At 43.0% G+C, this 288358-nt stretch overlaps 7 protein-coding genes, 3 long non-coding RNA genes and 1 pseudogene across 14 annotated transcripts in view; 5 read left to right on the forward strand and 6 right to left on the reverse strand.

Annotated features, from left to right (window-relative positions):
* Positions 1-59714, reverse strand: part of LOC135548125 (guanine nucleotide exchange factor subunit RIC1-like) — a 103793-nt gene extending 44079 nt beyond the window's left edge. Inside the window, exons 1-10 of the mRNA XM_064977415.1 lie at positions 58526-59714; positions 44111-44218; positions 8454-8533; positions 6931-7038; positions 5499-5641; positions 4109-4129; positions 3961-4076; positions 2340-2431; positions 1188-1276; positions 366-510 (exon numbers count right to left, since the gene is read on the reverse strand). Of these exons, the coding sequence (XP_064833487.1) occupies positions 366-510; positions 1188-1276; positions 2340-2431; positions 3961-4076; positions 4109-4129; positions 5499-5641; positions 6931-7038; positions 8454-8533; positions 44111-44218; positions 58526-58666 (1043 nt within the window). The 5' untranslated portion in view covers positions 58667-59714. The remainder of the gene's footprint in view (positions 1-365; positions 511-1187; positions 1277-2339; positions 2432-3960; positions 4077-4108; positions 4130-5498; positions 5642-6930; positions 7039-8453; positions 8534-44110; positions 44219-58525) is intronic.
* Positions 59715-76284: 16570 nt separating this feature from the next.
* Positions 76285-82072, reverse strand: LOC135548126 (programmed cell death 1 ligand 1-like). The gene is made up of 6 exons (XM_064977417.1): positions 81928-82072; positions 80817-80876; positions 80279-80629; positions 79776-80054; positions 78071-78184; positions 76285-76954 (listed from the first exon to the last, which is right to left on the reverse strand). Exons 2-6 carry the CDS (start codon positions 80869-80871, stop codon positions 76929-76931), a joined length of 825 nt encoding a protein of 274 aa, XP_064833489.1. The 5' UTR covers positions 80872-80876; positions 81928-82072; the 3' UTR covers positions 76285-76928.
* Positions 82073-94536: 12464 nt separating this feature from the next.
* LOC135548949 (plasminogen receptor (KT)-like) lies at positions 94537-99330 on the forward strand (annotated as a pseudogene).
* A 3418-nt stretch (positions 99331-102748) lies between these two features.
* rln1 (relaxin 1) lies at positions 102749-104062 on the forward strand. The gene is made up of 2 exons (XM_064977113.1): positions 102749-102926; positions 103704-104062. Exons 1-2 carry the CDS (start codon positions 102749-102751, stop codon positions 104060-104062), a joined length of 537 nt encoding a protein of 178 aa, XP_064833185.1.
* Positions 104063-108285: 4223 nt separating this feature from the next.
* On the reverse strand, positions 108286-181209 carry LOC135548127 (tyrosine-protein kinase JAK2-like). Its single transcript, XM_064977418.1, has 24 exons — positions 180933-181209; positions 153257-153484; positions 137831-137954; positions 136927-137038; positions 131311-131456; positions 130006-130297; positions 129599-129718; positions 129182-129339; positions 127935-128046; positions 127530-127716; positions 126284-126408; positions 124208-124342; positions 123890-123977; positions 122424-122551; positions 122102-122240; positions 121649-121800; positions 120980-121130; positions 120560-120693; positions 119607-119796; positions 117900-118024; positions 111489-111661; positions 111182-111293; positions 109124-109237; positions 108286-109051 (listed from the first exon to the last, which is right to left on the reverse strand). The coding sequence occupies exons 2-24, from the start codon at positions 153480-153482 to the stop codon at positions 108944-108946; spliced, it is 3351 nt and encodes a 1116-aa protein (XP_064833490.1). The 5' UTR covers positions 153483-153484; positions 180933-181209; the 3' UTR covers positions 108286-108943.
* Positions 179054-182377, forward strand: LOC135548128 (uncharacterized). The gene is made up of 2 exons (XR_010456773.1): positions 179054-180157; positions 181738-182377. It is a non-coding gene; the product is annotated as an uncharacterized LOC135548128 (long non-coding RNA).
* Positions 182378-195556: 13179 nt separating this feature from the next.
* LOC135548129 (uncharacterized) lies at positions 195557-204298 on the reverse strand. Its single transcript, XR_010456774.1, has 3 exons — positions 204080-204298; positions 201797-201862; positions 195557-199604 (listed from the first exon to the last, which is right to left on the reverse strand). It is a non-coding gene; the product is annotated as an uncharacterized LOC135548129 (long non-coding RNA).
* A 13243-nt stretch (positions 204299-217541) lies between these two features.
* LOC135548130 (uncharacterized) lies at positions 217542-235637 on the reverse strand. Of its 4 annotated transcripts, XR_010456777.1 has the most exons (6): positions 235489-235637; positions 234809-235025; positions 234345-234427; positions 233527-233700; positions 223986-224200; positions 217542-219477 (listed from the first exon to the last, which is right to left on the reverse strand). It is a non-coding gene; the product is annotated as an uncharacterized LOC135548130 (long non-coding RNA). The 4 variants fall into 4 exon arrangements; XR_010456775.1 differs by lacking the exon at positions 217542-219477 and having other exon boundaries at positions 223631-224200; XR_010456776.1 differs by lacking the exon at positions 217542-219477 and having other exon boundaries at positions 223631-224200; positions 234288-234427.
* An 8628-nt stretch (positions 235638-244265) lies between these two features.
* LOC135548131 (GTP:AMP phosphotransferase AK3, mitochondrial-like) lies at positions 244266-257286 on the forward strand. Its single transcript, XM_064977419.1, has 5 exons — positions 244266-244718; positions 247699-247818; positions 253739-253911; positions 255823-255941; positions 256620-257286. Exons 1-5 carry the CDS (start codon positions 244571-244573, stop codon positions 256738-256740), a joined length of 681 nt encoding a protein of 226 aa, XP_064833491.1. The 5' UTR covers positions 244266-244570; the 3' UTR covers positions 256741-257286.
* A 2057-nt stretch (positions 257287-259343) lies between these two features.
* LOC135548132 (hsp90 co-chaperone Cdc37-like 1) lies at positions 259344-275207 on the reverse strand. Its single transcript, XM_064977420.1, has 8 exons — positions 274929-275207; positions 273425-273703; positions 267250-267340; positions 267014-267129; positions 266495-266617; positions 263859-264035; positions 263677-263748; positions 259344-260851 (listed from the first exon to the last, which is right to left on the reverse strand). The coding sequence occupies exons 1-8, from the start codon at positions 275034-275036 to the stop codon at positions 260732-260734; spliced, it is 1086 nt and encodes a 361-aa protein (XP_064833492.1). The 5' UTR covers positions 275037-275207; the 3' UTR covers positions 259344-260731.
* A 1128-nt stretch (positions 275208-276335) lies between these two features.
* exd3 (exonuclease 3'-5' domain containing 3) overlaps positions 276336-288358 on the forward strand; it is a 67878-nt gene continuing 55855 nt past the window's right edge. The window contains exons 1-13 of one of the 2 annotated variants that reach the window (XM_064977421.1): positions 276336-276409; positions 279377-279451; positions 283320-283384; positions 283879-284040; positions 284407-284592; positions 284800-284853; positions 284937-285076; positions 285184-285290; positions 285390-285463; positions 285623-285661; positions 285817-285983; positions 286106-286253; positions 286524-286725. In XM_064977421.1, the coding sequence (XP_064833493.1) occupies positions 279427-279451; positions 283320-283384; positions 283879-284040; positions 284407-284592; positions 284800-284853; positions 284937-285076; positions 285184-285290; positions 285390-285463; positions 285623-285661; positions 285817-285983; positions 286106-286253; positions 286524-286725 (1369 nt within the window). In that variant the 5' untranslated portion in view covers positions 276336-276409; positions 279377-279426. Of the gene's footprint in view, positions 276410-276447; positions 276515-279376; positions 279452-283319; positions 283385-283878; positions 284041-284406; positions 284593-284799; positions 284854-284936; positions 285077-285183; positions 285291-285389; positions 285464-285622; positions 285662-285816; positions 285984-286105; positions 286254-286523; positions 286726-288358 lie in introns of those variants that run through there. The other variant, XM_064977422.1, reaches the window with a different exon arrangement.

Below are 288358 nucleotides of genomic sequence, written 5' to 3' on the forward strand. Positions count from 1 at the left end.
GGATGCACCTGAGCTCAATTTCAAGTCTCTTCGCAAAGAGTCTGAATACTTACGTAAATGTAATCGGTTTTTATTTTTAATACATTTGCGAAAAAAACTTTTTGCTTTGTCATTATGGGGTATTATGTGGAGATTGATTATGTTTAATCCATTTTAGAATAAGGTTGTAATTTAACAAAATGTGAAAAAGGTGAAGGGGTCTGAATACTTTCTGAATGCACTGTGTACATCTGCTTTCTACATTACTAAAGCTTTTATATATGTGGGAGAAAAATTCCCTTTCGAAGGCCAATAAAGATGCGTCTATATCCATCTAGAACTGTGCAGCTGACTGAACTGCAGAGGTAATTGTGATCATCACTTACGCAAAGTCCTCCCCCAGGGTACAGATGAGGTGGGCTCCGAACACACTCCACAGAGACAGTCCCCCGCACTCCCAGGTCACCATGGCAACACTGTAGTCGGGGGACCAGCGGATCAGCTTCACCGCGCCGGTCTTGTTACACACGTCTGAGGAGGAGGAGGAGGAGGAACGGACGACAGGTCAGACAAGAATATTTTCTGTAATATGGAGGGTTTGTTAAATATCCTTTTAAAACCAAAACATAACTGTTCCTGGAACTATTGTCATGTTTTTTTCCAGCCGAACTTTCCAGCAACAGTTCTAGACCACATGAAAGAGGGATGAGACGACACGGCTTGTTTCACCACTTGTTGACAGAGATAGGTTGCAGGATCTCCCATGATGAAAACAGAGCTGAGGTTTATGATAGGTCAATAGGATTTCACACTGTACTCTCATTTTATACCATTCACTTCCACGAGGGGGCAGACACATACCATAACATGTAATCAACTGACTGTCTCATACATAGCCTGTGTTGAGGGGAACTAAACACCACTTGCACTTGCCAGTCGAAACCAAAACATAACCACTATTTACAATAAAAACATAACCACTATTTACAATAAAAACAATGTGAGACTAGAAAATAGTAGTTTGTATAAAAGGTACATGTGTCAGGTGGTACCAGGGTCGATGTGTTTCGGGGGTTGTACGTACCGGGGTAGTGTGTTTAGGGGGTTGTACGTACCAGGGTAGTGTGTTTAGGGGGTTGTACGTACCGGGGCAGTGTGTTTAGGGGGTTGTACGTACCGGGGTAGTGTGTTTAGGGGGTTGTACGTACCGGGGTAGTGTTTAGGAGTGAGCTCCAGCTTGTGGGAGAGCTGCATGGACCCTGTAGTGGTATCGATACTGTACACCAACACTGAGCCACTGGAACACAGACAGAAACACGGTCAGTGGATTCAATACATCATTCAATACAATTAGCCTACATTTCCTGACTGACAAACAACTCCTGAAATAAGGCAATGTGAGGATTCAATAAATATTTAGATGAAAGGTTGGAGATTCAAAATCACTGCCATCTACTGTCTGTCACTCAGGCCATCTACTGTCTGTCACTCAGGCCATCTACTGTCTGTCACTCAGGCCATCTACTGTCTGTCACTCAGGCCATCTACTGTCTGTCACTCAGGCCATCTACTGTCTGTCACTCAGGCCATCTACTGTCTGTCACTCAGGCCATCTACTGTCTGTCACTCAGGCCATCTACTGTCTGTCACTCAGGCCATCTACTGTCTGTCACTCAGGCCATCTACTGTCCGTCAGGCCATCTACTGTCTGTCACTCAGGCCATCTACTGTCCGTCACTCAGGCCATCTACTGGCCATCTACTGTCCGTCACTCAGGCCATCTACTGTCCGTCACTCAGGCCATCTACTGTCCGTCACTCAGGCCATCTACTGTCCGTCACTCAGGCCATCTACTGTCCGTCACTCAGGCCATCTACTGTCCGTCACTCAGGCCATCTACTGTCTGTCACTCAGGCCATCTACTGTCTGTCACTCAGGTTCAACCTCAGCAATACTCTGTAGCAGCACACGCATCCTGTTGACCGTATCACCACAGGCCTCTATAAACCCTTCCTATCTGTACTAGTGGAATGTTAATTACACAATCAAGAGATCCAGAGTCACACTGTTCAGCCAGCCAGCCAGTCAACCAGCAAGCTAACCAGCCAGCCAGTCAACCAGCCAGCCAGCCTGACAGCCAGCCAGCCAGCCATCCAACCAGCCGGACAGCCAACCAGCCAGTCACCCAGCCAGCCAGTCAACCAGCCAGCCAGCCAGTCATCCAACCAGCCAGACAGCCAACCAGCCAGGTGTCAATGTGTGAGAGATTAAAAAAAGCCCTGCCAAGCTGGCAGATTGTACAATCCTTGAGGACCTCTTGTCAAGCACACACCAATCACACAACAGATACACACGCGTACCTGGCACAGCCAAAGGTCACCAGTCTGTACTTATTGTTGACAGCCACACACGTGCCGTCTGTTACATCTGCTGCCCAGACGCCCTGCAGCTGCTGTAAGAGAGAAGGACAGTCAAATCACCGCTTTTCCACACTGACACACCTCTGCCTTTCTCTTTCTTTCCCACACACATCACATCACACAGCACATCACATCACACAGCACATCACATCACACAGCACATATCACACAGCACATCACACAGCACATATCATCACACAGCACCTCACACATAACATCACATCACACAGCACCTCACACATAACATCACACAGCACATCACATCGCACGGCACCTCACACGGCACCTCACACGGCACCTCACACGGCACCTCACACGGCACCTCACACGGCACCTCACACGGCACCTCACACAGCACAGCACCTCACACAGCACATCACCTCACAGCACATCACCTCACAGCACATCACATCACACAGCACCTCACACAGCACCTCACAGCACAGCACCTCACAGCACCTCACACAGCACACAGCACAGCACCTCACACACCTCACATCACATCACATCACACAGCACATCACATCACACAGCACCTCACAGCACATCACCTCACAGCACATTACACATCACACAGCATCTCACACATCACACAGCATCTCACACATCACAGCATCATCACACAGCATCTCACACATCACATCACCTCACAGCACATCACCTCACATCACACAGCATCACACATCACACAGCACATCACATCACACAGCACTTCATTGTTTAACATGATTCACAAAACTCTGTACAGCACACACACACACACAGCTTACATCTGCAGTGATCACATTGGCACACACAGCCTCACACAGCACCTCAGCAGCACCTGTCACACAGCACCTCACATAGCACCTCAGAGACACAGCACACACAAACCACAACGAGGGGGTCTGACAGTGTCAAACCACAACGCACCTCACACAGCACCACTCTGACAGTGTCAAACCACAACGGGGGGGTCTGACACAAACAGCACCAGTGTCTAAACCACATCACATCAAACATCACAGTGTCAAACCACAACGCACCTCCACACACAGTGTCTAAACCATCACATCAAACACAGCACATCACCACAACACACAGTGTCTAGACCACACACAGCACCTCACACAGCACACAGGCACAGTGTCTCACACATCACACAGCATCTCCACACATCACACAGCATCTGTCACACATCACACAGCATCCACACACAGTGTCAGACACAGGGGGGTCATGTCTCACAACATCACAAACAGCATCTCCACAACACAGTCAAACATCACATCAAACCACAACGGGGGGGGTCACATCACATCACATCACCACAGCATCACACATCACACAGTATCTCACACAGTCAAACACAGCATCTCACATCACACAGCATCTCACATCACATCACACAGCAGTTAAACCACAACGGGGGGGTGCAGTGTCATTGTTTAACATGATTCAAACAAAACTCTGACAGTGTCTAAACCACAACGGGGGTTGTGTCTAGACACTACAGCAACACACACACACACACACACACACAGTGTCTACACAACGGGGGGGTCTGACACACAGTTCTTACATCTGCAGTGATCACATTGGCTAGAGGAGTGATGAACCCCAGCCTGCCATCATCAAGCACCACAGCAAAGCCATCCAGTGTCACACAGTAGGTCATGTCTCTGATGTCTAAACCACAACCTGACAGTGTCTAAACCACAACGGAGGGGTCAGGTCCAGACACAGACCACCTGCAGTGTCTAGACATACATAAACAAACCCAGACTTAGAACACACAAAAACCACAACGGGGGGGTCTGAGGGGGTCTGACAGTGTCTAAACCACAACGGGGGGACAGTGTCTGACAGTGTCTAAACCACAACGGGGGGGTCTGACAGTGTCTAAACCACAACGGGGGGACAGTGTCTAAACCACAATGGGGGGGTCAGTGTCTAAACCACCACAAAACCAAGGGGGTCTGACAGTGTCTAAACCACAAAACCAAGGGGGTCTGACAGTGTCTAAACCACAACGGGGGGACAGTCTGGCAGTGTCTAAACCACAACGGGGGGTGTCTGACAGTGTCTAAACCACAACGGGGGGGTCTGACAGTGTCTAAACCACAACGGGGGTCTGACAGTGTCTAAACCACAACGGGGGGGTCTGACAGTGTCTAAACCACAACGGGGGGTCTGACAGTGTCTAAACCACAACGGGGGGGGGTCTGACAGTGTCTAAACCACAACGGGGGGTGTCTGACAGTGTCTAAACCACAACGGGGGGGTCTGACAGTGTCTAAACCACAACGGGGGGACAGTGTCTGACAGTGTCTAAACCACAACGGGGGGTCTGACAGTGTCTAAACCACAACAAACCACAACGGGGGTCTGACAGTGTCTAAACCACAACGGGGGGGTGTCTGACAGTGTCTAAACCACAACGGGGGGTCTGAGTGGGGGGGGGTCTGCATGTCTAAACCACAACGCACAGTGTCTAAACCACAACGATGTCTAAACCACAACGGGGGGTCTGGATGTGTCTAAACCACAACGGTCCAGATCATTATGTAAACATGGCTGGATATGGTGGAAACCACAACTCTGACAGTGGACTGGTGTCTAAACCACAACGGGGGGGTCTGACAGTGTCTAAACCACAGACTGTCTAAACCACAACGGTGGGGTGGGGGGGTCTGACAGTGTCTAAACCACAACAGGGGGGTCTGATGGACCACATAGTGACTGGGACTGACCACAACTGGCAGACTGTAGGTGAGGGGGTCTGGGTGTCTAGAGGATGGTATAGTGACTGGGACTGTCTAAACCACAACGGGGGTCTGACAGTGCAGACTGTAGGTCTGACAGTGTAAACCACAACGGGGTGGGGAGGGGGGTCTGACAGTGTCTAGGATGGTATAGTGACTGGGACTGACCTAAACCACAACGGGGGGGGGGGACTGTCTAAACCACAACGGTGATCTAAAGCACATGGATAGATGGATGTAGGTCCAGATCATTATGTAAACATGGCTGGATATGGTGGAGCTTACAGGGACTGGTCGGGCTAAGGGCAGACTAAAGGTGGGGTGGGGAGAGGATGGTATAGTGACTGGGACTGACCTCTGGCAGACTGTAGGTCCAGGGAGAAAGGGACACTACAGAGACTGATGGCCTTCCTGCCGTTGCTGACTCCATCCCAGTGGAGGACGTGGAGGTAGCCATCAGCAGTAGACACCAATAGATCCTCCTGAAGAGACTGCATGCTGAAGGGACAGAAAAGAGGACAAGGAGAAAGAGAGAGAAACAAAGCGGCCAATAAATTAGGACGGAGAGGGTGACAATAAACGAGTAGAAAATAAAGAGAGTTTTGTGACAAAGTTTAAGAAGTTGAATGAAAGAAGAACGCACAAAAGGAGGAGGAGGAAAATATATATATTTTAAAAGAGTGAGAATGGAGAGAGAGGGGATTGTTCCTCCTGCGGAGCTGCAGAGGGACCAGGATGGAATGTGCAGTGTACTCAGATGGTGTGTGAGTACTGAGCAGTACCCTGTAGCCCAGTCTCAGTCATTTGATTGTGGTCTGGCCAGAACACTTCATCTCTCCAGAGGAGAATAGGCCAGAAATACTGGAGAATAAGGCTTTTGAATCCAACACGACAATACTGGGGCTTAGCTTCTCTCCTCAATTCACCCCAGGCAAGCAGCCCGGAAGTCAGGCTACTGGAAGGACACACACACAGGAAAAACGAGGAGGAATAGAACCTTAAAATGTCCTACTGTAATCCACAGGGACTAGACGAGGAATGTGCAAAGCCGAACCCACGTTGTTATATAATTTGTAGAAGACACAAATTGGTTTGGGAAGAAGAGTAGGACATCTATTCAGCACAGAAATGTACACAGTGGCTGAAGTAAGTACCAAGCACCAGTCCAGAATGGGAAAACTAACTAGACTTATAATGGCCAACAACTACACCAGTGTTAACTTTCAAACTAAACACACTTCAGTGTCCAGTTGGTGTTTGAGTGTGAGTTGTGTGTAGATGTGTATGTGCACGCATTTATGTGTGTGTGTGCGTGCGTGCGTGTGTGTGTGTATGTATGTATGTATGTATGTATGTATGTATGTATGTATGTATGTATGTATGTATGTATGTATGTATGTATGTATGTATGTATGTATGTATGTGTGTGTGCGCGTGTGTGTGTATGTATGTGTGTATGTATGTGTGTATGTATGTGTGTGAGTATGTATGTATGTATGTATGTATGTATGTATGTATGTATGTATGTATGTATGTATGTGTGTGTGTGAGTATGTATGTATGTATGTATGTATGTATGTATGTATGTATGTATGTATGTATGTATGTATGTATGTATGTATGTATGTATGTATGCATGCATGCATGCATGCATGCATGTATGTATGCATGCATGCGTGTATGTATGTGTGTATGTGTGTATGTGTGTATGTGTGTGTGTGTGTGTGTGCGTGTATGTATGTATGTGTGAGTATGTATGTGAGACAGCGAGAGCGAGACACAGGTACCTGGTAATGGGAGCCTCCAGGTCTATGGGTCTCTTCATCTCCAGGCTGAGAGCGGGAGCACACTGCTCCTCTTTATAAACTGGGGTGACCTTAACACCACGACTCCCTCTGTAAACACACACAATGAGGATGTGTCTGTGGCAGAGGTAAAATGAGGGCACATAGGGTTCATGGATCTGATTCATACAATTCACTCTACCTTATCAAGTCTAAAATCAACAGGGGGAAAAGGCTGGGTTAGTCAAACAATAGCACTACAGGATTGAGGCACGAACGAGGCCAAACCGCAGCAGGCACAGTGATGCCTGTGTTTAGTACATCTGCCTCCTTCCTCATCAAGTCCAGACTTGGTCCAGATTCCCTGACAATGCTTTGATGTGGTGACTGGTAGCACAGAGTGGAACAGAGGTTTTGTGAGGGGGAGTTGGTGGGTCTGTGTGTGTGTACAGGCATGTCCTCATTGGAACTCTCTCTCTCTCACACACACACACACACACACACAATCTTTCATAAAGGCTGAGTGGTGCTGTTCTGCTGGTCTCACCCTGAGGGAGTTAAACCTCCCTCCACAGTTAAACCTCCCTCCACAGGTAAACCTCCCTCCACAGTTAAACCTCCCTCCACAGTTAAACCTCCCTCCACAGTTAAACCTCCCTCCACAGTTAAACCTCCTCTGTATGGCTTGTTTGGCCGAAATCTCAGCTACTTCATAAATACTCTACTGTACTTCATGGCTGTATTGGTTTATGTGCATGTGAGATAGTGGTCTGGGTCTGATATGAACCACATATACAGGCTAACTGAAGGCCTATGGCCAAAAGAAGACCAGAGTCTCAGAGGCCAAGAGCAGCCCTTTGGTTCTGTGACTGCAGAACTGAAAATGACTGCAGTTAAGGTAACACACCTCGCATCCAGCTGTTGATGCGAAATGGGCTTCATAAATAAATGTGATTCATTGACTGGGCTCGCTGTGGAGATCTGAGTTCTGTCAGAGAGCAGAGAGAGCTTGCCAGCTGAAAAACCTCTCTTCCACTGTGTAGACACACGCACCCAAACATCCATTCACCCACGCAGCCCTGCTATAACAGTGGGAGGGCCCAGCCCAAGACTGGCGAGGAACACACTGTGCTGTACAGTCAGTCATCCACAGCATTCACTGTTCATGGAATTAGTCCAGACATTTGCCAAGGCCTTCAACATGCAATGATGTCCTAAACTACAGTACAACCTATCCCTCAGACCTCCTGACTAGTACACTAATTATCATAGCATGTAGACAGGAGCTACAGTGGGGTTTGTTTATGCTGTGAGTGAATGAATACAACCACATTTGCAGTTCAACAACTGACATCTATGAGTGAGCATTGTAGAACTTCATTCTTTTAACATGTAGTCCTTGCCTCCCACAGCAGGTTCCTTACCTGCTGCAGTTGACCTTGGTTATTCTATTTTGAACTTCAACCTTTGACCCTGAAGAAAGTGAGTGGGTGGAGAGGACAATAAATACATATTTATGTACTCACTTGGAATAGACGGGTTCATAAAGGTACTTGTCCTCTCCTCCTCCCACCACGTCAAACAGGAGAATGTAGCCATTGGCAGCCTGCAGAGAGAGAGAGAGAGGGGGGGGGGTAAACAGAGAGTGGAAGAGTGAGAAACAGCATGAGAGCCACAGAGAGAGAGGGGGAGAGAAGAGAGAGAGAGAAGAGAGGAGAGATAGAGAGGAGAGATAGAGAGGAGAGAGGGGGAGATAAACAGAGAGTGAAAGAGTGAGAAACAGAGCGAGAGAGAGAGAGAGGGGAAAACATTCATGAGTATGTTGTAGCCTTGGTCATGCTTCAGGTACTCTGATCTATCAAAGAGAGACTGGTTGGTGTTCCTACATCCAGCATGCTCTATACAGAGGACCCCTCTCTCCTTCCTCAGCTACTACCGTTCAGACATGTCACTGTCAACAGTTAGGAGGGGCTCCTGTTGCACTATGGAACAATCCTTGGATAGCTTTTCAGAATTCACAGATATTGAACATTTGAACATCTTGGCCATGTTCTGTTATAATCTCCACCCAGCACAGCCAGAAGAGGACTGGCCACCCCTCATAGCCTGGTTCCTCTAGGTTTCTTCCTAGGTTCTGGCCTTTCTAGGGAGTTTTTCCTAGCCACCGTGCTTCTACACCTGCATTGCTTGCTGTTTGGAGTTTTAGGCTGCATTTCTGTACAGTACTTTGAGATATCAGCTGATGTAAGAAGGGATTTCTAAATAATTTTGACTGATTGACTGACTGTGTGTGCAATAATAGTGTTTAGAATGATATTTGAATGACTACGTCATTGGTGTACCTCACAGATAATTGTATGTGTAAGGTACCCCAGTCGAGCAGTGAATTTCAAACACTGATTCAAACAAAAGACCAGGGAAGTTTTCCAATGCCTCACAAAGGACCCCTATTGGTAGATAGGTAAATAGAAGAAAATAATACATTGAATAATCAATTTTACAGAATTAAGATGTTTTTTTAAGAATAAATTGCCAAATATTGCATAATTCAGAAGTGGAAAGCTCTTAAGACCCCCAGAAAGACTCGCTGCCAAAAGGTGATTCTAACATGTATTAACTCAGGGGAAAATGCTTGGAACAAAAAAATCTAGATAAATTCAAATGAAACACTTTCCCCCACTTTGACATGAGTATTTTGTGTAGATCACTGACACACACAAAAAATGAAAAGTGGAAAAAGTCAAGGGTTGTGAATTATTTCTGAAGGCACTGGGCTTTGGTCAAAAGTAGTGTACTGAGTAGGGAATAGGATGCTATTTGAGATTCAGACACAGAGTGCAGCCAGTCCACAAACTGACCACGGTAACCTCAAGTAACCCCTGACATTTCTACAGCGTGGTAACCAAGGCAGCACCATGGGACTGATAAAATACAATGGAGAGAGAAATTGGACTAATTCAACAGGCTGGAATTCAGGATCAGGAGAGCCACAAGTAATGAAGACCATAAAATCCCACTGCCAGGGAAAAGGTCTGCAAAGCCAAACTCCGTGCGTCTCACCTAAATGGCACCCTACTCCCTATAAAGTACACTGCTCTTGTCAATAGTAGTGCACTACGTAGGGGGAATAAGGTGCCATTTGGGACAGCCTGGGTTCTGCTAAAGTCATTTAGGCTGGAGTAGCAGACAGGCTCTAGGACTACTCTTAAAAATATAAACAACATTTCTATTCAGCTCTCATATCAGAGACAGTAAGGTGGTCATTCAATGTGTCAACTTCTGGAACTGCTGTTAATGACTGAATAGTTCCAGCTATTCATGATCTGAATCAATGAGCCGATGTCCTGCATGCAGGGTATACACAGTGCAATTAGGCAAGTATTCAGACCCCTTCCCTTTTTCCACATTTTGTTACGTTACAGCCTTATTCTAAAAATGATTAAATAACCCCCCCCTCAATCTACACACAATACCCCATAATGACAGAGCGAAAACAGGTTTAGGGGATTTTAATTTTTTTATTAAAAATAGACTTGAAATTCAAATCAAATTTATTTATATAGCCCTTCGTACATCAGCTGATATCTCAAAGTGCTGTACAGAAACCCAGCCTAAAACCCCAAACAGCAAGCAATGCAGGTGTAGAAGCACGATGGCTAGGAAAAACTCCCTAGAAAGGTCAAAACCTAGGAAGAAACCTAGAGAGGAACCAGGCTATGTGGGGTGGCCAGTCCTCTTCTGGCTGTGCCGGGTGGAGATTATAACAGAACATGGCCAAGACAGTATCAAAAAGGAATTGAGCTCAGGTGCATCCTGTTTCCATTGCTCATCCTTGAGATGTTCCTACAACTGGATTGGAGTCCACCTGTGGTAAATTCAATTAAATGGACATGATTTAGAAAGGGACACACCTGTCTATATAAGGTCCCACAGTTGATAGTGCATGTCAGAGGAAAAACCAAGCCCTGAGGCCGAAGGAATTGTCCTTAGAGCGCCGAGACAGGATTGTGTCAAGGAACAGATCTGGGGAAGGGTATCGAAACATTTCTGCGGCTTTGAAGGTCCCCAAGAACACAGTGGCCTCCATCAATCTTAAATGGGAGTTTGGAACCACGAAGACGCTTCCAAGAGCTGGCCGCTCGGCCAAACCGAGCAATCAGGGTTGAAGGGCCTTGTTCAGGGAGGTGACCAAGAGCTCAACGGTCACTCTCTCTGACAGAGCTCCAGAGTTCCTCTGTGGAGATAGGAGAACCTTCCAGAAGGACAACCATCTCTGCAGCACTCCACCAATCAGCCCTTTATGGTAGAGTGGCCAGACCAAAAAAACACTCCTCAGTAAAAATGCACATGACGGCCCGCTTGGAGTTTGCCAAAAGGCACCTAAAGGATTCTCTGGTCTGATGAATCCAAGATTTTTAACTCTGTGTGTTCTTTGTCTGTCACATCTGAAAGAAACCTGGCACCATCCCTACGGTGAAGCATGGTGATGGCAGCATCATGCTGTGGTGATGTTTTTCAGCGGCAGGGACAGGGAGACTAGTCAGGATCAAGGATCAAACATCAACCAAGCAAAGTACAGAGAAATACTTTGCTTTGACATTATGAGGTACTGTTGATAAGGGGTGAAAAATTGGCCCGGCGTCGTCCGGATTAGGGTTTGGCCGGGGTAGGCCGTCATTGTAAATGAGAATTTGTTCTTAACTAACTTGCCTAGTTAAATAAAAATCTAGCTTGGTCCCAGATGCATTTGTGCTGTTTTGCCAACTCCTATGCCAAATAGTCCTTGGAGAGACAGTTGGCAAGACAGCACAGACCTGAGACCAGGCTAGGGGATATCCAAGAAAGTATAACCCAAAGAGTGACAGAAGTCTAACTCAAAACCTTCACAATTACATAGCTATCTCCATGGAGACGTCGGGAGAGTAAAACTCAGGAAGTTTGCTAAACATGACATTTCAGTCAAAACCTGGTTGGATCTGGTTTGGTCTGATTTGGTGACGAAAACAAAACAGAGACAACGCCCGGATTAAAGAAAACCAAGAAAAATATTTGAAGAATAAGTGTCAAAGGAAAAAGAACATTCAACAGAAAACCCGGAGGCCATGCAGCTTTGAACAACAGTCGGTATGTGGCGGAAACCAAGCCAAGCCAAGCAATAAGAGAGAGATTGAAAATAGAGTCTGGTGTGACCATTGCTGGCAGGGCAGAGGGTGGAAAAGGGCAAGTGAGAACTAGAGAAAGGAGACCTTTTTGGGCCGCCTGCACCACCCTCTGTAGGGCCTTCCGGTCAGGGGCGGTGCAGTTGATATACCAGACTGTTATACAACCTCTTGGCTGCAGCTGTAAAAGTTCCTGAGGATCTGAGTGGCCAAATCGTTTCAGTGATGTAGAGGCAGAGGAACTTGAAGCTTTTGACTCTCCAGTGTGCCTCCCCCTTTCCTGTCGTGCACGATCAGCTCCTAGGTCTTGCTGAAGTTGAGAGAGAGGTTGTTGTCCTGGCACCACACTGCCAGTTCTCTGACCTCCTCTCTGTAGACTGTTTCATTGCAGTTGGTGGTCTGGCCTACCAACGTTGTCGTCAGCAAACTTGATGTTGGAGTCATGGGTCAACGCTGAGCTGTAGGGAGAAAGTTGGGATGGAGCGAGGAGTGGAACAGGGATTCTTTTAACCATGTAAATCTTTTTCTCTCTTGTTTTTCTTTGGGGTTTTTTTCAAGGAGTTTTCTTTTTCTCTTTTAGACTCATTATTTTGCTCATAAAATAGGATTTTGAAGAAACCTGAGATGCATAAAAAGTAGGAATTTTTTATTTTGTAAACAGCTGCAGCATCAATGTTATGTAATTGGAGAATAGACTAGACTACAGCGTTGAGTGGCGCAGCGGTCTAAGGCACTGCATCTTCATGCTAGAGGCATCACTATAGACCCTGGTTCGATTCCGGTCATTATCACAGCCGGCCGTGATTTGGAGTGCCATAGGGTGGCGCACAATTTGGCCCAGCGTCGCCAGGTAATAACATGGCTATATACAGGATGTTTGTTTTAATAAGGTCATACCAAGGACCATTTAGCTGTTGGATTCTGAATTTTAAGACCCCCCTCGAAGTATCAAAAAATAGAAAACTTTTTGTTATCAACAATCATTTTTGGCGGTAGTGCTATTAGCCCATACAAACGCCTTACGAACAGATTCACTACATGGAACAACAGATAGGCGCCCCCCCCCCATAAAATCAAAGGAAGTTTGTTATGAAGTGTCTGTCCTATCTGAGGGATATCTATTTTTTAATATGTTTTTTACAATTAAACCCCTTATTTTTGGCAATAAATAGTCAAAAAAGTTATATCGACGCTTTGAGAGAGGCGGACCAACCAGACGTTTTGGGGTGGATGGCAGGGCAATTATATAACCCCGGAACGTTCCTGTCCCGATAAAAATCACTCCTGTCCTGTCCCTTGCTAATTTTTATGCCCCGAAATGACTTCATACGTCAGCTGCCCATCTGTCCATCCCCCCTCGCATTAGTGGAAACCAAGACTGTTCTCAGGGCAGGCCTGGTTGAAGCAAAATATTTTCGAGTCATATCAGGGACAATTATTTTATTTTTTAACCCTTTTCCTTACCTTAACCTAATTCTCCTAACCTGCCACATTAATTATCCTAACGTGCTACGAAAAGTCACTTCTGCTAGTCAAAACTGGCAGATCTGCCCTGAGAGCAGTGAGTATCCCTAATGCTAAGAATCTGCTCCGTTTGGCTAATACTCAGCACTCAGGAGACAGTTGCCTGCACAATGCACACATATGATAAGTCACATTACGAGATTTTGGCAATGACGTGAGGCCTTCTAATTACCCAGTTGGATTAACTCGTGATGTGGACGAGGCGCTTGAGTGACCCGCCGAAATGGGGGAAATGACTATTTTTGGGGGGGTTTTATTAAGTAAAACAGTAGGCTTTTGAATGAAATGCTCTACACATTGTATATTTCGAACTCTGTTTATAAATATTCCTATTCTGTCCGTATCTATAGACTGTCAATCGTGTCCAGAACTTGACTCCCATTCCTGCTGGAAACCCACGGGATCCGCAAGACCCGCTGGGTTCCTGTTCCCGTGTCAACCTGTAATTTTGGAATGTGGTTTACTTTCTGGATTTAAACGGAGTTGAGCCCCACTCTGGTGTGTGGACAGAAGCAGTAGCACACTGATCTCTTCACATCTCGCCAACAGCAAAGTAGTTCTGTTTGTTCCAGTGCTTGGGTGCAATTAAGATGTAGGCCGAGGCTGCTGTTGTCCTATATGCCCATACCATTGTCAAAGTGCGTGCATTTTTCTAGATCACGCCTGTGTTGACTCTGTCCTCCAGACTTGCCTCAGCATGAGAGTGCGGTAGCCTAACCATTTATTTGGTTTTCATTTCTTGTTTCCAATAGCAACGCATAGTATTCCATTTGATGTTCCTTCCCTCGTTTTTTTTTTGTCCAAACGCGTATGTCATATTCCTGAACGTGTCTGTATTTAATATTCAAAGAAAAGGCTGGTTTCTGTAGGTATCTGGCTGCTGTGAGAGAAGTCCTCGAGACGAGAAGGTGGCCATCCCTCTCTTTAAACACGGGCGCACACACCCCCTCATTTCCCCAGGCGGAGGAGAGAACAATAACCTCCTTTTGTTCTATGCTTTAATGATGCTCCTCTACCCACTTCAGATGAAAGAGAAAGTACAGCTGTTTGAAGCTACAGTTACATTTCAAACTGTTTCCTTTTTGTTTACTTCCCCTCCGAGATCATTTTCATTATGAAGCGGAAATGAATCATTACAGTTAGGTCTGAATGAGTTGAGGTGCATTGGCGAGCAGAAATAGTCATAAAAGTTCAAACTTTTAACGAAGCTACAGAATGTCTACAATATGCGCATGGCTTCATCGCTCGGTTATGACAGTGATGTCACATGTAAATACATTGGAAATCTTACTCAACCTGAGCACTCATGGTAAAAATAAACACGTGAAAATGGCACAGAAGAAATGTACAGTTGAAGCTGGAAGTTTACATACACAGGTTGGAGTCATTAAAACTCGTTTTTTAACCACTCCACAAATGTCTTGTTAACAAACTATAGTTTTGGCAAGTCGGTTAGGACAGCTACTTTGTGTGTGACAAGTAATATTTCCAACAATTGTTTACAGACAGATTTCACTTATAATTCACTGTATCACAATTCCAGTGGGTCAGAAGTTTACATACATTAAGTTGACTGTGCCTTTAAACAGTTTGGAAAATTTCAGAAAATGACATCATTGCTTCAGATAGATAGATGGGCTAATTGACATCATTTGAGTCAAATTGGAGTTGTACCTGTGGATGTATTTCAAGGACTACCTTCAAACTCAGTGCCTCTTTGCTTGACATCATGGGAAAATCAAAAGAAATCAGCCAAGATCTCAGGGGGAAAAAAATTGTAGACCTCCAGAAGGCTGGTTCATCCTTGGGACAAATTTCCAAATGCCTGAAGGTACCACGTTCATCTGTACAAACAATAGTACGCAAGTATAAACACCATGTGACCACGCAGCCGTCATACCGCTCAGGAAGGAGATGTGTTCTGTCTCCTAGAGATTAATGTACGTTGGTGCGAAAATTGCATATTAATCCCAGAACAACAGCAAAGGACCTTGAGAAGATGCTGGAGGAAACGATTACAAAATGATCTATATCCACAGTAAAAATGAGTCCTACATCACCATAACCTGAAAGGCCGATCAGCAACGAAAGAAGCCACTGCTCCAAAACCACCATAAAAAAGCCAGACTACGGTTTGCAACTGCACATGGGGACAAAAATCATACTTTTTGGAGAAATGTCTTCTGGTCTCATGAAACAAAAATAGAACTGTTTGGCCATAATGACCATCGTTATGTTTGGAGGAAAAAGGGGGAGGATTGCAAGCTGAAGAACACCATCTCAACCGTGAAGCACGGGGATGGCAGCATCATGTTGTGGGGGTGCATTGCTTCAGGAGGGACTGGTGCACTTCACAAAATAGAAGGCATAATGAGGAGGGTAATTATGTGGATATATTGAAGCCATATCTCAAGACATCAGTCAGGAAGTTAAAGCTTGGTCGCAAATGGGTCTTCCAAATGGACAATGACACCAAGCATGATTCCAAAATTGTGGCAAAATGGCCTAAGGACAACAAATTCCAGGTATTGGAGAGGCCATCACAAAGCCCTGACCTCAATCCTATAGAGAATTTGTGGGCAGAACTGAAAAAGCGTGTGCGAGCAAGGAGGCCTACAAACATGACTCCGTTCCACCAGCTCTGTCAGGAGGAATGGGACAAAATTCACCCAACTTATTGTGGGAAGCTTGTGGAAGGCTACCTGAAACATTTGACCCAAGTTAAACAACTTAAAGACAATGCTACCAAATACTAATTGAGTGAATGTAAACTTCTGACCCACTGGGAATGTGATGAAAGCAATAAAAGCTGAAATAAATCATTCTCCCTGCTATTATTCTGACATTTCAGTCTTTTAAATAAAGTGGTGATCCTAACTGACCTAAGAGAGGGAATTTTTACTATGAATAATTGTCAGGAATTGTGAAAAACTGAGTTTAAATGTATTTGGCTAAAGTGTATGTAAACTTCCGACTTCAACTGTACACACATACGTACAAATAACAATCAGCAATTACATAATAAACCAGACATGCATAAGGTCATACGAGAGCAGTTTAAAACTAGTCTGCAATTTGAACGCTTATATAACATTTAATTTAAAAAGTCAAAAGATGAATGTATGCTAGGAATTTTAGACGGCACCTTTTTTTTTAACCCACAGCATCTCGGCCTCAGCTAAGTCACAACAACAGGAAGGGAAGATGTTACATGGCCTCATGGTCTGAACAATGTCGGCCTGTTCTATGCATGTTGTCATCTTGATAAAAGAACAAAACAGCAAGGCCTTATGCCATAACCAGATCTAATCTTTGAGGTAGGCTCGTTAATAACAATTTGAAACACTTGCTGCCAAAATACCGTTGTTGTCCTCGTTTAGTTATTATCTATGTCTCGCATGCATGTCCTTGGTTGCTGTTTAGGGGCTAGCTACTATTATTAGAGATGTGACGCGTTTGAAGGGGAGACCTTAGAGTTCAAACATCAGGGTCACCGTGGGTTTGGCTGTCCATTTTTTGTATTTGAAACGTCACTAGCTAGTATCCCTGTTTTACCTTTTCTCTAGCTCTTTGGTGTGAGTTTATTACGAGAGCTCCTTTTTGGCTCCCAAACCATGTAAGACTGAATTCTGAATGAAATAACCAGAACAAAAGTTTAAAACCAGGAATCATTACTGTATTCTGAATGAAGTGAGTAGATGCAACAGTCAAAAAAAATAAAATAATATATATTTATTTATTTATTTATTTATTTATTTATTTATTTATTTATTTATTTATTTATTTATTTATATATATATATATATATATATATATATATATATATATATATATATATATATATATATATATATATATATATATATATATATATATATATATATTCCACGCTAAGTTTCTTTGTGTCTAGTTAGTTTCAATTTGGGCAGTCAGTTCAGTTTCTCTTCCATATCTCAGCTCTGCTGCAGTAGAGCTGTTTGACTCGGATATGCCCGGAATTCACAGTATTTTCACTCTGAGGAAATGGTTATATTATAATAACGAGGCTATCTGAGACCGAGGAGCCTGCTGTGAGAATCCACACTATGTATAGGTCCCCTCTGAATGTGATGAAATGCTTTTCTCAGTAATAGCTAGTTGAGCCTACTCTGTTTGTGAAGACCTTAGCTGACAAGAGGAGGCACAGTTAGTTTGTGTGTAGGCCGATAGTGCAAGTTGAAGAGTACTGCTGCTGCTACTAATCTCTTTTCAATAGTTTTAATAGAATTTCCCCCTTCCACCCCACATCTCTTAGATGCATAATAGGCCACGTTTCCTCTTCCTGTTTGATACATTTTGAGTTCTAAAAATGAACCGTTCGGAACTAATGCATCCCCCAAATTCTTATTTACAATGACTGCCTACCCCGGCCAAACCCGAACGATGCTGGGCCAACTGTGCGCCGCCCTATGGGACTCCCAAGCCAGAATGTACCTAACTGTAAGTCGCTGTGGATAAGAGTGTCTGCTGAAGGACTGAAATGGACTGAAATGGAAATGTGTCCACGTAATCAAGAAGGGGCCTATAGAATAGCCTAGATAAGGAATTTGCCTATAGAATAGCCTAGATAAGGAAGGGGCCTATAGAATAGCCTAGATAAGGAAGGGGCCTAGAAAATAGCCTACATGTAACCGTAGAGAGACTCAGATTGTCGGCACTTTGTCTGCTGTCCTGTCACCCAGGCAACCGCATCCATCCAAGCTCTTATCATAAATGTGTCATGGGGGTGGCCCAGTAATCTTTCTGGAATCCGAGCAGTCTAGATTTAATTTAACCACGGCTCTATATCCAACACTGTCCAACTGTCCTCCCTGCTCTGGTCTCATCTGATTTGTTCATGTATCTACAAGTGCCAACGGAGATCTGTCTGTGGGGTGAACAACAAGCGTAGTCAGACACATCAACATAGCAAGGAGATGTTTGGTTTTGCACTTCTTGACTCGTCACACCCTCAATCCCATAATAATAATAATTTTTATCTGCAAAGCCATTCCTCCATAATCGTAATGTCCCAGCCATGTTTTAGTGTCTGTATTTGGCTGATTGTCATCATGCAGCGGGTACCTATAGAGTGACACCAGAGCACAAGCGGCTGCCACTAGTATAACACCATTTAACGCTACAGAGCAGAGACAATATCAGAGCCATGTGTTCTTCACTCATCGGGACAGAGTCAGAGGGTGAACTCTGAGGAACTTCAGACACTATGCACTTCCAAAAATATGTCCCTTCTCTCTAGTTCTCACTTGCCTTTTTCCACCCTCTGTCCTTGCCAGCAATGGTCACAGCAGACTATTTTCAATCTCTCTCTCATTGCTCTGCTTGGCTTGCGCCACATACTGACTATTGTTCAAAGCTGCATGGCCTCTGGGTTTTCTGTTGAATGTTCTTTTTCCTTTGACACTTATTCTTCAAATATTTTTCTTGGTTTTCTTTAATCCGGGCATTGTCTCTGTTTTCGTCACCAAATCCAACCAGGTTTTGACTGAAATGTCATGTTTAACAAACTTCCTGAGTTTTACTCTCCCGATGTCTCCATGGAGATAGCTATGTAATTGTAAAGGTTTTGAGTTAGACTTCTGTCACTCTTTGGGTTATACTTTCTTGGATATCCCCTAGCCTGGTCCCAGGTCTGTGCTGTCTTGCCAACTGTCTCTCCAAGGACTATTTGGCATAGGAGTTGGCAAAACAGCACAAATGCATCTGGGACCAAGCTAGATTTTATTTATCTAGGCAAGTCAGTTAAGAACAAATTCTTATTTACAATGAAGGCCAAACCCTCCCAAAACACGGACGACGCTGGGCCAATTGTGCACCGCCCTATGGGACTCCCGATCATGGCCGGTTGTGATACAGCCCGGGATCGAACCAGGGTCTGTAGTAACACCTCTAGCACTGAGATGCAGTGCCTTAGAGCGCTGCGCCACTTTAGAGCATCAGCAGGGGTGAGCTCCAGCCTATCCAGGACGTTCATGCCAGGCGGTGTCTGAGAAAGACTCCAGCCACCCGAGACATGGACAGTTCTCCATACTCCCGTCTAGCAGGCGGTACCGGTGCATCAAGGCTCAGACAGACTCCTAAACAGGCTTCTATCCCCTGGCCATAAGACTGTTAAATGGCTAACACCAACTCCCTCTCCCACAGACTATCCACACTGACTCTATGCCCACCCACATGTCTTTACCCTCTCAGACACAACCTACCCTGCTTCTGAAATTATTGATTCGATTTTACTCCATTACGCTGTTGTCCATTGATTATTGACTGCCATTACCATTAGTGTTAATCTATTCATCCTGCTAATGTTCACTAATTCTCCTGGTTACATGTACTGTATATATTACCATAAGTACTCACATATTCCTATTACTCCTGGTTACATGTACTGTATATATTACCATAAGTACTCACATATTCCTATTACTCCTGGTTACATGTACTGTATATATTACCATAAGTACTCACATATTCCTAATTCTCCTGGTTACATGTACTGTATATATTACCATAAGTACTCACATATTCCTATTACTCCTGGTTACATGTACTGTATATATTACCATAAGTACTCACATATTCATATTACTCCTGGTTACATGTACTGTATATATTACCATAAGTACTCATATTCCTATTACTCCTGGTTACATGTACTGTATATATTATCATACGTATTTATATATTCCTGTCTTTAACTTTTCATAGTTCTTGTGTGGTTTTTATTTTGACATTCATTATATTTTCTTTTATCTATATCATCATCATCTATATTATCATCAATATCTATATTATCATTAATTGTATATTATCTATATTCTCATCAGTTACATTATCTATGTATTATTACTATTATCATAATTATCATTATCATTATCCATATGATCATTTATATAATTCTTATTATCTATATTAATATCATCATATTATTGATATTATATCATATTATTATTCTTATATCTATCATTACTATCATTATTACTATCATTATCCATATTATCATTTATATCATTCTTATTATCTATATTAATATCATCATAATATTGATATTATATCATATTATTATATTTATCATTACTATTATCATCATTATCATCATCATTATTACTATCAGTATTACTATCATTATCCATATTATCATTTATTTCATTCTTATTATCTATATTAATATCATCATATTATTGATATTATATCATATTATTATTATATTTCTCATTACTTTTATCATTATTATCATCATTATTATCATCATTATTACTATCATTATTACTATCATTATTACTATCATTATCCATATTATAATTTATATCATTCTTATTATCTATATTAATATCATCATATTATTGATATTATAGCATATTATTATTATATTTATCATCATTATTACTGTCATTATTATCATCATCATTATTACTGACATTATTATCATCATCATTATTATCATTATCTATATCCGTTACATCATCATTATTGTTAATATCATGGTCACATTATTGATATTATATAATCATTATTATTATTGCCTTGTTGGAACGAGCTGTCAAGGTAAGAATTTCACTGTACTGTTTTACACCTGTTGTATCCTCTACACGTGGCGAATAAACTTTGAAACTGGAAACTCACCCCCCTCCGTCTCTCCCTGCACACACAGCTTTCCTGTTCCTTCCTCCCTCTCTGCTAAAGATATAGTTTGCCTAGGTCTGGGGTGATTATGTTTACCCCGGCAGGCATCACCAGCCAAACATCTGGAAAACAGCTGTGCCTCCTGGGAGCTGTGGTCTGCTTCCCTCCAATTTGGCAATACCAGCAGGGCTGTGTGTCCCTGTGTCTCAACGGTTTTAAATACTCCTCAGGATAGAAAGACACTATGGTACACCCTGTATGGTTGTGTGGTATCCAGATGTTCATACCGTTCCTGTACCATAACGGGGTAGATGGTATTACCGGCAGAGCACACAAGGGGCAATATTTTTATTTTGGGAGGGGACGCTCTAGAGCGAGATGGGACAAGGACATCCAGCCCGGCCAAACCTTCCCCTAACCTGGACGACGCTGGGCCAATGGCGCCTCATGGGGCTCCCGGTCGAACCTCGCATCTGTAGTAATGCCACTGCCTTAGACCGCTGCGCCACTTGGGAGGCCCATCACCAAGAAATCTGATCTGGCAAGCTAGTCACTTAGCAAGTTAGAAAACCAAATGCATAGCTGAAGTCCTGAGTTGGCGATAATTTATTTGGCACATAGATAGTTAACTTATAGTTGTAAGCAGTGAAGTAGCACACATCCAACGGGACTTCAAAAATACCCAGGTATACATATATACTGCACACGTTGGGTCTACCTTAAAAGAACAGAACACGCATTTAATGTCCATCCAAACATACACAAATAAAATGTATGTTTTTAAACAGGGTGAACCATTGCAGAAGAAGAGCCAGACAAGTATCGGCCTACCTCAGACTGACTAGGGAGGGTGGGTCTAGGTGAGGGTGGGAGGAAAGGGGTTTACGGCTAGCTGTAAGGCCCCAGCCCGTCCATCTCATGCTCTGTGTGCGTCAGGAATGTAAACAGCACAGGGTTTTCAGACAAAACATCTCAAGTCTGTCGCTTTTATCCTTCACATTACAGTTGGAGGAGAAACACAAATAGACCTTGACAGCACAGCCAGATAGCTAGCTCAGCAATAGTCTCGACTCAGCTTGAACAATAGCAGACGTGTGCAGAAAGTTAGGATATAGTCACTGCATAGGAGGTGTGAGTTTGAGTCAACTGCAAGCTCTGCTCTCTCAACTCAGCTTGCATAAGATAGATGTCAGGAGCTTGCAGACCGTGAGGTTAGGCTATAGACTGCATACTAGGTCTCGGTTTTAGTAAGCTTCCTTTGTCTGCCGTACTAATACAAGAGACAGCTGAAAAACAAACGACTACATCTTCGTTATCTTAGTGTTTTTTTGTTTAGTGGATTTCCTGTCTTTGATTGGCTTATTTACCTAAATAAGACAAGAGAACAGATTTGAAAACAATTTGGATGTATTATTTCTGAAAGATTAATTTTCTCAGTTTTAAACACAAACCTCTGGATGTTTTCACTATGAAAAAGACAAAAGGAAACCATTTACTTCTCCTCATGGTTGAATAAATAAGCTGTCAAAAGGCACAAACCCACCGAGGCAAATCAAGGGTCATCAAATCTCTTCGATGTATCAGAGTGAGTAGGCTAATCGACAGGGACTAAAGAGATTGAGAACATGAAGAGTGAAGATTTACTTCAACTGAAAGTTCGTTCAGGGATTATAGTAATATAGGATGGCAGAGGTGTAGATCCTCTAACCAACAAGTCCTCCTGGCCAGGGGTTGCCTAACCACCCCCCAACCCACCCCAAAACATCATCCCGGTCCATTTCAACTTCCACAAAAACCAAAGCACACATCAATGAACGCTAATGATGTGCGTCAGGCCCAATGAGCCAAACGCAACAGAGAGGGAGCCACGGTTAAAAATATCAACAGCCCATAGGACTGGGACTGAATCAGTTACCTCATAGCTTCACACACTTCTGGCTCCCACCCTGCAGCCCTGGACCCGAGGGTCAGGTGGGGAGTTACACTGCCTGTAGGGTAAGCTATGCAGTTCAGGGTGGGGTAAAGGTCATATGCTACTGTCTCCAACCCCGCAGCCATATACAGGGTTAAGCACCAGAGTCCGGGTAGCGACTTGAGTCTACGCTGAGCGTGGCAGTGTAAAGGTCTGCATTCCGGACATTTTTCAAAAATGTTCCATGGGAAGTTAAGCCTGAGAATATTGGGAATTTTGCTTAAATTCATCAAAAAAAGTTAGCTTATAACAGTGAACCTTTATTGTGAGATACAAGGTATTTTGAATCTTGGTTAAACTATCTCCAATTCAATGGAATTGCAACCCTCCGCATGCACAGTGCATTCTTCCATCAAGTGTGCAGCTGATTCTCAAGATCTTGCACACTAATGAGAAGCTATTGAGCTCACACTTTTACACTGTCTGAGCCAAGGACTACATTCTTTCTGGTAAGTTTTGATTACAATACTGGGTAGGACGAATATATTTTATACATGACATTACATGATTTTCTGTAAATAAACTAAGCAAAAAAATAAACCTTTTTCAGGACACAGTCTTTCAAAGATAATTCTTAAAAATCCAAATAATTTACCAGATCTTCACTGTAAAGGGTTTAAACACTGTTTCCCAAGCTTGTTCAATGAACCAAACAATTCATGAACATGCAAATTGCAATGTCCGTACAGTGAGACGCCTAGGACAGCGCTACAGGGAGACAGGACGACAGCTGATCATCTTCGCAGTGGCAGACCACGTGGAACACCTGCACAGGATCGGTACATCTGAACATCACATCTGCGGGACAGGTACAGGATGGCAACAACAACTGCCCGAGTTACACCAGGAACGCACAATCCCACCATCAGTGCTCAGACTGTCCGCAACAGGCTGAGAGAGGCTGGACTGCGGGCTTGTAGGCCTGTTGTAAGGCAGGTCCTCACCAGACATCACTGTCAACAACTTCGCCTCTGGACCAGACAGGACTGGCCGCGGTTGTGTCTCAGGGGCAATGGTCGGATTTACGTTTATCTTCGAAGGAATGAGTGTTACACCGAGGCCTGTACTCTGGAGCGGGATTGATTTGGAGGTGGAGGGTCCGTCATGGTCTGGGGCGGTGTTTCACAGCATCATCGGACTAAGCTTGTTGTCATTGCAGACAATCTCAACTCTGTGCGTTACAGGGAAGACTTCCTCCTCCCTCATGTCGTACCCTTCCTGCAGGCTCATCCTGACATGACCCTCCAGCATAACAAAGCCACCAGCCATACTGTTCCTCCTTGTGTGTGATTTCCTGCAAGACAGCAATGTCAGTGTTCTGCATGGCCAACGAAGAGCCCAGACTTCAATCCCATTGAGCATGTCTGGGACCTGTTGGATCGGAGGGTGAGGGCTAGGGCCATTCCCCCCAGAAATGTCCGGGAACTTGCAAGTGCCTTGGTGAAAGAGTGGGGTAATCTCACAGCAAGAACTGGCAAATCTGGTGCAGTCCATGAGGAGAAGATGCAGTGCAGTACTTAATGCAGCTGGTGGCCACACCAGAAACTGACTGTTTCTTTTGATTTTTACCCCCCCTTTGTTCAGGGACACATTATTCAATTTCTGTTAGTCACATGCCTGTTACTTGTTCAGTTTATGTCTCAGTTGTTGAATCTGTCATGTTCATACAAATATTTACACATGTTAAGTTTACTGAAAATAAACACAGTTGACAGTGAGAGTGCGTTTCTTTTTTTACTGAGTTTCGTAGCCTACAGCAAAGTGTGTTTAAATCATGTTAACAATTTCTGCTAGTTAGTTTTTACTGCCATGTGGGTTTTAGCTTGCTTGAGCCTGCTAACTGAGGAGTGTTAATTCACTTGTTTCCATAAGTTTCATTTTAAAGCATTCATCTCAAAAATGAGTTGTTTAATCTAACTGCTTAACTATTTATCTGTACATGGAATCGTATTTGTTTTTTTTTAACAACAACAAAAAATCTAATCTTTAGAGGAAAATGCCACGGGCACTATCTGCTTCTGTGGAGACATTTCACTGCAGCTAAAATAGAAGGAAAAGCTGTGTACATTTGCAAATTCTGTGCCAAATCATGTGAAGAATGCAACGAAGATGCAGAATCATCTGGCCAAGTACATAACATTCCCTTAGCAATCACAACAAGCAACCTCTGACAAAAGCCCCTGTACTTATATTTGAGGTGAAAATGATGCATCAGACACCTTATCGATAGCAACAGCTCATGGTTCTCCTGGAATGAGAAGTTTTTTTTTTACTCATTGGAGCAATGAAGTCAGAGAAATGCTGATGAATGTCTTGCTCGAGATGTGTATGCAACTGGTTAACCTCATACTCACAGGCAATGTGTATTGGAATGGATTTCTGAATGTTCTTCGCCCAGCATTCACGCCTTTATCTACTCATTTGCTGGATGCAGAGTTCAACAGAGTTCAAGTGAAGGTCAAGCAAATCAGAGAATGCAGACTATTGCAATCATCGCTGATGTGTGGTTGAATGCTCATGGGCAAGGAATAATTAAGGACATCATCTCCACCCCTCAACCAGTATTCTACAAGAGCACAGACAAGGGACAACAGTCACACTGGACTCTACATTGTAGATGAGCTGAATGCAGTCATCAATGACCTTGGACAACAGAAGGTATTTTGTGCTGGTGACAAACAATTCTGCAAACATGAAGGCTGCTTGGTCTAAAGTGGAGTAGTCCTACCCTCACATCAAACCCATTGGCTATGCTGCTCATGCATTGAATCTGCTCCTCAAGGATGTCATGGCACTGAAAACAATGGATACACTCTACAAGAGAGCCAAGGCAATGGTTAGGTAGGTGAAGGGTCAGCAAGTTATAGCAGCAATCTACCTCACCAAGCAAAGTGAGAAGAATAAGAGCACCATATTGAAGCTGCCCAGCAACACCCGTTGGGTTGGTGTTGTCATCATGTTTTGACGGTCTCCTGGAGGGGAAGGAGTCTCTCCAAGAAATGGCCATATCAGTCTGCGGATATAGACAACCCCATCAAGAGGATCCTCCTAAATGATGTATTTTGGGAGAGAGTGGTAAGCAGCCTGAAACTCCTGGAACCTATAGCAGCAGCCATTGCACAGGTTGAGGGAGATAATGCCATCCTGTCTGATGTTCAGAATCTGCTTGCAGATGTAAGAAAAGAAATCCGTACAGCCCTACCCACGTCACTGTTGCTCCAAGCAGAGGAAATGGCAGTTGAAATACATCAAAAAGCGTGAAGACTTCTGCCTGAAGCCCATACACACCGCAGCGTACATGACTCCAAGTATGCTGCAAGAGCATCCTGTCTGGTGCAGAGATCAACAAGGCCTACGGTGTCATCACTACCGTGTCTCGCCACCTAGGCCTGGATGAGGGCAAGGTTCTTGGCAGTCTGGCATAGTACACTTACAAGCAAGGGCTTTGGGATGGAGATCCAATATGGCAGTATCTCATCATATCTCATCAGCCACCTGGTGGAAGAACTTTGTGGATCTGAGGCTCTTTCCCCTGTTGCCTCCATCATCCTGCAAATCCCTCCAACATCAGCAGCCTCAGAGTGCAACTGGTCCTTGTTTGGGAACACACACACCAAAGTACGCAACAGGCTGACCGATACAAGGGTTGAAAAATTGGTGGCCATCCAAGCAAATTTTAGGCTTTTTGAGCCTGACAACAAGCCATCCTCAACAAGGTTGGAAAGTGTCAGTGAAGATGAGGTCTCAGAGTATGATGTTCAAGAGGTGGACATTGAGGAGGTCTAGGGAGAAGACATGGAAGCCTGACAGGAAAACAGCCAAAGCTTCAGTTTCCAAACTATAATTTTACAGATGTTGAAAACGTTTTTGTGAGATGGGATGGATCATTGGGGGTCATTCAATATTCCCTTTCTTTTGTTGTTCAGTGAAATCATCCCATGTTTAGAGTCAAATCATTTAATTAAAGTTCAATTTGTAACTAAATCATTTTTTATTTCTATTGGAAGGATTTAATCATTTGCAATTATGTATACGTATGATAAGGTAAAAGGTTTATGTTTGTGTCTTCATATGATATGGTAAATATATCCAATGCAAAAATTATTTACGTATATTTACGTTAATTCCCATATAATCCCGTTAATTCCCACGGAAAGTTTTCACCTCTGAATATTCCACCAAAATGTGTAACCCTAGTGCCTATGCAAGTTCACTTTCACAATGTAAGGCCTAAAATCAAATCAAGTGTCAAATGAACTCAACTACATCAGCTACTTCCATCTTTGATTCCTGTCTGAAGTGAAGCCATCTGTCTGAAGCGATTGTGTCAAAGTGTAAGTTGGCGTAACTTGGCTCCCAGTCAGTAACACACCATGACTCCAGCAGTCAAACCATGGACTTAATGGGATAAGCTGCAATTGGGATGCTGAATAACTAATATAACTAATATTCCATTACGCCGGCTGTCTGCACAGTCACTTTAATAACTACCTTCATGTACATATTACCTCAATTACCGCAACTAACCGGTGCCCCCGCACATTGACTCTGTACCAGTACCCCCTTGTATATAGTCTCGCTATTGTTATTTTACTGCTGCTCTTTAATTACTTGTTACTTTTATTTCTTATTCTTATCCGTATGTTTTTAAACTGCATTGTTGGTTAGGGGCTCGTAAGAAAGCATTTCACTGTTGTATTCGGTCATGTGACTAATACAAATGGATTTGATGCTGCAAATAAAACCGTCTCAATAATTGACCATGTGGTAGTCATCATACCACATACCTCAGAGCAGGAGTTAGTAACAAGATGGGGGGGGGGGGGGGTTGGCAGACGGACAGGCTAGTAGTGGTCATATAACATCACCCTAGGGGAGTCATTTAGACCAAGTATCAAGAGTGCTCTTTTGATGCAATTTTTATTTATTTTTCATACATCTTAATATGGTTTGAAAACCATGTTTGGCTGATAATTTAACATACTCGCATTAATCCACACTGCAATCAAACTAATATGTCAAGATGCCTCAGGGACAAAACAAAGTAGCTTTTGATTTACCCCCAATAAGTTTCGTCTCTCATCCTTGGTAGCATTACGGGAGACAAGATTAGACGTCTGACACATCAAAATACATTTCTGAGTAATGATCAAAAAGGCCTTTTGACCAATGACTGCAGTGCCTTCCTCTGAATCTGCCCCAGTCTGATCCGGGCACATAATGAAACAGGCCCCAGTAGGAAGGCCAGAGCCAATAGGAAGACCAGAATGACCTGATCTGGGCTCCCATTGGCCATGGGCCAGACACTATGTTCCACATTCTGATCTGTCAAATCCAGAGCTTCACACCGAGTCATCATAATGATGGCACAAAAGAAACATTGGAACGGAAATAGCGCCACACCAAACTGGAAGTCTTCCGACTAGCTTGGAAAGACAGTACCGAAGAGCCCTTACTGCTGCTCGATCATCCTATTTTTCTAACTTAATTGAGGAAAATAAGAACAATCCGAAATTCCTTTTTGATACTGTCGCAAAGCTGACTAAAAAGCAGCATTCCCCAAAGAGAGGATGACTTTCACTTTAGCAGTGATAAATTCATGAACTTCTTTGAGGAAAAGATTATGATTATTAGAAACCAAATTACGGACTCTTCTTTAACTTCTTGAAACTCCCCATCCCGGATCCGGGTTTGTGACTAAAGCCTCAGGCTCATTAGCATAACGCAACGTTAATGATTTCTGAAAATCAAAATGAAAATAATGCGTCTGCTCTCAAGCTTAGCCTTTTCTTAACAACACTGTCATCTCAGATTTTCAAAATATGCTTTTGAACCATAGAAATTGACTAATTTGTGTAAGAGTATGCAAAGCTAGCTTAGCATTTTGAGTAGCATTTAGCACGCAACATTTTCACAAAAAACAGATAACCAAATAAATAAAATAATTTACCTTTGAAGAGCTTCTGATGTTTTCAATGAGGAGACTCTCAGTTACATACCAAATGCGCAGTTTTTCCTGAAAGCGTCTGTGTGTAGGAGAAATCGTTCCGTTTTCTACATTGCGTCTGGCTACCGAAACGAACCGAAAATTCAGTCACCTACAACGTAAAACTTTTTCCGGATTAACTACATAATATCGACCGAAACATGGCAAACGTTGTTTGGAATCAATCCTCAAGGTGTTTTTTCACATATCTCTTCATTGATATGCAGTTCGTGGAAGCTTGCTTTCCTCTCTGTATCGCATGGAAAAATACTGGCAGGTGACTTTGCGCACCAATTTCGGCACAGGACACCGGGCGGACACCTGGTAAATGTGGTCTCTTATGGTCAATCTTCCAATGATCTGCCCACAAATACGTCACAATGCTGCAGACACCTTGGGGAAACGACAGAAAGGGTTGACTCACTCCTCTCGCATTCACAGCCATATAAGGAGACAATGGAAAACAGAGCCTCAAAAATCCTTGTCATTTCCTGGATGCCATCTCATCTTGGTTTTGCCTGAAGCTCACGTTCTAGGGCACGCACAGAGAATATCTTGGTATTTCTGGACACGTCAGAGTGTTTTCTTTCGAATGGTATCAATTATATGCATAGTCGAGCATCTTTTTATGACAAAATATCTTGTTTAAAACGGGAACGTTTTTCATCCAAAAATGAAATAGCGCCCCCATAGATGTAAGAGGTTAAATCTGTGTATTCCTTCATTGCTCAGTTGTCCCGAGTCTGCACAACTCTGCCAGGACCTAGGATCAAGAGAGACGCTCAAGTGTTTTAGTACTATATCTCTTGACACAATGATGAAAATAATCATGGCCTCTAAACCTTCAAGCTGCATACTGGACCCTATTCCAACTAAACTACTGAAAGAGCTGCTTCCTGTGCTTGGCCCTCCTATGTTGAACATAATAAATGGCACACTATCCACCGGATGTGTACCAAACTCACTAAAAGTGGCAGTAATAAAGCCAAGCTTGAAAAAACCAAACCTTGACCCAGAAAATATAAATAAAATTTAAAAAATATATATATTTTTTTTAAAAGCGGCCTATATCGAATCTTCCATTCCTCTCAAAAATGTTAGAAAAGGCTGTTGCGCAGCAACTCACGGCCTTCCTGAAGACAAACAATGTATATGAAATGCTTCAGTCTGGTTTTAGACCCCATCGTAGCACTGAGACTGCACTTGTGAAGGTGGTAAATGACATTTTAATGGCATCGGACCGAGGCTCTGCATCTGTCCTCGTGCTCCTAGACATTAGTGCTGCTTTTGATACCATCGATCACCACATTCTTTTGGAGAGATTGGAAACCCAAATTGGTCTACACGGACAAGTTCTGGCCTGGTTTAGATCTTATCTGTCGGAAAGATATCAGTTTGTCTCTGTGAATGGTTTGTCCTGACAAATCAACTGTAAATTTCGGTGTTCCTCAAGGTTCCGTTTTAGGACCACTATTGTTTTCACTGTATATTTTACCTCTTGGGGATGTTTTCGAAAACATAATGTTAACTTTCACTGCTATGCGGATGACACACAGCTGTACATTTCAATGAAACATGGTGAAGCCCCAAAATTGCCCTTGCTAGAAGCATGTGTTTCACATAAGGAAGTGGATGGCTGCAAACTTTCTACTTTTAAATTCGGACAAAACAGAGATGCTTGTTCTAGGTCCCAAGAAACAAAGATATCTTCTGTTGAATCTGACAATTAATCTTAATGGTTGTACAGTCGTCTCAAATAAAACTGTGAAGGACCTCTGCGTTACTCTGGACCCTGATCTCTTTTTGAAGAACATATCAAGACCATTTCAATGACAGCTTTTTTCCATCTACGTAACATTGCAAAAATCAGAAACTTTCTGTCCAAAAATGATGCAGAAAAATTAATCCATGCTTTTGTCACTTCTAGGTTAGACTACTGAAATGCTCTACTTTCCGGCTAAACGGATAAATAAACTTCAGTTAGTGCTAAATACGGCTGGTAGAATCCTGACTTGAACCAAAAAATTTGATCATATTACTCCAGTGCTAGCCTCCCTACACTGGCTTCCTGTCAAAGCAAGGGCTGATTTCAAGGTGTTACTGCTAATCTACAAAGCATTACATGGGCTTGCTCCTACCTATCTCTCTGATTTGGTCCTGCCGTACATACCTACACGTACGCTACGGTCACAAGACGCAGGCCTCCTAATTGTCCCTAGAATTTCTAAGCAAACAGCTGGAGGCAGGGCTTTCTCCGATAGAGCAAAATTTTTATGGAACGGTGTGCCTACCGATGTCAGAGACGCAAACTCGGTCTCAACCTTTAAGTCTTTACTGAAAACTCATCTCTTCAGTGGGTCATATGATTGAGTGTAGTCTGGCCCAGGAGTGGGAAGGTGAACGGAAAGGCTCTGGAGCAACGAACCGTCCTTGCTGTCTCTGCCTGGCCGGTTCCCCTCTTTCCACTGGGATTCTCTGCCTCTAACCCTATTACAGGGGCTGATTCACTGGCTTATTGGGGCTCTCTCATGCCGTCCCTGGAAGGGGTGCGTCACCTGAGTGGGTTGATTCACTGATGTGGTCATCCTGTCTGGGTTGGCGCCCCCCCTTGGGTTGTGCCATGGCGGAGATCTTTGTGGGCTATACTCAGCCTTGTCTCAGGATGGTAAGTTGGTGGTTGAAGATATCCCTCTAGTGGTGTGGGGGCTGTGCTTTGGCAAAGTGGGTGGGGTTATATCCTTCCTGTTTGGCCCTGTCCGGGGGTGTCCTTGGATGGGTCCACAGTGTCTCCTGACCCCTCCTGTCTCAGCCTCCAGTATTTATGCTGCAGTAGTTTATGTGTCGGGGGTTAGGGTCAGTTTGTTATATCTGGAGTACTTCTCCTGTCCTATTCGGTGTCCTGTGTGAATCTAAGTGTGCGTTCTCTAATTCTCTCCTTCTCTCTTTCTTTCTCTCTCTCGGAGGACCTGAGCCCTAGGACCATGCCCCAGGACTACCTGACATGATGACTCCTTGCTGTCCCCAGTCCACCTGGCCGTGCTGCTGCTCCCGTTTCAACTGTTCTGCCTTATTATTATTGACCATGCTGGTCATTTATGAACATTTGAACATTTTGGCCATGTTCTGTTATAATCTCCACCCGGCACAGCCAGAAGAGGACTGGCCACCCCACATAGCCTGGTTCCTCTCTAGGTTTCTTCCTAGGTTTTGGCCTTTCTAGGGAGTTTTCCTAGCCACCGTGCTTCTACACCTGCATTGCTTGCTGTTTGGGGTTTTAGGCTGGGTTTCTGTACAGCACTTTGAGATCAGCTGATGTACGAAGGGCTATATAAATACATTTGATTTGATTAGACTCATAATCCCCACATGCTATATTCATAGTTACTATACCACAGACTGTTAGTCCTGCTATAGGCATAGTTAATATACCAGAGTGTTAGTCCTGCTACAGGCATAGTTACTATACCACAGACTGTTAGTCCTGCTACAGGCATAGTTAATATACCAGACTGTTAGTCCTGCTACAGGCATAGTTAATATACCAGACTGTTAGTCCTGCTACAGGCATAGTTAATATACCAGGCTGTTAGTCCTGCTATAGGCATAGTTAATATACCAGAGTGTTAGTCCTGCTACAGGCATAGTTACTATACCACAGACTGTTAGTCCTGCTACAGGCATAGTTAATATACCAGACTGTTAGTCCTGCTACAGGCATAGTTAATATGCCAGACTGTTAGTCCTGCCTGCAGACATAGTTAATATACCAGACTGTTAGTCCTGCTACAGGCATAGTTAATGTACCAGACTGTTAGTCCTGCTACAGGCATAGTTAATATACCAGAGTGTTAGTCCTGCTACAGGCATAGTTAATATACCAGAGTGTTAGTCCTGCTACAGGCATAGTTAATATACCAGACTGTTAGTCCTGCTACAGGCATAGTTAATATGCCAGACTGTTAGTCCTGCTACAGGCATAGTTAATATGCCAGACTGTTAGTCCTGCTACAGGCATAGTTAATATACCAGAGTGTTAGTCCTGCTACAGGCATAGTTAATATACCAGACTGTTAGTCCTGCTACAGGCATAGTTAATATGCCAGACTGTTAGTCCTGCTACAGGCATAGTTAATATACCAGAGTGTTAGTCCTGCTACAGGCATAGTTAACTTACCAGAGTGTTAGTCCTGCCTGCAGACATAGTTAATATACCAGACTGTTAGTCCTGCTACAGGCATAGTTAATATACCAGAGTGTTAGTCCTGCCTGCAGACATAGTTAATATACCAGACTGTTAGTCCTGCCTGCAGACATAGTTAATATGCCAGAGTGTTAGTCCTGCTACAGGCATAGTTAATATACCAGAGTGTTAGTCCTGCCTGCAGACATAGTTAATATACCAGACTGTTAGTCCTGCCTGCAGACATAGTTAATATACCAGACTGTTAGTCCTGCTACAGGCATAGTTAATATACCAGAGTGTTAGTCCTGCTACAGGCATAGTTAATATACCAGACTGTTAGTCCTGCTACAGTCCTGCCTGCAGGCATAGTTAATATACCAGACTGTTAGTCCTGCTACAGGCATAGTTAATATACCAGACTGTTAGTCCTGCTACAGGCATAGTTAATATACCCGACTGTTAGTCCTGCTACAGGCATAGTTAATATACCAGAGTGTTAGTCCTGCTACAGGCATAGTTAATATACCAGACTGTTAGTCCTGCTACAGGCATAGTTAATATACCAGACTGTTAGTCACAGGCATAGTTAATATGCCAGACTGTTAGTACAGGCATAGTTAATATACCAGACTGTTAGTCCTGCTACAGGCATAGTTAATATACCAGACTGTTAGTCCTGCTACAGGCATAGTTAATATACCAGACTGTTAGTCCTGCTACAGGCATAGTTAATATACCAGACTGTTAGTCCTGCTACAGGCATAGTTAATATACCAGACTGTTAGTCCTGCTACAGGCATAGTTAATATACCAGACTGTTAGTCCTGGCATAGTTAATATACCAGACTGTTAGTCCTGCTACAGGCATAGTTAATATGCCAGACTGTTAGTCCTGCTACAGGCATAGTTAATATGCCAGACTGTTAGTCCTGCTACAGGCATAGTTAATATACCAGACTGTTAGTCCTGCTACAGGCATAGTTAATATACCAGACTGTTAGTCCTGCTACAGGCATAGTTAATATGCCAGACTGTTAGTCCTGCTACATTAATATACCAGACTGTTAGTCCTGCTACAGGCATAGTTAATATGCCAGACTGTTAGTCCTGCTAATATTAATATACAGAGTGTTAGTCCTGCTACAGGCATAGTTAACTTACCAGAGTGTTAGTCCTGCCTGCAGACATAGTTAATATACCAGACTGTTAGTCCTGCTACAGGCATAGTTAATATACCAGAGTGTTAGTCCTGCCTGCAGACATAGTTAATATACCAGAGTGTTAGTCCTGCCTGCAGACATAGTTAATATACCAGAGTGTTAGTCCTGCTACAGGCATAGTTAATATACCAGACTGTTAGTCCTGCTACAGGCATAGTTAATATACCAGACTGTTAGTCCTGCCTGCAGACATAGTTAATATACCAGAGTGTTAGTCCTGCTACAGGCATAGTTAATATACCAGAGTGTTAGTCCTGCTACAGGCATAGTTAATATACCAGACTGTTAGTCCTGCTACAGGCATAGTTAATATACCAGACTGTTAGTCCTGCTACAGGCATAGTTAATATACCAGAGTGTTAGTCCTGCTACAGGCATAGTTAATATACCAGACTGTTAGTCCTGCTACAGGCATAGTTAATATGCCAGACTGTTAGTCCTGCTACAGGCATAGTTAATATGCCAGACTGTTAGTCCTGCTACAGGCATAGTTAATATACCAGACTGTTAGTCCTGCTACAGGCATAGTTAATATACCAGACTGTTAGTCCTGCTACAGGCATAGTTAATATACCAGACTGTTAGTCCTGCTACAGGCATAGTTAATATACCAGACTGTTAGTCCTGCTACAGGCATAGTTAATATACCAGACTGTTAGTCCTGCTACAGGCATAGTTAATATACCAGAGTGTTAGTCCTGCCTGCAGACAGAGGGTCAGAGCCTCGCTAAGTCCACTTTCTTACAAGCAGTTGTTATCCCCACTGGACTTGAGGCTATAGTTAATAGGCCTGTAGACAGCTGAAAGAAGGCTACTTATTGTAAAACACTTGTTTTTCACACCTCAGACACAGACAGCCTTCACATGGCATGTTGTTGTTGCCTGGCAACCACATTAACAAGAGGCCAGAGCAACACTATTGCATTTGACTTCCAACAGTAGTGCTGATTATCCTTGGATTGGAAGAGATGGAACACTTTATCAGTCCCCTCGTGAATGATGTAAAAAAAAACAGAGCACATATCAGTGGGAGGAACAGTGACCTGTCAATCATTACTGGAGCTCACACAGAAGAGCAGCCATCGTCATTGGGGCTGTGGTTTAGGTGCAGACAGTGCAAGAGCCAGGGAGATGTTAGCCTGGAACCATAACCGACATGCTCTGTGGTTTCAACCATTGTTCTTCACATGAAGCAATGGTGGAACGGAGTACCAATATCTCTCCATGGACTCACTGAAATGTTGAACATCACTTTCTGTTTGACTGGAGCCACACCATCATGCCCAAATCAAACTCAACTGTACTGGCTTGGATATTCTCTTTTGACATTGTTTTCTGCACGGTTCTGTGGTGAACACGTAACCAGACCGAACCAGTACAGTGATCTCACCACACACTAATGACCTAACAACCCATCGCTGGGGGCCCTGCCATACCACACACACATATGCGCGATGGGCCCCCACAGAGAAGTACTACAGAAGACCAGATTTGAAAAAAAAAAAACTGCAGGACCAGTGATGAGAGTGAGACTTCCTCAACTACGATAAGAGGGAAAGAGACTGATTTGTCTTCCTTTAATGAGACATCCTCATTACACTAAAACCACTGCCAACACCACCTCCATAAAAACACACCACCACAATCGCCACACAATCACCCCCCCAGCAGCAGCAACAGTAAAGGCATTAACCTGTCACACACTGAAAAAAACATGATCAACAATCTCTCATTCCACAAAATGAACACCGCTCCCCAGCATACAACATTTTAACACAGGTCACAAAATTCTCCCCACAACCAAAACACATTGAACAGATTGTCATGGTCCACCCATCAAAGGAAGCCAGTGCTAAGTTCACATTTGAAAGCGTCGACAGATCCAGCATGTCCCTGATTACGAACAGCTTGTCTGTGATACACAGTGCGTTTTCTCCTTGCGTACAACAGAGTCTGTTAGCAGAGCAATGCTACAGGCCTACAGTCTCCTTTTTTGTGCAGGAGAGTCAAACCTGCCTGTCTACAGCTTAGCAGTAGATCCCCCACCCCGACACACTCACGCAAAACAAGTCCAGTTCAATGATTTATAAACAGGTAGACCATCGACCCCTGGGGTGCAGCCGGGGGCAATCTGAGAGACGGCAGCAGAGTTTGTGAAAGCCCAGGGAAATGTCCATTCCTCTGCGAAAGAGAGACTTTGAGAAGGTCTGTGAGCAGAACCTGAGAACACCCAGGATGGCAGAGTTCTGCCATATAGAAATCAGAGTAGAACTCCACAGCCCGCTCTCTCATCTCCACAACAGAAGTTACAGGCCCATCAGACAAAAGTCTTTGGGTTTTTCCTCACCCAAAGAAGAAAGAGCTGGGAGCATCCATCTCGCTCAACATGGAAAATCTAGCTCTTACAAGTGCTCCTTTTGATCTGAAAAAAATCCCACAGGTCCCTGCATAGTTCAGACAGATCAGATTGCAGCCCCTCCCCACCTTGCCCCACCAGCTCAGCCTCCACCTCACTTTTGCCAACCTCAAGCTCCCCCAGTCCTCTCCTGGACTCTGAAAAGGAAGCTGTATACTGCTGACAGAAAACCCAGAATGTGGGCTTTTACCTACATCCCACCACTGACTGAGAGACTGAAACTCCCCCTTCTGCTGTTTCCACCTCTCCCAGTAGCCATAGAAGCTTGAGCAAAAAGTGGCAGCTTGTAAGAGCTTTACATGTCATTTCCATTAGGATGCCTGCCGGGGACCTGATGAAACAAAGAACTGAACCATGGCAATATGATTGTCCAAAATCCCTACTGGGAGAATGGAGACCCCCAAAGCCATATTGCTCTGATCCTTGTATAGATACGATCCAAACAAGCTGTACTCACCCATCCCAACCACGTATACTGCTTGGGATACTTAGTCCCTCACTAGATCTGACTCAGGGTATTAAGTTAGTGCTCGGTTGATATTCTGTTGGTGGTGTGGGGGCTGTGCTTTGGCAAAGTAGATGGGGTTATATCCTGCCTGGTTGGTCCTGTCCAGGGGCATTGCTGGACGGGGCCACAATGTCCCCTGATACCCCCGTCTCAGTCTCTAGTATCTATGCTGCAATAGACTATGTCATGAGGGGCTAGGGTCAGTCTTATATCTGGTCTATTTCTTGTCCTGTGTTAACTTAACTCTTGAAACTCTAGGGGCGCTATATCATTTTTGGATAAAAAGACGTGCCCGTTTTAAGCGCAATATTTTGTCACAAAAAGATGCTCGACTATGCATATAATTGGTAGCTTTGGAAAGAAAACACTCTGACGTTTCCAGAACTGCGCGTGCCCTAGAACGTGAGCTACAGGCAAAACCAAGATGAAACGGCATCCAGGAAATGAGCAGGATTTTTGAGGCTCCGTTTTCCATTGTCTCCTTATATGGCTGTGAATGCGAGAGGAATGAGTCTGCCCTTTCTGTCGACCCAAGGTGTCTGCAGCATTGTGACGTATTTGTAGGCATATCATTGGAAGATTGACCATAAGAGACCACATTTACCAGGTGTCCGCCCGGTGTCCTGCGCCGAAATTGGTGCGCAAACCTCAGCTGCAAGTATTTTTCCATGGAATTCAGAGAAGAAAGCAGGCTTCCACGAATATATCAATGAAGAGATATGTGAAAAAACACCTTGAGGATTGATTCCAAACAACGTTTGCCATGTTTCGTTATGGAGTTAATGGAAAAAGTTTGACGTTGTTGGTGACTGAATTTTCGGTTAGTTACGGTAGCCAAATGTGATGTACAAAACGGACGTTTCTCCTACACAAAGATGCTTTCAGGAAAAACTGAACATTTGCTATGTAACTGAGAGAGTCTCCTCATTGAAAACATCCGTCTTCAAAGGTAAATGATTTTATTTATTTGGTTATCTGGTTTTTGTGAAAATGTTGCGTGCTAAATGCTACTCAAAATGCTAAGCTAGCTTAGCATACTCTTACACAAATTAGTGAATAGCGATGGTTCAAAAGCATATTTTGAAAATCTGAGATGACAGTGTTAAGAAAAGGCTAAGATTTAGAGCAGATTATTTTCATTTTATTTGCGATTTTCAGAAATCTGTTAAAATTATGCTAATGAGCTTGAGGCTATAACTGTATACAGGTTTTTTTCATAGCCAAACGTGAACAAAACAGAACGATTTGTCCTACACAAATAATATTTTTTTGAAAAACTGAACATTTGCTATCTAACTGAGAGTCTCCTCATTGAAAACATCCGATTGCTCTTCAAAGGTAAATTATTTTATTTATTTGGTTATCTGGTTTTTGGGAAAATGTTGCGTGCTAAATGCTACTCAAAATGCTAAGCTAGCTTAGCATACTCTTACACAAATTAGTGAATAGCGATGGTTCAAAAGCATATTTTGAAAATCTGAGATGACAGTGTTGTTAACAAAAGTCTAAGCTTGAGAGCAAATATATTTATTTCATTTAATTTGCAATTTTCATGAATAGTTAACGTTGCGTTATTGCTAATGAGCTTGAGGCTATAAATAGAATCCCGGATCCGGGATTGCGCGACGCAACAGGTTAAGTATGATCCATCTAATTCTCTCATCTCTCGCTCCCCTACCGGAGGACCTGAGCCCTAGGACCATGCCTCAGGACTACCTGGCCTTATGACTCCGGGCAGTCCCAGTCTCCCTAGACATGCTGCTGATCCAGTTTGCCTTGTTCTGCCTGCTGCTATGGAACCCTGACCTGTTCACCGTTGTCCTTGTCTGAAATATGCTGTATCAACCTCTCAATGCTATGAAAAGCAAACTGGCATTTACTCCTGAGGTGCTGACCTGTTGCACCTCTATAAGCACCGTGATTATTCTTTGACCCTGCTGGTCTTCTATGAACATTTGAACATGTTGAACAACAATCTGGCCTGAACTTCTCTAGGGTAGGGGGCTGCATACGGAATTTTGGATGAAAAGAGAGCCCAAATTAAACTGCCTGCTACTCAGGCCCAGAAGCTAGGATATGCATATAATGAGTAGATTTGGATAGAAAACACTCCCAAAACTGTTAAAATAATGCATGTGAGTTTAACAGAACTGATATGGCAGGCAAAAACCTGAGGAAAATCCATCCAGGAAGTGGGAAATCTGAGGTTTGTAGTTTTTCAAGTGATTGCCTATCCAATATACTGCGTCTATGGGGTCAAATTGCACTTCCTAAGGCTTCCACTAGATGTCAACAGTCTTTAGAACGTTGTTTCAGGCTTCTACTGTAAAGGGGGAGAGAATAAGAGCTGTTTGAACCAGTGGTCTGGCTGAAAGCCTTGAGTTTAGTCACGCGCGGTCGTGAGCACGAGCTACATTCCTTTTCATTTCTAAAGACAAAGGAATTGTCCGGTTGGAATATCATTGAAGATTTATGATAAAAACATCCTAAAAATTCCTCTGTAATGAATATGCTGTTGTCCGGTTGAAATATTATTGAAGCTTTATTATAAAAAGACCCTAAGGATTGATTGTAAACATCGTTTGACATGTTTCTACAAACTGTAATGGAACTCGACTTTGTCTGGATTTTGCGCTCATGCATTGTGCCTTTGGAATAGTGAACTAAACGTGCAAACAAAACAGAGATATTCGGACATAAATATGGAAGTAAACGAACAAAACAAACATTTCTTGTGGAAGAGTCCTGGGAGTGCATTCTGACGAAGATCAGCAAAGGTAGGTGAAGATTTATAATGCTATTTATGACTTTTGTTGACTCCACAATTTGGCGGGTAACTGGATGGCATGCTTTTGTGGCTGAATGCTGTTCTCAGATTATTGAATACTTTGCTTTTGCCGTAACGTTTTTTTGAAATCTGACACAGCGGTTGCATTAAGAACAAGTTTATCTTTAATTCTACGTAAAACATGTGTCTTTCATCAAAGTTTCTGGGAGTGTCATCTGATGAAGATCGTCAAAGGTTAGTGATAAATTTGATCTATATTTCTGCTTTTTGTGTCACCTCTTTGGTTGGAAAATGGCTGAATCGGTGACTTGTTGTTGACCTAACATAATGATATGTTCTGCTGTCGCCAAAAAGCCTTTTTAAAATTGGACACTGTGGATTAACGAGAAGTGTATCTTTAAAATGGTGTAAAATACTTGTATGGTTGAGGAATTTTAAATTATGAGATTTGTTGTTTTGAATTTGGTGCCCTGCAATTTCACTGGCTGTTGTCGAGGTGGAACGCTACCGTCCCACTTGTACCAGAGAGGTTAATGGCCATGTACTCCTATAATCGCCACCCGGCACAGCCAGTAGAGGACTGGCCACCCCTCAGAGCCTGGTTTCTCTCTAGGTTTCTGTGTTTCTAGGGAGTTTTCCCTAGCCACGTGGCTCAACATCCACATTCCTGCTCTACGGGGTTTAAGGCTCGGTTTCTGCTCATAAATAACATTTGATTGATTTATTCAGATCATCATACAACACCTTTGCTTAGCTAAAATGTGGTTCCTCACTATTCCGGTATTTATTTCCAATCGAACAAGAACACCTCGCCCAGTGCTAAATGTGCGAACTACTGCCTTAGACTGCAAAACAAGTCTCCCCTCTCCCGCCTTGTACGAAGTGCATACACATTTAATAAAACAAATAAAATATTATTGATTTTGGCTCTAACCATTGACAACCTACTCTTACACACCTCCTTTTGACGAGAGAATGTTGACACCAATGCCAGGTGGGGGGGTGGGGGGGGCACTGCTACCCCTGCACTAAGATTTGTGCCATGGCTCAGCACCTGGGCCCCCCCCAAATCCACATCACTGTCTCTTTTAAATGTTCTTTGACATGCTCCCACAGCAACGCGCTCTTCCCACCGTACATGCGAAGATTTCCATAAGAGGTAGAAGGGAAAACACCACAATCAGAAACCAGAGAAACACAACGCCACCGTGAAAAGAAAAGGCCTATCAATTTAAGCAGTCTGAAGCCAAGCCTACACAGTTTCCTGGGCGAGACGGCACCCTACCCCTCATCCTTCCTCCCTAACAAACCTTCCAGAATCAGGAAAGTAAGACTCCAGCGTAAAGTCTCCCGTTAAGTCTCCCTCAGGAACCTAGAAAGTTCTCTCATCGTATATACTGGGCCCTCTGCCTGACAGCCTTGGATCCAGGCCTCCTCATCCCCCCCCCCCCCTCTTCCTCCTACTCCACTGGCACAGTAACATCCTCCTCCCCGGTCTGCACATCGATCAGGGCCTCCTCCCCAATGCCAGGCAGTATTTCCTGGGATGAGCCCACCATGCCTTTTCCCAGCCACACTCTTATTTCACACTTTTCTTCTCCTTTTTCTGTGGCGCCCTTCTCGGGCCTCCTCAGCCGTTTTAGCGTTCTCCAGAGGCGCTCTCCTCTTCCACCAACAGAGGAGTATCCGTTACTACAGCAACCTGCCTCTGCTGTAACCCCACTCACCTCTACAAGCCCAGTAGCCCACCTCCCCCAACCACGAGAGATGTGCAGTTTCGCAGGCCTCATTTGAAATGAGCTAAACGAAAAGACAAGAAACAAGTGACTGTAGATAGCTGACCCAACATGACTATCAGTAACAGTGAATCAACGGAGCTTGCTTTGCCCAGTCAGCTCGAGATAGCTATGAAGCATCTTTTAGTTGTCAACAAGCACAAATGTCATGTAGCCAAGTATATCAATAGTCCTTTCGTAAACACTTAGACAACCACACTAAAACGCGAGACGACAAACACTACTAGACAGATTCAGCCCAATTGGAGTTGTAAACTAGCGATTGCACAGCTTACCTACCTCCAAAAACAATGCAACTATCCATGATGTCAATGCTATCCAACTTGTCAGCCAGGCTGGCTGCAATCACTCACTAGAAAGCTAAATAGTTTAACGTAACTTCACATGCAAAATCAGGAAAATGCAAGGTATTGAAGGCGTTCTTCCGTCTCAGTGCAGCTTTGAATGTTGCTAGGTTTCATGTGGGCATGGTTTTGCACCAAGTTTGGCCTGGATAAAATGCACCTGTCCCAGCCCCCGCTGCCGGCTGGTCGTGCTTGTCTGCACTAGCTCCTGGTCTCTGGGCCTTACCTGGGCATGCAAACTTAATGTTTCCGAAGTCCCCACACTCAAAACACTGCAAACTATCTATGCTAGCAAACCCTACGTACCACCCCTCCCATGATTAACCTTGAAGTGGACATTTACCTGCTGTTCTGCCTTGTTAAGAAACACACACTGGCCTACGAAAGGAAACATGGTTAACGGATTGCGCTTGGCACCCAGTCGAGACCACACGAAAAAGACTTGCAAACTCTCTAAAAATAAAAAATAAAATGTAAAAAATCAGCACCAACACACCCCTCACAAAAATCCCATTAGCAACAAGCCAGGCAACAAGAATCACCAACAACCACCACCTTATTCATTCTGGCTGCAGAATGTATATATTCCACTCCCACCTGTTAGCCGGCAAAACTTCCTCCTGACACCATTCTCCGGATCGCACTTGAAGCCATTCAAAAGCAACAGCATTTTGCCACCACCACCAAACCATCGTGGCCACAACCAAACCGCAAACAAACTCCCCGGCCACCCTCCCTCAACACAGAAAAAAAAGAACAGTGGAAATTAATAAAACAAACGATGCGTTAACCCTCCACCATGGAAAATGAATGTAGAAAAAACAAAGTAAATACGAAAAAGTAAAGGAGACAGACAACAACTGCAATATGAGAGAGAGCGAGAGAGACAACAACTACGATGAGAAAGAGAGACAACTACAATGAGAGAGAGAGAGAGAGAGAGACAACTACGATGAGAGAGAGAGAGAGACAACTACGATGAGAGAGAGAGACAACTACGATGAGAGAGAGAGAGAGAGCGAGAGAGCAAGAGAGAGCGAGAGAGCAAGAGAGAGCGAGAGAGCAAGAGAGAGCGAGAGAGCAAGAGAGAGCGAGAGAGCAAGAGAGCGAGAGAGCAAGAGAGAGCGAGAGAGCGAGAGAGCAAGAGAGAGCGAGAGAGCAAGAGAGAGCGAGAGAGCAAGAGAGAGCAAGAGAGAGCGAGAGAGCAAGAGAGAGCGAGAGAGAGCGAGAGAGCAAGAGAGAGCGAGAGAGCAAGAGAGAGCGAGAGAGCGAGAGAGCGAGAGAGCGAGAGAGCAAAAGAGAGCAAAAGAGAGCAAAAGAGAGCAAAAGAGAGAGCGAGAGCGCGAGCGCAAAGAGAGAGCGCGAGCGCAAAAGAGAGAGCGAGAGCGCAAAAGAGAGAGCGAGAGCGCAAAAGAGAGAGCGAGAGCGCAAAAGAGAGAGCGCAAAAGAGAGAGCGAGAGCGCAAAAGAGAGAGCGAGAGCGCAAAAGAGAGAGCGAGAGCGCAAAAGAGAGAGCGAGAGCGCAAAAGAGAGAGCGAGAGCGCAAAAGAGAGAGCGAGAGCGCAAAAGAGAGAGCGAGAGCAAAAGAGAGAGCGAGAGCACAAGAAGTGACTGCACTGCATTACTCACCGCTACTGCTATCATGGAATCGTCCTGCTTCCATTCGGCCTGCTGATAGAAGCCAAACTGGGATGATGCCTTCGCCGACTCTATGTAGCTCACTATCAGAACACTGGGCTGGAAGACAGACAGAAAGAGAACGAGTGAGAGAGTGTCAGAACAGTGTCAGCAGTCAATCTCATCAGCCACACAGCCTTGTTAATATACTCCAAACCATAAGGTGGCAGTAGCGTTGTTTGGCAATGCATGTTTGTGTGTGTTTCTTTATGGTCTCGTCAAGAGGTATTCAACTCTAACCCTACGAGGTCCGGAGCCTGCTTGTTCTGCTCTACATGATAACTAATTGCACATAACAAGTAAGTGTCCCAGGTCTAAATCATTAAAAGGGGAACAATGAAAAAAATGCAGTGGAACTGGCTGTGAGGCCAAAAGTTGTGTTTGACGGGTCTGGTCAATGTTCGCTAGATAGCTTGCTGCTCTAATGTTGCTATTGTTGTTGGAAGCCCTTGTTTATACCAGCCAGATGGCCACAGCTATACAGCTCGCAAGACAACAAAGAAACAATTTAATTAAATCTCCATAAATCGCATACAGCCCATAGATCATTTTTAGCTAGCTGGCTAACGTTAGCTAAATGTTTAGCATGATTCGCTGGCTAGTTATCTGTTGTGATAGCTAGGTAAATACACTGCATTTGTATCTAAGCTTTACAAGGTATGCATGGGTGCCTGAGATGTGTGCTAGTAGTTTAAACTGACAGCTCAACAATTCAGTTTGTCAACACTTGTTACAAAAACAAGTAGTGATGTCAATCTCCTCTCCACTTTGAGCCATGAGAGATTGACATGCATATCACTAATGTTAGCTCCCTGTGTATATTTAACGCCGATGTCAGAGCTGCTGTGCATACCTATATAACGTAGGTACATGACGTAATGACGCCACGTAAAATGTTACGGCTACACTTGCAACAAAGCATTCCTAACCTAGCCCACAATGTCTGCTGTGTTGTTCGAGCAGTCAACCTACCGGAGTTACACAGCGTCACTGCTGTCAGCTTCACAACTGACATTTGGACCAGTGACATCAGCTCCATGAACATGCTGAGTCCGACAGCCCAGTGGGTCGTTGAGGATTTCGTACCAAGGGAGGTCGTATTGCATGCTCATGAACATGCTGGCTGTCATACCGCTGCTGCCATTTCAATGGCATTTGAGAACATGTTTGAAACATGAACACACACGCTAGCTCCATTCAAAAACAATTGACTGGAGAAATAAGCTCATCAACTTCGTCTGCAGCAGACGTGATGCCCTCAGGGAATCAAAACAATACTGCACGTAAGGCGTCAATGTAAACTGAGATTTTTGGATATAAATATGCACATTATCGAACAAAACATACATGTATTGTGTAACATGATGTCCTGAGTGTCATCTGATGAAGATCAAAGGTTAGTGATTAATTGTATCTATATTTCTGCTTTTTGTGACTGCTATCTTTGGCTAGACAAATGACTGTGTTTTTTCGACTTGGCGGTGATCTAACATAATCATATGTTGTGCTTTCACTGTAAAGCATTTTTTAAATTGGACACGATGGGTAGATTAACAAGATGTTTCTTTCATTTGCTGTACTGGACTTGTTAATGTGTGAAAGTTCCATATTTCTAAAAAAATATTTTAGAATTTCGCGAGCTGCCTTTACAGCAGGAATGTTGTCGAGGTGTTCTGCTAGCAGAACCCCTGCGCTAGAAAGGTTAAATAGAACCCCTGCGCTAGAAAGGTTAAATAGAACCCCTGCGCTAGAAAGGTTAAATAGAACCCCTGCGCTAGAAAGGTTAAATATTTTGTCCTGCCCTGAAACGGTTGAGTGTGGAAAAACCCAGCAGCATTGCAGTTCTTGACACAGACCGGTTCTCCTGGCACCTACTACCATACCCCGTTCAAAGGCACTTCAATCTTTTGTCTTGCCCATTCACCCTCTGAATGGCACACATACGCAATCTGTCTCAATTGCCTCAAGGCTTAAAATTCCTTCTTTAACCGGTCTCCTCCCCTTAATCCACACTGATTGAAGTGGATTTAACAAGTGACATCAATAAGTGGTCATAGCTTTCACCTGGTAAGTTTTGTACACTAAGTGTAGTTATAAGTAGTGGCGTAGCACGCATCCCCCGGATATGATTTTCAAACGGTATTGAACATCATACCCTCGGTATATCTCCCAAGCCTATTATATAATAGCAGAGACAGTGGAAACTAGGCCTTCATAAATGTGGGTGTGTCTTATTGTAATATGAGGCCACGCCCACTTCCACCCACTCTCCTAACTGTGCCAAGGAAAACCGCTATAAGACTTTAGTGGAGGAGCTTGAGGACAGGTCTCTACTTGTCCTAGCTGTGTGTGTAGCGGAGCCCCCGGTCCTGGAGCACCAGCAGCACTGGGCCAGGCGGAGACTCGCGGACGGGATTGCTAACGGGAATGTCGACAAGGTCAGACAGCCAGTCACACACTTTTACTACAACAATGGTTGATACATACTCCATACACTGAGCTCCAAACTTATTCAGATAGTGGCCATTTTTTTGTTTTGTTTTTGGGGAGGGGGGGGGGCTCTGTAATCCAGCACTTTGGATTTTAGATGATTCGCTGACTAGAAGCTTTTTTTTTTTCACACAATAGATTATTTACCACTCATTTCTACTGGGCACAAAATAATCTGAAACAACCAAAACAAACAGCAAATGCAGCCAACATATTATCGAGTGACAAGATTGATGTAGTCATCGCATTCTAGGAATATGGGACCAAATACTAAACTTTTGACTACTTTAATACACAAGTGAATTAATTCCAATATCTTTAGTACCCTAAAATGGGGGGGGACTATGTATAAGGGCTGTAATTTCTAAATGTGTCACCTGATATGGATGAAAGACTCAAATTAATGCGGATAGTCTGCACTTTAACCTCAATCATTGTATCATTTCAAATCCAAAGTGCTGGAGTACAAAGCCAAAACAACAAAGAAATTGGGTCATTGTACGAAATAGAAACAGGGGCACTGTATTCTAAGTATGCATGTTTCACAGAAAATCTACCAAGATTCAATACCAGAAATAATGTTTATCTATCGAGAGTTTAAAACCAAGATATGATCACTATGCCAGGGTTCTCCTCAAATAAGACGGACGGTGCGTCACCATGTAAAGATTTCCAAATTAAACTGATATTTAGTAACCATCTTTGATCGCCAATGACATTGTTGTGCATTGCAAAACAGGCCGTTCATAAATTCAGAGCGTTTCCATGTTCTTCAATTAATCCAGTGCATTTCAGCAATAGGGGAAGCCTAAGTGTAGCATCGTCTAATCATACAAACTTTGTAATGGCAGTCAAACAAAAGTCAAATTACCAAAGTTGCTAAGCTTGCAAGATAACCTCCAACGAATGCCAGAATATCTCCTATATTGGGCAAAAATCGAGTTGATTATACAGATAGCAGATCAGCTCATGAATAATGGGGAGATAAAGAGAGGAACTAGATTAGAGGTCGACCGATTAATCAGAGCCGATTTCATAACAAATCAGTATTTTGGGGCGGCGATTTTTTTTAGACCTTTATTTAACTCGGCAAGTCAGTTAAGCTGATGGTGGCCACACCAGATACTGACTGTTACTTTTGATTTTGACGCCCCCTTTGTTCAGGGACACATTATTCAATTTCTGTTAGTTACATGTCTGTGGAACCTGTTCAGTTTGTCTCAGTTGTTGAATCTTATCATGTTCATACAAATATTTTTATTTATTTTCCCTTTATTTAACTAGGCAAGTCAGTTAAGAACACATTCTTATTTTCAATGACGTCCTAGGAACGGTGAGTTCACTGTCTTGTTCAGGGGCAGAATGACAGATTTTTACCTTGTCAGCTCAGGGATTCAATCTTGCAACCTTACAGTTAACTAGTCCAACGCTCTAACCACCTGCCTTACGAGGAGCCTGCCAGTTACGCGAATGCAGTAAGAAGCCAGCTTGCATTAAACTTGTAAAAAACAATCAATCATAATCACTAGTTATAACTACACATGGTTGATGATATTACTAGTTTATCTAGCGTGTCCTGCGTTACATATAATCCATGCGGTGCGCATTCGTTGTTGCTCCAACGTGTACCTAACCATAAACATCAATGCCTTTCTTCTTCAACCCTAATGGCTGGTGTAACCGATGTGAAATGGCTAGCTAGTTAGCAGGGTGCACGCTAATAGCGTTTCAAACGTCACTCGCTCTGAGACTTGGAGTAGTTATTCCCTTTGCTCTGCAAGGGCCGCGGCTTTTGTGGAGCGATGGGTAACGCTGCTTCAAGTGTGGCTGTTGTCTCTGTGTTCCTGGTTCGAGCCCAGGTAGGGGCGAGGAGAGGAACGGAAGCTATACTGTTACACTGGCAATACTAAAGTGCCAATAAGAACATCCAATAGTCAAAGGTTTATGAAATACAAATGGTAAAGAGAGAAATAGTCCGAAAATACTATATTAACTACAACCTAAAACCTCTTACCTTGGAATATTGAAGTCTCATGTTAAAAGGAACCACCAGCTTTCATATGTTCTCATGTTCTAAGCAAGGAACTTTTTTACATGGTACATATTGCATTTTTACTTCAACACTTTGTTTTTGCATTATTTAAACCAAATTGAACATGTTTCATTATTTATTTAAGGTTAAATGGATTTTTATTGATGTATTATATTAAGTTAAAATAAGTGTTCATTCAGTGTTGTTGTAATTGTCATTATTACAAATAAATAAATAACAATCTTCCAATTAATCATTAACGGATTTTTTCGGTCCTCCAATAATCGGTATCGGCATTGAAATATCATAATCGGTCGACCTCTAGTTAAGTTACCTTGATATTTCAACGGGGATCAACTGTTTTGAAAATATCCATATCTACTCTCATGCTATTTGTTGATTACACATTCTCTACCAAAACGCTCATATGGGCAGTAAGTACGATACAGCACTCAATCAAACACAAACCTAGCTACCCTAGTGCTAATTATCAAGAATAACCCAAAGGGACCAACTTCAAACAGCCACTTTTCATACAGTATATGATAAGGGTCTCAGAGGACCTTACAGTAAGGATTCCTCCTGATGAACAGCATTGTCATGGAGATCACAGTGATGTCATGACTTGAGCATAATACGATGGAGGTGGATATGCCTTCTTGCATGAGAGAGAAGCACTCAATCAATGCCATCAAGCCTCTCTGGACTGCACAAAAAAGTAACCCTCACTCAACCACGGCCCTGAAGAACCTTATCTTAAGATGTCTTTTCATTTTAGGTAAAGTGATACTGAGAGCGGTTCTCAAAATCACAACTGTGATGAGGTTGGACACCAAACACCAAGGCCACTCAGACAATACCCCACATAATACCACACTTCATAACAACCCATTCTACTGAGTCAGTGTAATTGAAGAGGTCCCAGAGGGTAATTCAGCATTCCAGGGAAGCATTCAGAATAGGGTCGAGGTGTCCATGTGAAGCATTCAGAATAGGGTCGGGGTCGAGGTGTCCATGTGAAGCATTCAGAATAGGGTCGAGGTGTCCATGTGAAGCATTCAGAATAGGGTCGAGGTGTCCATGTGAAGCATTCAGAATAGGGTCGAGGTGTCCATGTGAAGCATTCAGAATAGGGTCGGGGTGTCCATGTGAAGCATTCAGAATAGGGTCGAGGTGTCCATGTGAAGCATTCAGAATAGGGTCGAGGTGTCCATGTGAAGCATTCAGAATAGGGTCGGGGTGTCCATGTGAAGCATTCAGAATAGGGTCGGGGTGTCCATGTGAAGCATTCAGAATAGGGTCGGGGTGTCCATGTGAAGCATTCAGAATAGGGTCGAGGTGTCCATGTGAAGCATTCAGAATAGGGTCGAGGTGTTCATGTGAAGCATTCAGAATAGGGTCGAGGTGTCCATGTGAAGCATTCAGAATAGGGTCGGGGTCGATGTGTCCATGCGAAGCATTCAGAATAGGGTCGGGCCGAGGTGTCCATGCGAAGCATTCAGAATAGGGTCGGGGTCGAGGTGTCCATGCGAAGCATTCAGAATAGGGTCGAGGTGTCCATGCGAAGCATTCAGAATAGGGTCGGGGTGTCCATGCGAAGCATTCAGAATAGGGTCGAGGTGTCCATGTGAAGCATTCAGAATAGGGTCGGGGTGTCCATGTGAAGCATTCAGAATAGGGTCGGGGTGTCCATGTGAAGCATTCAGAATAGGGTCGAGGTGTCCATGTGAAGCATTCAGAATAGGGTCGAGGTGTCCATGTGAAGCATTCAGAATAGGGTCGAGGTGTTCATGTGAAGCATTCAGAATAGGGTCGGGCCGAGGTGTCCATGTGAAGCATTCAGAATAGGGTCGGGGTGTCCATGTGAAGCATTCAGAATAGGGTCGAGGTGTCCATGTGAAGCATTCAGAATAGGGTCGGGGCCGAGGTGTCCATGCGAAGCATTCAGAATAGGGTCGGGGTCGATGTGTCCATGTGAAGCATTCAGAATAGGGTCGGGCCGAGGTGTCCATGTGAAGCATTCAGAATAGGGTCGGGCCGAGGTGTCCATGTGAAGCATTCAGAATAGGGTCGGGCCGAGGTGTCCATGTGAAGCATTCAGAATAGGGTCGAGGTGTCCATGTGAAGCATTCAGAATAGGGTCGAGGTGTCCATGTGAAGCATTCAGAATAGGGTCGAGGTGTCCATGTGAAGCATTCAGAATAGGGTCGAGGTGTCCATGTGAAGCATTCAGAATAGGGTCGAGGTGTTCATGTGAAGCATTCAGAATAGGGTCGGGGTGTCCATGTGAAGCATTCAGAATAGGGTCGAGGTGTCCATGTGAAGCATTCAGAATAGGGTCGAGGTGTCCATGTGAAGCATTCAGAATAGAGTCGGGGTCGAGGTGTCCATGTGAAGCATTCAGAATAGAGTCGGGGTCGAGGTGTCCATGTGAAGCATTCAGAATAGGGTCGGGGTCGAGGTGTCCATGTGAAGCATTCAGAATAGGGTCGGGGCATTCAGAGGTGTCCATGCGAAGCATTCAGAATAGGGTCGGGCCGAGGTGTCCATGCGAAGCATTCAGAATAGGGTCGGGGTCGAGGTGTCCATGCGAAGCATTCAGAATAGGGTCGAGGTGTCCATGCATTCAGAATAGGGTCGGGTGTCCATGTGAAGCATTCAGAATAGTCGGGGTCATGTCCATGAAGCATTCAGAATAGGGTCGAGGTGTCCATGTGAAGCATTCAGAATAGGGTCGTGAAGCATTCAGAATAGGGTCGGGGTCGAGTGTCCATGTGAAGCATTCAGAATAGGGTCGGGGTGTCCATGTGAAGCATTCAGAATAGGGTCGGGGTCGAGGTGTCCATGTGAAGCATTCAGAATAGGGTCGAGGTGTCCATGTGAAGCATTCAGAATAGGGTCGAGGTGTCCATGTGAAGCATTCAGAATAGGGTCGGGCCGAGGTGTCCATGTGAAGCATTCAGAATAGGGTCGGGTGTCCATGTGAAGCATTCAGAATAGGGTCGAGGTGTCCATGTGAAGCATTCAGAATAGAGTCGGGGTCGAGGTGTCCATGTGAAGCATTCAGAATAGGGTCGGGGTCGAGGTGTCCATGTGAAGCATTCAGAATAGGGTCGGGGTCGAGGTGTCCATGCGAAGCATTCAGAATAGGGTCGGGCCGAGGTGTCCATGTGAAGCATTCAGAATAGGGTCGGGCCCATGAGGTGTCCATGTGAAGCATTCAGAATAGGGTGTCCATGTGAAGCATTCAGAATAGGGTCGGGCCGAGGTGTCCATGTGAAGCATTCAGAATAGGGTCGAGGTGTCCATGTGAAGCATTCAGAATAGGGTCGAGGTGTCCATGTGAAGCATTCAGAATAGGGTCGAGGTGTCCATGTGAAGCATTCAGAATAGGGTCGAGGTGTCCATGTGAAGCATTCAGAATAGGGTCGGGGTGTCCATGTGAAGCATTCAGAATAGGGTCGGGGTGTCCATGTGAAGCATTCAGAATAGGGTCGAGGTGTCCATGTGAAGCATTCAGAATAGGGTCGAGGTGTCCATGTGAAGCATTCAGAATAGAGTCGGGGTCGAGGTGTCCATGTGAAGCATTCAGAATAGGGTCGGGGTCGAGGTGTCCATGTGAAGCATTCAGAATAGGGTCGGGGTCGAGGTGTCCATGTGAAGCATTCAGAATAGGGTCGGGGTCGAGGTGTCCATGTGAAGCATTCAGAATAGGGTCGGGCCGAGGTGTCCATGTGAAGCATTCAGAATAGGGTCGGGGAGGTGTCCATGTGAAGGTGTCCATGTGAAGCATTCAGAATAGGGTCGAGGTGTCCATGTGAATCATTCAGAATAGGGTCGGGCCGAGGTGTCCATGTGAAGCATTCAGAATAGGGTCGGGCCGAGGTGTCCATGTGAAGCATTCAGAATAGGGTCGGGGTCGAGGTGTCCATGTGAAGCATTCAGAATAGGGTCGGGGTCGAGGTGTCCATGTGAAGCATTCAGAATAGGATCGAGGTGTCCATGTGAAGCATTCAGAATAGGGTCAGGGCCGAGGTGTCCATGTGAAGCATTCAGAATAGGGTCGGGGTCGAGGTGTCCATGTGAAGCATTCAGAATAGGGTCGGGGTGTCCATGTGAAGCATTCAAAATAGGGTCGGGGTCGAGGTGTCCATGTGAAGCATTCAGAATAGGGTCGGGGTCGAGGTGTCCATGTGAAGCATTCAGAATAGGGTCGGTCCGAGGTGTCCATGTGAAGCATTCAGAATAGGGTCGGGCCGAGGTGTCCTGGGAAGCATTCAGAATAGGGTCGGGCCGAGGTGTCCAGGGAAAAAAACGGCGCCAGCGGGGACGACAATGGGGGGGGGGTCAATTTGTCAATAACAACTGGTGTGCGATGTCTGATATTAAAGAAGTCTCAAGGTTTTGCTCATCTGAGGTAGAGTACCTTATGATAAGCTAAAGACCACACTATCTACCAAGAGAGTTCTCATCTCTATTTTTCGTAGCTATCCATTACCACAACAAACCGACGCTGGCACGAAGACCGCACTCAACCAGCTGTATAAGGCCATAAGCATACAAGAAAATGCTCATCCAGAAGCGGCGCTCCTAGTGGCCAGGGACTTTAATGTAGGCCAACTTAAATCTGTTATACCAGCATGTGCAACCGGAAGGGGGGGACTAACTCTAGACCACCTTTACTCCACACACAGAGACAAAGCTCTCACTCACCCTCCATTTGGCAAATCTGACCATAATTATATTCTCCTGATTCCTGCTTACAAGCAAAAACTAAAGCAGGAAGTACCAGTGATTCGTTCAATATGGAAGTGGTCAGATGACACGGGTGCTACGCTACAGGACTGTTTTTGCTAGCACAGACTGGAATGTGTTCCGGGATTTAGCCAACGGCTTTGATGCGTGTACCACCTCAGTCCCCCGGCTTCATCAATAAGTGCATCGATGATGTCGTACCCACATTACATCTGCGCCAATCTAAAGGCTAGAGCTGCTGCTTTCAAGGAGTGGGACACTAATCCGGACTCTTATAAGAAATCCTGTTATGCCTTCAGACGAACCATCAAACAGGCAGAGCGTCAATACAGGGCTAAGATTGAATCCTACTACACCGGCTCGGACGCTCGTCGGATGTGGCAGGGCTTGAAAACCATTACTGACTACAAAGGGAAACCCTGCTTCGACCAGCTGGTATGCGCTTAGTGGGACTATCATTTGTTTTTCAACAGGATGACCTGGCCTCCCCAATCACCAGACCTAAACTCAATTGAGATGGTTTGGGATGAGTTGGACCGCAGAGTGAAGGAAAAGCAGCCAACAAGTGCTCAGCATTTGTGAGAACTCCTTCAAGACTGTTGGAAAAGCATTCCAGGTGAAGCTGGTTGAGATAATGCCAAGAGTGTGCAAAGCTGTCAGAGGCAAATGGTGGCTACTTTGAATAATCTAAAATATATTTTGATTTAACACTTTGTTACTACATGATTCCATATGTGTTATTTTATAGTTGTTGTTTTTTGGGAGGGGGGGGGTTACCTTTATTTAACCCGGCAAGTCAGTTAAGAACTGCCTTGTTCAGGGGCAGAACGACATATTTTTAACTTGTCAGCTCGGCGATTCAATCTTTCACCCTTTCGGTTACCAGTCCAACGCTCTACCAGTCCAACGCTCTAACCACTAGGCTACCTGCCGCCCCTTTTGAGGTCTTCACTATTATTCTACAATGTAGAAAATAGTAAAAATAAAGAAAAACCCTTGAATGAGTAGGTGTCCCCAAACTTTTGACTGGTACTGTATGTGAGAAATAATTGATCATTGACTACAGCTCAGCGTTCAACACCATAGTGCCCACAAAGCTCATCACTAAGCTAAGGACCCGGAGACTAAACACCTCCCTCTGCAACTGGATCCTGGGCCGCCCCCAGGTGGTAAGGTTAGGCAACAACAACACATCTGCCACGCTGATCCTCAACCCTCAGGGGTGCGTGCTTAGTACCCTCCTGTACTCCTTGTTCACCCACGACTGTGTGGCCAAGCACGAATCCAACACCATCACTAAGTTTGCTGATGACAACAGTGGTAGGCCTGATCACCGACAACATTGAAACAGCCTATAGGGAGAAGGTCACTGCCAGGAAAACAACCTCTCCCTCAACGTAATCAAGACAAAGGAGATGACCGTGGACTATAGGAAAAGGAGGGCCGAACACACCCCCATTCACATCGACGGGGCTGTAGTGGAGTGGGTAGAGAGTCAAGTTTATTGGTGTCCACATCACCAACAAACTAACTTTGTCCAAATACACCAAATACAACTGCACCATCGAGAGCATCCTGACCGTTTGCATCACCGCCTGCTACAGAGGGTAGTGCTTACGGCCCAGTATATCACAGGGGCCAAGCTTCCTGCCATCCAGGACCTCTATACTCGGTGGTGTCAGAGGAAGGCCCAAAAAAAATTGTCAAAAACTCCAGTCACCCAAGTCATAGAATGTTCTCTCTGCTACCACACAGCAAGCAGCACCAGAGTCTAGGTCCAAAAGGCTCCTTAACAGCTTCTATCCCCAAGCAATAGGACTACTGAACAATGAATCAAATGGCCACCCGGTCTATATGCATTGACCCCCCCACCCCCTTGTTTTTACACTGCTGCTACTCACTTTACCCCAACCTACATGTACAAATTACCTCGACTAGCTTGTATATAGCCTCATTAATTTTATTGTTTTACTTATTTTATTTTTTACTTTCATTTATTTAGCAAATATTTTCTTAACTGCATTGTTGGTTAAGGGCTTGTAAGTAAGCATGTCACTAAGGTCTACACCTGTTGTATTCGGCTCATGTCACAAATAAAAGTGTACTTAATATGATTAAATCGAAAATCGTGATATTTGACATTGACCACACATCATGATGTGCAAGACTATACACTATTTGAGCTTTACAAATGAAAACGGTGCAGTTTTATCAGTTAGGTTGTATCAAATGTTGAATATCAAGTCTAAATGAACTACCTAAACCTTATTTTCTCACCATACTAGGATTATTTCAAAGAGAGTGCGACTAGAATATGGTAAATAGACACAAATTGCACAGTCTAGAATGATCTAGTCACTAACGAGCATATTGGATTGGGGGTGGAGGGTGATAGGAGTAGGAGACAGCTGATAAACAGGGAGATTGGAGAGGGAAGGAACAGGCGGTATTGACTGCCCCCCCTTCTCAGTCCGGTATTGACAGCCCCCCCCCCCCCTTCTCAGTCCGGTATTGACAGCCCCCCCCCATTCTCAGTCCGGTATTGACAGCCCCCCCCCGTCTCAGTCCGGTATTGACTGCCCCCGCCCCCCCCCCGTATTGACTGACCCCCCCCCCGCCCCGGTATTGACTGGCCCCCCCCCGCCCCGTCTCAGTCCGGTATTGACTGGCCCCCCCCCCCCCGTCTCAGTCCGGTATTGACTGGCCCCCCTGCCCCCCGTCTCAGTCCGGTATTGACTGGCCCCCCCGCCCCGTCTCAGTCCGGTATTGACTGGCCCCCCCCCCCGCCCCGTCTCAGTCCGGTATTGACTGGCCCCCCCCCCGCCCCGTCTCAGTCCGGTATTGACTGGCCCCCCCCCCCGTCTCAGTCCGGTATCCGGTATTGACTGGCCCCGCCCCGTCTCAGTCCGGTATTGACTGGCCCCCCCGCCCCGTCTCAATCCGGTATTGACTGGCCCCCCCCGTCTCAGTCCGCCCCGTCTCAATCCGGTATTGACTGGCCCCCCCCGCCCCGTCTCAGTCCGGTATTGACTGGCCCCCCCGCCCCGTCTCAGTCCGGTATTGACTGCCCCCCCCCTCAGCCCCGTCTCAGTCCGGTATTGACTGGCCCCCCCGCCCCGTCTCAGTCCGGTATTGACTGCCCCCCCCGGTATTGACCCCGTCTCAGTCCGGTATTGACTGGCCCCCCCCGCCCCGTCTCAATCCGGTCCGGTATTGACTGGCCCCCCCGCCCCGTCTCAGTCCGGTATTGACAGGCCTCCCCCCGTCTCAGTCCGGTATTGACAGGAATGGTAAAAATAAAATTAAAATCGCAACATGCACTTAAAATGAACCTTACAAGTAGCAATGTCGGGCGATTTGGAAAGCCATAGTCAGTCAATAAAGAATATAATAATACTCGTAGGAAAGGTTCTCATCTTTAGCTCACAATCTGTGGATAACATACAATTAGAAAGATTTTAAAATGTTGTAAAACATCACAGCACAATTGAAAAATATATAGCACAATGGAAACCAATGATAGGTGGGATGGGTTGAGAGTGGCTGAGGTTTGGTCTATGGTGATAGGTGGGATGGGCTGGGAGTGGCTGAGGGGTGGGATTAAAGAGCTGAGGTCTATGGTGATAGGTGGGAAGGACTGGGAATGGCTGAGGGGTGGGATTAAAGAGCTGAGGTCTATGGTGATAGGTGGGATTGGAGTGGCTGAGGGGTGGGATTAAAGAGCTGATGTCTGGTGATAGGTGGGATTGGAGTGGCTGAGGGGTGGGATTAAAGAGCTGAGGTCTATGGTATGATTGGGAGTCCCACAGGGCGGTGCACAATTGGTCCAGCATCGTCCAGGTTAGAGATTGGCCGGGGTAGGCAGTCATTGTAAATAAGAATTTGTTCTTAACGGACTTGCCAAGTTAAATAACCATTTTTAAATCCTGGAAGCACAACAGGATACTTACCTCCTGTGAGACAGGGAAATAAATACTGGCCTTGATTTACACTGTCTAATTCTACTCTACATACAGCTATTATATTTGCAGCAGCACTCGTGTTTATTCTCTTATGCAGTCATTGACTACTACTATGCAGAGATAATTCCACAGCTGACAACTGTAATTGGAGATGTTATGTGGACACCAGATTAAAAGTTAAAGCTGCATTTATGTTAGAGAGATTAAACAACCAATCCATCACAGAAAAAAAACAAACAATATATAGCCTAGTTTAAATCAAAGTTCACCCATGTAGTGAATATGTGTAGATTTCTTTGCTATCTTTTGTCTTGATGAAAATCTGCCCCTGGGGTCACAAAGCCCCAGAGATCGTATATCAACAGAAGCCCTGGGGCATGGAAAATATGGCCCTATGAAGTGTCAGTACGGTGTGAACTGTCCTAACACCAAGTGACTCCTGGCACTCAAAGCAGAGGATTCAACGCGCGTGAGAGAGGCTATCTTTGTTAGAAATATATGGGAGAGGATATGTGCAGAAGAATGACGAACATGGAGGTTGAAATCCATGGGAACGCAACTTGCGTAACGTACACGTTGTCCAAATAAATAACAACGCTCCCCTTCAACTTAAACGTCATGTGCCACCCAGTGATAGTGAAGGAATTTGTGCCAAAGCTCTACATTATGGCTCTGATTTGCACCTCTTACAAGCCTACCTAAATACTTGACGGTATATGATCGAAGATTACAGTACTTACATTTTTACATATTCCTCATATAGCTAAAGTTAGCTACATTATAGTAAAGTGTTCGTCCCAAATGCTGTGCTTTCGCCATGTCTTTATCTGGCTAGCTAATGTAGTTTGGCACATGCACTTAACGTATACTGAACAGAATACATTGATGTGTGTAACGAGCTAACATTCGTGCTGTTAAAATACAAAACAGTACAAAACAACCACCCGTTTGTTATTTTTCCAAATTCATGTACGCATGACAGCTAACGTTAGTTAAATGCCATGCCATTAACTAAAAAGTGACGCGGCAACCAAAGTGTACAGACCAAAAACTGAACTATCCAACTTGATCACCGGCTAACCGCTAAGTAACGTTAGCCAGCTCGTCAGTAACTCCCTCGGTGCTTACCCGACTGAACCAGACGCTTAGTTGAGTCTCGGACAATACAGCGAAGTAAAACCTCTGGGAGCTGGGTTGAACATGAAACGGTTCTTCTTCACTTTTCAGTGGACAAAGTAGCCTCCGAGGCCAGCCAGTTAGAAAATACATGACGGTCAGTCACTTCGACTCAACACTGGCCGTGTCGCGGGTCCAGTTGAAAGGCTGGCAAGCTGTATTCCACAGTAAGAGACGATGTTGTCCAATAGCTTCATGGACAGTTTGTGCCACATTTAATCGCTCATCAAATCTATGTGCAATCCAATCAGGCTAGCTAGCCAACACTGCTAACTTGACATGGAACTTGGGCGCTCCAGTGGGGGAAAAAACAAGTCATGTGCGCAACACGGGACTTCAACTTAAAAGCTTTCGGTATTTTGCGTGTCCACCTATCTAAAAAAAACATTGCTTAGCGATGATAATACATGCAGTATTCTCTTCGGTGTCTCTCTCCGCCGCCATCTTTAGCGATTATGTTTGCTATCCTCACTCCGATTCGCTATCCCCGAAGAGGCCTCTCTCTGCCCGGTGTGAATGGTGCTTTCAACACAACTTGGAACTCAGAAATAACAGAGTTCAACTCATGACATCGGTGATCTTCATTTCGGTTCGGAAAGTCGGAGCTCTTGAAAAATGTCCGAGTTTCCAGACTTGGAGTTCCCAGTTGGATGACAGCTCAAACCGATTTTTCCCAGTCGAGGCTAGTATTTTTCCGGGTTCTCAGATGTATTGAACGCTCGGAAGTCAGAGATTTCCGAGTTCCCAGTTGTTTTGAACGTAGCAGAAATTTGCGCAGAACGAGACATCTGATGTAATTTTCTCGTGAACTTCAAATGTGGGGTGCGTTCCTATTCACATTGGTAATCGGCTCCAATTTCAGAGCACTCTGGTTTTCTAGCGATAGTAATTGAGGAATTTACGAACGCCCTAAAATTGATGACAGGTGCAAGTAAACATCGACTAAAAACGCAATTAAATTGTTGCCATAACACAGTTAGTCACTAACCCTCTAGATAACAAGAAAACACTCTAACCAGCTCTGCTAGGCCGAGTAAAATGTCCAGAGTGAGGTGTTCTCTCATTTGTTTCTGGCAGTAGATAGCAAACTAGCCCACTTTAGCCAGTTAGCTTGGGTGCTTGACTGCCATCGTGAGGTTATGACGCTTGGATCATCCTTACTCCTCCGCCAGAGCGTTCAGTGTGCGCTCTGAACTCCCCGAATATACGAACGGACAACCTAAAAAAAAATGCCCTGAATCTGCACTTTGGCACTCCAGAATGAATTTATGAATTCACCCGAATGGCTCGTTGCTGCACCCTGGTGGTGATAAGGGAGGCTTGCACAAGAGAGACTAAATCAAATTGTATTGCTCACATACACGTGATTAGCAGATGCTATTGCGAGTGTAGCGAAATGCTTGCGCTTCCAGCTCCGACTGTGCAGTGGAGAAACTAATGTACTGTAATTCAATGTAATCTTTTGTTGCACTTAGAATGAGTGTTTCTGGTTATATTTTATCTAACATTTATATACTTTGTATCAAATGAAGTACCTCAGAGGAAGGCCCTAAATATAGTCTGTTCACACTGCTGCTACTCTGTTATTATCTATGCATCTTCACTTTAATAACTCTACCTACATGTACATATTACCTCAATTACCTCGACTAACCGATGCCCCCGCACAGTGACTCTGTCCCAGTAGCCAGCTGTATATAGCCTCGCTTTTGTTATTTTAATGCTGCTCTTTAATTATTTCTTACTTTTTTAAAGCTATTTCTTAAAACTGCATCGTTGGTTAAGGTTAACATTTCACTGTAAGGTCTACACCGGTTGTATTCAGCGCATGTGACAAATACAATTTGATTTGATTTGACCAGACAAGCTCTCTACACCATCTAACATGTATTTTTCTTCAAATCGAACAACTGCGAAATAAGTGCGTCACTATACTTCACTTTTCAACAGAAAAAACAACTATAATTTGAGATAGATCTAATAAGGGTTGTGTATTAATATTTGTCTCAATGTACGTTTCTGATATTTGGCTGCTCAGCAGTAACTTCCTTCACCACTCAACCGAGACACACAACAATTAAACAGAAATGTAGGACTTCACCCCCTGGGACAAAGTATCAAAAATATCAAACAGATGTTGTTTCTATATGATATGTTGGATAAAGGAATAAAGACAGACACCAATGTCAAGTTCAATAGCCTTGTTTGTGCATTGTACAAATCCCTACACGTGGAGTCCGGGGAACAGTCCGGCTAGTCGAATACCTATCAACAAGACACCGTAACAGATGTCTTAGAACTGATGATTCACGTAACCATGGGTTACATAAATTACAGTACATGGGCATATGTAGGGAGATCGATTACTGCCGTATGTTGTAGTTCAATGCTCCCTTTTGAGTTTAGCATTGTACAAATGACAACTAGTGTGTGCTCTCTACTTCCCCCCCAAAAAATGTTTTAAGGTTAGTGGTTTGACGCACTGGAAACCCCCAGACTTTTCCATGGGATAACCAAAATAGGGATTCTTTGGTTGTCAATTATTGGTGCTTTCATGACAACTGGGAACTCGAAAAAATACGAGCCAAAATATGACGTCAGTGATCTTCAGGTCGGAACTCCACAAAGTAATGACGGGCATTCCGTCTCTTTATAATGAGTCGGCTCGTTCGGCTCAGCTCTTTTGGCTCGCAAACGGCTCTTTAAAAAAATATGTTTGGTATTTTTTCAAGTCAGACAGTTTGCGATAGTTTGACTATGATTGGTGTGTTAAAACAATTCTAATTAAGTTATTCAAATAAATCATACTCTACCTTAACCACAATGTATTTAAAACTGCATTGGTTTGTTCTGAAAAAGAATGCTTTTAAACATTTGTATAAAGTATAACTTTTTACTGTGTATTAACAAAGTGCATATAAATGTAACAATTCAAAACGAATACAATCTGAACAACATAATAATAGAATATTGAACCATATCAAAGAAAAATAAATAACAATGTGCGAAACTGCAGCATCCCACTTAAAACATTAAACTGGTCCCTCTTTTCTCTCTCTTCTTTATTACCATGTTATAACCAGCGGCACACAGCAATGCTGACCATATTTTGCTTTTATGAGAGATTTGCATTCAGAAATGCAAGCTGCCTCACTTTCAAGGGGCTGATGTGGTTTCTTCTCTCAGTAATTATTTGTCCCGTTTTCGAGAAGACCCTCTCAGAGGGAAGGGATGTGGCCACTATGCAGAGTCTCTATGTCATGACTTTAGTAAGCCGTGGGTAGACAGAGGCCTTGTTCTTCTACCAGCTCAGAGGATCTGTAGATCTTTGGAGGAGGGGCTCCTCCAAATAGGATTGGGACCTCCATTATTCCTTCGTACTGCATCCCCAGATACTCTCTCGTCAAACAGCATCCAAACAGCAGACGTTTGAGACACTACTGCTGGTGCTTCTGCTCTATTTGATCCCTCTTTTTCCTGGTGCCCTGGTGGCTGAGCCAGCTGACTGTTGGGGCTGTCCCTCCCTGCTGCTGAGGTTATTCTTTGAAGAGCCTCATCAATCGCTCTAGCATTTTTGTTTTATTTAATTTTATTTCACCTTTATTTAACCAGGTAGGCCAGTTGAGAACAAGTTCTCATTTACAACTGCGACCTGGCCAAGATAAAGCAATGCAGTGCGACACAAACAACACAGAGTTACACATGGGATAAACAAACGTACAGTCAATAACACAATAGGAAAATCTTTATACAGTGTGTGCAAATGTAGTAAGATTAGGGAGGTAAGGCAATAAATCGGCCACAGTGGTGAAATAATTACAATTTAGGAATTAAACACTGGAGTGATAGATGTGCAGAAGATGAATGTGCAAGTAGAGATACTGGGGTGCAAAGGAGAAGAAAAAAAATAACAATATGGGAATGAGGAAGTTGGGTGGGCTATTTACAGATGGGCTATGTACAGGTGCAATGATCGGTAAGCTGCTCTGACAGCTGATGCTTCAAGATATTGAGGGAGATATAAGACTCCAGCTTCAGAGATTTTTGCAATTCGTTCCAGTCATTGGCTGCAGAGAACTGGAAGGAAAGGCAACCAAAGGAGGAGTTGGCTTTGGGGATGACCAGTGAAATATACCTGCTGGTGCACGTGCTACGGGCAATTTTGTAAATGACGTCGCTGAAGTAAAGGATCGGTAGGATAGTTAGTTTTGCGAGGGTATGTTTGGCAGCATGAGTGAAGGATGCTTTGTTTGCGAAATAGGAAACCAGTTATAGATTTAATTTTGGATTGGAGATGCTTAATGTGAGTCCGGAAGGAGAGTTTACAGTCTAACCAGACACCTAGGTATTTGTAGTGGTCCACATATTCTAAGTCAGAACCGTCCAGAGTAGTGATGCTAGTTGGGTGGGCGGGTGCGGGCAGTTGAAGAGCATGCATTTTGTTTTACTTGCATTTAAGAGCAGTTGGAGGCCACGGAAGGAGTGTTGTATGGCATTGAAGCTCGTCTAGAGGTTTGTTAACACAGTGTCCAATGAAGGGCCAGAAGTATATAGAATGGTGTCGTCTGCGTAAAGGTGGATCACAGAATCACCAGCAGCAAGAGCGACATCATTGATGTATACAGTGAAAAGAGTCGACCCGAGAATTGAACCCTGTGGCACCCCCAAAGAGACTGCCAGAGGTTCGGACAACAGGCCCTCCGATTTGAAACACTGAACTCTGTCTGAAAAGTAGTTGGTGAACCAGGTGAGGCAGTCATTTGAGAAACCAAGGCTGTTGAGTCTGCCGATAAGAATGCAGTGATTGACAGAGTTGAAAGCCTTGGCCAGGTCAATGAAGATGGCTGCACAGTATTGTCTTTTATTGATGGCGGTTATGATATTGTTTAGGACCTTGAGCGTGTGTAACACTTGTCGTATGAAGTAGACCAAGGTGCAGCGTGGTACGTGTTCATGATTCTTTATTTTCTCAGAACACTAAACAAAACAACAAAAGAATAACAAACATCACATTCAGTAGGCTTACAGAGCTAACAAAAAACAACATCCCACAACCTAAGGTGGAAAACCAGGCTGCCTAAGTACGATTCCCAATCAGAGTCAACGATAGACAGCTGTCCCTGATTGAGATCCATACCCGGGCTGAAACAAAGAAACACAAAACATAGAATGCCCACCCCACATCACACCCCGACCTAACCAAATAGAGAAATTAAACGTCTCTCTAAGGTCAGGGCGTGACAGCGTGGCTGAGGTGCACACGTGACCCACTCTGAAAAATAAATTGCATTGCGGAGAAGGTACGGTGGGAATCGAAATGGTAGGTGATCTGTTTGTTAACTTGCCGTTCAAAGACTTTAGAAAGGCAGGGCAGGATGGATATAGGTCTGGAACAGTTTGGGTCTAGAGTGTCTCCCCCTTTGAAGAGGGGATGACCGCGGCAGCTTTCCAAACTTTTGGGATTTCGGACGATACGAAAGATAGGTTGAACAGGCTAGTAATAGGGGTTGCAACAATTACGGCAAATAATTTTATGAGGAGAGGGTCCAGATTGTCTAGCCCAGTTGATTTGTAGGGGTCCAGATTTTGCAGCTCTTTCAGAACATCAGCTATCTGGATTTGGGTGAAGGAGAAATGGGGGAGGATTGGGCAAGTTGCTGTGGGGGGTCCAGAGCTGTTGACCAGGGTAGGGGTAGACAGGTGGAAAGCATAGCCAGCCATAGAAAAATACTTATTGAAATTCTCGATTATAGTAGATTTATCGGTGGTGACTGTGTTTCCTTGCCTCAGTGCAGTGGGCAGCTGGGAGGAGGTTTTCTTATTCTCCATGTGTCCCAGAACTTTTTGGAGTTTGTGCTACAGGATGCAAATTTCTGTTTGAAAAGTTTGCCTTTGCTTTCCTAACTGCCTGTGAATATTGGTTCCTAACTTCCCTGAAAAGTTGCATATTGCGGGGGCTATTCAATGCTAATGCAGTATGGCACATGATGTTTTTGTGCTGGTTGAGGGCAGTCAAGTCTGGAGTGAACCAAGGGCTATATCTGTTCTTAGTTCAATTGTTTTTGAATGGGGCATGCTTATTTAAGATGGTGAGGAAAGCACTTTTAAAGAATAACCAGGCATCCTCTACTGACGGAATGAGGTCAATATCCTTCCAGGATACCCGGGCCAGGTCGATTAGAAAGGCCTGCTTGCTGAAGTGTTTTAGGGAGCGTTTGACAATGATGAGGGGTGGTCATTTGACCGTGGACCCATTACGGATGCAGGCAATGAGGCAGTGATTGCTGAGATCCTGGTTGAAGACAGCAGGGGTATATTTAGAGGGCAGGTTGGTCAGGATGATATCCATGAGGGTGCCCGTGTTTACGGATTTAGGGTTGTACTTGGTAGGTTCCTTGATAATTTGTGTGAGATTGATGGCATCTAGCTTAGATTGTAGGACGGCCGGGGTGTTAAGCATATCCCAGTTTAGATCACCTAACAGTACAAACTCTGAAGATAAATGGGGGACAATAAATCCACATATGGTGTCCAGGGCACAGTTGGGGGGTGAGGGGGGTCTATAACAAGCGGCAACAGTGAGAAGCTCTAACTGTTTGGGCACATACCTGGATAGCATGACAGAACTCTGCAGGCTATCTCTGCAGTAGATTGCAACTCCACCCACTTTGGTAGTCCTATCTTGGCAGAAATTGTTGTAGTTGAGGATGGAAATTTCAGAATTTTTGGTGGCCTTCCTAAGCCAGGATTCAGACATGGCTAAGACATCAGGGTTGGTGGAGTGTGCTAAAGCAGTGAATAAAACCAACTTAGGGAGGAGGCTTTTGATGTTAACATGCATGAAACCAAGGCTTTTACGATTACAGAAGTCAACAAATGATAGCACATGGGGAATAGGAGTGGAACTGGGGGCTACATGGCCTGGGTTAACCTCCACATCACCAGAGGAACAGAAGAGGAGTAGGATAAGGGTACGGCTAAAGGCTATAAGAACTGGTCGTCTAGTGCGTTGGGGACAGAGGATATAAGGAGCATATTTATGGGCCTGGTAGAATAGATTCAGGGCATAATGTACAGACAATGGTATGGTTGGATGTGAGTACAGTGGAGGTAAACCTAGGCATTGAGTGATGATGAGAGAGGCTTCGTCTCTAGAGGCACCAGTTAAGCCAGGTGAGGTCTCTGCATGTGTGTGGGGTGGGACATAAGAGCTATCTAAGGCATTTTTAGCAGGACTGAAGGCTTTACAGTGAAATAAAACAATAAGAACTAGCCAAGACAGCAGTAGACAAGGCATATTGACATTAGAGAGAGGCATAAAGCAAGCACAGGTGTTGATCAGGAGAGCTCAGACATCAACGGGTAAAGGGCAATGAATGGGCAGAGCGGGTCAGTTAGGTACATACATGACCTGAGTTTGAGACTGGGGCCGACAGGTAAACAAAATTAGTTACCATGTTATTGAAACAGTCCAGGGGGCATCAGCTGTGTAGCTAAGTGATCATAGGGTCAAAAGAGCAGCGATAGGTGAGGCAGGGTGCTGTTCGGTAGTCATTACTACGCTAGGCGAGCAGGGGACACAGCGTTCTGAAAAGCTAGTGGGCCGGGGCTAGTAGATAGTTCTTCGACAACATCGTAACAAAATAGCCTGTTGAGACCATATCAGGCGATCACGTCGGCAGTCCAGTCGTGATGTATCGGCGGGGCTCCGTGTCGACAATAAATGGACTTGGCCAATTGGCAAAGGAGGTGTTATAGTCCTAGAATTAGATGGTATATGGGCCTAGCTCGATGCTAGCTCAAGGCTAACAGTAGCCACTCGTTTGCAACTAGCTATCTGTGATGATCCGGTGTAATGATCCAGAGCGGCAGGAATCTGGTGATTGGTAGAGAGAAACAGTCCGATATGCTCTGGGATGATATTGCGCTGAGCAGACAGGCAGGTGTTGTCCAAGCTAAGGCTGGCTGGCGACCGAGAAAAAGGTGAAGACCGCTAGTCGTGGCTAACAAAGACTAGTTGCTAGTTAGCTGGCTAGCTCCTGATGGAAGTTCCAGTTCTAAGGAATAAAAATAGCAGATCCATGACACATTGGGTGAGGCGGGTTGCAGGAAAGTATATTTACTTTGTAGATAGAAAGTGAGATTAAAATATATACGAAGACCGGCCATTTACACGAGATAAGACAAGGACAAACACACACATCCTACTGCTACGCCATCTTGGATTAGATGATCCATCTTGGATTAGATCACTGAAGGCTATCTTCTTAAACCTGGGGTCAAGTGCAGCGGTTTCTGATAGCACGTGTCTATATTCCATTCTGTGGAACTTTCTGTCCATTGATGAACATAGGGTGTCCATCAACTCTGTCACATGTCCTGAGGTTACATTTGCTTCTCTCTGGCGGCTGGCTGTGATTCGCTGCAGACCCTCACACAGGAGTCTAATTTTTGAGGCTGTCACATCGCTGAAAAGAGAGAACAGTAACTTATGTGTTCAGGTTTATGTTTTGTCTATTAATACTACAATCTCAACTACTGCGCATATACATATATAGTTGAAGTCAGAAGTTTACGTCACCTAGGTTGGAGTCATTAAAACTTGTTTTTCAACCACTCCACAAATTTCTTGTTAACGAACTATAGTTTTGGCAAGTCGGTTAGGATTTCTACTTTGTGCATGACACAAGTAATTTTTCCAACAATTGTTGACAGACAGATTATTTCACTTATAATTCACTGTATCACAATTCCAGTTGGTCAGAAGTTTACATACACTAAGTAGACTGTGCCTTTAAACAGTTTGGAAGATTCCAGAAATTGATTTTATGGCTTTAGAAGCTTCTGATAGGCTAATTGACATAATTTGAGTCAATTGGAGGTGTACCTGTGGATGTCTTTCAAGGCCGACCTTCAAACTCAGTGCCTCTTTGCTTGACATCATCGGAATATCAAAAGAAATCAGCCAAGACTTCAGAAAACAAATGGAGACCTCCACAAGTCTGGTTTCTCCTTGGTAGCAATTTCCAAATGCCTGAAGGTACCACTTTCATCTGTACAAACAATAATACGCAAGTATAAACACCATGGGACCACACAGCCATCATACCGCTCAGGAAGGAGATGCGTTACGTCTCTTAGAGATGAACGTACTTTGTGGCAAATCAATCCCAGAACAACAGCAAAGGACCTTGTGAAGATGCTGGAGGAAACAGGTACGAAAGTATCTATATCCACAGTAAAACGAGTCCTATATCGACATAACCTGAAAGGCCACTCAGCAAGGAAGAAGCCACTGCTCCAAAACCACCATAAAAAAGCCAGACTACGGTTTGCAACTGCACATGAGGACAAAGATTGTACTTTGTGGAGAAATGTACTCTGGTCTGATGAAACACAAATACAACTGTTTGGCCATAATGACCATTGTTATGTTTGGAGGAAAAATGGGGTGGCTTGCAAGCCGAAGAACACGATCCCAACCGTGAAGCATGGGGGTCGCAGCAGCATGTTGTGGGGGTGCTTTGCTGCACTAGAGACTGGTGCACTTCACAAAATAGATGGCATAATGAGGTAGGAAAATTTTGTGGATATATTGAAGCAACATCTCCAGACATCAGCCAGGAAGTTGAATCTTGGTCGCAAATGGGTCTTCCAAATGGACAATGATCCCAAGCATACTTCCAAAGTTGTGGCAAAATGGCTTAAGGACAACAAAGTCAAGGTATTGGAGTGGCCATCACAAAGCCCTGACCTCAATCCAATAGAACATTTGTGGGTAGAACTGAAAAGGCGTGTGCGAGCAAGGAGGCCTACAAACCTGACTCAGTTACACCAGCTCAGTCAGTAGGAATGAGCCAAAATGTATCCAATTTATTGTGGGAAACTTGTGGAAGGCTATCTGAAGCGTTTGACCCAAGTTAAACAATTTAAAAGCAATGCTACCCAATACTAATTGAGAGTATGTAAACTTTAATGAAGTGACATGTAACTGACATGTAAGAAGTGGTTACCCTTGATGTCCAGCAGTCAGTGGTAAGGCAAACTCCAGTAGCTTTTTGGACTCTTTCTCGCACTGAAGCCTGTGTGCTCTCGTACAGTCGTGGAATTTTTAAAGGGTTTTCCTGCTTGGAATTGTTTGCTGTGGGTTGCGGAGTAGGCCTACTTGACTGAGTGGATACATCATGTGTGGAGGTTCTGGCTCCACCGCCATCACTAGCAGGCCCGCTAGTTTCTCGAAGCTCTGCTACAGCTAGCTTCACAGTTGGGTGCACAGTTAGCATATGCCGGTGTAGGTTGTGCGTAGAACTGGCTTCATATAAGATTTTGTTTTGGCATCCAAATGCTACTGTGCTTCCGACTCATTTTCCAGCTGTTGTTTTCACAGATGTCCTTCCTCTCTCTCCTCGGCTGCTAAGTGTGACTGTGAGTGAGTTGGCTCGGCCCTCCCTCATTTTCATTGGTTGACACTCCATATCTGATTGACAGGAACAACAGGTGAGGCTGTTCGTCTGAGCAGACAGTCAGAACGAATGTGTGCACTTGAGCATTTAGGCCTATATTATTATTTTTTTTGTTTTGTTCTTTGAATTAGTCATTCTATTCATTTAAATCTTTTGATTATTCATATCTTAATTTTATATATTTTTATAAATAGATTAAGCTCTTCTGATATGCAAGTCGGCTTCCAATGTTCACCTACAAGAGCCGACTAGTTCGCGAATGACCCATCGCTACTACAAAGAAGCCAGAGTTCCCAAGTTTGAATTCGGGTGTATCGAATGTCACTTATTTGTGCGATGTAGTAAATAAATCAAATCAAATTTATTTATATAGCCCTTCGTACATCAGCTGATATCTCAAAGTGCTGTACAGAAACCCAGCCTAAAACCCCAAACAGCAAGCAATGCAGGTGTAGAAGCATGGTGGTTAGGAAAAACTCCCAAGAAAGGCCAAAACCTAGGAAGAAACCTAGAGAGGAACCAGGCTATGTGGGGTGGCCAGTCCTCTTCTGGCTGTGCCGGGTGGAGATTATAACAGAACATGGTCAAGATGTTCAAATGTTCATAAATGACCAGCATGGTCAAATAATAATAAGGCAGAACAGTTGAAACTGGAGCAGCAGCACGGCCAGGTGGACTGGGGACAGCAAGGAGTCATCATGTCAGGTAGTCCTGAGGCATGGTCCTTAGGGCTCAGGTCCTCCGAGAGAAAGAAAGAGAGAGAGAGAATTAGAAAGAGCATACTTAAATTCACACAGGACACCGGATAAGACAGGAGAAGTACTCCAGATATAACAAACTGACCCTAGCCCCCGACACATAAACTACTGCAGCATGAATACTGGAGGCTGTGAGACACTGTGGCCCCATCTGATGACACCCCCGGACAGGGCCAAACAGGAAGGATATAACCCCACCCACTTTGCCAAAGCACAGCCCCCACACCACTAGAGGGATATCTTCAACCACCAACTTACCATCCTGAGACAAGGCCGAGTATAGCCCACAAAGATCTCCGCCATGGCACAACCCAAGGGGGGGGCGCCAACCCAGACAGGAAGATCACATCAGTGACTCAACCCACTCAAGTGAAGCACCCCTCCAAGGGACGGTATGAAAGAGCCCTAGTAAGCCAGTGACTCAGCCCCTGTAATAGAGTTAGAGGCAGAGAATCCCAGTGGAAAGAAGGGAACCAGCCAGGCAGAGACAGCAAGTAGGCAGTTGTAGTTTCCATCAGGCCAATGTTCTACATAGTCTAGCGCAAAAAAAATGTGATAAGTAACTCAATGACCATAATCCATTGCGTGGCTACTTGTCTGGTCTATTGTTTGTTTTATGCCTTCTACACAAAATACAGAAGAATGCTTAATCCAGAGAGGATACACAGAGAGCAGTTTCTGCACAAGGTATCTCTACCTGAGTGATTAATAATTGGTATTCAGCAGGCATAAAAATATACCTTATTTACTTTGAAGAACTATGAAAATTGTGATTTTGTTAGACAGCATAGGCAGCAGCTCTATAAGGATGAGATGATAACTTGGAATTGGTCAAGTGTCAGTTGTGCAGAGGCGAGGACGGAGTCAGGCGCAGGACACAGAACTGAGTCAAATAACGTACTTTACTCTGAAACATAAACAGCCAATAAATCCACTTAGGGAATGCAAACCCTAACACAAAACCAGGAACAATCATGCACAAAACATAATGAGAACCAGAGGGTTAAATAGGGAAATAATAATAACGTATGGGAACCAGGTGTGTGCAATCAAGACATAACAAATATAAAAAGAAAGCTCGAAAGCTGGTGACGACGACCGCCGAACGCCACCCGAACAAGGAGAGGCGCCAACTTCGGCGGAAGTCGTGACAGAATTAAATAATAAAGTAATCAAATAAAGCCAATGTAATATACTCAACAATATAAATATTTTATTAAATTGTCCATCAGCAGTTGAAACAATAACAAAGTGATTTCCACACCCCTGTTAAGAAGCTCGGGGCTGGAGAAATGTAACCTCTCTCAAATGTATAGACAGAGCTATGGATGCAAGGACTAACCATCCAGGATATACAAATGATAGTTTTAACCATGTTTTGAAGCTATATAGTGTTTGTTTATATTTACTTTGTTTACAAATGTTGGAGTAAAACAGTTTATATTTATGGTTCTCATGGAGTGTGACAGATGAACTAAGTTCATGAGGCATTTATAAGTTATATTCTTCAAAAATCAATGTGTATATATCATTAATTTATAATTCCAAAAATGGACACAACTCATGATTGCCCCTTTAAACTTCTTAAATGTAACTACATCATGTAATCTAAAATGTAATCTACGTAATCCCCGAAAGTATTAAATAATGATAATAATATTTATCATGAGAGGACCATAAACTAGTAATGCTGCACACTCCAAGAAAGGTTAAAAGGCAATACATTTCCATGTATAGTATAATCAAATTATAAAACCACTAGCTATAAGATTTCACCTTCCTTATCAATGTAAAATACATATTTGTATGTTTAGTGTTAGAGATGTTAAATTAGGTTCAAGTCCAGGCTCTGGCTGGGCAACTTAAGGACATTCAGAGACTTGTCCTGAAGCCACTCCTGTGTTGTCTTGACTATGTGCTTAAGGCTGTTGTCCTGTTGGAAGGTGAACCTTTGCCCCAGTCTGTGGTCCTGAGCGCTCTGGAGCAGGTTTTCATCAAGGATCTCTCTGTACTTTGCTCTGTTCATCTTTCCCTCAATCCTGACTAGTCTCCCAGTCCCTGCCGCTGAAAAACATAATTCAGGTCGAAGGGTTCAATCTCGGTTTCATCAGACCAGAAAATCTTGTTTCTCATGGTCTGAGAGTCTTTAGGTGCCTTTTGGAAAACTCCAAGCAGGCTGTCATGTGCCTTTTACTGAGGAGTGGCTTCCATCTGGCCACTCTACCATAAAGGCCACTACCACCTTATTGGTGGAGTGCTACAGAGATGGTTGTCCTTCTAGGAGATTCTCTCATCTCCACAGAGTAACTTTGGAGCTCCTTCAGAGTGAACATCGGGTTCCTGGTCACCTCCCTGACCATGGCCCTTCTCCTCCGATTACTCAGTTTGGCCGGGCAGCCAGCTCTAAAAAGAGTCTTGGTGTTTCGTAACTTCTTCCATTTAAGAATGATGGAGGCCACTGTGTTCTTGGGGACCTTCAATGATGAATAATTGTTTTGGTGTCCTTCCCCAGATCTGTGCCTCGACACAATCCTGTCTCGGAGCTCTATGGGCAATTCCTTCGACCTTATGGCTTGGTTTTGCTCTTACATGCACTATCAACTGTGGGACTTCATATAGACAGGTGTGTGTCTTTCCAAATCATGTCCAATCAATTGAATGCTCCACAGGTGGACTCCAATCAAGTTGTAGAAACAACTCAAGGATGATCAATGGAAACCGGATGTGCCTGAGCTCCAAAGGGTCTGAATACTTTCCAAAGGCACTGTCATTGAAAATAAGAATTTGTTCTTAACTGACTTGCCTAGTTAAATAAAGGTTAAATATATAATATATATATATATATATATATATATATTTTTTTTTTTTTTTTTAAGCACTAATCACTCAGCACTACCCATCACAGACCCACTTGAGGCGAGAGAACATTTTAACATTTGATCAACGGAGCCTCCTTCCAAACTAATGCCAGATGTTATTTAATACCATGGTAGAACAGATACGTTTGGGACAACAGAAGGAAGAAACTGGTATCTGAGGTAAGACACACCAAGATCCTCAGGGTGGAGCCACTGAGAGAGGAATAGGAATAGGGAGCCCCAACTCGGCAGAGTTTCATTGCTTTGCCCACCAAGCAAGGAGTTTATGGAGGTCAATGAGAGAGTGTTGAATTTGGTACCCCTAAAATGTATTATTGTTACTAGTGTACTGATATAGTAGGGCACGTGACATCCCGGCAACTCGGCGGTCGTCGTCGCCGGCCTACTTGCTGCCACCGATCCCCTTTTCTGTTTCATTTAGTTGTGTCTGATTAGTTGCACCTGTTTGTTGTTTAGGTTCTGGTTTGGGGCTATTTAAACCCGGTAGGCCCGCCGGCTTTTGTGCTGGCTTGTTTTCTGTTATTTGATGTGTGTGATTTCTGTGGAAGTATTTTTGTTCTCGAACCGTTTCGTCCTGTTGTTTTGGACTGGGTCTTATTGCGCCCGTGTGTGTGGCGTTGACCGACACTTAGGTTTTGGGAATAAACATTCCACATATCAACTACCCTGCTCTCTGCGCCTGACTCCTCCACCCACTACTTCAGGTCATTCGGGGATTGCGAGGACAGTGTGGGGTCTTAGGGGGAAATACTGGTGGCCTACCTTAGCCAAGGACGTGAGGCTCTATGTCTCCTCCTGTTCGGTGTGCGCCCAGAGTAAGGCTCCTACGCACCTGCCTAGAGGGAAGTTACAGCCCCTCCCAGTTCCACAACGGCCCTGGTCTCATCTGTCAGTGGATTTTCTTACTGATCTTCTCCCGTCTCAAGGGAACACTACCATTCTGGTCGTTGTGGATCGGTTCTCTATGTCCTGCCGTCTCCTCCCATTGCCTGGTCTCCCTACGGCCCTACAGACTGCGGCGGCTCTATTTACCCACGTCTTCCGGCACTACGGGGTGCCGGAGGACATAGTATCTGATCGAGGTCCCCAGTTCACGTCGGTTTGGAGGGCGTTTATGGAGCGTCTGGGGGTCTCGGTCAGCCTGACCTCTGGTTATCACCCCGTAGTTGGCCCAGATCTCACTCCGCCACTCCTCCACGAACATGTCGCCATTTCAATGCGTGCTGGGCTACCAATCGGTCCTGGCTCCGTGGCATCAGAGTCAGACCGAAGCTCCTGCGGTGGAGGAGTGGGTACAGCGCTCTAGAGAGACCTGGCGGGCAGTCCAGGACGTTCTCAAGCAGGCCGGTGGACGGCAGAAGAATAGCGCTGACCGCCACCGCAGTGAGGCCCCTGTGTTCGCACCAGGGGACAGGGTCTGGCTCTCGACCAGAAACCTGCCTCTCCCCCTGCCCTGCCGGAAGCTGGGGCCGCAGTGTGTGGGGTCATTCAAAGTCCTGAGGAGGATAAACGAGGTGTGTTATAGATTACAACTTCCCTCTTACTATCGCATTAACCCCTCGTTTCATGTGTCTCTCCTCAGGTCGGTGGTAGCTGTCCCCTACAAGAAGGTGAGGTGCTGGAGGTCTCTCCGCTCCCTCTGGACATCGAGGGGTCCACGGCGTACTGGATTCGAGCTATTCTGGACTCGAGACACCGGGTGAGGGGCCTGCAGTACCTCGTGGACTGGGAGGGGTAAGGTCCGGAGGAGAGGTGCTGGGTACCGGTGGGGGACATTTTGGATCCTTCCCTCTTGAAGGACTTCCACTTCTAACCCTAACCTCCACCCGGATCGCCCTGCACCTCGCCCTCCTGGTCACCCTCGTCGCCGCCCTACTAGCTGCCACCGATCCCCTTTTCCGTTTCATTTAGTTGTGTCTGATTAGTTGAACCTGTTTGTTGTTTAGGTTCTGGTTTGGGGCTATTTAAACCCGGTAGGCCCGCCGGCTTTTGTGCTGGCTTGTTTTCTGTTATTTGATGTGTGTGATTTCTGTGGAAGTATTTTTGTTCTCGAACCGTTTCGTCCTGTTGTTTTGGACTGGGTCTTATTGCGCCCGTGTGTGTGGCGTTGACTACCCTGCTCTCTGCACCTGACTCCTCCACCCACTACTTCTAGAAGTACATGACAGGCTATGCATATTCATGGCATAAGGCTAGTAGCATAGCATCACTCTACATTGATTACAGGCGGTTGACGTCAACAACCTTCATCGAATATTTCAAAAATATTTCACAATAATGAGATGTATCCACCAATCCAAAGAAAGGATAGGCGAAAGCTACACAGCGCGCCTTGCCGCTTTGTGGACAACAACTCCCATTGTTAGGACGGAGAAACATGTATATCCATCAGTATATCCATCATCTTTGACTAAATCAATCCCTGATTAGAGGGGAAGAAGGGGGAAAAAAGCTGTGCAATTGGTTTTCAGGGTCCAGAATTGATTTTGCGAGGTATAGACTGTCACAAATAGCATACAATCATTATCATGGCACATGTTTTACAATGTATTAGTGAGCATATCTTATTATGTGAATTAGAAAAAAAGACCAGAGTTGATGACTCTGTTTCAATTTGATGACTGAGATATTTCTTTAAGCAGGAATCATCGTCAGCATTTCCCATCAGCACCACCCGTCTTTCCTGTCTTTAGACAATGTTTATTTTCTAGTAAATTGTGCAATGGATTGACTCAATCCATTCTTACTGTAGAGTTGCCATATGACTGAGACAGAAAGTGAAACTGTGTTGTCACAAGGTCTAAGTCATCAAATGGTTCGACTCACAAAGAGTATCAAACAGTATCAAATACCTGGAGTACAGTAAACAACTGTGTTAATATAAAATGTGTCTGGAATCACTAATTTGCCTTCTGGGGTTTCATGGGAAGCATGGAAGGGAACTGTTGTTTCAATAAAATTCCCCAACGTTGGACATCTCTGTATAAACATGTTATTATCTCTGTATTACAGTTAGTAACTGTACAAGATATACAGTAAATAAATGCAATGACGAACCATGACCATAAGACCTAGGCCTTCAGAGGGACCAAAAATCTTCCAATAAGTTGTATGAAACCGTAAAAATCTAGTAAATAACACAAAACAGAGCATCACTTAAAGCTACAATATGTAACTTTTTGGGCGACCAGACCAAATTCACATAGAAATGTGCATTATAGATCTATCTTTCTAATTGAAAGCAAGTCTAAGAAGCTGTAGATCTGTTCTATATGAGCTATTTCTATGCTTCCCCATTCTGAAGTTCTGTTTTTGTGTCTTTTCCTTTCGGTTTTGTACACCAGCTTCTCACAGCTGAAAATACAATATTTTTGGTTATGGAAAATATATTTCACAGCTGTTTAGATTGTACAATGATTATCTCCACAATGAACGCATGTTTTGTCACAAACTGAAATTAGACGAACAATTAGTATTTTTGCAACCAGGAAATGGCAGAGCGATTTCTGCATAGTGCATCTTTACTGCACCTGACATAATAACTTCTGTAGATGGACCATTCTAGTTCTAAGTGAAGGATAAGCAATGCTTTTTGATGACATTATGAGAAGGCCTAGACAAAGATGTTTATTACTAACCCAAGATCGACCACAGCCTGTCTTTCCAATGGGAGCAAATGAATCATAGTGGGCAGAACAAGCAAGGAGGTGGGCAGTGCCAAGAGCGAGCTAGTCAGATCCTATTTACATATTTCCATTAGGGAACACCTACTCTGTGAAGTGCTCAATTCACCCTTTTACTCCTAAATGCCATTTAAAAAAATAATAATTGGCAAAATGAAATCCAGATTACAGATTATAGTTTTGGTAACAGAAAACTGTATGGAGATCAAATGTTTAATCATTGAGAAAATTGGCAATGTTTGCCAAAATCCATCTTGCTCCATCTTCTCCGGCAACTGGGCTTCCTCTCATTAACATATTTGGTTGTGAGTGGAAACGCCAACCGGCGTAACATTTAGATAACAGAAAATGTAGCATGATTAAACTTTTCGTTGACAATGTGTGTGCATGAGTCTTTTGTGTTCTCAGTCTTCTCCTGGCAGTTTACAGTCTCAGTGAGGAATCTCTTTCTCTGTTGCCTCCTGGTACAGGTCACTGACAGTCACAAACAGTCTATCACCAGGATCAGTTGGAGCTGCCAAAAGGGGTCCAGGCAGGTTAGAGGTCACGTCTCTGTTGATCCCAGGAGGGTGTTAGAGTTTGAGGGTCCTGAGCCTCCCTGTGAACAGAACATAAAAGTGGGTTATAGTTTACAGTCCGAATGTTGCATGAGATGTTCTGCTGAACCTATTCATGTTATTGCTTAGCAAGTAGTAATGCCATTTTGTAACACTTTTAGTGTTTAAGGTTGGGACTTTCCTCTTTCTCGCTCTTTGGTTTTTAACACGCTGACTTCTCAAAATGCTATTGCAGTAATACTGTAAGTACAAACCATAGGAGGCTGCTGAGGGAAAGAATGGCTCATAATGGTACCCATGTATTTGATACCATACTATTCCATTCCAGCCATTACCACAAGTGTTAGTGTTACCCTGCCATAACCCTTACCTTAACCGTTTTTTAAATTCCAACTTAAATGTGGTGTGGTCAGAGTTGGGACGTCCCAAGGATCCCCTTTTGACTGTTCCTTACCACAATCCCATCCTCCCCAATTAAGGTGCCACCAACCTCCTGTGTTGTAAACTTGATCGAGACTGATAGGGGACTTTTCTAAAAAAATATAAGGAATGACTAGCTCTATATCAGCCTGCCGGGACTTTTAAAGTAGGCCTTAATTACTCATCTCTATCGGCTACCCTTCCTATTAGAATTTGATGGTTGCTTTCATGATATGGTTAGATATATTTGTTTCATTTAAAAAATATATTTTTTCAATTTTATTTTATGCACTTTGAGATTTTTCTTGTTTAAATAAAAAGTACTTTACCAATGTAATAAATTATTATTGTTATTATTATTATTAGTAGTAAACCACCCACATGATTTACCACATGTGAATCACCCACAACACAAACTGTGGGGGTGTTTCCACATGTGGCAGTTCAGATAGGTTTAGAAAGCACACACTCATGTCCTCACATGCTAAGTCATTACATGCTAAGTCATTGTCACAAGATTCTGATGTTTTTTTTCTTCCAGTCTCACACTAACTGTACGCGATCATTCTGGCTTCAACATCAGTTACACCTTTAGAGGTTAAAGTACAAAGTACATACTTCCTCTCTAGGCTGTCTATCTCAGGCAACATGAAACAGTGGAAACTCCTTGTAGCAAACTTGAGATAAAAATGTGTGCAAATCAATTAAGAACTGAATAAAAGTTAAGTGTATGTTACCTTTTTGTCTGCGATACCCGAAGATGGTAGCTGCAATGATCATAGCCACCGTCAATGTCGTGCCCAATACAATAGAAAGGGTGTTAGGTTTACTCTCAATCACAGGTATTTCATCTATGAGTAAAAAAGATAGGGAGAGTGCAACCATTTTATTTTTCATCATAAACTGTATATAATACTGCCTATGTTCTTAGTTAACATTTCTAAACATAAAAAAAAACATTTAGGAAAGAGAACAATATTACACCAGATAAAGGGTTTTCAGAGAATTTCCAGAAATTAAGGGCGCTGTACTGTAGCGCCAGCTGTGCCACCAGAGACTCTGGGTTCGCGCCCAGGCTCTGTCGTAACCGGCCGCGACCGGGAGGTCCGTGGGGCAACGCACAATTGGCCTAGCGCCGTCCGGGTTAGGGAGGGGTTGGCCAGTAGGGATGTCCTTGTCTCATTGCACACCAGCGACTCCTGTGGCGGGCCGGGCGCAGTGCGTGCAAACCAAGGTTGCCAGGTGCACGGTGTTTCCTCCGACACATTGGTGCGGCTGGCTTCCGGGTTGGATGCGCGCTGTGTTAAGAAGCAGTGCGGCTTGGTTGGGTTGTGTATAGGAGGACGCATGACTTTCAACCTTCGTCTCTCCCGAGCCCGTACGGGAGCTGTAGCGATGAGACAAGATAGTAGCTACTAAACAATTGGATACCACGAAATTGGGGAGAAAACGAGGTAAAAAAAATTAATTTAAACCACACAAAAAACAAACAAAAAACAGCGCCACTACCAAGCAACGATGATTGGTAGAAGTTCGGACAAAAATGAGGTCTTCATGAAAAGATATATACACTATCTGCTAGTCATCTTCAAAGCCCATGTTTTTTCCCCCACATTGACTTATGACGCCTACAATGTGATTCATTGAATGGAAGGGTAAACATCACCCCGACACCTACGCTTTACAGCACTATGCTCATTGAGGAAAGCACCCGCGTTAAAGCACCTTATCAACAACACATCTACTCACTCTAACCCCCACTTTCCATTCAGTGGTTAAATTGACCTTGTTGTGCCTTCACTATAATGTCACACTATAATGTCACAAGGTATTGCTTATAAATGTGTTATGTATGAGTTATGAATATGTTATGTATGAGTTATGAATGTGTTATGTATGAGTTATGAATGTGTTATGTATGAGTTATGAATGTGTTATGTATGAGTTATGAATGTGTTATGTATGAGTTATGAATGTGTTATGTATGAGTTATGTATGAGTTATAAATGTAGTGTGTATGAGTTATGAATGTGTTATGTATGAGTTATGGATGAGTTATAAATGTGGTATGTATGAGTTATGAATGTGTTATGTATGAGTTATGAATGTGTTATGTATGAGTTATGAATGTGTTATGTATGAGTTATGAATGTGTTATGTATGAGTTATGAATGTGTTATGTATGAGTTATGTATGAGTTATAAATGTGGTGTGTATGAGTTATGAATGTGTTATGTATGAGTTATGGATGAGTTATAAATGTGGTATGTATGAGTTATGAATGTGTTATGTATGAGTTATGAATGTGTTATGTATGAGTTATGAATGTGTTATGTATGAGTTATGAATGTGTTATGTATGAGTTATGAATGTGTTATGAAGTCCTTATGTAGATGCCCTTCAAATAGTGTAACCAAACAGGTAAATTCACCCACTTCATACCTGGGATGTCAAACCTGGCTGATGGACCCTTGGTAGCATCACCTTTCTCCACCAAGGCACATGTATAGTTGTTTTTCTCAGAGTATTTGACCTTTATCTTGCTGGTGACATGGAAAAGCTGGTCTGGAGTTTTCACAACGGTGTCGTTGGATTTGATGTTCCTGAGACTCTTGTCTCTCCAGTTGATTGTGGCAAGAGGATAGCCCTCAGACTCACAGGCCAGCTCCACCTCATCTCCCCCACGTCTCTGCATGCTTTTAATGATAGTCTTATAGGTAGCTAAAGGACACATGAAAGTAGAATGATAAAACATTCAACTCTATTACAATGCAGTGCTTATAATGTGTAACAACATGTGAATACAGTGTAATTAAAGTGTTGTATAAGAAAAACTAAGTAAAATGTTACCACATCTTTTTCAGACAAGTTCATTACCTAATATTGATTGACTGCTTATTAAAACTATGGTACTGTGCTATTGCAATGAAAGAGCTTTAACTCACCTTTGACAGTCAAAGTGGTCTGTTTATAATCAGCTCCCCCCATTTCCACAAGACATCGGTACACCCCAGAGTCGTTGATCCTCAGACTGGACACATGTAGCTTGGCCCAGCCATTGGTCAGCTCCTCCGACAACAACCGTGCCCTGCCGCGGTACTGGAGATTCTGAGAAGTGAGGTCCTCCTGTCTGTTATCCATCCTGTACACCTCTACATCTGGAAGAGGCTGGACCCGTTGCCATACCACTGACAGGTTGGGGTCCCAGCCCCCAGGTTTGAACCTGCAGCCCATGGTGACATCACCGTGGAACTCTGCCACGTGTGAGAGACTGTCCACCTCCACTGTGAACAAGGCTGGGAGGGCCAGAGTTAGATTAGCCTCATTGACATTATCATCCATATTGAAATCAGATATCCAACAGTCAGTCAGAAGTCACAATAACCAGTCTAAAGTGTGCTCTAAACAATGGACAAAACATATGAATGTGGCTTTGAGTCTATTGTGTTATCGTCAATATACTTTCAAAAGTCAATGACGTACCTGCAAGAGTTGGCCATAAGACTACATGTAAAACCAAAAGAAAAGCCTGCTCCATTTGACCTAGAGAAGGAATGACAGGTTTGAATTTTGGCAAACAATAGCTTTTGCAAGTGGAGTCCTGAGTTAAATAAAAAATGAGTCAGTCCTTTGAAATATAACAGAAATTGGCACAATAGAACTACTGTATAAGTCTGGTCTGAACTGGTTATCTATCGGGTGCTCCAGCAACTGATGCAATGGAGAAAGGGCATGAAAGAATATGTATTCAATTGTTGCTGTGTAGTCTAACTTAACCTCCTGATTAGACCAGACTGGTATGAGTCAGCAGCATTGGCAGAAATAGAGCATTTTACTTTCCTATAGGGCAGCTGGTAGCCTAGCGGTTAAGAGCATTGGGCCAGTAACTGAAAGGTTGCTAGTTCGAATTCCCGAGGCCGACTAGAGGAAAAATCTGTTAATGTGCCCTTGAACAAGGCTCTTAACTCTAATTGCTCTGGATAAGAGCGTCTGGTTAATGACAAAAATATATATTTAAATAATACCACTACTGATCATGGGTACCGTTATGCATCATGTAAAGGGTCTCTCTGGTTAAGAACAGAGGGTGTAAATAAATCGAGTTGATAACACCAGGTTCAGTGCAGCTCTGATTTCATAGATTCCACTTTCAATCAATAAGAATAATACATCTAAATCATAGAAATCAATCACCCTTCTGAGGGTTTTATCGCCGCACCATAGTAAATCATGGTAAATGCATTTGTGTATAACAGAGGGTCTACTGAAACATAACAAGAGCTTTTCTGCTCCAGTGAATAGGTTATTATGGGTCATTCATTTAGTTATTTAACCCAAATAGTGGATTGGGGAAAGCCTTTCTCAGCAAAAGTCAACTCAAAATGTCCTGGCAGAGACAAATATATTATAGGATTTTAAAAAAATACTTAAAAGTAAACATAACTTTATTAGTCTCCACAATATATCATCAAGTTTAAGTTTCTGATAAGCAAATAAAAGCTTTGAAATACTAGAAATTGATTAAAACCAAGCAATAAAACATTGGCACATAAACTAAAGGAAGTTAAAAGCACTAAATGTAGTGTTCTATTACCTTTGCTGAAGTGTTGCTTGTGGTTTCAGAGTTCCTCTCACATCACATCAGTCATATATTCTGTTTTTTAAGAGTGCAACTTCCTCTCGATCTTATCCCTCTACTGTTATTCTCGACGTCCTCCCGTCAAAAGCCGAGCAGTTTCCTGATAGTGACTGTGCATACGAGATGCGATCATTTACTTATCTGAGAACAAAGAGGTGAATAACCTAGTATAACAACATTAGCCATTTATCACTATAAATTATCACTATTAACATAAACACAATTATCATTTAGGGCCAGGAGAATTCATGATTAAAAAAAAGGAGATTGGGATTGAGTATGATCGTAGAATCTGGATAAATTATATCTGTCTCTATAGATCTCTTAATTTGTATTGTTGATTTTTCTCGTAAATAGTCCTGGCCATACTGATAACGTTCATCAGTCATTTATTGTTACAATCCTCCTTTCATCTTGCACAATAATTGTAGGGTTTTTGTAATATCGAATGTAGGCTAAAGGAGGAAATCATCGAATCCCTACCAAAATTACACACTTCTTACTGTCAGGGTATAAAAAGTTATTTAACCCCTTATTTTCTCAACGAGGAAGGACTTGGAAGTTACGGTAGAGGGGTAAGCCTGGCAGTCTATTATGATAGTCTCAGGCAATGAGCCAAAATACCCACTACAGCAAAGGAACACCCCAGCCCATACTACTTCCTTGTTTATTTCCATACGTTATTTATTAAAGGCCCAGTGCAGTCAAAAACGTGATGTGCAATGTTTTATATATTGGTTGGAATAATACAGTGAAATTGTGAAAATTATGATAATGCCCTTTTAATGTAAGAGCCGTTTGAAACGACTCTTGAAATGTCAGTCTGTTTTGGCTTGCCTGGCCAAATTAGTGAACAAATTAGTAAGAAAGAAAGTTCTAAACCTCTCTGTCAAAAACAGCTAGTTTTGAGTTTTCCCCTCCCAACTCAGACCACTCCCAGACATTCCAAGCACAATTCTTGCTTGAGAAATTGTTCTTCGCTAACAAGCTATTTTTGTTTATTTTTGACCCTTTTAATTGAAATCAATCAAAGAAAGTGCTTAACTGTTACCCAAAAATGATTTTACATTGAGATAAAAATGGCTGCATTGGACCTGACCAAATTCACATAGAAATACATGTTATAGATCTGTCATTCTCGTTGAAAGCAAGTCTTAGAAGCGGTAGATCTGTTCTCTGTGTGCTATTTCTATGTGTACTGTTCCTAAATTTCGGTTTTGCATAGGAGTTTGTGTTCACACATGCACAAGTGATTTATTTGGATAAAAATGCTTTATCTGCCTACTCAATAAAAACTTGTTTGAAAATTTTATGGAGAAAAAATATATATGTTTCTGAACTATGCATCATGCTGCCTTGTTAACAACATGACCGAATGGCGCAAATTACTGTTCGATTGGAGAAAAGCGTTCCTCCCTAACCGTTTTGCCTGTTCATATCACGGGCCATAGCCTGTGCACCGCGGTTCAGTTTAACCGAATTTCCTCCGTGGCCAAAATCCGACCAATGAGAGAGTCTCCCGCGAGCTGTGGGCGTGGCACGCTTGTTTCGGGGACATTCAGGGTTGACGTCTTCTCGGTTTTCCAGTCAAAATTCCAGTCAAATTTGTACTTTTGATAAATTCGCTCAGAGGTGATTTAAAGTAAACTGCGTTATGTCAACTTTTCTTATGGATAACCGTATAAAGCGAAGGGTTTTACTCATGATCAGTTTTAGGGTCTGGAGCGCAGCGCTAATGGAAATTTGAAATGTGCTTTATGGAACTCCGACTCAAGTAAAAGTGAAAGTCACCCAGTAAAATACTACTTGAGTAAAAGTCTAACAGTATTTGGTTTTAAATCTGCTTACGTACAAAAGTAAATGTAATTGCTCAAATATACTTAAGTATCAAAAGTAAAAGCCAGGGGCACGCTCCAACACTCAGACATAATTTACAAACCAAGCATATGTTTAGTGAGTCCGCCAGATCGGAGGCAGTAGGGATGACCAGGGATGTCAATTATACAATATCCCTGTCCTGCTAAGCATTCAAAATGTAACGAGTACTTTTGGGTATCAGGGAAAATGTAGGGAGTAAAAAGTACATACTTTTTTAAAGGAATGTCGTGAAGAAAAAGTAAACGTTGTCAAAATTCTAAGTAGTAGAGTAAACGACTTAAGTAGTATTTTCAAGTATTCTACATAAGTACTTTACACAATTGGAAATGTCTATATTCCATTGGAACTTGTGTGAATGTAATGTTTACTGTAAATGTGTATTGTTTATTTCAATTTAGTTTATTATGTATTTCGCTTGCTTCGGCAAAGTTGACATGTTTCCCATGCCAATAAAGCCCTTTGAATTGATTTGAATGGAGAAACATGTTCTTACTCAGCACTGTCAACACTTTGTATTTAACACTTTTATAGGCCATAAAATGTGTTCTTCCTATTTCCATGAGCAACAACAAGCAGTAATGAATGAGTAGGAAAGTGTATCAAAGCCAATATGCAATGATAATGCACTGCACAAAGCTCATTACTACAGAACTGTTTTTAATTGGTTAATGTTGCATAGGCTTACGTTTTTTAAGTAATGTTTCAAAAAAAATCTGAACTGTAGATCTCGGCTTGCATTTTGACTCAGAAAGTGATCATGACTCAGAAAAGGTTGGCGACAACCGTTCTAGAGTTTTCCCTGTTAACACCATCAACGTTTCCCTTTACTGTGGCAATTGTGATCGAATCAATGCAATATTAACTACTTTCAATGCAAAATACTGAAACAAAACAAACTATGCAAGAGATTTTGTTGTAGGCAGAATGCATCGGAGTAGGATTCTATTGCATTGACACGCACTACTCAGTCCGTACTCCACACAGACTGGAGCGGCATAAACCATCAGAGCTGCAGTCAACCTAGATGCAAATAGGCCATTTCCATATATGGATCTATGTCATTTACTTTGAACTAGACTGTGTTTACAGCATGAGACGTTCTGAGTAGATGCGCTTGTTTTGAGATCAAAGCGAGAGCTGCATGTAGCCACCTGTGCACTTTTTGTTCATATTCTTTGCTAGTTAGTGAGTTATTAGCCAAATTATAGATCATTTGTAGTCAAAAACAGGGGAGTGATTGCTTCCTACTAGAGCACAAAACATGTACATTTCTAGTCATCTTTGAAAAGCAAGTCAAGTAAAGAGCTTTTTTTTTGTCTAAAAGGGGCAGTGTTGTATTTTGAGACAGGTTTCAATAAGCTAAGTAGCCAATAGGCAGAGGGTAGCATAACATGTCTGACTCTCTGTAATAATGGTGTGGGAATAATAATGCATTTTATTTTGTAATGTGGTTTATTGCTTCATACAACACAGCAACATTTTCAGTCACCTCATTGTGTGAAGGACAAGTGGATAAACAGGTTAATGTCAAGCCCTGCATGTTTTTTTTCAAAAGTCTCATGGAATGTAGGCCTACATTGAACACCACACATTGACTGATACTATAGGCTGAGTGACAGAACACTCTACCATAAAGGTCTGATTGGTGTAGTGCTGCAGAGATGTTTGTCCTTCTGGAAGGTTCTCCCATCTCCACAGAGGAACTCTGGAGCGACCATTGGGTTCTTGGTTACCTTCCTAACCAAGGCCCTTCTCCCCTGATTGTTCAGTTTGGCTGGGTGGCTAGCTTTAGGAAGAGCCTTGGTGGTTACAAACTTCTTCCATCTAAGGATGATGGAGACCACTGTGTTCTTGGGGACCTTCAAAGCTGCAGCAATGTTTTGGTAGCCTTCCCCAGATCTGTGCCTCGACACAATCCTGTCTTGGAGCGCTACGGACATTTCCCTCGACTTCATGGCTTGGTTTTTGCTCTGACATGCACTATTAACTGTGGGACCTTATATGGACAGGTGTGTGCCTTCCCAAATCATCTCCAATCAATTGACTTTACCACAGGTGGACTCCAATCAATGTTGTAGAAACATCTCAAGGATGATCAATGGAAACAAGATGCACCGGAGCTCAATTTTGAGTCTCATAGCAACGGGTCTGAATACTTATGTAAATAGGGTATTTCTGTTTTTTTTATACATTTCAAAAATGTATAAAAACCTATTTTCGCTTTGTCATTGTGGGGTCTTGATGAGAAAAAAACGTTTTTTAATCATTTTTAGAATAAGGCTGTAATCAAATCAAATCAAAATCAATTTGATTTATAAATCCCTTCTTACATCAACTGATATCTCAAAGTGCTGTACAGAAACTCAGCCTAAAACCCCAAACAGCAAGCAATGCAGGTGTAGAAGCACGGTGGCTAGGAAAAACTCCCTAGAAAGGCCAGAACCTAGGAAGAAACCTAGAGAGGAACCAGGCTATGAGGGGTGGCCAGTCCACTTCTGGCTGTGCCGGGTTGAACAAGCTGATGTCGTTCACCCCCAGGAAATCATTCCAGAAGCGGAGGCTCCGTCCAGTTAGGGCACCAACACGATGGGGCTGCACCCTGCACTGTGGGACTCTTCTATGACCCCCATCCTCAGCATAGCCTCCACTTCCTGTTTCTCAGAGAACACCGCCGTGTTCCGATCGACCAGCTCCCTGAGCTCTTGCTTCTGGCAGGGTCGAGGTCCTCATTGCTCGGGACCACTCCTGGTCCCATTGGCGTCCTGGGTCCCGACCATAACACAGCCAAGGCTGTTCTCTCGTGCCACTTCTTCAACAGGTTCACGTGGTAAATCTGTTGAGGTTTCCGTCTCCCCGGTTTCTAACCACCTCGAATGGTCCGTGCCATGTTGCCAGGAACTTACTTTCGGCCATGGGGATTAAGACCAGCACCCTGTCTCCCACCTGGAATTCTCGGGGCTGGGCCCCTGATTGTAAACCTGGGCTTGGGCGCTTTAGGCCTTCTCCATATGTTCCCTTACGATGGGCCATATGGCTGTCATCCGCTCCCTCATCGTCTCCACGTGCTCTACCGCGCTGCGTAATGGGGTTGGTTGGGCTTCCCACACCTCCTTTGTGAGGTACAGGAGCCGCCTGGCTTCCTCCCGTAGAGGAGTTGGAATGGGGAAAACCCAGTGGAGGATTGGGGTACTTCTCGGATTGAGAACATTAGGTGGGGTATTAGCTGGTTCCAGTTCTTCCCGTCCTGCTCGATGACCTTCCGCAGCATCTGTTTGAGCGTTTTATTAAAGCATTAATTCGTCTTCTAGGTCAACATATAATGACAGAAGAGACGCTGCATCTACAGCATCTAATTAAACACAAGTTGACTATCAAATAGTCTACCAAGATGTCGGAAATTATAAGCAGAAACATATGTAAATCAGGCAAAAGAATCCTGCACCCCCCCATCAAAAAATCGTTCTGTCGTCTGACTGTAGTCCACTCTCTTCTGTCTGTTTTCCGTAAACAAGCACTCTAACATGGAAATATGGCCGTGTGGGAACCCTAACCCTATAAAAGGTGTATCAATTTAACCTTTCGTTATTATTATTTCTCTCCAATATGAAAGATAAGGTCCTTTTTCTTGCAAAATCGTACCGCAAGCAATGCATGTCAATATTCAAAAATATAACAAAACTGCCCCCTACAAATGATGCCTTTGTCCAATGACTCTTATGTGTGATGTGATGGAACTGAGAGTTATGATGAAGGTCTAGCTATAGCCTAACTATCGTCAGAACAAGGCATTTCTAATAAAACAACGGATTAAATTCCAATGGGCTCAACATGAGTCTTCCCTAAAATAGGATTTTTTTGGGTGTTATTTAGTTCGAGGATTTGACATACTCAACCAGTATTTACTAACGATTTCCCCATTTTTTACATTAGAAAAGTGTATAAGGCCCAAAGTGATGACAGCCCTGGTCTGTTATGCCTGTCTGCAGGAATCCAAAAGCCATAACAAAGATTCCTGCATAAACCTATACAATGTGTGGCCATTATCTGTTTCTTGGAGGAGGAAAAGGATAGAAGTTTCAGCTGTAAAACTGGGGCAAAACTTGTTGAAATCACAGCATTATGACATTAATAATGACCAATGACGTCTTCAAAAACCAGTTTTGCCTGGTTTCTGGTTGTGAAGACGTCATTTAAACGATTTTTTTGCCCACTGGGTAACACACATTTTATTGATGCTCAGTATTTTCCCCTAGATTCTAAAACATCTCAGTAACACAGTAACACCGTCTTGAAGATGGAGTGAGGTGCTTCCGTTTGCTCGGGGCTGAAGCAGGGTGTAAAACAGATTTTAATGGAATCGTTAAAAAGGGGTGGTTTTTGTGCAACAAGCCTTGACCAAAAGCTTTTTCTCTCTCCGTATTGTGGCCCAATACGTTTTTGATTTATTTTTTTGCCTGCGAGGCAATCAGCACCTGTGATCTGTGGTTGTGGCAGACCAATGTCATTATCAGACAATAGCCCATTGGGGTGACAGACTTATTACTGTAAAATATTGTTCTGTTTTCCCCCACTTTCTCGCCACTTTTACCTCCGCAAATGTAATAAATAATGACTAATGATGATTGGTTGATTGATCCCAAGCTTTCCAGATCGCGATTGGGGCTTCAGCATCATGCTCTGGTTCAGGTCATTTGGATTACTCAGATTGAAACAAATATATGTAGATATACATTTTTCCTGCAGGTTTTTTAAGGGAATTCAGTTATTCTATGATGTTTTTCCACAAGTATGGCATCTTTAACCATATAATTACATATAGCCGTCCCAGATCCCAAAATGAATCACATATAGTCATTCTGTATGTCATCGTGACTTCATGACAGCTGAGACTACATGTTCTGTATAAGTGTGTAATGTACAATTTGCTCAGACTCAGAAGTAAATGCATGTACTTTATCATTATTTTTGTATCTCAGATTTTTTTATTTTTTTTAAACAACAGGTTTTCGTGAGGATTAAGATATTCAATGGCATTTGTTGACCACAAGTTTGGCACCTCCTAACTGTCCTTGTGAGATGTGGCAGTAGGTTACATCAGCAGAGCACATGTTCTTTAGAAGCTTTTCATGTGTACTGCACAATTTACCATATGCCACATTACCATCATCATTGTAAAATGTGGTGAGTACATCTCTAACCGACACCGTTGTGTTATCAAGTGTCTAATACTGTGGTGACATTAATACGACTGTAGATGAAGAGAAAAAAAAGGTGTTTTCTGGACAAAATCGATCGCATAGAATCAGAACATTACTGTTACCATCTTCTTCTCTTTGTAAATTACTATCTGACACTTGGAATGGTAATAGATGGAATCGACCTGGCAATTCAAAAGGATATCTGGCTCATGAAGCCTCTCCCTCTCTCCTACTTTAGGATTTCAAACCCATTGCATGTCAGGCAGAGGAGGAGTGTCTTTTCAAGTCATATCAAAGTAAATGACTGTTTGCTCACTGCTCGCCTGAATTGGACCGCATGCTCAACAACGTCATTGGTCATTGTAGTGGAGTCTTACAACGTTTTAAGTTATTGTCTATGACTTGATGATTAAATGGAGATGGTCAGTTTGTATGGGTATATCGTGCGTGATTGAAACTTATGACATTTTCAATTCATCCACTTTCAAAATATGAATTAAATATAGCCTACAAATTATAGGGATGTGGATCCTGATGTTCTGAGGAATGTGAAATAGAATAGATGAGTATTACACTTATCATGGTTAGTCCGTCATTAAAGATAGGCCTAGTCATTGACCCCCCCCCCACCCCACCCTCACTGTCTTTTTCACAAAGCTCATGTTGTTTACCTGTGTATGACGTAATGTGAGATGAGGAAACCATATAGCAATCAAAAGTTAGAGCTCATAACTAGACTCAACACACTAAAATAAGAGTTGTCTCATTGGTTTGAGTCCGGTTTTGATTATTTGAGAGGGTCCTGTGTTGAGTTTTCCATTTGATTTACTGCTCAGTAAAGGACATCATTCCACACGGCCTTTAGGAAATGTCAGTGAACTTCCTCCACACATTTCAGCGCCCATTCCACTTCATCACCTTTGTCACCTCCATGTTACTCCTCTGTTGTCCCTCGACTCTCCTCAGCCCACCTCTCTCCCGGCAAGTCACCCCTTCCTGGGGAGTCAGAGCAGACTTTAAGAACGGTGTCTCTTGGTGACGTCCAACTCCATTTGAGCATGATTTTGCAGTTAAGCCCTGAGTTGGCGAAGGTGAAGGGTCTTGATATGTCTTAGCTGCAGAGATTCAGACGCTGGCCTGGTGTTATCCAATGTGGTACACTTTGGAAGGAATCTCTTCTGTCTGCCAGAAGGCTCTTGTGAGCTCCTATGCACTCTCTGAGGTAGATAAACAGTTAAGTGGGGCCACTACCTTACGAGGACCTAATAAAATACATTACACACTCCGCTGAAGGTCTAAGCCTTTAAAATACACTATACTTTATATCCTAACTGCACATATTTTTTTCCAACAGATCTGTGATGTTTGCTTTTTTTTCTATGAACAAAATGATGCTTCCTTAAAAGCCATCTCCAGTTTGATGACGCGGCTCCGTTGGTGGCAAAGGCTGAAATCGATGTCTGGTGGCCATATGGTCTAACGTGTCAGACCCATTGAAATGACTGCAGATGAGAATTCCCTAGCTGTCTAATGGGTATCAGAGAAATAGCAGCGTAGGCGGGAGTCCTGCCGTCCTCTATGTCACTACCTGACCAAAGACACCATGTGTTCCAAATGGCACACTATAGGCTAACGAGTGCACTTCTTTTGATCAGAGCCCTATGGGCCCTGGTTAAAAGTACTACACTATATACGAAATATGATACCATTTTTTGGACACTACCACTGGATTACTCTTCACTTCCTCCTCTGTGACGCGGCCAAGGGAAAGGCCTCCTGACTGGACTTGGGAAGTGATATATTCGGGACAGATCCACCAATGAGCACTCTCCCACTCACAGTCACAACACCATCACCTCCATATGCTCCATTCATGTTGCCATCTATAAAAAAAATATGTGGAGTGTAACAGATGTGAAACGGCTAGCTTAGTTAGCGGTACACGCTAAATAGCATTTCAATCGGTGATGTCACTTGCTCTGAGACCTTGAAGTAGTAGTTCCCCTTGCTCTGCAAGGGCCGCGGCTTTTATGGAGCGATGGGTAACGATGCTTCGTGGATGTCAGTTGTTGATGTGTGCAGAGCCCAGGGTTCACGCCCAGGTATGGACGAGGGGACGGTCTAAAATTATACTGTTACAGGAGCAGCAACAACTCCCTGAGTTAACAACACTCAGTTAATGGCGTTAACAGCACTCAGTTAAGGGGAGTTAACAGCACTCAGTTAATGGCGTTAACAGCACTCAGTTAAGGGGAGTTAACAGCGCTCAGTTAAGGGGAGTTAACAGCACTCAGTTAATGTCGTTAACAGCACTCAGTTAAGGGGAGTTAACAGCGCTCAGTTAAGGGAAGTTAACAGCGCTCAGTTAAGGGGAGTTAACAGCGCTCAGTTAAGGGGAGTTAACAGCGCTCAGTTAAGGGGAGTTAACAGCGCTCAGTTAAGGGGAGTTAACAGCGCTCAGTTAAGGGGAGTTAACAGCGCTCAGTTAAGGGGAGTTAACAGCGCTCAGTTAAGGGGAGTTAACAGCGCTCAGTTAAGGGGAGTTAACAGCGCTCAGGGAAGACATGATGCTTATCCTAGCTCCCTGAGGACACAATGGCTTTCATAGTTGATTGGTCATGTGCCCTCATCACCCTTGAAAATGTGGATAACATAGAACCCCCATGGATAACCCCCGTGGATAATATAGAACCCCCATGGCCCCACCAACCCCCTCAGTATCTTGAAGACCAGTATATTAGACCTGGTCTCAAATACTAATTGAAATCATTTCAAATACTTTATCTGTGCTTATTTGTATCATGGACCCAGTAGCATAATCGCAAAAGTGCAAAACCCCGCCCATCTGGCACTACAGGCAGGCTGTAGCAAACGCTCACAAGTATTTGAACGATTACAATTAGTAGTCCTATTTCAACCCATTCTGCAGGATATAGACTACTTGGTTCTCCCCAAAGGAAGGTAAGAGGGCGCTACGCCACCTTGTGGACTGGCTGCGCAACTATAAAAAATAAGTTTAAATTAAATATATATATATATATATATATATATATATATATATATATATATATATATATATTATTATTTGTTATCATGTAAGGCCAGTTCTGCTCTAGATTGCAGGAAGTGACAGTTACATATGTTTAAAAATTCTAAATTCTCTGAGTCAAACCTCCAGCCGTACTCAGCACCGCTGAGTATTTGAGGAGAACTCTGCAGTCACTAAAACAGAACAATAGCTCTTGATTTTGATGTTTTCCCAATGATTTCTTTAAACTAATGTTAAGGTGTTACTAAATGGCCACATGCCTGATGCTTTCATACCAAAGAAGTTGTAGTACTCCCAAGAAAAGCCAAGTGGTCTTCTCTAATCACCACAACTAAGTGCTTCTCCTTAAGGTGAAAGGTTTTTATTGATTTAGAGTTATGTAACATGCTGGCTTGTGTAATCAATGGACTGATGATGACTAACAAGTCACAAAACGAGCCAATCAGTCTGGCTACATCCCTTGTCTTTCAGAAACACCAGACACTTCCTTCAGAGTGTTTATTTGTGTTGTTTGAAGAGTTGCACAAATGATAGTTGTAGGTACATTGACATATGCGTTTTTTTTTTATTGAGTGCCATTTCCATTCAATTGTCTGGAGTCAATACATTACATTGTGCTTTGTACTCAGATGATGAGCTGGTAGAGCATGTCGCTTGCAACAGCAAGATAGTGTGTTCGATTCCTGTGACCACTGTACCTATAATGTATGTACGTATGACTCTTTGATAGTGTGTTCGATTCCTGTGACCACTGCTCCTATAATGTATGCACGTATGACTCTTTGATAGTGTGTTCGATTCCTGTGACCACTGTTCCTATAATGTATGCACGTATGACTCTTTGATAGTGTGTTCGATTCCTGTGACCACTGTTCCTATAATGTATGCACGTATGACTCTTTGATAATGTACCACTGTACCTATAATGTATGCACGTATGACTCTTTGATAGTGTGTTCGATTCCTGTGACCACTGCTCCTATAATGTATGCACGTATGACTCTTTGATAGTGTGTTCGATTCCTGTGACCACTGCTCCTATAATGTATGCACGTATGACTCTTTGATAGTGTGTTCGATTCCTGTGACCACTGTTCCTATAATGTATGCACGTATGACTCTTTGGATCAAAGGGTCTGCTAAATGTCATATATTATTTATATATATTCATTTGATATTTTTGATGTTGTCTCCCACTCCTTCTGTTTTTGGCCACTTCCTGTTAGAACATTTAATGTATTGCCACAAATGACCAATGATAATTGTCACGAAAATCATCCTCACATGACACACTATAATTTACGTCCCTTTTATACTGCCATATTTGAATGTCATTTGAATCGTATTTTTTCCAACCAAATCAACCGCCAGCCTTATGATCTATCTACATATTTCATAAAGCAAATGGCATCTTTTGACATGACTTTTAGGGAATAAAGAGCTGTCATACAAAATGCCATGCATTCTCTCGTCTCTCCTCTCCGAATGATAATGGCGGCCATAAACGGGAAACAACGTAGAAAAAAAAGCATACTTGACCCGACAAAAGAGTTCACCTAGGAATAAGAGTGCGATGGCGCCAGGGGTCGAGTGATCCCCAGACCCTGGTCAGTCATCAGTGCGTGTGTCTCAGCACTGAATCAAAGGGAGTCTGACTGCCGTCAAAGGATGTGAGGGTAATGCATTCAAAGGCCGGCTATGTAAAATTTACAGCCGTTTTTAGAGAATGAGTTTAATCTGTTTTAATATTCACTGAGGTGACAGAAGGTGAAATAGCAACCTTTCTTATCCACCCTGAAGGTCTGAGGCTTTGTCATATCTTGAAGGCACTTAGTCTTAGTGTCCCGTCCCACAGTTTCATAATATAATTGTCATGATAATGATGGCGATGATAACTAGATTGAGTGACTCACAGTTCAATCCAAGCCAGGATGTGATGGCCGCAGGTTCCACTCCACTCTTCTAGTCCTGCGTCACTAGAGTATCAATATGTCTCCTCCCTCTCTCTGACCCCTACACATCACCCTCTTCTTACATCTATTGTCAGGGAGGCACGATGCCCCACAGAGGAAGTCGCACCAGTAGAGCTTGGTGTTCATACGTGTTTCTCCACCTCTCTTTGTTCCTTTCATTCATTTCACACTCACATCTCTTGAAACAACAAATGCATCCTGCTATTTGTGTCGAAGAAATGCACTATTCATTTATAGGGTGTGTGCCTTGAGATCAGAGTTTTGCTGCAGATAACGTGATTACAACCAAAAATGTGGATTTTTCTGGTTGCTAAAAAGACGTCACCTAAACGTCCTTTTACATCCTTTTACTTGGTGTAACGTCATAAAAGACGTCATAATAACATAATTTGAACCAGTTTTGCACGTTGGGATGTGTTCCCTGAGCTCTGACTGAGTATGTTTCTGTCCTTCCTGCCCTGCCCGGATGGAGACACAGACCCTGATGCAGAACCAGATGAGAAAGAGGCAAATGTCCATGCAGATTGCCTGGTCCAGGGAGTTCCTCAAATACTTCTTCAGCCTGGCCACACTAGGCCTCACCATCGGGTGGGTTCTCCACAGAGTTAACTAGGCCTCACCATTGGGTGGGTCCTCCACAGAGTTAACTAGGCCTCACCATTGAGTGGGTCCTCCACAGAGTTATCTAGGCCTCACCCTTGGGTGGGTTCTCCACAGAGTTAACTAGGCCTCACCCTTGGGTGGGTTCTCCACAGAGTTAACTAGGCCTCACCATCGGGTGGGTTCTCCACAGAGTTAACTAGGCCTCACCATCGGGTGGGTTCTCCACAGAGTTAACTAGGCCTCACCCTTGGGTGGGTTCTCCACAGAGTTAACTAGGCCTCACCATCGGGTGGGTTCTCCACAGAGTTAACTAGGCCTCACCATCGGGTGGGTTCTCCACAGAGTTAACTAGGTCTCACCATCGGGTGTGTTCTCCACAGAGTTAACTAGGCCTCACCATTGGGTGGGTCCTCCACAGAGTTAACTAGGTCTCACCCTCAGGTGTGTTCTCCACAGAGTTAACTAGGCCTCACCATTGGGTGGGTTCTCCACAGAGTTAACTAGGCCTCACCATCGGGTGTGTTCTCCACAGAGTTAACTAGGTCTCACCATCGGGTGGGTTCTCCACAGAGTTAACTAGGCCTCACCCTTGGGTGGGTTCTCCACAGAGTTAACTAGGCCTCACCATCGGGTGGGTTCTCCACAGAGTTAACTAGGCCTCACCATCAGGTGGGTCCTCCACAGAGTTAACTAGGCCTCACCATCGGGTGTGTTCTCCATAGAGTTAACTAGGTCTCACCATCGGGTGTGTTCTCCATAGAGTTAACTAGGTCTCACCATCGGGTGTGTTCTCCATAGAGTTAACTAGGTCTCACCATCGGGTGTGTTCTCCATAGAGTTAACTAGGTCTCACCATCGGGTGTGTTCTCCACAGAGTTAACTAGGTCTCACCATCGGGTGTGTTCTCCACAGAGTTAACTAGGTCTCACCATCGGGTGTGTTCTCCATAGAGTTAACTAGGCCTCACCATCGGGTGTGTTCTCCACAGAGTTAACTAGGTCTCACCATCGGGTGGGTTCTAGGCCTACATCATTTTAGTTCACATTAAGCCAGGGTTCTTCAATAGTTAGACATAGATGATTGATAATGTTTTAATACAATTATAACATTGCAAAATGTATGTTTAGTTAATAAAAGAGACTCATGAAGATGAGATGGACAAAAAAGACGAGGTAACACTGTTTGAACTGTATGTCATAAGTGTCACAATACTGTCATAAATATGACATAACATGACATGACATATATCATGACAGTGATATTGTTGATGACAATATGATGACACTGTTGTGCTGCTGTTATGACTTACACTTCAAATCAAATCAAATTGTATTAGTCACATGCGCTGAAGACAACAGGTACAGTGATTACTTAAAAATAAAATATGAATAAGATATAAAAAAGTAACAAGTAATTAAAGAGCAGCAGTAAAATAACAATAGCGAGACTATATACAAGGGGTACCGGTACAGAGGCAATGTGCGGGGCCACCAGTTAGTCGAGGTAATTGAGGTAAAATGTACATGTTGTCACATCCTGATCTGCCTTTGTGATTGTCTCCTCCCCCCTCCAGGTGTCACCTATCTTCCCCATTATCCCCTGTGTATTTATACCTGTGTTCTCTGTTTGTCCATTGCCAGTTCGTCTTGTTTGTCAAGTCAACCAGGGTTTTTGTGTCTCAGCTCATGTTTTTCCCAGTCTCTCTTTTTCTCGCCCTCCTGGTTTTGACCCTTGCCTGTCCTGACTCTGAGCCCACCTGCCTGACCAATGGCTACCCTGACCCTGAGCCTGCCGTCCGGTACCTTTGCCCCACCTCTTGTTTACTGACCCCTGCCTGCCTTGTCCTGTCTATTGCCAGCCACTGTTGGATTATTAAACCATTGTTAATTCGACGTTGTCTGCATCTGGGTCTTACCTTCATACCTGATACATGTAGGTAGTTATTAAAGTGACTATGCATAGATGATAGCAACAAAGAGTACTAGTGGTGTAAAAGGGGGGGACAATGTGAATAGTCTGGGTAGCCATTTAATTAGCTGTTCAGGAGTCTTATGGCTTGGGGGTAAAAGCTGTTTAGCAGCCTCTTGGACCTAGACTTGGCGCTCTGCTACTGCTTGCCGTGCTGTAGCAGAGAGAACTGTCTATGACTAGGGTGGCTGGAGTCTTTGACAATTATTAGGGCCTTCCTCTGACACCGCTTGCTGTAGAGGTCCTGGATGGCAGGAAGCTTCAGTGTTAACAGATGGTTGGATCTTCTGAAATGTACCTAGGACCACTGCTGTTGCCATTTCTTGCCGAGCTGAGTGACTATATTTCCTACCTGTTAGGTGTGAGATGCTCACTGATCTAAAGGGTTAGAGGGGTATCTGATTCATGTGAAGTTCAGTGGACTTTTAAATCCAAACTACCGTTTTATTTACAGCAGTGTGATGTGTGTACACAGTTCATTACCTGCTATTCACATACAGGTTATGGTTCAGTAGTTTCAGATTCAAAGTGTTTAATAGTCACATGTACAGGGTCACAGATGTAGTTTCTGCCCATCGACAACATCTTCGTTATAACAAACTTATAAATATGTTGCCCTAGCACCATAATGTTATGAGTGAAGCTAGCTAGTGTGATTTAAAAATAAATCATATCAATTGTTTTTAAGCAAATCATGATTGTTATAAGTTTTTTATTTTCTACTGTATAATTGACTGTATGTTTGTTTTATTCCATGTGTAACTGTAACTGTGTGTTGTTGTGTGTTGAACAGCTTTGCTTTATCTTGACCGGGTCACAGTTGTAAATTAGAACTTGTTCTCAACTAACCTACCTGGTTAAATAAAGGTGAAATAAAATACAGAATCTCTGTCTTTGGATGCCAACACAAGCCTTGTCCATGTTGATAATATAGGCTAAATATGCACAAATGTATATATTGGTTTGGTTTCACGCGTTTGAATGATAGTTTTAGGTGTTAGTTGATCTCTGTGACTGTCTAATGTACCTCTATCCCCACGTGAGCAGTGCTATTAAGAAGAGGAAGCTGGCTTTCTGTCCCCGTCATACCTCTCAGCTTCGTTCTGGCCTATCAGATGGACATGGCGTATGGAACGCTTATCTTCCACATGGGGAGTACGTACTTCTCTCTTTACCACGTGTACTGACAGCTGACCTGAAACGTACTGTGTACACTCCGATATATTTTCCACATTGTCCTTTCCAGCAAGGTTCCAGAAATTATGCTGGATGCGTAACCAGACCAACGCAGTACAGCTAGGCTCAGCTCAGTGTTGGGGAAATGGTATTAAAATCTCCCAATTTCAAGACTAAAACCGCCTCAAGCAGAAAGAGTTTGATTTTCATTCTGAAAACCAGAAACCTTGCTAGGCATACCAGTCCTCAAACGTCATTGAATGGATACATTTAACAGAGTGGCTGCGTTTCTCAATTCTCCGGAAGTCGGTTCCCGATAACTAAAAATTCGAAACTTCTGCGCATTTTCGCGATTCTATAGTTTACGCACAGTATCTGCTCTATTCGCTCGGCTGCCCAGAGAACAGGGTATTCTGGCGATTGGCGCTTGTTTAAGTTAGATCAAAGCTGAATCAATGTCTGCAAGATCACAATACTAACGATAGTATTCTACATAACTGAACCGAACATAATAGCACAACGTAACTATAAGACGAAAAACACCACCTAATTTGTTATGACATTTTTTGCATGATTGTGCGAACGGTCGCATGTTTCTCTCATTCGGCCAGAACACAACAGCACACAACTCTAGGTGTAACAGTATAGGTTCCTTCCCCCTCCTCGCCCCTACCTGGGCTTGAACCAGGGAACCTGTGCACACACCACAAACAACCACCCTCGACGGATCGTTACCCATCGCTCCACAAAATACGCCGCAAGGGGAACAACTTCTCCCTCTCAGCGCGAGTGACGTCACTAATTGAAACGCTATTTGCGCGCACCCCGCTAACTAGCTAGCCATTTCACATCGGTTACATAGGCAAAATATGTGCTTTGAATGAAACAAAACACAAGTATGACACAGTTTGTCAACACCATCTGCTCTAAAATTCGCTCAATGTACATAATGCAAAACAACACTGTACTTAACTCAAGATCTAAATGCATATTCCCATGTAACTGATTGAGATCAAATGGTTGGCAACTTGAAGAATTGTCATTCACGATTGACAGTGAGAAATGTGAAGGGAGGGTGAGCACAAAAATGTGTGCTTAAAAGTAGAGGTAAAGAAACATCATGCAGAATGTGATACAGATGTTTTGCTCTGGGGAAATGGCTTCCAGGGGGCGGTTACCGTGGGAAATGCAGCCTCAGCCTAAATTGAACGTGAGAAAACAATATTATTGTAGTCAGTTACTACAGTATGGCAGCAGTAATTTCAACATTACTCGGGCCAGACCACCACATATTCATTTTAATATCAGTATCCTCATTGAAAGCAAAATGCACATTTTCCTGATATTTTTCTAGCTTGCTTGTTTTCTTTGCTCTCTGATTGATGTCACTTTCTGTCTGTGTGTGTCCCCAGATGAGGCAGAGAGCATCATGGTCTCAGAGCATGGCCGATTGGACATTCCAAGTGGTGTGCCCAACTTCGTGAGCATTGAGAAGGTAAGAAGAGCTCCCTGAGCTCCCTCTTTGAGAAATGACACAGACACTGTCCTGCCACGGGTGGGTGTTGTTCAGGGTTGTTCACACCTCTGATCTCCACCCCTGGAAGTCAGTGAGTGAAGCTCCTCTGTCCACAAGATCAATTTTCATCAAGTCTTCGCCTCAGTTATGTTGCGTTTAGAATCAGTGTCAGTCATGCCGTTTATGATGAGGGAGGACAATATTTTTTTCTTCATGAGCATGGCCTTATTTCGATTACAGCATATTGTATGACTGTCATTTATATTCCATTCACCTAGTTCTATGTACAGTAACATTGATAGGTTTAGGCTACAACATGATACTCTAATTTTCTCTATACCCATCATAAGGTTGCTACAACCTAGCCTATGAATGAAAGTTTACAACTTATGTGCACACAGGTCGAGAGAAAAATGTGACGTGACAGACAGTAACACATGGACAGACAGTGACACATTCAATACCGCCCTGCTCACTCTTGCCTGCATCTACTTGATCTAGGCTCATTATTCCAACAGTTGCAAACGAGAGTTTCTATTGGACAAATTCAGGATGTTTATCCCTGTTTCGCTACGTTTGCTTCTGTTCAAGAAAGGTTTTTCATATACAGCCCTAATTACGCGTAAACTCAGTTCACTTTCATAGCAGCCACGTTGTTTTCCTCACATCTATGCGCTCTCATCCTCTCACCTTTTCCCTTCGTTTGTGGACTTCAATGCACAACACATCAGCTGTATGTAGCCAGGCGTATGTGACCTTTCCAAGCCAAACCATATCATAACTGCTACACAGCCTACATCGTTGTCACCATATTAGTTAAAGTAACGTCATAGTTAACATAGATACTAGAACTAATGCGTTAGTAAGCCCACTACAATCATGCAGTAACGTTAAAGTGTATAGTCAGTGAGCAGTTACATCGGCAGTTCCCAATGGCAATACATTTGTAAAACCGAAAGCTTACCTTGACTTGGAAGAGTTCCGGTGTTGTGTTGGATAGCCATAGCCAGATAGCTAACATAGCATCCCTCTGTTTGAGCAGGGTGTTTGAGTATGCTTAACTAGCTAGCTGCATTTGTTAGCTAACTAAGTGAAACTGAAAAAAAAACAATGAATTATCTCGCTCTCTTACTTCTTCATTTTTGAAGAAATCAATTTGTTAAAAACTGTTCAACTATTGTCTTTCTCACTCTTTCAGTCAAATACTCAACACATGTTATGCACAGCCGTGCTAGCTAGCTGTAGATTGTGCTTTCAGTACTAGATTCATTCTCTGATCCTTTGATTGGGTGGACAACATGTCAGTTCATGCTGCAAGAGCTCTGATAGGTTGGAGGACGTCCTCCGGAAGTTGTCATAATTACTGTGTAAGTCTATGGAAGGGGGTGAGCCTACTAGGTTTTGTACTGAAGTCAATGTTCCCAGAGGAGGACGGAAGCTAGCTGTCCTCCGGCTACACCATGGTGCTACCCTACAGAGTGCTGTTGAGGCTACTGTAGACTTTCACAGCAAAACAGTTTTAATCAATTATTTGGTGACGTGAATATATATTTAAACAATTTAAATTGAACCTTTATTTAACTAGGCAAGTCAGTTAATTAAGAACAAATTCTTATTTAAAATGACGGCCTACCAAGAGGCAAAAGGCCTGTGGGGACGGTGGCTGGGATAAAAATAAAACAATAGGACAAAACACAGATCACAACAAGAGAGAGACACCACAACACTACATAAACAGAGATCTAAGACAACAACATAGCACGGCAGCTACACATGACAACACAACATGTTAGCAACACAACATAACAACAACATGGCAGCAGCACAACATGGTGAATATAGTTAGTGTAGTTTTATCTAAAAATGATAACTTTTTAAATTTTTACCATTTTTGTGAAATTCACTGAAGAGGATGGTCCTCCCCTTCCTCATCTGAGGAGCCTCCACTGATTGGTATGATCTGAAACTCTGTCCTGTAAAACTCCCATAACATTCAGCTGTCCAAAACTGTTCAAAATGACCTTGCAAGTGTTAAATACGTGTTGGAAACTTGGTTAGCAACATACCCAGATACATATTGAGTTTCCGATCGTTCCGAAGGTAAAATATTACAGCCACCCATCCATAGAGGACACTTATTGAGGTGAACGAGAAATGATTGTTGTGATCAGAATCTGTACTGTTTTAGAATAATCCACACCAACGGTGCCCAGATATAGAAACACTTAGAATGTGCCCACATTACAAGTGACCTGAATTGCTCACCAGTTGAAGTCAATACTCATCCATGCATAACTGTCCACAGTGTTTGTAAAAAGAACAGTCTAATTGATCTTTTAATACATGTGCAACTATAAATATCATATCATGTACCTTCTTTTGGTTAACAAGTATTGCCAAAATACCGGCGCTTTACCTTCATAGTCTCTTTATTGTATTTGGACATTTAAAGAAGTTATTGATCCCGAGTGGTGCAGCGGTATAAGGCACTGTATCTCAGTACATTGAACATAGTATGTAACCTATTCATGGACATTTGTTTTTCAGTACTGATGTCACATTGTGTGACGATATGTACATCATATTACTGCTGATGATACTTTTCCTAACTCGATTAAAAGACAATGGTCTGATATTTCTCTTGACAAAGTTTACTTTCTCAAATAGAAAAAAAATCATCGTATCCATCCATTTCCACAGAAATTATTAATTTTCTGCTGTCATAGTACCATCTCCACACACACACACACACACACACACACACACACACACACACACACACACACACACACACACACACACAGGGTCAGTTATTAGCCTGTCATCATTTACAACACAAGTTGTTTATTGTAGATTAAGATTTGATTGGAGCCAGTCTCAGGTGTTTAGCTCTGAGCTGTTTCTCTAGAACCACACCAAACCCAAACACAGATATTTCACTGTAATTCTGCCACATGAAAGAAATTATACTCGGAATACTGAAAAACTAAAAATATGAGGTAATTAATTATTACGCATTCAAGTGTGTGCGTGCGTGTGTGAGAGAGAATGCACACGTGCGTAGGTGTGTGTGCAATGTACGCGTATGCGTGGTATGTGTGCGCATGCGTGCGTGCGCGTGTGTGAGCGAGCATGTTGGGGAGGAAGGGGAGTTGGCATCAGGTTGATGTGTATGGAGAGTAGGGTATCATGTCTCGCACACAAGATGGTGAGGGGTAGAGACTATAAGAAGCTGCAAATGGTAGCGAGAGAGTCACTTCATGATATCCTACTGACGTCTACATTGACAGAAAACGTTGACTGATAGAGTAGCAACAGCATCTAAAGAAACTCTTCACACTTGCACCAGGACTGCACGCTTGGGCGACTTCAGTTGATCTCTACAACGAAACCAGCTCTACTTCTTTAACTGAAAATGCCTCTAAAGCTTACTACTGTGATCCTTGTGTGTGTTGGTAGTTTGTTTTTGTGTGCGAGCGCTCAAAGCCTATCACGAGACTACGGGGTGAAACTGTGCGGCAGAGAGTTCATAAGAGCCGTTATCTTCACGTGCGGCGGGTCCCGTTGGAAACGATCCTTAGATGAACACTTGGGTACGTCAGCTAAAACATAATTTACGGTCTTCTAAACGCAAACACTCGTCGGTCATGTTGAACTGGTAAAACTGACTTTTATTCGCAGCTGCTGTATAATCTTGTTACTTTCATGCGAACATTTTTGAAAGCTGATAAAAAAAAAACTTTAACATGAGCTACATTATTAATTTCCATTGTGTTAAAGTTAAAACAGTAGCTATATTCTAAAATCAACGTTGTTTCCTAACGTTTCGAAAGTCATATTTTTGGAAGTAGTATGTTGTCCGAGAACGCCGAAGAAACCTAATCTGAATGATAATGCCACTTCAGCACCACAGACAGCTCCTTGATTGGAAAATGAGCGTTTCCTACTTTTGCCTCAAAGAAAAGGGTACCCTGATTACTGAGAAGTCGCCTAATTGAAATGCAATCATAGGTTAATTGTTGTGTCAGTTAGGCTAATTTGTAATTTCCTATTCAACGGTTGTTCAGAGCTCTTTCAATTAATTTAGCCAGGTGTGTCCGCATGGCACTCAGCATGGTTTCTGAGATTGCTATCCATGCAGAAACAGTCTAGGACCTCTGATTTTCCCCTATATTAATTGTTAAGGTGTCTTGACACATGGTGGGAAAAGTAAAAAGAAAAGAAGAACCCAACTCATTTTGTATTTTGTAGGGATTTTCAGGCCTTTTATGTATTAACTTTGTACCAATATTCACATTAGTCTCTGCAGTGGAGATCTTAACGGGTGTCAACACCAACTGTACCACTCCCTCTCCTCTGACTCCTTCCAGATCCCTTCCAGCCCGGTTCCTACAGTGATGTCACAGAGGATGAGGACAGCAGAATCAACTGGCCTCACGGACATGGTCTAGACCAGGCAGCAGACCACCCTCTCCAGCTCTCCTCCTCATCCTCCCTGGCAGACCTGCTCTCACTCTTGGGCGGAGTAGGACACCATAGGGGGTTAACGGTTGATGTCAACCCCAGCGAGGGGCTTCAGAACCAGGCTTCAGCGCTGGGAGGAGTGGCCAAGAACCCGAGCATCAACTGGCCACGCCGCGACAGACAAAAGAGGAACTTTTCCCTGGGCTTAGCTGGCATGTGCTGTAACCAGGGTTGCACTAAGAATGACATTGGGCGTCTGTGCTGAGTGAGACTGGGGTAGAACAGAGGTAGTGGAGGTGGACACTGGCTGAGGGAGCTCCCCCTGTACAGAACGGAGAACGTTGCTCAAATTCTCCTTTCTGTACAGGGTGAGGAGAGCTCCGCCTTCTCTCTGTGTTGATGGACTGGGTGTGAGACAGCAGTTTTAAGTTTTCATTTCAGTGTTTCCAGACAATCACAAGGTTTGGGTTGTTGATGGGGGAACTTTAAAATGGCTTTGTATACTTTTCTGTATATTGTGAAAGGAAAATAGTTTACATTTAATTTTAATTGCTCAAATTTTGTCTCATCATTAAATTCATGACTTTGCTACTGAAGCAAGAGCATCATTGTACTTCCCTGAGAAATAAAATAGTTTGAATGACATGAAACATGTATCTCCCCTAACAACCCACCACAAATACCCCATTACAATACTGAGAAAATATGTTGTGTATGTAAAATGTTAAACTAATCAAATATCAATATAAAGTATCTTTTGGAAATCACATCTTGTCCATGTCAAAATGTCTCATCCACTCAATGGAAAAGCTAAAAAAAATGTATATAATGCTATTGCAAAAGATATTTATTATTCTAATAAAAATGAATGATTTCATACGTGCATTCGACCAGAGGTAAAACCACTGATCCAGTCACAATCATGGTTATTGCAATGACTACCACGCTTCTACAGAACAACGGTTACACTTAGCACCACTACCCAGGTGTACCTGTGACAGACCTCAAAGCTAGTTTACTCACGACGATTCAACCCCATTTAGTCTCAAAGCGATCATGAAAGACAATTGCCTGTATTTTACCTGTAATTGACAAGCTCAGTCAAGGCATTTAGGAGACATGTCTCTCTCGGGAGGAGCTGCGAGCATCTTCAGTGTTTCTCTCAGGATGAACTGCGAGCATCTTCACTGTGTTTCTCTCAGGAGGAACTGCGAGCATCTTCACTGTGTTTCTCTCAGGATGAACTGCGAGCATCTTCACTGTGTTTCTCTCAGGATGAACTGCGAGCATCTTCACCATGTGTTTCTCTTAGGAGGAACTGCGAGCATCTTCACCATGTGTTTCTCTCAGGAGGAACTGCGAGCATCTTCACTGTGTCTCTCTCAGGAGGAACTGCAAGCATCTTCACTGTGTTTCTCTCAGGATGAACTGCGAGCATCTTCACTGTGTTTCTCTCAGGATGAACTGCGAGCATCTTCACTGTGTTTCTCTCAGGAGGAACTGCGAGCATCTTCACTGTGTTTCTCTCAGGAGGAACTGCGAGCATCTTCACCATGTGTTTCTCTCAGGAGGAACTGCGAGCATCTTCACCATGTGTTTCTCTCAGGAGGAACTGCGAGCATCTTCACTGTCTCTCTCAGGAGGAACTGCGAGCATCTTCACTGTGTCTCTCTCAGGAGAAACTGCGAGCATCTTCACTGTCTCTCTCAGGAGGAACTGCGAGCATCTTCACTGTCTCTCTCAGGAGGAACTGCGAGCATCTTCACCATGTGTAAATGATATTTGAGAGCTGACTGTACAGTGTGGACGGAGACGTTAACAGAGACGAGCCACTGATCAATCTAATATGTTTAATGTGAGGCAAGACAGGATGACTACACCCAAATAACATTGCAGTTCAACTTTAATAGTGGCTCTCTTATAAATAAAAAACATGAAGGTTACCCAAAGCAACACAATACATTTCTGACCAGTTCTGCAATAACATTGACTGCTTTGATATAAAATAGCTGATCGTTTACAATCAATTTAGCCATTGGATTATCATTCATATTCAACAACAGCAGATTTACATTCAACACGCAAACACAGGGAAATACTGGCTTTATATAAAAAATAAAAAATATGTTTTTTTTCTAAATACTTCCCACTTCTGCATGATCATGTTTTGATTTTTTTATGAAAAAACAAAATAACATGTTCACACAAAACACTGACCGTGACATGACGGCATCATGTATGACTGCCAGCACAGCTACCATAACATTCAATAAAAAGGTAGACAGCAACAAACAAGCAGACAGATTAAACCAGGGTTCCCCAACTGGCGGCCCGTGGGCCAAATTTGAACCATGGGTGGTTTTATTCTGAGCAAAAATATTGTAAAAAATGTGTAAGAAATCTGTATTCCCATGCATAATAGACACAATGTGATCATATACACATTTAAGGAAGGTTTGAAATTATTATGTTTTAGACAAACATCTGTTTGTGCTTCTTGTGGTCAATTTGCTGTTCACAAATTATTTGTAATCATGTTCCAACCCTCTGACCATCCGCTCAAAAAAACAAAACATGTCGGCCTGCTTCTGGATCTAGTTGATGATTGCTGGATTAAACTCCATTATAACAATAGAGTAGTGGGACAAACAAAGCCTGTCAGCCCACATTGCTGCTTTACAGTTACAGATCATAGAGTCACTCTGACAGAATTAAAGACAGCATGACATTGCATCTCTATGGGCATGTTCTTCACGATGACTCTGTGTGGACAGGTCACAGGACAGGTCACTATGTGTTTTGTCACAGGGGGGGCACTATGTGTTTTGTCACAGGGGGGCACTATGTGTTTTGTCACAGGGGGGCACTATGTGTTTTGTCACAGGGGGCACTATGTGTTTTGTCACAGGGGGCACTATGTATTTTGTCACAGGGGGCACTATGTGTTTTGTCACAGGGGGGCACTATGTATTTTGTCACAGGGGGGCACTATGTGTTTTGTCACAGGGGGGCACTATGTGTTTTGTCACAGGGGGGCACTATGTGTTTTGTCACAGGGGGCACTATGTGTTTTGTCACAGGGGGGCACTATGTGTTTTGTCACAGGGGGGCACTATGTGTTTTGTCACAGGGGGGCACTATGTGTTTTGTCACAGGGGGCACTATGTGTTTTGTTACAGGGGGCACTATGTGTTTTGTCACAGGGGGCACTATGTGTTTTGTCACAGGGGGCACTATGTGTTTTGTCACAGGGGGCACTATGTGTTTTGTCACAGGGGGCACTATGTGTTTTGTCACAGGGGGGCACTATGTGTTTTGTCACAGGGGGGCACTATGTGTTTTGTTACAGGGGGGCACTATGTGTTTTGTTACACACCAGATAGGTGTAGTGAAATGTGCGGTTTTACAGGGTCAACCACAGTAGTACAACGCCCCTGTAGTAAATGAAGTACTTCGCTCAAGGGCACATGGACAGTTTTTCACCTTGTCGGCTTGGATATTCGAACCAGAGACCGTTTGCTCTAACCGCTAGAATACCTGCATACTTACTTAAATGTCCATGAACTGAAATTCCACCTCATCTCTGCACTTCTCGTCTGTTGATGCTTTCACCAACACCATTTAGTCAGTCTCATAACAAATATTGCTATGTAGCGACACTATAATGAAGACATTTTCCAACTGGCAGTGCACAGCATCCTAGACTCGTGAAGTTATAGAATATTACAAAAGGGGAAGCACATAAGTCAACAATTCCTTCTGCGTGTTACTTTGCAATAGCCCAAGATTTCATGGTACGACGATAAGTAGGCGGGTGCTTAGAGAAAAAATAAATAAAGGTTGCGCCCTTTGTCAAACATCTCCCTTCATTGTTTTTTCATCACCCTTTCCTCCCACATCTTTGTGTCTCTAAAAGCAGTATTGCTTTATTAGTTCTTCCCTTAGGTGAAAAAGAGAAATGTGGTTTGACATAATCCACTTGAGTTAAGGAAGAAGGCAGTTGAACATCCTTTACTAACTGTACAGTACATATTCTGTGTTGCTTTCCCTCACGTGCCTTCTGTGTCGCCGTTAACACATCATCAACAGCTGGGTGTTCTGTGTTGCCGTTAACACATCATCAACAGCTGGGTGTTCTGTGTCGCCGTTAACACATCATCAACAGCTGGGTGTTCTGTGTCGCCGTTAACACATCATCAACAGCTGGGTGTTCTGTGTCGCCGTTAACACATCATCAACAGCTGGGTGTTCTGTGTCGCCGTTAACACATCATCAACAGCTGGGTGTTCTGTGTTAACACATCATCAACAGCTGGGTGTTCTGTTAACACATCATCAACAGCTGGGTGTTCTGTGTCGCCGTTAACACATCATCAACAGCTTGGTGTTCTGTGTCGCCGTTAACACATCATCAACAGTTGGGTGTTCTGTGTCGCCGTTAACACATCATCAACAGCTGGGTGTTCTGTGTGTTAACACATCATCAACAGCTGGGTGATCTGTGTCGCCGTTAACACATCATCAACAGCTGGGTGTTCTGTGTTGCCGTTAACACATCATCAACAGCTGGGTGTTCTGTGTCGCCGTTAACACATCATCAACAGCTGGGTGTTCTGTGTCGCCGTTAACACATCATCAACAGCTGGGTGTTCTGTGTCGCCGTTAACACATCATCAACAGCTGGGTGTTCTGTGCTGGAGAGAGTCAGAGTCTGAAAGAAGGCAAACAGTGAAAACATCTCCAAATGGAGAAATGACGGCAACAAAGTAACAGCATATGGTAATTTCAGAGATCCCAAGAATCCCTGAAAAAGTGGCTATGTTTGAACACAAAGTAGACCATTTTTGAGACTTTGTCCCAGAATGCCATTGGTAATACTCCCCCGTTTTCTGCGCTCTGCTCCAGAAGACGGTTGGGTCAGGTGACTTCAGTGTCGTTGTCTTTTAGAGTTGAGGCGTCGTCAGGGATGTATTCATTAGGGCACACCGTAGCAAAGCGCTTTGCAACAGAAAAAGGAAACTGAGCGTTTCTTATTGGACAAGTCCAGGTAATCCCTTTCAGTCCGTTTGGTGCCTAATGAACACAACCCAGGTGATCGGTGTGGGCTGGGCCAGGCCCCTCCAGCAGAGACCTCCAGGAAGGGTTTCTCAGCCCTCCTTACTGTCCCGGAACATGTCCACGGTCTGGGCTAACTTCTTGAAGGTGGGCCGTAGGGCTGGATCAATGTTCCAGCACTCGGTCATCATGTGCTGGATCTGAGGGGTACAGAGGGAGGCTCAAGGTTACGTTGCAATCAGAGGGACACTAAATTAGACAGACAGACTCACCTCCTCAGGGCATCCCTGGGGAGCAGGCAGTCTGTATCCTTTCTTCAGGAGATCTATGAGGTGATACACTATCATCTGACCCTGCTTGTCACGGCCCATCTTATCCATGAACGCCTGGAGAGGAGGAGGAGGGTGATATGAGAAAGAGGAGCAGGATGAGAAATAGGGGGAGGATGATGATGATGAGGGGGAGGATGAGGGGAGGGAGGGAGAAGGAGGAAGAGGGAGGAGGAGTAGGGGGAGAGTGGGAAGTGGCGGTAAGAGCTGTGTTAATTACAGCAGGATGGTAGGTAAAACTAATCAAATTTGCAAAGAGAAATGCATTAGTGGAATTATCTATAAACCTTGTACAGAGACCACAGTGGGATAAGAACGTCTCAATAGACATAATTATGAATATAACAAGTGTTATTCAAGCTCTTTCCACAGTAAGCAGCATCAAAGAGAGAAAGGTTGACAGACGGAGACAGAGGAGGCATCAAAGAGAGAAAGGTTGACAGAGGAGGCATCAAAGAGAGAAGGGTTGACAGAGGGAGACAGAGGAGGCATCAAAGAGAGAAAGGTTGACAGAGAAGGCATCAAAGAGAGAAAGGTTGACAGAGGAGGCATCAAAGAGAGAAAGGTTGACAGAGGAGGCATCAAAGAGAGAAAGGTTGACAGAGGAGGCATCAAAGAGAGAAAGGTTGACAGAGGCGGCATCAAAGAGAGAAAGGTTGGCAGAGGAGGCATCAAAGAGAGAAAGGTTGACTGAGGCAGAGGAGGCATCAAAGAGAGAAAGGTTGACAGACAGAGGAGGCATCAAAGCGAGAAAGGTTGACAGAGGAGGCATCAAAGAGAGAAAGGTTGACAGAGGAGGCATCAAAGAGAGAAAGGTTGACAGAGGAGGCATCAAAGAGAGAAAGGTTGACAGAGACAGAGGAGGCATCAAAGAGAGAAAGGTTGACTGAGACAGAGGAGGCATCAAAGAGAGAAAGGTTGACAGAGGAGGCATCAAAGAGAGAAAGGTTGACAGAGGAGGCATCAAAGAGAGAAAGGTTGACAGAGGAGGCATCAAAGAGAGAAAGGTTGACAGAGGAGGCATCAAAGAGAGAAAGGTTGACTGAGGAGGCATCAAAGAGAAAAGTTGACAGAGACAGAGGAGGCATCAAAGAGAGAAAGGTTGACAGAGGAGGCATCAAAGAGAGAAAGGTTGACAGAGGAGGCATCAAAGAGAGAAAGGTTGACAGAGACAGAGGAGGCATCAAAGAAAGAAAGGTTGACAGAGGAGGCATCAAAGAGAGAAAGGTTGACAGAGGAGGCATCAAAGAGAGAAAGGTTGACTGAGGCAGAGGAGGCATCAAAGAGAGAAAGGTTGACAGACAGAGGAGGCATCAAAGCGAGAAAGGTTGACAGAGGAGGCATCAAAGAGAGAAAGGTTGACAGAGGAGGCATCAAAGAGAGAAAGGTTGACAGAGGAGGCATCAAAGAGAGAAAGGTTGACAGAGGAGGCATCAAAGCGAGAAAGGTTGACAGAGGAGGCATCAAAGAGAGAAAGGTTGACAGAGACAGAGGAGGCATCAAAGAGAGAAAGGTTGACAGAGGAGGCATCAAAGAGAGAAAGGTTGACAGAGGAGGCATCAAAGAGAGAAAGGTTGACAGAGGAGGCATCAAAGAGAGAAAGGTTGACAGAGGAGGCATCAAAGAGAGAAAGGTTGACTGAGGAGGCATCAAAGAGAAAAGTTGACAGAGACAGAGGAGGCATCAAAGAGAGAAAGGTTGACAGAGGAGGCATCAAAGAGAGAAAGGTTGACAGAGGAGGCATCAAAGAGAGAAAGGTTGACAGAGACAGAGGAGGCATCAAAGAAAGAAAGGTTGACAGAGGAGGCATCAAAGAGAGAAAGGTTGACAGAGGAGGCATCAAAGAGAGAAAGGTTGACAGAGGAGGCATCAAAGAGAGAAAGGTTGACAGAGGAGGCATCAAAGAGAGAAAGGTTGATAGAGACAGAGGAGGCATCAAAGCATTACAGATGAAAAGGGAAAGTGTGAGGTGGAAGAAGAGGAGCAGAAGAAGATACGTACTGCCGGAGGACTGCAGTTCTTGTCACTGAACAGCTCATAGAGGACCACTCCAAAGCTCCACACGTCAGAGCCCACTGAAAACTTACTCTCTGTCAGAGACTCCGGGGCATACCTTCAACACAACAAAGTCAAATAAACTCACACACAAAATAAATACACAGAGGATTGTGTCAGAAAAATACAGATTACTTTAAAATCAGGAAAAAAAATACACAGACTCATTCAAAAGACAAAGAGATGTTGGAGGGAAACAAACGTATGATTCTCCCCTCGGTCTGCTGAGAGAAGTTGTGGTATCTTTTCTCACCAGAAGATGGGGCTCTCTCCCGGCTCTCTGACAGTGTAGTAGTCCTTGTCCTGAGGCAGGACCTTGGTGAGGCCAAAGTCTCCGATCTTCACCCTCAGCTCACTCTCTACCAGGATGTTACGCGTGGCCAAGTCACGGTGGATGTAGCGTTTGGTCGCCAGGTAGTCCATGCCCTACAGAACACACAGGTGGAGGCTGTTGTTTTACCATGGGAAACCCTAAGGATGCTCCACATACCTCAACAATATATCTATATACATACTTCTCAAATAGATATTGATAAAATACATATTAACTGATGGGTCAATTCATTGAAAGAGACATTTCTTTCCGCCGGTTTCTTTTGACCTCAGTAATGATGAGCAGCAGTGATGACATAACATCAATTATACCATCAATCAATCAAATGATGATGATGATAACATACCATCTCTGGTTAGCTGTTTTTACAGTATTACAGGAGTACATGATGACAGGAGTAGAGTATTACAGGAGTAAAGCATTACAGGAGTAGAGGAGTACAGCATTACAGGAGTAGAGGAATAGAGCATTACAGGAGTAGAGGAGTACAGCATTACAGGAGTAGAGGAGTACAGCATTACAGGAGTAGAGGAGTACAGCATTACAGGAGTAGAGGAGTACAGCATTACAGGAGTAGAGGAGTACAGCATTACAGGAGTAGAGGAGTACAGCATTACAGGAGTAGAGGAGTACAGTATTACAGGAGTAGAGGAGTACAGCATTACAGGAGTAGAGGAGTACAGCATTACAGGAGTAGAGGAGTACAGCATTACAGGAGTACAGCATTACAGGAGTACAGCATTACAGGAGTACAGCATTACAGGAGTAGAGGAGTAGAGGAGTACAGCATTACAGGAGTAGAGGAGTACAGCATTACAGGAGTAGAGGAGTACAGCATTACAGGAGTAGAGGAGTACAGCATTACAGGAGTAGAGTAGATTACAGGAGTAGTACAGCATTACAGGAGTAGAGGAGTACAGCATTACAGGAGTAGAGGAGTACAGCATTACAGGAGTAGAGGAGTACAGCATTACAGGAGTAGAGGAGTACAGCATTACAGGAGTAGAGGAGTACAGCATTACAGGAGTAGAGGAGTACAGCATTACAGGAGTAGAGGAGTACAGTATTACAGGAGTAGAGCATTACAGGAGTAGATTACAGGAGTAGAGGAGTACAGCATTACAGGAGTAGAGGAGTACAGCATTACAGGAGTAGAGCATTACAGGAGTAGAGGAGTACAGTATTACAGGAGTAGAGGAGTACAGCATTACAGGAGTAGAGGAGTACAGTATTACAGGAGTACAGCATTACAGGAGTAGAGCATTACAGGAGGAGTAGAGGAGTACAGCATTACAGGAGTAGAGGAGTACAGCATTACAGGAGTAGAGGAGTACAGCATTACAGGAGTAGAGGAGTACAGCATTACAGGAGTAGAGGAGTTACAGGAGTAGAGGAGTATTACAGGAGTAGAGGAGTACAGCATTACAGGAGTACAGCATTTACAGGAGTAGAGCATTACAGGAGTAGGAGCAGGAGTACAGCATTACAGGAGTAGAGGAGTACAGCATTACAGGAGTAGAGGAGTACAGCATTACAGGAGTAGAGGAGTACAGGAGTATTACAGGAGTAGAGGAGTACAGCATTACAGGAGTAGATTACAGGAGTACAGCATTACAGGAGTAGAGGAGTACAGCATTACAGGAGTAGAGGAGTACAGCATTACAGGAGTAGAGGAGTACAGCATTACAGAGTAGAGGAGTACAGCATTACAGGAGTAGAGGAGTACAGCATTACAGGAGTAGAGGAGTACAGCATTACAGGAGTAGAGGAGTACAGCATTACAGGAGTAGAGGAGTACAGCATTACAGGAGTAGAGGAGTAGAGTACAGCATTACAGGAGTAGAGGAGTACAGCATTACAGGAGTAGAGGAGTACAGCATTACAGGAGTAGAGGAGTACAGCATTACAGGAGTAGAGGAGTACAGCATTACAGGAGTACAGCATTACAGGAGTAGAGGAGTACAGCATTACAGGAGTAGAGGAGTACAGTATTACAGGAGTAGAGGAGTACAGCATTACAGGAGTACAGCATTACAGGAGTAGAGGAGTACAGCATTACAGGAGTAGAGGAGTACAGCATTACAGGAGTAGAGGAGTACAGCATTACAGGAGTAGAGGAGTACAGCATTACAGGAGTAGAGGAGTACAGCATTACAGGAGTAGAGGAGTACAGCATTACAGGAGTAGAGGAGTACAGTATTACAGGAGTAGAAGAGTACAGCATTACAGGAGTAGAGTACAGCATTACAGGAGTAGAGGAGTACAGGAGTAGAGGAGTACAGTATTACAGGAGTAGAGGAGTACAGCATTACAGGAGTAGAGGAGTACAGTATTACAGGAGTAGAAGAGTACAGCATTACAGGAGTAGAGGAGTACAGTATTACAGGAGTAGAAGAGTACAGCATTACAGGAGTAGAGGAGTACAGCATTACAGGAGTAGAGGAGTACAGCATTACAGGAGTAGAGGAGTACAGCATTACAGGAGTAGAGGAGTACAGCATTACAGGAGTACAGCATTACAGGAGTACAGCATTACAGGAGTAGAGGAGTACAGCATTACAGGAGTAGAGGAGTACAGTATTACAGGAGTAGAGGAGTACAGCATTACAGGAGTAGAGGAGTACAGCATTACAGGAGTAGAGGAGTACAGCATTACAGGAGTAGAGGAGTACAGCATTACAGGAGTAGAGGAGTACAGCATTACAGGAGTAGAGGAGTACAGTATTACAGGAGTAGAGGAGTACAGCATTACAGGAGTACAGCATTACAGGAGTAGAGGAGTACAGCATTACAGGAGTAGAGGAGTACAGCATTACAGGAGTACAGTATTACAGGAGTAGAGGAGTACAGCATTACAGGAGTAGAGGAGTACAGCATTACAGGAGTACAGGAGTACAGAGTAGTATTACAGGAGTACAGCATTACAGGAGTAGAGGAGTACAGTATTACAGGAGTACAGCATTACAGGAGTAGAGTACAGCATTACAGGAGTAGAGGAGTACAGTATTACAGGAGTACAGCATTACAGGAGTAGAGGAGTACAGTATTACAGGAGTAGAGGAGTACAGCATTACAGGAGTAGAGGAGTACAGCATTACAGGAGTACAGCATTACAGGAGTAGAGGAGTACAGCATTACAGGAGTAGAGGAGTACAGCATTACAGGAGTAGGAGTACAGTATTACAGGAGTACAGTTAGAGGAGTACAGCATTACAGGAGTAGAGGAGTACAGCATTACAGGAGTAGAGGAGTACAGCATTACAGGAGTAGAGGAGTACAGCATTACAGGAGTAGAGGAGTACAGCATTACAGGAGTACAGCATTACAGGAGTAGAGGAGTACAGCATTACAGGAGTAGAGGAGTACAGCATTACAGGAGTAGAGGAGTACAGTATTACAGGAGTAGAGGAGTACAGCATTACAGGAGTAGAGGAGTACAGTATTACAGGAGTAGAAGAGTACAGCATTACAGGAGTACAGTATTACAGGAGTAGAAGAGTACAGCATTACAGGAGTACAGTATTACAGGAGTAGAGGAGTACAGCATTACAGGAGTAGAGGAGTACAGCATTACAGGAGTAGAGGAGTACAGCATTACAGGAGTACAGCATTACAGGAGTACAGCATTACAGGAGTAGAGGAGTACAGTATTACAGGAGTAGAGGAGTACAGTATTACAGGAGTAGAGGAGTACAGCATTACAGGAGTAGAGGAGTACAGCATTACAGGAGTAGAGGAGTACAGCATTACAGGAGTAGAGGAGTACAGCATTACAGGAGTAGAGGAGTACAGTATTACAGGAGTACAGCATTACAGGAGTAGAGGAGTACAGCATTACAGGAGTAGAGGAGTACAGCATTACAGGAGTAGAGGAGTACAGTATTACAGGAGTACAGCATTACAGGAGTAGAGGAGTACAGTATTACAGGAGTAGAAGAGTACAGCATTACAGGAGTAGAGGAGTACAGTATTACAGGAGTACAGCATTACAGGAGTAGAGGAGTACAGCATTACAGGAGTAGAGGAGTACAGCATTACAGGAGAGTACAGCATTACAGGAGTAGAGGAGTACAGCATTACAGGAGTAGAGGAGTACAGCATTACAGGAGTAGAGCATTACAGGAGTAGAGGAGTACAGCATTACAGGAGTAGAGGAGTACAGCATTACAGGAGTAGAGGAGTACAGTATTACAGGATAATATTAGAGGAGTACAGCATTACAGGAGTAGAGGAGTACAGTATTACAGGAGTAGAGGAGTACAGTATTACAGGAGTAGAGGAGTACAGCATTACAGGAGTAGAGGAGTACAGCATTACAGGAGTAGAGGAGTACAGCATTACAGGAGTAGAGGAGTACAGCATTACAGGAGTACAGCATTACAGGAGTAGAGCATTACAGGAGTAGAGGAGTACAGCATTACAGGAGTAGAGGAGTACAGTATTACAGGAGTAGAGGAGTACAGCATTACAGGAGTAGAGGAGTACAGCATTACAGGAGTAGAGCATTACAGGAGTAGAGGAGTACAGCATTACAGGAGTAGAGGAGTACAGTATTACAGGAGTAGAGGAGTACAGCATTACAGGAGTAGAGGAGTACAGCATTACAGGAGTAGAGGAGTACAGCATTACAGGAGTAGAGGAGTACAGCATTACAGGAGTAGAGGAGTACAGTATTACAGGAGTACAGCATTACAGGAGTAGAGGAGTACAGTATTACAGGAGTAGAGGAGTACAGTATTACAGGAGTAGAGGAGTACAGCATTACAGGAGTAGAGGAGTACAGCATTACAGGAGTAGAGGAGTACAGCATTACAGGAGTAGAGCATTACAGGAGTAGAGGAGTAGAGGAGTAGAGCATTACAGGAGTAGAGGAGTAGAGCATTACAGGAGTAGAGGAGTACAGCATTACAGGAGTAGAGGAGTACAGCATTACAGGAGTAGAGGAGTAGAGCATTACAGGAGTAGAGCATTACAGGAGTAGAGGAGTACAGCATTACAGGAGTACAGCATTACAGGAGTAGAGGAGTACAGCATTACAGGAGTAGAGCATTACAGGAGTACAGCATTACAGGAGTAGAGGAGTACAGCATTACAGGAGTAGAGGAGTAGAGCATTACAGGAGTAGAGGAGTACAGCATTACAGGAGTAGAGGAGTACAGCATTACAGGAGTAGAGGAGTACAGCATTACAGGAGTAGAGGAGTACAGCATTACAGGAGTAGAGGAGTACAGCATTACAGGAGTAGAGGAGTACAGCATTACAGGAGTAGAGGAGTACAGCATTACAGGAGTAGAGGAGTACAGCATTACAGGAGTAGAGGAGTACAGCATTACAGGAGTAGAGGAGTACAGCATTACAGGAGTAGAGGAGTACAGCATTACAGGAGTAGAGGAGTACAGCATTACAGGAGTAGAGCATTACAGGAGTAGAGCATTACAGGAGTAGAGGAGTACAGTATTACAGGAGTAGAGCATTACAGGAGTAGAGGAGTACAGCATTACAGGAGTTGAGGAGTACAGCATTACAGGAGTAGAGCATTACAGGAGTAGAGGAGTACAGTATTACAGGAGTAGAGCATTACAGGAGTAGAGGAGTACAGCATTACAGGAGTAGAGGAGTACAGCATTACAGGAGTAGAGCATTACAGGAGTAGAGGAGTACAGCATTACAGGAGTAGAGGAGTACAGCATTACAGGAGTAGAGGAGTACAGCATTACAGGAGTAGAGGAGTACAGTATTACAGGAGTAGAGCATTACAGGAGTAGAGGAGTAGAGGAGTACAGTATTACAGGAGTAGAGGAGTACAGCATTACAGGAGTAGAGGAGTACAGCATTACAGGAGTAGAGGAGTACAGCATTACAGGAGTAGAGCATTACAGGAGTAGAGGAGTAGAGGAGTACAGTATTACAGGAGTACAGCATTACAGGAGTAGAGGAGTACAGCATTACAGGAGTAGAGGAGTACAGCATTACAGGAGTAGAGGAGTACAGCATTACAGGAGTAGAGCATTACAGGAGTAGAGGAGTACAGTATTACAGGAGTAGAGGAGTACAGCATTACAGGAGTAGAGGAGTACAGCATTACAGGAGTAGAGCATTACAGGAGTAGAGGAGTACAGCATTACAGGAGTAGAGGAGTACAGCATTACAGGAGTAGAGGAGTACAGCATTACAGGAGTAGAGGAGTACAGCATTACAGGAGTAGAGGAGTACAGCATTACAGGAGTAGAGCATTACAGGAGTAGAGGAGTACAGCATTACAGGAGTAGAGAAGTACAGCATTACAGGAGTAGAGGAGTACAGCATTACAGGAGTAGAGAAGTAGTGTACCTTGCAGATCTGTGAGGCGTAGTGCAGGAGCTTCTTGTAGTCGAAGCGGGCCTTGTTCTTGATGAGGTAGTCCCTCAGACTGCCATAGGGGAGGTACTCCATGATGAGACGCAGGTTCCTCCGGCCTAGGAATAGGGGAGGAAGAGGGTCAGACAGGCACCCAACAGAGGGAGGGAGAGAGGGTCAGACAGGCACCCAACAGAGGGAGGGAGAGAGGGTCAGACAGACACCCAACAGAGGGAGGGAGAGAGGGTCAGACAGGCACCCAACAGAGGGAGGGAGAGAGGGTCAGACAGGCACCCAACAGAGGGAGGGAGAGAGGGTCAGACAGACACAGAACAGAGGGTCAGACAGATACAGAACAGAGGGTCAGAGAGGAACCCAACAGAGGGAGGGAGAGAGGGTCAGACAGACACCCAACAGAGGGAGGGAGAGAGAGGGTCAGACAGACACAGAACAGAGGGACAGACAGACACAGAACAGAGGGTCAGACAGATACAGAACAGAGGGTCAGACAGACACAGAACAGAGGGTCAGACAGACACAGAACAGAGGGTCAGACAGACACAGAACAGAGGGTCAGACAGACACAGAACAGAGGGTCAGACAGACACAGAACAGAGGGTCAGAGAGGAAACCAACAGAGGGAGGGAGAGAGAGGTTCAGACAGACACAGAACAGAGGGTCAGACAGACACATTTTAATTTTTTTTATCGAGAGCCACAGTCTGGACTTATCCAATAAGAACAGATGTTTGTTTTACCTTGCAAAATGTCTTATTACAGTGTACGCTGAGGGTCCCTCTCTTCAGGGGCCCTCAGCCGTTCCTGGTTGGACTGGTCAGCTAATTAACAAGCCCCTGATTAGGGAAATCAGTCCAGGGCTACAATAACATTGTGAAATATCTGGAGGTCCCAGAGGAAAAGGTTTGAAAACCTCTGCGCTACTAAACACAACCCTGGCCTGTCTTTCACAAAATGGACACGATGCACTGATCTCCTGCCTTGGTAATTCACCTATGCTATTGTTTGAGGAAAGTGTACAATTATGAACTTGAAAATGTATTAATAAACCAATTAGTCACATTTGGGCGGTCTTGAGACAACATTTTGAACAGATATGCAATGGTTCATTGGATCTGTCCAAAACTTTACACATACACTGCTGTCATCTAGTGGCCAGAATCCAAATTGTGCCTTGGCTGGAATAATACATTATTGCCTTTCTCTTGCATTTCAAAGATGAAACAAGAAACAAACAAGAAAAGCATATTTTTTTTTCTTTGTATTCTCTTTTACCAGATCTAGGGTAGCCTAGTGGTTAGAGTGTTGGACTAGCAACCAGAAGGTTGTAAGTTCAAATCCTCAAGCTGACAGGGTACAAATCTGTTGTTCTGCCCCTGAACAGGCAGTTAACCCACTGTTCCTAGGCCGTCATTGAAAATAAGAATTTGTTCTTAACTGACTTGCCGAGTTAAATAAAGGTAAAAAATATATATATATTCTCCTACATTCATTTCACATTTCCATAAACTTCAAAGTGTTTCCTTTCAAATGGTACCAAGAAAATGCATATCCTTGGTTCAGAGCCTGTTAGATTTGGGTCATTTTAGGTGAAAATGGGAAAAAAGGGGCCAATCCTTAAGATGCACTGATTCCCTGCCTTGGTGATTTAAGTTTCTCTAGTTATGATGATGGTAAATCTCACCAGCACTGTAACACACTCCCTTGTACTTGACGATGTTGTCATGCTGAAGGGACTTGAGGATCTCTATCTCCCGTTCAAAGTCTCGGAGGTGTTCAGCTGTGCTGTGCTGCAGCTTCTTGACTGCCACAACCTCCCCAGTGTTATCCTGCAGAGGGTCATACCTGCACATCTCCACACTGCCAAAGTTACCCTGAGAGAGAGAGAGAGAGAGAGTGAGTGAGTGAGTGAGAGAGTGAGAGAGAGAGAGGAGTTAGAGAGAGGGGGAATAAAAAGTGTGGAGGGATGGAGTTAGAGAGAGTAAAATGTGCAGAGGGAGTGAAGAGAGAAAAAGAGCGACAGAGCGACTCCCATATCTACTGAGCAAAATACCACAGTGTGACATCACAGTAGCAAGATTTGTGACCTGTTGCCACAAGAAAAGGTCAACAAGTGAAGAACAAACACTATTGTAAATACAAGCATAAATATGGGTTATTTATTTTCCCTTTTGTACTTTAACCATTTGTACATCGTTACAACACTGTATAATATGACATTCAACATGTCTTTATTCTTTAGGAACTTCTGTGAGTGTAATGTTTACTGTTCCTTTTTATTGTTTATTTCACTCTTGTTTATATCGACTTCACTTGCTTTGGCAACGTTAACATATGTTTCCCATGCCAATAAAGCTCCTTAAAGTGAATTGAGACTGAGTGAGTGACAGAGAGAGTGACAGAGGGACAGAGAGTGACAGAGAGACAAAGAGTGAGTGAGAGACAGATAGTGACAGAGAGACAGAGAGAGACAGAGAGTGACTGAGAGACAGAGTGAGTGAGAGACAGAGAGACAGAGAGTGAGAGACAGAGAGTGAGACAGAGAGTGAGAGACAGAGAGTGAGTGAGAGACAGAGAGTGAGTGAGAGACAGAGAGTGAGTGAGAGACAGAGAGTTGTGGCGTGTGTGTTGTCTAACCTTGCCCAGCTGCTTGAGGAAGATGAGATGTCTCTCTTCAAACTGAGCAGGGTTTTGGTTCTCAAAGGCCCCTGGGAACCCAAACCCTCTGGCCCTGTTGGGCACCATGTCACTCTCCACCAGCAACTCATAGTCTGCAGCAGGAGACAGGACACAATCAACACCTTCTGGAAATAAACCGAAACATACATACATCCTAATCTAGCAAACATTTTTACCCAAAAGTGTCAGAGAACTGTCAACACTGACAGTGACCTAATAGCCTACATTCAGTATATGTTGCAGTCCATGCGAGAATGGAACGGACGTTGGCAGTGCCATGGGTTTAACACACCGAGCCACTGGAACAGCATCAGTGAAATGACTAGAACGACATGTTTGTCAGTCTGCAGAGCACTAGAAAGAGAGGAGACGACCGACCAGGTGTGAAGAGGCTGTTGAGGTCTCTGATAACAGCTCTGAAGGAGGGTCTGTTGGACGCCTCATAGTCCATACAGCTGTTGATCAGGTTGGCCAGCTCTGTCCACTTAGGAGCAGGCAGCTGGTGATGGTCTTCATAGAACAGACGTTTCTACAGAGGACAATAACGTCAACTATAAACAGAGGAACTCTTAATACCTTACTAATAATGGATTATTATCCTGTGCATGACAGTTGGATAGTGTGTTTTAACAAGACAAAGACAAATAACCTGATGAAGACAATGTCAGAAGACAGTTTAGGTCCCAGTGTCCAGACAAGAGAACAGTACATCAACTATGTCTCTCTAAACATAACATACTGTAACATACCAGTAAACTGAGGCACAAAACCCTCAGGTTGGACATCTTCGACTTTGATTTAAATTGATTTGATTTCCTGCTTGTAAAAACCACCTTGATATTTATCTGTAAGTTACAGTGTGGCTATACCAACAATGAGACAGAAACAGGAGATGGAGTCCTGCGCTATAGACCGTTCTGGCTCGCACAAGGCTTAGCATTACTCACTAAATTAAATTATATTAGAATTATATATGAATATATATATATAGCAAAATATAAATATTCCATGAATAAAAGTGTTAATTGCACCTCCAGAACTCCTTACCTTGGAGCAGTCCAGTGTGCTGAGTGGTCTGTCTCCTCCACTACAGATCTCCCACAGAGTGGTGCCGAAGGCCCACTTATCTGTAGCCAGAGTCAGATGTCTGTCCTCCTCTAAACACTCTGGAGGTACCCAGGGGATGCGCTCCACAAGGACTGGAGGGACAGTGGAGGACAGGACGATGGGATGGGAATACATAGAGCACACAGACATTAAATATACTCCCTTCCTGACTTCCTGAGCTGCTGTTCTCGTTTGTTTGTTTGTGCGTTGTATGCTTTTAGTGTATGAAACATTAGGAACAAACACCCAAGACGCCTTGCACCATGTGTCGCTGTGTAACCAAGCCAAACAGACTACACATAGTATTGCAAAACAACGTGCAAAAGTTCATTAAAGTACAATTTCTTAGGACAGTATCTCTTTGTAATAACTAATACAAGGGTCGGTACTCACCATCTTTGGGCAGCACAGTGATGCTGATTCCAGGGTCACTCAGTTTGATGAAGGGGGGGTTCCCAGTGTTCCTGTCCTCCTCTCGGATCAACAGGACGTTCTTGGCACACACGTTCCCATGGACCAGGCTCTTGTCCTCCTGTTATTAAATTGAACATGGCGGACTGATTAGTGGCAGATTGAACACAAAAGTTACACCATTACGGAGATATCTGCCACTTTGCAGATTCAGTTGAATTCAATATGTTTTATTGTACAAAGAGGAGAGAGAAAGTGGGAAAGATAGGGGGGGTTAATTGATGGATTGATTGATTGGTTTTACCAGGTAATGCATAGCCCAGGCCAGCTGCTTGGCCACCTCCAGCTTCCAGGTGATGTTCACAGAGCTCTTCTTCTTCTTCAGGTATGTATCCAGGGAGCCAAACTTCCCATATTCCTGCACCATCATGTCTGAAAGGGTTAGAATTCAACAAATTACAGCTGGACCAGTGTAGCACATCTACTAAAGGGGCTTAAAACTGCTAACAGAGGCGAACAGAGGAAAAGGTTGGGATGGAGACAGAGGGAGGCTAACAGAGGAAAAGGTTGGGATGGAGACAGAGGGAGGCTAACAGAGGAAAAGGTTGGGATGGAGGTAGACTAACAGAGGAAAAGGTTGGGATGGAGACAGAGGGAGGCTAACAGAGGAAAAGGTTGGGATGGAGACAGAGGGAGGCTAACAGAGGAAAAGTTTGGGATGGAGGTAGAGGGAGGCTAACAGAGGAAAATGTTGGGATGGAGGTAGAGGGAGGCTAACAGAGGAAAAGGTTGGGATGGAGACAGAGGGAGGCTAACAGAGGAAAAGGTTGGGATGGAGACAGAGGGAGGCTAACAGAGGAAAAGGTTGGGATGGAGGTAGAGGGAGGCTAACAGAGGAAAAGGTTGGGATGGAGGTAGAGGGAGGCTAACAGAGGAAAAGGTTGGGATGGAGGTAGAGGGAGGCTAACAGAGGAAAAGGTTGGGATGGAAGTAGAGGGAGGCTAACAGAGGAAAAGGTTGGGATGGAGGTAGAGGGAGGCTAACAGAGGAAAAGGTTGGGATGGAGGTAGACTAACAGAGGAAAAGGTTGGGATGGAGGTAGACTAACAGAGGAAAAGGTTGGGATGGAGGTAGACTAACAGAGGAAAAGGTTGGGATGGAGGTAGACTAACAGAGGAAAAGGTTGGGATGGAGGTAGAGGGAGGCTAACAGAGGAAAAGGTTGGGATGGAGGTAGAGGGAGGCTAACAGAGGAAAAGGTTGGGATGGAGACAGAGGGAGGCTAACAGAGGAAAAGGTTGGGATGGAGACAGAGGGAGGCTAACAGAGGAAAAGGTTGGGATGGAGGTAGAGGGAGGCTAACAGAGGAAAAGGTTGGGATGGAGGTAGAGGGAGGCTAACAGAGGAAAAGGTTGGGATGGAGGTAGAGGGAGGCTAACAGAGGAAAAGGTTGGGATGGAAGTAGAGGGAGGCTAACAGAGGAAAAGGTTGGGATGGAGGTAGAGGGAGGCTAACAGAGGAAAAGGTTGGGATGGAGGTAGACTAACAGAGGAAAAGGTTGGGATGGAGGTAGACTAACAGAGGAAAAGGTTGGGATGGAGGTAGACTAACAGAGGAAAAGGTTGGGATGGAGGTAGAGGGAGGCTAACAGAGGAAAAGGTTGGGATGGAGGTAGAGGGAGGCTAACAGAGGAAAAGGTTGGGATGGAGACAGAGGGAGGCTAACAGAGGTAAAACGATGAGGTATAATTTAGTTTGGTAATGTCACTTACTCTCCTCTCCGCAGACACACACGCCATAGGTGAGGAGCAGGTGCTTATGGGATAGCTGGCTCATCATACTGGCGGCTTCAAAGAACGACTGGAGAGAAGAGAGAGAAGAGCCACCAGACAGAGTTAAATATTGTATCGTAGGAAATGTAACCAAACATAGAAAATGAACACATTAATTGGCAAAACATTGTGCTAAATAAAATGACTGCAATGGAAGAGTCACGTCCCTTTCAAGAACCAATGCAAAAAAGACTCCCAAGTCCATCTCTTTAACACTACATGTTGTTGGCTGGAGTTGAGGAGTGGTTCTCGACCAACCTCAGAGTAGTTTCGGTGAGCCTTATCCAGGATCTTAACAAGGACGTCCATCTGGTGAATCTCTCCGTAGTCTCCCAGCTCCTTCCTCACGCCACAGAAGATCTTAGTAAACGTCCCCTGACCCAGACTGTCTTTCTGTAACACACAGGGAACACCGGGTCTGAGATCCTCTCCCCTGGTCATCCAAAACATGTTGTGATGATGCCAACACATCCGCCCCTTATTTCAATTGTATTTGTGAGTGTTTATTTCTATGTATATTTTATTAACCTACATTATTCATCTCATAGTTGAGATCTCATGCCACCATTTCACCTGAACCAGTTAAGGAGCAACAATTCAGTCTCTGATTGAAGTCCTCTATCATGTGTGTGAGTGGCAATGTCTGCAGGTACATGCAAGTGTATGTGACCGTGTCACAGGTGAAAGAGGTCACAGGTGAAAGAGGTCATTACACCATGATAGGAATGTTAATGTATTAATTTATTTCACCTTTATTTAACCAGGTAGGCAAGTTGAGAACAAATTCTCATTTACAATTGCGACCTGGCCAAGATAAAGCAAAGCAGTTCGACACATACAACAACACTGAGTTACACATGGAGTAAAACAAACATGCAGTCAATAATACAGTAGAAAAATAAGTCTATATACAATGTGAGCAAATGAGGTGAGATAAGGGAGGTAAAGGCAAAAAAAAGGCCATGGTGGCGAAGTAAATACAATATAGCAAGTAAACCACTGGAATGGTAGATTTGCAGTGGAAGAATGTGCAAAGTAGAGATAGAAATAATGGGGTGCAAAGGAGCAATATAAATAAATACAGTAGGGGGAGAGGTAGTTGTTTGGGCTAAATTATAGCTGGGCTATGTACGGGTGCAGTAATCTGTGAGCTGCTCTGACAGCTGGTGCTTAAAGCTAGTGAGGGAGATAAGTGTCTCCAGTTTCAGAGATTTTTGTAGTTCGTTCCAGTCATTGGCAGCAGAGAACTGGAAGGAGAGGCGGCCAAAGGAAGAACTGGTTTTGGGGGTGACCAGAGAGATATACCTGCTGGAGCGTGTGCTACAGGTGGGTGCTGCTATGGTGACCAGTGAGCTGAGATAAGGGGGGACTTTACCTAGCAGAGACTTGTAGATGACCTGGAGCCAGTGGGTTTGGCGACGAGTATGAAGCGAGGGCCAGCCAATGAGAGCGTACAGGTCGCAGTGGTGGGTAGTATATGGGGCTTTGATGACAAAACGGATAGCACTGTGATAGACTGCATCCAATTTGTTGAGTAGAGTGTTGGAGGCTATTTTGTAAATGACATCGCCGAAGTCGAGGATCGGTAGGATGGTCAGTTTTACAAAGGTATGTTTGGCAACATGAGTGAAGGATGCTTTGTTGCGATATAGGAAGCCGATTTTAGATTTAACTTTGGATTGGAGATGTTTGATGTGAGTCTGGCAGGAGAGTTTACAGTTTAACCAGACACCTAGGTATTTGTAGTTGTCCACCTATTCTAAGTCAGAACCGTCCAGAGTAGTGATGCTGGACTGGCGGGCAGGTGCGGGTAGCGATCGGTTGAAGAGCATGCATTTTATTTTACTTGTATTTAAGAGCAGTTGGAGGCCACGGAAGGAGAGTTGTATGGCATTGAAGCTCGTTTGGAGGGTTCTTAACACAGTGTCCAAAGAAGGGCCAGAAGTATACAGAATGGTGTCATCTGGAGGGTTGTTAACACAGTGTCCAAAGAAGGGCCAGAAGTATACAGAATGGTGTCGTCTGGAGGGTTGTTAACATAGTGTCCAAAGAAGGGCCAGAAGTATACAGAATGGTGTCGTCTGGAGGGTTGTTAACACAGTGTCCAAAGAAGGGCCAGAAGTATACAGAATGGTGTCGTCTGGAGGGTTGTTAACACAGTCTCCAAAGAAGGGCCAGAAGTATACAGAATGGTGTCGTCTGGAATGGATGTTAACACAGTGTCCAAAGAAGGGCCAGAAGTATACAGAATGGTGTCGTCTGGAATGGATGTTAACTGACCTTTTAGTCATGGCTGAAGGAGAAGGAGAGTGAGTGACAGAGAGGTAATCTTACGATGACAAGATCCTCCTTGCGTATCTTGTGGAAGACCATCTGGCTGATGTTGTGTCTGTGCAGAGAGGGGGACAGGGGAACCTCAGCACCCTGGTAACTGCGGCAAACCAACAGGTTAGACTTGTCTGCAGATTCAGGGAACACAGAGACGAGGACGTTAAGTGAGTTAGGAGTACATCATCTAGTATTCTTTATAGGTCGTATTCATGAGGGCATACCGCAGCAAAAAAGGTTTTAAACGCTAAACAAAAACAAGTTGGACAGCTTAGGTAGAACCTGAACAGAGTGTGCAAAGCTGTCAACAAGGCAAAGGGTGGCTACTTTGCAAAATCTCAAATATAAAATATATTTTGATTTGTTTAACACTTTTTTGGTTACAACATGATTCCATATGTGTTATTTCATAGTTTTGATGTCTTCACTATTATTATACAATGTAGAAAATAGTAAAAAATAAAATAAAAACACTTCAGTGAGTAGGTCTGTCCAAACCTTTGACTGGGACTGAATGTGACACAACATAATGTTATGTACAGTACGTGTAACCTACGTGTTTCTGTTGTGTTTGACTATAGACAAAGGAATTGAACATCATGGTGAACATACATGACCAAAATAAACCCTCTTGAACGTTATGACCTAGATGCTATAATAGAGCTATAACACTGCCGGGGCAGCAGGGTAGCCTAGTGGTTAGAGTGTTGGACTAGTAACCGGAAGGTTGCAAGTTCAAATCCCCAAGCTGACAAGGTCTGCCCCAAGGTCGTTTCTGCCCCTGAACAGGCAGTTAACCCACTATTCCTAGGCCGTCATTGAAAATAAGAATTTGTTCTTAACTGACTTGCCTGAAGGGTCTTGACTAAACAAACTTAGCACCATGTCTCAAACAATAGTGCATTATTTTTATATATAGGCAAGTCAGTTGAGAACAAATTGTTATTTACAATCATGGCCTACCAAAAGGCCTCCTGCGGGGACAGGGGCCTGGGATTAAAAATACAGTAAATAAAAATATAGAACCAAACACCCATCACGACAAGAGAGACACCACAACACTACATAAAGAGCGACCTAAAGACAACAACATAGCATGGCAGCAACACAACATGACAACATTGTTAATCAAACTACTGTGAGAATATAGACTTAGTGTTGAGTGTGGCTGCAGAGCTGAGTCAGCCCACAGTTTATGATATTGTTTTAATCACTAAACACAGCTATGACCCTTATTCCCTGATCTCCTCACCTTTAGCTTTAGGCGGGCAGCACTTGGTGAACTGGAAGATGTGTCCGTCAGAGCGCAGAGCTTCCTTCTGGTAGCGGTGGAGCAGCTCCCTCAGAGAGGCAAAACTCTTCGTGGCCCCAGAGAGGATGTAGTCTCCCTGATCTGTCTTCACTATCTGGCAGTGCTTGTACTCAACTAGGCTGTCACACTGCAGGGGGACACAGATCAGATATGCACCCTACCACTCCCTATTGGTCCTTACCCTTCAAAGTTTGTAGATATGCAAGGTGTTTGCAATATGGTGAAAGCTGCACCAGTACGCCTGCATACCTATCCAGACCCGTTCAGATCTGGAAACACCAAAGGGTTTGGACTAAACACACTTTGCACCATGTCTTTAAACAACCTGTATGGTATTATACTTACGCCCACTACAAAAGACAGGAAGTATTTGTTGTAGTCCTTAGGGCTGCTACGGAGGATGTACAGACCCTTGTGATTCCCAGACCGCCGCAGCTTACCGATAGCAAAGTCCATCCTGAGGATAGAGAGACAGGACAGATATGGTCAGTCATGGTCGTACTGTGCGTGCGTATATATGGGCAAGTTCGTGATGAGGGGGTTGACGGGGTGCACTTTTCTTGCAGTAAAATGATACACCAAATGTAGGCTACATTTTGACTGGGGAACAGGAGTGGAGAAATATGATTTATTTATTTCAGTATCTTGAGAGAATGTGAATGGTCAGTTAGATACCGTCTGTAGAGGTGCTGTAGAGGTGCATCATAAACACTGATAGTACTTCAACCACATTAAATATGCATCCAAGCTGAACTGAAATCTAATCAGAAACATGTTGGCTCGTTTACGAAGTCGGCTAGCCAAACAAGTGTGCTCGCATGCTCCCTTAAAAGACCTTACCTTGAAGAACCGTTAAAAAGCGGCAATAGTACTGTTTGTCTATTTTGAAACACCGTAGCCAGTATACACTTCCTCAAAATAGTCATAATTAATCTAAGATAACTCAAGCAATCTGTCATTAACTTCAAAGTTTTTGCCGAAGAGATCTTAATTGCGCATTTTTGTTTACATCTAACTAAGACGTTTGGTGCAGTATTTCTTAATGAAACAATGTGCATGAAAACGAGTCGTCTCTCGTTGAATGACAACACATCATTTATTGAAGAATCCCTACTGTTGACCAATCACCGACGAAGGGACGCAAGACTTCAGCTCCGAACTTCGGCTTGCCTCCAGAAAAATGTGTGTCCGAACAGCCGAAAAAACGCTAACCGAAGTCCAAAACAAACAGAAACGTCATAATATTTACCCAAACTCTACCGAACTGTTTCGCATGGGAAGCATGCGGACGCCTAAAGAGTTGATTTAGTCTTCTAGGGCAACATATGTAACATATCAGGCAAAACAAGTCCTGCACCCCCTATCAAATCGTTACGCCGTCTCCGACTAGCCAACTGTTGTGCATTTTCGATATTAGCGGGTTAGGGTGCAGGCCTCAGATTGTCATGTTATCACATCGGGCGGTTGCGGATGGGTTAATCGCAATTGCAGGCAGGTGAACAAACCTGCTGAGCCACACACCCCTAGTACACGTGTCTATGTGTGTGGATGTTCTTGTGTTTGTACAGTATATGTGCCTGGTCTAGACTTACGAGACTGGACCATGGCAGTAACTCTGAATGGCCTCCAGCAGCCTAGGGGGCGCCACCTCTTTACACAGGAAGTGGTGAGCATCTGCTATGAGCCGGTAGTAGCCATCCACCAAAGACACAAAGGACAGGGCCTCCGACAGGGAACGGAACTCCAGCTCCTGTGTAGCAGAGAGAGATGGAGGAGGATAAGAGGAGGGGTGGATCAGTCCTCTGTTACACATAATACATGAGAAATGTTCCTGTTCTGATCTAACAGTTGGTCTGAGTCTAAAATGTCACCCTGTTCCCCTACAAAGTGCACTTCGCCCTATGGCCCTGCTCAAAAGTAGTGCACTATATTGGAAATAGCTTGTAATTTCAGATACAAATGATGTCCTTGTCCCTGTCTGAGTTATGAGGTTAGCAGAGTCATCGTACCAGAGTCTGACTGTCCTGTCTGTTGATGGTGACGATGCGACTCTCGATAGAGCCATCCTTGTTGGCTTGTTTGATGCTGATGTCAATAACTTCAGGGAAATCACAGTACGTCTGGAAACCCTATAGAGAGAGAGAGAGTAAGAGTAGTAGCAGCCAACCGTTTCAAACATCCTTTCTCTGACTCTCTATGACATTATTACAGGAGACTATTTGAACACATGACTAACTCTAAGCCCCTTTGTGGTTGTCTCAACAGGTCATATGGTGCTTTCAGAAAATAGAAAGATAAAAGGGGAAGACGAGAAGGAAAAATACGAAAGAAAAAGACGAGGAGAACAAGGAACAAGAATAAAAAGGAAGAGCGAGTGAAAGAAGAATAGAGAAGAAAATGCTACTTCTCCCCCTACCTTGTCTGCCTCCTTATCCTCCTCCCGGGACCACTGGATGCCGTTGTTTCCAGTGACGACGATGGTGACCTCTCCTTCCAAGGACTCAGTGACACGGAAGCACTCTGAGTAGAAGGCTGGGTGCAGCGTCTCCAGGTTCACCAGGTATTTGAGCTTGAGGTCACGAGCCGTGGCTTTACACTGGCTGAACTGCTGGATGAACTTCCTGAAGCGATGGCGGATCCTCTTCCGGGTCACAAAGTGGTACTCTTGGATATGGGCACGCATGTCCTTGGGCAGGAACGACTTATAGCTAGGGAGGGAAGGTGAAAGAATTGGTTTAGTTACAATTGGGTCCATTACATACTAGTATCAATAGCAGCAAAGAGATTAATTATGTGATACAACAAACACAATACAGATTTTAAGAACATGGGCTGGGGTGGATTGGAGTGAGTGGATTGGAGTGAGGTGGGGGTGGAGTGGAGTGAGGCGGGGGTGGATTGGAGTGAGGCGGGGGTGGAGTGGAGTGAGGCGGGCGGGGGTGGAGTGGAGTGAGGCGGGCTGGGGTGGATTGGAGTGAGTGGATTGGAGTGAGGTGGGGGTGGAGTGGAGTGAGGCGGGGGTGGAGTGGAGTGAGGCGGGGGTGGAGTGGAGTGAGGTGGGGGTGGAGTGGAGTGAGGTGGGGGTGGAGTGGAGTGAGGTGGGGGTGGAGTGGAGTGAGGCGGGGGTGGAGTGGAGTGAGGCGGGGGTGGAGTGGAGTGAGGTGGGGGTGGAGTGGAGTGAGGCGGGCTGGGGTGGATTGGGAGTGAGTGGAGTGGAGTGAGGCGGGGGTGGAGTGGAGTGAGGTGATTTGACACTTTTTTGGTTACTACATGCTTCCATACGTGTTATTTCATAGTTTTGATGTCTTCACTGTTATTCTAGAATGTTGAAAATAGTAAAATAAAGAAAAACCCTTGAATGAGTAGGTGTGTCCAAACTTTTGACCGGTAGTGTGCACATATCAGATATTCTTTCCCACTACAATATCATATGCCAAAACATGATTTGTATTGAACCCCGATTGTGACGTGTATGAACAGTACAACTCAGAGGTTGAAGGGGATCTGGGGATGATTAGGTGGCCAGGAAAGTGTCAGGTTTGGATTTTAGACAGGACACCGCCCAGGGTTAACATCTCTTCTTTAGTGACTGCAGGGAAGGCTCTGTATTCCACCGGGTTTGGCCGTTGTGTACACATTGCTCTGTGATCAAACGGTTTTCAGCTCTGACAGTTTCTTCTCGGTTCAACATGCACCATCTTCCTCCTACCAGCCTACTCACCTGGTGTCGTTATAGATGTCCACAGGGGACTGGCTACTCTCCTTAGCCATCCTCATCATGTCCAACACAGCCATGCCAAGACACTCCTCCTGGGTCTCATGGTCCACTGGGATAATCACCCAGCTATTCACAAAGTCACTACGCCACTGAGAGGGAGGGAGATGTAGTAGATAGAAGTGTCATAAGGTGAAAACAAACAAGGCAAACGAGCGAGGGAGAGAGTAGAGAGAGGAGGGTTGGTAACGTTAACATATGACAGACAGCCACAGCAGACTGGCGGACACCCCTAACATATCACATGTCTGTTAAGGCATGAGGCAGTTGGTACACACCCCTATCTGTGGCATGCCCCGGTCTCTGTGGCATGCCCCGGTCTCTGTGGCATGCCCCGGTCTCTGTGGCATGCCCCGGTCTCTGTGGCATGCCCCGGTCTCTGGGGCATGCCCCGGTCTCTGGGGCATGCCCCGGTCTCTGGGGCATGCCCCGGTCTCTGGGGCATGCCCCGGTCTCTGGGGCATGCCCCGGTCTCTGGGGCATGCCCCAAGTCTCCCTGGGGCATGCCCCGGTCCTTGGGGCATGCCCGGTCTCTGGGGCATGCCCCGGTCTCTGGGGCATGCCCATACAGTATAACTGAATCTCTGGGGCATGCCCCGGTCTCTGTGGCATGCCCCGGTCTCTGTGGCATGCCCCGGTCTCTGGGGCATGCCCCGGTCTCTGTGGCATGCCCCGGTCTCTGGGGCATGCCCCGGTCTCTGTGGCATGCCCCGGTCTCTGGGGCATGCCCCAAGTGGCACCCTAAATAGGGTAGTCTAAACAAATCGGACCTTCGGCAACACAGTGACTACGGTCTCAGTTAAATGATGCACCCGTGGAATAGATGAACTATGTCCCTACATCAATGACTACATACAGTATAACTGAATCACTACAATAGCAAGATGGAGATCACTGAGGTTATTTTTTTAAACTAGACCTTAGACCCCGTGTTGGGTCGGGTGTTCCAGACTCCATATAGTGTTAAAACTACACCTTAGTCCCATTGTTGCCTAGGGTCAGGTGTTCCAGACTCCATATAGTGTTAAAACTACACCTTAGTCCCATTGTTGCCTAGGGTCAGGTGTTCCAGACTCCATATAGTGTTAAAACTACACCTTAGTCCCATTGTTGCCTAGGGTCAGGTGTTCCAGACTCCATATAGTGTTGAAACTACACCTTAGTCCCATTGTTGCCTAGAGTCAGGTGTTCCAGACTCCATATAGTGTTAAAACTACACCTTAGTCCCATTGTTGCCTAGGGTCAGGTGTTCCAGACTCCATATAGTGTTGAAACTACACCTTAGTCCCATTGTTGCCTAGGGTCAGGTGTTCCAGACTCCATATAGTGTTAAAACTACACCTTAGTCCCATTGTTGCCTAGGGTCAGGTGTTCCAGACTCCATATAGTGTTGAAACTACACCTTAGTCCCATTGTTGCCTAGGGTCAGGTGTTCCAGACTCCATATAGTGTTAAAACTACACCTTAGTCCCATTGTTGCCTAGGGTCAGGTGTTCCAGACTCCATATAGTGTTGAAACTACACCTTAGTCCCATTGTTGCCTAGGGTCAGGTGTTCCAGACTCCATATAGTGTTGAAACTACACCTTAGTCCCATTGTTGCCTAGGGTCAGGTGTTCCAGACTCCATATAGTGTTGAAACTAGACCTTAGTCCCATTGTTGCCTAGGGTCAGGTGTTCCAGACTCCATATAGTGTTGAAACTAGACCTTAGTCCCATTGTTGCTTAGGGTCAGGTGTTCCAGACTCCATATAGTGTTGAAACTACACCTTAGTCCCATTGTTGCCTAGGGTCAGGTGTTCCAGACTCCATATAGTGTTAAAACTACACCTTAGTCCCATTGTTGCCTAGGGTCAGGTGTTCCAGACTCCATATAGTGTTGAAACTAGACCTTAGTCCCATTGTTGCCTAGGGTCAGGTGTTCCAGACTCCATACAGTGTTGAAACTACACCTTAGTCCCATTGTTGCCTAGGGTCAGGTGTTCCAGACTCCATATAGTGTTGAAACTACACCTTAGTCCCATTGTTGCCTAGGGTCAGGTGTTCCAGACTCCATATAGTGTTGAAACTAGACCTTAGTCCCATTGTTGCCTAGGGTCAGGTGTTCCAGACTCCATATAGTGTTAAAACTACACCTTAGTCCCATTGTTGCCTAGGGTCAGGTGTTCCAGACTCCATATAGTGTTGAAACTACACCTTAGTCCCATTGTTGCCTAGGGTCAGGTGTTCCAGACTCCATATAGTGTTGAAACTAGACCTTAGTCCCATTGTTGCCTAGGGTCAGGTGTTCCAGACTCCATATAGTGTTGAAACTAGACCTTAGTCCCATTGTTGCCTAGGGTCAGGTGTTCCAGACTCCATATAGTGTTGAAACTAGACCTTAGTCCCATTGTTGCCTAGGGTCAGGTGTTCCAGACTCCATATAGTGTTGAAACTACACCTTAGTCCCATTGTTGCCTAGGGTCAGGTGTTCCAGACTCCATATAGTGTTGAAACTAGACCTTAGTCCCATTGTTGCCTAGGGTCAGGTGTTCCAGACTCCATATAGTGTTGAAACTACACCTTAGTCCCATTGTTGCCTAGGGTCAGGTGTTCCAGACTCCATATAGTGTTAAAACTACACCTTAGTCCCATTGTTGCCTAGGGTCAGGTGTTCCAGACTCCATATAGTGTTGAAACTACACCTTAGTCCCATTGTTGCCTAGGGTCAGGTGTTCCAGACTCCATATAGTGTTAAAACTACACCTTAGTCCCATTGTTGCCTAGGGTCAGGTGTTCCAGACTCCATATAGTGTTAAAACTACACCTTAGTCCCTATGGGCCGAGGTCTAAAGTAGTGCACCAAAGCCCTATGGGCCGTGGTCTAAAGTAGTGCACCAAAGCCCTATGGGCCGTGGTCTAAAGTAGTGCACCAGAGCCCTATGGGCTGTGGTCTAAAGTAGTGCACTATATTGGGAATAGGGTGCCATTTGGGATGTACACTTTGTCTGTTCATGCTGGCTAAGGAAGAGGTCCCCACAGGCAGGGTTACAACCTAACTGGGGAGAAAAGACTGCCTGTGTGTTTGAGGAGATCCATTTAACCAAGGTAGGATGCAGGCGCAACCACTTCATTACATAATGATTAGTTATGCTATTTAAGACGCAAGGAGATTTGCAGTTCAGTGATTCCGACTGCAATGTTGTCCATCTCAAACACGTACACCCTGCATCTCTGCATCCCTCGTCTTCCTGACTGCCTTTTCTAGTTACAGCAAATAACAGCCTGACATGGTACGTGGGATACATGCAGCCATGTTTCCACAAGCTAAACCTGAAGTATTACACACCCTCTTTCATTGTTTTGCTCAACAACTTTATGTTCTGCACCAAAAGCGATAGGGATCTTAGTGTGTGTGAGCTCTAGAACTATGGCCAGTCCAGTTGAACTTCTATTCTCTCTGTGGATAAACATCAAGTGAAACCACAGGAGACATTGGCCTCGGCTATACAAACAACACGTCAGTAGACAGAATGTCTTGAGGAACATAAGCCACATTTCCAAGAATAGAAACTAAAGAAAACTTCTTTTTTTACATGGAAACAATGTACCTCAATTCTCAGAACTGTGGAATAAAGTCAACACCACTTTCCTCACAGGGCCTCCATTTCTCTAAAATACAGACTTAAAGGGGCCATCCACCATTGAAACAATAAACTAAGGGATCCTCCCCCAGCCTCTGTTTTGGTAAAAAGCTGAGGGATGGGCCTGGAGAAATGTAACCACTCTTGAATTAATAAGCGGAGGTATTGATGCAAGGAATGACCATCCAAAATATCAACATTATAGTTATAAGCAGTTGTATACAGTGTTTGTTTACATTTTCAATCTTTACAAATATTGAAGTAAAACAAGCTTGTGTTTCAGGTTCTGATGGGGTAGTACAGTTGAACTAAGCTCATAAGGCATTTATAAGTTATATTCTTCAAGAATCAATGGATGTAGCAATTGCGGCTTGCTCTTTAAAATGACAGCAGGACCTCACATAGTAACTAACGTATACAGAGTAATCTCTCCCACCCAGTGTGTTTTGTGACAATGTGAATGTGAAGATAAAAACTGAAAAGGACACCACAGTTCACACAGACATTCTAAAAACATGCACGTGCACACACACACCCTACCAGCCACAGCCTTCACCACTGTCTCTCACCCTCCCAACACCACTTCCCCTTTTCTTCAGCATATGTACGGACACACACACACACACACCCTACCAGCCACAGCCTTCACCACTGCCTCTCACCCTCCCAACACCACTTCCCCTTTTCGTCAGCATATGTACGGACACACACACACACACCCTACCAGCCACAGCCTTCACCACTGCCTCTCACCCTCCCAACACCACTTCCCCTTTTCGTCAGCATATGTACGGACACACACACACACACACACACCCTACCAGCCACAGCCTTCACCACTGCCTCTCACCCTCCCAACACCACTTCCCCTATTCTTCAGCATATGTACGGACACACACACACACACCCCCTACCAGCCACAGCCTTCACCACTGCCTCTCACCCTCCCAACACCACTTCCCCTTTTCTTCAGCATATGTACGGACACACACACACACACACACCCTACCAGCCACAGCCTTCACCACTGCCTCTCACCCTCCCAACACCACTTCCCCTTTTCGTCAGCATATGTACGGACACACACACACACACCCTACCAGCCACAGCCTTCACCACTGCCTCTCACCCTCCCAACACCACTTCCCCTTTTCTTCAGCATATGTACGGACACACACACACACACCCTACCAGCCACAGCCTTCACCACTGCCTCTCACCCTCCCAACACCACTTCCCCTTTTCTTCAGCATATGTACGGACACACACACACACACCCTACCAGCCACAGCCTTCACCACTGCCTCTCACCCTCCCAACACCACTTCCCCTTTTCTTCAGCATATGTACGGACACACACACACACACCCTACCAGCCACAGCCTTCACCACTGCCTCTCACCCTCCCAACACCACTTCCCCTTTTCGTCAGCATATGTACGGACACACACACACACACCCTACCAGCCACAGCCTTCACCACTGCCTCTCACCCTCCCAACACCACTTCCCCTTTTCTTCAGCATATGTACGGACACACACACACACGGGTAGATTAGGCAGTTATTTACATCACACAGACTTTACAGCTTCGTTGATTGGTGATTGGTTTATAGAAATAGTTGCCCAAAATTGATTTTGCTTAGCAAAATCAATTTGGTCTCACCAGCTGGCTCTCTCTCTGTAGCAATTGATCCACGGGATGAGGTTACTTACTACCTCAGGTTACTGAAAGGTTTACAGGTAGGCTATTTTAGGGGAGTCTGTAGCATACATGTCAGACTAGAACCCACGTTTACAAAGCAACTCAGAGTCGTGCTCATTCATTATGATCTTTAAGGCAAAGCTGATCCAAGATCAGCACGCCTACACTCTTGAATTTCACACTACAAGACTGAGAAAACTTTTCCTGGTAAAAAAAATATAGCCCCAAGACTAACCTGAGCGAAGAGGTAGGACATGACGGTATCGTCGAACACCGGGCTGTCCATTCCCTTGTTGACCCCATAGCGGTGGGAACAGGAGCCTCCATACCAGCCAGGGAAGTAGTACCTGTGTGATGTAGAATTTTATTAGCAATGTTTTTCATTTTCATTTATTATAATCGGTCTGCAACCCAGAGTGTGTAAAGTTCTGGTTTAAATGAAACAGACAGAATTCCCAGCTCACAATTCGTTAAAATAAATGTTTATTCACGAGAGCTCTCCCGTTCATATACAAAGATGCTCCTTTTATAACATTCTTCTAACCTACGCACACACATGCACACTAACATTAGGAGAGCCATCTTCTTCTCTAGAATTTTAGTTTATCACTACCCAGCTGACAGTTCCAGTCCCCCCCCCCAGAAAAAGGAAACCTGGAGGGGTACTCCCTGTACAATCATACCTTCCCAGAGTTATAGCCGGGTCAGTTCAACCATAGTTGTATTGTTTCTAGGTGTTTTCATAGGCATACACACATTCCTCTCACTCCCAGTCTAACCTAGTCGGACTTACGTTTAATATTTTTAATTACTCCTTATCCATGCTACATAACCTTTAATCCCTAATGGTTAAGTTTCCGGGTAGAATGATTTAATAATTCTTAAACCTTATAAATTATTTTATCACGGGGGGGGGGACACAGAAAGGGAGAAGAAATAGGAAGAGGAGAGAAGATAAAGAGGACTATATAAAAGACAAGCACATTGTGTCTAATACTACTACTGTGCAATGATACTTTAATTAAATGGCATTGCATATTTCACACTTTAATTCCTTAATATTTTTAATAGTCAATCTAATTGTTTCCTTTTCAACAGAAAAATCAAATCTAGACCCCTGACCACACGCCACATCCTACCTCACTCTGAAGAGGAGACTGTCATTTGCTGATTGATCGAGTTTGAGGATGTGATTGGGTGGGAACCACATGCGGTCGCTCTCCCTCATCAGGCCAAACAGGCTGCAATACAACGGTGACAGGCCTGGGAGACAGGAGAGAACAGAATAATAACAACATTGACACCAAACACATCCATAGGGATAAGCAGAGCCATATGTATCCTTGTGGTTAGTGTGTCAGTCCTGAGATTGGAAGGTTGGGGATTTGATCCCCTGTCAAGTCATACCAAAGACTCCAAAATTGGGACCTGATGCATCTATGCTTGGAACTTTAGTATTTAGGAGATGGATTGGGGGTAAGGCCCTGCAATAGACTAGCGTCCTGTCCAGGGGGTGTCTCACCCTACAGAAATGGGAGGCAGAGCAATGGACATTAGACAGGTGGAAATCTGTCCTTTTGTCCAAATGTTAGATTTTTGGTTACATCTCTCTATGTGAGATGCAGAGTCGGTGAACAGAGGATCTTCGCAAGTGTACTTCCCACCGTGAAGCATGGAGGAGGTGGTGTGATGGTGCTTTGCTGGTAACACAGTCTGTGATTTATTTAGAATTCAAGGCACACTTAACCAGCATGTCTACCACAGCATTCTTCAGCGATACGCCATCCCATCTGGTTTGCGCTTAGTGGGACTATCATTTATTTTTCAACAGGACAACGGCCTCCACAAACCCCTGACCTCAACCCAATTGAGATGAGTTGGACCGCTGAGTGAAGGAAAAGCAGCCAACAAGTGCTTAGCATATGTGGGAACTCCTTCAAGACTGTTGGAAAAGCATTCCTCATTATGACGTTTAAGGCAAAGCCAATCCTAGATCAGCACTCCTACTCATGCACAAACACACAGGTGGTTATGGTCAACTGGTCCCTGTAAGAGGGTTGGGGTTGTGAGGGTTTAGAGTGTAGGATTTTAAGCTTGAGGCGAGACATTTCAGTGGATAGTATTGGGCCTCAGTCAGCTGTGCTCTAGTCTGGAATCTTGAAGTGAAATCTGCTGTGCTCTGGTCTGGACTCTGGGAGTGAAATCACTCTCAGCTGTGTTGTCTGGTCTGGGCTCTGGGAGTGAAATCAGCCTTAGCTGTGCTCTGGTCTGGGCTCTGGGAGTGAAATCACTCTCAGCTGTGTTGTCTGGTCTGGGCTCTGGGAGTGAAATCTGATTAACTGGCCAAAAGGCACCTACTGTATGAAATGGCACTCTTCTCAGTATGGAAATAACGTTGTAAAGAGCATTAAACACACTAGCCATTTCAGCAGATTTAAAAGTTATGAATAGATGTATGCTTTTCCCATGTATGTAGGCCTATAGCTTCGGGCTGCAATGTGTCCACAGGGGCAGCAGGTAGCCTAGTGGTTAGAGCATTGGGCCAGTAACCAAAAGGTTGGTGGCTCGAATCCCAGAGCTGACAAGGTGAAAATCTGTCGTTCTGCCCATGAACAAGGCAGGTATCCAACTGTTCCTAGGCCGTCATTGCAAATAAGAATTTATTCTTAACTAACTTGCCTGGATAAATACAAACATTTAAGATGTATGTATTTACACTACCCTTCAGAAGTTTTGGGTCACTTAGAAATGTCCTTGTTTTCCATGAAAACATGTGAAATTAGTTGCAAAATTAATAGGAAATAGAGTCAATGATTTTTAATTTAAATAATAACTGTGTCCTTTCGTCAAAGAATCCTTAATTTGCAGCAACTACAGCCGTGCAGACTTTGGCATTTTAGTTGTCAATTTGTTGAGGTAATCTGAAGAGATTTCACCCCATGCTTCCTGAAGCACCTCCCACAAGTTGGATTGGCACTTCTTATGTACCATACGGTCAAGCTGCTCCCACAACAGCTCAATAGGGTTGAGATCCGGTGACTGTGCTGGTCACTCCATTAGACAGAATACCAGCTGACTGCTTCTTCCCTAAATAGTTCTTGCATAGTTTGGAGTTGTTCTTTGGGTAATTGTTTTTTTCTGCGTCTCACAAATGTTCCTTCTGGTCCAAACACCTCAAACTTAGATTTGTCTGTCCATAACACTTTTTTTCCAATCTTCCTCTATCCAGTGTCTCTGTTCTTGCCCATCTTAATCTTTTCTTTTAATTAGCCAGTCTGAGATACGGCTTTTTCTTTGCAACTCTGCCTAGAAGGCCAGCATCCCGGAGTTGCCTCTTCACTGTTGACATTGAGACTGGTGTTTTGCGGGTACTATTTAATGAAGCTGCCAGTTGAGAAGTTGTGAGGAGTCTGTTTCTCAAACTAGACATTAATGTACTTGTCCTCTTGCTAGGTTGTGCACCGGGCCCCCCCACTCCTCTTTCTATTCTGGTTAGAGCTGGTTTGCGCTGTTCTGTGAAGGGAGTAGCACACAGCGTTGTACAAGATCTTCAGTTTCTTGGCAATTTCTCACATGGAATAGCCTTCATTTCTCATAACAAGAATAGACCGACGAGTTTCAGAAGAAAGTGCTTTGTTTCTGGCCATTTTGAGCCTGTAATCGAGCCCACGAATGCTGATGCTCCAGATACTCAACTCGTCTAAAGGCTGTTGTATTGCTTCTTTAAATCAGCACAACAGTTTTAAGCTGTGCTAACATAATTGCAAAAGGGTTTCTAATGATCAATTAGCCTTTTAAAATTATAAACTTGGAATAGCTAACAACGTGCCATTGGAACACAGGAGAGATGATTGCTGATAATGGGCCTCTGTTCGCCTATGTAAATATTCCATTAAAAACAATCAGCCGTTTCCAACTACAATAACCATTTACAACATTAACAATATCAACACTGTATTTCTGATCAATTTGATGTTATTTTAATGGACTTTTTTTTTTCTTAAAAAAAAAGGACATTTATAACTGAACCCAAACTTTTGAAAGGGAGTGTATGCATGCATGCATGTACAGTGGGGCAAAAAAGTATTTAGTCAGCCACCAATTGTGCAAGTTCTCCCACTTAAAAAGATGAGAGAGGTCTGTAATTTTCATCATAGGTACACTTAAACTATGACAGACAAAATGAGAAAAAAATCCAGAAAATCACATTGCAGGATTTTTAATGAATTTATTTGCAAATTATGGTGGAAACTAAGTATTTGGTCATCTACAAACAAGCAAGATTTCTGGCTCTCACATACCTGTATCTTCTTCTTTAAGAGGCTCCTCTGTCCTCCACTCATATCTGTATTAATGGCACCTGTTTGAACTTGTTATCAGTATAAAAGACACCTGTCCACAACCTCAAACAGTCACACTCCAAACTCCACTATGGCCAAGATCAAAAAGCTGTCAAAGGACACCAGAAACAAAATTGTAGACCTGCACCAGGCTGGGAAGACTGAATCTGCAATAGGTAAGCAGCTTGATTTGAAGAAATCAACTGTGGGAGCAATTATTAGGATATGGAAGACATACAAGACCACTGATAATCTCCCTCGATCTGGGGCTCTACGCAAGATCTCACCCCGTGGGGTCAAAATGATCACAAGCACGGTGAGCAAAAATCCCAGAACCACACGGGGGGACCTAGTGAATGACCTGCTGAGAGCTGGGACCAAAGTAACAAAGCCTACCATCAGTAACACACTACGCCGCCAGGGACTCAAATCCTGCAGTGCCAGACGTGTCACCCTGCTTAAGCCAGTACACGTCCAGGCCCGTCTGAAGTTTGCTAGAGAGCATTTGGATGATTCAGAAGAAGATTTGGAGAATGTCATATGGTCAGATGAAACCAAAATATAACTTTTTGGTAAAAACTCAACTCGTCGTGTTTGTTGGACAAAGAATGATGAATTGCATCCAAAGAACAACATACCTACTGTGAAGCATGGGGGTGGAAACATCACGCTTTGGGTCTGTTTTTCTGCAAAGGGACCAGGACGACTGATCCGTGTAAAAGAAAGAATGAATGGGGCCATGTATCGTGAGATTTTGTGTGAAAACCTCCTTCCATCAGCAAGGGCATTGAAGATGAAACGTGGCTGGGTCTTTCAGCATGACATTGATCCCAAACACACCGCCCAGGCAACGAAGTAAGAAGCATTTCAAGGTTCTGGAGTGGCCTAGCCAGTCTCCAGATCTCAACCGCATAGAAAATCTTTGGAGGGAGTTGAAAGTCTGTGTTGCCCAGCAACAGCCCCAAAACATCACTGCTCTAGAGGAGATCTGCATGGAGGAATGGGCCAAAATACCAGCAACAGTGTGTGAAAACCTTGTGAAGACTTACAGAAAACATTTGACCTCTGTTATATACCCTCTGTTGGCAATGACAAAGTATTGAGATAAACTTTTGTTATTGACCAAATACTTATTTTCCACCAAAATTTGCAAATAAATTCATTAAAAATCCTACAATGTGATTTTCTGGATTTTTTTCTTCTCATTTTGTCTGTTATAGTTGCTATGATGAAAATTACAGGCCTCTCATCTTTTTTAGTGGGAGAACTTGCACAATTGGCGGCTGACTAAATACTTTTTTGCCCCACTGTATATATGTATGTATACATCCTTCTGCAGGGAACAATTTTTTTCCCAGGTCTTTTTTTAATCATGGGAGTACTCCTAACAGTAAAACATATATATCCCATTTAGCAGACGCTTTTGTCCAAAGCGACTTACAAGTCGGCTGGGGCCACTACTTTTACATATGGGTGGCCCCAGCGGGAATCGAACCCACGACGCTTGGCGTTGCAAGCGCCATGCTCTACCGACTGAGCCACACAGTCGGTAAATGCCCATCCTTTCATTCATCCTTCCAAAAAATGTGCCAGTGATTCGCCCATGGATTGATGTTTCAACATTGTCACAATGAAGAGTTTGGCGTTCAACTAGCCACGTGCAGTTACAAGCCTGCTAGAGTTAGCGGCAGGTGGACAAGCAATATCCACCGTCGTAGTACAGATGAAACCTGAGCTGGGAGCTGGACAGTTTTATAAAACCCTGACTAGATCTAGTTTCAATAATAGTATACCCCTTTGGGCCAAGCTCTCAAAAACAACAACAACAACGTCTATGAGACGAGGGTGTGACAGACAGTAGATGAGAGAAACCGGAAGTGAGAATAGAGTGCTGTGTGACAAGAGGAAGAGAAGCCTAGGCGAGCGTATTGCATGATGGAGGTTAGTAAGTTTGTTAGCTAGCCAGCCCCACTTTCTGCCTGTATGGGGAGACTGCGATATGGCAGCCTGGGGGAGCAGAGGAAGAATAGAATACAAGTCATCAGCCATCAAAGGGCTGACTGTCCACGTATAAATAAAAGTACTAGATTGAGTGTATCCGTCAAATTTCTGTGGTCTGAGGAGCTTTTCCCATTCTACTAGACCTAATTATATGGTTGTCCCCTTCTCCCTTAGTGAGGTTATTCTGAGCACCTCTCTCTCTAAACTTCGTAACATAATAACTCTGACATGGCAACATAATCACTCCAGCATGTCGAGTTACACTGCAGTGTGGAGTAGTTAAACATCAGAAGGTATAGGTGGACAGGGAGTGAGAGGAGTCAATTAAAAATAATCCGAGAGCGCCTGAGAGAGAGAGCCAGAGACAGAGAGCCAGAGACAGAGAGCCAGAGACAGAGAGCCAGAGACAGAGAGCCAGAGACAGAGAGCCAGAGACAGAGAGCCAGAGACAGAGAGCCAGAGACAGAGAGCCAGAGACAGAGAGCCAGAGAGAGACAGCCAGAGAGAGACAGCCAGAGAGAGACAGCCAGAGACAGAGAGCCAGAGAGAGAGAGCCAGAGACAGAGAGCCAGAGACAGAGAGCCAGAGACAGAGAGCCAGAGACAGAGAGCCAGAGACAGAGAGCCCGAGACAGAGAGCCCGAGACAGAGAGCCTGAGACAGAGAGCCCGAGACAGAGAGCCCGAGACAGAGAGCCCGAGAGAGAAAGCCAGAGACAGAGAGACAGAGACAGAGAGCCAGAGACAGAGAGCCAGAGAGAGAGAGCCAGAGAGAGAGAGCCAGAGACAGAGAGCCAGAGACAGAGAGCCAAAGAGAAAGAGCCAGAGAGAGAAAAAATGAAAGCCAGAGAGAGAAAAAATGAAAGCAAGAGAGTAAATGAAAGAGAGCGAGAGTGCAAGAGAGAGAGTGCTGCAGGGTGCATATCAGAGACCTTCTGGGGTGTGTTTGAGAGAGATAGAGGCATAGAGAACTAAAAATCAACAAGTCAAAAGCCTGCTGAGGTCAGTGTATGAACACCAAGGTCAGTGGTAGGCTATATTCAACATAACTACACTAAATGACTGTGGCTTCAAGACAAATTCAAGCAAAACTGCTATCAAGGCTTTTCCGGGTTGGGACTAAGAATATATTCTCTTTAAACTACATCTCGATGCATATTTACACTTTACAGATTAAACTGACAGATACAGAACAATGTTTACACTTTGAAGCAAAATTGAAGGGTAATTTGGAATGAAAATAAGTTATTTTTTGAGTACTCTGTAAACCAGGCCAAACAGATAGCAGTTTGACACATTTGTCCTCTTGCACAGATGAGCTGACCTCTTCAAGTGGAGGTGTCAAATAGGTTTTAAAGCTAAAAATACACAGACTGTTGGACATCTAGTTAAACAACCACCACAACAACTGTAGAACTGCTTAAAATGACATTAAGACTGTGATCAAGGAGAGATGGGTCTAAGTAGGCGGGTTCTGCTCTAACAGAAGAACAGACTGCGCTTCAACTCAGGTACACCACTCGCTACCTACCGCCAAACATTGCACATGACTCTGCCAAGAAGCACAATGCTCAAATACTTCTGCGTTAGTCTTTGACTAATCAAATAATTAATTTATCAAATAATTAGTCGAATGAATCTGAGTACAGCCTCTCCATTACCCTAGTCACAAAACAGGTCTTTACCAAGGGGATATGAAGCTTGATTTACTGCCATGGTGGCTAGGCTGGTTACACACGTGCAGAATCCCAAATCAACCCTTCGCTTGCCTGCACCAGAAGTTCTATGCGTTTACATCTTAATTGGACGGGTGTTGCAGCGTCCCATATCCAGCAAGTATCAAACCCACAACCTCAGTTTACATTTACCGCTACAATGACTGTCTATGTCAAGACAAAATGAGAACCCCGTCTGCAATAAACAATGACTAGAGTTGTAGTTCCACAAAGCCCTCAAGAGAAGTAACCCTGAGTCAGACTCTGTGCTAGTGAAAGAGGTCAGAGGAGATATTTGTGTGGATTACACTACCCTCCGCATTGAAACCTCTTCCTTGTGCTTCTGTCTGCGCTGAAAAGGTTTAGTTTTATGGGTTAGGGCTTGTTTTGATGTTTGTTGTAGGGGCAATAAGAACAAACGGCATGCACTTTAGGCCCAGGAGATCGTCTCTGTGGGCTGCAGCACTGTGAGGGTTAACACGTTTACATTTTTTACTCACGTTGGCCACAGAGAAGGAGAGCCCACAGGCTTTAGAAAGCGGGCTGTGTCAGTGGCACTGTATTGTCCTCAAAGCGAGCAAAGAAGTTGTTTAAATTGTCTGGAATAGGAACCTGCTCTGCTTTCTGTGTGAGGAAAGGTAGTACTCTACAGGTGTTGTAGAGCAAAAACCTGTCGGGGAGTCAATGCCTTGATGTTTGCAGAGAATGACTGGGTGTTGTCCAGGATCACACCAAGACACTAATGTCAGGCCAGACACTAGTCTTGTGTTCAGAGCCAATGTTGGTTCTGATGGAGGCTGGGGCCAGTCTGTGATATGAGCGTTGCGTGGATTTGGATGAGCGGTGGAGTCTGGGCCCTTTGGTGTCAACAGCAGTCACAGGACATGGACGTGTGTGAGGTATGTGGTTTTCAGAGGAGGTTGGTGTGAAGAGCTATAGGAGGACAGGTTCATTGTAATAGCTGTAATGGAATAAACACAACGATAAAACACAACAAGCATATTGAAACCACAACATGACAGTCCTCCTATAGCTCCTCCCACCAGCCTCCACTGGTGGTGAGTGTCATCCACCCAGATGTGTGTGTCAGGGTCAGGGTTTCAGTTAGCCGGTAATTGTTTGCTTTTGGCCTTTTTTCCCCCCCAATATTTTTTTTTGTTGTCAGCCAAATTGATAAAAAATAAATAAAATCCCATTGCAAAATAATGCTTTTTATTCATTGATGGTAATGCATTTAACCAACATGCTTATCGGTCTATAGGTTAATTTGCATATTTTAGAGTCATTAAAATTGGTGTGTGTGTGTATTTTCTTATTTATACATCACAACTATCACAGGCATACAGAGCCTATTTTGAGCGGGATGTCTGCTCAGTTGTGTAAAGTACAAAAGTAAAAAATACTTTGAAGTACTACTTAACTCGTTTTTTGGAGGTATCTGTAATTTACTTTTTATATTTGGGACCACTTTTACGTACTACATTCCTAAAGAAAATAATGTACTTATTACGCCATACATTTTCCTTGACACACAGAAGTACTAGTTACATTTTGAATATTTAGCAGGACAGGAAAATGGTCCAATTTACACATTTATCAAGAGAACATCCCTGGTCATCCCTATTGTCTCTGTGATGCAGTCAGTCTCTCCACAACCATAAGCCAAGAGAATGGCATGTATAGTACTTAAATCAGCCCTTTGATTACATTGAAGAACAAGACGAGCCACTCTGTTCTTGACCAGCTGCAGCTTAACTATGGCTTTCCTTGCAGCACTCGACTGGACAATAATCAAGAATAATCAAAACTAGAGCCTGCAGGACTTGCTTTTTGAAGTGTGGTGTCAAAAAAAGCAGATCATATTTTTATTACGAACAGACCTCTCCCCATCTTTACATCCATTGAATCTCTGTTTTGACCATGACAGTTTACAATCTAAGGTAACACCAAGTAATTTAGTCTCTTCAACTTGTTCAACAGCCACACCATTCATTACCAGATTCAGCTGAGGTCTATAACTTAGGGAATGATTTGTACCAAATTTCAATGCTCTTAGTTTTAGAGATGTTCAGGACCAGTTTATTACTGGCCACCCATTCCAAACCAGACTGGAACTCTTTGTTAAGGGTTTCAGTGACTTCATTAGTTGTGGTTGCTGATACGTACGTGGCTGAATCATCAGCATACATGGACACACATGCTTTGTTTAATGCCAGTGGCAGGTCATTGGGAAAAATAGAAAAGAGTACAGGGCCTAAAAAACCGCCCTGCGGTACACCACACTTTACCTAGAAAAGCTTCCATTAAAAGAAATATTTTTAATAGAACGTAAAGGGTTATCTCTGAATCCACGCTAGGGGCTGTACCAAATGTTTGATGTATTATAATAATTGATTATGCTTATGTTGTATTAATATAAGGTGAGGGGCTATAAGACCCCTCCCTCCTCACATTTATAGGGTCCTAGACTACAGATGAACAATATATATACACATTATATGAGGTCTAATATTGTTCCACAGTACTTTTCTAGGTTCTCTGCCTCTCATGAAGAAACAGTCTGAGAAATGTGTGACTGTGAAGACAGAACTCTGCAGGGGAGCGTATGAGATAAGAGATTAGTCAGACATTCCACTATAAATCAACTTGGACATTTACTGCTAAGCTTTTAGATAACACTAAAAACCTTGTTTATATAGCTGTGTAGGCATGGTTTTGGTCTCATGAGTAAAAGGTAATGATGTAGGCAGTGACATAAAAACAACTTGGGACATTTTCTATTTTGCAGAACTTACTCAGAAACATGCGTCATGTTCCTGTTGTCAACTTCTGTCTGCAATTACATTAAAGGTTTTTGAATGATTTAATTAAAGATAGTCATAATGCTAATTTCACCAATGAGCCCATGATTGACAAGGAACAAGGAAACGAATCCCGACACTATGACAGAGATTGAAAAGCAATAACACATGAGTGTTTTCAACAACAAAATATGGTCAATAATATCAAAGGCTGCACTGAAATCTAACAGTACAGATCCCACAATCTTCTTATCAATTTCTTTCAACCAATTATCAGTCGTGTGTGTCAATGTGTCAAATGTTGTGTCCTTCTCTATAAGCATGCTGAAAGTTTGATACTAATAGGTTTACAGAGAGAAACAATTTGTTCTAACAGTTTGCTAAGAGCTGGCAGCAAGCTGAAATGTCTGCTGTTACAACCAGTGAAGGCTGCTTTACCACTCTTGGGTAGCAGAATTACTTTGGCTTCCCTCCAAGCCTGAGGACAAAGACTTTCCTCTAGACTCAGATGAAAGATATGACAGATAGGAGTGGCTATAGAGTCAGCTACCTTCCTCAGTAGCTTTCCATCTAAGTTGTGAAATCCAGGAGGTTTGTCATTATTGATCGATAACAATAATTTTCCCACCTCTCCCACACTAACTTTACAGAATTCAAACTTGCAATGCTTTTCTTTCATAATTTATTTTTTATGCATAAATACGATGGCTCACTGTTCGTTGTTGGCATTTCCTGCCTAAATTTGCCCACTTTGCCAGTGAAGTAATCATAGAAATGATTGTCAACATCAAATGGTTTTGTGATGAATAAGCCATCTGATTCAATGAAAGACGGAGTTGCATGTCTTTCTGCCCATCATTTCATTTAAAAAGTACTCAAATGTTTTTCCATCATTCGTTATATGTCATTCATCTTGGTTTCACAATACAGTTTCTTCTTTCGGTTGAATTTAGTCACATATCTCTCAATTTGCAGTAAGTCAGCCAGATAGATGTGCAGCCAGACTGTTGCCCCATCTCGTTCAGCCATACAGATTTTAAATTCCTCATCAATCCAAGGAGACTGAACAGCTCCAACAGTCTGTTTTTAAACAGGTGCATGTTTATCAATAATTGGAAGAAGCATTTTCATAAATTCATCAAGAGCAGAGTCTGGAGGCTCCTTATTAAATCACATCGAACCTACATGTTTTTAACATCATCTACATAAGTCACAGCAAAATATTTTGTATTATCTCTTATACACTATTTTAGGCCCAGCTGTTGAAACTTTGGCTTTCCTGGAAATAGCCACTATATTGTGATCACTGCACCCAATGGGTACGGATACAGCTTTAGAACAAAGTTCTACAGTATTAGTCAACATGTGATCTAAACAGTACATGTGGATGATCTTGTTCCTGTAGTGTTTGAAAACACCCTGGTAGGTTGATTAATAACCTGAACCAGATTACAGGCACTGGTTACAGCGAGAAGCTCTCTCTTGAGTGGAAAACTTGATAAAAACCAGTCGATATTCAGGTCCCCATGAAAGTAGACCTCTGTTCACATCACATACACAATCAAGCATTTCACACATTATTTAGATACTGACTGTTAGCACTATGTTGCCTATAGCAACACCCCAAAAGAAAAGGCTTTAGATGTGCCAAGTGAACCTGCAACCGCAACACTTCAATAACACTTGACATAAGATCTTCTTTACGCATTACAGTGATGTGGCTCTGAATATATACAGCAATTCCCCCTCCATAAGCATTTCTCTCTCTTCTATAGCTGTTATATCCTTCTATTGCTAAAATTGTACCATCAAATTAATTATCTAAGTGAGTCTCAGAAATGGCTAATATATGAATGTTATCAAGTCATTGACTTCATGAACCTTATATCTAAGGCTGCCTATATTAATATGACACATTTCCACCGGTCTAAGGTCCATTGCTCGTGTTTCTTGGCTCAAGCAAGTCTCTTCTTCTTATTGGTGTCCTATAGTAGTGGTTTCTTTGCAGCAATTCGACCTTGAAGGCCTGATTCACGCAGTGTCCTCCTGAACAGTTGATGTTGAGATGTGCCTGTTATTTTAACTCTGAAGCATTTATTTGGGCTGCAATTTCTGAGGCTGGTAACTAATGAACTTATCTTCTGCAGCAGAGGTAACTCTGGGTCTTCCTTTCTAGTGGCGGTCCTCAGGAGAGCCAGTTTCATCATAGCGCTTGATGGTTTCTACTTTCAAAGTTCTTGAGATTTTCCGTATTGACTGGCCTTCATGGTCTTAAAGTAATGATGTACTGTCGTTTCTATTTGCTTATTTGAGCTGTTCTTGCCATAATATGGACTTGGTCTTTCACCAAATAGAGTTATTTTCTGGTCCTTATACCACTACTACCTTGTCACAACATTACTGATTGTCTCGAACGCATTAAGGAAAGAATTTCCACAAACTAACTTTTAATAAGGCACACTTGTTAATTGAAATGCATTCTAGGGGACTACCTCATGAAGCTGGTTGAGAGATGCCAAGAGTGTGCTAAGCTGTCATCAAGGCAAAGCGTGGCTACTTAAAGAATCTCAAACATATTTAGATTTGTTTACCACTTTTTTTGGTTACTACATTATTCCATATTTGTTATTGCATAGTTTTGATGTCTTCACTATTATTCTACAATGTAGAAAATAGTAAAAATAAAGAAAAATCCTTGAATGAGTAGGTGTGTCCATACTTTAGACTGGTACAGTACGTAAATAAGGTATTCTGTTTATTCTTTGTAATCTGCAAACATTTCTGAAAACCTGTTTTTGCTTTGTCATTATGGGGTATCGTGTGTAGATTGCTCAGGATTCTTTTTTACTTAATACATTTTAGAATAAGTCAAAATGTGGGTCTGAATACTTTCCAAAGGCACTGTATATAAGTACATGTAAAACCAAATACTTTTAGACTTTTACTCAAGTAGTATTTTACTGGGTGACTTTTACTTGAGTCATTTTCTATTAAGGTATCTTTACTTTTTACTTAAGTATGACAATTGGGTACTTCGTCCACCACTGTTTCTGCAGCCGCTCCTCAGCGTGTTACTGCTGGAGTAAAACATGTTAATTCAAAAGTGCAGTCACCGCGTAACAATTCTAAAATGCAATCGCTTGTTAAAAACTGTTTCCATGGCCACAATTAAAAAGAGCTACTGGTTTTATTTGGGAACTGAAGCGCGCCTCCCATTCACCATTCAAGTGTAGTCAACATTAGACAGGCCATCAGACCGTCACCCACCACTTTACAATGTGAGTTATGCATCTTGAAAACATACTTAAAGCAGCAATATGTAACTTTTTGGGGCGACCCGACTCAATTTATATAAAAATATGAGTTATAGATTTGACACTCTCATTGAAATCCAGTGTAAGAAGCGGTAGATCTGTTCTACGTGCACTATTTCTATGCTTCCCGAACTCAGCAAACAATGTTTCCACTGCAAGAATGAGAACAGTAAATGACTAATGCTTTAACAGAAATGTTTGTAACCAAATGACAGGGATTAACAGTTCATTTATTACTGGTTCCATATGTAATGGGGAATGTACAAACAAACAAAGGGCAAACAATTCACATGAAACAATGAATGTGCAAGAATTGACGGGAGACAGATGAGGGCATTCTGGGGAGCTGAGAGACGTGCCTTTTTCTTCGCCACACACCCCTCCCCATCTTGTCTCAACATTTAAAATTATACTCAAGACACCATCTTAAAATATATTTTAGATGCTTCACTGACAGCAAATCAGCCTGGCCTATTGCCATGTTGGCTTCCCAAATAGACACAGCCTACGAGCTTGTGATTTCAAACAGTCCACAGCTCATTTTGTAAAGAAGCTAATGATTATCCATTCCTCTGTGGCCAAGTGATGCTCTCTGGTGAAGTATTTTGGATGATTTTATTTATTTGTGTATAGACAGGAGTAATTATATAAATATATTTTTTACTTTAGGGCCTAATTAGACATGCGGCCTATGAAAGACTTCCTCATATGATTTGTGTATAGACAGGAGTAATTATATAAATATATTTTTTACTTTAGGGCCTAATTAGACATGCGGCCTATGAAAGACGTCCTCATATGATTTATGTATAGACAGGAGTAATTATATAAATATATTTTTTACTTTAGGGCCTAATTAGACACGCGGCCTATGGAAGACTTCCTCATATGATTTATGTATAGACAGGAGTAAATATGTAAATATATTTTTTTACTTTAGGGCCTAATTAGACATGCGGCCTATGGAAGACTTCCTCATACGACATTCCTCTCCTGTTCTATTGGTTTTCATATCAACTTTCTTTCGTTGTGCAGAAGCCAAAGGCACAATCCTAGTCACAATCCTCGTCGCAATCCTAGTCACAATCCTCGTCACAATCCTAGTCACAATCCTAGTCACAATCCTAGGAGATTATAACAACACATGGTCATTAAGGCCAGATTGTTCTCCAAGACTTTCAAATGTTCATAATCACCAGCAGGGTCAAATAATAATCACAGTGGTTGTAGAAGGTGCAACAGGTCAGTACCTCCGGAGTAAATGTCACTTGGCTTTTCATCGCTGGGCATTCAGAGGTCGAAATAGCAGGTGCGGTAGAGAGAGAGAGAGAGAGAGAGAGAGAGTGGTGTGCTGTTTTGACTGGCATGTTCCCGCAAATGGCATTTTGTCAAATGTTTGAAAATGACATGTTATTTCACGTTTCATTACAGGAGTTGCATGTTCCGTTAAGATGCATTACCATAACCTAAATGCGATCTGTAATTCTGGCCACCGTGGGTAGACACCCTAATGGGCAACGTAACGAATGCATACGAGTCCGGTACATTTCTCAAATGGCCGGTAAATTAAAAATCTTCCCAGTCACGTTGTCCGGCGTCACATTTCCCTAACGGAAACCCTGGTGTGTGTGGATCTGGATCACCAAGCAGACACTCCAGGCCCCTGAAGCCCGCGGGCAGTGGTTTCTGGGCCCTGTTGTGTCAACAGCAGTCACAAACAAGGAAAAGGGTGGGGAGGGTGTGTGTGTTTGGCTACTGGTGTAGGCCTATGCTTGAGCCGAAGCATTTTAAATGAATCTGGCATAAACCTGAACCACTCACAGTCTATTGACACTAGAAACAATCACTAAAGTGTTTTAGCCAAACGTTAAGGCTAACGAAACAGTCACTAAAGTGTTTTAGCCAAACGTTAAGGCTAACGAAACAGTCACTAAAGTGTTTTAGCCAAACGATAAGGCTAACGAAACAGTCACTTACGTGTTTTAGCCAAATGATAAGGCTAACAAAACAGTCACTAAAGTGTTTTAGCCAAACGTTAAGGCTAACGAAACAGTCACTACAGTGTTTTAGCCAAATGATAAGGCTAACGAAACAAGCGCTGAAGTGGTTTGGTTAAAGGCCAGAGATGATGCTTTAGAGTTAAAGTCAGAGACAGAGACAGGGGAGCACAGTGAACAAAACGGCAAAGTCTCATAAACCTGCCCACACTTCAATACCTCAAACAATCACCGAGGGGAAAATAGCATGTCTATGATCTCGTTCCCAAACTAAGCCCTACTAACCCGATGCAGTATGCGTCAGTCCTTGTTTATGGCTTTAACTCCACTCCACATTGTTCATGCTTTATTAAATAATCTCGTTTGGAGCAGAAAAACATTGAGCATTGGCTCACTCACCACATGCCTTGGCCGCGTCGATGCACAGCTCCTCAGCCACATAGTCCCCTGCCGGGTAGGTGAGGTCTTGGCTGTTGGCTCCGCCCTGGCCCAGGTGGTACAGATGCACCCTCAGACAAGGAGGTGGAGCTACTTTCTGTTCCTGTTTGGTCTCGGAGACAGGAAGTGGGTTCAGGATGCAGCCGTTCTGATTGGACGAGGGACATAATGCAGACTCCATGTCCATCACTGCAGGGAAGGGAGAGAAATACGGTGTAGAGGGGAGGAGAGAGGAGGGAGGATAAAGAATATGGGGGGAGAGAGAGAAAGAGGTGGTGGGGGAGGGGCAGAGGGGCGAGTCAGCAGTCAGTTGAGTGTCATGATTATGACGCGAGTCATTAGTGAGCTATAAACATTAACTGCTCTGCATTGTTTACAGTTTGTTATGGCCAATGCTGAGAATAGAACTTACAAACTAGGGTTTTTTCTGCATCCAATATCAACTTAGGTGGTGGGCTTGGCAGGGGGAGTGGCAAATGGCACTGTCAAACCGGCCCGTCGACTCAGCTAGATTTTAGAGAACTCCCATCTTGACGATGTACAGACATTTTTAAGCCAATCAGAATGAGTTTTTCCACACATAAAAAGGGTGGCTGGTTTCAGACAATCCCGCAAGTGAAGAAGCTAGATGTAGAGGTCCTGGGCTGGCGTGGTTACACATGGTCTGCGGTTGTGAAGCCGCCAGGTTGAATGTACTGCCACGTTCTCTAAACCAACGCTGGAGGTTGCTTACGGAGGAGAAATGAACATTCAACTTTTTGGCAACAGCTCTGGTGGACATTCCTGGAGTCTGCATAACAATTGCACCCTCCCTCAAAACATCATTGGCATTGTGTTGTGTGACAAAACAGTTCATAGTGTGATTTTATTGTCCCAGCAGAAGATGCACCTGTGCAAATGCTCATGCTGTTTCATCAGATTGTTGACATGCCACACCTGTCCGGTGGATGGATTGTCTTGGCAAAGGAGAAATGCTCACGAACAGGGATGTAAACACATTACTGCACAAAACTTGGAGAGAAATAAGCTATTTGTGCCTACGGAAAATTTCTGGAAACTTGTATGTCAGCTCATGAAACCAACACTTTACATTTTGCATTTATATTTCAGTACACATATTCTGGGATGGATCTGACAGGACATTTTGCTGTTTCAAAACTAATTTGCACAAATATAAAATCAATACCGCTAAATTCATTGATTTTGGAATTTTCAATTCTCCCTGTCTAGCTTTTACTTAGCTGATTGTTAGTTCTCAAAGATATATATTTGAACAGTTGAAGTCGGAAGTTTACATACACCTCAGCCAAATACATTTAATCTCAGTTTTCACAATTCCTGACATTTAATCTTAGTAGAAATTCTCTGTCTTAGGTCAGGTAGGATAACCACTTTATTTTAAGAATGTGAAATGTCAAAACAATAGTAGAGAGAATGATTTATTTCAGCTTGTATTTCTTTCATCACATTCCCAGTGGGTCAGAGGTTTACATACACTCAATTAGTATTTGGTAGCATTGTCTTTAAATTGTTTAACTTGGGTCAGCCGTTTTGGGTAGCCTTCCACAAGCTTCCCACAATAAGTTGGGTGAATTTTGGCCCATTCCTCTTGACAGAGCTGATGTAAAGGAGTCAGGTTTGTAGGCCTCCTTGCTCGCACATGCTTTTTCAGTTCTGCCCACAAATGTTATATAAGATTGAGGTCAGGGGTTTGTGATGGCCACTCCAATACCTTGACCTTGTTGTCCTTAAGCCATTTTGCCACAACTTTGGAAGTATGCTTGGGGTCATCGTCCATTTGGAAGACCCATTTGCGACCAAGATTCAACTTCCTGGCTGATGTCTTGAGATGTTGCTTCAATATATCCACGTAATTTTCTTCATGATGCCATCTATTTTGTGAAATGCACCAGTCCCTCCTGCAGCAAAGCACCCCCACAACATGATGCCACCCACAGTTGGGATGGTGTTCTTCGGCTTGCAAGCCTCCCACTTTTCCCTCCAAACATAACGATGGTCATTATGGCCAAACAGCTCTATTTCTGTTTCATCAGACCAGAGGACATTTCTCAAAAACGTACGATCTTTGTCCCCATGTGCAGTTGCAAACCGTAGTCTGGCTTTTGTATGGCGGTTTTGGAGCAGTGGCTTCTTCCTTGCTGAGCAGCCTTTCAGGATATGTTGATATAGGACTCGTTTTACTGTGGATATAGATACTTTTGTACCTGTTTCCTCCAGCATCTTCACATGGTTCTTTGCTGTTGTTCTGGGATTGATTTGCACTTTCCGTACCAAAGTACGTTAATCTCCAGGAGACCGAACGCGTCTCCTTCCTGAGCGGTGTGACGGCTCCGTGGTCCCATGGTGTTTATACTTACGTACTATTGTTTGTACAGATGAACAGGGTACTTTCAGGCATTTGGAAATTGCTCCCAAGGATGAACCAAACTTGTGGAGGTCTACAATTTATTTTCTGAGGTCTTGGCTGATTTCTTTGAATTTTCCCATGATGTCAAGCAAAGAGGCACTGAGTTTGAAGGTAGACCTTGAAAAACATCCACAGGTACACCTCCAATTGACTCAAATTATGTCAATTAGCCTATCAGAAGCTTCTAAAGCCATGACATCAACTTCTGGAATCTTCCAAACTGTTTAAAGGCACAGTCAAATTAGTGTATGTAAACTTCTGACCCACTGGAATTGTGATACAGTGAATTATAAGTGAAATAATCTGTCTAAAATTATCATATATATATTTTTTTTAAATGATTTGCATCATGCTCAAAGTAGATGTCCTAACCGACTTGCAAAAACTATAGTTTGTTGACAAGAAATCTGTGGAGTGGTTGAAAAACAAGTTTTAATGACTCCAACCTAAGTGTATGTCAACTTCCAACTTCAACTGTATGCACACACACACACACAAACACCATTCAGAAAGTATTCAGACCCTTTGACTTTTTCCATGTTACTTTAAAGACTTATTCTAAAATTAATCAAATAAAAACAAATCCTCAATCTAAAATAATACCCCAGAATGACAAAGCAAAAACAGGTTTAGAAATTTTTACACATTTATTAAAAAATAAAATACAGAAAAACCTTAACTATTCAAACCCTTTGCAATGAGACTCAACATTGAGCTCAGGTCTTGTTTCCTTTGATCATCCTTGAGATGTTTCTACAACAAGATTCTCTGGTCTGATGAAACCAAGATTGAACTCTTTGGCCTGAAAGCCAAGCGTCACGTCTGGAGGAATCCTGGCATCATCCTTACGGTGAAGCATGCTGGTGGCAGCATCATGCTGTGGGGATGTTTTTCAACGGCAGGGACTAGGAGACTAGTCAGGATTGGAGGGAAAGATGAACGGAGCAAAGTACAGAGAGATTCTTGATGAAAACCTGCGTTCAGCACCTCAGACTGGGGTGAAGTTTCACCTTTCAACAGGACAACGACCCTGAGCACACAGCCAAGACAACGCAGGAGTGGCTTCGGGACAAGTCTCCGAATGTCCTTGAGTGGCCCAGCCAGAGCCCAGACTTAAACCCGATTGAACATCTCTGGAGAAACCTGAAAATAGCTGTGCAGTGATGCTCCCCATCCTACCTTACAGAGCTTGAGAGGATCTGCAGAGAAGAATGGGAGAAACTCCCCAAATACAGGTGTGCCAAGCATGTAGCATCATACCCAATAAGACATGAGGCTGTAATCGCTGCCAAAGGTGCTTCAACAAAGTACTGAGTAAAGGGTCTGAATTCTTACGTAAATGTGATATTTCCGGGTTACTATTATTATTATTGTATTTTTTTTGCAAAAATCTCTAAAAACCTGTTTCTGTTTGTTATTATCGGGTATTGTGTATAGATTGATGAGGGATACAAAAAAAAACCGATTTAATCAATTTTAGAATAAGGTAAACGTAACATAATGTGGACAAAGACAAGGGGTCTGAATACTTCTGAAGGCACTGTTTATAGGTCCATTATCCTTTTCTACATACTTTCTTTTAGTCTTAAGTTTACACTGGAAAGTGTTTGTCCATCACAAATTATTGAAATTCTCTCAATGTTTGGACTTCACCCACAAAGATTACAATGACAGCAAAATCCCTGCAGTGTCAATATTTGTATTTATTACATTAGCTGCTGCTACTCTTCTTGGGGTCCAGCAAAAATAAGGCAGTTTATACCATTTTAAAACATTACAATATATTCACAGATTTCGCAATACACTGTGTGCCCTCAGGCATAATAGGTGGAATAGAGTTCCATGTAGTCATGGCTCTATGTTGTACTATGTGCCTCCCATAGTCTGTTCTGGACTTGGGGACTGTGACGAGACCTCTTGTGGGGTTTGCATGGGTGTCAGAACTGTGTGCCAGTAGTTTAGACAGACAGCTCGGTGCATTCAACATGTCAATACCTCTCATAAATAAAAGTAGTGATGAAGTCAATCCTCCACTTTGAGCCAGGAGAGATTAATATTAGCTCCCCGTGCACATCCAAGGGCCAGCCGTGCTGCCGTATTCTGAGCCAATTGCAATTTACCTAAGTCCTTTTTTGTGGCACCTGACCACACGACTGAACAGTAGTCAAGGTGCGACAAAACCAACCAATCAATCAATCAAATCAATCAATCAAATTGTATTTGTCACATACACATGGTTAGCAGATGTTAATGCGAGTGTAGCGAAATGCTTGTGCTTCTAGTTCCGACAATGCAGTAATAACCAACAAGTAATCTAACTAACAATTCCTAAACTACTGTCTTATACACAGTGTAAGGGGATAAAGAATATGTACATAAGGATATATGAATGAGTGATGGTACAGAGCAGCATAGGCAAGATACAGTAGATGGTATCGAGTACAGTATATACATATGAGATGAGTATGTAAACAAAGTGGCATAGTTAAAGTGGCTAGTGATACATGTATTACATAAGGATGCAGTCGATGATATAGAGTACAGTATATACGTATGCATATGAGATGAATAATGTAGGGTAAGTAACATTATATAAGGTAGCGTTGTTTAAAGTGGCTAGTGATATATTTACATCATTTCCCATCAATTCCCATTATTAGTGGCTGGAGTTGAGTCAGTGTCAGTGTGTTGGCAGCAGCCACTCAATGTTAGTGGTGGCTGTTTAACAGTCTGATGGCCTTGAGATAGAAGCTGTTTTTCAGTCTCTCGGTCCCAGCTTTGATGCACCTGTACTGACCTCGCCTTCTGGATGATAGCGGGGTGAACAGGCAGTGGCTCGGGTGGTTGATGTCCTTGATGATCTTTATGGCCTTCCTGTAACATCGGGTGGTGTAGGTGTCCTGGAGGGCAGGTAGTTTGCCCCCGGTGATGCGTTGTGCAGACCTCACTACCCTCTGGAGAGCCTTACGGTTGAGGGCGGAGCAGTTGCCGTACCAGGCGGTGATACAGCCCGCCAGGATGCTCTCGATTGTGCATCTGTAGAAGTTTGTGAGTGCTTTTGGTGACAAGCCAAATTTTTTCAGCCTCCTGAGGTTGAAGAGGCGCTGCTGCGCCTTCTTCACGATGCTGTCTGTGTGAGTGGACCAATTCAGTTTGTCTGTGATGTGTATGCCGAGGAACTTAAAACTTGCTACTCTCTCCACTACTGTTCCATCGATGTGGATAGGGGGGTGTTCCCTCTGCTGTTTCCTGAAGTCCACAATCATCTCATTAGTTTTGTTGACTTTGAGTGTGAGGTTATTTTCCTGACACCACACTCCGAGGGCCCTCACCTCCTCCCTGTAGGCTGTCTCGTCGTTGTTGGTAATCAAGCCTACCACTGTTGTGTCGTCCGCAAACTTGATGATTGAGTTGGAGGCGTGCGTGGCCACGCAGTCGTGGGTGAACATGGAGTACAGGAGAGGGCTCAGAACGCACCCTTGTGGGGCCCCAGTGTTGAGGATCAGCGGGGAGGAGATGTTGTTACCTACCCTCACCACCTGGGGGCGGCCCGTCAGGAAGTCCAGTACCCAGTTGCACAGGGCGGGGTTCAGACCCAGGGTCTCGAGCTTGATGACGAGCTTGGAGGGTACTATGGTGTTGAATGCCGAGCTGTTATCGATGAACAGCATTCTCACATAGGTATTCCTCTTGTCCAGATGGGTTAGGGCAGTGTGCAGTGTGGTTGAGATTGCATCGTCTGTGGACCTATTTGAGCGGTAAGCAAATTGGAGTGGGTCTAGGGTGTCAGGTAGGGTGGAGGTGATATGGTCCTTGACTAGTCTCTCAAAGCACTTCATGATGACGGAGGTGAGTGCTACGGGGCGGTAGTCGTTTAGCTCAGTTATGGTGGCCCTCTTGAAGCATGTGGAGCATGTGGGAACAGCAGACTGGTATAGGGATTGATTGAATATGTCCGTAAACACACCAGCCAGCTGGTCTGCGCATGCTCTGAGGGCGCGGCTGGGGATGCCGTCTGGGCCTGCAGCCTTGCGAGGGCTTGTAGGACCTGACTTGTTGATAGGGATGTGAATCACTGTCTCTGTAAGTGTTATGCCTGAAGACTGTTGACAGTATTCAATGGAAAAATAGTTAGTTCCTCAATCAGAGTTAGCAGCTGGAGACGGGTGATGTTCTGAAAACTAAAGGTTAAAGTTGACTCATGTCCAGGGTGTTCTGACAATTTTCTAACAAAAATATGAATAAGAAATGTAAGTAACAAGTAATGAAAGAGCAGCAGTAAAAAAACAATAGCAAGACTATATACAGGGGGGTACTGGTACAGAGTCAATGTGCGGGGGCACCGGTTAGTTGAGGTATAGAGTGGAGGTAGAGTTATTAAAGTGACTATGCATAGATGATAACAACAGAGAGTAGCAGCAGCGTAAAAGAGCGGGGGGGGCCGCACTCCCCCTACTGTATTACCTCACGCTGAGCAGCACTCCCCCTACTGTATTACCTCACGTTGAGCAGCACTCTCCCTACTGTATTACCTCACACTGAGCAGCACTCCCCCTACTGTATCACCTCACGCTGAGCAGCACTCCCCCTACTGTATTACCTCACGCTGAGCAGCACTCCCCCTACTGTATCACCTCGCTCTGAGCAGCACTCCCCCTACTGTATTACCTCACGCTGAGCAGCACTCCCCCTACTGTATTACCTCACGCTGAGCAGCACTCCCCCTACTGTATCACCTCACGCTGAGCAGCACTCCCCCTACTGTATCACCTCACGCTGAGCAGCACTCCCCCTACTGTATTACCTCACACTGAGCAGCACTCTCCCTACTGTATTACCTCACGCTGAACAGCACTCCCCCTACTGTATTACATCACGCTGAGCAGCACTCCCCCTACTGTATTACCTCACGCTGAGCAGCACTCCCCCTACTGTATTACCTCACGCTGAGCAGCACTCCCCCTACTGTATTACTTCACGCTGAGCAGCACTCCCCCTACTGTATTACCTCACGCTGAGCAGCACTCCCCCCTACTGTATTACCTCACGCTGAGAGCACTCCCCCTACCGTATCACCTCACGCTGAGCAGCACCTTCCCCTACTGTATTACCTCACACTGAGCAGCACTCCCCCTACTGTATTACCTCACGCTGAGCAGCACTCCCCCTACTGTATTACCTCACGCTGAGCAGCACTCCCCCTACTGTATTACCTCACACTGAGCAGCACTCCCCCTACTGTATTACCTCACACTGCACCTTCCCCTTTTCTGAACCTTCTTCCAGTCAGGACAATGACAACAATAGAGACCAAACAAGATATAGGCAAAGCAAATGTTTTACTTCATAATAATCAACTAGCTATATGTGAATTGTAATAATCTAGCTAACCAGATAGCTTAAACAGGCAGAAATTACCTCAAACTAAATGTTTAACAAGGTAGATATCAATTCTTTGTGCATAGCTAGCTAGCTACCAATTCTTTGTGGACATCTAGCTAGCTATCAATAGTAGCAAGCCAGTTCGCCCAATTGAGTTACTATGGGCTTGCGATCGTCACAATACAGTGGGTATTGTAGACAGGTAAAACTTAACACAGTACGTATTTGTTAACGTATCAAGATAAAATATAGTAGTCAGGCAAAATATGTCATGTGAATGGGCAATATTTCATTCCGAAGTCAGAGTTTATTTTCTCTCGCTTCAGCTCAAATAATGTCCGCCATTGATTTCCATTGAAGCTTGCAACTATGCATTCTTCAAAACATGTACAAAAAGATTACGCATCAGAGAAGTGTCCCTCCATGCTCCGTTTCGCATACTTTGATTTGGACTCATTCTCCGACCCTCATGTGCTCCAATGTGTGCTCTGAGCACAGTAGTATGCATTTTGAGAAACACCAAGACTTAGATTTTTCACTTTAAAATGTATGTCAAACAAATACCAATGATAGCAAAGTTAAACAAACCATACAACTCCATGCACAAGGACTACTTTTGTACAATTTTCACAGAACATTTTACCAGAACACATTTACTTGAAGTACAGTGCAGATGCACAAACAAAGCAAATCGCCACTCTGTTACCAAACTTTGCATTTTCAAGTGAAAAATCTGAGTCTCAGGGTCACTATTACCATGGGAATCGCCCATAAGAGACATTATCACACGTCACAAACATTGCTGCTAAACCTCTTACAGTACGTGACCCAAGACATTAAAAAAGGGCCTCCTACATGAAGCATCCTAGATCAGCACTCCTACTCTGAGACGCTTGATGAGACGCTTGATACACAACCCCTGGTTTCAAATATTGTAGCTCAATTGTCTTTCTCAAAGAAGACCTAGCCCTATAGACACAAAACTTAAGATTCTCAAACTTTCCCACAAAACTTCAGCCTGTATTGGTGTACCGTTTTGTGGCCAGATTAATTATGTGACGGATCTTGAATGATCCGGAATGAAATGACCTGAAATAAACTAAGTATGAATGAACCGATATACACTTATCTGAAATGCTGATCTAACTCAACAGACTGTGTGCAATTCATGTATACGACGAATGTATGAATGATATAGGCTATGCAACCAGAAAATGGGCAAAACATTATTTAGTCAGCCACCAACTGTGCAAGTTCTCCCCCTTAAAAAGACGAGAGGCCTGTAATTTTCATCATAGGTACACTTCAACTATGACAGACAAAATGAGATTTTTTTTTCTCTCCAGAAAATCACATTGTAGGATTTTTAATGAATTTATTTGCAAATTATGGTGGAAAATAAGTATTTGGTCAATAACAAAAGTTTATCTCAATACTTTTGTTGGCAATGACAGAGGTCAAACGGTTTTCACACACTGTTGCTGGTAATTTGGCCCATTCCTCAATGCAGATCTCCTCTAGATCAGTGATGTTTTGGGGCTGTTGCTGGGCAACACGGACTTTCAACTCCCTCCAAAGATTTTCTATGGGGTTGAGATCTGGAGACTGGCTTGGCCACTCCAGGACCTTGAAATGCTTCTTACAAAGTCACTCCTTTGTTGCCTGGGTGGTGTGTTTGGGATCATTGTCATGCTGAAAGACCCAGCCACGTTTCATATTCAATGCCCTTACTGATGGAAGGAGGTTTTCACTCAAAATCTCACGATACATGGCCCCATTCATTCTTTCCTTGACACGGATCAGTCGTCCTGGTCCCTTTGCAGAAAAACAGCCCCAAAGCGTGATGTTTCCACCCCATGCTTCACAGTAGGTATGGTGTTTTTTGGATGTAACTCAGCATTCTTTGTCCTCCAAACACAACGAGTTGAGTTTTTACCATAAAGTCATATTTTGGTTTCATCTGACCATATGACATTCTCCCAATCTTCTTCTGGATCATCCAAATGCTCTCTAGCAAACTTCAGACGGGCCTGGACATGTACTGGCTTAAGCAGGGGGACACGTTTGGCAATGCAGGATTTGAGTCCCTGGCGGCGTAGTGTGTTACTGATGGTAGGCTTTGTTACTTTGGTCCCAGCTCTCTGCAGGTCATTCACTAGGTCCCACTAGGTGTGGTTCTGGGATTTTTGCTCATCGTTCTTGTGATCATTTTGACCCCACGGGGTGAGATCTTGCGTGGAGCCCTAGATCGAGGGAGATTATCAGTGGTCTTGTATGTCTTCCATTTCCTAATAATTGCTCCCACAGTTGATTTCTTCAAACCAAGCTGCTTACCTATTGCAGATTCAGTCTTCCCAGCCTGGTGCAGGTCTACAATTTTGTTTCTGGTGTCCTTTGACAGCTCTTTGATCTTGGCCATAGTGGAGTTTGGAGTGTGACTGTTTGAGGTTGTGGACAGGTGTCTTTTATACTGATAACAAGTTCAAACAGGTGCCATTAATACAGGTAACGAGTGGAGGACAGAGGAGCCTCTTAAAGAGGAAGTTACAGGTCTGTGAGAGCCAGAAATCTTGCTTGTTTGTAGGTGACCAAATACTTATTTTCCACCATAATAATGGTGAATAAATTCATTAAAAATCCTACAATGTGATTTTCTTGATATCCCCCCCCCCCACTAATTTTGTCTGTCATAGTTGAAGTGTACATATGCTGAAAATTACAGGCCTCTCTCATCTTTTTAAGTGGGAGAACTTGCACAATTGGTGGCTGACTAAATACTTTTTGCCCCACTGTATTTCAGAAAGTCTTCAAGGATTTCCATGATATGCAAATTTGACAAATTAAGGCCAGTGATACATATTTTAATTGGTGCAGCGAAACTAGGCTACACTGACTTCTTCTGTAAAGATGATGACTACATGCTCCTGGGTAGGTTCCGTGTGCTCCTGGGTTGGTTCCGTGTGCTCCTGGGTAGGTTCCGTGTGCTCCTGGGTAGGTTCCGTGTGCTCCTGGGTAGTTTCCGTGTGCTCCTGGGTAGGTTCCGTGTGGTCCTGGGTAGGTTCCGTGTGGTCCTGGGGTGGGTTCCGTGTGCTCCTGGGGTGGGTTCCGTGTGCTCCTGGGGTGGGTTCTGTGTGCTCCTGGGGTAGGTTCTGTGTGCTCCTGGGGTAGGTTCTGTGTGCTCCTGGGTAGGTTCTGTGTGCTCCTGGGTAGGTTCTGTGTTTTTTAGCTGTAGTTACTTACGGGGTATGCTGTGTTTATATCTATACACATTTTATATGATCTGTATGTTTTCATTGGAACCCAGAACTCCCTGGAAAACAGTGGCAATTGTTACTGAGTGGACTATCCTGGCTAAATAAATCAAATGAAACTCATTGCACTCGGGTGCTTGCTGCTTTTATGCTTGCTGCTATTAGGCTTGCTGACATTATGTTTCATAACCATAAAGATGCAAACCACACAGGCTAAACAAGGTCCACATAAACATGTTTCAGGCCCTCTGCGTCACACCACAGCTTGTTATTGTGCTTCACTCTGCACTGTGGTGTCCCTGCAGACGACGACGGCAGAAAAAAAAAAGACATAAACATAAGTAGGTTGGCATGTAAATATACTGCCTTAACCTTACAGTGACTATTTACACAGCACTTTGACACTTCCTCTATTAGAACTCCTGCGTCTCTCTTTAAAAAGGTCCAGAATGCACAGCTCCCGTCATGTAGACAGTAGCCCAGAAAGAGCTGAACATGTCCTTCCTCTATGTTTAGCAAAATTGAAAAGTGAACTGACGCCACTTCACACGGCTGTTGTTCAGTCTCATACGTCATCAACTGAGTCAGTCTAAAATCTAGATTTCTACAGCTGTTTGAACTCCTAAAGGTGGGTGGAGTTAATGAACGGGTGTCTCCCAAATGGCACTCTATTCCCTATATAGCGCACTATTTTTTGACAAGAGCCTTATTGGGAATAGGGTGACATTGGGGCACAGCCATGCCAATGTCAATTTGGCTAGCTCAGTGTTCCTTCCACAGTCTCCATGTCAATTAGGCTAGCTCAGTGTTCCTTTCACAGTCTCCATGTCAATTAGGCTAGCTCAGTGTTCCTTCCACAGTCTCCATGTCAATTAGGCTAGCTCAGTGTTCCTTCCACAGTCTCCATGTCAATTAGGCTAGGTCAGTGTTCATTCCACAGTCTCCATGTCAATTAGGCTAGCTCAGTGTTCCTTCCACAGTCTCCATGTCAATTAGGCTAGCTCAGTGTTCCTTCCACAGTCTCCATGTCAATTAGGCTAGCTCAGTGTTCCTTCCACAGTCTTCATGTCAATTTGGCTAGCTCAGTGTTCCTTCCACAGTCTCCATGTCAATTAGGCTAGGTCAGTGTTCATTCCACAGTCTCCATGTCAATTAGGCTAGCTCAGTGTTCCTTCCACAGTCTCCATGTCAATTAGGCTAGCTCAGTGTTCCTTCCACAGTCTCCATGTCAATTAGGCTAGCTCAGTGTTCCTTCCACAGTCTCCATGTCAATTAGGCTAGCTCAGTGTTCCTTCCACAGTCTCCATGTCAATTAGGCTAGCTCAGTGTTCCTTCCACAGTCTCCATGTCAATTAGGCTAGGTCAGTGTTCATTCCACAGTCTCCATGTCAATTAGGCTAGCTCAGTGTTCCTTCCACAGTCTCCATGTCAATCAGGCTAGCTCAGTGTTCCTTCCACAGTCTCCATGTCAATTAGGCTAGCTCAGTGTTCCTTCCACAGTCTCCATGTCAATTAGGCTAGCTCAGTGTTCCTTCCACAGTCTCCATGTCAATTTGGCTAGCTCAGTGTTCCTTCCACAGTCTCCATGTCAATTAGGCTAGGTCAGTGTTCATTCCACAGTCTCCATGTCAATTAGGCTAGCTCAGTGTTCCTTCCACAGTCTCCATGTCAATCAGGCTAGCTCAGTGTTCCTTCCACAGTCTCCATGTCAATTAGGCTAGCTCAGTGTTCCTTCCACAGTCTCCATGTCAATTAGGCTAGCTCAGTGTTCCTTCCACAGTCTCCATGTCAATTAGGCTAGCTCAGTGTTCCTTCCACAGTCTCCATGTCAATTAGGCTAGCTCAGTGTTCCTTCCACAGTCTCCATGTCAATTAGGCTAGCTCAGTGTTCCTTCCACAGTCTCCATGTCACAGGCTAGCTCAGTGTTCCTTCCACAGTCTCCATGTCAATTAGGCTAGCTCAGTGTTCCTTCCACAGTCTCCATGTCAATTAGGCTAGCTCAGTGTTCCTTCCACAGTCTCCATGTCAATTAGGCTAGCTCAGTGTTCCTTCCACAGTCTCCATGTCAATTAGGCTAGCTCAGTGTTCCTTCCACAGTCTCCATGTCAATTCCACAGTCTCCATGTCAATTAGGCTAGCTCAGTGTTCCTTCCACAGTCTCCATGTCAATTAGGCTAGGTCAGTGTTCCTTCCACAGTCTCCATGTCAATTAGGCTAGCTCAGTGTTCCTTCCACAGTCTCCATGTCAATTAGGCTAGCTCAGTGTTCCTTCCACAGTCTCCATGTCAATCAGGCTAGCTCAGTGTTCCTTCCACAGTCTCCATGTCAATCAGGCTAGCTCAGTGTTCCTTCCACAGTCTCCATGTCAATTAGGCTAGCTCAGTGTTCCTTCCACAGTCTCCATGTCAATTAGGCTAGCTCAGTGTTCCTTCCACAGTCTCCATGTCAATTTGGCTAGCTCAGTGTTCCTTCCACAGTCTCCATGTCAATTAGGCTAGGTCAGTGTTCATTCCACAGTCTCCATGTCAATTAGGCTAGCTCAGTGTTCCTTCCACAGTCTCCATGTCAATCAGGCTAGCTCAGTGTTCCTTCCACAGTCTCCATGTCAATTAGGCTAGCTCAGTGTTCCTTCCACAGTCTCCATGTCAATTTGGCTAGCTCAGTGTTCCTTCCACAGTCTCCATGTCAATTAGGCTAGGTCAGTGTTCATTCCACAGTCTCCATGTCAATTAGGCTAGCTCAGTGTTCCTTCCACAGTCTCCATGTCAATCAGGCTAGCTCAGTGTTCCTTCCACAGTCTCCATGTCAATTAGGCTAGCTCAGTGTTCCTTCCACAGTCTCCATGTCAATTAGGCTAGCTCAGTGTTCCTTCCACAGTCTCCATGTCAATTAGGCTAGCTCAGTGTTCCTTCCACAGTCTCCATGTCAATTAGGCTAGCTCAGTGTTCCTTCCACAGTCTCCATGTCAATTAGGCTAGCTCAGTGTTCCTTCCACAGTCTCCATGTCAATTAGGCTAGCTCAGTGTTCCTTCCACAGTCTCCATGTCAATTAGGCTAGGTCAGTGTTCCTTCCACAGTCTCCATGTCAATTAGGCTAGCTCAGTGTTCCTTCCACAGTCTCCATGTCAATTAGGCTAGCTCAGTGTTCCTTCCACAGTCTCCATGTCAATTAGGCTAGCTCAGTGTTCCTTCCACAGTCTCCATGTCAATTAGGCTAGCTCAGTGTTCCTTCCACAGTCTCCATGTCAATTAGGCTAGCTCAGTGTTCCTTCCACAGTCTCCATGTCAATCAGGCTAGCTCAGTGTTCCTTCCACAGTCTCCATGTCAATCAGGCTAGCTCAGTGTTCCTTCCACAGTCTCCATGTCAATTAGGCTAGCTCAGTGTTCCTTCCACAGTCTCCATGTCAATTAGGCTAGCTCAGTGTTCCTTCCACAGTCTCCATGTCAATTTGGCTAGCTCAGTGTTCCTTCCACAGTCTCCATGTCAATTAGGCTAGGTCAGTGTTCATTCCACAGTCTCCATGTCAATTAGGCTAGCTCAGTGTTCCTTCCACAGTCTCCATGTCAATCAGGCTAGCTCAGTGTTCCTTCCACAGTCTCCATGTCAATTAGGCTAGCTCAGTGTTCCTTCCACAGTCTCCATGTCAATTAGGCTAGCTCAGTGTTCCTTCCACAGTCTCCATGTCAATTAGGCTAGCTCAGTGTTCCTTCCACAGTCTCCATGTCAATTAGGCTAGCTCAGTGTTCCTTCCACAGTCTCCATGTCAATTAGGCTAGCTCAGTGTTCCTTCCACAGTCTTTATGTCAATTAGGCTAGGTCAGTGTTCCTTCCACAGTCTCCATGTCAATTAGGCTAGCTCAGTGTTCCTTCCACAGTCTCCATGTCAATTAGGCTAGCTCAGTGTTCCTTCCACAGTCTCCATGTCAATTAGGCTAGCTCAGTGTTCCTTCCACAGTCTCCATGTCAATTAGGCTAGCTCAGTGTTCCTTCCACAGTCTCCATGTCAATTAGGCTAGCTCAGTGTTCCTTCCACAGTCTCCATGTCAATTAGGCTAGCTCAGTGTTCCTTCCACAGTCTCCATGTCAATTAGGCTAGGTCAGTGTTCCTTCCACAGTCTCCATGTCAATTAGGCTAGCTCAGTGTTCCTTCCACAGTCTCCATGTCAATTAAGCTAGCTCAGTGTTCCTTCCACAGTCTCTGTTTTGGTGAAACAAAAACATGCTGCATGGGGTTCTCCCTGAAAAATCTTCTAAACCACCACCCCCCTCACTTGTTTAGATCACACACACACACACACACACACACACACACACACACACACACACACACACACACACACACACACACACACACACACCTAGTTTGTCAATGGTGTTTTGCTGTTATCGGCCCACAGGCAGAGAGAGTTAGCCTACTTGTTCCAGGCTTATCAGGGCTTTGGGGGAAACTGGGGTCAACCACTATCACTGCAGCCAGACTATGTCCTGTCGGCTGCCCTGCCTTGATGTCACATGGCTTGCTATATCTACTCTAATGGGTCTACAACTCTTACAAATGCTCCCGTCCTCGGTCCTGTCACCGACCTAATGTCAAAAGGAGTCTGATACACTGCATCCGAGACATATTCACACAAGAGTTCTACCACTGGACACGGAATTCATGAGCAGGATGTTGTAAAGACGCAAAGTAAGACCCCCTACCAACTCCACAATCAGGTCAATCACAAGGCATTGTGGCAGAGAAACATTGACAGAATGTTCCATGGTTAGGTTGAGGGGTGGCTGGGTATAGCTACCATACCAGCCAGGGGTATTCAGATCTTACCCTACGACGTCCAGACTACTGCTGGTTCTCTTCTACCTGATAATGAATTGAACCCACCAGTCCATGGGAAGAGGGGAAGACTGAAAAAGAACAGTGGAAATGGCTTGGAGGTCAAGATTTGAATTTGTGGGCACTATACTATACACAGGAAGCTATAGGGGAAAGGTGAGGGGAAGCCCCATAATGCTGCATAATGGCAGAGGAACATTGACAGCATGCTAGTTTTCAGGCAAGGGACGTGGAATAAGGGGCTTTGAGACTTGTACTGATTAGGCTACTTCTGCCATGCAAGAGAGACAGCAGCTCAGAGTTGACCTGTGGTTGTCAGGTCTGCTACCTGGAATAATCCTCTCACAGCTAAGCCAGTTTGATTCGTCCAACAAATACTGTGGGTCCTCTATACTGGCTGACGCAAGCCAACAAAGCCAATCAGACGTCCTGTGAGAGAAACGAAGGGCTGGCACTCAACTAGTTGTATTGTGTGCTGTATAGGTGAGAAGTGACCAATGAGTGGACACTTGATCATCATACTTGCATAGAAACTGAAAGCTGCAAATATACTGAACAAAAATATAAAGGCAACAGGTAAAGTGTTGGTCCCGTGTTTCTTGAGCTGAAATAAAAATCACTGAATTTTCCCCATACACACAAAGAGCTCATTTCTCTCAAATGTTGTAAACATTATTTTTTTTTTTTTTACATCCATGTTAGTGAGCATTTCTCCTTTGCCAAGATAATCCATCCACCTGACAGGTGTGGCATATCAGGATGCTGACTAAACAACACGATCATTACACAGGTGCGTCTGGAGGCGAAAGAAACACCTGTTTAGGCGAGGTGCTGGCTAACGGAGTAAAACACTTGAAAAAGAAAAGGAGAGTCGCACACTCAGGTGCAATAATTGAATTAACTAATAACCAACGTTGACAAACAAGCTTTCTTCATCAGGGTACAATGACAAACACTGCAGGCCACTAGTTTATATAGTGTCAAAGGACACTATAATCATCTGTAATCATGGCCAGGTGTGGCTTGATATCATTTTTTTAATTTACAGATACAAATAGAACATATAAAATAAAATAAATGCATCGCATACGATCATAGATACAATTTGGCTAGTAGTGAAGGCATCAAAACTATGAAATAACACATATGGAATCATGTAGTAACCAAAAAAAAGTGTTAGACAGTTTTTATATTTGATATTCTTGAAAGTAGCCACCGTTTGCCTTGATGATAGCTTGCACACTCTTGGCATTCTCTCAACCAACCTCACCTGGAATACTTTTCCAACAGTCTTGGAGTTCCCACATATGCTTAACACTTGTTGGCTGTTTTTTTTTTTTTTTTTTTACCTCAGTCTGCAATCCAACTCATCCCAAACTATCTCAATTGGGTTGAGGTCTGGTGATTGTGGAGGCCAGGTCACCTGATGCAGCACTCCATCACTTTCCTTCTAGATCAAATTGCTCTTACACAGCCTGGAGGGGGGTTGGGTCATTGTCTTGTTGAAAAACAAATGATAGTGGGACTAAGCCCAAACCAGATGGGATGGCGTATCGCTGCAGCATGCTGTGGTAGCAATGCTGGTTAAGTGTGCCTTGAATTCTAAATAAATCACAGACAGTGTCACCAGCAAAGCACCCCACACACCTCTTCCTCCTCCATGCTTTACAGTGGGCACCAAACATGCGGAAATCATCCGTTCACTCACACCACGGCAGTTGGAACCAAAAATCAGACCAAAGAACACATTTCTCCTGGTCTAATGTCCATTGCTCGTGTTTCTTGGCCCAAGCAAGTCTCTTCTTTTTGGTGTCCTTTAGTAGTGGTTTCTTTGCAGCAATTTTGACCATGAAGGCCTGATTCACGCAGTCTCCTCTGAACAGTTGATGTTGAGATGTGCCTGTTATTTGAACTCTGAAGCATTTATTTGGGCTGCAATTTCTGAGGCTGGTAACTCTAATGAACGTATCCTCTGCAGCAGAGGTAACTCTGGGTCTTCCTTTCCTGTGGCAGTCCTCATAAGATCTAGTTTCATCATAGCGCTTGATGGTTTTTGTGACTGCCCTTGAAGAAACTTTCAAAATTCTTGACATTTTCCGGATTGACCGACCTTCATATCTTAAAGTAATGGACTGTCATTTTTCTCTGCTTATTTGAGCTGTTCTTGCCATAATATGGACTTGGTCTTTTACCAAATAGGGCAATCGTCTGTAAACCACCTCTACCTTGTCACAACAACTGATTGGCTCAAACGCATTAAGGAAAGAAATTCCACAAATGAACTTTTAACAATGCCCACCTGTTAATTGAAATGCATTCCAGGTGAATACCTCATGAAGCTAGTTGAGAGAATGCCAAGAGTGTGCAAAGCTGTCATCAAGGCAAAGGGTGGCTACTTTGAAGAATCTGTAATATAAAATATATTTTGATTTGTTTAACACTTGTTTTGGTTACTACATGATTCCATATGTGTTATTTCATAGTTTTGATGTCTTCACTATTATTCTACAATGTAGAAAATAGTAAAAATAGAGAAAAACCCTGGAATGAGTAGGTGTGTCCAAACTTTTAACTGGTACTGTATATGGAGACTGTTAAGTGACAAAAATTACAGGTTAAATACATGTCCCAAAAAAATGGTTTCCTGATCTTTGTTAAATCTCTCAGATATAGGACAGACACTGCAGAACAAACTTCCTTTAGATCTTTTTTGTGACTCTCTGTAGTTTATCTGTTATTCAATGCGTTTGTATGGGCTAATAGCGGTATGGGCAAAAAAAAAAAAAAAAAAATATATGGGCTATAAAAAATATATATATATATATATATATATATATATAAAAATATATATATATATATATATATATATATATATATATATATATATATATATATATATATATATATATATATATATATATATATATATATATATATATATATATATATATATATATATATATACAAAAATCTTTTTTTTTAGATACTTCAAGGGGCCCAAAATGTCTTGGGCCGTTCTGGCAATCATAATTTACATCAGCTTTCTAGGGCAGACGAGGACAGTTTTCCAATAGCAATGGAACTTTGGCTTACAGTGTTTTAACGATGCATCTTTCCTACAACGGCCAAAGATGTAACATGCGTTTCCCAAAATACCACGTAGACAACAGGTGCCTCAACAATGTTGCTAGGTGCATTGTTGAGGCACCTAGCGATTGATATGATCGAAAGAAAGGAAGCACTGCTTTCAGATCAGCATTCTCCCTTTCCAATCTTACCTTAACATTTGAATTATTCCACAATAATGACGACGGATCAGCTCCTAGAGAGATATCACGTATGGCTACAAATATTGAGGCGGCTTATTCTAATATTTACCCAATAACAAGGTACTAAATCAAGATTTTGCACATCATTGTGCACGTTAAACATCATGAAATAGGCTATGTCGAGGCAAAAATGTCAGAGTTGCGTACAAACAGCTAAATAAAAACTCAGTTGAATTAACATGAAACTGATTTGAATCTCATTCAAATATATAGGTCTTTTTAGTCTATACTGTATTTATCTTTTAACACAGTAATCGCGGTTTTCATGGGAAGTGTCTTCATACCCTCCACTTGTTAAGCAAATAAATGGGCAACTGTGTTTGTAGTCAGTCACGTTCATTCTGAAGTTATCATCGGTCACAGAAAAACAGATAAACATCTTGATTTTGTGTTTAGTGGAGATTGTGATAAGTGACGTGGAAGGGGGGAGGCATTTAACGACATACTTAGCTGCTCTAGGAGTGGTCCGAGTTGGTCATTAAATAACGAGCAACTTTAGTAACAATGGTTTTGGGAAGCAGCGCAGAGATTTAATGATGCGAACAATGAACATAGCCTTAAAACTACAATATGTAACTTCTCGGGCTACCTGACCAAATTCTCATTGAAAAGGTGTGATATACAGTATATAAATATTTAGAAACTGGGTGGTTCAAGCATTGAATGCTATAACACAGTATACCATGAGTATGACAAAACACAGAGTCATGGGTATGACTCCGCATTGCGTCGTGCTTAACAGCCCTTAAGTGTGGTATATTGGCCATATATCACAAACCCCCGAGGTGGCTTATTGTTATTAGAAACTGGTTACCAACATAATTAGAGCAGTAAAAATAAATGTTGATGAATTTATGAAATTGCTTCTTCCAATGATTGATAAACATGCAAGTGCATAGAAACTAGAGGTCGACCGATTATGATTTTTCAACGCCGATACCGATACCGATTATTGGAGGATCAAAAAAGCCGATACTGATTAATTGGACGATTTCTATTTATTTTATTTGTAATTACAACAATACTGAATGAACATTTATTTTAACTTAATATAATACATCAATAAAATCAATTTAGCCTCAAATAAATAATGAAACATGTTTAATTTGGTTTAGATAATGCAAAAACAAAGTGTTGGAGAAGAAAGTAAAAGTGCAATATGTGCCATGTAAGAAAGCTAACGTTTAAGTTCCTTGCTCAGAACTTATGAAAGCTGGTGGTTCCTTTTAAAATGACTCTTCAATATTCCAAGGTAAGAAGTTTTAGGTTGTAATTATTATAGGAATTCTAGGACTATTTCTCTCTACCATTTGTATTTCATTAACCTTTGACTATTGGATGTTCTTATAGGGACTTTAGTATTGCCAGTGTAACAGTATATAGCTTCCATCCCTCTCCTCGCCCCTACCTGGGCTCGAACCAGGAACACATCGACAACAGCCACCCTCGAAGCAGCGTTACCCATCGCTCCACAAAAGCCGCAGCCCTTGCAGTGCAAGGGGAACAACTACTCCAAGTCTCAGAGCGAGTGACGTTTGAAACACTAATAGCGCGCAACCCGCTAACTAGCTAGCTATTTCACATCGGTTACACCAGCCTAATCTCGGGAGTTGATAGGCTTGAAGTCATAAACAGCTCAATGCTTGAAGCATTTCGAAGAGCTGCTGGCAAAACGCATGAAAGTGCTGTTTGAATGAATGCTTACGAGCCTGCTGGTGCCTACCATCACTCAGTCAGACTGCTCTATCAAATATCAAATCATAGACTTAATTATAACATAATAACACACAGAAATACGAGCCTTAGGGTCATTAATATGGTCAAATCGGGAAACTATCTTTTCGAAAACAAAACATTTATTCTTTCAGTGAAATACAGAACCGTTCCGTATTTTATCTAACGGATGGCATCCCTAGGTCTAAATATTGCTGTTACATTGCACAACTTTCAATGTTATGTCATAATTATGTAAAATTCTGGCAAATTAGTTCGCAACGAGCCAAGCTGCCCAAACTGTTGCATATACCCTGACTCTGCATGCAATGAACGCAAGAGAAGTGACACAATATCACCTGGTTAATATTGCCTTCTAACCTTTCTTTTAGCTAAATATGCAGGTTCAAAAATATATACTTCTGTGTATTGATTTTAAGGCATTGATGTTTATGGTTAGGTACACATTGGAGCAACAACAGTCTTTTTTCGCGAGTACGCACCGCATGGATTATATGTAACGCAGGACACGCTAGATAAACTGGTAATATCATCAACCATGTGTAGTTATAACTAGTGACTATGATTGATTGATTGTTTTTTATAAGTTTAATGCTAGCTGGCTTCTTACTGCATTCGCGTAACAGGCAGGCTCCTCGTGAGGCAGGTGGTTAGAGCGTTGGACTAGTAAGGTTGCAAGATTGAATCCCTGAGCTGACAAGGTAAAAATCTGTCGTTCTGCCACTGTTCCTAGGCAGTCATTGAAAATAAGAATCTAACTGCCAAATCTAACTGCCTGTAGCTCAGCCCCAGAGGCAAGGTTATGCATATTCTTGGTATCATTTGAATGGGAACATTCTGAAGTTTGTGGAAATGTTAATTGAATGTAAGAGAATATAACACAGTAGATCTGGTGGAAGAAAAGAGAAAGAAAGAGCATACGTTTTCTGTTTTTATTGTTGTAGTATCATCTTTCACATGTACTAGAATAGCCACACAGTCAGATAGGATGCTGGAGATAATTTTGATGGATAACACAAGAGGGCAGCTGTAGGTGTGCAAAGTTTCAGACTGATAACTTCAGGAATGGGTAAGCTACATGACATTTAGCATGAAGTCACCCAGGTGTCCCACACAAGCTGCCCAAATGTACCCAAGTGGCCAAATTGGTGAAATGACATATAACTATATACAGCAGTGCAAATAACTATATACAACACATCAAAAAGCAATTCTAACACACACACACACACACACACACACACACACACACACACAACAAAAACAATGTTTAAAAAATATTAGAAAATAAATATATATATATAAAAAAAAAAAAAAAAAAACAGTACGCCCCTTGGAAGTCCTCGTCACAGTATTTTGCTGCCTGTGCCATGTCCCATAGCAGTCTCTTTATGATGTAAAGCAGAGGCAAACTGAACAAGTGGTGCATTTCATGCGACACAGAACACAACGACGCCTCCATGCTGTGCCCTTTTGGCTCTGAGGCGGCACAGTCATGCCTGCAGTAATGAACTGTGGCATATGAACACCACTGGGGGCACAGGTAGAGCAGGCAGCTTGGCACCGGGGGCTCCCAGTCGGAGTCGCTATCACTGTGAAAGAAAACATTTAAAAAATGTTGCATTTTATGAGCCTTTTATCATCACATAAAATAAACAGATATGTATTGTATAGAGCAGAGGGAACAGTCCCTAAGGTGAAGTGCTGTTCCATTCAACTCCGGCCATTGTTATATATATATAGACACATACATACATACATACACACCACACACACACACACACACACACAAACCACACATTTCATAGCAAAAAAAACAAACAAAAAAAAAAACTTACCCGTCCAGAAGTACATCCTGTCCTTGCAGAAACAGCTCCTCAGTTCGTTTGAATCATAATACTCCAAGATCCCCCAAACAAAAGAATTCTGTCTCACTTTCACTTTAGACTTTGCTTTACCGGATTTATTCCCCATGATATCTTCAATGAAATCGTTGAAACTACAACTTTCCGAAATACAGCTGCGTGTAAAAAGCCTTACAGCAACTCCACTGATCGTCAAGGCTAGAATGGAGTTCCCTGCACGTCCGATTACAAACAAGGAATTGTGGTCCAATCCCAAACCATTACATACTGGCGTATACCTCAGCTCATTGGCTATCTACCCAGCTAGATTTCAAAAAGATCAGTGGTCATTGGGCAGAAATATAGTCAATCAATGAAGCTTCGCTAAAATTATTGGTGCGTAAGGTAGTCATTTATCGTTGTTTTCAAATCAGCTCACTTCGGTCAGTAATCCCTGCAAAAAAAACAATGAGGTTTGGCTGTGTTGCAAACATCCAGAAGAATGCACTGAAACCAACCATGACTAGATAAATGATTGTTTACAGGGGGGAATCACGTTGAATGCTCCGTAAAAAATTGATAGAGATAGAATTCACGGCACAAACGGTTTACAAAATGTTTTGATTTAGGCTCTAAAAATGGATTTTATCAAAGAAAAAGGCACTTCATTTGATCACTGGAACCCTCAGGAAGAGAAATAAGAGCAAGATATCAGAATGCAAGTCATAATTTTACCTTCGGATGTGAATGTGTAAAAAATGTCATGGTGGAAGATGTTTGTTGTTGATTGCTCTTCTCAAATAAAAGCATGGGATTTGTTCTCTGTAATAGCTATTTTAAATTGTAAAACGTAGTTTGATTACCAAGATTCTAATCTTTTGAAGGGTGTAAGACACTTGCATTTTCAAGAATGTTTAATGTTACGAAGTTGTATTTTTAGTTGTCACTCTGAAATGTCCCCTGATGTTGGTCCCTGTACGGGGATCGCAGTCATAACAGGTAACCTCTTACAGCTATCCCCCTACTTTTTTCAATTTCCGCCTGAAGACATACCTAAATCTAACTGTCTGTAGCTCAGGCCGAGGACCAAGTATATGCATATTCTTGGTTTCATTTGAAAGAAAACACTCTGAAGTTTGGTGTAAGTGTGAATTGAATGTAGGAGAATATTACACAATATATCTGGTTTAAATAATACAATGAAAAAAACATGTTTTTTCATTTTTATTGTTGTATCATCTTTAGCATAATCACTAGTTAAACTAGTAATAATCAACTATGTGCAGTTATTTAGCTTGTCTTGCGTTGCATATAATCAATGTGGTGCATGTTATCATCGAATCACAGCCTACTTCGCCAAACGGGTGATGATTTAACAAGCGCATTTGCAAAAAAAGCACTGTTGTTGCACCAATGTGTACCTAACCATAAACATCAATGCCTTTTTAAAAATAAATACACAAGTATAGATTTTTAAACCTGCATATTTATTTAATATTGCCTGCTAACATGAATTTATTTTAACTAGGGAAATTGTGTCACTTCTCTTGCGTTCTGTACAAGCAGAGTCAGGGTATATGCAGCAGTTTGGGCTGCCTGGATCGTTGCGAACTGTGAGAAGACCATTTCTTGCTAACAAAGACCGTAATTAATTTGCCAGAATTTTACATAATTATGACATAACATTTAAGATTGGGCAATGTAACAGCCATATTTAGACTTAGTGTTGCCACTCGTTCGATAAAAATATGGAATGGTTCCGTATTTCACTGAAAGAATAAACGTTTTGTTTTTGAAATGACAGTTTCTGGATTTGACCATATTAATGCGCTACGGCTCGTATTTCTGTGTTTATTATTATTATTATAATTAAGTATATTAATTGATATTTGATAGAGCAGTCTGAGTGATGGTAGGCAGCAGCAGACTCAGAGCATTCATTCAAACAGCACTTTCCTGCGTTTGCCATCAGCTCATCGCTGTGCTTCAAGCATTGCGCGGTTTATGACTTCAAGCCTATCAACTCCCGAGATTAGGCTGGCAATGCTATAGTGCCTATAAGAACATCCAATAGTCAAAGGTATATGAAATACAAATGGGGCGGCCAAATGTGCACCGCCCCTTGGGTCTCCCAGTCACGGCTGGCTGCGAAAGAACCAGGACTCAAACCCAGAATCTCTAGTGGCACAGCGATGCAGTGCCTTAGTGCCTCCTGAGTGGCAGTGGTCTATCATTTGTTTTTCAACAGGACAATGACCCAAAACACACCTCCAGGCTGTGTAAGGGCTATTTGACTAAGAAGGAGAGTGATTGAGTTCTGCATGAGATGGCCTGTCCTCCACAACCACCCGACCTCAACTAAATTGAAATTGTTTGGAATGAGTTGGACCGCAGACTGAAGGAAAAGCAGCCAACAAGTGCTCAGCATATGTGGAAACTCCTTCAAGAGTGTTGGAAAAGCATTCCAGGTGAAGCTGGTTCAGAGAACGCCAAAAGTGTGCAAAGTGTCATCAAGGCAAAGGGTGGCTACTTTAAAGAATCTAAAATAAAATATATTTAGATTTGTTTTACACTTTTTTGGTTTCTACATGATTCCATGTGTTATTTCATAGTTTTGATGTCTTCACTATTATTCTACAATGTAGAAAATAGTAAAAATAAAGAAAAACCCTTGAATGAGTAGATGTTCAATCTTTTGACTGGTACTGTATGTCCATCTCATTAAACGCAAGTCTTAGAAGAGGTAGATCTGTCCTATGCGTCCTGTTCTTGAGTTTAATTTATTTTACTTCAGTTTTGTACACCAGCTTTAAAACAGCTGAAAATACAATATTTGGGCTTATGGAAAAAATGTCACAGCGGTTTAGATTGTACAATGACACTACAATTGCTTGTTTTGTCTCATAATCAGAAATTAGGCAGACTATTAGAATTTTAGTAAATGGTGGTTCTGCATAGCGCATATTTAAGATGCTTTTAGGAAACGAGGCTCAGGGCTTTTGGCACCACTAGGTTGCTACTCAGTCGTCAGCCAGCAGAGCTCTTGATTTCATGCTCCAGAGAGGACACGTTACAACCTTATTCAAAAATGGATATAATTCATTTTTCCCTCATCAATCTACACAAAATACCCGATAATGACAAAAGCGAAAAATAGGTTATTAGAAATGTTTGTTTTAAAAATAAAAAACAGGAATACTTTTTTAAATAAGGTATTTAAAACCTTTGCTATGAGACTTGAAATTGAGCTCAGGTGCACCCTGTTTCCATTGATCATCCTTGACATGTTTCTACAGCTTGATTGGAGTCCATCTGTGGTCAATTCAATTGATTGGACATGATTTGGAAAGGCACATACCTATCTATATAAGAGCTCCAGAGAGTCCTCTGGGGAGAACCTTCCAGAAAGACAACCATCTCTGCAGCACTCCACCAATCAGGCCTTTATGGTAGTGGCCAGACGGAAGCCACTCCTCAGTAAAAGGCACAACAGCCCACTTGGATTTTGCACAAAAGGCACCTAAAGACTCTCAGACAAGATTATTGGGTCTGATGATACCAAGAATTAACTATTTGGCCTGAATGCCAAGCATCATGTCTGGAGGAAACCTGGCAGCATCCCTACGGTGAAGCATGGTGTTGGCAGCGTCATGCTGTGGGGATATTTTTCTGCAGCAGGGACTGGGAGACTACTCAGGATCAAGGAAGGCAAAGATGAACGGCACAAAGTACTGAGTTCCTTGATAACCTGCACTCAGGACCTTAGACTGGGGTGAAGGTTCACCTTTCACCAGGACAACGACCCTAAGCACACAGCCAAGACAATGCAGGAGTGGCTTCGGGACAAGTCTCAATGTCCTTGAATGGCCCAGCCACAGCCCGGACTTGAACCGGATCAAATATTTCTGGATACCTGAAAATAGCTGTGCAGCAATGCTCCCCATCCAACCTGACAGAGCTTGAGAGGATCTGCAGAGAAGAATGGGAGAAACTCCCCAAATACAGGTGTACCAAGCTTGTAGTGTCATACCCAAGACTTTAAAAACTACCTGAATACGTATGTAAATGTGATACTTTTTTTCTTAATTATACATTTGCAAAAAGTTCTAAAACTTTTAGCTTTGTCAATGTGGATGTGTAGACTGGAGAAAGCCTTATTCTAAAATGTATTCAATCGGTTAACGTAACAACGTGGAAAAAGTCTAGGGGTATGAATACTTTCCGAATACACTGTAAATCGGATGCATCAGATATTGACTGTCAGTTTATCCGCGTATGCAAACCTGACTAATTACCTTAAACAATTGTAGGACATCTTGGAAACATTCTCCAGTTCTTATTATACATCTGAGGTGACTCTTCGTTTGGTAATTAAACGGTTTCAGTCATGAATACACCCCTGGGCTGGGTTTCCCAAAAGCATCGTAGTACTAAGATCGTCTCTAGTTTCGATGGATGATCTTAGTACAACGATACTTTTAGGAAACCCAGCCAATGTCTCTCAGTTTCGCAATGCGTTTCCCCAGAAGTATCGGGATGTTGCGCCTCTGTTTGAAAACTGACAAGTGTGTGGGCGGCACTTGTGCTTGCATGCAGTTCATACTGAAACTGACTGTCACAGTGAATCACGGAAGAAAATAGAAAATAAAATCCCCTTTTATTACTTGAAATTCCTTAATAAAAAATGTACTGAAAACAGCCTCACTTGCTAATGCTAACCACCTGCTGTACAAGTTCTCTTTGTAGCACGTGAAGAGGACTAAACTATTTCTGGTCAGCTAATTTATCTAGCTAACGGATAAGCGATTGACAGCAGCTATGCGTTTACTTACGTGAATGTTGCCCAACAGTTACCGTTTTGAATATCGTGGTTGTCGCTGTTCAGAATGACATGACTTTTGCAGAAATCAAGACCGCTAAGGTTACAGTCAGCGTGCTTCACCATTCATTTCGGCTCCTTCGTGTCAGATTCATTAAACGCCAGTAAGGCGTTAAACGTGCCTATACCTCGATTGTGAAATGTAATAAGTCAACTAACTGACAAGGCAATGCCGCAATAGACCGATCATTGGAAGACTCGAACTGCTCGTGCAACGAGAACCGGACGTGACGACTGTTCAAAGGAGGAGAGGACGATTTTAAGTGGAAATATCAATGCAAACTTCATTGGAAAACTGTTGTGGAGGGAGAAGAAAGGGTGCTATATGTGTAGCTACAGAACAGTCCAGCAGTCTGAGGAGTGGAAACGTATGTGTAATGACTGGCTAGTGCAGTGTTACTCACTATTTTGTTGTATGGGAGCCACTTTGGGTTGAGAGAATAATTCAGAGGGTTGCACATCTTTAATTTGTGGTACTTTTTCTTCCAATAACAATTGAGAGCAAATATCGCGCACATGCAATTGATTTGACCTACAGCAAATCACAAATATATAGGCTTCATCACATGTAATAGTTTGTCGGGGGGGGGGGGCTAGGGTCAGTCTGTTTATATCTGGAGTATTTCTCCCATCTTATCCGGTGTCCTGTGTGAATTTAAGTATGCTCCCTCTAATTCTGTCCCTCCCCTCTCTGAGGACCTGAGCCCTGGGACCATGCCTCAGGACTACCTGGCCTGATGACTCCTTGCTGTCCTCAGTCCACCTGGTCGTGCTGCTGCTCCAGTTTCAACTGTTCTGCCTGCGGCTATGGAACCATGACCTGTTCACCGGATGTGCTACATTGTCCCTTCTCTCTCTCTACCACACCTGCTGTCTCTAACTCTGAATGCTCGGCAATGAAAAGCCAACTGACATTTACTCCTAAGATGCTGACCTGTTGCACCCTCTACAACCACTGTGGTTATTATTTGACCCTGCTGGTCATCCATGAACGTTTGAACATCTTGGCCATGTACTGTTATAATCTCCACCCGGCACAGCCGGAAGAGGACTGGCCACACCTAGGCTGGTTTTCTGTACAGCACTTTGACAGATGTAAAAGGGCTTTATAAATGAGATTTGATTGATATTAAGGGTTACCTCAGTAGTTGGGTGAGTGAAAATGCCCTTCTGCTCCTTGACTGAGTTCATTCTAAATTTATAGTCTGTTGCTATCCTTGTTAGGCAATTCAGGTGTGGATTGGTCAGTCTTTCTCTGTTTTTGTTTCACAATGTTCATTTTTCAAAATGTTGCTTCACATGAATAAGCGCTGACAAAATGGTCTCCTTTGGTACACACTGCTTCAGAAATGGATACACTGTATCTGACACAGGACTCAATAAATGGGTAACACCTTAGTTCACCTTGCAATGTGTAATTTTCCTGCAGCTCCACTATCTCACCCTCTATTCCAGCACGGTCAGGACAGGGGGGTGGTGATGGCTGCGGTCAAAGATAACACTGGCACATGAAAGAGGTTCTCAATGAAGTTAACTCCATGATATCCTTGACATTTGACTCAAACTTCAACTCATCACGCACAAATGCATCATAGCTAAAATGTTGCTGTATGTCTGGGTTGGATGTGGTGACTGCGCTAAGTTCTGGGAAACTGTCAGGTATGAACAGTGTGGTGATTTTTATTTTGAAATACTGTGACCAAATGCAGCATTCCCCCCCCCCCCAGAGTTTTAGCTTTCCTTTGGAGCTGGAGACTCACTGTTCAGGTGATGTCAGTAAAAAAAGCCATCTTGAATATCCACTGTGGATTATCCAGCTCTGGCTCCTTTTTCCCCTTGCAACAAATTCACGGAATTGAGGGAGGAGAGATCTCTCTCCAAATATCTGCCACAAGACAACCATCTCACCTCATTGTGAAATATCAAGTCTGGTATTCCTCCACCAACTGGCGGAATTGTCTGTGATTCAGTGCCCTCGCAATAATGTTCACCACGCGCACCACTTGCTGCAGAACATTCTGTAAGTCAGTCTTTGAGTTTAGCCACAAGTGCTTCCTGATGAATGATACAATGAAACATAACAAATTGGGGAATATTCTCTCTCTTTCTCATCGGGCCTATGAGTCCTTTCTCCTTCCCTCGCATGTTTGGGTGCCGTCAGTGCACACAGATGCCAGATTTGACCAGTCATTATTATTATTAGCAAAAGATGTAACAAGGGCTTTCAGAATATCCTCTCATGTTTGTCTTTGAAGGGAAAGTAAAGAAAAGTTCCTCTATGAACGACTCGTTTTGAGGGAATCGGTCCCAAACACATAATTGGGCAATGTAACATATCAGTGCTTTCGTCAAGTGCAATACTTAAACACGGCACCACGGGTATGTCAGTAATCAGTTGCTTACTGATGTCCTCACCATTTTTTTATGCGTCTTGTTATGGTCGAGTCAGAGTTGCAGTACCTTAATTTGCTTAAAAAAAATAGCTTCCTTGTTAGTGAAATCAGCATACAATATTTTGTCTGAGGCCAAAAAACGTTATTTTACAATCTAAGCGTCTGTGAAGGACTTCTTGTTTCACACATGTATCCAAGCAATCTCATTTGTTGCCTCTGTCTTTTTCTCTGCAACAGTGCGAGATCTGTCTATCATTTGTTGTCATTTTGAGTTGAGCTATGTTGTTGTTTCTGTGGTTGCTTTGTGGTGGATATGTTTTGTCAAAGTAGGCAGGATGTGACTGGAAATGTCGCTCTAAATTTGCTAATTAATTTTTTTTACTGCCTTTTGGCAAATAAAACAAAGTGAGCGAGTCCCATCATGCAGTATAAAAAAAGACTTCTGTCCATTTCTCTTGGAACTTTGTGTTCTTCTTGAATCGACCGTATTCTTCTCTTAGCCACCAGAACCATGTTAGCTACATTATCTAGCTGCATTTCCACGTCGCCATCTTTGTGATTTTCCCAGTTCTCCAGTGGTTGTTCGTTCACAGCTGTCACGTTGTTCTCCAGCTCTTCCCCCTCATTTTCCTTGTCAATAGATTTCCGTTTCCTTTTACAATAAATCGATCCATGTCGAAAAGACTGCAAAATTAGCTAGTAGCAAACCGATATGTGTCGGTCGCTGTAGGTGAGCATGTCACGTTCTGACCTTAGTTCTTTTATTATGTCTTTGTTTTAGTATGGTCAGGGCGTGAGTTGGGTTGGTTGTCTATGTTCCCTTTTCTATGTTTTGGGATTTCAGTGTTTGGCCTGGTATGGTTCTCAATCAGAGGTAGCTGTTTATTGTTGTCCCTGATTGAGAACCATATTTAGGTAGCCTGGTTTCACTTTTGAGTTGTGGGTGATTATTTTTCTGTTTATTGTTTTTTTGTCATTCACCTTACGGGACTGTTCGTTGGTCGTTTATTGTTTTGTTCAAGTGTTCTATTACTTAATTAAAAGATATGAACACTTTCCACGCTGCGCTTTGGTCCTCACCTTCTTCATACGACCGTTACAGAGCAGTTGCGTTCTATTTCGGCAAATGTTCTATTTAGGCCTTTCTGTTCAACAGCTGTGCTATACTGCCATCCAGGGAACAATAGATATATTCAATTAAGTAATTCAGGCCTGCATTAAACACATTGAATTGAAATTGTATTACGAATGGAAAACAGGAAAATCACAGCGAGCCACAAATTAAGGGAAAGTGGGCCGCATGTGGCCTGCGGGCCACGCAATGAGTACCACTGAGCTAGTGTGTAGTCCAGGGGACGGAATGGAACAGTGCAGAGAGTCAACATTTTGCTAGCCTGATCCTAGATATGTTTATGCAATTTTGCCAAGTCCTACTGTATGATTGTTGTCATGCCATGTTAACATGGGAGTAGGCTAACATAGACGTTATCTATCTGGCACAAATAGATCAAAGACCACGCTTACATTTGACTGATTGTCAGAACAGAAAATGTTAAACTTCGATGTACTTGTTGGCTTTGTTACAGAAAAAATAGGTGGTTTGTTTGTGTAGCACCTCAACGTAAGGGCAAATGGTTATTTCATCGTAGGAGACCTAAATTGTTTTATATTGTGGCACTCTATATCTCATCATTTATCATAAAGAACAATATACCTCATCATTTATCATAAATAACAATATACATCATAATTTTTCATAAGGAACGATATACTTCATAGCACCATCACACACTCATACAACACAAGTGGCCAAAGCACAACAACACACTGTCTGATATGCAACCGACCTCACTCCCACGCACGGCTTCACACACTATCTATCAACTTCACCTTGGGGGAGAAAGTACTTCTGAGAATCCTATGGGAGCAACATCATGTCCCACGCATCCACCCTAACACACAATATAACCCCTACTACACTATAAAACACTGTCCTGAATGATATGTCAAACTGAATATTTACCTTTATTTAACTAGGCAAGTCAGTTAAGAACAAATTCTTACTTTCAATGACGGTCTAGAAACAGTGGGTTAACTGCCTGTTCAGAGGCAGAACGACAGATTTTGTACCTTGTCAGCTCGGGGATTCGATCTTGCAACCTTTCCGTTACTAGTCCAATGCGCTAACCACTAGACTACACTGCCGCCCCAAATGGTTTACCCAGGGAGACAACCAACACCTCTGTGATACCAGCACACCATTATGACTCTCTATCAGCACACCATTGGATGTCATGACAACACACCATTATGACTCTCTATCAGCACACCGTTGGATGTCATGACAACACATCCTTATGACTCTCTAACGCACATCAACAGCAACCTTCCCCCACACGTTTGACTAAGTTTCTTTTGATCACAGCAAAGACTGTTCCCAGTTAGCACACCAAGGTGAAAATAAGGATGAAAGAGATTCCTTCTTGTTGCTACTGGGCTGTTCTGGTGTGTGGTTTTCCCCCCAACATGCAACCAAATACGTGAAGACAGCTTTGCCAGATTGTGGACCAATTAACCAGTGTCAAAATGGTGTGTCTGTGTGAATCAGAGACAGATTGTGAAACCAAGGTCATGATAGTTTCCATGTGGCGTTTCCTCCCTCCTCCTATTTCCACTCTCTTCCCAGCAGTAGTCAGTCATATGCCCTGTGGACTGACAAGGACTACAGTTTACTACTATGCGAATTCCCATTTGAATTCTTTGGTGGACTAAACCCATCCAGCCCAGATATGTTTGGCTCAATGAGGCATTATTCATCATAAACTTAGAATGAATGATGGGATGGAGACACACACACACACGCGCATGCACACGCACACGCACACACACACACACACACACACACACACACACACACACACACACACACACACACACACACACACACACACACACACACACAGTAAACAAGTAATGGCAGGAAAGCAAAGGTGTGTTTGTGCTCACATCTTGGCCCAAATCCAATTATTTGACGTATGCCTTAAAGCTAGAATCTTTCATTGCGACAACTTTTTGGACTTATAAATTAATGATATTTACCCATTTATTCTTGAGGAATATAACCTATAAAAGCATTGTGAGCTTAGCTCAACTTAGTTCAACTGTCTGAAATATATTCTGTTTTTACACAAATGTTTGTAAACAACGTAAAAGTAAACAAAGACTGTATAAAACATGGTTAAAACTATCATTTTATATCATGGATGATCAGTCCTTGCATCCATAGCTCTCGCTATGAATTTGAGAGTGGCTACATTTCTCCACGCCCATTCCTCAGCCTTTTACCGAAACAGAGGTTTGGTGTGCGCTTTGTTATTGTTTCAATTAAGGACTCTAGCTTTAATCTTTAATCTACGAGAGAGAGAGAGAGAGAGAGAGAGAGACATGTATCAGATGCTTAGCAGGTTCTGCTCACACTTACTGTGGAGGAACACAAAGCCTTCACTATCTCATCCTGGAAAATCCCAGGACTGAGGTCATCTGCATTTGGCCTAAAGAGCAGGAACCTGGACTTCACCAAAGAAATTAGAAATAAAGACATAGTCATCCTACAATAAACATGGTATAGAGGAGATTAGAGGTCGACCGATTATGATTTTTCAACACCGATACCGATACCGATAATTGGAGGACCAAAAAAGTCGATACCGATTAATCAGACGATTTTTACTTATTTATTTGTAATAATGACAATTACAACAACACTGAATGAACACTTATTTGAACTTAATATAATATATCAATAAAATCAATTTAGCCTCAAGTAAATAATGAAATATGTTCAATTTGGTTTAAATATTGCAAAAACAAAGTGTTGGAGAAGAAAGTAAAAGTGCAATATGTGCTATGTAAGAAAGCTAACGTTTCAGTTCCTTGCTCAGAACATGAGAACATATGAAAGCTGGTGATTCCTTTTAACATAAGTCTTCAGTATTCCCAGGTAAGAAGTTTTAGGTTGTAGTTATTATAGGAATTATAGGACTATTTCCCTCTATACCATTTGTATTTCATTAACCTTTGACTATTGGATGTTCTTATAGGGACTTTAGTATTGCCAGTGTAACAGTATAGCTTCCGTCCCTCTAGTCGCTCCTCCCTGCGCTCGAACCAGCAACACAACGACAACAGCCACCATCGAACCAGCGTTACCCATGCAGAGCAAGGGAAACAACCACAGGCTCAGAGCGAGTGACGTTTGAAACGCTATTAGCGCGCGCTAACTAACTAGCCATTTCACTTCGGTTAGACCAGCCTCATCTTGGGAATTGATAGGCTTGAAGTCATAAACAGCGCAATGCTTGATGCACAACGAAGAGCTGCTGGCAAAACACACGAAAGTGCTGTTTGAATGAATGTTTACTCGCCTGCTTATGCCTACCACCACTCAGTCAGATACTTAGATACTTGTATGCTCAGTCAGATTATATGCAACGCAGGACACGCTAGATAATATCTAGTAATATCATTAACCATGTGTAGTTAACTAGTGATTATGATTGATTGTTTTTTACAAGATAAGTTTAATGCTAGCTAGCAACTGACCTTGGCTTACTGCATTCGCATAACAGGCAGTCTCCTTGTGGAGTGCAACGAGAGAGAGGCAGGTCGTTATTGAGTTGGACTAGTTAACTGTGAGGTTGCAAGATTGGAAACCCCGAACTGACAAGGTGAAAATCTGTCGTTCTGTCACGCCCTGGTCTTAGTATTTTGTGTTTTCTTTATTATTTTGGTCAGGCCAGGGTGTGACATGGGTGATTGTTCCTGTCTCTGTGTTACTTTGCACCAGTATAGGCTGTTTCGGTTTTCGTGTTACGTTTCTTGGGTTTGTATTGTTCGTGTTTATTCGTTATTAAACATGTATGAAAATTACCACGCTGCATTTTGGTCCGATCCTTGCAACACCTCGTCGTCAGAGGAGGAGATAGAAGAAAACCGTGACACGTTCTGCCCCTGAACGAGGCAGTTAACCTCACTGTTCCTAGGCCGTCATTGAAAATAAGAATGTGTTCTTAACTGACTTGCCTAGTTAAATAAAGGTATCAATTTTTATTTTTTTTTATTTACAAAAACACACACAAAAAAAAAAAACAAAAAAAAAAAATCGGCAAATCGGCACCCAAAAATACCGATTTCCGATTGTTATGGAAACTTGAAATCGTCCCTAATTAATCGCCCATTCCGATTAATCGGTCGAACCTCTAGAGGAGATGAATCCACTGGTTGCCCTCTAGGTTACAGAGAGCTGGTAGTCCCATCCACCAAACTGCCAGGTGTGAAACAGGGAAGGGACTCAGGTGTATGCTAATTTGGTATGAAGCAGACCTAACTCACTCTATTAAATTAATCAAAACAGGAACATTTTACAGGTGTCTAGAAATTCAAAAGGAAATGATCTCAACAAAGAAAAATATACTCCTGTGTGCTACCTATATCATCCCCCTACTAGAATCCCCATACTTCAATGAAGACAGTTTCTCCATCCTGGAGGGGGAATTAATCATTTCCAGGCCCAGGGACATGTTCTAGTCTGTGGCGACCTAAATGCCAGAACTGGACAAGAACCTGACACCCTCAGCACACAGGGGGACAAACACCTACCTGGAGGTGACAGCATTCCCTCCCCCATATGCCCCCCGTGGCACAACAACAACAACAACATATGGGGCCACCCATATGTAAAAGTAGTGGCCCCAGCCGACTTGTAAGTCGCTTTGGACAAAAGCGTCTGCTAAATGGGATATATTATTATTATTATATTATATTATTATTATTATTATTATTATTATAATAACCAAAAAAAACGAGTCACAACACCTGCAGCTCTGTCGCACACTGGGCATGTACATAGTCAATGCTAGGCTTTGAGGGGACTCTTACGGTAGGTACACCTATAGCTAATCTCTTGGCAGTAGTACTGTAGACTACTTTATCATTGACCTCAACCCAGAGTCTCTCAGAGCATTCACAGTCAGCCCATTGACACCACTATGAGATCACAGCAAAATCACAGTCTACTTGAACAGAGCAATACTGAATCATGAGGCATCAAAGTCAAAGGAAATTAATAATAGAAATAAACTCAGCAAAAAAAGAAATGTCATCTCACTGTCAACTGCGTTTATTTTCAGCAAACTTAACGTGGGTAGCCTAGTGGTTAGAGCGTTGGACTAGTAACCGGAAGGTTGCAAGTTCAAACCCCCGAGCTGACAAGGTACAAATCTGTCGTTCTGCCCCTGAACAGGCAGTTAACCCACTGTTACGAGGCCATCATTGAAAATAAGAATTTGTTCTTAACTGACTTGCCTAGTTAAATAAAGGTAAAATAAATAAATAAATAAAAATATTTGTATGAACATAATAAGATTCGACAACTGAGACAAACTGAACAGGTTCCACAGACATGTAACTAACAGAAATTGAATAATGTGTCCCTGAACAAAGGGGGGCGTCAAAATCAAAAGTAACAGTCAGTATCTCGTGTGGCCACCAGCTGCATTAAGTACTGCAGTGCATCTCCTCCACATGGACGACACCCAGATTTTCCAGTTCTTGCTGTGAGATGTTACCCCACTCCTCCACCAAGGCCCCTGCCATTTCTGGGGGGAATGGCCCCAGCCCTCACCCTCCGATCCATCAGGTCCCATGGGATTGAGATCTGGGCTCTTCGCTGGCCATGGCAAAACACTGACATTCCTGTCTTGCAGGAAATCACGCACAGAACGAGCAGTATGGCTGGTGGCATTGTCATGCTGGGAGGTCATGTCAGGATGAGCCTGCAGGAAGGGTACCACATGAGGGAGGAGGATGTCTTCGCAGTAACGCACAGCATTGAGATTGCCTGCAATGACAACAAGCTCAGTCCGATAATGCTGTGACACACCGCCCAAGACCATGACCGACCCTCCTCCTGCTCCAGAGTACAGGGCTCGGTGTAACGCTCATTCCATGGTCAATAAATGCGAATCTGACCATCACCCCTGGTGAGACAAAACCCCAGTGAAGAGCACTTTTTGCCAGTCCTGTCTGATCCAGCGACAGTGGGTTTGTGCCCGTAGGCGACGTTGTTGCCGGAGATGTCTACAACATGTCCTCAGTCCAGGGTCCTCAGTCCAGCCTCTCTCAGCCTATTGCGGACAGTCTGAGCACTGAAAGAGGGATTGTGCGTTCCTGGTGTAACTCGGGCAGTTGTTGTTGCCATCCAGTACCTGTACCGCAGTTGTGATGTTTGGATGTACCGATCCTGTGCAGGTGTTGTTACACATGGTCTGCCACCGCAAGGACGATCAGCTGTCCGTCCTGTCTCCCTGTAGAGCTGTCTTAGACATCTCACAGTATGGACATTGCAATTTATTGCCCTAGCCACATCTGCAGTCGTCATGCCTCCTTGCAGCATGCCTAAGGCACGTTCATGCAGATGAGCAGATGAGCGGGGACCCTGGGCATCTTTCTGTTGGTGTTTTTCTTTCTTTTTTTGAATTTTACCCCCTTTTTCTCCCCAATTTCATGGTATCCAATTGTTTAGTAGCTACTATCTTGTCTCATCGCTACAACTCCCGTACGGGCTCGGGAGAGACGAAGGTTGAAAGTAATGCGTCCTCCGATACACAACCCAACCAAGCCGCACTGCTTCTTAACACAGCGCGCATCCAACCCGGAAGCCAGCCGCACCAATGTGTAGGAGGAAACACCGTGCCCCTGGCAACCTTGGTTGGCGCGCTCTGCGCCCGGCCCACCACAGGAGTTGCTGGTGCGCGATGAGACAAGGATATCCCTACCGGCCAAGCCCTCCCTAACCCGGACGACGCTATGCCAATTGTGCATCGCCCCACGGACCTCCCGGTCGCGGAAGGTTACGACAGCGCCTGGGCGCGAACCAAGAGTCTCTGGTGGCAAAGCTGGCACTGCAGTACAGGCTTCTTTTGGTGTTTTTCAGAGTCAGTAGAAAGGCCTCTTTAGCGTCCTAAGTTTTCATAACTGTGACCTTAATTGCCTACCGTCTGTAAGCTGTTAGTGTCTTAACGACCATTCCACAGGTGCATGTTCATGAATTGTTTATGGTTCATTGAACAAGCATGGGAAACAGTGTTTAAACCCTTTACAATGAAGATCTGTGAAGTTATTTGGACTTTTACAAATTTTCTTTGAAAGACAGGGTCCTGAAAATGGAATGCTTCTTTTTTTGTTTTGTTTATGTAGTGGGTACTTTCCAAGTTACAGTATTTTATTTGTAATATTTTTAATGAAATCACAAAATAACAAATACAATGACATTAGTGTTCAATAGATCGCCTCTGACCATTCCCCATGCTCTACATTAGAAATATTGATTCAGTATTCGCTTTTGAATGTGTTAGAGTTTCAGCAGGAAAAGTTCTTGAGCTAAAGCACAATCCTTTGGTGAATTTGGAGAGCACAGGCCTGGATCTTCTCTATTGATTTACAACAGGACGTGAGAGTCAAGCTCCACTAGTTATTTCATCCCCCCTCTATGGGTGAAAGGGGGTCTGATTGAAGTTATTCATTGCAAACCTGATCTGACCTATTTGAATTCTCGTGGTCAGTCATGACAGTTTATATGAGGAAATCAGTCAATTGAAATAAATTCCTTAGGCCCTAATCTATGGATTTCACATGACTGGGAATACAGATATACCTCTGTTGGTCACAGATATCTTTAAAAAACAATGGGACTCACAATGTGCCTCAGGATCTCGTCATGGTATTTTTGTGCATTCAAATTGCCATCGTTAAAATGCAATTGTGTTTGTGGATGTTCTTCTCCATTGAACATGTGAGGGAGTGTAAGGTACTGGAACTCTGCATCCATCATCTCTATGGAGAATCAAGATTCTACACACAGAGAGACAAATACAAAGTACATTTAGTTAATTGCACATTACACACTGACCTTGTCCCTCCCCATACAAAAACAGAGGGGCATGTCATGATACTCTAGTATATACAGAGCCATACCATGCAAGGCAGGGCAGCCGTGTTGTGCCTGCCTATATGTGTAGTGTCACTGTCAACACTGCCAGCTTCAATCTCACCCAGTGGTGCAGGTGTAATGCTGGCCATACGCAGGGATACTCATTATGCCCACCTATTTCTCTACAAATATACTCACCTATACTCACTAATTACCATTGAGAATAATTGAATGATTGACTAATCCATCTTAATTCCTTTAATCTCTGCCATTATTAGCTGGAGGGAATGACCACGTACAGCTAGCTACCTACACCATATAGACAATTACTAATAATTCATTCATACTCACCTGATGGCAGAGAGAGGGTGATGGTCAAAACTCCAGCTGGGGCTGGATAGTCTTGAACATTATCCACATACTCAGAGAGACAGAGGGACGGACGGACGGACGCATGCACGCACCTGTTTGGTATGATTGCTAGCTTGTTGGGTCATTCTTACAAAGTGTTGCCTTTTCTGTCCCCAGGAAATATCAATTCTTATTTAGTGTAATATGTCGATATATAATGTCAGGTGTCCTTTACCTTAAAACACATTTTTATTTTATTTATTATATTTATTCTAATTTCATTTTAGATATCCCTTTCCACCCTGTTAGTTTGTTTTAATTCTCCATCTAAGAAAACAACCCCTTCCTACAATGACACCGCATTCAGGAAGTGTCATCATTTCTTTGGTGGGAAAACAATAGTGCAAAGCTAAATACATGTAAACAGTCAGCTTTATCTATTCTTCCATGTTTCATGTTGTTAGTCTGTATGTCCCACTCATACATTTCCACCCTGCTAGGCTTAATTATAGAGAAAAATCAACCACATTTCAAATATGTGTGACAGGGAAGTAAAAATCCTGTTCAAATGTTCAACAATCATGCTCACTCACAGAGCTATGGCTAATTTAGGCTCCAAATGTCCACCCTATTAGGTTCCACCACGTTTGAATTATGCACCTAACAGTCAAAATGATTATCCGTCTTTGTGGTTGAAGTTCGGATCTTGATTGAATGAACCATACATGGATCTATAACTACAGGTTATTTTCATACAGTACCTTGCAAAAGTATTCATCCTCTTTGGCGTTCTTCCTATTTTGTTGTATTTCAACCTGTAATTTAAATTGATTTTTATTTGGATTTCATGTAATGGACATACACAACATAATCCAACTTGTTAAAAAAATAAAATAATAATAAAATAACAGAAAAGTGGTGCGTACCTACAGCTGAAGTCAGAAGTTTACACAATGTAAGGGTTGCGGAACTGGTGGCAGTGAAGTCAGACGCAGGAGAGCAGAAATAGGTAACAGCTGGAGCAGTTTAATTTAAAAACCAAAGGTAATAAAAAAATAATCTACATGGGTACAAAACCCGACGCGCACCGGCAACATAGTGCACAAGCACTTACAAACAAACAATTCCACACAAGGACATGGGGGGAACAGAGGGTTAAATACACAACACTTAATGAGGGAAATGGAAACCAGGTGTGTAGGAAAACAAGACAAAACAAATGGAAAATGAAAAGTTCATCGATGACGCCTGGAAGACCGGTGACGCCGATCGCCAAACACCGCCCGAACAAGGAGAGGAAACAACTTCGGTGGAAGTCGTGACACACAAGCCTTAGCCAAATATATTAAAACTCAGTTTTGGCATTTAATCATAGTAAAAATGCCCTTTCTTAGGTCAGGTAGGATCAGCACTTTATTTTAAGAATGTGAAATGTCAGGAAAAATAGTAGAGGGAATAATTTATTTTAGCTTTTATTTCTTTCATCACATTCCCAGTGGGTCAGAAGTTTACATACACTCAATTAGTATTTGATAGCATTGCATTTCATCCTGACAGAACTGGTGTAACTGAGTCAGGTTTGTAAGCCTCCTTGCTCACACACGCTTTTTCAGTTCTGCCGACAAATTTTCTATAGGATTGAGGTCAGGGCTTTGTGATGGCCTCTCCAATATCTTGACTTTGTTGTCCTTAAGCCATTTTGCCACAACTTTGGAAGTATGCTTGGGGTCATTGCCCATTTGGAAGACCCATTTTCGACCAAGCATCAACTTCCTAACTGATGTCTTGAGATGGTGCTTCAATATATCCCCATAATTTTTCTTCCTCGTGAAGCCATCTATTTTGTAAAGTGTAGCGGTCCCTCCTGCAGCAAAGCACCCCACAACCTGATGCTGCCACCCCTGTGCTTCATGGTTAGGATGGTGTTCTTCGGCTTGCAAGCCTCCCCCTTTTTCCTCCAAACATAACGATGGTCATTATGGCCAAACAGTTAAGTTAAAGCTTGGTCGAAAATGGGTCTTCCAAATGGACAATGACCCCAACCATACTTCCAAAGTTGTGGCAAAATGGCTTAAGTACAACAAAGTCAAGATATTGGAGAGGCCATCACAAAGCCCTGACCTCAATCCCATAGAAAATCTGTGGGCAGAACTAAAAAAGTGTGTGCGAGCAAGGAGGCCTAGAAGCCTGACTCAGTTACACTAGGTCTGTCCGGAGGAATGGGCCAAAATTCACCCAACATATTGTGGGAAGCTTGTGGAAGACTACCCAAAACGTTTGACCCAAGTTAAACAATTTAAAGACAATGCTACCAAATACTAATTGAGTGATTGTAAACTTCTGACCCACTGGAAATGTGAAGAAATAAAAGCTGAAATAAATCACTCTACTATTATTCTGACATTTCACATTCTTAAAATAAAGTGGGGATCCTAACTGACCTAAGAAAGGTAATTGTTACTAGGATTAAATGTCAGGAATTGTGAAAAACTGAGTTTAAAAGGTATTTGGCTAAGTTGTATGTAAACTTCTGACTTCAACTGTTGCTGTGGTGTGGTTTTTATATCAGTCATTGGGCTTCCAACCTGCAAACCGTTTTATATGTATTAGTTTTGATCTGTATTGTATTTTATCACTTATTTTCTTTGGTGCAAATAAATTAAACCTAATACATTAAACTACTTGTTTCCAGTATGGTCTTCTGTTGAGCTGCCAGGCAAAAAATGACGTGACAGGTGCACTCTGTCAGCCTCAACTATTTCACATCACGACCCACCCAGAAACCTCATGTTTTACACTAAGTGACCAGATCCCAAAAAAAAGTGTTAACATCACACACTTACATTTTCACAAATCAGAGAAACTTTATAAATGGCTAGTTACATATGACTAACTATAGGTTACAGTTTCATACCGTACCACTGTATATCTGAACATGTTTACATACAACTACACAGTACAGTACCAGAGGACTGTTAGACAAATAGCTAGCGCCACCCTGTGGCTGTTGAAGCAGCCCTGTGTGGATACTGAAGGCATACAAGGTTTCTTCTTTCAGCACTTTGACGACTACAGCTGGTCTCATTTCAATCTCTACCTTCCCCTTCCCCTTGGCCCTAATATGGACATGTGTTTGCCGATCTGAAGGGTCTGGATAGATATTAGCAGTGTAGAGGTGAAGCTTCCGCCATACAGATCTGAAAACATCAAAGGGTAGTTCCATGGGCAGTAGGTGGAGGGAGGCCTTTGCTGAGCCTCTGAGACATTCTGATGCTGCTGCAGGGCACTGTTGGCTATGTAGTACAGCTACTGTAGCTGACGGCCCGTCACCATGGGCAGGCACCATAGACATACATGTTAACCCTGGGCAGGCACCATAGTCATACATATTAACCCTGGGCAGGCACCATAGACATATATATTAACCCTGGGGAGGCACCATAGACATATATATTAACCCTGGGCAGGCACCATAGACATATATATTAACCCTGGGGAGGCACCATAGACATACATATTAACCCTGGGCAGGCACCATAGACATACATATTAACCCTTGGCAGGCACCATAGACATACATATTAACCCTGGGGAGGCACCATAGACATACATATTAACCCTGGGCAGGCACCATAGACATACATATTAACCCTGGGCAGGCACCATAGACATACATATTAACCCTGGGCAGGCACCATAGACATACATATTAACCCTGGGCAGGCACCATAGACATACATATTAACCCTGGGCAGGCACCATAGACATACATATTAACCCTGGGCAGGCACCATAGACATACATATTAACCCTGGGCAGGCACCATAGACATACATATTAACCCTGGGCAGGCACCATAGACATACATATTAACCCTGGGCAGGCACCATAGACATACATATTAACCCTGGGCAGGCACCATAGACATACATATTAACCCTGGGCAGGCACCATAGACATACATATTTACCCTGGGCAGGCACCATAGACATACATATTAAACCTGGGCAGGCACCATAGACATACATATTAACCCTGGGCAGGCACCATAGACATACATATTTACCCTGGGCAGGCACCATAGACATACATATTAAACCTGGGCAGGCACCATAGACATACATATTAACCCTGGGCAGGCACCATAGACATACATATTAACCCTGGGCAGGCACCATAGACATACATATTAACCCTCGGCAGGCACCATAGACATACATATTAACCCTGGGCAGGCACCATAGACATACATATTTACCATGGGCAGGCACCATAGACATACATATTAACCCTGGGCAGGCACCATAGACATACATATTAACCCTGGGCAGGCACCATAGACATACATAATGTGCTTCTATACCTGCATTGCTTGCTGTTTTGGGTTTTAGGCCGGGTTTATGTACAGCACTTGGAGATATCAGCTGATGTAAGAAGGGCTTTATAAATACATTTGATTTGATATTAACCATGGCTGTGCACCTCAGGGAGTCAGTGAAAGGGACTCCAAACAAACCCTGATTACAGTATCATAGGGCATACGGTATGCACATACCCATCTATTTACCCTGCTGAATTACCCTGGGGCAGCAGGGTAGCCTAGTGGTTAGAGCGTTGGACTAGTAACCTGAAGGTTGTGAGTTCAAACCCCCAACCTGACAAGGTACAAATCTGTCGTTCTGCCCCTGAACAGGCAGTTAACCCACTGTTCCCAGGCCGTCATTGAAAATAAGAATGTGTTCTTAACTGACTTGCCTGGTTAAATAAAGGTAAAATTAAAAATATATATATTTTTTTTAAATGGATCCTACGGAGGGAGGGATGTTCATTTAATGTTCTATAGTAGGAGAGAATCCAGCTGATGAAAACTGGAAGGATCATTATCGGCAACATAACTAAATAAATATGAACACAATTAGTAACAACAATGAAAGGCACATTAAGGTACGAATAAGAATCAAGACTCAATGCAATTTTGGAGGAGGGTCAGAGAGAGAACACTCCAACAACAGGTATCTTGGCATACCAAAGTGCCTCGGAGACAGGGGTGAGAGAGCCACAGAATCATACATGGTTCATTCTTGAATTGTGGTGGCATGTGTCCCTTTGCAACCATGAAAAACTGACAAATAGTTAGACAATAATAAAACAATTTGTATTTATTATGTACCCCCATTAGCTGCTGCCAAGGCAGCAAAATGAAGGTAGTTCATACAATTATAAAAACATTACATTCAGACTGTGTGCCCTCAGGTTCCCTACTCCACCACATATATACCGTACAAAATCCATGTGCACGTGACTATATAGTGCGTATGCTATCGTGTGTTTATGCTCCAATGTTTGTATTGATTCATAGTCCCCGCTGTTCGACAAGGTGTTTAAAAGACAATTTTTTTAAAGTATATTTTTGTATCTAATTTTACTGCTTGCATGAGTTACGAGATGTGGAATAGAGTTCCATGTAGTCATGGCTCTTTTAGTACTGTGCGCTTTCCATAGTCTGTTCTGGACTTGGGGACTGTGAAGAAGAGACCTCTTGTGGCATGTCTTGTGGGATATGCCTGGGTGTCCGAGCTGTGTGCCAGTAGTTCAAACAGACAGCTTGGTGCCTTCAACATGTCAATACCTCTCATAAATACAAGTAGTGATGAAGTCCATCTCTCCTCCATTTTGAACCAGGAGAGATTGACATGCATATTATTAATATTAGCTCTCTGTGTACATCCAAGGGCCAGCCGCGCTGCCCTATTCTGAACCAAATGCAAAAAGTCATTTTTTTGTGGCACCTGACCACACGACTGAACAGTCATAGGCCTGTAGGACCTGCCTTGTTGACAGAAGAAGGTAGAGCAGCATCTTATCAGACAGACTTCACCACCTCTTAGCTACTGTAATGCAAGTCCATTCAACAATGTATTAACAGAACGTTTTGCAGTATAAAGTACTTAGGGCAAGTAATCACATTGGCTTGTCCCAGTAGTGATGTGTGAAGTTGTAGTGACATTTTGGGGATTTAGAGCTAAATATGATTTTGAATGTTAGAAGATGAAAAAGTTATTTAATATGTTGTTTAGATCAATGAAAACAAAGGCTATTACATGTTTTTTTTTTAAATGTACTACTATATCTGTCCCTCAGTTTTATTTCCTTGGAGTTACCGCCTTAAAAACCACTCATTACAAAGATATACAAGGCCCTCGACCATTCCCTCCAGTGGAAAACATCGGGGGATATGTCTTTATTAAAGAAAATTGTTAGCTAATCACACTATTTTTGAATATGTCATACATTTGAGGATTCCATTGATAATGTGGTGTGTCTGAATCCAGTGTCACTTGGGGTTCGTCCGTTTAAAAAGGGAAACAACATTATGAGCTCAATTACTAATCATATCCCTTTAGTCAACTATTTTATGGGTTAATGATCTTAGATTTAAGTATCGGTGGCCTCCATTTCAGAAAATCCTCAATAAACAAAATTCTCATTTGGTGTTACGACTACTGGTGGCACAATGTTATCCTAATGGTAAATACATTTCAATAAATACAAATCTAGAAAGAATGTTGTTTTTAATTACGCCATACCCAAATGCCACCGTAATTCAAGAACGACTCTGGTATAAAAATATTGATTTGCTGATGTTGGTAAAGCCGGCTCTCAACACAGGTCATCGGTACTTGGTCTCCTCCTTCTCTCTTGTCCTCCAATGATTTTTTAGATTTGACCTTTATTTAACTAGGCAAGTCAGTTAAGAACAAATTCTTATTTACAATGACGGCCTAGGAACAGTGGGTTAACTGCCTTGTTCAGGGCCAGTACGGCAGATTTGATGATGTCGGAGTCTTAAACCTCATCTGGAAGAAGTCTGTCGTGTCTGAGTATGTCAAACCTGGGAGTGAGTGAGAAAGTGAGACTATTTCAGGTGGGTGGCTTGGCAACTCAAATACAGCAGTGCAACAAGCTAGCTCACGAAGAGATTATTTGTTATTTTACAACACAGTCAAATACAAAACACTAGAGCATCCTACAAACAGGCTGTGAAGGCCAGAGGGGAAGTCAAACACAATGGAATACTGAGAAGCACTGTGACCTCTGCCCCTGTGTGATGTCAGAGATGACCCAGGACAGTGTGTGCTTTGGGATGCCTTCAAACAACTAAATAGCAGCTCAAAGGTCTCCATGATCCCCCATAGACAACAAAATATACACATCAGGGAAATTCTAAATAGGACAACATCATTACTGAGAATTCAGAATCAGAAAACAGATAATACATATAGTAGATTCTAGAATGTTGATACTCAGAATTGAAAGAAACCAGTGATCTTTAGGCCTGGCTGCCTCAGAAGGTTGCACAGAGAACCACTGCGATGGCACTGCCAATCTTCAGTTATCATAGTACTGTACTTGAAAGGCACACAGCACCGGTACCATGATAACTGAAAATGGACAGTTCATAGGTCTATCTCTGAGAGGATTGATGATCCCACTGTCCTCCTGTCTGAGACACCTGATGAGAAACTACAAGGTATAAAATATCAACGCACACACGTAGAAATATCAACACACACACACACACACGTAGAAATGTCAACACACACACGTAGAAATATCAACACACACGTAGAAATATCAACACACACACGTAGAAATATCAACACACACACACGTAGAAATGTCAACACACACACGTAGAAATATCAACACACACACGTAGAAATGTCAACACACACACACGTAGAAATGTCAACACACACACACGTAGAAATGTCAACACACACACACGTAGAAATGTCAACACACACATGTAGAAATGTCAACACACACACACGTAGAAATGTCAACACACACACACACACGTAGAAATATCAACACACACACGTAGAAATGTCAACACACACACGTAGAAATGTCAACACACACACACACACACACACATGCGTAGAAATGTCAACACACACACACACGTAGAAATGTCAACACACACACGTAGAAATATCAACACACACACGTAGAAATATCAACACACACACGTAGAAATGTCAACACACACACGTAGAAATGTCAACACACACACGTAGAAATGTCAGCACACACACGTAGAAATGTCAACACACACACACACGCGTAGAAATGTCAACACACACACACACGTAGAAATGTCAACACACACACGTAGAAATGTTAATCTAACTGAAAACGGACAGTTCATAGTCGGAAGTCTGGCAGAGGAGTGATGTACTCCTCCTGAATGAGTCACCTGCTGGCTGACTGGTATCAGGGGATACAATGTAAACACATGTAGAAACACACACCAACATTCATAAAGTCCTCTCTGTAGCTCAGTTGGACCAGCAGTACGTGAAATGTATGCACGCATTAGATAAAAACATCTGCTAAATGGCATATATTATTATATATTATGTACAAATGTAAAGACACACCAACTTACAGTATATGTAGAAACACACCAATACTCAAGTAGATATGTTAAACAGAAGGTTACAAGCTATTTACCATTATGGCTTGGTCTTAACTTATTAACATTAATATTAGGATATTAATTGGTTAGATTACATTTCAACATTTTCTCGCAAGATAATTAAATTCGAAATTAAAACAAACTGTGCTCTAAATATTAGTTATTTTTCAATATTTTGTAAAGCGGCATTGTTGGATAAGGATTGTAAGTAAGCATATCACTGTAAGGTGAACCTGTTGTTTTCCGTGCATGTGACAATTATTATTATTATTTTTTTAAATAAAATAACATTTTAATAAAACTCTATTTTGAAGTTCGTAGAAGAATCCAAAGTATTCACACTAAATGTTTTGCACAAACCGACAAACAAATGATTCTACAAAAATGCGACCAAATGTTTATCGGAAATGACAGAAAATATATTTGTTTGCGTTCCACCTTCAAGTTAGTCCCTGTTTTTTTGTTATGCTTTCAGCAGTTTCCGTTATAGGACTTCCTGCTACAGGAGAGAACTTTGGATCGGACATCCTGCCAAGCCGACTGTGAAAAATAAACGTACGGGAATGAAGAGAGAGGTGGCCGTGCAGCGCTTTACATACATGGTCTTGGCCCAGGGTCATGTACATGAGTGCCAGGCTCTGAATGGTTGAGTCGATACAGCCGACCTGAAAGACAGAGTAAAGTGGTGGGGTGTTAGTGTGTCAGAAACAACAACACAATACACAAATTTCACAGGGGGAGCGACTTGATGTCCTCAAAGTGATAGGCACCGCATGTGGCATTGTGGTCAAGCAGATTAGACGGATCATTTAGTGTTATACTGGTATTCAACATTCAACATTGACATAACCCAACTAGGAATACTTACAATATTAGTGCTAGTGACACAACAAGTACAGACAGACAGGTTTTCCAGACAGACAGACAGACAGACAGACAGACAGACAGACAGGGTTTCCAGACAGACAGACAAGTTTTCCAGACAGACAGACAGACAGACAGGGTTTCCAGACAGACAGACAGGGTTTCCAGACAGACAGAGAGACAGACAGGTTTTCCAGACAGACAGACAGGGTTTCCTGACAGACAGACAGGGTTTCCAGACAGACAGACAGGGTTTCCAGACAGACAGACAGGGTTTCCAGACAGACAGACAGGGTTTCCAGACAGACAGACAGACATGGTTTCCAGACAGACAGACAGACAGGGTTTCCAGACAGACAGACAGACAGACAGACAGACAGGGTTTCCAGACAGACAGACAGGGTTTCCAGACAGACAGACAGACATGGTTTCCAGACAGACAGACAGACAGACAGGGATTCCAGACAGACAGACAGACAGACAGGGATTCCAGACAGACAGACTTTTTTAGGTTTTTAGTCTGGAAGACACAGAGGGTGGGTAGTCTGGAAGACAGAGAGGGCGGGTAGTCTGGAAGACACAGAGGGCGGGTAGTCTGGAAGACACAGAGGGCGGGTAGTCTGGAAGACACAGAGGGCGGGTAGTCTGGAAGACACAGAGGGTGGGTAGTCTGGAAGACACAGAAGGTGGGTAGTCTGGAAGACACAGAGGGTGGGTAGTCTGGAAGACACAGAGGGTGGGTAGTCTGGAAGACACAGAGGGTGGGTAGTCTGGAAGACACAGAGGGTAGTCTGGCTGTGTGCATCACATGCCATGTCAGCATGCAGTGTCAGTGACTGTGGCCTTTATGCCTAAAATCTGGTCTTCAGCTTGAATATGATTCAATTACTTAACCACTTTATCTAAGAACTAAGGCAACATTGTCTCAAGTCATTCCATGTTCCATGAGCCTACTTGGATTCCAAACTCAGTTTTTTGTCAGAACCAAATATCTAGGAAAGGTCTGTCCTGATGAAAACGTAAACGGAATCAGGACATAAGAGCTACATTGAAAATCATATTATAAAACACACAGTCTAGACCGAGCATTTACAATGGTCATTTTCAAACCGTAACATTGCATAAGGAGATCTTCTCTCATGACAAAGTATCCCTCTCCCACTTCAACAAGTCTTCAAACCTCCTAATGGGAGCCTAAGCAACTGCAGTCACGAGGCTTGGAAATGGATGCTTGGGTTGGAACCTCAAGCCTCATCATTGACTCATATCAGATTTTCCACTGAAGCCATCAACATAGATAAATAAATCCCTGCCATCTGCTTCCATACATGTAAACAAACACTACACAATATCAGTTTTAGCGTGAGGTTTTTGAGGTCGCTCATTAAACATGGCCCTGTTCTCAACTGTCATTGGGTGAGGCCTGAGGGGAAATGCCTAGAATCCACAACTCCAATGTGTTTTCAGTTGCAGCCATTCTAGCCTTTCAAATGATCAGACCCTGTGACCTAGACATCACACACTCCAATGAGTGAGTGGAAAGACAGGGGGATGTTCTCAATTCAAGCCATTGGCATTATATTTGGCATCTCCTGACCTGGCCGATATGAAATTGTAAAATTGAATTAGTTCACATTGAAGCCATTAATTTGATAAATAATTTTGCCAAGAAATGAGTAAGCCAAGGGAGTGGTATAATCCCATGCCCAAGAAGCATAGTTGTCTCTGAACAACAAGGAATATATATATATATTTTTTAAGTATTCCACTATATTGGTCTGTCATCATGCATAGAAAAATCATCAGAAGCGCAAGGAGACATATGACATAAGGTAACATATGCTCAATTACTGGATGGAACAAACTTGCAATCGGTCTTCAACCAGACATACAACAAACATGCAGATACTGTCAAATAATTTCAAACCGAAAAGTTCAAGCTCACATACTTCATATCATGTTTAACAATTTGCTAAATCAACTGAATTGAGTCAACTTTCAACAGATAAATAACTCACAAAAATAGTCCACCACTACGTACATCAGCTCTCCTCACCGGGCGCTCCTAAATGCAGTGAAGGTAACATAGCTCCCGTTTACTACGACCACTAAGCTAGCTGCCCGCCTGCCTGCCCGCCTGCTGCCAGTACTACTCATTAGCCACTGAACAAACACACAGAGGCCTCAAAAATAAACCTTATATGCTTCAAATATTAACCATTCCCAGGAGACCCCAGTGACTCCTCTATCGCCTAGTCTTCTCCTTCCCTCCTCTCGGCCAATGAGCAGACTCTCTCCACGGGCCTAGTTTAGTAGAAAAGAGAACAACAATACTGGGCATTCAAAATGATTCATCAAATTCTCCTGGCTAACTGGACTCACATGCTCTTATGAAGGGGGTGACCAGTGGGAGTCAGGAGGAGTAAATTGGTGTCAGACTCAGTAGCTAATTTAATATATTTTTTTATAAAGTGCATTTTGACTCTTAAAAGAGGAGAGTTCTGCATCACATTCACATCGTTATCATATCACCATATAGATGCAATGACTTAACTTTCAATTCTAATTATAAAAATGCGAAATAGGCATTGGTCAGAAGTGGGGAAAAAACGAAGGAAATTCACATGAGCACCACAATGCCTACTCCAGCCATGCTCTACCAAGGTTTTCCACCACTTCAAACAATGTGTAGGCAGGATTCAAACCTTCTCAAAAGCCTAATTCATACTCTTGGACGAGGTGCTCCCACAATAATGTGATTTGTGCCTCATTCAAGTATTGTAATCTTCACACGTACACCACACTAATCCCATTCCACTACCTTTTCAAACTTTTTATTTTTTGAAAACAGTATTTGCTTTTATACTTACAAGATGCTTGATTGATTGAGCTGTTTTGTATTTTAGTAATGTGGTGCCTGCCTGTATTTCCCTAAAACTTTATTTAGCAATTAATTTCATTGATAAAATAAAAGTCTACATTTTTTTTGGGGGGGGGGACTTTTTTATTTAACTAGGCAAGGGGTCAGTAGGTACCCAACATAACCCCAAATCCATATCCACATACTACCTCAATCAGCCTGACTAACCAGTGTCTGTATGTAGCCTCGCTACTTTTATAGCCTCGCTACTGTATATAGCCTGTCTTTTTACTGTTGTTTTATTTCTTTACTTACCTATTGTTCACCTAATACATTTTTTACACTGTTGGTTAGAGCCTGTAAGTAAGCATTTAACTACACCTGTTGCATTAGGCGCACGTGACAAATGGATGGAGTGTGTTGGACACAGTAACTCATACAGTGCCTTCACACCACTTGACCTTTCAAACATTTTGTTGTGTTAAAGCCTGAATTTAAAATGGATTCAATTGAAATTGTGTCACTGGCCTACACACTATACTTCATAATGTCAAAGTGGAATTATGTTTTCAAATTAATAAAACATTTAAAAGCTGAAAATGTCAAGTCAATAAGTATTCAACTCCTTTGTTACAGCAAGCCTAAATACATTCAGGAATAAAAATGTGCTGAACAGGCAGACGAAGGCAGTCTTGTCCTGACTGACGGGATCCATTGCCACCTGTCAATATCCGCTGTTCAGATCCAGATGACTGAAGATAGTTGCTCCAGACAGAGATTCCTGTATGACATTGATGTTCGGTAGAAGAAAGGCATTGCTTCAGCCTGAAATCAGTGCATTTCCAGGTTGAAGGGTCAGAGACTGATCAGTGCAATGAAGAACATAAAGTCCAGGCCAAGGACCACAGCAAATGCAAAAGCCGGGATCTGGAATAGTCACAGGAAGGGTGATAATCTCCTCATGCAGCTTTATCTCCATATCAATCCAGCCCTAGGGATTGGTCGGTTCTCCATTGGCCAAGTACAATGGTCTTTCCTCCCAGGTTCGAAGCTCCTCATGCAGTAATACCATCTTTCTCTGGAGGGGCCCCTGCATCAGGGTGTAAGTCTAGAGGGCTTTCCCTCTCCAGTTCCTAACAGTCAAGGGGACCAACAGTTGTTGAGGAATAGGAATAAGACAGCCAGGGGCCTGAAGGCTTCATGGATGGCATTGAGTCCGACCCAATTGAATGAAAGCCACCATGCCTGTCGGTCTTCTGTCCTTTGAACATTTTCTGTATCCCGACGCTGGCCATAGAGAGGGCAGGAACCTGGAGGATGTTGGACCTTACACCTCCAGCACATCACTGGACTCTTGTCTTGATTCTTGGGCACAAACTGTTGAGACGGTTTAGCCCCAGGAAATTTGTTGGGATACCGGGATGAGGGAACAAGATTGAGTTTAGAGGTGGGGCTTCCAGTCCTTCTCAAACTGGGTCCCAAGACACACCAGATCCTCCACATTCTGCACACGTTCGTGAAGTTGGCTGACAAGGCAGGGAGATTCCTCAATCATAAATCGCATTTCCCCTGTGAGAGAGTTTTTCCATGTCATCCATACCATCTTTCAGGTGAGCACACACTTCTTTCACAAGAGGCCTTTGCTTTCTGTTCCCCCTCAAGACAGGTCATGACTAAATGATGGTTAGTTTGAGTGTTTTGAAACTTAGCATTTTCCCTTGAACATCCTGTTTAAGAGAGTCTTGCTCATTATTCTGTCTCTGAACATTTTGTTAACCTCAGCCATACATCTTTCTGATGGGCCTCCACACTTTCACTAAGTTTTGCAAATGTTATTCTTCTGCATTGTAAAACTATACTGAACAAAAATATAAACACAACATGTAAGTCCCATGTTTCATGAGTTGAAATAAAAGATCACAGTTATGTCCATACGCATCAAAAAAAGCTTATTTCTCTCAAATGTTGTGCACACATTCATTTATATCCCTGTTATTGAGCATGACAGGTGTGGAATATCAAGAAGCTGATTAAACAGCATGAGCATTACACAGGTGCACCTTGTGCTGGGGACAATAACATGCACACTCCCTTAATTTGAGACATTGTGTTATGTAACAAAACTGCACATTTGAGTGGCAATTGGCATGCTGACTGCAAGAATGTCTACCAGAACTGTTGCCAAAGAATTAAATGTTCATTTCTCTACCATAGGCCCCCTCAAACATTGTTTTTATAAAATTTGACAGTATGTCCAACTCGCCTCACAACTGCAGACCATGTGTAACCATGCCAGCCCAGGACCTCTACATCTGGCTTCTTCACTTGCGGGATTGTCTGAAACCAGCCACCCAGACAGCTGATGAAACTGTGGGTTTGCACAACCAAAGAACTTTTGCACAAACTGTCAGAAACCGTCTCAGGGAAGCTCATCTGTGTGCTTGTCAACCTCACTAGGGTCTCGACCTGACTGCAGTTCAGCGTAGTAACCGACTTCAGTGGCAAAATGCTCACCTTCGATGGCCACTGGCACTGTACCGGGCAGATAGCGTGTATAGCATTGTGTGGGCAAGCGGTTTGCTGATGTCAACGTTGTGAATAGAGTGCCCCATGGTGGCAGTGGGGTTATGGGATGGGCAGGCATAAGATACAAGTGGAACAACACAATTGCATTTTATCAATGGCAATTTGAATGCACAGAGATACCATGATGAGATCCTGAGGCCCATTGTTGTGCCATTCATCCGCTGCCATCACCTCATGTTTCAGCATGATAATGCACAGCCACATGTCGCAAGGATCTGTACACAATTCCTGGAAGCTGAAAATGTCCCAGTTCTTCCAAGGTCTGCATACCCACCAGACCTGTCAGCCATTGAGCATGTTTGGGAAGCTCTGGATCGACGTGTACGACAATATCCAGCAACTTTGTACAGCTATTGAAGAGGAGAGGAACAACATTACTAGGGCACAATCAGCAGCCTGATCAACTCTATGCGAAGGAGATGGTGCGCCTCATGAGGCAAATGGGGGTCACACTTGATACTGACTGGTTTTCTGATCCCTACCTTTAAGGTATATGTGACCAACAGATGTCATGTGAAATCCATAGATTAGGGCTTAATGTATTTCAATTGAGCAATTTCCATATATGAACTGTAATTCTTTGAAAAATTGTTGCATGTTGCATTTATATTTTTGTTCAGTGTATTAATGGTGTGTCCATTGTTGTTCCATTTGTTCAGTGAGCACAGAGACACCTCTCCCAGTCTGTCTAGGCAGGGTAACAGGAAGAGGTTGAGGGGAGGGTAACCTTGGAGAGGTTATATGCGATCCAGAAGCCTGGGGATAAGGGAGAATTCTCTCCAACTCCTGAATCCTGGTCAGAATTTCCATTGGGCATGTCCACATTGACACTGTATGGGGTTCCAGTAAAATACACAATTCAACACTATTGTGTGTATGTTGTGTGTTCATAGGTGCTTTTCTCCAAAGCTGTTTGGGCGCCAGTTGTGTAGCGGTGTTAGAGATTGCCGCTAGTTCTGTAGCGGTGTTAGAGATTGCCGCTAGAGATGGGCGCCATGCAGGTATTTACACTACCAATATGAAAAGAGTAGGAGAGAAAGTACCGGTACACACCACACACACGCACACACACACACACACACACACACACACACACACACACACACACACACGAGACTGGCTAGAGTGTAGCCTGTTTGCTAAATATCCTGTCTCCCCATTGGCTAAGACACACCATATGAGCATAAGTACACAGCACAGAAGGAAACCAATCAACAACACCTCATACAATAATAGAACAACTCAGAGGTGACTACATAGAGGCAACTGACAACAAAGAACCCAGACATCAGCAGCTGAGAATTTGAGATAATCGGTATTATTTCCAGAGGGAGGAGTGAGTGGGCCATGAATGTGTGTGTCTGCCTGCGTAGACCAAAACAAAACAGGCCTTAAAATGTCCGAAAGTCTCCATGGCCAAATCACAAAATTCCCACTTAAACTCAATCCAGTTGAAACACTAATTAAAAATAAACCAACTTAATAACAACCTCCTCCCTTAAACAAAATGGTCAATAAATTCTGCAGTGCAAAACCAGAAAAACGGAGAGTGCAGCGCATTGAGAAAATATTTGGTGGAAAGCACTGGAGAAAGAGAGCAAGAGAGAGAGTTTGGGGGGGGGGGGTTAGCTGTTGAAAGCTACTCCAGTGTTGAAGTTATATTCGTCCCTCTGACACACGCTTTGGTTTGTTTGAATGTTTCCCAGAAGCTTCACAACAATGTCGCTAATCATCCATAAGATCTATAGAAAGAGCAACAGGTTCCCAACAGGTTCCAGTAACACTGGCGACCTGGATTAAAACTTTAAAAATAAAGAATACTTCTGTAAGAGTTGTATCCAGAGTCAAAACTGCCACGCCAACCCCGGGAGCTATCACACAGACACGAAAGATAGATATTTATGTCATCCTTCCTGACAACTGGTGCACTTTTAAAGCGGCAGCGCATGGTGAAGGCTCCGTGTAGGATTTTGCCATAAAGTCACATACAGTAGCAAGAAAAAGTATGGGAACCCTTTGGAATTATGTGGATTTCTGCATAAATTGGTCATAACTTTCTATATGATGTTCATCTAAGTCACAACAATAGACAAACACAGTGTGCTTCAACTAATAACACACACATTATTGTATTTCTCTTGTCTATATTGAATACATAATTAAAACATTCACAGTGTAGGTTGGAAAAAGTATGTGAACCACAAGGCTAATGACTTCTCCAAAAGCTAATTGGAGTCAGGAGTCAGCTAACCTGGAGTCCAATCATTGAGATGAGATTGGAGATGTTGGTTAGAGCTGCCCTGCCCTATAAAAACACTCACAAAATTTGAGTTTGCTAGTCACAAGAAGCATTGCTTGATGTGAACCATAACTCGAACAAAAGAGATCTCAGAAGATCTAAGATTAATAATCGTTGACCTGCATAAAGCTGGAAAGGGTTACAAAAGTATCTCTAAAAGCCTTGATGTTCATCAGTCCACGGTAAGACAAATTGTCCATAAATGGAGAAAGTTCAGCACTGTTGCTACTCTCCCTAGGAGTGGCCGTCCTGCAAAGATGACTGCAAGAGCACAGAGCAGAATGCTCAATGAGTTTAAGAAGAATCCTAGAGTGCCAGCTAAAGACTTACAGAAATCTCTGGAACATGCTAACATCTCTGTTGACGAATCTACAAAATGTAAAACACTAAAACAAGAATGACGTCCATGGTAGGGCATCACAGAAGAAGCCACTGCTGTCCAAAGAAAAACATTGCTGCACGTCAGAAGCTGTTCCACAGTGCTACTGGCAGAATATTCTGTGGACAGATGATACTAAAGTTGAGTTGTTTGGAAGGAACACACAACACTGGAGATAAAAAGACAAAGCACACCAACATCCAAACCTCATCTCAACTGTAAAGTCTGGTGGATGGAGCATCATGGTTTGGGGCTGCTTTGCTGCCTCATGGCCTGGACAGCTTGCTATCGACAGATTTCCCAAGTTTGTCAAGACATTTTGCAGGAGAATGTAAGGCTATCTGTCCGCCGATTGAGGCTCAACAGAAGTTGGGTGATGCAACAAGATAATGACCCAAAACACAGAATAGCATGAACAGAAGAAAATACGCCTTCTGGAGTGGCCCAGTCAGAGTCCTGACCTCAACCTGATTGAGATGCTGTTGCATGACCTCAAGAGGGCAGTTCACACCAGACATCCCAAGAATATTGCTGAACTGAAACAGTTTTATAAAAGAGGAATGGTCCAAAATTCCTCCTGACCATTGTGCAGGTCTGATCCGCAACTACAGAAAACATTTGTTTGAGGTTATTGCTGCCAAAGGAGGGTCAGTTATTAAATCCAAGGGTTCACATACTTTTCCCACCCTGCACTATGAATGTTTACACTGTGTGTTCAATAAAGACATGAAAACATAATTGTTTGTGTTTAAGCAGACTGCGTGTCTATTGTTATGAATTAGATGAAGATCAGATCAAATTGGATGACCAATTTATGCAGAAATACAGGTAATTCCAAAGGGTTCACATACTTTTTCTTGCCACTGTAAGTTTCATGGACTCACTCTGTGTGCAATAATAGTGTTTAAAAAGAGTGTGCAAAGCTGTCATCAAGGCAAAGGGTGGCTACTTTGAAGAATCTAAAATATATTTACATTTGTTTAACATTTTTTTGGTTATTTCATGATTCCATGTGTTATTTCATTGTTTTGATGTCTTCACTATAATTAAAATAGTAAAAATAAAGAAAAACCCTTGAAGGAATAGGTGTCCAAACTTTATATATATATAATTTTAATAGCAGGACACTGTAAAGTCCATTATCCCACCGAAGAGTATAAATTAGGCTGTTTGAGAAGGTTTGAATTCTAAGCAAACTGAATACACTTTGTTTGAAATACAATAGACCAACATAGCTGCTGTAGTAGGTCAACTGGAGTAGGCATTGTGGTGTTAATGTCAATTTCCTTTATTTTTCAGCTTCAGAACAATGCTTACTTCTCACTTAAAACATCGTATTTTGTTTTTAAGTTACATGTTTTTTACACCGAAAGGTGATTTTCTGTTAAAGGGAAATGGCCCCTGCTGATTTGGCTTCGTTCTTTGGCTTGCGCCTCAAGAAATACTGGAGGCCCTGACAGAATGCAAATGTGAGTTGGCTTGGGGGTGTGGTTTGATGTGGGTGTTTCTTGGGTGTGTCCTTGCCACCACCAAGACACACCCATCTGTCAGAACCTTGCCCGTAGCCGTTTCCCCCAATCAATCACAACAAACAAACCTCCTGCACGTTGAGTTCAGTAACTAACAGGCAGATGTATGGTGACATGCCGGAGGAAGTTTTGAAATGGTCAGTCGCTTACAGAGAAGAATGCAGTTACTGAATTTATGTAGATATTCTAAACTAAGTGTTTTAATAAGGGTCCATGTAGAATAAACAGCCCTTTACATAATACCATAGAAGAAGTGTTCTGCTAATATTAACAATGTGCACCTTTCATTGTCATTCCCAGCTGATACGGATACTGTGCCTATAGGTATTTTGTCTGGTGATAATGGGGTTACCATGGTAACATGTCAGAGTGGTCATACCTTCCTGTGTGGTGGTAATGGGGATACCATGGTAACATGTCAGAGTCGTCATACCTTCCTGTCTGGTGATAATGGGGTTACCATGGTAACATGTCAGTGTCATCATACCTTCATGTCTGGTGATAATGGGGTTACCATGGTAACATGTCAGAGTCGTCATACCTTCCTGTGTGGTGGTAATGGAGATACCTTATCATACATGTCAGTGGTCATAACTTCCTGTGTGGTGATAATGGGGATACCTTATCATACATGTCAGTGGTCATAACTTCCTGTGTGGTGATAATGGGGATACCTTATCATACATGTCAGTGGTCATAACTTCCTGTCTGGTGGTAATGGGACTACGTTATCATACATGTGTGGTTTCCTGTATACAACAAGAGTTCCCTGATCCTGGTGCAAATACACAGGATTTTCCACTCCTCATATTGACTGATAAATGTAATAATAAAAAAAGACAATACAGGTAAAATGTTAATGCCGAGTACCAGGTCTCTCTCCATTCAGAGACATCAGTATCAAGCCCGTCTGTCTCCATGTGCTGGCTCTAAACATGTTTCTGTGAATGCATACACACACAGTCACTGTTCTATTACCAAAGGCAGTTAGGATAGGTCATATCTGACACATAAACAGGTACTATGTTGAAATTTGAACAGGTCAGACTAAACCTACCTAATTCTGTTCTCATCGATGACCATGGGTGAGTAGGCAAGAGGTGAGGCTGGAAGTAAGGTCTTTGCCAGAGCCCCATTGATGGGAATAGCAGCAAAGATCAGCTCCTGGCCCCCCCATCAAATATACTGGTTGGTCACACACACACACACACACACACACACACACAATTTCAGATATCTTAAAATGTAACGTGAAATAGAAGCGAGAACACAGTGATCAGGCTAGGTTCTTCCAGACTAGATTATGACCTGGCCATTACAGTGCCTTCGGAAAGTATTCACACCCCTAGACTTTGTACACATTGTTGTGTTACAGCCTGAATTTAACGTGTGTTAGATTTATATTTTGCGTCACTGGACTACACACAGTACCCCATAATGTTAAAGTGGAATTATGTGGAGACATTTTAACAAATCAAAAATGAAAAGCTGAAATGTCTTGAGTCAATAAGTATTCAACCCCTTTGTTATGGCCTAAATAAGTTCAGGAGTAAACATGTGCTTATCAAGTCACATAATAAGTTGTATGGACTCACTCTGTGTGCAATAATAGTGTTAAAAATGATCTTTGAATGACTCTCATCTCTTTACCCCACACATACAATACAATTATCTGTAAGGTCCCTCAGTCGAGCAGTGAATTTTAAACACAGATTCAACCACAAAGACCAGGGAGGTTTTCCAATGCCTCGCAAAGAAGGGCACCTATTGGTAGATGGGTAAAAATGTAAAAAGCAGACATTGAATGTCCCTTTGATTATGGTTAAGTTATTAATTACACTTTGGATTTTGTTTCGATACAACAAGTCACAATGATACAGGCGTCCTTCCTAACTAAGTCGCTGGAGAGAACAGAAACCGCTCAGGGATTTCACCATGAGGCCAATGGTGACTTTAAATCAGTTACCAAGTTTAATAGCCGTGATGGGAGAACATTGAGGATAGATCAACAACATTGTAGTTAGTCCACAATACTAACCTAACTGACAAAGTGAAAAGAAGGAAGCCTGTGCGGAATAAAATTATTCCAAAACATGTGTCCTGTTTGCAATAAGGCACTAAAGTAAAACTGCAAAATAATTAACTTTGTCCTGAATACAAAGTGTTATGTTTGGGGCAAATCGAACACACCACATCACTGAGTACCACTCCTCATATTTCCAAGCATAGTGGAGGCTGTATCATGTTTTGGATATGCTTGTCATTGGAAAGGACTAGGGATTTTTGGGGGATAAAAATAAATGGAATAGAGCTAAGCACAGACAAAATCCTATAGGAAAACCTGGTTCAGTCTGCTTTCCAACAGACACTGGGAGACAAACTAACCTTTCAGCAGGACAATCATCTAGAACACAAGGCCAAATAGAGATAGGGTGCAGCCAGCCAGCTTAGTGGAGACTGCCACAGTCAGTGTAGTCAGCTCAGCTATCCCCACTGAGACCGTGTCTATGCCTCGATCTAGGTTGGGCAAAACTAAATATGGCGGTGTTCGCCTTAGCAATCTCACTTGACTAAAGACCTCCTCCATTCCTGTCATTATTGAAAGAGATTGTGATATCTCACATCTCAAAATAGGGCTACTTAATGTTAGATCCCTCACTTCCAAGGCAGTTATAGTCAATTAACTAATCACTGATCATAATCTTGATGTGATTGGCCTAACTATGGCTTAAGCTAGATGAATTTACTGTGTTAAATGAGGCCTCTCCTCCTGGTTACACTGGTGACCATATCCCCCACGCATCCCGCAAAGACGGAGGTATTGCTAACATTTACGATGCCAAATTTCAATTTACACAAAAAAAATAACTATGTTTGTCTTTTGAGCTTCTAGTCATGAAATCTATGCAGCCTACTCAATCACTTTTTATAGCTACTGTTTACAGGCCACCTGGGCCATATACAGCGTTCCTCACAGAGTTCCCTGAATTCCTATTGGACCTTGTAGTCATGGCAGATAATATTCTAATTTTTGGTGACTTTAATAATCACACGGAAAAGTCCACAGACCCACTCCAAAAGGCTTTTGGAGCCATCATTGACTCAGTGGGTGTTCTGGACCTGTTAGTTATTTAGCACCCCCTAGTGGTAGTTTAAGTTCAGCAGGCCCGAATTTACCTGTTTGTGTCATGTGACAGGAAGCAGTTTCAGAAGTAAAGCAATGCGTAAGATGTGCGTGAGAGTAGTTACAATCCATCTTTATAAATTGTGTATGATGCAATGTCTGTAAGTGCATTTGTTTATTAACACGAGATAAACGTTTATCACATAATTTTCGTAAAAGATGAGTAATTGAGTTAGCTACTTTGCATTAGCTTCAATGCTATATCTCCCTAGGGATATCTAGCTGAGTAATATCAAGCATACAGTTGCATTCTGGTAACTTTATTATATATTTGGCTCTAGATTGAGTACTCTTATTCCATACATTTAGTGCAGTTATTGTGGAAGACATTCCGTGCTCTATACTACTGTAACTGAAAACATGTACTTTTGTGTTTGTTGCAGTTTCACAATGTGATTCAAGTAAACTTCCAAAACGGCAACCTGCTTCCCACAGAGTTATTTGAATGAGTGTTTAGCTAACTGGATAGCTGGATAAGGGCTACTGTACATTTAGCAAGTCCAGTATAGTGGGCTTTGTTGAAAATATCTCCGGACCGACTCACTGCAACAGTCATACTCTGTACCAAGTTTTGTTTCGTGGTATAAATATTGTGGATATAATGTTTTTCCTTATAATCCTGGACTATCGGACCACCATTTTATTACATTTGCAATCACAACAAATAATCTGCTCAGTCCCCAAACAAGGATCATCAAAATCCGTGCTATAAATTCTCAGACAACCCAAAGATTCCTAAAGACCGTACTGTGCAATATCAAAGAGCCCTCACTGCTGCTCGATCATCCTATTTTTCTAACTTAATTGAGGGGAATAAGAACAATTCCTAAATGTATTTTTGATACTGTCGCAAAGCTAACTAAAAAGCAGCATTCCCCAAGAGAGAATGGCTTTCACTTCAGCAGTGATAAAGCAAATTACGGACTCCTCTTTAAATCTAAGTATTTCTCCAAAGCTCAGTTGTCCTGAGTCTGCACAACTCTGCCAGGACCTAGGATCAAGAGAGACACTCAAGTTTTTTAATACTATATCTCTTAAAACATTGATGAAAATAATCATGGCCTCTAAACTTTCAAACTCCATACTGGACCCTATTCCAACTAAACTACTGAAAGAGCTGCTTCTTGTGCTTGGCCCTCCTATGTTGAACATAATAAACTGCTCCCTATCCACCGGATGTGTACTAACCTCACTAAAAGTGGCAGTAATAAAGCCTCTCTTGAATAACCCAAACCTTGACCTGCTAGAATCTTGACTAGAACCAAACATTTTTATAATATTACTCCAGTGCTAGCCTCTCTACACTGGCTGCCTGTTAAGGCTAGGGATCATTTCAAGGTTTTACTGTTAACCTACAAATCATTACATGGGCTTGCTCCTATCCATCTTTCCGATTTGGTCCTGCCGTACATACCTACACATACGCTACGGTCACAAGATGCAGGCCTCCTTATTGTCGCTAGAATTTCTAAGCAAACAGCTGGAGGCAGGGCTTTCTCCTATAGAGCTCCATTTGCATGGAATGGTCTGCCTATCCATGTGAGAGACGCAGACTCGGTCTCGACCTTTAAGTCTTTATTGAAGGCCCATCTCTTCAGTAGGTCCTAGGATTGAGTGTAGTCTGGCCCAGGGGTGTGAAGGTGAACGGGAAGTCACTGGAGGATGAACCACCCTTGCTGTCTCTGCCTGGCCGGTTCCCCTCTCTCCAATGGGATTCTCTGCCTCAAGTCACTGGCTTACTGGTGCTCTCCATGCTGTCCCTAGGAGTGGAGCGTCACTTGAGTGGGTTGAGTCACTGACGTGATCTTCCTGGTTGGCGCCGTGCCGTGGGGGAGATCTTTGTGGGCTATACTCGGCCTTGTCTCAGGGTAGTAAGTTGGTGGTTGAAGTTAGCTGTGCTGGTTTGTGGTGCGGTCTCAAACTCTGAATGCTCGGCTATGAAAAGCCAACTGGCATTTACTCCCGAGAAACTGACCTGTTGCACCCTCTACAACCACTGTTTAGCAATTATCATCAACCAACTTGACACAGCTTGAAAAAAAAATGCATTTCCAAAATGTCACTAACTAGTGTACAATCCAGGTGTGCAAAGCTCTTAAGAGACTTACACAGAAAGACACACAGCTTTTGCTGATGTCAAAAGTGAATCTAACATGTATTGACTCAAGTGTGTGAATACTTACAGTACCAATCAAAAGTTCCAAAAAACTATTCATTCCAATTTAAAAAATAAATGTTTCTACATTGTAGAATAATAGTGAAGACAACAAAACTATGAAATAACACCATATGGAATCATGTATTAACCAAAAAAGTATTAAACAAATCGAAATATATTTTATATTTGAGATTCTTCAAAGTAGCTACCCTTTGCCTTGATGACAGCTTTGCACACACGTGGCATTCTCTCAACCAGGTTCATGAGTTAGTCACCTGGAATGCATTTCAATTAACAGGTGTGCCTTGTTAAAAAGTTAATTTGTGGAATTTATTTCCTTCTTAATGTGTTTGATCAGCCAATCAGTTGTATTGTGACAAGGTAGGGGTATTTTAGTAGGATCCCCATTAGCTGTTGCAAAAGCAGCATCTACTCTTCATGGGGTCCACACAAAACACAATATCAATAAACAAAAACAACTCAAGGACAGAACATACCTTTTAATTTTTAAAAAAAAGGCACACTATAATACTGTATGCTTTCTTGAATTTGTTCTGGATTGTGGACTGTGAAAAGACCCCTGGTGGCATGTCTGGTGGGATAAATGTGTGTGTCAGAGCTGTGTGTAAGTTAGCTATGCAAACAATTTGGGATTTAACAATGTTTCTTATAAAAAGAAGTGATGCAGTCAGGCTCTCCTCAACGCTTAGCCAAGAGAGACTGCTATGCATAGTATTTATATCAGCCCTCTGATTACAATGAAAAGCAAGATGTGCTGCTCTGTTCTGGGCCAGCTGCAGCTTAACTATGCAGCAATGGACCACACGACTGGACAATAATCAAGATTAAACAAAACTAGAGCCTGCAGAACTTGCTTGTTAGAGTGTGGTATCAAAAAAAGCAGAGCATCTTTTCATTACAGCCAGACCTCTCCCCATTTTTACAACCATTGAATCAATACATTTTTGACCATATCAGTTTACAACCTAAGGTAACACCAAGTAATTTAGTCTCCTCAACTTGTTCAAACAGCCACACCATTCATTACCAGATGATTCAGCTGAGGTCTAAAACTTAAGGAATGTTTTGTACCAAATACAATGCTCTTAGTTTTAGAGATGTTCAGGACCAGTTTATTACTCACAACACATTCCAAAACATTCTTTGTTAAAAGTTTCAGTGACTTCATTACCTGTGGTTGAATCATCAGCATACAGGACACACATGCTTTGTGTAATGCCAGGTCACTGGTAAAAACAGAAAAAAAAGAGTAGAGGGCCTTGAGAGCTGCCCTGCGGTACACCACACTTTATATGTTTGACAGAGAAGTTTCCATTAAAGAAAATCCTTTGAGTTTTATTAGATAGCTCTGAATCCACGATGTTGCAGAGGTTGAAAAGCCATAACACATACGTTTTTTTCAACAACAGGTTATGGTCAATAGTGTCAAAGGCTGCACTGAAATCTAACAGTACAGCTCCCCCAATCTTATCAATTTATTTTCATCAGTCATTTGTGCCAGTGCAGTACATGTTGGGTGCCCTTCTCTATAAGCATGCTGTAAGTCTGTTAATTTGTTTACAGAGAAATAGCGTTGCATTTGGACTACAGAAGATAGTCCTATTTAGTAAAAGACCAAGTCCATATTATGGCAACAGCAGCTCAAATAAGAAAATAGAAATGACAGTCCATCATTACTTTAAGACATGAAGGTCAGTCAACCCAGAACATTAAGAACTTTGAAAGTTTCTTCAAGTGCAGTCACAAAAACCATCAAGTGCTATGATGAAACTGGCTCTCATGAGGACCGCCACTAGAAAGGAAGACCCAGAGTTACCTCTGCTGCAGAAGATAAATTCATTAGAGTTACCAGCCTCAGAAATTGCAGCCCAAATAAATGCTTCACAGAGTTCAAGTAAGAGACATCTCAACATCAACTGTTCAGAGGAGACTGTTTAAAAAATAAAAATAAAAATCAGGCCTACATGGTCAAATTGCTGCAAAGAAACTACTACTAAAGCACACCAATAAGACGAAGAGACTTGCTTGGGCCAAGAAACACGAGAAATGGACATTAGACCGGTGGAAATGTGCTCTTAGGTCTGATTTTTTGTTTCAACCGCCATGTCTTTGTGAGATGGAGAACGGATGATCTCCGCTTGTGTGGTTCCCACCATGAAGTATGGAGGTGGTGGTGTGATGGTGCTTTGCTGGTAACACAGTCAGTGATTTATTTAAAATTCAAGGCACACTTAACCAGCATGGCTACGACAGCATTCTGTGAAACGTCATCCCATCAAGTTTGCACTTAGTGGGACTATCATTTGTTTTTCAACAGGACAATAACCCAACACACCTCCAGGCTGTGTAAATTTAACCAGGTAGGGCAGTTGAGAACAAGTTCTCCTTTACAACTGCGACCTGGACAAGATAAAGCAGAGCGACAAAAACACAGAGTTACACATGGGATAAACAAACTTACAGTCAATAACACAATAGAAAACTCTGTATAGAGTGTTTGCAAATTAAGGAGGTAAGGCAATAAATTAGGCCAATAGTGGCAAAGTAATTACAATTTACACTGGAATGGTAGATCTGCAGATGAGGATGTGCAAGTAGAAATATTGGTGTGCAAAAGAGCAGAAAAACAAAAATGGGGATGAGGTAGGTAGTTGGTTGGATGGGCTATTGACAAAATGGGCTGTGTACAGCTGCAGCGATCGGTAAGCTGCTCTGACAGCTGACGCTTAAAGTTAGGTGAGGGAGATAAGTCTCCAACTTTAGTGGTTTTGCTATTTTGTAAATGACGTCACCGAAGTCAAGGACCGGTGGGATAGTCAGTTTTACGAGGGTATGTTTGGCAGCATGAGTGAAGGCAGCTTTGTTGTGAAATAGGAAGCCAATTCTAGATTTCATTTTGGATTGGAGATGCTTAATGTGAGTCTAGAAGAAGAGTTCACGGTCTAGCCAGACACCGAGGTATTTGTAGTTGTCCACATATTCTAAGTCAGAACCGCCCAGAGTAGTGATACTAATCGGTCGGGCGGGTAGCGATCGGTTGAAGAGCATGCATTTTGTTTTAATAGCATTTAAGAGCAGTTGGAGGCTACGGAAGGAGTGTTATGTTGTTGAAGCTCGTTTGGAGGTTTGTTAACACAGTGTCCAAAGAAGGGCCAGATGTGTACAGAATGGTGTTATTTGCGTAGAGGTGGATCAAAGAATCACCAGCAGCAAGAGCGATATCATTGATGTATACAGAGAAAAGAGTCGGCCTGAGAATTGAACCCAGTGGCACACCCATAGAGACTGCCAGAGGTCTGGACAACAGGCCCTCCGATTTGACAAACTGAACTCTGAGAAGTAGTTAGTGAACCAGGCGAGGCAGTCAGAGAAACCAAGACTGTTGAGTCTGCCAATAAAAATACGGTGATTGACAGAGTCTAAAGCCTTGGCCAGGTCGATGAGGACGGCTGCACAGTACTGTCTTTTATCAAGCTTATCGAGCTTCAATGCCATACAACACTCCTTCCGTGGCCTCCAACTGCTCTTAAACACTAGTAAAACCAAATGCATGCTTTTCAACCGTTCGCTGCCTGCACCCGCACGCCCGACTAGCATCACCACCCTGGATGGTTCCGACCTAGAATATGTGGACATCTATAAGTACCTAGGTGTCTGGCTAGACTGTAAACTCTCCTTCCATACTCATATCAAACATCTCCAATCTAAAATCAAATCTAGAGTCGGCTTTCTATTCCGCAACAAAGCCTCCTTCACTCACGCCGCCAAACTTACCCTAGTAAAACTGACTATCCTACCGATCCTCAACTTCGGCGATGTCATCTACAAAATAGCTTCCAACACTCTACTCAGCAAAATAAAATAAAATGTATTTATATAGCCCTTCGTACATCAGCTGATATCTCAAAGTGCTGTACAGAAACCCAGCCTAAAACCCCAAAACAGCAAGCAATGCAGGTGTAGAAGCACGGTGGCTAGGAAAAACTCCCTAGAAAGGCCAAAACCTAGGAAGAAACCTAGAGAGGAACCAGGCTGTGGGGTGGCCAGTCCTCTTCTGGCTGTGCCGGGTGGAGATTATAACAGAACATGGCCAAGATGTTCAAATGTTCAAACTGGATGCAGTTTATCACAGTGCCATCCGTTTTGTCACTAAAGCACCTTATACCACCCACCACTGCGACCTGTATGCTCTAGTCGGCTGGCCCTCGCTACATATTCGTCGCCAGACCCACTGGCTCCAGGTCATCTACAAGTCCATGCTAGGTAAAGCTCCGCCTTATCTCAGTTCACAGGTCACGATGGCAACGCCCACCCGTAGCACGCGCTCCAGCAGGTGTATCTCACTGATCATCCCTAAAGCCAACACCTCATTTGGCCGCCTTTCTTTCCAGTTCTCTGCTGCCTGTGACTGGAACAAATTGCAAAAAAATATTTAAAAAATAAGCTGAAGTTGGAGACTTTAATCTCCCTCACCAACTTCAAACATCTGCTATCTGAGCAGCTCACCGATCACTGCAGCTGTACATGGGCTATTTGCTGATAGGTAAAATTGGGTTAGTCTACCTCATCCCCATACTGTTTATATTTATTTACTTTTCTGCTCTTTTGCACACCAATATCTCTACCTGTACATGACCATCTGATCATTTATCACTCCAGTGTTAATCTGCTAAATTTTAACTATTCGCCTACCTCCTCATGCCTTTTGCACACAATGTATATAGACTTTTTTTTCTACTGTGTTATTGACTTGTTAATTGTTTACTCCATGTGTAACTCTGTGTTGTCTGTTCACACTGCTATGCTTTATCTTGGCCAGGTCGCAGTTGCAAATGAGAACTTGTTCTCAACTAGCCTACCTGGTTAAATAAAGGTAAAAAAAATAAATACAAAATGGCGGTTATGATATTGTTTAGGATCTTGAGCGTGGCTGAGGTGCACCTGTGACCAGCTCAGAAACCGGATTGCATAGCGAAGAAGTTACGAATGCCAAGAGATTGCAGGAATGTGTAGGAATGCCAAGAGAGTGCAACATTTGCAGTGTTGACCCTTCTTTTTCAAGACCTCTGCAATCCGCCCCCTGGCATTCTGTCAATTAACGTCTGGGCCACATCCTGACTGATGGCAGCCCATTCTTGCATAGTCAATGCTTGGAGTTTGTCAGAATTTGTGGGGTTTTGTTTGTCCACCCGCCTCTTGAGGATTGACCACAAGTTCTCAATGGGATTAAGGTCTGGGGAGTTTCCTGGCCATGGACCTAAAATATCAATGTTTTGTTCGCCGAGTCACTTAGTTCTCTCTTTTGCCTTATGGCAAGGTGCTCCATCATGCTGGAAAAAGGCATTGTTCATCACCAAACTGTACCTGGATGGTTGGGAGAAGTTGCTCTCGGAGGATGTGTTGGTACCATTCTTTATTCATGGCTGTGTTCTTAGGCAAAAGTGTGAGTGAGCCCACTCCCTTGGCTGAGAAGCAACCCCACCCATGAATGGTCTCAGGATGCTTTACTGTTGGCATGACACAGGACTGATGGTAGCGCTCACCTTGTCTTCTCTGAACAAGCTTTTTTCCCAGATGCCCCAAACAATTGGAAAGAGGATTCAAGAGAAAATTACTTTACCCCTGTCCTCAGCAGTCCAATCCCTGTACCTTTTGCAGAATATCAGTCTGTCCCTGATGTTTTTCCTGGTGAGAAGTGGCTTCGTCGCTGCCCTTCTTGACACCAGGCCATCCTCCAAAAGTCTTCACCTCACTGTGTGAGCAGATGCACTCACACCTACCTGCTGACATTCCTGAGCAAGCTCTGTACTGGTGGTGCCCCGATCCCGCGGCTGAATCAACTTTAGGAGACGGTCCTGGCGCTTGCTGAACTTTCTTGGGCGCCCTGAAGCCTTCTACACAACAATTGAACCGCTCTCCTTGATGATCCGATAAATGGTTGATTTAGGTACAAACTTACTGGCAGCAATATCCTTGCCTGTGAAGCCCTTTTTGTGCAAATTTAATGATGACGGCACGCGTTTCCTTGCAGGTGTCCATGGTTGACAGAGGAAGAACAATGATTCCAAGCACCACCCTACTTTTGAAGCTTCCAGTCTGTTATTCAAACTCAATCAGCATGACAGAGTGATCTCCAGCCTGGTCCTCGTCAATACTCACACGTGTTAACGAGAGAATCACTGACATGTCAGCTGGTCCTTTGTGGCAGGGCTGAAATGCAGTGGAAATGTTTTTGGGGATTCAGTTCATATGCATGGCAAAGAGGGACTTTGCAATAATCGGATCACTCTTCATAACATTCTGGAGTATATGCAAATTGCCATCATACAAACAGAGGCAGCAGACTGAAAATATATATTTGTGTCATTCTCAAAACTTCTGGCCACGACTGTACATGTGTTATTTCATAGTTGATGTCGTCACTATTATTCTACAATGTAGAAAATAGTAAAAAGAAAAGAAAATCCCTTGAATGAGTAGGTGTGTCCAAACATGACTGCTACTGTATGTAAATGACATATTCATTATGGGGTATTGTGTGCAAAAAATAAAATTGGCTTTGAATTTTTTATTAATTTTAAATTCAGGCTGTAACACAACAAAATTGTATATTTAACCAGGTAGGCCAGTTGAGAACAAGTTCACATTTACAACTGAGACCTGGCCAAGATGAAGCAAAGCAGTGCGACAAAAACAACACCGAGTTACACATGGAATAAACAAACATACAGTCAATAACACAATAGAAAGTCTATATACAGTGTGTGGAATAAGTCAAGGGGTATGAATACATTCTGAAGGCACATTATACGCATCTAAGTAGAAAACAAGTAACAAATAATGCCAGTTTATATACATTATGTTTCACTACTGAGTTTTCAAATGTATCAAAGTAATGAAGTGTTTACCTTCTGTATTTGTACAAATGATGAGCCTGTGAAAGCTGTTGTCGATGACAGGTTTGTCTAACCGGATACTTGCCAACAGGTGGCTGACTGATCCATTCATAGTTATGCTCACAGTGAAGTCAAGTCTTCACTATGCTGCATGTTCTGCTGCCATCTGTACATCTCTCCATCAACAGCAACAGGCATTCTGATGAGGTGGTGTTGGCTGGGAGGGCCTGTGACAGGGTGATATAAGACACAGCCAACTGGTAAATTGCATTTTTTTTCTAGAGAAAGGACAAAGCTTTTTGCTAGTGCACTTCACAACCAAAATGACTGTACTAGCTGTATCTTGGCTGGGGAATTAGCCTACTCGTTCATCAAGCCAGGTATTTTTGAATGCAACTTTTCAAACATACATAACCAGATGTTTATGGTCTAGCTACCGGTATACTCATCACCACTGCACTGGGGACCAACGAACTCACACCACCTATTCCGCATGATAGGGTCCTTCGGAAGAGCATGCAAACCATAGTTGGTCAATCCGTATAGGGATTTTCAGTCTCAAAACGGCTCTGAGCGCGTTGGGGCGATGGAAGGGATTAGTTGGTTTTTAAGGGCAGTCACTCTTTAAAAAAAAAAGGTATATTATTCAAAATTTCCATGATTTTTTGAGAAAAAAGAAAAAGTCTGGTTATTGGAACCTTTAATTCGGCCTCTGCCAAAACGTCTGTGCCTTAATGGCACAGGTGATGTGCTTGCATAACTGCAAGGGTTGCTGGTTTAAACCCTGGTCTGCTGGCTTTTGCTCTCTAATAGCTCAAATCAGTTTTGGAATAACTATTAAAGTATGTGTAGAATTTACCACGCATAGTCAAAGGTAATTGTCTGCAGTTTTCAGAAGGTGAATAGCTCAATTGATTGCGACAGCCTTACATTGTAAAATATGCCTCAATTACCATTGAAAGTTATATACACTGCTCAAAAAAAATAAAGGAAACACTAAAATAACATCCTAGATCTGAATGAAATATTCTTATTAAATACTCTTTTCTTTACATAGTTGAATGTGCTGACAACAAAATCACAAAAATTATCAATGGAAATCAAATTTATCAACCCATGGAGGTCTGGATTTGGAGTCACACTCAAAATTAAAGTAGAAAACCACACTACAGGCTGTTCCAACTTTGATGTAATGTCCTTAAAACAAGTCAAAATGAGGCCCAGTAGTGTGTGTGGCCTCCACGTGCCTGTATGACCTCCCTACAACGCCTGGGCATGCTCCTGATGAGGTGGCGGATGGTCTCCTGAGGGATCTCCTTGGACTAAAGCATCCGCCAACTCTTGGACAGTCTGTGGTGCAACGTGGCGTTGGTGGATGGAGCAAGACATGATGTCCCAGATGTGCTCAATTGGATTCAGGACTGGGCAACGGGCAGGCCAGTCCATAACATCAATGCCTTCCTCTTGCAGGAACTGCTGACACACTCCAGCCACATGAGGTCTAGCATTGTCTTGCATTAGGAGGAACCCAGGGCCAACCACACCAGCATATGGTCTCACAAGGGGTCTGAGGATCTCATATTGGTACCTAATGGCAGTCAGGCTACCTCTGGCGAGCACATGGGGGGCTGTGCAGCCCCCCAAAGAAATGCCACCCCACACCATCACTGACCCACCGCCAAACCGGTCATGCTGGAGGATGTTGCAGGCAGCAGAACGTTCTCCACAGCGTCTCCAGACTGTTACGCCTGTCACATGTGCTCAGTGTGTACCTGCTTTCATCTGTGAAGAGCACAGGGGGCCAGTGGCGAATTTGCCAATCTTGGTGTTCTCTGGCAAATGCCAAACGTCCTGCACGGTGTTGGGCTGTAAGCACAACCCCCACCTGTGGACGTCGGGCCCTCATGGAGTCTGTTTCTGACCGTTTGAGCAGACATGCACATTTGTGGCCTGCTGGAGGTCATTTTGCAGGGCTCTGGCAGTGCTCCTCCTGCTCCTCCTTGCACAAAGGCAGAGGTCCTGCTGCTGGGTTGTTGTCCTCCTACGGCCTCCTCCATGTCTCCTGATGTACTGGCCTGTCTCCTGGTAGCGCCTCCATGCTCTGGACACTACGCTGACAGACACAGCAAACCTTCTTGCCACAGCTCGCATTGATGTGCCATCCTGGATTAGCTGCACTACCTGAGCCACTTGTGTGGGTTGTAGACTCAGTCTCATGCTACCACTAGAGTGAAAGCACCGCCAGCATTCAAAAATTACCAAAACGTCAGCCAGGAAGCAGTGGTGTGAAGCCAAATCCAAACTGGTGTCCCTTGACACTTTTCTTTGGTGCGCAAGGACCATTCACAGCGGAGCTCACTCAGTAAAGCTGTTATTTTAGAATTATTTATCAAGGGAAGACAATTGCTTGTTGGCTTCCCTTGCATTCAATGCTACGGGTACTGTTTCGTTCGCTCGGATGCTTTCTCCAGTGAGATATATTTAGCCTCTTGCGAATTAAAGGACATTTATGAAACACAGATGAAAGAAAATAAATGTTTTCCCTTGGCATCCATGAATACACGCCAATGTAAGGTAGCAGCGTGGCAATTTGCCCAAAGCTGGTGTTGGTTTTGAACTGATGTACATTAGCTAGCTAGCTATGTTTTGTGGAATGTCGGACTAGCATTTGGACATGAGCTAGCTGTTGTGTTCTGGCTCTATCTAGCTAGCTAGCGAATGACTGAAGTAATCTGTGTAAAAACTTCCCATAACCAAATATAGCTAGCTACGTTTCTTACCCTGTTCAGTAGCTAGCTAGCTTTTAGCTGACTGATGTTACCTAGCTACAGAGGCTAGCTGTTGGACAAGCAAGCTAACAGTTAGCTAATCAAAATATCTGTTTGAATTTATTGATTAACATCAGCTTGAATACCACTATATAGATATCTATCTACAGTAGCATAGGTTTGTTCCATACACTTCTGATTGGCAGCCTGGTGCAAGCAGTGGTGTTGTTGCAACGGAGTTGATCAACACGGTGTTAGAACTCTGAGCATTGGCAAAAAACAAATCTTAGCATTGTCAAATTTTACAATGGTAGCACATCATTGGTTCTTAAGGGACAGAAATTCATTTAATCAAAACTATTGCCCCTAAAAGGTCTAATGGCCACTTTATGGATGCTGTAGTATCGTTCTTATCTGACGCCTAGATGTTGAGCTCAAATTTTTTTTAATGCTAACAACCCTGTTAAAAATCAAGTATGTGGTTCTCTAATGGCCGGACGGCTCACAAGAGGCAGGGAGTGCATGGTGTACCTCCAATCAAGATGATTTGAACATTTTCATCGACATTGGTGTCATATTGGCTTAGATATTATGGTAGGGAGACTTTCATTTAACATTGAGCTTCAATCAATGCAAATTATTGGTCAGCGCAAAAATAATCTAAATTCATGGCCTTCTTAAACCTACATTAACACTCATTGCATTTCACTGGTGATTAAAGATGTGGAACACATTTCTTCACACGTTAAATCACAAAACTACAGTGCCTTGCGAAAATATTCAGACCCCTTGGATTTCTTCACATTTTATTCTGTTACAAAGTGGGATTCAAATTGATTTGTCATTTTTTTGTCAACAATCTACACAAAATCAATGTCAAAGTGGAAGAGAAAATTCTAACACTTTGTAAAAGATTAATAAAAAGGATAGTAACTAAAATAGTCGTATTCAGCTCCCCAAGTCAATACCTGTTAGAAACACTTTGGGCATTGAGTCTAAGAGCTTTGCACACCAGGATTGTGCAATAATTGCCCATTTTACTCCTGAACTAATTTAGGCTTGCCTAAACAAAAAAAGGGGCGGAATACTTTGTTACTCAGATTTTATTCATCTTTAAAAATATATATAATGTATCTTCCACTATGAGTGTGTGCGTATTGTTGACAAAAAAAAATAAATTTGAATCCCACTTTGTAACACAAACAAATATGAAGAAATGGGTCCTGTGTGGCTCAGTCGGTAGAGCATGGCGCTTGCAACGCCAAGCGTCGTGGGTTCGATTCCCGCTGGGGCCACCCATATGTAAAAGTAGTGGCCCCAGGCCCCAGCCGACTTGTAAGTCGCTTTGGACAAAAGCGTCTGCTAAATGGGATATATTATTATTATATTATTATATTAAGAAATCCAAGGTGTCTGAATGCTTTTGCACTCTCATATAAACTTTAAATGAACACTCCATTAAGCACATTACATAGAACATGCAGTGTAATGTGTCCCTAGATTGGTAGTCACTATAGTCTAGACTGGCATCCTAACACAGTCTTAACATTTCTCACACCACAAGGCTTCATTGTCTGTCACCGACTCGTTAGATAAACCCATGCAGGCACTGGTTATAACATACAGACCAGGGCCTGTGTTATCAAACCATCTCAGAGTAGGGGTTTTGATTTAGGATCAGTTTTGCCTTCTCAGTTATAATTAATATGATTATATGGACATGGGGGGACACTGATTCTAGATCAGCATTCCTACTTTGACAAGCTTTGTAAATACCGGCCCAGATGTCCGCAGCACATAAAGGTCTGTAACACAGTTGAAGGCCTGACTCAAATCACAACATGTAAAACACTGCATCCAGCCGGTTTACCTACATTCCCCTGTAATGATGAGCCAAGTCTAATCTGTATCTGAGGGACAGCTGTCTGTCTGTTTCAGTCTTATGGTACATACCACACACTGAGAATGGTAAACATTTGTTTTATACATAAACAGATGGGGATGTAAAACGTGTGAATTAAGGAGTCCAAGTAAAGCCACTCTGTGCCTGTTATGCAGTCTACTGTACACAACAGCTGTAATGAGAGTCATACATAGTCTAGGGCCCATGTCCACAAAGCATCTTTGAGTAAGAGTGCTGATCTAGTATCAGTTTAGCCTTTTAGATCATAATGAATAAGATTATATGGACAGATCCTAGATCAGCACTCCTACTCTGAGATGCTTTGTGGATACGGGCCTGGGAAAAGAGGTCTTCTGACCTCTATGGGACATCATGGCTAAATAAAGTCCTTTCACCAACAATAAGAGCATAAACAGGACTTAAGAGAGCTACAAACAAAGAGCCAGTTTTGTTGCTATTCTTAAAACTAAATATTCTAAAATCTCCATAAAAACAATATGCACCTTTTCCCACCAGAGGTGTGTTTCCATCAAACCGACTTGTTGTGGATAAAAGGCTGTGAGTGATGACGTAGTGCACACAAAAAAATATTTTGTTGTTAACTTCCCATGTACCGAACAAAAACGTCACTGATGAAAACCTCATAACCAATTTTCATATTTTATACGCGTTTTGAAAGCAGTAACCTCAATGTACTCTGGACATCTCATGACTCTAGGACCAAGAGCATTTATTCAAAATAGCATGTTCGTTATTAATGGTAGATTATGGCATCTTTTTCCATTTCCTGAAAAGTTTGTTTTGGAGATGAGGTTTTTATCCAAAAGCAATGATACATTAAATAGGCTTCCATCGCAATTTCAACTCAAATGTTTCGTCACAAAAAACCCCTCTGTGATAAATAGCAAACTTACACAATGTGGTTTTGGTGCATGCTCTCTAGATAAGACAGGGGGTTATATGAGATATGGACAAGATCATTTTATTTGATAACTTGCAGCCAATCATCAATTATAAATGCCACGAGCATTCAAATAATAGCCTACCCTTAATATTTATCCTATTGGAAATTTGAATGATGATATGAACTTCACATGGTGGTTAAGTGCACTAACTTATTTCACCACATCATGATGGTTGGCCCATATCATCGCGTCACTCCAAGTTTACTATAATATCAATATTTGCGCACTACAAGTGACTGTTTCCATTTAATTTGGGACTAATTTTATTATACTAATCACGCTATTTAAAAAAAAATTTTTTTAAATGGCATTGTCCCTTTAAGACCAATGACTTCATTCTCACACACAGTCAGTTTGAGTCTGGAGCAAAGATGATCTTGACAGAGACCTGAAGTGAATGAAATTTAGAAACAAATAAATCTAGGAGAACAGTTAAAGTATTTGAGTGTTTTGATAAGAAACTACAAAGTTAATTAATAATTAAGGAGTGATCCATGCTCAATGAAGCGCAATCATTAGGTGAGACAAAAATGTTCATCCCTTTAAGGCAGGGGTGTCAAAGTCAAATGGACGGAGGGCCAAATAAAAAATTTAGCTACAAGCCGAGGGCCGGACTGTTCGAATGTTCATTGAAAAATTTTTAAATGACGCATATAGTCTAGTGAACCTAATTGAACCTACTGAAAACCTAACAAATATATTCCAATATGATCAGATAAATAAAGCAATATTTTCTTATGGCTCTGTCAGTAATCTTTAATTTTCAACAGACACAAAAGACAAATTTCCTTTATATAAAAATCCCCATAACATGAACATTAAATGAAAGAAACCGGTATTCAAGGCACCATCAGTAGCCTATATTTTCTATTTTAGCAAAAGTGGGCTAAATTCTTTTCCCGTATCTTCGCCACCAGTCCGCTCCTGTGTCCACACATCGCAGGTGCTCCGTCGGTTGTCAAACCCACGAGTTTTTCCCAAGGCAGCTCCATCTCATTTACACATCTTGACACCTCTTCATACAAATCATGCCCCGTAGTTGTGCCATGCATAGGACGTAAAGCCAAAAACTCCTCTGTCACGCTTAGGCTGGAGTCCACTCCGCGGATGAAAATTGACAACTGGGCAATGTCAGAAATGTCGGTGCTCTCATCCACAGCCAAGGAATATGCAATGAAATCTTTTCCCTTTTTCACAAGCTGCTCTTTTAGATTGATGGACAACTGGTCTACTCTCTCGGCAATGGTGTTTCTGCTCAGACTCACATTTAAAAAAAGAGTTGCCTTTTTTCTGGGCAAACTTCGTCACAAACTTTAATCATGCAGTTTTTGATGAAATCCCCCTCCGTAAATGGCCGGGCTGATTTAGCGATCTCTTCTGCCAAAATAAAACTGGCCTTGACAGCAGCCTGGCCTTGTGATTTGGCTTTTTTGAACAGAGCCTGTCGAGATTTGAGGCCTCGTTTTAATTCCTCTGCCTTTTGTAGCCTTTGTTCCATGTCCATATTCTTGTTTTTGTCCGCGTGTTTCGTTTCATAATGTCGTCTCAGATTATACTCTTTCAGTACTGCCACACTTTCTCCACACAGAAGACACACAGGTTTTCCAGCTACCTCCGTGAACATATACTCCGACTCCCACCTTGTTTGAAACCCCCGGTTCTCAGTGTCCACCTTCCGTTTTGCCATTTTTGATGGGTATCTGAAAGTTAATTTTACTGTGATGCTGACGACTGCTGTGCCAATAAATATTGAAATGAAGCAGCCTACTGCTCGGTGCGTCACCGTTGCATTGTGGGAAATGTAGTATTGGTGCGTGTAAAAGATCTGCGGGCTGCCGGCTTGCTGCGGTCTGCGGGCCGGTTCTAATAATAAATCAAGATCATCCCAGGGGCCGTAAAAAACCTTCTCGCGGGCCGGATGTGGCCCGCGGGCCTTGACTCTGACATATGTGCTTTAAGGGGATGGGCCATTACCCTGGTAACTTGCTTGTCCATGATGAAAAAAATTGTAGCACTGACTGCAATGTCTTCCTAGAAGCAGATAGTTGCAGCAAACTCAAACTAACATTTTAAAACAACCTAGCTTGCGATCAAAACGATATAACTGGCCAAGAAACATGAGGACAAAGTCACACTTTAGTACACTTTCTTAACAATTGACCAACTTCTACATGTGTCCTGTGGATTAAAATAAACTGTTCCCAAATGCTGTGTGACTACCCTCCAATGTGGCTGGTGAAATAGACATTCTTACCAGCCGATGACAAATCGACCCGCATTTGGCAGGTGTTAATTTACAACACAGGAGGCTGGTGGCACCTTAATTGGGGAGGACAGGCTCATAGTAATGGCTGGAACAGAATCAATGGAATGGCATCAAGCATCGCTAACTGGCTGCATACGGAGCGATAGACAAACACACACACCAAACAGACAGACAGACAGAGGGGCAATATTGCTAGAAATTACTTGGCAGAGATCTTGTTACGTTTGGCTTTAAAAAAAATGAATATATATATATATTTTGTTTACTTTTTTTTTTACCTCTTTCTCACTAGTGTGCGATAGGACAAGGACATCCCTGCCAGCCAAACCCTCGCCTAACCCGGATGACGCTGGGATAATTGGCCCCATGGGTCTCCTGGTCACGTCCGGCTGAGACAGAGCCTGGACCCGAACCCAGAATCTCTAGTGGCACAGCTAGCACTGCGATGCAGTGTCTTAGACCACTGTGCCACTCAGGAGGCCCTACATTTAGCTTTTTAAGCAAATAGTGGCTAACCAGGGATGGGATAATGTCAGTGTGGCTTTGATTGGATAGTGGCCAGGAACATTATTTTTATGACAGTTTACAATGGAACACGTGAAAAAAATGCATGTACTTTCAGAATTGATTGGCGAGATGCTCGTTGGTGGGCTACCTGTTGGAGACCCATGGGCTAAAGCCAGCAACAGGTCAGTGGAGCAGGCAGTGCGCTCGCGCTATAAGGAGACATCTGTTGGGCTGATAGACTTGATCTTCTCTCAATCAGTAGACCGACGTCGGTTCAATTACTTGAATTCCATTTCGTTAATTTTTTTATTTCAGTGAGCTCAATGTGCAGTTTCTGTAGAGAAAAATTAGATCAAGCCTGAACTGTGCGATGTAGTAGGGAGCTGTAGTTTGACAGTTTAGCGCAGAAAACGTGGTAATTAAAATAGGTAAGCTTAAGGTCTACCGTTTTCCATTTGTAGAAGTGGGAGATTACGTTGTAGTTTACTCTCACATGACCGCGTGGTCTAGAATGGAATACAATTGCAGCCCACAGGTGGAAAATGGGAGGACACATTCAACATGTCAAATCGTAAGTATTGTTCTTAGAGATAAAATTATTTTATTAATTAAAAAAAATTGTATTTAACCAGGCAAACCAGTTAAAAACATTCTTATTGACAATGATGGCCTACCCTCCCCCAGGCAAATCCTCCCCTATGCCAGACAACCCTGGGCCAATTGTGGGCCGCCCTATGGGACTCCCGATCACGGACGGTTGTGACAAAGCCTGGGAACGAACCAGGGTCTGTAGTGACATCTAGCATTGCCTTAGACAGCTGCGCCACTTGGGTATGCCTCTGTTGACTGGAAACGTTATTTTGGTGATACCGAACAGTTTAGATATGGTTGATCAAGGACACCAGGCTACAGAAGTTTCCGCAACTAATCATCTCTAAACAATTCTCGTTGCGGGACAGAGCAAAAATAATAGCTGCAGTCCAATTCTCAACGAGTGCACACTTCTGAGAGAAGGGGGAGGAATTGGAACATAACCAATATCATCCTTTCAGCAGGCAGATATAATCAATCTATTTATAAAGACATTTTTACGGCAGCAGTTTTCACAAAGTACTTTTAAGGTAGGAAAGGAACATGGTCTCACCGAGAAGTCAATGGGATCGTTGGTGATCCCCTTCAGCACAGCCTTCAAAGGGTGCTTCATGAAGGGAGCCCACATGAGCAGGGAAACCAGGTAATAACCCAGAGAGCGCTGGGTGTTAGTCATGTTCCACCACGACACCATACAGCAGGCCGAGCTGGTAGAACAGCACCGTTCCTACAGGGGCAGAATCAGGATACGGTTGTGTTCAGTAGGGACAACATTTTTTTGAAACAGGGAGTTTCCACTTCAACTTAATCTGTGTCCACAAACAAAACTAGCATGTGCCTTGCAAATGCTGTGTTTCAACATCTATGACAATGTGAGGGGGTCCAAGGCCTCCAAAATAGATTGGAAACATTTCCCAACTTAAAACGCATTCAAGAGCTGGCGGGCAACATTCATGTTACAAGGAGAGATCATTACTGATAATAATATTACAGGGTTACAAATGATTATGCATGTTTTAGTAATACCAATGTTAATTATCCTTGAAGGGCTGATGAGTTCATGTGTGTGACACTGAAGTGTGAACTGCCATGGACAGTTTGATGTACATGCATGCATCATGCATTCACAGGTATGTGGCTGCAGAGTACAAACAACACCAATGTCATCAGTCTTTCACCCAGTGTTGCCAATTTATCGAGTATTCAGACCCCTCTAGCGACACATTTTCCAAAAAAAAAGCGAATAGCGACAAATCTAGCAACTTTTTCTGGTGTTATTGGAGACTCTGACGTGAAAGAACGTATCGTTCTTACTCTTCTCAACGAACAGCGAGTGCTGCCGCGGGCCCCACCCCGTCCCAAAGCACTCACAGGCAGCCCAGTCAGAGCAGGAGATGTTCACCCCTCCGCATCCAGACTGCAAATGAATCACGCATGCGGGAAGCCGCCGCTTCCTGATCAAAACAACATTAACCTGAATTAGGGCCAGACTAGTTATAATTCTCAAAATGCCATTGTCAGTTTTTTCTATTGTCTCTTTTTGGTCCAGTTAGATTTTTTTGTGTGTATACAATGTAAAAAATGTTATGGTTAAAAATGTTCATGTTTTACTGTGACTTGTTGTTGGCTCCTAATTGGACCATAAGGTTACAAACCAACCCCCCCCAAAAAAAACATTAAATGAAACACTAAGTAACTCTGCCAGAGGGTCTCTTTTGCCGGTCCCAAGCCCGGATAAAAGGGGAGGGTTGGAATTGTGATATATAAAAAAAAAAACAAGAATCGACAGAAGTTCATTTGCCGTTCTAAACATATTTCGGGTGTTTTTTACTCACCTTTTGTCTCTCCACGACGTTATTCCTACAGCATCCATCACAATTACATGCACATGGCCAATTATGCAAATTGGGCGATGACGTCATTTAGGACAGCCAATAGCTACTTTCCTTACTGAGGAGTTGGCAACACTGCATTCATCCTCTCATGACTTGATTTCAATTTTGGTCCCTTAGGTTACCTTGTCCAGAAGCCTGATGAAGCTGGATACAAAATCTAGTAGATAAGAGTCATTACAATCAGTCAATAAAGGTTTAGCTCCACCCCAGAGACAACCACATCTTGTCTATGGCATATGCAGCATTAAATGGACTGTGCGTCTACAAATAACTATGGGCTAATTTGCTGGATTAAAGGTGTATGTGGTGATAAAAGCATATTCTACAAAAGAGCATTGACATCGTTAGTCTTTGTTTGAACACAAACAAAACAGAATATAAACTAGAGTACAAACGACATGTCATCAAAAAGGATCACATACATATGTATTATTATGTCCCTTATTCATCCTGCATACGGTGTTGTTCAATAACTTGTCCGGTTGACTAATGTCCATGTTTTTTGTGCCAACAAGCAATAATTCAGTCTACTTGGGCGTGCTGGCATGGGTGAACTTGTAACTGCGTAGTAACAGCTAGCTATCGTGTAATACTGTGACGATGTTTTGTAGCCCACTTACCTCGGAGTCCTGGGTTATCCTCTTCAGATGGTAAGTTTTGCTTTTGCAATTTAGCGTTGATAACACTGGTGTTTGTCTGAAAAGATTACAACCATCGTAGGTGAGCTCCCGGCTCGCCGTGTTGTTGTTGTTATTTCCACACATGTTGATGGTCGTCACTAGTTACCACAACTACAAAGGCATAATTGGCTAAACCCCGTCAACTTCTACATTTTATCTTAAAATAAGACTTTAAACATAACCCTAACCACACTGCTAACCACATTATGCCTATCCTTAAATTAAGACCAGAAATCATTATTTGTATTAATTAATTTTTACGATATACACTTTTGATTTCGTGGCTGTGGTAACGAGTGACAACCCAAAGCAAGACAAAGCAGTATTTCTCCAGGTGGCGCTCCAACACTTCTTTAATTTCATTATTTTATACGACCATAGGCTTTATCAGGCTTTATCAAACTGCGTAGCGCACAAGGTTCAGTAAAATAGAGTCAATGCTGCTCACACAGTGACAGAAATGCTTTCTCACAATATTGACAAACCTGTTGACCGTGCAAGGGGTAAGAAAACATCAGCAATTGTTCATTCATTTATGTAGCCTAAATCATTGGGCGCGTTCGAGCGGATCACTTTTGTCAAGTCTTCAGTGTGTTGCATTTATGGTTATAAAAATCTTCCCACTTGGGACTAGGCTACTGCCGCGTTCAAGACAACTGGGAACTTTGAAATCTCTGACTTCCGACTTCACTGCGTTCAATTCAACTGGCAACTCTGGAAAAAATAAGCTCAGACTGGGAAAATCGTTTTGAATGGTCATTCAACTCAGAATTCCAAGTCAGAAACGCAGACATTTTTCTCAGACTTTATGACCTGAAGATCACTGACGTCATGATTTGACCAAGTTATTTTTCAGAGTTCCCAGTTCTCTTGAAAGTACAAAAATGTTGACTGCATGCAGTTTTTGATGAAGTCGCTGCTGTTGCTTCTCATAAACAGCACCATGCAGCCATCACCTGCATTAAGTACTCCAGGGTGAGTCCTTATAACCATAAAAACTAGCAGTAAAACCACCCAGAAAGGGTTCCAATCGTTTTTACACCATCCACTGTGCTGTAATTGCTGGCCGTCAACTTCCCTCTCCTCATGGTGTGCCAGTTGGGGTTGGTGCGCTGTCCAACTGTTGCCTGCCGTATAGCAGCCTGCTGCTCCAATGACAATGCCATGCCAGCCAAGATGCCTGCATACCCCAAAATTTTTAAGATTTTCCTCTATGGACTCTCGGGTCAGAGGGTTGATGTCTTCGGCAGGGTACAGGTCCTCCACTGACTGCAACTGGTTGTGCACGGCTGGCTTCCTCCACTAGCATTCCACATACGTACGGCCGATATTGTGAACTGCCAAAATAGGCTGCATGGCTACACTTATAAGCTCCAAGGAGGCATTTTCCTGTGGTAGATAGAATCCCCTGGTCACCTATAAAGACCTGCCAAGGGGAAGGATGTTAAGTGCCTCATGCCTTTCAATGCATGACTTTGAACACCTTGAAATGCATGCGTTGTAAGAAATGCGCTATATAAATAAAGTTTGATTTGATTGGTGACATTGCAGCTGTAGAATATAGAATAAACTGTCATTTTCACATGAGGACAAGTGCAGTGTTTCCATAAACCTTTAATTGATCATTTGGGATTTTATCACTTGACATATCAATCATATAGTGGGAAGGATCCTATAAGTCAAGACTGTGTGAATGCATGTACCACTCTGAATAAATAAATACTTTGCCTCTGAAGATTTGTCTCTGGTCATGAAACTACAAAACAGACTGGATGGCTAAACAAAGTCGAGTCTGAATGTCAATAGAATATTTTAGATTAATTCTCATCAATGACAACATTCTAGAACTGAGTTATCACTCATCGAAGTCTGGAATCTGGGATAAACTGGTTAATGATTATATAATGGATTGTAGAATGTTGACAGCTGCATAGAACACGTTGTACTGCTAAGATGCTCAAACTTAACTTAATAGCTCCACCAGTGGCGGTCGGTGCCGATTAAGATCAGGGAGGACGCAAAAACGTTTCATGAGCATGTCCTTATTTCTATTACAGCATATTGGATGACTGTCATTCATATTCCATTCACCCAGTTCAATGTAACATCGATAGGTTTAGGCTACTACATGACACTCACATTTTTCCTATACCCATCATGAGGTTGCTACAACCTAGCTTATGAATGAAAGTTTACAACGTAGCTGCCCACAGGTCGAGCGAAAGATTTGAGGTGACACAGTGACACATGGACATACAGTGACACATTCAATACCGCCTTGCACACTCTTACCTGCATCTAGCTGATATAGAATATAAGCATTAGTCCAACAGGTAGTTTTATCCCCATTTCCTTCCGTTTGCTTCCATTTAAGAAAAGTTTTTCAACAGAATCGGTGGAATGAATACACCCCTAATCACACGCAAACCGCAAACAGTTCACTTTCATAGCCACATATAAACCGTTTGTTGTATTCCTTCTTGCATCTACACACTCTCCTCCACTCACCTTTTCCCTTCAGTGCACAACACATCAGCTGTCTGTGACCAAACAAAAAATCCTTTCCAATCCAAACCTTCACATCATAACCGCTAACCCGCTACACACAGCCTACATTGTTGTCACCATATTAGCTAAAGTAACGTCATAGTCAACATTGCTAATAGAACTAACATGTGAGTAAACCTGCTACAATCATGCAGTATAGTGTACAGCCAGTAACACCGGCTCACCCCGGTGGCGATAAATTTATCAAACCAAAAGCTCACCTTGTCTTGGAAGAGTTACAGTGTTGGATAGTCATAGGCAGCTAGCTAACATAGCATCCATCTGTTTGAGATGAGTGTTTGAGTAGGCTAAACTAGCTTTCTGCATTTACTAGCTAAGTAAGTAAAGGTAAAAAATATATGTATAGCTAGCTCTCTCCGCCTTGCTCCTCCATTTTTGAAGAAATGAATTTATTAACTGTTCAACTACTGTCTTTCTCTCTCTTTGAGTCAGCTACTCACCACATTTTATGCATTGCAACTCTAGCTAGTTGTAGCTTATGCTTTCAGTACTAGATGAATTCTCTGATCCTTTGATTGGGTGGACAACATGTCAGTTCATGCTGCAAGAGCTTTGTTAGGTTGGAGGATGTCCTCCGGAAGTTGTCATAATTATGTTGTAAGTCTATGGAAGGGGGTGAGAACCATGAGCCCCTAGGTTTTATATTGAATTCAATGTACCCAGAGGAGGATGGAAGCTAGCTGTCCTCTGGCTACACCATGGTGCTACCCTACACAAGTGCTGTTGAGGCTACTGTAGACCTTCATTGCAAAAAAGTGTGTTTTAATGAATTATTTGGTGACATTAATTTATTTTGTATAGTTTTATCTAAAAGGATAACTTTTGAAATGTTTCACTATATTTTATGAAATTCACTGAGGTGGTGGTGCTCCCCTTCCTCTTCTGAGGAGCATCCACTGAGCTACACTCACCGACACAGGATAAACTTTATCCCTCATGCCGACCCTGACCAAACTGGTAAATTGCCCCTCACTATAGAGACACTTTTCCACATGGCCAGACTTAAAGTGGTCTTCTCCCCTTTTAATGCTCTTATGCTCATCCTTGAAAAATGCTATAAGGTCTGAAATAGACACCAAAGTCGATATACTGTACAAACTATTATCAAGGCTAAGTAAAACAAAATATGTTTTAATCGCTAACTAACAAGCTAAAGTGTAGTCAGTGGCTAGCTAAAATGGAGGAAGGGGGCATAAGAAGTTCATGTATTGTACACATAAGGTCTCTCGTAGTGCTGGTGAAGGGTAGCTGACAGTGTCGACTTGAGATGACGTGCAGGAGAATGCAGGAATTTCTATTCTTGCTGAGGTCTAATCTGTTGCCAATTATAATTTGGCATTTTTTAAAGTAAATTGAGGGAAATATATTGATAAAACCCACCTTGTCCGAAAGAGAATTACACGGTTATCAAAACCTCACGCCAGGGTAAGCCTACACGAATCACAGACCTTATATGAAGTAGTTCTATAATCCCAGAAGCAAAAATATATGGTGAAAAAACTATTGGAACCATTACCTGGTTTTACCGCTAAGGTTTTATGATTATTATGACTCATCCACTGTGCGAACTATTGTATGAGGTACTTTTTTGTCAACCAATCTCATGAACCTGCCCAAAGACTTGACTGAAACATGAACCAACTTTGCTGCATTTTAGCTACAGGGGACACAAATCAAAGTGATATTTGAGACCTCAATGAATTGTAGCCGACACATGTAATGTTTTCAGTTTGTGCGTATGGGATATGGGGGTAGCCTATAGAAAAGTTTTATAAACAATAGCACCTGGTTTCTTCACGCATCGCGCCAACAGAAACAAACATCTCTGGTAAGAAGAAGGGCGGGGGGGTGTATGCCTTATGTTTAACAAGTCGTGGTGTGATCATAACAACATACCGGAACTCAAGTCCTTTTGTTCACCTGACCTAGAATTCCTTACAATCAAATGCCGACCGCATTAGAATTCTCTTCGATTATAATCACAGTTGTGTATTATAATCACAGTTGTGTATATTGGACTGCATTTATTGTAGCTGGGGATTTTAACAAGGCTAATCTGAAAACGAGGCTCCCTAAATTTGATCAGCATATCGAATGCGCGACCCGGGCTGGCAAAATTCTGGATCATTGTTATTCTAACTTCCGCGACGCATACAAAGCACTCCCTCGATCTCCTTTCGGCAAATCTAACCACAACTCCATTTTGCTGCTCCCAGCCTATAGACAGAAACTTAAACAGGAAACACCCATGCTCAGGTCTGTTCAACGCTGGTCCGACCAATCTGATTCCACGCTTCAAGATTGCGTCGATCTCGTGGACTGGGATATGTTCCGGATAGCGTCGGACAACAACATTGATGTATACCCTGATTCGGTGAGTGAGTTTATTAGCAAGTGCATCTGTGATGTTGTACCCACGGTGACGATTAAAACCTTCCTCAACCAGAAACCGTGGACTGATGGCAGCATTCGCGCGAAACTGAAAGCGCGAACCACTGCTTTTAATCATGGCAAGGTGACCGGAAACATGACCCGAATACAAACAGTGTAGCTATTCCATCCGCAAGGTAATCAAACAAGCTAAGCATCAGTATAGAGTCAAAGTAGAGCCGCAATTCAACGGCTCATAAGAGAGGTATGTGGCAGGGTCTACAGTCAATCACGGACTACCAAAGAAAACCAGCCCCGTCGCGGACCAGGATGTCTTGCTCCCAGACAAACTAAACAACTTCTTTGCTCACTTTGAGGACAATACAGTGCCACCGACACGGCCCGCTACCAAAACCTGTGGGCTCTCCTTCACCGCAGCCAACGTGAGTAAAACATTTAAAAGTGTTAACCCTCGCAAGGCTGCCGGCCCAGACGGAATCCCTAGCTGCATCCTCAGAACATGCGCAGACCAGCTGGCTGGTGTGTTTACGGACATATTCAATCAATCCCTATCCCAGTCTGCTGTTCCCACATGCTTCAAAATGGCCACCATTGTTCCTGTTCCCAAGAAAGCTAAGGTAACTGAGCTAAACGACTACCGCCCCGTAGCACTCACTTCCGTCATCATGAAGTGCTTTGAGAGACTAGTCAAGGATCATATCACCTCCACCCTACCTGACACCCTAGACCCACTCCAATTTGCTTTACCGCCCCAATAGGTCCACAGACGACGCAATCGCAATCACACTGCATACTGCCCTAACCCATCTGGACAAGAGGAATACCTATGTAAGAATGCTGTTCATCGACTACAAACTCGTCATTAAGCTCAATACCCTGGGTCTTGACCCCGCCCTGTGCAACTGGGTACTGGACATCCTGATGGGCCGCCCCCCAGGTGGTGAGGGTAGGAAACAACATCTCCACCCCGCTGATCCTCAACACTGGGGCCCCACAAGGGTACGTTCTCAGCCCTCTCCTGTACTCCCTGTTCACCCATGACTGCGTGGCCATGCACGCTTCCAACTCAATCATCAAGTTTGCAGACGACACTACAGTGGTAGGCTTGATTACCAATGGACTACAGGGAGGAAGTGAGGGCCCTCGGAGTGTGGTGTCAGGGAAATAACCTCACACTCAACGTCAACAAAACAAAGGACATGATCATAGACTTCAGGAAACAGCAGAGGGAGCACCCCCCATTCACATCGACGGGACAGTAGTGGAGAAGGTGGAAAGTTAAGTTCCTTGGCATACACATCACGGACAAACTGAAATGGTCCACCCACACAGACAGTGTGGTGAAGAAGGCATAACAGCGCCTCTTCAACCTCAGGAGGCTGAAGAAATTTGGCTTGTCACCAAAAACACACTAACTTTTACAGATACACAATCGAGAGCATCCTGTCGGGCTGTATCATCGCCTGGTATGGCAACTGCTCCGCCCACAACCGCAAGGCTCTCCAGAGGGTAGTGAGGTTTGCACAGCGCATTCCTGGGGGCAAACTACCTGCCCTCCAGGAGAGGCCTACACCACCCGATGTCACAGGAAGGCCAAAAAGATCATCAAGGACAACAACCACCCGAGCCACTGCCTGTTCACCCTGCTATCATCCAGAAGGTGAGATCAGTACAAGTGCATCAAAGCTGGGACCGAGAGACTGAAAAACAGCTTCTATCTCAAGGCCATCAGACTGTTAAACAGCCATCAAATCATATATATTTATATAGCCCTTCTTACATCAGCTGATATCTCAAAGTTCTGTACAGAAACCCAGCCTAAAATCCCAAACAGCATGCAATGCAGGTGTAGAAGCACAGTGGCTCGGAAAAACTCCCTAAAAAGGCCAAAACCTAGGAAGAAACCTAGAGAGGAACCAGGCTATGAGGGGTGGCCAGTCCTCTTCTGACTGTGCCGGGTGGAGATTATAACAGAACATGGCCAAGATGTTCAAATGTTCATAAATGACCAGCATGGTCAAATAATAATAATCACAGTAGTTGTCGAGGGTGCAACAAGTAAGCACCTCAGGAGTAACTAACATTGAGTGGCTGCTGCCAACATACTGACTCAAATCTCTAGCCACTTTAACAATTAAAAGTTGGATGTAATAAATGTATCACTAGTCACTTTAAACAATGCCACTTTATATAATGTTTACATACCCTACATTACTCATCTCATATGTATATACTGTACTCTACACCACCTACTGCATCTTGCCTATGCCGTTCGGCCATCGCTCATCCATATATTTATATGTACATATTCTTATTCACACTTGTGTGTATAAGGTAGTTGTTGCGAAATTGTTAAGATTACTTGTTAGATATTACTGCATGGTCGGAACTAGAAGCACAAGCATTTAGCTACACTCGCATTAACATCTGCTAACCATGTGTATGTGACCAAAAAAATGTTATTTGATTTGATCTATGTTGACACTGCCATGTTGATCTGAGCCTTGCTGTCGGAGAACCGCTACAGTGCCTGACTTTTCAGGTACAGACTCCCACTATTTTCTGTACAATTTTGATTGAGACAAGTTGATTGATGTAAGTTCTGTTCAATATCAAACATTCGTGTGCAAATATATTCATTGGGTTTGGCTCGTCGAAGCCGTACTACTGCTGCAGTCAGTCATCAATGATTTGCAATTTACTGAAATTGCTGCTGGCCTGCTGCTGTCTGTGCACGAGCTGACGTCACTCAATGCACGTTTGCAGCCAGGCACGTGTGTTGTGACTGAGTGTGTGACAGAGAAAATAGTTTTCGTGTAATTTAGAGGGAAAATGCGTGCATTTTAGCGTTTGAGTCACTTTTCAAAAGTTGCTAAAAGTTCCAAATACATTTTTAAAAGTAGCTACATTTGTTAGGTGCTGTTTGAAAAAAAAGTTGCCAGGGTAGTCTTAAAAGTTGCTAAATCTAGCAACAAAATTGCTAAATTGGCATCACTTGGATGCACCTCCCCCGACTTCACTCGCTGACTTAAACATACCCACATACCTGACAACAAGTTGTCTCTTATTGAATGACAAGCATACTTTATTGAAGAATACCTACAGTTGACCAATCATTGACAAAGGGGAATACACTTCGGCTCCGGAACTTCGGTTTATGTTATGTGACAGAACATCCGAAAAAACCCTTACTGAAGTCCAAAACTAACAAAAACTTATTCTGACTTGTTTTTACTGGGAAGCATATGGACATCGCTTGAACCTACCTATTATCTCTCCAAATGGGATTTTATGTTATTGTGACTTTTATTCGTATCATCAGTAGCTGAAGCAGCAGCTATTCATCCTGGGGTCCACACACAACATGACAAACTAAAGAACACTAATGGACCAGAACAGCAACACACATTTAAACTAGGAACACTATGACTAAATAACAATAGGCCTACGACTATTTTGGTCTAAATAAAAGGCCATAAATCCACACAAAAAAACATAGCATGTCCTTATTTAGAAAACACCAAACAACAGAAAATAATGTGGTGCATATCTAGGGCAAAGGGTATTATTAATTTAATTCCTACAGAGTAGGCAATAAAGTGTGTTATACAATTCACAGGACAACTTCGACATTTGACATTTGAGAAACATGGATGAACGTCTAATTCTGATGTAAAACTGTGAGCGATGGTAAGCAGCCGGCGAAACAGTGGATGTCAGACCCAAAGACCGCCAGAGTGCGCTATTATTCCTGACGTCGTTAGATTGGGGCTGTGTGGATGCGAGCGTCCTCACCGAGTAGCGAGACAAAGCAGTTTTCTTGTTATGAACTTCTTCCTCCTCTTTCCGCGTCAAGGTCTTCGAAAAAAGAGCTGATTTCAAGAGCCAAACTAGAACTGCTACAGGAGTCGTCCGCAGTAGGCGATTGCACTTTTGCACACAGTGGATAGACTTGGCCACCAAGGGTGCATGGAGAATTCTGATCGATCAGAAGTTCTCGTCTAAACGCACAAATAACAGTTTTATGCGAAGGACGTGCTGATTACAACAATAACATTGGAAAATGGTTCAACAAAGGATATTCCGGGCGGTTATCATGGGACCTCCAGGTTCAGGGAAGGGCACAGTGTCGGGGCGCATAGTAAAACGTTTCGGATTATCGCATCTTTCAAGTGGAGACCTTTTGAGAGCCAACATTAAAGCCCAAACAGGTAAGATTAGACCATGGTGCAGTTCTAAACCTCTCCACATAAAGCAGATAATGGAAATGGCTGCTATGGCTGATGAAAATAAGCAGAATGTGAAGTAAACCATACCCTAGTCAGTTTTCTCCAAGTAGTCAGATTGTTTCCACTTGCTTGTACTAGGTGTTTCTCATGCATGAATAGCAGCAGTTGACACATTAGATAGCGTAGACGTTGCTACCATGTTCAGACCCACTTGACACGGACCTACATTCAACGTCTATTCCGCCGTGGTTCAACAAATTACGTGGAAAACAACGTTGATTCAACCAGTGTGTACCCAGTGGGTAAATTGTATGTGTGTGATATTAATACTTGTAAAAAATAATCATTCATAAACTAAAATGAATATGAAAATATCGGATGCAATCAGATTCTTTTGGATGTTATGCACAAAATGTAAACATTGTTATCCAAAAACGATGATGGTGGTTGGTCATTATCCGACTCCCCTTGCGAGAAAGATACAGATCAAGAGTTTATTATTATTTTTTAAATCAAAGATTACAGAGATGATAATATACCGATACATTGCAAACTCAATTCTCCCCAGCAGTAACAAAAAAGTGTTGTTCTGGTCTGGCTATGCTAAGAGAAACAGTTCAGTCCAGTTCCACAATCATATTCTTATCTTGCTGCAAAAAGCTCGAGTCTGACTGGAGAGCAGACAAGACCCCGATCTTATATTATTGAGTGGAAAGAATAGTTGTTAAAAAAGAAGAGTTCTACAGCAGATCTACAGCTATAGTAGACCTGTGCACAGGTAACCTGATATCTGAACTACCTGCCACCTGAGCTTTCTACAGTGAAGGTCATGTGGTCCGGTATGTAACTGCAATTTATTATCAAACTGCTCTAGCTCTTATCTTGACTGAAGTCCCATCAGATGTGAGGACCATCATAAACTGAGGAGTAGCCTATAGCAGACCACTGACTTTCAAGGACTTTGTTCCCACACCCCCTTGCTCCCTTTCCCCCACACTGGAATGAAATGAAACCCATAAAGGACTATAGAGTTTTTTCAGAACACCCACATTTAAAACATGATGAAATACTTTGTTTTATTGCCCATACAATCTGTGATCTAGTTATCAGTTTAATAGTACATTAAAAAAGTACACACACACTTGGCACACAGCAAGCCATGTGCCAAGTCCTCAAAGAATGTAATAGTTCAAAGAATGCAAGCCTGACTTTTTTTTCAGTGTGGTGTGTAGCTTCTTTGTTCTAGCCAGAGATGAGCTCCACTGTGCACAGTAGGCTAGCATTCTATGCTGCTCCTTATATGGCTCAGGCCTGCAAAACCTCCTCCCCCGACTGTTACAGAAATGATTTTCTGTATTATAGTCAGACAAAGACTCAAACTGTTTTGGGGCCGGGGACCGCTTTTATGATAGCAAATGAATCAAGGACCCCCTCATAATCAGAACACAACTCGAGTGAGATGAAAAAATAGCATACAAGGAGGTATGACTTCGGCAGTGCATTGACCTCGGGCCCTGGGAATTAACATTTTAAAGTCCCGCCTCTTGGCATTGGAGAGAACATTTTCTACTTTTCAAGCTAATTTCCTGCAGTTCTACACATTTTTACATGAGGCAGAGAGAACTTTGTAATTTTAATCATTAATAATTTAACCATTGTATTTTTTATTGAACCTTTTATTTAACTAGGCAAGTCAGTTAAGAACAAATTCTTATTTACAATGATGGCCTAACCCGGACGACACTGGGCCAATTGTGCACTGCCCTATGGGACTCCCAATCACCGCCGGTTGTGATACAGCCTGGAATCGAACCAGGGTGTCTGTAGTTACGTCTCTAGCACTGAGATGCTGTGCGTTAGACCGCTGCGTCACTCATGAGCCCCCAAAGCTAATTTAAAGCTTAAATTACAGTGCATTTATGTAAAAAAAATCAAACAAATTGGAGAATACATAAAGTATTCAGTTTAAAAAGATACAATTGGTGGAGTACTGTGGATACCAATATTCATGTGAGCCTCCCAGAACATAAATTGTGGATTCATAATATTACATTATATTGTATTACACTCTAAACTTATTCCACAGATCGCTTGGCCAAAACATTTTAAGTTGTTGTTAGTCATATTCATTGAAAGAAATTAAGGAAAATTATTATTAAAAAAAATATATATATTTTTTGAGACCTGGCCAGGGACCACCTGCAATTTGGGCGGCAGGTAGCCCAGTGGTTAGAGCGTTGGGCCAATAACCGAAAGGTTGCTAGATCAAATCCCCAAGCTGCCAAGGAAAAAACTGGCGTTCTGCCCCTGAACAAGGCAGTTAACCCACTTTGTTCCTCACTGACTTGCCTAGTTAACTAAAGAGAGAACAAATAAATACCTCAGACCCCACTTTGTGAACCCCTGAATTACGGGGTAAAAGGCCAAGGAGAAAAATAATTCTGGCCTGGAAATAATCTACTAAAGTTTTTACAAACCTATCAGAAATATAGTTCATTTGATATCATCTATTGGGGTGATTTTGTCAGTCTTTTCTTGACTTGGTAAAGATACAGGATCTTTTTGTCTTTAATGTACATGTTATATAAGAAACTATATTCTGGACAGGATAAGATTTGGTAGAATATGTTCTCACTAGAGAATGCATAATTAAGATGACAGAGCTGAGCTCTTTGTGTTCCTGTATCTCTTCTTCTGGCAGAGCAGGAAAATATATATGACAGCTTTGTGTTTTATCCTTTCAGAACGGGGTCTTCTGAGATAATAAAAAGTTAAGATCACAGATCTGATCTTTGTGTTATTCTGCATCCTCTCCTGGCAGAACTAGGTCTTAGCTTTATGTTGCTCTGCGTATCTCCTCTCCTGGCAGACCAAGGTCTTCTGATGAAGTGCATAATGTGTACATGTTTAAATACTGAAGATGACAACTCTGATCTTTATGTTCCACCGTGAATTCTTGCAGAGCTGGGTCTTCTGATGAAGTCATGCATCGATCAGGGTCAGCTGGTACCTGATGACGTCATCTCCCGTCTCATCCTGACAGAGATGAGGAGCATAGAGCAGAGCAGCTGGCTGCTGGACGGTAAGCACCTGCACCACACGCATTTCGCCAACAGCGAGCGAGAGGGAGGATGACAATGGGGAAAGATAAAGGTTGTATCAAAGGGCATTATGGGTCGGACTTAAACAATGAAGTGTGTCGGAGGCTGCAGCATTACCGCTAGACCAGCCAGGCGACCCATTACTCAGATTTAGACACGTCAACATAGACAAGGCAATAGGCATATGTTTTAAAAAGGCATTCAGTACACTCCAGACACCTTCAAGTGAGTAGGAAAATGCGTTGGATTTGTTTCTAAGAAACATTTACATTATTTGAACAGCTTGCTGCTGAACAGTAAGCAGCACCTGTACTCGTTTAGCTATTCTTGATAATGGTGCCAGAAGGGATGGCTGTCGTTTTACGGGCTCCTAACCAACTGTGCTATTTATTTATTTATTTTGCATTGTTTGCAGCTTATTTTGTACACAAATTTGCTGCTACCGTCTCTTATGACCGAAAAGAGCTTCTGGACATCAGAACAGCGATTACTCACCACGAACTGGACAAAGATTTTTTCTTTAATAAGTCCGACACAAAGGATATGCTGCTTTCCGGAGAACAGGCCCAAATCTCCGTCATTAGCGTGAAGAAAGGGGCGGAGATACCGAGGGAGAAGGTCGGGGTGCCTTGTTAGGATTTGTAGGCGAGTGAGTAAATTTACATTACCATTGCCATTACAATTATTGGGCAACGTGAAATCACTGGAACGTGAAATCACCGAAAACAAACTTGATGATCTACGGTCGAGCTTATCCTATCTACGGGACATAAAAAACTGTAATATCTTATGTTTCACTAAGATGTGGCTGAACAACGACACGGATAATATAGAAGTGGCTGGGTTTTCCAAACATCGGTAGGACAAGGCAGCTCCGTCTGGTAAGAAGAGGAGCGGGGGGGGGGGGGTGTGTCTATTTGTCAATAACTGCTGGTGTGCGATGTCTAACGTTAAAGAAGTTTCTAGGTATTGCTCGTCTGAGGTAGATTACCTCATGATAAGCTCTACCAAGAGAGTTCTCATCTATATTATTCATAGCCGTCTATTTACCACCACAAACTGATGCTGGCACTAAGACCACCTCAGTCACCAGCTTCATCATTAAGTGTATTGACGACGTCATCCCCACAGTGACCAATACGTACAAATCCCAACCAGTAGCCATGGATTACAGCCAACATTTGCACCGAAGTTCTCATTTACAACTGCGACTTGGCCAAGATAAAGCAAAGCAGTGCGACAACAAAAACACAGAGTTACACATGGAATAAACAAACATACAGTGAATAACACAATAGAAAAGTCTATATACAGTGTGTGCAAATGAGGTAAGATGAGGTAAGGCAATAAATAGGCTATATTGGCGAAATAATTACAATTTAGCAATTAAACACTGGAGTGATAGATGTGCAGAAGATGAATGTGCAAGTGGAGATACTGGGGTGCAAAGGAGCAAAAAAAACAAAAACATTATGGGGATGAGGTAGTTGGATGGGCTATTTACAGATGGGCAATGTACAGGTGCAGTGATCTGTGAGCTGCTCTGACAGCAGGTGCATAAAGTTAGTGAGGGAGACATGAGTCTCCAGCTTCAGTGATTTAAAAAAAATTTTTGTTCCAGTCATTGGCAGCAGAGAACTGGAAGGAAAGGCGGCCAAAGTAGGAATTGGCTTTGGGGGTGACCAGTGAAATATACCTGCTGGAGCACGTGCTACGTGTGGGTGCTGCTATGGTGACCAGTGAGCTGAGATAAGGCGGGGCTTTACCTAGCAAAGACTTATAGATTACCTGGAGCCAGTGGGTTTGGCGACGAATATGAAGCGAGGGCCAGCCAACGAGAGCATACAGGTTACAGTGGTGGGTAGTGTATGGGGCTTTGGGGACAAAACGGATGGCACTGTGATAGACTGCATCCAGTTTGCTCAGTAGTGTGCTTATTTTTGTAAATTACGTCACCGAAGTCAAGGATCTGTAGGATAGTCAGTTTTACGACGGTATGTTTGGCAGCATGAGTGAAGGATGCTTTGTTGCTAAATAGGAAGCGGATTCTGGATTTAATTTTGGATTGGAGATGCTTAATGTGAGTCTGGAAGGAGAGTTTACAGTCTAACCAGACACCTAGGTATTTGTAGTTGTCCACATATTCTAAGTCATAACCGTCCAGAGTAGTGATGCTGAACGGGCGGGTAGGTGCGGGCAGCGATCGGTTGAAGAGCATGCATTTAGTTTTACTTGCATTTAAGAGCAGTTGAAGGCCACAGAAGGAGAGTTGTATGGCATTGAAGTATTGTCTCTTATCGATGGCGGGTTATGATATCGTTTTGGACCTTGATCGTGGCTGAGGTGCACCCATGACCAGCTCGGAAACGAGATTGCATAGGGGAAAGGTACGGTGGGATTCGAAATCGTCGGTGATCTGTTTGTTAACTTGGCTTTCGAAGACTTTAGAAAGGCAGGGTAGAATAGATATAGGTCTGTAACAGTTTGGGTCAAGAGTGTCTCCCCCTATGAAGAGGGGGATGATCGCGGCAGCTTTCCAATCTTTGGGGATCTCAGATGATACGAAAGAGAGGTTGAACAGGCTAGTAATAGGGGTAGCAACAATTTCCGCGGATCATTTTAGAAAGAGAGGGTCCAGATTGTCTAGCCCGGCTGATTTGTAGGGATCCAGATTTTGCAGGTCTTTCAGAATATCGGCTATCTGGATTTGGGTGAAGGAGAAATGAGGGAGGCTTGGGCAAATTGCTGTGGGGGGTGCAGGGCTGTTGACCTGGGTAGGAGGAAGGCTGAAACAAATTGTCAGGCTCTAGTCACCCAAGTCATAGACAGTTCTCTCTGCTACCGCACAGCAACAGGCACAAGTAGCGGGGTAGCCTAGTGGTTAGAGCTTTGGACTAGTAACCAGAAGGTTGCAAGTTCAAACCCCCGAGCTGACAAGTTACAAATCTGTCGTTCTACCCCTGAACAGGCTGTTCCTAGGCCGTCATTGAAAATAAGAATTTATTCTTAACTGACTTGCCTAGTTAAATAAAGGTAACATAAAAAAGTCTAGGTCCAAAAGGCTCCCTAACAGCTTCTACCCCCAAGCTAGAAGACTGCTGAACAACTAATCAAATAGTACAGTCATGCATGCATCATGTTAAAGGGATACTTTGGGAATTTGGTAATGAGGTCCTTCATCTACTACCCCAGAGTCAGATGAACTATTGAATACCATTTGTATGTCTCTGTGTCCAGGGACGGCCTGCTCATTAAGCAGGATTAGGTGGTCGCTAAACCGACCAAGACGCACTTTTCTCTCAACCAGTGTCACGTCCTGACCATCGAGAGTCCTTATTTTCTATGGTGGATTAGGTCAGGGTGTGACTGGGGGGTTAGTCTAGTTTATATTTTCTATGTGGGGTTCTAGTTTTGTTTTCTATGTTGGTGTTTGGTATGATTCCCAATTAGAGGCAGCTGGCTATCGTTGTCTCTAATTGGAGATCATATTTAAGTAGCATTTTTCCACCTGTGTTTTGTGGGTTATTGTTTGTGTAGTTGCATGTTAGCACTCCATTGTCGTTTCATTTAGTCTTTATTGTTTTGTTGTGTGGTTCACTTACTTTAAATAAAGGATGTGGAACCCAGATCGCACTGCACGTTGGTGAGAGTGAATACATTTAATTAATAAATTAACAAAACAAGAAACACGAACATTGCACCGACATGAAACAGCAACAATAACGACTGGGGAAGAAACCAAAGGGAGTGATTATATAAATGGCAGGTAATCAAAGAGGTGATGGAGTCCAGGTGAGTGTCATTATGAGTGTAACGCTGGTGACAGGTATGTGCCATAACGGGCAGCCTGGTGACCTAGAGGCCAGAGAAGGAGCACATGTGACAGTATCCCCTCCCTGAAGCGGCTCCAGCCACAGGACGCCGACCAAGACAACGAGGCATGGGAGCCTGTCGAGCCCGCTGAGGCCTCCTAGGTAGCTCCGGGTCGGACACCCGGACCCGACATCACCTCCAAAACCAAAACAAACAAACATTCCCTGATGCTTCCATTTGTTGAGTCGTCATTCTGTAACGATGTACGCTGAGAGTCAGGAAGCAAGTTCAGGGAGTGACTACATAAATAAATGAACAAAACTCCACAGAGGAACTCTAGTCAGAGTGACGATTGGGTTCTTGATCAACCCCCTTCCCCCCCGATTGCTCAGTTCGGCTGGGCGGCCAGCTCTAGGAAGAGTTTTGGTGGTTCCAAACCTCTTCCATTTTAAGAATAATGGACGCCACTGTGGTCTTGGGGACCTTCAATGCTGCAGACATGTTTTGGTACCCTTCCCCGGATCTGTGCCTCGACACAATCCTGTCTTGGAGCTCTACGGACAATTCCTTTGACCTCATGGCTTGTTTTTTGCTTTGACATGCACTATCAACTGTGGGACCTTATATAGACAGGTGTGTGCCTTCCCAAATCATATCCAATCAATTTAATTTACCACAGGTGGACTCCAGTCAAGTTGTAGAAACATCTCAAGGATGGTCAATGGAAACAGGATGCACCTGTGGTCATATTCAATTCTCATAGCAAAGGGTCTGAATACTTATGTTAAGCTATTTTCTTTTCTTATATATTTGCAAAATGTTCTTTTGTCATTATGGGGTATTGTGTGTGTGTGTGTGTCTGTATATTGCTGAGGATTTAAAAAAAATGTAATCCATTTTAGAATTAGGCTGTAACGTAACAAAATGTGGAAAAAGTCAAGGGGTCTGAATACTTTCTGAAGGCACTGTAAGTAGGGGTAAAGTGACTATGCATAGATAATAAACAACGAATAACATTTGAATAATTGTTCTGCAGTCTCATGGCTTGGGGGTGGAAGCTGTTTAGGAGCCTTTTGGACCTTGACTTGGCCCTTCGGTACCACTTGCCGTACTGTAGCAGAGAGAACAGTCTAAATTGACTGGAGTCTTTGGCAATTTTTGGGCCTTCCTCTGACACCACCTAGTATATAGGTCCTGGATGGCAGGACGCTTGACCCCAGTGATGTACTGGGCTCTACGCATTATCCTTTGTAGTGCCTTACGGTCGGAGGCCGAGCAGTTGCCATACCAGGCGGTGATGCAACCGGTCAGGATGCTCTAGATGGTGCAGCTGTAGATCTTTTTGAGGATCTGAGGACCCATGCCACATCTTTTCAGTCTCCTGAGGGGGAAAAGGCATTGTCGTGCCCTCTTCACGACTGTCTTGGTGTGTTTTGTGACAGTTCTTTGGTGATGTGGACACCAAGGAACTTGAAATGCATTGAAGAAGAAGGTACGAGGGAAGGGACCTTGGACCTTTCCCACCTATACGGTTAAGCCGGAGGCGAGAAGAGATGAGAGGAATCGCAGAAAGATGAATTGGAAAAGAGCCATGTCTCTGGGCTTCTACTTTCCTGCCAGGGTTCCCCCTTGGGAAGATTGTGAACATAACACTCTAGAATGGACTATGAAGGTTTATAACATCAACCACTAGTGTATTATATATCTCTATGCTTACACTGGTCTCTCCTGTCTGGAAGGGTTCCCCCTTGGGAAGATTGTGAACATAACACTCTAGAATGGACTATGAAGGTTTATAACATCAACCACTAGTGTATTATATATCTCTATGCTTACACTGGTCTCTCCTGTCTGGAAGGGTTCCCCCTTGGGAAGATTGTGAACATAACACTCTAGAATGGACTATGAAGGTTTATAACATCAACCACTAGTGTATTATATATCTCTATGGGTCTCTCCTGTCTGGAAGGGTTCCCCCTTGGGAAGATTGTGAACATAACACTCTAGAATGGACTATGAAGGTTTATAACATCAACCACTAGTGTATTATATATCTCTATGCTTACACTGGTCTCTCCTGTCTGGAAGGGTTCCCCCGCACCGTGACGCAGGCGGAGACTCTAGACGGCGTGTGCAGTGTGGACACAGTCATCAACATGGACGTTCCTTTCCAGACCATCAAACAGAGACTGACCTCTCGCTGGCTCCACCTGCCTAGCGGACGCGTCTACAACATCGACTTCAACCCACCCAAGATCTCTGTAAGTATAGTCTGAGTCACAGATGTATTTGACGGCTACATACTACTGAGCTATATTGAAGCTTCTGCTCCAAATGTATGTGGCCAAGTTTTAACACACAGGCCTTATTACAACATAATTAAAATGATTACACATGTAATAACCATGTAACAGGATAGTAGAAACACACTTATACACTGTGTATTTAAAAAAAACTATTTGATAAGACCTATTTTTTTTATTGTTCCATCTCACCCACCACACAGTTGCTCTTGTCGTTAGCGAGCTTCAGCTGAATCTCAAGCTGCTCTTTCACCATGCAACCACCTGACAGCGCCTGGCTCACTGACAAGTCATGCTTTCAAAATATGGGTATTAAAATAAAAAACCCAATCCTGGAACGTTAAAGTAGGGCACAGACTGCGTGTACCTGCGGCGTGGAGAGATTTAGAGGAGAAAGAGAGACAGATGGCGGAAGAAGGGATTAGACAGATAAAACAACAGTGCATCCCAAATGACACCCTATTCCCTATATAGTGCACTACTTTAGACCAGAGCCCTATGGCCTATACAGGGAATAGGGTGCCATTTCCGAACACATCCAGGGTGGCATTTGTTTGCTGTGGCAATCCAAGTGGGGACCTTTTGCTCTCGTCCATGCATTTTAAACTGGAGCAAACAAGACATTTTTAGCACACCTGGGTTCAAATACTATTTGGAATCATTTCAAATACTTGAGCTGTGTTTGATTGAACTTGCCTGGCGCAATGAAACCAATAGAAAAGTCCTAAAATTGCAAACCCTGCCCACCTGGCACTCCAAACAGGCTAAAGCCCGTGCTCAAAGCATTACAATTTCAAATAGATGGTAGCATGGTGAATTATGAGCTTTTAAAAGAGCAGCTTGATATTTAGCTAAAGCTAGCTAATGACAAGAGCAACTGTTCTTATCCATGAAAAGAACACTGAATGAAATCTCCTTCACCTCTCCTAGCAGCTTTCTGTATTCTGCTCTTTAGAGCCTGTGCATTGTGAGCCTGTGTTAGTGTTGCTTTTTTGCAATTACAAACATGCTGGTAGGAGGCTGAATGAAATTTGAATCATAAGACTTTCAGGTTAAACACTTATACCTACAGTAGTGTTTGTATTCCAACGTGTTGAGTCTGAGAGGACTAATACTTCATACAATAGAGGTGCAAATGTAGTACAAAAAGCAGCGTTTCATGTGAATTGTGCAAACAGGATGAAACTTCAGTAGATGACAGCCTCTTACAAATCTTTGCACTTCAGAGGCTGCTTGATCTGGGAGGGAGGTGTATATGGTCTACTCTCTCTTTCTCAAGGGTCTGTTCAAGTTTGTTTTCTGCGCCACCTAAGGCAAGGTCGTCATAGGTTGTTTTCTTTTCTTCTACTAACCATACAGGTTTCTGCATGAATGTTCACTTCCCCCTCCATGCATTTCTTAAAACAGGCAGTACTGGTTTAGGCTGTGTGGTTTACACTTTACGTACCACTATGTCAGTATGTTGGACTACTAAATCGTACAATATTTAAAGATTTAACCTTTGTTTAACTAGGCAAGTCAGTTAAGAACAAATTATTATTTACAATGATGGCCCAGGAACAGTGGGTTAACTGCATGTTTCAGGGGCAGAACAACGTATTTTTTACTTTGTCAGCTCTGAGATTTGATCTAGCAACCTTTCGGTTACTGGCCCAACGCTCTAACCACTAGGCTATATACCTCAGTGTAGCTCAGTTAGTGTAAGATGCTAGCAACGCCAGGACCGCGGGTTTGATTCCTGCTTGGGCCCCCTACATGAAAATGTATGCACGCACCATTGTAAATTTCTTTGGATAAAAGTATCTGTTAAATGGCATATCTTAACATGCTCACTGTTTGGTCTGTTTTGGTTGGCCCTCCTGGCTACAGGGCCTTGATGATGTCACTGGAGAGCCTCTGATTCAGAGAGACGATGACACACCAGAGACCATCACCAGGAGGCTGAGGTCCTACGAAAACCAGACACAACCCGTGTTGGAGTACTACAGGTAATGTCCCAGATCTGATCTGATCTATCTATAAATAATGTTTAGCTTTTATATTCATTATCACATTATATTAACTGTGTAATAACGTTGCAGTTTATCTTCTTACATCATAGGCTTTAAGGCTTATATCTGCCCTTTCAGAGTTGGGACATAACAAATGGACATTCATCTCAATTAGACATCATTGTGAATGACTGAATGTCAGGATTGATTCATATCACATCTATTTCTGTGGCCAATTAAAGAAGGAAAACATTAGTCAATAGCGCCTGTACGCATAAGATGGCTTCTGGGGCTCTTTGTCACTGGTAACTGGACAACGGGAAGAGAACTCTGAATTAACCCTACTACAGGGGCCGGTCTGAGAACTGAAATAGCTTGGGACTGTAAACAAAGGATTCAGGCTCAGACAGGAGATCAGACAGTGAATTCATTCCAGTGTTTTCTTTCCCTTTGTTAAACAGTGAATCTTTGTTGGTAACCTTGAAAGCATTATGTAGTTGAGTACGAGGTTGTATTCAGTAGACTAGACTGTAGCAAAACATTTTGCAATGGAATGCGGAAATATGTGTTCTTATTGGAGACAATCAGGGAGTACCTGTTTCAAAACGTTTCAAAACGAGTGCTTATGTTTATTATGATGACTGTCATGAGGTACTAATGTGTTTCTACCAACAGGAGCAAAGGGATGTTGGAGACATTCTCAGGAACGGAAACCAACAAGATCTGGCCTCTAATTCAGGCATTTCTGTCCAAAAAACTCTTACCCCAAAATGATAAGGTTGTTGGGAAAGCCTAGAATCCACCCTGGGAACGGATGGATTAGTTTAACACACCTTAAATTGAACTTAACTCTTTGGTCCAAACCATAGCAGTATCTCTGTGCCTATATAAGACCATGCCACTTAGTACAACATATTGTAGTTGGATAAGGACCACTTGTTCAACCAATGTCACATTCTGTCTGTTCATTCCATATGTAGCCTGATCCCAGATCTGTTTATGCTGTCTTGCCAACTCTTATTGTCACTGTCAAGCTAAACATCGATCCTAGTAGTTGGCAAGACAGCACAAACAGATCTGGGATCAGGATACTCCATATGTAACTTGTTGCTAGGTGATGTGGATTTGTGTCCTTGGTCTGTGTGTGTGTGTGTGTGTGGGGGTGGACAGGACAGGACTTGAGGCTAAAGTGCCATTATGTGAAGTGGTCTTGAATTAATCAATGTTTGTTGGGCCAAGTGCCTGTTGTCGACTGTACTTTATCATGTAGTAGAAGTTTTTAAATGATCGAAAATGTGAATCACCATGCAGTTATTAATACATTAAAAAAATACTGATTTTATGCCTATGACTGACGACACTGATTGTAGGGAAACATTTGTCACCATTTTAAGCTGACATTTTAAATTGTTTGCATGGTTAAAGTGAAACGTAGCAATATTATTACCATAGTAACCACATTTCCATCCAGTTTTATTTGAGTGAAGTCATATCCTATAGAATTAAATAAAATGATCACGACAGCTGTGATGGAAACAGGTTCCGGTGTAATTTTGTAAATGCTGACAGATAATTTGTTGGTTCGACACGGTGGGATGTTTTTGTGTCAGTATGCGGTAAATAGTGGTGGAAACGTCTTTGCGCAAAATATTGAAATAACCATATGAAAGTACATTTGGAGTCACGCAATGATAGTGTGTGTGATCCTCCCACTACGACTCAGGAAACCATACAGTTTATTAGGCTACGGATGAAATAAGTTGTGAAGGGTGGTGGAACTGCACGGTGATAAGCTTGATGCTGCTTTCCAATAAATAGAGGGTCTTATTCTGGTGACATGGTGATCGATGCGTGACTGCCGTTTGACAAATGCAAATACTCTGGCTCTTATCCATCATCATCTCATGTAGATAGCCAACCTGCACAGCCTACCCACATCGTATATAGGAGATGTGGGTGAGGTCACAGGTGCCAAGACCAGAGTAGGCACATTTCCTATTTAACACAATAGTTAGATTTTTATTCAGTACATTTTGTGTGCGCTGTGTCATCGATCACTGATTTTTATCCGGATTCTAAAAATATTCACATGAAAATCTGTCGCCAATTGGATAGAAACCAAACGAGTGAGATTTTATTTGAAAAGCTATAATATGATATATAGTGTACAAAACATTAGGAACACCATCCAAATATTGAGTTACACCCCCCTTTTGCTCTCAGAACAGCCACATCCTAACTTGACTTTATCTGGTAAAGACCTTGCATCAAAACTCAATAGTACAGTGTCTTCTGTTTCACCACTCTTCAGCGGGTCTGCATCGCACCAAACTTTGGGCGTCACAGACACCGGGTATCTTCAACTTCTGTTAATCCTTCAACACTTAAGGCCAAGCCAGTGTTGCTGTTCCCATTCGTGTGGTGCGGAGCACACGCCCTCTTGGAGAAATGCAAGAGGGCCAATTAGTCACTTTCACCGACCCAACCTGACACCACATAATGATCATCCAGAAGGCAAGGATCCAGTCTCTCCAAAATTCAGAGTCGGGACAAGGCTCAAACTCGGTCTTCGCCGCACCTGCCATTGCGGTTAATTCATCCTCGTTCAAGTTCCTTCTGTAGCTCTTCAAAGGTTCTGTGATCCACCACTCCATATTCACTCAAATTTTTTTCCACTTCTCATTTTTTCCCCCACCCACCATCTTACCCACTCACCTCATGGCCACACCGGCGTAAATATATTTTTCCCTCAAAATTGTCTCAAGGCTTAAAAATCCTTCTTTAACCAGTCTCCTCCATGTGAAGTGGGTTTTGGATTTAACAGGTGACCTCAATAAGGGATCACAGCATTCATGTTTTATACACTTTGTATATTATGTGTATTTGGTCTGAGTATAGATTTGTCATCTAATGGTTGTCTCTATACTGAAAAAGCTATATTGAGAAGCTATTATATGCAGTATTTTTGTAGCACATTATGACCTGTTCTTTGATAATCTCTCATAGGCAGAATATGTAAACATAAAATGCAATAGATCTATGAGCACTGATAGATAATAAGCAGCTATAGTTCTGGAGCCTCGTTTTTCCCATCACTGGTTATTTGGACCATTTTGTTTTCAAACTTTGGAAAGGCAGTCATTCAGCCCATAAGTTGCAGAGAGGGGATGGAGCTCCTCGTTCTAGCATCTCATGGACCCAGAATTTAATCAAGCAGACTTTAGTTCTGGGTTACTCCGAGATTAGCTCTTTGATAATCAGAGATAAATGACTTTTAAATATCCATAAATGTATTACAGTACCTTATAATATACTTGTTCTGTAATAAGTTATTATCGAGTCTCATTATCTGGAAGAGGCTGATCATAAAAAAGTTTTAAAAAAGTGAAAAGCAACAACAGATTTGAATTCATTTATTTCATTAGACTTTTGCAGAACGTTTAAAATGTGTTCAGGTAGACCTAATGTATTATAGCCATTTACCCTGCACAGTTGTTTTAAAGCAGTTCTATTTCAAACAGAGCACAGACTAGTACAGGATGTTTTCACGTTATGGCAGCCAAGGTAAGTTCTACAGGTTGTTTCCAGTTTCACAATCAATTATGTGAGCAGTTGAGTTTAGCAGCCATACATTGATATGTTGAGAAGCTTATTCTTCTGTGATGGACAGAGCAAGACATTTTATGAGTGTTGGTTGAGGATGAGTGACCAGCAGTAACAAAAGTAATAACAGCAAACTCATTGCTTTGCATAGTGAAGTCGTCATTATACTACCATGGTAGTATATCGGCATTAAATATTGTCTTAATGACAAATTGGACACACAGGAGCTGAAAGAGCACAGGGCCCTCATCCAGTGTCAGAGTAGGAGTGCTGATCTGAGATCAGTTTAGCTTTTTAAACCATTATGGGGGCGGGGGCAGACCTTTTAAACCATTATGAATTAGAGGTGTTGACCAGACCTTAGACTAGCACTCCTACTCACGCTTTGTGAATATGGGCCCAGAGCGTTTGCACGTGTCTGACAGTTTTAACCACATGCACTAGTGGCTCAGCGGTGTTGGACAGAATGTTAGAGCCTGCAGAAATAGGACTCCAGGCCTCTTGTTTCTTCAACCAAAACATGGTGCTCTTTTATTTACGACAAGAGCAAGTTTGATTGTAATGCTCAGGCTTTTCCCCTCCTACTAAAGGAAGGAAAGGGGGATACCTAGTCATTTGCCCAACAATTCATTCAACCGAAATGAGTCTTCCGCTCTTAATCCAACCCCTCTGTATCAGAGCGGTGCGGGGGGGTTAACTGCTTTGGTCAAGGGCAGAGCGGCCAATTTCTCTGTTACTGGCCCAACGCTCTTAACCGCTAGACTTCCTACTTGTGAAGCCTACTGTAGATGGACTGTTATCTCCCTTCTTCACACCCATGAGGTTGATTAACAGAGTCACAGGAATACCCCAAAATATATAAACAAAAACCATTCTCAAAAGTTTGAAGTAGCGCTTGTAAATTCATGTGTAAAGATGACTTCCTTACAAAGCAAGGTTCACTCTGCTAAAACAATCGAGATAACATGAGTAGAGATACTCTAGCTATATGAGAAAGGGTAAGTGCCTCAAAATACCTACCACTCGCCTTCTTTAAATAGATTGTTTTAAACAAATATAAAGTGCAAGACACATTCAGGCGCAGATTCTGCTGCATACAAAAATAAGTCTCTGTGGGGAGCTCAGCCCTTTTCCTATTGAGTGTCAATTCCTATGGGAGAGATGGAGGGAGCGTGCACCAGTCGTTATGTCTCCATCATGCGCAGATCATCTGTTTCTGGATTACCTTCCTCCTTGGACCGTCTCCCTTCTTTGTTCGTCCACAAGCCGGACTCCAGACAACGCTTCACATGGTACTCTGCCACCTGGTGGTACAACCAAAACAGCAACTTCAACTCACGAGAGAAAACCAAAATAACTTAAAATGCAATAAGCCATAACGGAGTAATCTAAAGAAGAAACAGACACCCGTATATGATATGATTAATGCATCTTTATGGGTTAGTTCTAAGGTTGCCTGTTCCAAACACCATTTCCCCTGGGAAGTTGTGTAGTTTGGGACGATAATCCACCTACTCTGTGGGGCATCTTGATACTAACACTGATAATTCCCCATTTCATCAGCATTCATCAGGACCAGTATTCAACAACACTCTCAGAATAGGAGTGCTGGGCCCGTATCCACAAAGTGCCTCAGAGTAGATAATTGGCCGTAAGTTCTGAGGAGATATTTTACTCCTACTCTTAAGGGTAAAAATAAAAGCTATGCATGAAACATTTTTAGTCATAAGAGTTTCACCTTGTCTACAGATATTTAGGAGACCTCACAAGCTGTCGTAATCAGTTAACCCTTTACACTTGTAGGAATTGGCCTATATGGATAGGGCTAAATTGAAAGGTTTCTTATAGAAGAAATATGAAAAGCATATGCATAACCATGGTAGCAATTAAAAGGGAACAGTTTGGAGATAATGGAAAAAATTAGACAAAGAAACATGGGCTCATTCTGTTCAGAACAACCCAGGGTATGACGCCATGCCATCTTGTAACTGTACATCAAACGGTGATTATACATGTTGACACTGTATATGGCCGGAGTTTTATGATATGAAATGTGAAGTGCACATTAGGAATCATGGGTATTTGGCTTGCTTCTATTGACATTAGAGCAGTATTTATCATCGTCTCATATTTCAAAATTCACAGCCCTCTAAATTTACAGCATTTCCCCTCACTAAGACAACAAAAACATTTGCTAAAGTTGCCCAATTAGTGGGAGAGATGGGGGCAACTTAATGTAGCGTGCGGTGCTCAAGTTCCGAACGGCTGTCAGTCAAAAGCCTAGTGCTGTGAGGCAGAGAGCCAAAGTGCTAACGTCATGCATAGCATGTTACTGTACAGTCACTGCATTCCAATGTATGCATTTATCAGTGACTGAATCTTCCATTGGAGTGTAAAGGGGTAAGAGTTGCCAGCAGGTGTCTTGATAATAGAAAATTGCAACGAGTCAGTGTTTCCTGCGCCACATGCAACTGCCTTGGAGTTGATAACATTTTGATAGGATCAATCCATTAATAATCTCTTGTGCTTTTGACAATGATTTGACATGACATGCATAAATACCTTATAACCACTAGGGTAATAAATCAAACATTTTAGATTAGATTATTTAATTACCTACATGTTATTTCAAGTTATCCCTTTGGAGTGCAACATCACATTGCAATTAAATGAAAAAGCCTACATTGGGCACGCTTATAATTTGGGCAATTGACAGCATCTAGGGCTTATGTTTACTTTGATTGTGTTAGATGAAAATGATAGATCTTTCAAAACGTTGTACGCAATGGACTTCATGCCTACTGTGCCAATGCGATTTAGAGTTGTAAAACGAGAGTGACCAGTGTGTTGATATAACAGTAATATGGTCAATTCTACTTTTAACAACCATCAGAATTGGTTAAAGAAAGGTTATGCATGCCAAGATATTAGGCAATAGTTAACAGTAGGCAAAGTGATCTCGTCAGGCGACAGTTATATCAAACACTTCAACATTGCAACATTTGATGCACCTTCACATTGCGCGTCTGAATAGAGTTCACAGCTGGCGATGGCTCATCGCAACTGGTTATTCTGCATCATTTGTAACAATGTAAATGAGGGTCATCACTATCTTTCCTTTGCGGAACCGCAAACTGTCGTGATTACCAGCTGTGATAAACTTTTATGACTTGATTTTACTTGTGGCTCAGAGTTTGTCTGGGAAGTGTCTTAAAACAGGTTCAGTTTTAGGATGATGTTAAGACTAAAAAGGTAACCGGATTCCTAAGACCTTTTCATCTAGGATCAGCTCCTCACTCCCTGTCCATATAGTTGTATTTTTTATGATCCAAGAGGCTGAATTGATCTGGGACTCTAAAATAGGCCTAGTGCTTAGTGAGACGGTGGGGGAGAGGTTAGGAAAGTTGACCTGCCTGAGCTGCTCTGAATGGATTTACATGGGATGTGTACCAAACGGCACTCTATTCCCTTTATAAAGCACTACTTTTGAATGAGTCCTGGGCAAGAGCAGTACAATATATAGGGAATAGGGTGCCATTTTGTGACACAAAGGGATTAACCCAGCCTACTGCTCAGCTGATTATAATGCTTATGCAACAGGAGTTTCTTTTCTGCATCCATCAGCCCACATCTAGAGTTCCAACCAGGCCCCAACTGCTAACTAAGTGTTATTTGTGGAGGAGGACATGTTTCATTTCCTTGTTTCACTCTCTCTTTTAGGATTCGACATGGAGTCAGGTTTCAGGGGCCAGTTGGGGGTGATATTCTTTCACCCTCTTCCTGTTTGTTTATTTCTCTCGCTCGAGGAAGGAATTCTGTTCTAGAGAAACACACGGACTTAATTTAGAGCACGGCTTGAAACTTGAACATTAACTTGAGCTCTTTGGATATTTCCATCTTTTAACTCAATCAATGTTTATATAAGAAATAAGGCCCCTCATCTCACAGTATAGCTGACATTTTTTACGCTTCCAGAGGTTATACCTTGTACATGTGGTATCAATTGGCATAGGAGTAATTAATAGTTATCAACAAATGGTGTGGCTGAATAAACAGATCTATTTCCCATGTACAGTAAGTAGACTGACTACAGAGTCAGACACAAAGAAAACAGAACTGTAGCCATTACCTGTGGATTCATGGTGCTGAGAACATTCTGGAGAATCTGCATGTCTTGCAGCTGGAACCCTGCCTTCAGTTCCTGTTTCAGAACAGAATAAATATAATCAGAACAAAACATTGAAATTACTATATTAAATTGTTACCATACAGGTGCATGTCAAATTCAAATATGTCATTTAGAATACTCACTGGGGGTAAAGATTCTAGAACCTCTTTGGGATCCAGATGACAGCGTGCTGTACTGCTCTGGAGCGGTGTGTCGTTGGAGAGTGTCTCTCCTTTGAACTTGACGGTGTACTCTTTTACTCTCTGCTTAAAGGCTTCTAGCTCAGCATGGAAGACGTTTAAGTACCCCTCTTGTCCAGCCTTACACAGGGAAAAATATGACAATGGAATTAAAGACTTACTTGATCATCCTCAGGTTGACAAGAGGAACTTGGGGTAAAATACATTTTTAAAAATTTATTATGATTCCTTTTTCTCCCCAATTTGGTGATATCCAATTGCTGTCTTGTCTCATCACTGCAACTCCCCAATGGGCTCAGGAGAGGCGAAGGTCGAGTCATGCGTCTTCCGAAACATGACCCGCCAAACTGCGGTTCTTAACTTCTTTGGGGTAGGGGGCAGTATTTTCACATCCGGATGAAAAGAGTGCCCAGAGTAAACTGCCTACTACTCAGGCCCAGATGCTAGGATATGCATATTATTAGATTTAGATAGAAAACACTCTGAAGTTTCTAAATTTTTTTGAATGATGTCTGAGTATAACAGAACTAATATGGCAGGCAAAAACCTGAGAAACAAATCCAATCAGAATGTGGGAAATCTGAGGTTTGTAGGTTTTAAAGTCTTAGCCTATCCGATATACAGTGTCTGTGGGGTCATATTGCACTTCCTAAGGTTTCCACCTTGTTTCAGGCTTCTACTGTGAAGTAGGAGAGAATGAGAGCTGATTGAGTCATGGGTCTGCCAGAAGGCCATGTGCTCAGTCAGGTGCTCGCCCATGAGAGTTAGATCCGTTCCCTTTCATTTCTAAAGACAAAGGAATTCTCCAGTTGAAACGTTATTGAAGATTTATGATAAAAACATCCTAAAGATTGATTATATACATCGTTTGACATGTTTCTACGAACTGTAATATAACTTTTTTGACTTTGTCTGGACCTAGTGCCTGCGCATTTGGATTACTGTACTAAATGCGCAAAAATAAAACGAGGTATTTGGACATTTATTGTGGAACTGGGATTCCTGGGAGTGCATTCTGATGAAGATCATCAAAGGTAAGTGAACATTTATAATGCTATTTCCAACTTTTGTTGACTCCATAACATGGCGGGTATCTGTATTGCTTGTTTTGGTCTCTGAGTGCTGTACTTTTTCCGTAAAGCTTTTTTGAAATCTGACACAGCGGTTGCATTAAGGAGAAGTATATCTTTAATTCCATGCATAACAGTTGTATTTTCATCAACATTTATGATGAGTATTTCTGTAAATTGACGTAGCTTTCTGCACTTTCACCGGATGTTCTGGAGGCAAAACATAATGCGCCAATGTAAACAAGAGATTTTTGGATATAAATATGAACTTTATCGAACAAAACATACATGTATTGTGTAACATGAAGTCCTATGAGTGCCATCTGATGGTTAGTCATTCATTTTCTCTCCATTTTTGCTTTTTGTGACTCCTCTCTTTGGCTGGAAAAATGGCTGTGTTTTTTTGTGACTAGGTACTGACCTTGTAAAGCCTTTTTGAAATCGGACACTGTGGTGGGATTAACAACAAGTTCATCTTTAAAATGGTGTATAATACATGCATGTTTGAGAAATTTTAATTATGAAATTTGTTGTTTGAATTTGGCGACCTGCACTTTCACTGGATGTTGGTCAGATGGGACGTTAGCGTCCACCCCCAGCCAAACCCTCTCATAACCCGGACCAACTGTGCATCACCCTATGGGACTCCCAGTCCCTGCCTGTTGTGACAGTCTGGGATCGAACCCGGGTCTGTAGTGACGCCTCAAGCACTGCGATGCAGAGCCTTACACCGCTGCACCACTCGGGAGGCCTCTTATAAGAAAATAAAAGTGTCCTCTAAACATTAAGAGTTACGCAGTTGTAGATGCATGATTACGGCTGAGAAAAGCAACAAATATTTTGGAATTAAACCATGCAGCCTCTTAAAATCATATCAATATATAAAACACTGGTAATCATCTGGAAATTCTTACACTGTTTTGGCATGAAAGCAATAGTGTTTTGGCATGAAAGCATGTAACTGTATATCATTGTGATGTTGTAGGAGTCTGTTGTGACTCCTGTCTCTCTCTAGTGGTCATTTGACCACATTACATCACTGTACAGTACATCTTCCTTCAGCAAACTATTTTTAGTGAATGACAGTTAGTTACATGACATTAAATAATAACATAAAAACAGTCAAAACATTGACAAGTTTGATCATTAAATCCCACATTAAAACATTTGATCAATCCTCAACCTAGCTTATCAATAACCACTGGTTATATGGTGGGTGAACAATTTGCCTTATATTACTTATAATATAATGACTTGACAGTGACTCAGCAGACAGACGGGGATGGTTAGATAGAGCCTTTGCTAGTCTTAGGATGCCTCAAATAGCACCCTATTCACTTTATAGTGCATTATGTTTGACCAAAGCCCTACGTGACCCCCTTGTCAAAAGTAGTGCGCTATTATATAGGGAATAGGGAGCCGTTTCACCCCATTCTTAGGGTGCCTGATGTGGTATAATGACTTAACCGTGACCCGTCAGCAGACAGACCAGAATAGCTAGATGCTTACTTTGGCTTTGTGGAAGAAGTGACGGAAGCAGCCTCTGGGATCCTGCTGAGAGGTGCTGGCCATCTCCAGGATAAACTGCATAGCAACAGCCTGGTGAGCTACCTGCTCCATCAACGCCTCTTTCTGTGGTTGAACAGATCAAAGTGGGGGAAAAAATGTGAATTCATCCGTATAACAAAAATCAAGTCTGTAGGTTATACTATAAAGTCAATGTTTGTAAACCTGAACAAATATCTGTCAGGAGAAAGGGAACAGGATAGAACCTCTAACATAAGTGACCCATAGTCATAAGTATAAAATTAACTCATTCAGAAATGTAGTTTGTTAGAAAAGATGCTGAAGGATAAGTCTGGCCTTTTAACAATAGTTAGATCTGTCGGTCAGTAAAAATAGTTTTACACATCAACCCTGAACAGGAAACATATGGCCGGCTGATATTGGCGTTTAGAAATCTAAAAATCTATTGTATCAAATACTAGCAGCAAATAAATTCACAGGACAGTGTGATGTTTTTCTGACCTCTTCGGCCTGAAGTCTAAAGCACCAGAGGATCAGGTAGTTGGCCGTCTCCTCGCAGATAAGGTGATGCAGGTCAGACAGGAAGCGCTGGCTGTCATCCCACCGCCGCAACATGCCTGACCAATCACAATGGAGACACATCGGACCAATCACAAGAGACAACGGACCAATACCATCCCACAATGCCACACCTGCTGCATCGCCATGATAAATAGTAGATTAAACATTTCACTCACCAAAATGTCTCAATTCTTTTTCATACTTCTGAACAAAGGTTTTGCTCTTGTCGTGAACCTCCAATTCAACGTTTTTACTATTAATAATACTCTATAGGAGAAGGAAAGAGAAGCACAGTCCACTGAGAAGAGGGTAGCAGCATTCCAATATTGCGACCGGAGTATGGACGAACGGGTGTGTCGAAACGAAAGGGTGTGTGAAAAGGAGTGGGTCAAAAGCACTCTGCGATAGTTTGGACTTTGTTTTTAAGAAAAAGTCAGTTGTATTTCATTGTTAGTTTAATAACTGAAAATGTGTAAAACTGACTAAAAGTATTGATGGTGGTGTACTGTTTCTTCATGAGTTGTATGCGTGTGCTTACTGTGACGGTCACCCTAATATTGGCTACCACGTAGTTACTTCGCACGCAGTTGCCAGACAATAGTGCTTGGTCAAGCGGGAGTGAAGGGCACTGTGTCACCATTCATGCCCTACTGTTACGTTCCCCAGTTTGTGTTGTAGTTTGTGTATTTGCATGTGTTTATTTCAGGAAATGGCTTCCTGAAATCACTCAAGCAGCTGATTGGTCGACTCCATGGCTAATTGGAGAGCTGACCCCGCCCCCTCGTCAAGACACAGCTGTCTCCAGTTACACATTCATTCTGAAGCTATATAAAAGCCAGTGTTCTGTTCAGGAGGGGTTTTTTTTGCTGGGAGGTCATTGCAGAGAGATTGAATGTGATAGAGAATCATTGCTGATGGCTGTGGATAATTTACTGTTAGTTGTTGGTAGCAGTTGGTATGTTCAGTGAGTTTGTTGCTCAGATAGAGCTTATTTGATGTCCTTTGTTTCTTAGTTTGAGAAATTATTTGTTAGGGAGTGCTCAGGCAAGAGGCCCGCGGGCATACATATACCCGTAGTATATTCACTGTCTAGGCACAATAGGTAAGACCTGGGCGGACCACCCCCTGTATTTTGGTTAGGGCACCAGGTGGTGCTGAATTAGGTAAGTATTGGTTAGGCAGGTAAGGGGGGGGGCTTTGAGATTTACTTTCTTTGCTTTGGTTCCGTCCAGCCCCTTTTCCCCATATTACCTTGTAAACGGTACCACATTCTGTCTGTTGTCATCCTTACTCGCACCTACAGTCCATACCTTTTTCACTTCACGGAGAGTTGAGTTGTAGCAGGGTGTTGCGTTCCCTCTTCATAGAGGCGTGCGTAACACCTACCCATTGAGTAATATGTATGTAGTCTACATATCAAGGTGACATCTAGATGGCTATCAATATTAGTTATTTCTTGTGTAGGCTACTTTAGTACTTGAAATAAAACCGTGTGAGAAAATGAACGGCCACGTTAGCTACCGCCGGCGACAGTAGGAAGCATTTCAAGTCGGCAGGCACGTCGAGACAACAGCAGTGCACAGGTAGCTGTCTTATCGACTCCTAGTGCAGCACAACTAGCCACGCAAAAAAACGGTCTTGAGTGGCAACAAATCTGCCCAATTAGCCGAGTCGCTATACACACACCCACTCCTTTCGACACACCCACATTCCGGTTGGCATATTGGGCTGCAGCTACACATACTTGATTCATTCCTTGCTTTCTCCTCTGACCTTCTCATTCAATGTGTTTTGATGAAGTGAGAAGGGCGTACACAAGGCATCAAGGAGATCAAGGCCCCCTTACTGTCTGGAGAAAGATCAGAAGTGTACTGATCAGGTCGGTAGCTTAGAGAAATCTAACTTGGTTTACCTTTTTTTTTTTTTTTTTCAACGAGAAAATAACTGCGTGTCCATGATTCCTCACATCCTTCCTCTTCGCCTTCTTAAAACACATTTGATCAGAAGTTCTGAGGGGAGGGATCATGGACTTTCTCATCCAATGGAGTTTGAGGAGGCGGCGAATAACGCAAGGAATAAAGGAAATGCAATTGAGATTCCCCCAACGTGTGTCTGTAGGTTCCCTTTCAGTCTGTCAACGTCGGTAAAACATACTATGGGGGGGGGGGGGGTTGCACTCTTGCAACTTCGGTAAAACATACTATGGGGGGGGAAGGGTTGCAATCTTGCAACTTCGGTTGAAGAATCTACAAATCACACCTGACAATGAAATCCATGCCTCGCTGGAAGCTCCGCCTTCCATAGTTGATAAGCATGAGAATCGGATTCCTTCCTTCACTTATGCCATTCTTCACCTTGGTGTGAACGTCTTACATGGAACCCAAACCAGCTGCGCATGTGCCCCATCGTGTGCTATCGTGCATAAATGTATTTTGTCCCACTACACCAAACGCGATCACGACACACAGGTTAAAATATCAAAACAAACTCTGAACCAATGACATTCATTTGGGGACAGGTCGAAAAGCATTAAACATGTATGGAAACCACTGAGGAGATGGCACGTGAGTACCTGCTTCTATAAACCAATGAGGAGATGGGAGAGGCAGGACTTGCAGCACGATCTGCGTCAGAAATAGAACTGATTTCTATTTTAGCCCTTGGCATAGCAGACGGTCGTTGGCTTGCGCGAGCAGTGTAGGTGCAATAATTGAATAACATAGATTTCTAAATGTATTGAGCAACGCTCGCGCATGCGACGTGTCCGGTCTGGTCAGCATGTTACGTTGCACCAACTAAACTGTCCCTTTGTGGTAGACCAAAACCTGAGGACTCTCCTTCACTGCAGCCGATGTGGGCAAAACATTTTAACGTGTTAACCCTCACAAGGCTGCAGGCCCAGACGGCATCCCCAGCCGCGTCCTCAGAGCATGCGCAGACCAGCTGGCTGGTGTGTTTACAGACATATTCAATCAATCCTTATCCCAGCCTGCTGTTCCCACATGCTTCAAGAGGGCCGCCATTGTTCCTGTTCCCAAGAAAGCTAAGGTAACTGAGCTAAACGACTACCGCCCCGTAGCACTCACATCAGGTGTCATTAAGTGCTTTGAGAGACTAGTCAAGGACCATATCACCTCCACCCTACCTGACACCCTAGACCCACTCCAATTAGCTTACCGCCCTAACAGGTCCAGACGACACAATCGCAACCACACTGCCCTAACCCATCTGGACAAGAGGAAAACCTATGTGAGAATGCTGTTCATCAACTACAGCTCAGCATTTAACACCATAGTACCCGCCAAACTCTGCATCAAACTCGAAACCCTGGGTCTTGACCCCACCCTGTGCAACTGGGTACTGGACTTCCTGACGGGCCGCCCCCAGGTGGTGAGGGTAGGTAACAACATCTCCATCCCGCTGATCCTCAACACTGGGGCCCCACAAGGGTGCGTTCTGAGCCCTCTCCTGTACTCCCTGATCACTCACGACTGCTTGGCCATGCACGCCTCCAACTCAATCATCAAGTTTGCAGATGACACTACAGTGGCAGGCTTGATTACCAACAACGATGAGACAGCCTACAGGGAGGAGGTGAGGGCCCTCGGAGCGTGGTGTCAGGAAAATAACCTCACACGCAACGTCAACAAAACAAAGGAGATGATCGTGGACTTCAGGAAACAGCAGAGGGAGCACCCCCCTATCCACATCGACGGGACAGAAGTGGAGAAGGTAGTAAGTTTTAAGATCCTTGGCATACACATCACGGACAAACTGAAAATGGTCCACCCACACAGACAGCGTGATGAAGAAGGTGCAGCAGCGCCTCTTCAACCTCAGGAGGCTGAAGAAATTTGGCTTGTCCCCAAAAGCACACACATTTTACAGATGCACAATCGAGAGCATTTTATCGGGCTGTATCACCGTCTGGTATGGCAACTGCTCCGCCCACAACCATAAGGCTCCCCAGAGGGTAGTGAGGTCTGCCCAACGCATCACCGGGGGCAAAATACCTGCCCTCCAGGACACCTACACCACCCGATGTCACAGGAAGGCCAAAAATCATCAAGGTCAACCACCACCTGAGCCACTGCCTGTTCACCACGCTATCATCCAGAAGGCAAAGTCAGTACAGGTGCATCAAAGCAGGGACCGAGAGACTGAAAAACAGCTTCTATCTCAAGGCCATCAGATTGTTAAACAGCAACCACTAACATTGAGTGGCTGCTGCCAATCTACTGACTCAACTCCAGCCACTTTAATAATGTAAAAATTGATGTAAAAAACATATCACTAGCCACTTTAAACAATGCCACTTCATATAACGTTTACAGCCTACATTACTCATCTCATATGTATATACTGTACTCGATACCATCACTCATTCATATATTTTTATGTACACATTCTTTCATTCCTTTACACTGTGTGTATAAGGTAGTTGTTGTGGAATTGTTAAGTTACTCATTGGTTATTACTGTTATTGTTGGAACTAGAAGCACAAGCATTTCGCTACACTCACATTAACATCTGCTAACCATGTGTATGTGACAAATAAAATTGGGAAACTGGTCAGAATTGAAGGAATGATGGATGGCACTAAATACAGGGTAATTCTTGAAGGAAACATGTTTTAGTCTTCCAGAGATTTTAAACTGGAACAGAGGTTCACCTTCCAGCAGGACAATTTTTATTTCGCATTTATTTAACCAACAATGAACCGAAGCATACTGCTAAAGCAACACGAGTGGTTTAATTAAGGGGAAACATTTAAATGTCTTGGATTGGCCTACTCAAAGCCCAGACCTCAATCCAATTGAGAATCTGTGATATGACTTAAAGATTGCTGTACACCAGCGGAACCCATCCACCTTGATGGAGCTGGAGCAGTTTTGCCTTGAAGAATGGGCCAAAATCCCAGTTGCTTGATGTGCCAAGCTTATAGAGACACACCAAGAGACTTGCAGCTGTAATTGCTGCAAAAGGTAGCTCTTCAAAGTATTGACTTTGGGGGGAGTGAATAGTTATGCATGCTCAAGTTCTGTTTAGTTGTCTTATTTCTTGTTTGTTTCACAATAAAAAATATTTTGGATCTTCAAAGTGGTAGGCATGTTGTGTAAATCAAATGATACAAACCCCCCCAAAATCCATTTTAATTCCAGGTTGTAAGGCAATAAAATAGAAAAATGTTAACGGGGGGTGAATACTTTCGCTAGCCACTGTATGCGTTGCCATCTTAGGGTCACACACTACTCATAAAGCAAAAGATTTCACCTGTATTATTCAAAAACATTAAATACTGTAAAAGAAAAAATATATATATTTTGGCCATATCACGCAGACTTATTTAATACACAAGTGAATTTGCCCCAATACTTTTGGTCCCCTAAAATGGGGGGACTATGTACAAAAAGTGCTGTAATTTCTAAACCGTTCACCCGATATGGATGAAAATACTCTCAAATTAAATCTTAAAAAGTCTGCACTTGAACCTTATAGTCCTTGTATCATTTAACATCCAAAGCACTGGAGTACAGAGCCCAAACAGCCAAATTGTCACTGTCCGAATAACTTTGGAGCTCATTGTTTATATTCCCATAGCATGTTGTACCGAAGTTGACTGACAAAGGGAGCGTAATGTTATGACTATAACTACTGTTCCCTAAAGGAGGGAAATGAGGCACAACACCTATATGGCCCTGTGCCCTTCCTTCCGGGGCTCTGAAGAGAGGTTTTAAATTGAAAGAATGAAACCAAGCCTCACACCCATCACTTGTGGTAGGCGGGGCTTCCCCCGAGGCGTGGATTTCATTGGCCTTGTCAGGTGTGAATTGTCGATCCTGCAACAGAACACGCAAGTGTGCAACTCCCCATAGTATGCTGTACCTTGTTTTCCCTCCTTCGAGGAACAGTAGTTATAGTCATAACGTTACATTGTCTAAGGCTGTGTCCAGACTTGACAGTTCATGCAGCTTTAGTATTCTGATCATGAATTCCAAACCCTTCCTGCATCTACACCTACATTTAAAATTTGTCTACCATGTCCGGATTCCTTTTTCCCTGGCTATATTCAAATGTTAGTATACATTGTACAAATGCTGATGGGAGGAGTGCTGATAACGTCGCCCATTGTATGTGCTTTCGGTAGCCTGCTTGGGGGGGGGGGGGGGTTCTCCTCAGTCTGGACACACACACAATGCATTCCTAACCACCTCTTGAAGTGGTCAGCCAGATCTGAACACTATCAGACCACAAAGCGACTTGGTGTCTAGAGCGGTCTTTCAATGCGATCTTCGATTCTGATAGCAGAAGTCAAATGTAAGTGTCAAGTATAGACACAACCTTAGTTACCTTGTCGAACATGTCCCGGCTGCTGTCAGTGCTGAGCACGGGGCTCCTGCTCCCTCCCAGCATGCTCTCCTTCCGGCGCCACTCATGTTCTGTCTGCGAGAGCTCCGATTGGCCGGCGACAGCGCGGGCGCGCTCCTGCTCGACGCTCTCGGAGCCGTGCAGCTCCATCCCACACAGCTGGTCCTGAGCCTCCACTAACTGCCAGCTGGAAACGGAGGCCTTCACACACTGCTGCTGCCTCTGGCACAGGGACACCATGGACTCTGCACTGGCATCCTCCTGGAAGAAGATAATTAGCTTATTATGAACTGATATCCGAATATCTTTGTAAGGAGACCCTCACACACTGTAGCTGGTTTTGGCGGCAGCAGCACCAAGGGGTCACAGAGCAGAGGGGAGAAGAGGTTATAAACAACTGATATTAAAGTATCTTTATATTTTATTCTGCTGCCATCTCTGACACAGAGACCCGGTTCTCTACACCACCATGGTCACAGAGAAGACAGTAACTTATGATTGATATCTGAAAATATTGTTGACATTACATTCTACAGCAGAATATTACATCTACAATAATCATGGCCAGTATTCCTAAAGCCTCTCATTCTCCTCCTCCTGATGATGATGCATTGCTGTAATCTGTTATGGCGAACTGTGTGCAATAGTTATACATGGACATGTAAAACCAGAGGTTGCGAGCTAATAATAACATGACCACCACCCACAAGCTTCAGCTGTCAACTCAATACCGCATTAATGGATATAACTATCAGGGAATAGAGATGACAGCACACACTAGATATGGATGCTTATGTTATCCACAGTAGCTGGGAAAGCTATGTCAGTAGCTAGCTGTTACTGCTTGACTGGCTAAAGCAGAATTACAGCAAGTATTACTGAGAAACAAATTTGGTGTAGAGAAACCAATTTGGTGTAGCTAGCTAGTGCCATATTCACCAATTTGCTGTGTAATACCTGTAGACCACTGTAAATTAGTCAGTGACACTCACTTGTCTGGGTTAAGGACGACTGGCTTAGACTCGCTGATGTCAAACCTGGCAATGAGACAATGTCATGAAAATAACCTGACAAGCTAGCTAAATCGTATTGAGTTTAATTGGCTGGCTACTAGCTAAATAACTAGCTACTGTAACGTTAATGTATGTTCAGTCATTAAACGTCGTTCGTTAAGTAGAAAGTTACAAATGAATGAGTCGGACTCAATTGCTCAGACTCGTTTCCCTTGTTGACATTATGTAATGTACTTGACTTGTTAGCTAGCTAACTAATTACATACTGACTGTAACTATTATTATCACTGATTTAACATCACGTAAGGGTTTATCGAATAGCTAGCGGCAGGCTAAATAACTAGCTAATAACAGGGGAGGTGGTGGGTTGGCTTGCCTTTATTTCCTCCATGACTGACGTAGCTACCAAGCTGGCTAACAATAAAGTAAAGAATTAATTGGTAAATGTGCATTGGCATTTAGCCTCACAATACCTGCAGTGATGAGCTGTGAAAGCTACTTGGCACAGAAGAGGCAGAGGCACTGTAACCCTCTTCCTCTTCGGGAAACATTGGGGAGTTTCCAGTCCCGAACCACTCCATCGCTGCTACTGCTGCTGCTCCGTCTCGACCCGCCCAAAACACCGAGGCCGAATCTATCAATTGGGAAAATATCGATATCGCCTAAGTTCTTCCAAAGAAAGGCACAGCACTAGCAAAAGTGATATTTGGATCAGAGCACAAATACACAGCAGCCTCCATGCTTTTATTCAAGTACCACGTGGTGTGGAACTTTGATCACGTGGCAAATATGTTTTGGCATTTTATTTATTATTTATATTGATGACCAATTTTACTATACGTGTTTTAATATAGAGCACGTTTCAGGACAGAAATAGCCGAGCATTTCTGTACTTAAAAATAAATGAAATCGCCGTGAGATTATTTTATTAACGGGATGAAACGTTTACCTGTTTTCAAATATCTATGTAAGTATAAAATTATATCATGATAAAAACTACCAGGTAGCCATTTCCATCACTATACTATCACAGTGCCATCCGTTTTGTCACCAAAGCCCCATACACTACCCACCACTGCGACCTGTACGCTCTCATTGGCTGGCCCTCGCTACATACTCGTGTCGCCAAACCCACTGGCTCCAGGTCATCTACAAGTCTCTGCTAGGTAAAGTCCTTTCTTATCTCAGCTCGCTGGTCACCATAGCAGCACCCACCGGTAGCACGCGCTCCAGCAGGTATATCTCTCTGGTCATCCCCAAAACCAGGTCTTCCTTTGGCCGCCTCTCCTTCCTGTTCTCTGCTGCCAATGACTGGAACAAACTACAAAAATCTCTGAAACTGGAAACACTTATCTCCCTCACTAGCTTTAAGCACCAGCTGTCAGAGCAGCTCACAGATTACTGCACCTGTACATCTATAATTTAGCCCAAACAACTACCTCTCCCCCTACTGTATTTATTTATTTTGCTCCTTTGCACCCCATTATTTCTATCTCTACTTTGCACATTCTTCCACTGCAAATCTACAATTCCAGTGTTTTACTTGCTATATTGTATTTACTTCGCCACTATGGCCTTTTTTTTGCCTTTACCTCCCTTATCTCACCTCATTTGCTCACATTGTATATAGACTTATTTTTCTATTGTATGATTGACTGTATGTTTGTTTTACTCCATGTGTAACTCTGTGTTGTTTTATGTGTCGAACTACTTTGCTTTATCTTGGCCAGGTCGCAATTGTAAATGAGAACTTGTTCTGAACTTGCCTACCTGGTTGAATGAAGGTTAAATAAATAAAAACATTACATTATATTCTATTCTGTTATTTTCTAAACCTCGCGAGACATAGACAGGAACGGGAACTTGGTGGTGTCCGTTCTGAATCCTTCCGGGCAAAACCTCTATCATTTCAATTTAATTTCCTTGCTAGTGCTAGCTAGAGGCAAGTTATAACGTAAGTCTATTTTTTAACCTTCAAAACATTGTAAGATCGCATGTATTGTGGTTAATTCGGTTAACATTCAACCCATGTCACATCACATTGACATAGAATTGATAGGTAGGTAACGTTTACACGTGAGATAAATGCTTTAAAATGCTAGCAAGCTGCCTTGCTAATTTGTGGCCAGCTGGGTGGACCAGCTAGCTAGTTGGACATGGGTTAGCTAGCTACTAGTAACAACCCACCATGCATAATTTGTCACATCTCGCACCACTATGGTGTAGTTGTCAAATTAGTGAACATAACAGGATGTTACAACAGAGAAGATTCTCTTTGGGTACATGTTGTGTATATTTCCTCATCTAGTATGAGCCGTCGAACAGAGGGCTTCCCATCATGCTGTACTGTTCGATAGTGGCCAATAGGTGGCAGGAGAGTACAGTAGAGCGCCCTGCATCAGAGTCCGCTGCTGCTGTACGAGTCAGTTGTGAGAGCCAATAACATACCACGAGGAGAGAAACAGTCCAGACGTCAGACCTAAAATAACATCCTCAGCCTCAAAAGCATGTCTCACAGCCAGCTGGCTGCAAAGCGCTTTCGTGGTCTGCTGTTCCCACAGGGTGTGCGCGCGCAGGGACGCTTCAGCTCTGGTTCATAACTTGTTCAAGTGAAATTCTGAAATATGTAGAACATGGGTCTTCAACCTTTTGCTGCCCATGGACCCCATCTCAGGCAAAATGGCGTCCCAGGGACCCTCATCACACGTTAGCAAAAAATGTTTTTCTCCAAATGTCTTGTCTTATCATCAGGTGAATGATAATAGCAAGGAGAAGTAATCAACATTTGAAAATTAATAGATTTGGTATATTTTATTTTTATTTTTAAATTGACCTCCCACATTATAATTGGAAAAGGAAATGTAAACTCTAACATAGGAGTTACCTTTCTAGCTAATAGGCTAACACATTTTTGCTAATAGTAACTGTTTAGCTGGTAAACAAAGGTTGGCAAAAATGAATACTATTAAGTCAAGAAAGCAGACCAGCAGCCAGCACCACTTGCCGGACTGGTAGCCTATTGACCGGTAGCCTGTTGACTGGTAGTCTATTGACCGGTAGTCTATTGACCGGTAGCCTGTTGACTGGTAGTCTATTGACTGGTAGCCTATTGACTGGTAGCCTGTTGACTGCCTGTTGACCGCCTGTTGACCGGTTGTTGACCTGTTGACTGGTAGCCTATTGACTGGTAGCCTATTGATTGGTAGCCTGTTGAGCTGGACTGGTAGCCTATTGACTGGTAGCCTATTGGTAGCCTGTTGACTGCCTGTTGACTGGTAGCCTGTTGACTGTAGCCTGTTGACTGGTAGCCTATTGACTGGTAGCCTGTTGACTGGTAGCCTATTCGTGGGTGCTTTTTCAAAGCCTATGTCAGATACTCCAGTGAGTGTAATTTGCTCAAAATTAGGAGTTGAGAAATAAAGTTAGTTTATTCTGTTGTTGCTAGAGATATTCATGACAAAATGTATGGACCCCTTGTAGTATCTTGGACCCCCAATTGAATACCCCTGATGTAAGATAAGGGGTTTTTCAAGTTAATTCTAGTTATTTTATTTTTTATATAGTGATAGAGGAAGAAATCGATAGACACACACCGGGATATTATTTGAAACAAAATCACAATATTATTTTTGTGCCAGTCAGCTGTACATGCACCAAAACTCAGTATTTTTTGTCTTAATAGCTTGTCCTCCATCTTGAAAACAAATTGGTTCCCTATTTTTTTTTAATCACTTTTATTTCCATGACTGATCAAACTAATTTTGTCATGGCTCTCTCTTGTCCCTCTGCAGCAGACATGTGGTGAGCAATATGTTTGAACATGGAATCGCAGTATGGAATCGCAATACATAGAGAATCGCAATACATATATCGGTAACCTAAGTATTGTGATAATATTGTATCGTGAGGTCCCTGTTAATTCCAAGCCCTAGTTGCAAGGGCCGCAGCTTTTGTGAGCGATGGGTAACTATGCTTCGAGTGTGGCTGTTGTCGATGTGTTCCTCGTTCGAGCCCAGGTAGTGGCGAGGAGGGGGACGGAAGCTATACTGTTACACTGGCAGTACTATAGTGCCTATAAGAACATCCAATAGTCAAAGGTATATGAAATACAAATGGTATAGAGAGAAATAGTCCTATAAATACTATATTAACTACAACCTTAAACCTCTTACCTTGGAATATTGAAGTCTCATGTTAAAAGGAACCACCAACCTTCATATGTTCTCATGTTCTGAGCAAGGAACTTAAACGTTAGCTTTTTTACATGGCACATATTTTACATGGCACACATTTTTACATGGCACATATTACTTTCTTCTCCAACGCTTTGTTTTTGCATTATTTAAACCAAATTGAACATGTTTCATTATTTATTTGAGTCTAAATTGATTTTATTGATGTTTTATATTAAGTTAAAATAAGTGTTAATTCAGTATTGTTGTAATTGTCATTATTACAAATAAAACAAATAAAACAATTGGCCAATTAATCGATATCTGCTTTTTTGGTCCTCCAATAATCGGTATCGGTGTTGAAAAATCATAATCGGTCCACCTCTAGTAGCAACTATGTTATTTAAATGAATATAACAAAAAGAAATGTGAAAATTATTTGATCAGAAACTGAAAGAAAATAACTCTAAATGTCTAATGTGGATGAAATTATGGTTTGAGTTTGGGATGCATAACTGAACATTAGTCAATAACTAATTACATTTTCCCAGTCAGGAAGTGTTTACACATTATATTGTGAATTCCCACCAATCAGGTGCTGCTAATCAGACCTGCAATGCCAGTCAGGGTGTGTCCCCATTCACCCTGATGTTTGTTTGTATACCAGAACAGGCATTCCTGTCTTGCTGAACTCAACTACCAGTATGTATCTCCCCCTCCCTCACATTGTCTCCCCTCCTCCCCCCTAGGAACGTGAGACCTTTCAGACTTACGACGCAGCACAACCCACTGGAGAGGAATGAGCCAGGCGACGCAACAATTGGGTCAGTAGTTAAGCCAAACAAACACTTGTCTGGGGCCTACACACACGCATCAGGCCAGACACCAAGCTTAAATACACATGTTCTGGTATGGTTTTGCCTCTGTCGGAATGACAGGAAGGATAGTCCCGGCAGGTGTAAAGGTATACAAGTTGAACACCACACACACACAAACACAAACAAACAAACAAACTCTCTCCCAAGTGGAGTGCTCCTCCATATACAGCTCTGAGTCCCTGCTTACCTGTCACTCAGCAGCTCACCCAGACAATTGAGAAGCGACATGTTCCACATTCCTGAGCCCCCCCTCTTTTTTTCTCTCTGTGGAATTAGGTTGGGGGATAACTGCTAAAGTAGAGAGAATAGCAACGGAGAGGAAGAAAGATGTATACGATTTCTATGAAGTGTGCTGTGTTCTTCCGCCATGCATTGTGTTGTGCTTTGCTTTGGTGAGTCTGGAAAGTGTCTCTGCTGTGTAGGCATGAACCAGCTCTGATCCATGAAGACCTGAGAGTTAAAGTGTGGGTAGGGAGAGAAAGAAAGAAAGAGAGAGAGAAGCCCTTTGGTCTGCTTTCCCAGGCTGTCCGTCAGGAAGGCTGGATTTTGTACACCGTGACCACCGCGTTGCCCTTTCCTGGGGAAATCCGAGACAAACATACAGCAGTGGGGGGAGGGGAACAGGAACACTAGGCCTGGGAAGGAGAGGAGGGGGGAGAGCGAGGCAAGAGCTTTTGGGAATGCTTAGGAACATACCCAGTCTACACCTCCCCTTTTGTTACAAGGCCTTTTTAAACCTCAGCCCTTCAAAATATGTGCCCTGTCCTCTCAGTTCTCAGAGGGTGTTATGGCTTTAAATCAAACCAAAAGCAAAGCAGAACTGCTCCAAAACTCGGTCAGTAACCCTAAACAACTGCTGTTAGTACTATCCTATCCCACTCCTTTTGAGTGAATGATAATCCAGTTATTCTTAAAGGGGAACTGACAACGTTGTAACTCGTTTGCAGTCGTCCCCACAGTGACCGTACGTACATCAGTTTGCTGATGACACAGCGGTGGTAGGCCTGATCACCGCATTCACATCAGTGTCCTTCCCCACGGGACGGTTAAGCTAATGTAGACTAATGTGACTAGCATGAGGTTGTAACATTTCCCAGGACATAGACATATCTGATGTGGGCAGAAAGCTTAAATTCTTGTTAATCTAACTGCATTGTCCAAGTTACAGTAGCTATTATAGTGAAATAATACCATGCTATTGTTTGAGGAGAGTGCACAGTTAAGAACTTGAAAATGTATTAATAAACCAATTCGGCACTTTGGGCGGTCTTGATACAACATTTTGAACAGACATGCAATGGTTCATTGGATCAGTCTAAAACATTGCACATACACTGCTGTCATCAAGTGGCCAAAATCTAAATTGCGCCTTGGCTGGAATAATACATTATGGCCTTTCTCTTGTATTTCAAAGATGATGGTACAAAAATAAAATAAGAAATACGCATGTTTTTTGCTTTGTATTATCTTTTACCACATCTAATGTGTTATATTCTCCTATATTAATTTCACATTTCCACGAACTTCAAAGTATTTCCTTTCAAATGGTATCGAGAAAATGCATATCCTTGGTTCAGGCCCTGAGCTACAGACAGTTAGATTGGGTTTGTAATTTAAGGCTAAAATTGAAAAAAAAGGGTTGGATCCTAACTGACATGCCTAGTTAAATAAAACGTTTCTTTAAATGGGTTCTATTTGAATAAACATTCCATGACGTACAATAACGCGTTGTTGTCAGAATATTCATATAATTCACCAATACGTTTCTTGGTAGTCCAAAAAATATTGCTATCAAGTTGTAAATCACAGCTGGTGTGGTACATTGTTTGCTGCCTCCATTCAAGTTGCACTGTTTCAGTTTCAATGACATCTGTTTTTCTCCAAACTATTGAATGTACATTTTTTTATTTTATTTCACCTTTAACCAAGTAGGCCAGTTGAGAACAAGTAATCATTTACAACTGTGACCTGACCAAGATAAAGCAAAGCAGTGCGACACAGACAACAACACGCAGTTACACATGGAATAAACAAATGTACAGTTAATAACACAATAGAAAAGTGTATATATACAGTGTGTGTGTGAATGAGGTAAGATTAATAGGCTGTAAAGGCAATAAATAGGCTGTAGTGGCGAAGGTATTACAATTTAACAATTAGACACTGGAGAGACTGGGGTGCAAAGGAGCAAAAAAGAACAATAACAATATGGGGATGAGGTATTTGGATGGGCTATTTACAGATGGGCTATGTACAGGTGCAGTGATCTGTGAGCTGCTCTGACAGCAGGTGCTTAAAGTTAGTGAGGGAGACATGAGTCTCCAGCTTCAGTGATTTTTGCAATTCGTTCCAGTCATTGGCAGCAGAGAACTGGAAGGAAACGCGGCCAAAGGAGGAATTGGCTTTGGGGGTGACTAGTGAAATATACCTGCTGGAGCGCGTGCTACGGGTGGGTGCTGCTATGGTGACCAGTGAGCTGAGATAAGGCGGGTCTTTACGTAGCAAAGACATATAGATGACCTGGAGCCAGTGGGTTTGGCGACGAATATGAAGCGAGGGCCAGCCAACGAGAGCATACAGGTTGCAACTAAGGCTGGGAATGTCGATACAGTCAAACTAGCTAATGGGCTAGTGTATCTATTTAGGTAGCAAGCTAAAACTATGGAGCCTAACGTTAGCCAGCTAGCTGCTAGGAGAATGTCATGTCATTGGAGGAGTGGGTGAGTGACTGACTTTCTCCCCTCATCATTGTTTTTGGTGGCTACACACAACTAGAGATGTCATTTGGTTATCTAGCAAGAACTGGAACAACATATCTCCTACATTCGCAAATTCACTCTGGCTTTCTCCTCCAATTCAGAGCACTCTCGTCTGTGTGCCAGAGCGCAGAATAGCTGATGAATTTACGATCGCACAACACCCACTGAATATGACCGGTGTCGGTAAACATAGGCAAAAGAAAAGTCCTAGTTAGTCACGAACCCTCTAGATAACATGTAAACAGCCTAGCTAGCCAGCTCTGCTCGGGCGAGTAAACTGGTCAAAGTGAGGTGTTCTCTCATTTGTGTCTGAAAGGAGCAAGCTAGCTAACTTTAGCCAGTTAGCTTAGGTGCTTGGTTGGGATAAGCATGCATTGGCAGGCAAGCTGCAGAAGGATGAATAAGCTACAATTCTACATCGTTTCAGTGCAATTTCATTCAGGTGTATTTTGTGGCTTTTGGCAAATACGATTTAATGATTTTAAAGTCTCGCTGTTGCTACTGCCTGTAAACACACAGTCCAGTTCAAAGTGAATGATGGCAGGCTTGTGTGGAAAATGGCTTGTTTGTATAAAGGTCTACTGTAGCTCTGATTGGTCTTTGGTGCACCAGTTTGCGTCGACTCCGGTCCTGGACGAGACGGATGTTTTATTTACTGCAGTGTCTATTAATTGTCCGAATGTACGTCCGCTTTCCTACTCTATATTGTTATATAATTTTCACATGCCTTACTATACGTAATTCACAAACATTCTAAGAATTAGTGAAAATGACCATAAGTGCTGGCTTGTCAGAATTTTTTTTTTTAAAGTATGATCTTCTTCCTGGGGGGTGTATATGAACCGATTTTAATAAGATGTCATGTTGCTAAAATTCTATCAATTCTATGTTAGGCATATCTAGTGTGAGTGAAAAATGGAGCTGAAAGAGAGTGAGAAACACACTAAGCTGGTTTGGTGAAGGGTTAGGCTGGTAACCCCTATGCCAATGACAGGTTGGGGTGAGAGGTCAGTAGGGGTCAGTGTGTAACCCCATATCAACTGTGTGACCTCCAGGTGCTGACCCCACGGCACTGAGAGAACAACTCTTTGACTTCTGGACCAGGAAAGAGCTAGAGCCGGTGAGACAGAAAGCTGCATTTACAGTGTGAATGTCGTCAACTTCACAGTGTATGTGTGTGTGTGTGTGTGTGTGAGGAAAAAGCTTGAGGGAAGGAATGAGCGAGTAGTGCATCATCATGTCGCATGCCAGGTTTATACTGGGTATATCTATGAGAATGTTGAGTGAATGACTGTGCGTCTAAAATATTGTGTAAAAGATCAAGCCTCAAGATTACAATCTCTCAAACAGACATGCATTGTTTGTAGATATTGACTAACTGCAAATTGTGAGAGATGTTGAATGAGGAAGGGAAAGTGTGTGACAGAGTACTGCGAGTACCAACATCTAAAACAAGATTCAATACTTTAAGGCCATGCCAAACAAAGTGTTATGCAACTGATTGCTTTATGTGTGAATTTGAGATTTTAGCATAAAAGTCTGATTGATTTGACACAGATGGAGAGTGTGTATATAACCCCCCCATTCCATCCATCTCCTCCCCTTTCCTCTCAGCTGCGAGCTGTAGCCTTCAAGGGCTTTTCAGACTTCCAGACACCCCTAGAGGACCTGCTGTGTGTCCTGGAGGGCTGTCCAGGCAGGCAGAAGGGGAAGGCCACCACCATGGGCCACAGCATCCTCATGGAGTTTGAGCGCTGGAGACGCACACATCCCAAGGTCCGTCTCAGTAAAGGAAAACAGCACGCTCAGTTCCACTGAAGATCCTCTATTGTAAACAAGTATAAAGGGTGCCAGGAACCAAAAATATTTCACATAAAATGGCCAGCACTTTATTTCACTTGAATATGATTTAAAAAAACTTGTTTCTGTTTTGTCATTATGGAGTATTGTGTGTTGATTGATGAAAACAACAAACAATGGAATCCATTTTAGAATAAGGCTGTAACGTAACAAAAAGGGGAAGGGATCTGAATACTTTCCAAAGGCACTGTATGCTTGTGGTTTATTAATTAAGACATGTCGCTACTTTGAGCTAAAGAAAATAATCACAAAGCGTCATTTGTAAATCTCACCTTCCTCCAGGTGACCCTCCAGGCCGTCCCAGAGGTCTCTAAATTGGGATTGCAGCGTCGTGCTCTCAGCCTTCTCACGGACGCCCAGCCCAGCTTCATGGATCCTCTCATAGACATCTACCAGCTGGGGAATCTGGACCGAAGCATCCTGAGGCTGCATATCATCAAACTGCAGGCTGTCAACTGCTACAGGGAGGTGGGTTGGGGTTCTGCTATTCTTCTTCATCTGGTTGTTGTGGTGTCACGGGGTGGATGGGAATCAAATGGGTTAATCATGATGGAGTCAGACAAAGCTATATTAGGTGAATGAATAAAAACTGTACATCTTTTTTTGGGGGGGGGGGATCAAAATGAATGTTTGGGGATTTTCACAATTTAAATAAATGTTTTCATTGTTTTTCAGGCTGCGTTGTTAAGCATGAAACTGGAGCTTCAGAATGAAGTGGATATGGAGGAGGTGAGCGATCAGAACCTGTTATTAAAAGCAAAGTTGTGTGTTGGTACTAAACCATGACCCCCCCCCCCCCGTGTGTGTTGCAGATATGTGTCCCTCTGATTCTACAGGACAAGCTTCCTATGGCCGAGTCGTTTGTAAGGGGCCATCCCAGGCTGGAGGAACGTATGGTCACACTGCTGGACTCGTGGTGCCATCCTGACTTCAGCATAGCACAACTACGCAGGTATTTTGTGTGTGTGTGTGTGTGTGTGTGTGTGTGTGTGCACGCAACTCTTTCTGTGCGTGTGTGGCATTAGTGGGTGGTTTATGTTTCCTTGTGCTTCACTGCAGGCAGTTTCCCCGCTTGTCCCTCTCCAAACATCAAACGGATCAAATCCAGCCCAAAATGCTCAGCAAACAAGTGTTTCGACTGATGGAGAAATTCAACATTGACCCAGGTGTGTGTGTGTGTTCGTTCTGATAGTGCCCATGTGTATCACCGATCATCAGTGTGCCTGCTCTACATTTTCATTGGTTTCAATGGTTTCACTTTGCAGGCCTGTGTCCCAACTCTGTGTACAAGCGTAAATCAGACTCCATGCGATTCCTCATGTATAAAAGGTTTGTAGAGGTAAGCAGCAAACCTGATACATTTCAGTCCTTTAGCAGGCGTTCTTATGCAGAGTTACTTGCAATCAGGTCAATTAAAGTATGTTACCTTATGTTCTGTGAGGCCTCTGCTTCCCACCCCATTCACATGTCCTCACTTCTCACCGTCTCTGACTTTCAGAAAGGCATGTCAGAGGAGAACTGGAGGGACCATGTACAGGTACGACGTGTGAAATCAGCTTCTCTTTTTGCTTAGTTTAGTCTTTTAAAAACGCAACAGGGCCCATGCATGATATAATCTCAGTATCTCGGTCATTGGTTGGTTGATTGATGGTGTGTGTGTTCAGTGTTCACTACATTGACGAGTATGGTCAGTCGACAGTGGCAGACGACCCAGAGCTGCAAATCCAGTTGGTTGAGTTGATGGTTAAGTATGGTGGGATGGTCAACGCTGCCCAGTGGTCACTACACTACGGTCTCCCCAAAGATCGTCTGCCGTTTGGGGTGTGGGACACACAGGAGAGCCTACCACCCTCGCTGAGGTACAGAGCTGTAGAGAGAATGAAGGAAAATAAATGGAATCTATCAGTCAATCTACGTCTGTTGTCCGCTGTCCACATATTTCTCATATATTCATTCATTCAATCCTCTGCCTCTTCTTCAGGGAGGTATCTAAAGGCTGCAATGCTGAGTCGTGGGACCCGTCCCAGGCACACCGTGATAGGTTCTACCAGCTGCCAATCACCAGGGACCATGTCCACTTCCTGGAGACCGTGGAGGGGCTACAGCGCTGCAGAGACACAGTGCTACAGGTATCAATCAATCAGAGAGGTGGTTCCACAGATGACTCCTCACTGGCTTGTGTGTGTGTGTGTGTCCGACAGCACGTCATTTTAGTTTATAAAGGATCTATTGTAGAAAACTTGCAGACTAAATCCCATGTAAGCACCTATGAAAAATGTAAACTGTAAGATAATAGCATTTATCAAATCAAATTTTATTAGTCACATGCACGGAATACAACAGGTGTAGACCTTATTCACAACCCCAAAATATCTTCCCTCCTCTCCCCTGTTCTCCAGCCTGGTTGTATAGTAGGGGTGGATATGGAGTGGAGGGCAGGGTTCGGTGCAGTGTCTCCCCAGCAGAGGGTAGCTTTGATCCAGCTAGCAGTGCCAGGCCAGGTGTTCCTGTTGGACCTGTGTGCCCATGGATTCTCTCAACATAACATCACTGTCACCTTCATCAGGAGCCTCTTCTCTGCTACCACGGTCCTCAAGCTGGGTGAGTGAAGGGATTGGTCTATATTGGATTTATTTTTGTCTTCAAAACATTTTGTGGAATGGGTCTTGATATACCTTCGGTTGTCTGTCCATGTGTCGGGCAGACCTACAGTACCAATCAAAAGTTTTGGACGCACCTACTCATTCAAGAGTTTTCTTTATTTTTACTATTTTCTATATTGTAGAATAATAGCGAAGACATCAGAACTATGAAATAACACCTGGAATCATGTAGTAACCAAAAAAGTGTTAGACAAATCAAAATAAACTCAGCAAAAACTGCCAAATGCGTTTATTTTCAGCAAACTTAACATGTGTAAATATTTGTATGAACATAACAAGATTCAACAACTGAGACATAAACTGAAGAAGTTCCACAAACATGTGACGAACAGAAATGGAATAATGTGTCCCTGAACAAAGGGGGGGTTAAAATCAAAAGTAACAGTCAGTATCTGGTGTGGCCACCAGCTGCATTAAGTACTGCAGTGCATCTCCTCATTATGGACTGCAACAGATTTGGCAGTTCTTGCTGTGAGATGTTACCCCACTCTTCCACCAAGGCACCTGCAAGTTCCCTGACATTTCTGGGGGGAATGGCCCTAGTCCTCACCCTCCGATCCAACAGGTCCCAGACATGCACAATGGGTTTGAGGTCCGGGCTCTTCGCTGGCCATGGCAGAACACTAATATTCCTGTCTTGTAGGAAATCACACTCAGAATGAACAGTATGGCTGGTGGCATTGTCATGCTGGAGGGTCATGTCAGGATGAGCCTGCAGGAAGGGTACCACATGAGGGGGGAGGATGTCTTCCCTGTAACGCACAGAGTTGAGTTTGCCTGCAATGACAACAAACTCAGTCCGATGATGCTGTGACACACCGGCCTAGACCCTCTACCTCCAAATCGATCCTGCTCCAGAGTACAGGCCTCGGCGTAACGCTCATTTCTTTGACAATAAACACGAATCCGAACATCGCCCCTGGTGAGACAAAACCGCGACTCGTCAGTGAAGGGCACTTTTTGACAGTCCTGTCTGGTCCAGCGACGGTGGGTTTGAGACCATAGGCAACGTTGTTGCCGGTGATGTCTGGTGAGAACCTGCCTTACAACAGGCCTTCAGGCCCTCAGTCCAGCCTCTCTCAGCCTTTTGTGGACAGTCTGAGCACTGATGGAGGGTTTGTGCGTTCCTGGTATAACTCGGGCAGTTGTTGTTGCCATCCTGTACCTGTCCCTAAGGTGTGATGTTCAGATGTACTGATTTTGTGCAGGTGTTGTTACACGTGGTCTGCCACTGCGAGGACGATCAGCTGTCTGTCCTGTCTCCCTGTAGTGCTGTCTTAGGCATCTCACAGTACGGACATTGCAATTTATTGCCCTGGCCACATCTGCAGTCCTCATGCCTCCTTGCAGCATGCCTAAGGCACGTTCACACAGATGAGCAGGAACCCTGGGCATCTTTCTTTTGGTGTTTTTCAGAGTCAGTAGAAAGGCCTCTTTAGTGTCCTAAGTTTTCATAACTGTGACCTTAATTGCCTACCGTCTGTAAGCTGTTAGTGTCTTTGTAACAGTATTTTTCATAATTGTCACCCATATTAAGAGATACAACAGAGACAAAGCAAAAAAAACAGTAC

The sequence above is a fragment of the Oncorhynchus masou genome, chromosome 11 (assembly GCF_036934945.1).
Source record: "Oncorhynchus masou masou isolate Uvic2021 chromosome 11, UVic_Omas_1.1, whole genome shotgun sequence".
Classification (NCBI taxonomy): Eukaryota; Metazoa; Chordata; class Actinopteri; order Salmoniformes; family Salmonidae; genus Oncorhynchus; species Oncorhynchus masou.

Excerpts from the sequence above, each read along its gene's own strand:
- LOC135548126 (XM_064977417.1), bottom strand. The coding sequence starts at position 80,871 with ATGGAGCAGGCTTTTCTTTTGGTTTTACATGTAGTCTTATGGCCAACT. Across the intron at positions 80,630-80,816 it reads CTTATGGCCAACTCTTGCAG|CCTTGTTCACAGTGGAGGTG; the intron begins GTACGTCATTGA and ends TGGCCCTCCCAG. Across the intron at positions 80,055-80,278 it reads GACCACTTTGACTGTCAAAG|CTACCTATAAGACTATCATT; the intron begins GTGAGTTAAAGC and ends TGTGTCCTTTAG.
- rln1 (XM_064977113.1), top strand. The coding sequence starts at position 102,749 with ATGCCTCTAAAGCTTACTACTGTGATCCTTGTGTGTGTTGGTAGTTTG. Across the intron at positions 102,927-103,703 it reads ATCCTTAGATGAACACTTGG|ATCCCTTCCAGCCCGGTTCC; the intron begins GTACGTCAGCTA and ends GACTCCTTCCAG.
- LOC135548127 (XM_064977418.1), bottom strand. The coding sequence starts at position 153,482 with ATGGACATGGAGTCTGCATTATGTCCCTCGTCCAATCAGAACGGCTGC. Across the intron at positions 137,955-153,256 it reads CGACGCGGCCAAGGCATGTG|GCCTGTCACCGTTGTATTGC; the intron begins GTGAGTGAGCCA and ends CCTGTCTCCCAG. Across the intron at positions 111,294-111,488 it reads GGAGAGAGCCCCATCTTCTG|GTATGCCCCGGAGTCTCTGA; the intron begins GTGAGAAAAGAT and ends GTTGTGTTGAAG.
- LOC135548131 (XM_064977419.1), top strand. The coding sequence starts at position 244,571 with ATGGTTCAACAAAGGATATTCCGGGCGGTTATCATGGGACCTCCAGGT. Across the intron at positions 247,819-253,738 it reads GAGCAGCTGGCTGCTGGACG|GGTTCCCCCGCACCGTGACG; the intron begins GTAAGCACCTGC and ends CCTGTCTGGAAG. Across the intron at positions 255,942-256,619 it reads CCCGTGTTGGAGTACTACAG|GAGCAAAGGGATGTTGGAGA; the intron begins GTAATGTCCCAG and ends TTCTACCAACAG.
- LOC135548132 (XM_064977420.1), bottom strand. The coding sequence starts at position 275,036 with ATGGAGTGGTTCGGGACTGGAAACTCCCCAATGTTTCCCGAAGAGGAA. Across the intron at positions 267,130-267,249 it reads AAAAGAATTGAGACATTTTG|GCATGTTGCGGCGGTGGGAT; the intron begins GTGAGTGAAATG and ends GTGATTGGTCAG. Across the intron at positions 264,036-266,494 it reads ACTTCTTCCACAAAGCCAAA|GCTGGACAAGAGGGGTACTT; the intron begins GTAAGCATCTAG and ends TCCCTGTGTAAG.